The sequence below is a fragment of the Mustela nivalis genome (genome assembly GCF_964662115.1).
Source record: "Mustela nivalis genome assembly, chromosome: 17".
Taxonomy (NCBI): Eukaryota; Metazoa; Chordata; class Mammalia; order Carnivora; family Mustelidae; genus Mustela; species Mustela nivalis.
The window spans coordinates 18,057,501-18,341,662 of record NC_139036.1 but is presented as its reverse complement, the minus strand read 5'-3'; the positions used below and the strand labels follow the sequence as shown (position 1 = coordinate 18,341,662).

Genomic DNA, 284,162 nt, shown 5'->3' with positions numbered 1-284,162 from the left:
TACAAAATCATAGCCACCATACAAGATCACTCTCATTTCAGAAAAGAAAGGAAAAAGAGGGGCACCTGGGTGGCTCAGTGGGTTAAACCACTGCCTTCAGCTTAGGTCGTGATCTCAGGGTCCTGGGATTGAGCCCTGCATTGGGCTCTCTGCTCAGCGGGGAGCCTGCTTCCCCTCTCTCTCTGCCTACTTGTGATCTCCCTCTCTGTCAAATAAATAAATAAAATCTTTAAAAAAAAAAAGAAAAGAAAGGAAAAAGAATCAAGAAAAAAGCCATCTTTCTCAAATGAAGTGGATTTAATTTTGTAACGACAACTTATGATGTGGTCCTCTGCTTTTCTTCTTTTGCCATGGCCGCGGAAAACCTGCTTCACGAACATGTCAGCTGACCAGCTTTTGCAAACCCCAGGCGGGATCAAGACTTGGGAGCTGGATGCCAGCACTCCTGGGTCTGTGTCTAGGGCAGCCCCAGTGCTGTTGCATGGGAGGGTCCCAGTATTTCCAGGCTTCTCGGAGCAGACACACAGCCTGGCTTTGCATCCCGAGCTCACCACCTCCTGTTAGTCGTAGGATCCTGTGGAAGACCCACGTGCCTCAGTTTCCCATCTAAAATGGCAGCCATGGGGCACCTGGGTGGCTCAGTGGGTTAAAGCCTCTGCCTTCGGCTCAGGTCATGATCTCAGGATCCTGGGATCGAGCCCCACATCGGGCTCTCTGCTTAGCAGGGAGCCTGCTTCCTCCTCTCTCTCTGCCTACTGTGATCTCTGTCTGTCAAATAAATAAATAAAATCTTTAAAAATAAATAAATAAAATGGCAGCCCTGACTATGCACACCTTGTGGGCCCATGATGAGGCCATGTACCTGGCGTTCAGTGCTTGCTCCCTCAGTGTTTGCTAGTGCTTTTTACGGGGCTCCCACAGCTCCGTGTGGGTCTGTGTATGTTCAAATGAGTCCAGGGACAGGAGTGATCTTTGGGGAACAGGAAGCATTCCAGACCAGGGTGGGAGCAGAGACTCTGTGGATTGGACCCCTGGCAATGCAAGGCTGGGCTGGCCCTATGGCTCCAGAAGCTCAGCCAAGTCTCCAGAGATCATACGTAGCTCTGTTTCCCAGGCGCTGAAGCTTTATTTAGCTAAGGTCCTCAACAGGCACCAGGGCAAAGAGGGGGCTGTCGGAACAGTGGTAGGGTTGAAACCCCCACTTCCAGCGCGCGCGCGCGCACACACACACACACACACACACTAACGTTCTTTTCCCTCGGAGCACCAGAGCATTTCTGAACACCGTCTCTGGTCAGGGGTGCTCGTGTGGTCGTGCGTACATGTGAGCATGGATGTCTGCATCTGCACAGGCGTGTGCAGATGTGCACACACACATGTGTACACATGTCACCTGTGCAAGTGCAGGAGTGCACACACAGACGCAGGTTTGTATGTGTGTCTGTGGTTATAGGCATGAGCACAGAGGAATTTAAACAATGGTTCTGACCTCTCTCTTCCTTTCCACCTGTTCTCCCCTTCCTTCTTCTCCCTTGCTCCCTTTCCAAGTAATAAAAAAAGACAAGTTGCCGACGGGTCTAGAAGAGGGTCAGGGGACCTGGGAGCCATGCAGATCTGGGTCTGACTCCTGGCCTCAGTGTCCCCTCCGTGAGATTCGAGCGTCCGCCTACCAGACGGTTTCTCACCCTCTCTGTGCCCTGGGTCACTGTCGCTTGCGGGGGCTGTGAGGGCTGAGTGAGTGAGGGGCGGGACGCTCTCAGACGGGTGCGGGGTACACAGTGGGAGCTTTATGATGGCAGCTCTTCAAAATTTTTTTTAGAAAAAAAGGAAAGACAAGCATTTAGACTTCTCAGGGGGGATGGAACGGTTCTAAAATTGGATTGTGCTGATGGTTGTGCCACCCTGTAAATTTGCGAAAAATCATTAAGTCCTACACTTAAAACGGGTAAGTTTTATAGTATATAAATTATACCCCCAATAAAGCTGTTTTTTTTTCCATAAAACATTCAGAGTCGAGTTGCAAAATAATACATGCAGTATCAGTGCCATCTGTGAGAAGTGTTAAACTGTATAAAACAATACTTCTCTAATATAAATATGCGTAGTAAAAATATCAAAGGCGGGTGGGGGGGGCACACCAGCTGCATAATTATGCTTGTCTCCCCCTGGGGGGGTAGGCATGGGACCCGAGAAGGGAAAGTTTTATCTGTGATATTTTATGGTATTGATATTTTTAAAAACCCAGGAAATCCAGGCCATGGTGTCACAGAAACCAGAGCACAAAGGGACAGGGGACGCGAGCAAGTGAAGGACCCGCTCCGGAGGCTCATTTCTCGACTCCAGGGCTGAAATGTGATTATGCATCATGCTTTAGGCAATTTTCAAGGTTATAGTTCACTTTTTTTAAGTTAGAAACCCTCTCAAAAAAAAAAAAAAAAAGAAAAAGAAAAAGATGAAAATGTTCTTTTTGTTGAGAATGCTTTTGGGTTTGTTATGTTAATCTCTATACTCTTATGCATTGAAATTCAAAATAGTTAAAACAAGATAATAGCCTGCCTTGCGGGCTGGGGTGAGGGCTGGCAGAGGGTAAGGAGCCGCCTCTGGGACCACAGACTGAAGCGCGTGGGGGGGTGGTGCTTTGGCTGGGCCTGGAGCATTGCCTTGGTCCTCCTTCCTCAACCAGGCCTGGGGTGGCCTTGGCTGTCCTCAGTCCCCATGGGGGCGACTGGGCTATAGCCGCCCCTCAGCCCGCCTCCCCTCCACCCCGCCCCCAGCTCCCAGACGCCCTGAGCGCCGGCAGACAGTTGGCAAAGGGGCCTCAGACAGCCTTCCTGATTTACCAGGCTCTCCACGTCGCCTGGCTGATGGATGACCTGTGCTTTCCCTCTCTCCTCCCTCTAAATGCTTCTGTCTCCAAGGCCACCCGCCCAGAGTAGGAGCGCGTGCGCAGGCGGGAGGAGCTGGGCCCAGGGGCTGGCAGGGCCTGGGCTGGCCTTCCCTGCCTCCTTCCATCCCCGGGCCCTGCCTGTAACCCCGAGGTCTCACCCACAGCCAGAGCCAGGCCTGGTTGCCTAGGTGCTCAGATCCCTCCCCTTCGAGCACTGTGAATTGAGCTCCACCAGCCATGGGCCAGACTCCGTGCTAGATCCCTGCCCCCGGGGAGCTCCCCAACTAAAAACAATAAACAGGACCTGAACACTGCAGCTTTGGTAGAGTTGTCAGTCTCTCTAGGAGAAGGTCTTGAGCCGAGATCTAAAAGTGAGAATGAGCCACCCATGGAGGGATTTGGTGCAAGGATATTTTGGGAAAGTAGCTGACTGGGGACCCCTGGGTGGCTGAGTCTGTTAAGCGACTGACTTCGGCTCAGGTCATGGTCTCTGGGTCCTGCGATGGAGTCCCGGGCAGGGCTCCCACTCAGCATGGAGTCTGCTTGTCCTTCTGCCCTTCCTCCTCCTCGTGGTATGTGCGTGCTCTCTCTCAAATAGATATATAAAATCTTAAAAGAAAGAAATGAAAGGAAGGAAGGAAGGAAGGAAGGAAGGAAGGAAGGAAGGAAGAAAGAAAGAAAGAAAGAAAGAAAGAAAGAAAGAAAGAAAGAAAGAAAGAAAGAAAGAAAAGGGAAGAGAAGAAAAGAAAAGACAAAAAGAAAAGGAGCGGGCCACTACAAATGCTCTGAGGCAAGCCCTTGTTTATGTCCAGGGGCAGGCGGACAAGGGGAGATAGTGGGCTCAAGCCCTGACCCTGACGCAAAGTTACCAGATGACCTTGGACAGGTTGGGTCACCTCTCAGGACCTCACTTTCCATGTTAGTCAAGCTGTGCTGGGCTTGTGATTCCCAGGTCCCACTCCAGGCCTGCCACCTGGGCTCCCTGGGGGGTGAGTCCTGAGACTGCCCCAGGGGGTTCAAGGTCATCTCAAGTAAGATCCCACACTTCAAGGGCCACAAAGATGGAGCAGTCTCCTCCACGTCTTCAAGAAATTTGACACTATGGGGAGACAGACTCTTAAACCTAAAATCCCAAGCTGCGTGACAAGCCCCGGAGCGTGTCCTGGACACGGCCCCATGGGTGTATTGTGGGAAGAACCCGAGCAGCAGGGTCAGGGAGCGGTGAAGGCGGCAGGCAGTGGTGCGGCGGCCCCACCAGTGAGCGTGATTGGGCACGAGCCTGTGCCGTGGGGGAGGCGTCGGAGGAGCTGGAAGAGCCCTTCGCTGTCCCCAACTCTTCAACTCTAAATACAGATGCCGCCAAGTGCTCCACACGCTCGCCCAGAAGGCAGGCAGAACCGCCTTTGGCAACCAGGGTCCAGGGGCAGTGTGACACTCAGCAGGGCATCAGGCCTCCACCCCCCACCCCTGGGGAACTCCTGCACCCCGGAAGCTCCTGCCGGCTGAACCACAAACAGTTCTGCAAACAGCCACACTCTCCCACCCCAGCTTTAGTGCGGACCCTGCCCCCTGCAAGGACCCCACCACCACCACCACCTTGGCTGGGCTGTCTCTTTCTCAACCTTGGGTTTCAGAGACCCAGAAGCTAGGGCAGGGGTGGGGGCAGAGTTCCAGTCCCCCACCAAGACCCTGGGCTCTCTCAGGAGGGCAGGGGTGAGGCCTCGAGCCTACCCCACAGGAGTGTGGGCCCCCAGGACAGGTGTCCCATGAACACAGGGTCGAGAGGGAAGATGGACCCAGAGCTGGCAAAAACCATGGAAGATGCTAAACAAACCTCACCCAGCCTCGACACCCCCTCACACGTCTGCAAAGCACTGTGCTCCATTACCTTCAGCTTAAATATGTGTGGCCAACTTGGATTGTCGATGGGAGTTGGGGGGAAGAGTCACTGTCACAGTCAGGGTGACAAGGCTGAACACATTGAGCCTGATGATGGTCAAGGGCATGGATTCTGGAACCAAACTGCTGGGCTCAAATATTGGTTCTGGCTCTTTCTAGTTGTGAAGCCTTGGGCAATGGACTCAACCTCATGTACTTAATGAAAACCATTGTATTGTAATAATTACAAGTCTCTATCCATGTACAGTAGAGAAATATAACCAGAACACCAATTGCCATCCCAGATTCTTTTGTTTGGACGAAGCGAGGCCCAATATTTACAGCAGTTTTAAAGCAAGTTGATTTATAAAGAAAAATGTAAAGTAAATAATGCAGATCATAGTCTTGGGACTGGCTTTTAAATTACAGAGCTTAGGGACTGCTCGTTCAGGGAGCTGCTTGGCTTTGCTCTGGGCTTTCACAGGGGACCCAATGGTTTTCAAACTGCTCTTCAGACCCCGGGCCCCCCGGAAGGCTGGGGCCGGTGGAGATGCACAGCTCTCAGGCGACAGAGCCATCAGTAGCAGCAGGGGACTATGAGGGAAGCTACTCTGCCCTGGGAGCTTGGCACCCCCACATCTGGTGTCTGGTCCCTGCAACCCTGTCTGGGCTGCAGACTAGCATGGTCACAGGGCATGGCAGGGCCCAGGGTGAGGCCATGGGGGATGGTGGGCACGATGAAGCTGCAGGGAAGGTGGTTGGCAGTTGAGGGGTCCACGACTGAGTCCTTGGTGTTGGCTGGCAGAGGTGTCAGGAGCCACTGGAACGACAGGGGAGGGACCGTGTGTATGTCGACGGGGACTGGGGTGCAGCGCGGTGGTAGGAGCCTCGGAAGGGTTTGTGGGGGCTCCACTGCCGAGGGATGGAAGGGGTTGGTGAAATGGTGGGGGAGGCCCGGGCCAACAGAAGTCTTGTTTCCAGAGAAGCAGGACTGTCTGGGACATAGGGACAAGGTTGAGAGGGAAGTCAGCGGTGGGAGGGAGCGTGTAGCTAGGGAAGCTCAGAGATGCATGGGCACTCAGGCCCCCCGGGTCATTGTGGACGGGAGTCCTGCTGGGGCGCTTAGTCAAGGTGAGGCCTCAGCAGCGGCCCCCTCTGCCCAGCGGAGGACCCAGGAAGTCAGAGCGCCCTCCCGTGGACAGTCCTGCCTCCGTGGGTCCAGGTGCTGGCTCCGGGCTCCCACCATCCCAGCCATGGAACAGGGATTAGAACTTGCCTCCAGGGCTGGAAATCCAGACAGTGGCATTTTAAATAAGTATTATTTTTTTATTTTTTTTAAAGATTTTATTTATTTATTTGAGAGAGAGAAAGAGCCTAAGAGGGGAGAAGGTCAGAGGGAGAAGCAGATTCCCCATGGAGCTGGGAGCCCGATGCAGGACTCCATCCTGGGACTCCGGGATCATGACCTTAGCTGAAGGCTCGCTTAACCAGCTGAGCCACCCAGACACCCTAAATAATTATAATTTTTTATTGAGGTACAATTGACATATATTTGTACAACATCATGATTTGATGTTGGGTTCAAGCCCAGAGGTATCTTACACACACATGAAAATATACATGTATATATGTATCCTCTTATTTACATACTGTTTATGCCTCTTTTTTTACTTAACCACACTTCTGAGGTAAAAAGGTTTTTAGTGCCTCAGAATATCAATAGATCTTCCCAATCCGTGCACACGAGCTGCCTTGTCCTTCCTGATGGTGCACACTATTCCACCACACAGGTGACTCCTTCTGTATTTGACCTCCCCCCTAACTGATAGAAACTCTTCAGTTTTCAGTTTTCTACATTTACTCTTGGCAGCACACGCCCACCCTTCGCAGCAAAGGTCTAACAGCACCGAGGAAGCGAGGAGAACAAATCCAATATAATGAGATGTCCTTTCTCAGCAGTCAGACTAACAAAAAGTCAAGTCTGGAGACACCACATGTGAGAACGAAGAACTCTCACGTGCGGCTGCTGGGAATGGAAGTGGTCACAACCGCTTTGGAGAGCATTCGGGCACTAAAGTTCTCTCTGTCCTTCTGCCCAGCCACTCTTTCTCTCCGAGGGACCGTAAAGGCACTGTCACACGTGGGCCAGGAGACAAGAATACCCATGACAGGGGACGCCAGGGTGGCTCAGTCGCTAAGCGTCTGCCTTCAGCTCAGGTCATGGTCCCGGGGTCTGGGGATCAAGCTCCGTATCGGCGGGAAGCCTGCTTCTCCCTCTCCCACTCCCCCTGCTTGTGTTCCCTCTCTTGCTCTCTCTCTGTGTCAAATAAATAAATAAAATCTTAAAAACAACCACAAAGCAAACAAACTGAGCTAGATGCACGCACCCACAGAAGTGAATCTCACAAACCATAGGAAGTGGAAAAAATCAGCTGAATAAGGCTATGTACCATATATCATTTACATGAGATTTTACAACCAGCAAGACAATACCACGCCTTGTTTACAGATGCGTATGTATTTAGTAAATGTAAAAATGGACACATGATGCGATGATAATCAATTTTGAGACAGTGACCTCCTCTGGGGAGAGCAATGGAATGGAGGAGGAATATCGGGGCATTTCAAATGCATCTGTATTTCTTTTTTAATTGTGGGAATTAAATGTTTAGCTTTCTGGGGAGCCTGTAGTGTTTTATTTGTAAGCTGGCGGTGGGTTTAAGCAGTCTTTAGATTATCCTCCGGGCTTTTCTTGTATGACTGAACTATTACCTGAACTTTAAAAGTAGAATGAATTAAAGTTGGAAGCCACCATTTGCACTGTGAACCCTTTCTGAATTGCATCATTAATATAAAGCTGTTTAAGGGAACATGTGCAGCTGTTGACCTAGGCTTCAAAATTGACAGTTAGAGCTCCTGCCCATTCTAACCTCCACTAACCGCTGACATGGCCACGCCCATCCTACAGACACTCAGACAGGACCCTGGGCTCCAGCAGCTCTGGGGCCGCCTGGGGCAGGGCCCTTCCTCACCTGGGCTGTCTCCCAAGCAAGCCTCAGACTACACCCCTGTCCTCCAACAGGTCATTTCCGGATCTGCCTCTAAGAATTCTGTCTTATCCTTTGCTGGCATCTGATCTCCCCCAGAGGCAGCCTGATCCCAGGCTCAGTCCCTCCAGGCAGGTAAGCCTCTCCCCTGGGTCGCTTTCCTTCCAGCAGCAGAGACAGAGCTGTGGTCCTTCCACCCAACCCCTGGGTGTGAGTCTGGGTTCTGCCTCCTGTGACCTTGGGCCAGGTACCCCATCTCGGCAGGCCCATTTCTTCACAGGGGAATTAAGAGGGGCAGGTGAGGGGCTCACACATCCGTGGTCCGCACAGCACTGGACAGATGTCCCAGAAGGAGGAAGGCAACGAGCATCCCTAAGCCACTTAGCCCTTCTCTGCAGCTCAGGAGCATTTGAAACCTACAAAACAACGCCATCAGGTAAGTGTTACCTTTTCCCCACTGGTAGGCGTAATGCTAGTAAATGCATTTATGCACTTAAGGTGTTTATGAGAGTGTGCATGCATAATAAATGATCACATCCAGTGTGCCTCTCGGCAGCCACAGGCTACCGTGCAAACACTTACGGGGCCTCGCTTACTCGGTATTGCATCACGCTTCCCATGCTGAGGCCACTGTGTAGGGCAAAGAGGAGGCAGCGGTCTGCTTTCCATCACTGGAATCTAAAGAAAAGGGGGACAGACCCCCTGGAGAATGTAACACAGGGCCTGTCACAGGGGAGGGGCTCAATATATGCCTGGGAAAGTATGGATTCTCAAGAGCCCCTGGGAGGCCTCTTCACCAACCAGCCGCGGTGCTGAGAATCAGCCCCTCCTTTGGGTAAAAGATTCCTAGGAATATAGAGAAGGTTCTTTCAGCATAACATGCCAAGAGCTCCTCCAGCAATCCGGGAAGAGTGGAAATTGGGGGTACGTGTCAGGGCAGGGTCAGGGAGGGCCCTTCCTCCCCGGGCCCATGGACCCCAGCCAGCCAGCCAGAGATGCCAACCAAGAACATCTAACCAAGTGCAGGGTCATTTCCCCTAAGATGTCTGTCACCTTCTGGAAGGAAAGGCTTTAACTGGTCATTCTCAGCCAGGAAAAGAAGTCACAATGCCCAAAGTGGTGTGTGTGGGACTCTGCCAAAGTACTCTAGAAATTCCAACACCTACCTCCGCCTGGGTGTTGCACATTGGCCAGTTTTGAGGCAGCAAAATGGGTGGAGAATCGGGGTATTATTAAACCTTAGCATCTTCTAATCCAGAGATTCGCATAAAAATAATTTTGCATAAAAATAATTCAGGGGTGGGGCGCCTGCGTGGCTCAGTGGATTAAGCCACTGCCTTCAGCTCAGGTCATGATCTCAGTGTCCTGGGATCAAGTCCTGCATCGGGCTCTCTGCTCAGCAGGGAGCCTGCTTCCCCCTCTGTCTCTGCCTGCCTCTCTGCCTACTTGTGATCTCTCTCTCTGTCAAATAAAATAAATAAAATCTTTAAAAAAATAATAATAATTCAGGGGTGCTTATTAAGATGCATCCTGAGTCTTCACACACATATCTGAGTCAGTGGGTGTGAGGTAGGGATCTGGAATCTGCATTATTAACAAGCTTCCTGCTGGTACAGAACCCTGGGCCATCCTTCGAGGAACCCACTTCTACTTCATTGGATGGAGGCCTTATGGGGTGGGGGTGGTTCTCAGAAGCCTGTTAGGAGAAGCAGGTGTGGAGGAAGCGTAGGCCCAAGGTTCCTGAAGGCTGTGACTGAGGGCAGACTGACCCATTAACTCTGTTAAGGGCCGATCCAGCTGCCAACATGGAAGGCGATGTGGCGGATGGGGTCCAGACTTAAAGATCCTCATTCATGCCAGCCAGCACCCCAGCCTTGGCAAGTACATTGACTTCTCCCAGCACTTCGCCCAGCATCCTCACCTGATCCTTGCAGCAGACAAGAAGAGGGTTGCCCACTGCACTTCACTGGTAGGGAAACAGAGGCAGGCACAGGGCATACAGAGACGGTTTGCCCCAGGAAGGTAGAGGAAAGAGAATTACAATTGACCTTGAGTGCCTGTTGCATGCTAGGCACTTTATATCTCTCCTTTCCAGCATCTCTCACAAAATTGTCTGTGTCCTCCCCCATGCCACCAGTGAGATGGACGAGACTAAGGAAGCAACTTGCCCAAAGTCAGACATAGTTAGGAGCTGGGAGACAGTGGCTTTTGAATCTAAATCTGCCTGACTCCCCAGCCCATACTCTTTCTAGAAAATGGACACCTGCTCAGATAGCACCAATTCTATCCCTCCAGTGGATTCTACCCCATCTCAGTGTGGCTCTCCATTTTGCCCCTTGCTGGAGTGGAGGCTGGTCCACATATGCCATGCCTTTCTCCAAGGTGTATCCCAGGGTACCCTGACTCAGTGCTGTGGAGGCTAAGCTCTCCCTACTTCTTCTAGGCCCTCTGAGAGCCAGTACCTGCAGAGCTGAAAGCTGTGAGCTGATCTTCCAAAAAACCAGACTCACAGAAGGTCAAGAAGCCAGAAGGAGAGGTCAGTGCCCTTCTATCCCCACCCCAGTGAGCACAGAGATATTCCTTTTCTTTTCTTTTTTTTAAAGATTTTATTTATTTATGGGGCACCTGGGTGGCTCAGTGGGTTAAGCCTTTGCCTTCAGCTCGGGTCATGATTCCAGGATCCTGGGATCAAGTCCCGCATCGGGCTCTCTGCTCAGCGGGGAGCCTGCTTCCCTCTCTCTCTGCCTGCCTCTCTGCCTACTTTGATCTCTGTCAAATAAATAAATAAAATCTTTTTTAAAAATTTCTTTTTAATTTTTATTTATTTATTTACTTAATTACTTATTAGAGAGAGAAAAAGGGTGAGCACAAGCAAGGGGAGGGAACAGAATGAGAGAGAGAAGCAGACTCCCTGTTGAACATGGAGCCCCACGTGGGGCTCCATCCCAGGATCATGACCTGAGCAGAAGGCAGATGCTTAACCAACTGAGCCACCCAGGCGCCCCCAGAGGTATACCTTTGACGTCAAAAGGACACAGGGTCGGGAGTCAGGATATCCACTCTCATTCCCAGTCACTTGCCTTCCTGAAGCCTCAGTTTCCCCAATTATGAAAAGATGACAGCACTCTCTCTCCTCAAGTGAAAGAATTATGAAATGATGCTTCAGTTTGTCTGTATTTTAATACCCGTATCATTACATAATCACTTTGTGAAGTAGCCACCTTGGGACAGAAGTAACTCTGTGCCTGTTTAAGGACGAATCCCCTTAGCATTCCCAGGAATGAGAAATCCACTATGTTAGGCTTCCAGGCTCTTCTGTCCTTCCCTTGGCCTTTGACCCCTCGAAGGCTTAATTTTTCTCCTACCAGGATCCCAGAGGGTCCTTAGGGCCCCCCCCTCCAGGCCAGTCATTCACCCCTATCATAACCCCTGAGACTATTGGCCCCTCCCACTTCCCCTCCTCTTCCTCCTGAGTTCTGGCTGTCTCTATCCCGGAAGCTCAGAAAGAGCTCTGGGGGACAACATTTAACCTGTGTTTCCAGCTCTGCTCTGACCCCTGGAGCTTTGTAGGGGTGGGGGAGGAAGAGACAGAGGAGGGGGTGTCAGGACAACTGGGTTTCTCATCCCAGCTCTGATACAAGCCGGCATCACTAAGGATAAGTCCGAGCTTTGATTTCCTCACCTGAACATGAGAACAGTATATCCTGTTTACAACGAGGCATGATGTGAAGAATCAATGCAGTGAGCGCTGTGACCGTTCTTGATACAGCGCAGTGACTGGCACCACCCAGGGCAGAACCGACCCAAGACAGCATGTGGTTCTCCATCCTTTCCCACCAGTGAGACTTGTCTCCCCAGGGAAGGGAGAAGAGAAAGCCAACCCTATCGAGCACCTCTGTTCAGGGGTCTCACCATAAGGCTGGTGGGTTGGAATTAGCCCCATTTCACAGATGAGAAAACTGAGGTTCAAAGACATCAAAGATCTCAGAATGTAGCAGCTTGAAGTGATGGGAAAAGGCCTCTTCTCTCTTCTCTCTGCTCCCCAGCCTTTCAAGGGGTTATGGTGGAGGGAGGGACACAGACTTGGGACTCCTCATTCAGACTCGTGGAAGGGATCCAGCCGGTACGTCCCTAGAAACCAGGGAGTAAACAGGATTCTGCCCTGGCCCAAGGCTTTCCAGAGACACACCTGTATAAGCAGCAGCCATTCCCAACAGAGCTCTGTTCTGGGAAAGCACTGGGCTGTCCAGATTTGTTTAGTTCTCTGACTGTGTGGGGGAGCCTGAGTCCTTGTGCAGGCGAGGCCCTGCCTCCCCACCTCTGCCTCATCCATCACTCACTGGGAAGGGGTCTTCTGCCCAGGACCCTCTCCTGAGCACAGCCTGTGTTCAAGGTTTTTACCCACCCTGTCCCCATGGGGAGAGGGGGGAGACAGGGCCCTCCACTGACCAAGTGAGGGACTGACTCAGAGTTACAGAGAGTGTGTGCTTGTATGTGACCTGAGAGGAAGTGTGAACAGGCTGTGCCTACAATGACCTTGGACCACCGAGGATGTACATGTCCTCCTAGTATGTCAGCAACCTGTCCCCACACTCCTAGGAGGGTGGCCGTGAGTTCTGTAGATGTGGGGAAAGGGGAGGGCTGTGCTCTGAGTCCCCCATCACTTCCAAAGGTGTGTTTGCGTATCCTGTTAGGCAGGTGTGTGAAGGGGGCTTAGGGTACCACAGCAACCTCAACCAGCCCCATACGGATACATGTTCATGTATGTGTCCTGCAAGTGTGAGCTGGTGGACGCTTCTGCCACACGCTCCTGTGTGCTTGGGGTGAGATCTGGCACACCCGCGTGTGTCCTGTGAGAGCGGACAGAACCCCACAGGAGGCTGGCATGAACGGGAACGTGCGAGTGTGCGTCGAACGGGAACGTGCGAGTGTGCGTCCTGCTGCTCCCCGCTCGGCTTCTCGGCGGGCCTGCCGGTGTGCACGAGTGGAAGACGCCCGGTGCCCGCGGGTGTGCGCGCGCCGGTGCCAGCGCGAGTGAGTGCGGCGCCGCTCGCTCCGCTCCGCTCCGCTCCCCGCCCGCCCGCGCAGCCCGCACACTCACACTGCTTGGTTGCTGCCGGGTGACGCGGGCTGGGCCCGCCCCCCGCCTGCCGGCCCCCGGCACTCACTAGCCGGCCGCCGCCGTGCAGGCAGCAGCCACATCAGGACCGTCCGGGGGCGCCGCCGGCGATGCCCTCAGCCCTCGCCGCGCCCAGCCGGGCCTGCTGAGCCGCACCCCCTCCCACCCCCAACCCCGGGCCGGGGCCGCGCCGGGCCGGGGCCGGGCCGCGCCCGGGTGGGGCCGTGCTGCCTGCATGACCCTCCGGCGGCGCGGGGAGAAGGCGACCATCAGCATCCAGGAGCATATGGCCATCGACGTGTGCCCCGGCCCAATCCGGCCCATCAAGCAAATATCCGACTACTTCCCCCGCTTCCCGCGGGGCCTGCCCCCGGACGCCGGGCCTCGCGCCGCTGCGCCCCCGGACGCCCCCGCGCGCCCCGCCGCGGCCAGCGCGGGCCGCCGAAGCCCCTCCGACGGCGCCCGCGACGACGACGAGGATGTCGACCAGCTCTTCGGAGCCTACGGCGCCAGCCCGGGCCTCAGCCCCGGCCCCAGCCCCGCGCGGCCGCCCGCCAAGCCGCCCGAGGATGAGCCCGACGCCGACGGGTACGAGTCCGACGACTGCAGTAAGTTTCCAACTCGCCTACTTCCCGTCCCCTTCCCCGGCCCGGCCTCTGGCGCGCTCCCCCGACCCCGCGGGTCTCCCGACCCCGTGCGGTCTCCCTTTTCGCCGGTATCCACCCCCGCCTGTAGCGGTCCCTCGCCTGCTCCGTGCGCCCTCCGCGCGCCCTGCAGACCCAGCCCCGATCCTTCCCTGACCCGCACTGGGGAGGTGGGAAGTTTGGGGGCGCCCCCTGAGGGCGTCCCATTTGCGGGGCCCGGTTCTCGGAACCCGCGCCGCGCCCCCTCTCGGCCCGCCGGCGGGGAGCTCCGGTGCGGGCGGCGGCTTTTGTTCCCGGGAAGGGCGGAGCTGCGCCCCGGGGAGACACCAGTTGCTGCCTGCCGCGCGGTCCTCCCCGCCCGGGAGCCCGCTGCGGGCCGGCCTCGCAGCGGAGGGGCCGGGCTCGGGCGGGAGGCGGCGGGCGCGGGGGCTGGGACTGGGCCGGCCTCCCGAGTGGGCCCGGCGGCCCGCAGAGCGCAGTGGCTCGGCTGGCGCCCGGGCCGAGCACCGGAGGACCGCGGGGCCGCTTGTCCTTTGGAAAAACCTTGGCGGTTCCTGCTCCCGCGTCCGTGGACCCCGCCGCGGCTCTGTCCCGGGCCGCCGACCTTCGCCCACCTGTTACGCCCGCTTTCCACCTCCAGGAAGGGCCCCCAGCCCGCACCTCCTCCTTCCCGGGCTGAGCCCTGAGCCCCGGGGAGGGGGCAGGCGCCAGGGGTCCCCCCGGGCTAAGGCCGGGCAGGGCCAGCGGGCATTCCTCGCCTTTCCGGTCTCTAAGGTGCCTGTCGCGCCGGAACCGGGAGTGGAGGGGAAACCGAGGCCAAAGAGGTTGCCGCCTGGTTCGGAAGGGGTTGGCGCGAGATGGGGGTGGGGCTGGGAGGTAGCGCTGTTCGCTAGGGCTCCTGCCCCGCTGGAGCCCCAGCCGCGTCACTCTCAAATCGGCCACACCAGCCCGGCCCGGGAGGTGGACCTTTCTGGGCAGGGGTCTCTCGCGGGTTTAGCCGAGGGACGCTCGGAGGGGTCCTCCCGCGTGCAGTGCAGCGAGGGTGGCCGCGCCTGGTTTGAGGACTCATGTGGGCCTAGGGCCAGGGGCCTGGAGCAGATCATGTGTCTCTGGAAGCTGAAGGTGGAGATTACCAGCACCACTGGGGGAGGTGGCCTACCTCTCATCGTCCTACCTAGGGAGGCCTGTCCGCCCTCCGCCGAGGGGACTGTCCCTTGTGCGCTTTCTTTGGGCCTGGATCTCCTCACTCTGGCCGGCACCGGGTGTGCTGAGGCCTTGCCCTCCCGGGCCTAGAGGTGAACAGTCCTCTCCCTTCACTTTCCTGCCAGATTTGGGAAATTGGATCGGTAGAGTTTATGCCCTCAGGTCTGTGCCTGGATCTCTCCCACCACACCCCCTCACCCTGCTCCTAGCACCCTGGGCACATAGCACCCCCTCTTCTGCTGTGAATCTGGGCAGGCCCTAACTGGGACCCAAGTCACCCCTTTGGATGCCCTGAACCCAATACCACTTCCGGAAGAAAGGGTAAGGAACTTGCTACCCTTCCAGCATCTTTCCTGCTGGACCAAGAGAGTGAACGGGGCAGGACAGAGCTTCCACAGGAACTCCAGGCGCCCCTCCTGGTGCCACCAAGGGCCCTCTGATGACACACTGTTACATGGTGAGAAATCCTGTCGTTTCTTTGGACTCTCCCTAAACACCCCCCCCCCATCCCAGGAAGAAGGAGGCCCGAAAGTCCCAAACTCAGGCCACTGCCTCATCTCCAGCCCATCAACTCCAGTCCTTCCTTCTCTGAGCACTGTCCCAGCAGCAGAGAGTGGGGCAAAGGGGAACAGGACCGGGGCTCGGGACCCAGGGAGCTCACCCGTCCTCACAGGGAACAGACTCACTTGAGCTTGGCAGCGCAGGGCCATGGGGGACACAGCCTTGCCCGCCCAGACGGAGGGCTGGCCACACTCATATCACCAGGCAGTCTGCTGAAAAGAGCTAAGGAGGAGGGTGTGTGGCTGAGCCAGGGCCAGCCTGGGCCCCCTCAACCCCTTCAAGGAGCAGCCCGCCCCAGTCTTGGATCCCATCAACAGCTGAGCAGACTTTGCAGGCACGGGAACACAGAAATCTAGGCTCCTTCCTGTGGTGGGACCAGGTTCTGCCACAGAACCGCTCCCTAGCCCATACCCAGGCCCGGGCCCCCTCTAGGCTCTGACAACCAGATCCCTAGAATTAGCCTAAGTGATTCAAGCCAGATGGTTCCTTACGGCTTTAGCCAGGGTTATGCTATTTGCTGCCCTAATTATTGGATTATCTCTGTTCTAACAAAAAGAAATTAGGGCGGTTGCTCTGTTGTCCAAGGCTGAGAATGAAAGACTTTTTCTACTCGACCTTTTCCCCCACCTTCTCTTTAAATCTTGTCCTTAGTTAAGTCACCTCAAGACCCAAGCATCAAATTCACATGTTCCAAACTGATCTAATAGGGGCCAAAGGCAGTCAATGTCAGGGTTAGACGTGTCCTCCCTCCCACTGGACTACAGTATGGGCTGGCCAAGCTGGACTCCGCTGCCTGCTGTCCCCCAGCCGGGCCCTGGGCCCCACCATCTGCACGTGTCCCTCCCCTGCCCACTGTCTCCCGCCCAGCCTCCCCCTGTGGAAACCCAGGTCCTTCTTCCAAGCTGTAAGAACTAGAATGTTTAGGTTGCAAGTAACAGAAAGTTCCAAGTGTGATAAACCGTGGGGACATTTGGGGTCATGTGACACCCAGATAAGCATAGGCAGTGGCTCGTTGGCATCCTCAAAGGCGATGGCTCTGTCTGCCTCTCCCCTCAGCCATGCTCTGCTCTCCTTAGGGTGTCCTCCCTCCTGGTCCTGGATTCCCGTTTCAGGTCCAGGTGTCACATGAAACCATAAGATCTTCAATTTGACAAGGACAAGTTTCCTTGCCCATATCTCAGTTGAAAAGCAAGGAAAGCTCTCCCAGGGTCCGCAGGAGACCTGTCCTTCCGTCCCATTGGCCAGAATGGCATCACATGCCCATGCGGACACCTGCCTCTGCGTGATTCATGCTGGGTGGGGTCAGGAGTGGTGCCGTTGGAGGCAGGGATGGAGTGGAGGAAGTGTTGTCCCCAAGGCCCTCAGCTGGGAGTGGTTCTCAGTCCCTGCTGGCTTTGCATCCCCTTCCGTGGAGCCCAGACATGTTGCTCTCAGACCATAATTTTAGGTACTCAACATTATAAGACCAGTTGTATGTCAGGCACTATTCGAGATTCACGGATGCCTGAGACTTGGTCTCTGACAAGAGGGAGTTCAGGGAAACCGAGATGAGCAAGAAGCCCAGCGGTGACAACAGGGAGGCAGGAAACCAAATGGGAAGTGCTATTTTGCAGAGTTTACCCATAGAGAAGGCTCTGCTCTGAGCCTGGGAGAAAGGAGGAAGCAGGCTGGCTGAGTAGAAGGAGGAAAGAGAGGCGCTCGTGGTGGGGGGACTGCTGTGTGCAAGGGTAGAGGTAGAGGAGACAGCCCAGCAGAGGTGCCGTGGTCAAGAGGCTGAAGAAGGGGGGAAGATCCATGTTGAGACCAGAGTGGTCATATCATAGAGGCCCTTGAATGCTACACCGAGGAGGTTAAACTGAATCCAGGAGGCAGTGGTGAACCTTTGAATAATTGAAAGCAAGAGAATGAATAGACTTCTGAGGGCCCTAAAGTTCTAATTCTCTTCCTCTGAGCTCCAGGGAAGCAGGGACAGATGACTCATTCTTTTTTATACCCCCTGCAGTGCTTGGTTTGGTGCCTCAGTTTCCCCAACTATGAAATGGTTTCAACTCAGGCTTGACCAATTTTCTGTGGTTCTGTGCCACAGTTTTTAAAAACTATTTGTGAGGCTGACATTTTTCTTAGGGAGAGAGAGAAAGGAAGGAAGAAAGGAAGGAAGAAAACAACCAGCACCGATTTCCTATTCCCAAGGGTATACGGGTGAGGAAGGTTCAGGTGCAAACCAAGGTCAGAATGATGCTGTCAGTCTCCATCAGCAGAGTAAAGGGGTGTTTGGCCTTAGAGGAACCGACCGGGGCTTGAGCCTGATTTTCTCTGAATTAGCCCCATTAAAGCTCTATAATTATCGGCAGGCGAGTGACAACTCTCCAAGGCCCATTAGTGACCAACCCTCATTATTTTTCCAAGGATGTAAACTTTGGCCAGGACACGTGATTTCTGTGGGCGGAGGGCAGGACCCTGTGTCTCACGCAGACAAGCCCCTTTGCCTGCCCTTTGGGGCCTTCTCACCTGCACCACAAGCCCACAACTGCGTATCCAACTCAGAGACCCCTCTAGGATCGCAGCCCAGCCACTGCCCCTCCCCCGCGTCCCTGAGAGCAGCTTTGCTTTTCTCTGTTTCTCTGTGGCATCCCCCTAAGATTTCAGTTTTACTAAGTAGCAGACAAAAAAAAAAAAAAAAAAAAAAATGTTGGAAGCCACTAGGCTTAAGAAAGGAACTGTCAAGATGGAAGTGAAGAGGCCTGGATTCTGTGTCTCGTTCTGCTGGGCCGCCCTGACCAGGTCACCTCCCCTCTCTGAGCCTCATTTCGCTGAATGGGAAATGAAGACATTGGACTGTAAGATCCCTAAGAGAGCTCCACCACCAGCAGAACTCTAAAAATGGTGACCGTGCTTCTATTAATAAACTATTATTTCTTACAAAACCTCCATTGGAGTTTAAAAAAAAAAAAATCACACATTGTGTGAAGGGGCGCTGGGTGCGCTGTTCCTTCCTGGGAATGGATGACGGGTGTCCGTTTCACCGAGCCACGTCAGCCCTCCTTAAACAGGGATGCCTGCGGCGCCAGCAAAAGGGGCTCCTCTCTTCTCCAGGGTCTGAGTTTCCCAGTGGGGAGAAGGTGACCCCCACCATCTGGCTGGCTAGCCTTCTCTGAGAGCGGGAAATGGGCAGGGGTTGGAGGGTGTGTATCTTAACACATGGGCATCACCAAATCCCGAGCCTGTGAACAGCTGGAAGGCAAATTGGTTTGACGGGACCGGCCGTGTGGACGGACCATGCCCTCCTCGCTGATGTCACTGGTGTGGCTGAGGCCAGGGCCCTCCTCTCTGGAGGTGGACGTCTTGAGAGAACAAACCACGGGTAGGCCTGAACGGAACCACAGACCGACCGACCGTCACGCCAAGCCGACAGCTTTGGAAAATATCGTCTAAGCATGGACCTGGAGAATCTTGGGCCCATGGCTGTGTTCGCTGTGACAGGCATGGGGGGTCCCTTCCGGCACCCCCCACCTGCCCGCCTGCACAGGTAGGAGCCCTGATATAGGCCGCAGAGGGCCAGGTACGGTTGGCACCAAAGCACATGGACTCGACTCAGGAAAAGCAACTTGGGCTCTCCTCAAGGCCTAGTGACTCAGAGTTTGGGCACAATTCTGGCAAGTATTGGCACCTGGTTGTGTAGAAGAAACAAGTGACTATTGATAAAGGCAGGCGGGCTACTCGTGCAATCAGAGGCAAGTATTCTAAGAGGAAGTTTCAAGCTGATGGCAAAGGAGGAGGCAGAAAAATGGAGAAAACCTCGGAAAACCTCGTGCTGGGGATCCCTGGATCTGGGCCGCCACCGTGATACCCAGAACAGTCGTCGTGGTCATAGCGATGACTCAGGTCATGCAAGAGGGTGTAAGGGACCGTTTGTATAATCTCTTCACAAAGGCGGGGAGGGAGTGATCTACTTTGTAATGAGTTCATTCCAGAAGGCGTCTCAGGGGGCAAGTACGGTTATCTAGGAAAATCCCCTGGATGGGTCTGCTCCTTCTGTAATTACGTACTGAGCATGTTCTGTAGCCCAGGGGCTGTTACAGCGCGATGCCGTGAGGCAGATACTATCATGTCTCCATTTTGCAGATGAGGAAACTGAGCACAAATGCTGTCTAAAGTCACACAGCAAGGAGGCATGCGGCCAGGACTTGACCCCCGCCGGGGTGAGGTGTCCGAGGGCCGGTCTCGGTACCCCACATGTGCAAGGACAGAGATGAGCCAGGTGCCTTCCTAACCCTGTCTCAGGAGCTGGGGAGCAAGACATGCAGCTCAGTGCCCGCATCTCGGAATAAAGGGCAGCTCCACGCACATGGGCCTTCACTTGCCCATTTCTCCGCAAAGCCAAATGCTGCCATGCTAGCACCGCCCCCTCCCACCCCACCACCCCCACAGGATCCCAGGGATCTGTGGGCCGACAACTCAGCTCTGGCCTTGGCACGCAAAAGCAGCCATGGACCAGATGTAAAGAGATGAGTGTGGCTGAGCTCTGTGTGAATCTAGAACCATGTTGGGTGCCCCTGGCCTGAAGAACAGAGCCCCGCCCTCCCCCCAGCCTCCGCCCAGTGCCCAGCCCCCCTCCTCCAACCAGCCTAAGGTCTGATGCCCTTCCCCCTGGGCACCCCTATGCGCTGGCCGACTCATACTCATCTTTCATGGCCCAGATGAAGCACCACCTCCTCTGGGGAGCCTTCCCCTGGTGGCCCCCATTCACAGCCAGGCAAGGCGTATCCCTTGAACCCCTTTCACTCCTGGTTCACCAGACTCTGCTAGGGCTGATTCTTTTCATCTGTTTCTCCCATTACACCATGGGGCAGAATAGCATAGGATTCCTTGGGGCAGGAACCCCGCCTTAGGGATGTTTTCATCCCTGGAGTCCACCTGATTATGCTAAGGCTTGGTAAAGAAGAATGGATGAATGAATGAGTGGATGCCAGTTGAGCGGCCCAGCAGTCTGGCAGGATCTGGGTTTCTAAAGACTTCCTGTCAGTGCGCAACTTGCTGTCCAAGACTTGCCCCTGAGGCCTGCCCCCACACCTGCAACCCCCGCCCTTACGCCAGGAGCCACATGAACAGGACTGGCCACAGCTGCCCTGTGTGATTGCCCCCGAGGGCTACAGGTGTACCCAATTACCACTGAACGCTCCACCCAGCCCTAGGGAATCGACTGCTGCCTCTAAGAGGCTGGCCGGGAGCAGTGCCAGGACCTAGCTGCCTCCTTGCTGCCTGCCCTGGATCCCCCAAGGGACTAGAGAGACTGGGGAGCTGCAGTCCTGAGGGTTGCTGGGGGTGGATCAGCCAGTCAGCCCAGCTAGGGCCCCAGGGCTTCTCTCAAGGCCCTCTCACACAACCCTTGTGACATTTTTTTTTTCCCAAAATATTTTATTTCTTTGACAGAGAGAGAGAGTCCGCAAGTAGGCAGAGAGGCAGGCAGAGGGGGAGGAGGAAGCAGGCTCCCTTTCTGAGCAGAGAGCCCAATGCCGGGCTTGATCCCAGGACCCTGAGATCATGACCTGAGCCGAAGGCAGAGGCTTAACCCACTGAGCCACCCAGGTGCCCCAACTTGTGACATTTAACGGGTCAGGGAAACCAAGGCATGGACCAAGACTGACGGTTACACAAGGAGGACAGGAGGACAGAAACCTTTAGCTGAGTGTACGGGGAAGTACAACATTGGACCAGCCACAGGCCAGGCACCCCAGCACCATGCAGGGGCTGAGCCCCCCTCACTGAGCCTCCACTTCTCCTTCCTCTGGAACCTGAGGGGGCTAGTGCTCACTTCCCAGGGCTGGTGGGACTGGGGCACTGGGTGGAGGGCTTGCATGTACTAGGTGCTCTGCTAATGGCAGGCGCTGTGCGGCTGTGGGTGGGTGACCCTCCCCCGCCCACTGGGTGGCCGATGAGTTACCTGAGCCCTCTGTCCGCAGCTGCCCTGGGCACGCTGGATTTCAGCCTCCTCTATGACCAGGAGAACAACGCCCTCCACTGCACTATCAGCAAGGCCAAGGTAGGCCCCCGCCGGCCCCCACGGTCCCCAGGGTCCAGGGCCCTGGGTGGAGGTGAGGGGCTGAGGTCCGAAGGCCTGTTCTCACCACCGGTTCCTGTCCAGGCTCTGTGGCATCTGCTTGTGGGTGCAGGGCAGGGAGGGAATTCTTTTCCAATTCACTGCTCTAAAAAAAACCCTGCTGGATAGACCTTCAGGGAAGGAGTAGAGCAAAAAAGCAGGAAGAGAAAGAGAAGGAAGGCGGAGTAGCAGGGGGCAGAGCTGGGGAGGGGCTGTGGGAAGGGGGCAGGAAGGGGAGCGGTGACTGGTCTGTCCTGGTGGCCAAGTGGGGGGTTGGACTGGTTGCCTCTGGCCTCCTGCCATTCCCAGCACCCCAGACTCCTCCAGGCAGGAGAGTCCTCTCCTGTGGGCTCAGGGCCCCAGTCTGGCTCCTGGGTCTCTGGGCCTGATCAGGAGCATCTCCCCCTTTGGGCTGGTGGGCCTCAGCTCTCTCTTTAGCCATGCTGTTCGCTTCACCCCCTGCATCCATCCCTCTGGGAGGAAGGTGCCAAAGTTGATGTTCTCGCGCAAGGTAAGGGCCGTAGCGCGGCCTAGTGGGACTCCCAGTAGAGCCATGGAGGGGTCTGGCTCAGGCTCAGAGCAAGGAGCCTCCAGCAGAGCCGCCTGGGCCCAGACCCCACCGTCCATCCCAGCTGTGTGCTTCTGTGCCCCTCAGCACCCTAGCCAGGGCTCTGCCCACCCTGAGGGGCTGGCTGCCTGGTTCTGTGTCCCATGTCCCCACCCGGCCTCGGCCAGCACACCCGGACCGCCACTGTGGTAGACAGCGGTGTCTGCTTCAGGCACCCCAGAGGCCCCCACCGGCTGTCCTGGCCCTGCCCTCCCCTCAGGAGCTGCCTGGGCTGTGATGCCAGGGCTCCAGACCTGCCTCTTGGGAAGGAGCTGAGAACTGTGACTCCATGGCAGGGGGGCCAAGGTGGAGGGCAGCCTGCAGGGCCCGGGCAGAGCCCTTTCCCTCCCCTTCCCTCTAGTTTTGTAGAGGTTGTCCAGGCTTGGGAACTGGGAATGGGCATCTGCTGCCAGGCACCATCCCAGACACCAGGCCCCTTCTGTGCTGTGTGCTCTCCCTTCCCTACCCAGGCTCTAGAAGGACTGTGGGGTTGGAAGGGGTGGGGCACACGTGGGTCTCTGTGTGCACATGAGTGTCTTTTAGGGTGTGTCACTCAGGGCCTTGGAGGTGGGGGAGGAGAGAACCCCAAGCCATAGAAGGGCCCTGTTCTCCAGGTCATTCTCTGCTGAGTTCCCGTTTTGCAGGGGTGGGGCTGGTGCAGGCATGGGAGGAACGGCGGCTCTGGCTCTGGATCGGGGTTGGGCGGGAGCCAGAGGGAGTTAAGGAGGCTGAAGCAGGGTTGACAGGTAGAGCCCCTTGAGGAGCTCTGGGGGAGGCCAGAGGCTGTGCAGCCAGGCCCTTCTTGGCCACTACCCTGCAGGGAAGCAGAGCAGCTCGTTTGCTCGTCTCTAAAACCAGGTTCATCACCCCGCCTGGGTGGTGGCTGCAAGCCATGTAAGTGCTCAGTCCCAGCCACCGTCCTGGAGGACTGCCTGGTGGCAGAGGCCCAGCCCTGCCCACACAAACACGGACACCCTGGAGCTCAGGCCCAGAGGGACTGGGACAGTGCTGACCACCCGGCCAGTCCTGGGCACGTCAGGGACAGGTGGTGAGGGTGAGAGGAGGGACTTGAGTCTGGGAGGGCCACCTCCTCGCCATGGGGGCACACGTGGCCATGGAGCCCCAGCAGCTCCCACACAGCTCAGAGAGCCCTACACTGATCCTCCACCACCTTTCTGGCATCTTTCAAGGGGCCTGACACGTGGGGAAGGGGCACAAATGGCCTAGGACTAAGTCCTGTGTCACCATCGCCACCTCCACTCCTGGACCACACCTGGGAAGTAGGAACCAGTAACCCCTTTTATAGACCATAAAGCTGAGGCTCAGGGGACAGCACCTCCACCCCTTCCCTGGCTAAGCGAGCAGGAGCAGGGATCTGGGCCCCAGTCAGCCTGGCTCTGAAGCCTGCATGCTCCTTCCCAGAAGCAGAGCAGCAGGGGGGATTGGAGGCCCCAACCTCCTGTCTCAGCCCCTTTTATTTCCTCCCCCCCCGGCCCCCCACTCTTCAGACCAAACCAAGGTGGGGGGTGAGCGCCTCTGTTCTCCTGGGAGGCTGGCTGGGCAGTTCTGTGATGCTGCTGCCCCGCACGCCTGCGAACCACCGCAGAAGAAAAAGCACAATTTTCAGAGCTCAGAGCAGTCATGAGGTCAGCTAAGCCCCCGTCTGTTCTCCGTTCCCTTGGTTCCCTGGCTGTGTGCGCTTGACTGGTCGTTCCGCGTTAGTAAGGGGTGCCATCTTGTGGAGGGACCCTCCGTGGCCAGCCACGCTGTCTGGCCTCCTCGGATTCAGGCCAGCAGGGAGCTGTGGCAGATCCAGAGAGAAACTGAGGCTGGTCTCCAGGACCCAGAACCTTTTCCTGTGGTAAAGAGGGGAACCTTGGCGGTGAGTGGACGGGAGGGTGATGTGGACGTAGGGTCAGTGAGGGAAGTCCCCGTATTTGGGGAGTGGGGGAAGGGGAATCTGGAAGAAAGGCCTCCCCGAAGCAGGATAATGAGGACCTCCTTCAGAAGAGGGGGAGTCACTTGGCCTCCATGAAAAGGAGACTAGAAAGAGAAAGACTGGTCTGACAAAGACACCCTGAGACCCCTGTCCCAGGGCCAGGACATTTGGGGGGAAGGGGGAGCACACCAGCACTGAGCCATCTTCCCTGTTCTGAGAGCGTGGGCTCCAGGGGACCTCTGCAGAGAGGGTCCTGAATGGACCCAGCCAGGAGGCCTGGGGACAAGGAGTGCGTGCCCAGCGAGGCGCCCGGAGGCCCTGGCTGCTCTCTGTATCTCCAGCTCCCATTTGACACCTTCTGCCGTTCCCCTCCACTCAGGGCCTGAAGCCGATGGACCACAACGGGCTGGCAGACCCCTACGTCAAGCTGCACCTGCTGCCAGGAGCCAGTAAGGTGAGGGGTCCGCCCCAGGGCCTGCCAAACAGCACAGACTGCGGTGCCTGGGGCCCCCGCTGAGCTCGGCACGCACAGGGAGGCACACACTTCCCGTGCCCGCTTCCAGACCAAGCCAGCTGATGGGACCTCAGTGACTCACCACCACTCAGAGCACCTGGCCAGCCCCACAGCCCCCAGGCTTCCTGGGACCCTCCAATTGGCACAACTTGCCTGATGAAGTGGGGAAACCCTCTAGAGAATTCTAGGCCAGCATTTTATAAGAAGCAGACTGGGTTGGAGGTTACTATGTGTGGGGGAATAAAGGGCTCTGTGGCCAGATAACACCGGGAAGCCTTGTTAAACAGGTTCCTTTACTCTAGGACTTATCAGAGCCTTTAACATGTTGATGGGCTGCCCCATGATACCCCACAAAGGGGGATGGAGTGGATAGATTCTGCCCAGTTCTTGGGCCACAGAACCCTTATTCCTATACTAGGTGACCCAGCAGCCCGACCAAGCACGTGGGGTGCCTAGGAAAAAAGACATTTTTTAAAGAAAAGATTTGCTATTAAACAAAAGCATCAAGGTGACCTTCAGCACTGAAAGGTCAAAACTGTTTAGACATTCTTACATGTGTCTTACAGGTCAGTGGTGTTTAAATCTTAATTTCTTGGGAGGGAGAGTTAGATCATCTTTTCAGAGTTGGGTCTGGGATCCGCACTTTTCAAGGGGCAGGTTATGTGGACCCCATTGCTGGGGAGGGGATGGGGGTCAACGGGAGACTAGCAGCTTTGCTTCTGAGAGATCAGAGGGAGGCAGGGGGACATGGGATGGAGGACATCGGAGCGTGAGGAGCAGAGCCCAGTGGCTGATGGTCTCATCCCAGCCTCTTTCTAAGACCGAGAGCTGGGGGATCCCTTCAAGTGGGCTGATGATAAGAGTCTGTAATGGGAATGCCGTCCTAGGCAGAGGGCCCCCTTGCCACGGACTCTTCTAGGCCAGCTGAGGAGCTGGGACCCGAGTTGAGTCCGAGGCCCAAACCCTCTGGGCCAATGTGTAAGGGCTGAGGCTCCCCACTAGTCCAGGAGGGCTGTTGACAGGTGACATCTCCGGGAAGGCAGAGTGGTAGCCCAGGGAAGCTGCTCACCGCTCCAGGCCTCGCTGGCCCCCTGTTGCAGGTAGGAGTCCCCGGGCTGTGAGAGTAATGTGACCAGGGCAGCGTCCCCAATTCAGGAGCTCAGTGGCTGTGAGTCCCTAGACTCCAGGCCCCTAGAACAGGCAATACCAGAAGACTGAGTCCTAGGGACCCTCACACACAGACAGGATTCCCCTCATAGGGCAGTGGTTTCTACAAAGCAGGCTTCTAATAAAGCAGGTCCCCGGGGCGCCTGGGTGGCTCAGTGGTTTGGGCTGCTGCCTTTGGCTCGGGTCATGATCTCGGGGTCCTGGGATCGAGCCCCGCATCGGGCTCCCTGCTCCGCGGGAAGCCTGCTTCCCTCTCTCTCTCTCTCTGCCTGCCTCTCTGCCTACTTGTGATCTCCGTCTTTCAAATAAATAAATAAAATCTTTAAAAAAAAAAAAAAAAAGCAGGTCCCCAAAAAACCACGCTGAGAAAGAGGGATGATTATGTCCTTTCCTACAGCAGGAGCCTGGAGCTCGCAGAGGGGGAGTAAACTGCTGGGCTGTGTGGAGCTCCGGCAGGTGACCGAGCGGGGATCGGGACATAGGTGCGCAGAGTCTGAACAGGCAGGACCATGCGGAGCCCAAAGACCAAGAGTCAGAGAAGCACAGGGGAAAGAGGGGAGGCAGTGGGGCAGCTGGGACATGCCATCCCACAAGCATTTTCTGCCTGCGCAGAAGCAAGGAGATGTGTGGGAGAGCAGCCCCAGCCCCTCCTGCAGACCCCCCGCCCCCACCAGCACACAGTTGGGGGCTAGCAGTGGGGAGCCTCTGGTATTAATGTTCCGGGAGCTGCCATTATCTCCAACTTTTAGTGGCTTGCCACACACATGTCCTGTCTTCCAGGGCTGCGGGTTGGAGGCCGGCCCAGCTCCGGCATGGGTCAAATACGCTGTGGCGGGGCTGCCGTCCCGTCGGGGGGCTCTAGAGGAGAAGTGATTCCCATCCTTGTCCAGCATGGAGGCCACCTGCATTCCTTAGCTTTCAGCCCCTTCCTCCATCTTCCATACCAGCGCCCGCCTGGGACTTCTGTCCTTATGTGTCCTTCTGACGCTCCTCTCCTGCCTCCCTCTTCTGCTTTCCAGGGCCCTGTAATCACACTGCATGAGGCCTGCCCCTGCCCAGGTCACCTGGATAATCTCTGTATTTTAAAGTCAGTTGAGAGCGCCTGGGGGGCTCAGTTTGGTTAAGTGTCTGCCTTTGGCTCCGGTCAGGATCCCAGGGTCCTGACATTGAGCCCCGCATCAGGCTCCCTGCTCAGCGACGAGCCTGATGCTCCCCCTGCTTGTGCTTGCTCACTGTCACATAAATAAGATCTTTAAAAAAAAAAAAAAAAAAAAACGAGTAACCACCTTCACTCCCCTCGGCACATTCAGTTTCCGGGGACCAGGCAAGGCCATCCGGGGCTGTCATTCTTGAGCTCCCCTATGCCAAGAGCACCTTTTCCACTCTCACCAGGCAAATAAACTCAGAACGAAAACTCTCCGAAATACTCTGAACCCCACGTGGAATGAGACCCTCACTTACTACGGGATCACAGACGAAGACATGATTCGAAAGACCCTGCGGTGGGTGAGGGCCCCAGACTCCTTGCTCCCCACACCCCTCACCTGCAGGGACTTGCCCTGCCTCCCACTCCCCCTCCAGCCCCCCCAAATCCCTACTGACATTGGAAGCAAAATGGGAGCACCCCCCGCCGTGTGTCTGAAGAGCTGACCATGCCTCCTGTCCCCCAGGATCTCTGTGTGCGATGAGGACAAATTCCGTCACAACGAGTTCATCGGGGAGACGCGTGTGCCCCTGAAAAAGCTGAAAGCCAACCACACCAAGACGTTCAGCATCTGCCTGGAGAAGCAGCTGCCGGTGAGTGGGTGACGGGGCCCCACGGGCTATGCGGGGCCCTCCCTGCCAGGAGCGCCCACTCCACGCCTGGCCTGGCTTCAGGTGTGGGGGGAGCAGACCAGAATGCCCGTCCTCACGCAGCCTGGGCAGCAGACCAACTCCAGACGAGGTGAATGACCCAGGCAGAGCCCATGTGAGACAGTGAGCGGGGTCACGAAGGAAAGCCTGAGAGCTCAGTGGTTTCAATGGCGGTTCGGGGGCTGCTCCTGACAGAGGGAACAGCAGGTGGTAAGCCTGTGGGAGGCACAAGCAAGACGCCTGCTGCGGAGGGCCGGGGGTGGATGGGACTGGGTCCTAGGAGGGGGCGACCAGAGGGTGGGCAGGGGAGCTGGGAGCAAGCCATGCCTCTGGGTGAGGCCGGGCAGGGACAAGGGTTTCTCACTATTTTCACCGGCTCTCTCCGGGTGCAGGCTGAGAAGGAGAGCAGCCTGAGGGTGCGGAGGGCTGTGAGGGGATGAACCTGACCCAACCTGGGCTGGAGCCCCAGCGGAGGGAGAGAAGTGTGGGATCCTGGCGGAGTGTGCTGGCAGATGAGGCATTCCCTGAGTGGGGGGGGGGGGGGGGCAAGCACCTGGACAGATGCGGGGTCACTCATTGCGGAGGAGCAGCTGGGGAGGTCCGGAGCTCGACTAGAACAGGATGGGCATGAGGTGCCTGTGAGCTACCTCGAGGAGACAGAAAATAATTCTTGCCTAGAAATTGCAATTTTTAAAAAAATAATGTCAAAAGCAATCATGCTTCCTGTTGTCTGCAGCAGCTGAGCCCACCCAAACACTGTCCATCTGTGTCTCCCTCCCTCCCCCTCGCTCCTCCTCCCTCCCCCTCCCTGTTCCCATCTCTTGGGAGGCCTGGCCCTGTTCAGAAGGACTGGGAGGCATTGACCAAGAGGCCCCAGGGTCCTGACACCCTCCAGCAGCCTGGTGTTCAGGGCACAATCCTCTTTTTAGGACATTTTCCTCCTAGAGGCCTGGGCAAGGGGAAAGCTTAAGAGGACAGAGCCCAGTGGCCAACCTGTCCTTCCCCGGTGGGGCCTGGGCACTGGGACATGTGGCTGGTGCAGGCTGGCCAAGTCAAGCCCTGGGAACAAGTCGGCCTGAAGCCAGAATCCCAGCTCTGCCTTTTTGCATAACTTGATCAAATTTTATTCCCTTGTCACATTCTTTCCTACTCACAGACATTTGTATGATGGGTATAGCCTTTTTTAGTTTATTATCTGTCACTAACCAAAACCCAGTTTTTCCAAATGATCTGTGTCACTTGAAGACACCATCAACTCCTACTGTAGTGGTGTTGGAGTTTTGAACCCCAGCATGACACACAGCTGTGTGGGGACAGGAGCGCGCAGGTGTGTGTGTGTGTGTGTGTGTGTGTGCACATGTGTGTTTTTTCGGGGATGCAGAATGCGTGTGCGCACAGGTATGTTCCCGCACGTGGCTGGGTGGGAATGTGGGCTTGCCTTGTTTGAATTTGCTCGTGGCTCATCGCTCTGGACCCGGCAACGTATGGTGACCGCGGGAGTGCAGTTTAGGGATTGCCGTGACCGTAAAGACACTTCGGTGATACATTTTAGACTGTGTGGTCTGTGAACATTAGTCCTCAGTGAGGACTGAACAGCGCCCAGTTCCACGGGCTTCCTAGGAAATGACCCAGTGTATAACGTTCTATCCCTAGAAAGACGGTTGAAAACACTCCTGCTTGTTTATGATGTTTAATTTTCACGCTGCCCCCAAATTAGCACGAGATCACTGTTTAGGGAGACTATCCACACAAAGCCCTAAGCCAGAGGGGCGGGTCGTCCAATCTCACATGCCCAGTCAGGTCCGTTTATAACAGCAGCCGGCCCTGAGAGGGGCTGAGGCTTCATTTGAACTCAGAGTAAATGCAGCGTCAATTAGTCGTATCTGCTCCGGGTGTGGGAGTTGGGGAAGGTGGCCCTCCCTTGGCCTCCCAGGAGCTCCACCTTCAGAGAGGTGTAGGCATGGCTCCTGCCTCTGAGGAGCCCCATGGGGCATCACGTTAGTGACAGAGGACCATCTGGGCAAAGGGACATGGCTGGGACTTCAGAAAGGCCCTTATAAGGAGGGGCCCTTGGGGCTCTAGCTGGGGTGTCCAAGGGTGGACGGAGTAAGGAGAAGGAGTTCCAGAACAGCAGGAGCCAGGCGGTGGAAAGTGGCCTCAGGAGGGTAAGGAATGGAAACTCTCAGGGTAGCTGGGGCAGGGAGGTGGAGGGGGACACCTCCAGCTGAGGTCTGATCCCTGAGGCCTAGACAGCCCCTACTTGCCTCCCTGCCCCCCTTGGGGTTGGCAGTATGTCAAAGCTCTGTCTTCTGGGTGCTCCCCAAGGGGGCTGCAGGAGGCACCTGCAGGGGGCTGAGGCCAGGGTGACCGGCCTTCCCAGCCCCAGGACCACCTCAGTCGCCCATGGCTGAGGAAGGGCATTGGAGCAGGTGAGGACCGCCAGGTGTCTTCCTGCCCAACAGGTGGACAAGACTGAAGACAAGTCCCTGGAGGAACGGGGTCGGATCCTGATCTCCCTCAAGTACAGTTCACAGAAGCAGGGCCTGTTGGTTGGCATTGTGCGCTGCGCCCACCTGGCTGCCATGGACGCCAACGGCTACTCGGACCCCTACGTGAAGACGTGAGTGTGTGGCCCAAGCCAGCCATCTCCTTCCCCCCATCCCCTCAGCGTAGGGAACACTGACGGCGCTGGCAGCACAGCGGGCAACTGCACCCATGGGGGCATGCCCTCTGCTGTGCTCCTTTGGCAGCACTGTGGGTTCAGGCTGGTCAGCCCCAGTTCACAGATGAGGAAACTGAGGCCTATGGAACTTGAGTGGCGTCCCAGGTCATACAGAGAGAGTAGTTTTCTCCCGACTCTGCATTCAGACCTCACCTTGACTATGACCTCAGGAGGGGCCGTAGCAGGCTGGAGGAGAGGGTGGGCCTGGGCCAGGAGATCCATGAACACGCTCCACCGGGACACAGTGCTGCCCCTGGGCACCCAGCCCCATGCTGCTGCCGCGGGTGCTGTCGCCCACCCTCCTGGCGGGGCTCCCGCTGGTGCTGGCGAGAAACCCGAAGTCAGGGACCTGTGCGAGGCAACAGGGGCCCCAGGTGAGGCTGTGGTCCTTGCTCTGAGAGGAAGGCATGTGCTGTAGCCCTTCAGAGAACGAAGCAGGCAGCATGGCGAGCACCATCAGTGCTCTGGGCCTTCCGCAAGTAAAAGATGGATATTATTCTGGGTTCACAGTGAGACTTTCTTGGAGGAGGGGACACAAGGAGGAAGTTGGCTCCACGGAAAGGAGGTATTCCTGTTTAGGTAGAGGAAGAAAGGAGCTAAGACACAGCAACAGGGATGACCTTGGCCTGAGGGGACAGTGAGGAGCTCCAGGTGCCGGAGGCCATGGGAGGCCAGGGCTCCCGACTGCATGACTCTGGGGCTACCATTCCCGCTGGCCGCTGTTCTCTTTCTGTCAGTTTTAAAATCCTACTACAGGGGCACCTAGCTGGCTCAGTGAGTGAGTGAGTGATTCTTGAGCTCGAGGTTGTGGGTTCGAGCCCCATGCTGGGTGTACAAACTATTTATTTTGAAAGATTTTATTTTATTTTTTTCTTAAGGATTTATTTATCCGACAGACACAGCGAGAGAGGGAATATAAGCAGAGGAAGTGGGAGAGGGAGAAGCAGACTTCCTGCCGAGCAGGGAGCCCGATGCAGGGTTCGATCCCAGGACCCTGAGATCATGACCTGAGCCTAAGGCAGACACAATGACTGAGCCACCCAAGTGCCCCAAAGATTTTATTTTTAAGTAAAGAAATAAGATCCTGTCACAAAAATTGTGCTGCCACTTTGGAAAACGGGCTGGCAGTTCCTCTAGAAGTTAAACATGTAGTTACTGTGTGACCTACCAATCCCACTCCCAGGTACCTACCCAAGAGACACAGACACACCTGCCCATACAAACGCTCGCGCATGCGCGCTTATAGCAGCATTATGCGCAGTAGACAGAAGGCAACCACCTAGATGTCCATCAACTGACGATTGGAGAAACAGCCACAGGATGGAATGTTATTCAGCTATAAAAAGGAGTGAAGGGGTGCCTGGGTGGCTTGCTCGGTTAAGTGGCTGACTTGATTTTTGGCTCAGGTCCTGATCTGAGGGTTGTGGGGTCGAGACCCTTGTCAGGCTCCACACTGGATATGGAGCTTGAGATGCTCTTTCTCCCGCACCCCATCCCCACATTGTGGTCACTCAGTCTCTCTTAAGAAAATTTTTTTAAAGAAGTGAAGTCCTTATTCATGGTATAACATCTCTGAATCTTGAAAAGATTATTGCAAAAGATTATGCTAACTGAAAGAAACCAAACACAAAGGACCACACCTTACATGATTTCACTTATGTGAAAGTCTGAAATAGGCAAATCCATTGATGCAGAAAGCAGATTAGATTAGTAGTTGCCAGGGGCTGGGGGAGGGTGGGGGTGTGGAGAGGGAGCACCTGGATTTCTTCCTGAGGAGAAGAAATGTTCTAGAATTGACTGTGACAACTGCACAACTCTAAATGGACTAAGCCATTCAGTTGTATGCTTTAAAAGGGCACATTCTACAACTTCTGAATCGGATTTTCCTAGAGCTGTTACTTCTTAAAACTCCAAGGTCAAGGGGCACCTGGGTGGCTCAGTGGGTTAAGCCCCTGCCTTCACCTCAGGTCATGGTCTCAGGGTCCTGGGATCAAGCCCTAAGCTTTCTGTTCAGCAGGGAGCCTGCTTCTCCCTCTCTCTCTGCCTGCCTCTCTGTCTACTTGTGATCTTTCTCTCTGTCAAATAAATAAAAATCTTAAAAAAACAAAACAAAACTCCAAGGCCACCAAGCCCAGGAGCAGTGCCAGGTACAACAGGAAGCTGACTGGGGTCACTGGGGGAAGGCTGTTCCCCACACATGGCCCCAGGAGGACTACCAGCTTTCCACATTTAAAAAAAGGGGGGGGCTTGGGTCCCCACATCAACCATTTGCAGAACCTTGATTCCAGTGGATTAGAGACCACTGTGAGGAAATGCCATGACCATTCCGGAGATCAGCAGGAGACACTTTACCACCATTGGAGGGAAGGTCGGTAACACCCAGTCAGCGAGGCCAGTGTACACTCCCTCGGACTGCATGATCTCCCCTCCAAGTCCGTGTCCTAGAAACTCATGTAGGGGTGAAGTGCTGTTCACGGTGGCATTGCCGTCGTGGCAGGACACCAGAAACAGCCAAGCAGTCGTCGGCAGGGGAATAGTCGTAAGACACGGTACATGCATATAATGCAGTAGCATGCCATTGAGATGGATCCCTTCAGACTGGGTGAATAACACGGACGGCTCTCCAAGCGTGCTGATCCCAAGAGCAGGCTCCGGAACAGTACACACAGTATGAGGCGGCGTCTGTACATCTGTGTATCACAGACTCGGCAGAGAATGCCACAGTTGCCATGTCTCTGGGGCAGGAGGGAGGGCAGGCAGCAAAGTGCCTGCATTTGTACTTGTGATGCTGGAGTTCCCACTGGGAAGGAAAGCTAATCCAAAGCCAAAATGGCGGTGAAGTTTTAAAATCTGTTCCGTGTTCACCTGCCCAGGCTGACAGGACTTGCCTGGTCCTGGGCTGGATTAAAAGTTGGGTTCCTGGGCGCCTGGGTGGCTCAGTGGGTTAAGCCGCTGCCTTCGGCTCGGGTCATGATCTCAGGGTCCTGGGATCGAGTCCCGCATCGGGCTCCCTGCTCAGGGAGCCTGCTTCCTCCTCTCTCTCTCTGCCTGCCTCTCTGCCTACTTGTGGTCTCTCTCTGTCAAATAAATAAATAAATAAATCTTAAAAAAAAAAAAAAAAAAAAAAAGTTGGGTTCCTTGAGGTAGAATTTGCACACTGGAGGTTTCTCCCTTTGTGGAGGTCCGAGGATGAGGACCTTTCTTTCACCCAAAAAGCTCCCCCAGCCCCAGGCAACCACTGAGATGTTTTCTGTCCCGATGGCTTTGCCTTTTCCAGACTTTCTTATAAAAGCAAACTGCGTATGTGGCCTTTTGAATCCAGCTGCTTGCATCCACGTGGTTCTCTCCAAATACCCATCCGTAGAGACACCACAAGTTGTTGCTCAGTTCACTTTATGTGGAAGCACATTTGACTTTCTTTTTCTTTCCTTTTTTTCTGGTGGGTGGGGGGGGCGGGTAGTGTTGACACACAACGTTCCATTCATTTCAGGTGCACAACATAGTAACTGGACCACCCTACACACTGCGCTCTGCTCACAAGTATAACTGACCTGTCACTATACAACACCGTCACCGCCGCACTGACTGCATTCCCTGTGCTGCGCCTTTCATCCCTGGGCCTGTTTCATTCCAGAACTGAAAGCCCGTGCCTCCCACCTCCCTTCACCCATTTTTCCCATCCCTGTGACCACCTCCCTCCCCTCTAGCAATCACCAGTTTGTTCTGTGTTTATGGGGGTCTGTTTCTGCTTTATTTTTTTTTTGAGATTTTATTTATTTAGGGGTGCCTGGGTGCTCAGTGGGTTAAAGCTTCTGCCTTCAGCTCAGGTCATGATCCTGGGGTCCTGGGATTGAGCCCCACGTGGGGCTCTCTGCTCAGCAGGGAGCCTGCTTCTCCCTCTCTCTCTGCCTCTCTGCCTCCTTGTGATCTCTCTGTGTCAAAAAGAGATTTTATTTAGAGAGGGAGAATCCCCATCAGAGTCCACACTGAGCACAGTGTGACTCGGGGCTCGATCTCACCGCCCGGAAGTCACGACCTGAGCCACAATCAATAGTTGGATGCTTAACTGCCTGAGCCATCCAGCCACCCCCTCCCCTTGGTATTTATTGAGGCACCTCTAGATGCTTTTCCACAGTGGTTGCCCCGATTTCCATCTCCACCAACAGTGCATGGAGTTTCCTTTTTCTCCACGTCTTTGTCCATACTTGTTACTCCTTATCTTTCTCATACTGGTCATCCCGACAGGCGTGAGGCGATAGCTCCTCATGGTTTTGATCTGCATCTCCCCGGTGCTGTGTGATGTCAAGTATCTTTCCCTGTCTGTTGTCCAGCTGGGTGTTGTCTTTGAAAAAACAGACTATTCTGCTCCCTTTCTCTTCGGCTACTTTTGGTGCTGAGTTGCATAAATTCTTTATACGTTTTGGTATTCAGCCTGATAACAGATATATCATTTGCAAATATCCTCTCATTGAGTAAGTTTCATTTTGTTGATAGTTTTCTTTTGTTCGATGTAGTCCCAGTAGCTTATTTTTGCTTTTGTTTCCCTTGCCTAAGGAGACACGTCCAGAAAAATGTTGCTAAGGCTAAGGTCGGAGAGATTGCTGCTTACATTTTTTTCTAGAAGTTTTATGGTTTCAAGTCTTATATTTATAAGTCTTTAACCCATTTTGAGTTTTTGTATGTGGTGTTAAAAAAAAAAAAGTGGTTCAGTTTTCTCGGCACCATTTATTGAAGAGACTGTCTTTCCCCCATTGTATAGTCTTGCTTCCTTTGTTTTATATTAATTGACCATCTAAGCATGGGTTTAATTATGGGCTCTCTATTCTGTTCCATTAATGTATGTGCCTGTGTTTGTACCAGTACCATATTGTTTGTTTTGGTTTGTTTGTTTTAGCGAGCGTGAGTAGGGGTTGGGGAGGCAGAGGGAGAGAGAGAATCCCAAGCAGGCTGCACACCCAGTGCAGAGCCCAACATGGGGCTCAATCTTATGACCCTGAGTTCACGACCCGACCTGAAATCAATCCAAACACCTAACTGACTGAGCCACCCAGGTGGCTCAACGCCCTGGGATTCTTTTCTTTCTTTCTTTCTTTCTTTCTTTTTTTTAAGATTTTATGTATATATTTGACAGACGGAGATCACTAGGCAGAGAGGCAGAGAGAGAGGAGGAAGCAGGCTCCCTGCTAAGCAGAGAGCCCGATGCAGAACTCGATCCCAGGACTCTGGGATCATGACCTGAGCCGAAGGCAGAGGCTTTAACCCACTGAGCCACCCAGGTGCCCCATCTGGGATTCTTTTCTTAATTTCTCTTTCTGCTAATGCACTATTAGTGCATAGAAATGCGACAGATTTCTGTGTATTAATTATGTATCCTGCAACTTCACTGAATTCACTTATTCTGGCAGTTCTTTGCTGGACTCTTTATAGAGTTTCCTCTGTATAGAATCATGTCACCTGCTAATAGTGACAGTTTTACTTCTTCCATAACAGTATGGATACCTTTTCATTTCTTATCTGATTGCTGTGCCTAGGACTTCTAGTACTGTGTTGAATAAAAATGACAAGTGCCCTTGTTTTGTTCCTGATCTAAGAATAAACACTCTCAGGTTTTCACCAAATATGATGTTAGCTGTGGGTTTGTCTTGGAGTGTCTTTGTCTGGTTAGGGTATCAGGCTAATACAGTGTTCACAGAATGTATTGGGAGACTTTTCTTCTTCCATTTTTTTGGGATAGTTTAAAGAGAATAGGTGTTAACTCCTCCTTAAATGTTTGGTAGAAATCACCTCTGAATCCATCTGGTCCTGGACTTTTGTTTGTTGGGAGTGATTTTTTGATTGCTGATTCAACTTCATTACTAGCCATCGGTCTGTTCAGATTTTTATCTTTTTCATTAGTTTTGGAAGATTGTATGCTTTTCAGAAACTTATTGATTTCTGCAAGGTTGTCTAATTTGTTGGCATGTAATTTTTCATAGTAATCTCTTGTAATCATTTGTATTGCGGTCAGTTCCTTCATTTCTTTATTTTCCTTTTTTCAAAAATTATGTTAGTCACCATACAATACATCATTAGTTTTTTTTTTTTGTTGTTGTTGTTGTTGTTGTTTTTTATTTGTCAGAAAGAGAGAGAGCGTGAACACAGGCAGACAGAATGGCAGGCAGAGGCAGAGGGAGAAGCAGACTCCCTGCCGAGCAAGGAGCCCGATGTGGGACTCGATCCCAGGACGCTGGGATCATGACCTGAGCCGAAGGCAGCTGCTTAACCAACTGAGCCACCCAGGCGTCCCCATCATTAGTTTTGACGTAGTGCTCCATGATTTCTTTTTAAAAGATTTTATTTATTTGACAGAGAGAGATCACAAGTAGGCAGAGAAGCAGGCAGAGAGAGGAGGAAGCAGGCTCCCTGCTGAGCAGAGAGCCCCACGTGGGGCTCGATCCCAGAACCCTGGGATCATGACCTGAGCCGAAGGCAGACACTTAACAACTGAGCCACCCAAGTGCCCCTGATTTCTGTCTTCTTAAATGAGGAGTTTTTTAAGTATTTTTTTTTTTTAACTTGAGAGAGCAGGGGGATGGGCAGAGGGAGAGAGAGGAGAGAGAGAGAGAGATTCCCATGCTGAGCGTGGAGCCTGACATGGAGGTCCATCTCACAACCCTGAAAGCATGACCTGAGCTAAAATCAAGAGTCAGACACTTAAATGACTGAGCCACCCAGGCACCTCTTAAATGTTTTGTGGCCTGACAGATGATCAGTCCTGGAGAATGTTCCATGTGTGTTGTCTTGTTTTTAGATGGAAAGCTCTGTACATGTCTGTTAAGTCCGTCTGGTCTAATGTGCCATTGAAAGACACTGTTTCCTTATTGATTTTCTGCCTGGCGATCTACCCATTGATGTAATTGAGGTGTTAGTCACCTACTATTATTATATTACTTTCTTCTTTATGTCTGTTCATATTTGCTTTATGCATTTAGATGCTACAATGTTGGGTACATAGATATTTATAACTATTGTATTTTCTTGTTGGATTGACCCCCTCATCATTTTAGAATGTCCTTGTCTCTTCTTAGTCTTTGAGTTAAAATCTATCTTGTCTGTCAGTAAGTATTGCTACCCCAGCTGCCCCCCTACTCATGCTCACCCTCACCCCTGCTTCCATTGCCATGGCATATCTTTTCCCATCTTTTCATTTTCAGTCTCTGTCTTTAAATCTGAACTGAGTATCCTGTAGACAGCATATGGATGAGTCAAGTCCTTTTTATCGATTCTGTCACCCTGTCTTTTGATTGGAGTATTTAGACCATTTAGACTTAAAGTCATTACTGATAGGTGTGCACTTACTGCCATTTTGTTAAGCGTTTCCTATTGGTTTTTGTGAATTTCCAGCTATTGATGACTGCCTACAGCTGCTAAAGAAGAGGTGTTTGTGTGGATCTGTCTTCATTTCTCTCTCCCACCCCAGCTTCCTTCAATACCTATTCTGTAGTGTGTTTATATTGAACTAGTGTTATTTATATAACAAGAATCAGTAACAAGATACCACTTTTTGCCTTTCAAACCAGCAAGGATTTTTTTTTTTTTAAATACCTAGACATCTGTACCTCTAATTCCCTTAATCTATGTCACTTTCCCCTCCCCATCCTCTCCCTCCCCTCTGGCAACCACCAGTTTGTTCTCTGTTTATGAGGATGATTCTGCTTTTTTGTGCATTTGCTTTGTTTTTCAGATTTCATATGGAAGGGAAATTATAGTATTTGTTTGACTTATTTCACTTAGCATAACACCCCCTAGGTCCATCCATTTTGCCACAGATAGTAGTATCTCACCCGGTCCTACGGTTACTGCTGCAGTGGCTGTGCATGTGTGTATACATGTGCTTATACAAACACACCTACATATGCTCTGTGTGTACAGACACATATATGTATACACACATGCACACATGCGCCACATCTTCTTTCTCCATTCAGCCATCAGTGGACACTTGGGTTGCTTCCATCATTTGGCTGTTACATATAATGCTTCAGTAAACACAGGAGTAGATATAGCTTTTTGAATTAGTGTTTTCATTTTCTTTGAGTAAATACCCAGTAATGGAATTTGGTGCTTCTAGTTTTAATCTCTTGAGGAGTCTCCATACTGTTTTCCACAGTGGTTTTCCACCAATTTACATTTCCCACCCACAGTGAATGAGGGTTCCCTCTTCTTCACACCTTTTTTTTTTTTTAAGATTTTATTTATTCATTTGACAGAGTGAATGAGCACAAGCAGGGAAAGCAGCAGGCAGAGGGACAGGGAGAAGCAGGCTCTTGCCTAGCAGGGAGCCCAATGCAGGGCCTGATCTGAGGACCCTGGGATCATAACCTGAGCTGAAGGCAGACGCTTAACCATCTGAGCCACCCAGGAGCCCCTCCTCTTCTCCACATCTTCGCCAACACTGGCGTCTTGTCTTTTTGATACTGGCCATTCTAACTGGTGTGAGGTGGTACCTCATCATGGTTTTGATTTCCATTTCCCTGTCGATTATTGGTTTCATGTATCTGTTGCCATCTGTATGTCTTCTTTAGAAAAATGTCTTTTCAGGGACGCCTGGGTGGCTAAGTTAAGCAGCTGCCTTCGCCTCAGGTCATGATCCCAGCGTCCTGGGATCGAGCCCACCTTGGGCTCCTTGCTCAGCAGAGAGCCTGCTTCTCCCTCTGCCTCTCTGTCTGCCTGTGCTCACTCTCTCAGACAAATAAATAAATAAAATCTTTAAAAAAGGAAAAAAAGTCTTTTCAGGTTCCCTGCCCATTTTTAAATCAAATTATTTGGGGGGTTTTTTGATATTGAGTTGTATAAGTTCTTTATATATTTTGGGTATTAGCCCCTTGTCTGATAAACCATTTGCAAATATCTTCTCTTATCCGGTAAGCTGTCTTTTCAATTTATTGGTTTTCTTTGCTGTGCAGAAGCTTTTCATTTTAGTGTATCCCCACTAGTTTATTTTTTGCTTTTGTTTCCCTTGCCTGCGGAGACCATCCATAAATATGTTACTAAGGCTGAGGTTCAAGAGATTACTGCAAACCAGCAAGGATTTTTAAGGCAATGATACTCAGCTTTGTTGACCACACTGAGCCTCATCTATATGGCCTTTTCAGAGGACAGTTTTGCGTAATGAAGGAAGAAGTTTGATACATGTGTGCCTTTGAGTGGGTAATTTCACTTCTAGGGACTCAGCCATTCAACAGATGTTTGCTGACCTACCCAGTGTACTGAGCTCCCAGCAGGGTGCCAGGTGTAGGCCCCACCCCCAAAGCACTCTCAAGTGTCTCTTCAGGGACAGGGTAAGAAGTTCTGCAAAGAACTGCCCCAGCTTCTGAGTACCAGCCCGGTGCTGAGCAGCTGTGTGACCTGAGGCAAGTGCCTCTACCTCTCTGAGCCTCTCTAACAAGGGACCAACTCTGCTAAAAATCTTTTTCTGGTGGGAAACGAAAGCTTTATGAAATTAGACTTCCAGAAACAAGGAAAAACCTCCAGGGTAGAAGGGGACTCCGTGGTTAACTTCAGAAATGGGCGTGGACAGAAGTCTAGGTGACAAAGGAACCACTTGCTTCTCCCACGGCAGCTGACCACTAACCTTTGCCACAGAGTGGTGCTGGGGTAGCTTATGACGGGTAGGAACAGGAGGCCCAGGGAACAAAAAGCTCTTCCAAGCCCTGCTGGCTCCAGCTGTACCCATAGCTTCTCACCACACTCTCATCGGTTGGTTATAATTCCAGATACCTGAAGCCAGATGTGGACAAGAAATCTAAACATAAGACAGCAGTAAAGAAGAAGACCCTGAACCCTGAATTCAATGAGGTACAAGGGGCTGGTGAAGCTGCTGGGAAGCTGCTTGCACTCCCCTAGGGGTAGGGAGACTGAGGGGACTGGGTTTTCCAAGGGCTACTGTGGGAACCCAGAGGTGGGAGGGGTCACCAGGAGAGAACCTGCCACCCGGGGCAGGAGAGAGACAGGCCAGGGTGGTAGAGATGGAGGGGCAGGGAAGACTGCAAAGCTCTTCTGAGAACCATATTCATGAGATGTGGCAAGGTAGGATGTGGAGGGGGGATCAGGGCACCCAACAGCAAGAAGGGCGGTGCAAATGAGATGGAGAAAGCTCTGTGTGGGATGGGAGAATGTGAGATGCCCCAGAGCCTTGAGGTCTGGTCCAGATGGATCCGTAGGTCCTCAGCCTGAGGAGCAGATACATCTGGAAAGGAGCAGAGGGGCCTAGGGCAGAGCCGAGTGATTGAGTGAAGGGGATACCAGATGTCAGATCATCCCAGGAGCCTGTGGAAGACAGAGTTGCACAAAGAAGGAAGTGGTGAGCAGAGTCAGACCCCCAAGACAGGTCAAGCACACCAAGGCCAGCATGTGTGTATTGATCTGCCAGGCTCTTGGGGGATGATCTGGAGAGAGCAGCTTCAGTGACAGAGAAGCAGGTAGGAGGGTAGGGGACTCTGAGGACCCCAACCAGACTCTCAGGCAGAAGTGGGTGGAGTGGGTGAGAATCTACCCTTGTCTGACCACCCTCCCCTCCATTCCTCTCTCCTTCCACTCATGTATCCCCTTGCCACACCTCGGAGCCTTCCTGTCCAAGTTCCAGGCCCTGTGGTGCTGACGCTGACTCTCTTCTTCTGGCCACCAGGAATTCTGTTATGAGATTAAGCATGGGGACCTGGCCAAGAAGACCCTGGAAGTCACGGTTTGGGATTATGACATTGGAAAATCCAACGATTTCATTGGTAAGAGCACACAGTGAGAATGCTGTTTGGCTTCACGGTCTATTCTGGGTTCATAGAGGGCAATGGCCCTGAATCCAGGACATAGCCCCTCCTTTCCTGGCCTCTATAGCCCCAGCTTTCCCCAGACTATCTGCCCTCAGACACAGGGGGCCTCAGACCTTATCCAGCCTGACTCCATGTGACAGAGGAATAGAGAGGCCTGGGAGGGTCACACAGAAGTCTGTGGTGGGGCAAGGGTGAGAGGTGATGATGGTCAGTGCTTTGGCCTGTACTCAGCCCCTGTGGCCCTGAACTCCTGGTCAGTTTCATGGCTGTACATAGAAGAACTGTGCCCAGCCCTTGGTCCTTAACATAGGACGTTGTCCTTCACCCCCTCTCCCCCTGCCCATGCATCGCTCCGGTCCCGGAGAGGGGAAGGACAGGATCCCAGGGCCCTGACTGGGCAGGGGAAGAGAGGGCAGGCTAAGAGTGTGGCATGTGGTCAGACCACTGCCCACCCTCAGAGTCTGGTGGGCAGGGTAGAGAGTAGAGCCTTGGCATACAGAATCTGGAGAGGGTGGTTTTGGGGTAGGGGCTCTGGGTCCAGAGGGACAGTCTTATGGGAGCACTTGTCTGCAGGCCCCTGGGAGTCACCGTGTCCCCGGCTACCCACTTGGCTCTGTTTTTGCAGGCGGCGTGGTCCTGGGCATCAACGCTAAGGGTGAGCGCCTGAAGCACTGGTTTGACTGCCTGAAAAACAAGGACAAGCGGATAGAGCGCTGGCACACGCTCACCAACGAGCTCCCAGGGGCTGTGCTCAGCGACTGACCAGCCCCCACCTGCTGCCGCACCCACCCCTGCCTGTCTCCTGGCCCAGCACCGGCCTGGCCCTGGGCCTCCTCAGCTGCCACCAAGGGCCTCGGCCCTCATCTCGGGGGAGAGCCGGGGTGCCTGCTCGGACACTGAGCCACTGCGGCCCCTGCTTGGAGGCTGTGGAGGGCTCAGCCACTCCTAGGGACAGCAAGGCCAGAGAGCTGGGCCTGCTTTTGGCCCCCACCCCAGGGAAGGGAACGGGGTCATCCAGGTGGTGAGGGCCTTACTGGAGGTCAGCAGTAAGTCACGGGGACCCCAGGCTGAGAGAACAGGAGTGCAGGGGCGCTTTGGCAGGGCCAGTGAGAACTCCCGAGAGAGACATTAGGGAGAGGGGCATGCGGGGGAAGGAGATTTGGGAAATCGTTCCCAAAAGGAGGTTCTTACTACATCTGTTCATCTCTGGCATTACTGGGCAGTTGGGGAAAAGCTGACCCAAGAGCAGGGAGTATGGTAAAGTTCCAACTTTACTGAACATGGGCAACTGGCAAGCACTTCACTCAATGATGCGACAACTCACTGGAGATGAATGAGACCCAGGGCCTGCCTCTGAGTTCCTTGTCTAATCAAGGAGCTAAAAACAAACCACTACAATGGGGAATGAGGAATACCAAGGCCAGGCTGACATACCTGTGAGTGCCATGGACTCTGACCCTGCTGAGAGGCAGGGAGGGCTTCCCCGAGGAGATGATGCTTCAGCAAGGTCTTGAAGGGTGAGTGGAGCTTCTGGGCAGCCGAAGTATAATGGCAATGTGTGCCGTGGGAATGATCTGTAAAAGCCTAGACAGGAGAGGCTGGTGAATGGGCTAGGGTCATTGTGCAAGATCTGGGGACTCACGCTGGAGACAGTGTGTTAGGACAGGAGTGGGGCTTAGAGGTGACATCACCCACCCCTGCCTGCCAGGCCAGCCCCAGCTCATAGCTTTGGGGGAACTGAGGGAAGCACTGTGGTGAAACTGATCTTGGGGCAGGGTTAAGTTCAGTCTTCAGACCCAATTCTCCCACCTTTAATCTTGCTCCTCCCAAGGAACCTGGAGGATGGATTCTGCCTCTCAGCTTAAGCATGAGGTCAGCTGTAATCAAGAAAAGGGTCCCCAGCCCCCCCTTTTTTTTCATGAAAAGAAGCAAAAAGTCCTTATCTTGACCCTCTTCTTCCTTTCACCCATCCCCCACATCTGAGTTCAGGCCTGGGGAGTGAGAAATCCGGGTGAATGCCCACATATCCCACATAGCCTTATTGTGGCCCCTGATGTCCCTTACAGGAGTGCTGGGTGGCAGTCCAGGGCCTCCTTTCTGAGAGGCCTATGAGGCTGGCTCCTCGCTCCAAGAGCTGAGAGAAACACCCTGCTTGGTGGGCCTGGCACCCTGAGTCAGATTGAGGGCATCGGAATTTGGGGGCCAAGATGTGAAGTCCCAAGTTTTTCCTGCCTACCAAGGGGCCTTCAAGACTGCTGTATGAACAAATGCAGAACCAGGGAATTTCTTTGTTTGCCCCAGCACTGCACTAACAGAAAACAGAGCCCCAGAGAGGGAAAGTGACCTTCCTGAGTGAGGCCTCCCCACCCTGCCACAGCTGGGGTAGGCCAGGCTTCCAGGTCCCTGCCTCACCCCCAGCCCAGAGCTCTGGACACCATGCTTCAAGCAAAGGAGGGTGCTGGGCTCCTGCACCAGAGGTCTGTCCTGTTAGCTGCCTGCCTGGGGCTCAGCCCTGCCTGCTGCAGACACAAAGCACATCACCATCTGAGGCCTAGGGTGATGATTCAAATCCCACCAAGTGCCCATCAGCCCTTTCCCAGTCTGCTGGGACAACAGCACTCCAGCCCCCACACCGCACCTGGCAACTTGGCTGGCCACAGAGCCTTGGTTTTCCTGTCCTTGAGGCGGCTTTGTGTATGTTAAGGGTTTTACATGCACTGTCTTAATGAATTTTTCACAATTCTAGGAGGTGGGTTTGTCCTCATTTGGCAGATGAAGAAACAGATTCAGAGAGGCTGAGTAGTTTGTCAATGTCACACAGTGGGGAAAGGGCAAACCAGGCCTCAGCCCAGGTCCTGTGACTGCCATACCCTCTGGTTGTCTGGGAGATCATACTCCTCAGTCCTCTCTCTCCTGGGCTGTGGAGGGCTCAGCAAACAGAAGACTTGGGAAGCTCTGATGAAGGGGATGCCTGATGAGAGCTGCCTCATTCCCTAGATGGCTTTGAAATCACTGATCCACTTGGAGCTTTCTCAGAGGTCCCCACTGTCCAGGCCCAGAACTCAGCTATCCCTCCCTAACCTCTGCGTCTGTGGGTCAGGCCTTCCTCTTCCTGGGGGTTGAGGCAAGGGCTCCTCTTTTCTCCACAATGCCAGAATGGGGGGAACCTCTGGGGGACTAAGAAAAGAGACAGCTTATTTTTGAGGGACCTCCTGGCTGTGAGCCCTGGATACCTGCTAGCTTTGCCTCTTGGAGGGCCTCATTAGGAAAGGAGCTGCAGTGCTGCTTTGGGAAGATACTGAAATGTTGAATGACAAGGCTAGAAGGGACCATGAGTCTACCAGGGAAACCGGGGCCCAGCGAGTGTAAGAAGCCCATTTAGGGCTCCCTACTGCCCACCCCAGGCTGTGCCAGGGTAGACTTGGTCCTGCAAGATGGTCCCAGGAGACCACAGGGACAGGATGGAAGATGGGTCTTCTGGACAACCAGCCTAAGTGGAGGGTGGGGCATTTAGAGAGGAGCACCCCCCCACCCCCGCACCCCCCAGGGAGTGAGGGAATCTTCACCAGGACTCTGGCACTGCTCCTGACCCCTTGCAGATTGTATTTCTTTTAAAGCTCTTTTGGAAGCTCCAGTCATCAGCTCTGCCTTTGACCTCAAACTGGCATCTTTTCTTTAGTCTGTCAGCCCCACACAAAGACGGGATCGTTGATGCCCCTCCCCACCCCCCAGGAAAAAGTGATCCCAAAGTCTGGTGTCCCTCACCAGGAAGTCGCCCGACGGCGCGCTGCATCCTCCTCCAACCCCGCCTCCCACCGCCACACTAGCCAATCCCTGACGGGCCCATCTTCCACCCTGAAGCGGTAACCTCCTGACCCCTAGCGGCGAGAGCGAGGAACTGCCCCTCCCGGCCCGTGCATGTCCCACCGTTTTCTTCCCAAACCGAGACAACCTCCCGATGCATGGACTCTGGCTGTCGTCGACGCAGACTCGTGCACTGCTTAACACCGTTTTGCTACCATGTGGCGGCTGCAGAAAACGTCCTTAAACTGAAGCCCCACACACAATTTTTGTACTTTTCATCTGACCTCGAGGTGTCCTTTTTAAGTCTTATTTGTTAATATTTATAATGACCTATAATTCAAAAGTAAATGAAAACGTTCACTGCAATCTCATTGGCTTGAGAGACTCCTTTAAAAAGATTTCGATGAGGGGCGCCTGGGTGGCTCAGTGGGTTAAAGCCTCTGCCTTCGGCTCAGGTCATGATCCCAGAGTCCTGGGATGGAGCCCCACATCGGGCTCTCTGATCGGCAGGAAGCCTGCTTCCCCCTCTCTGCCTGCCTCTCTGCCTACTTGTGATCTATCAAGTAAATAAATAAAATCTTAAAAAAAAAAAAAAAGATTTCAATGAAAGGACCGGAAAGAACGAGAGAATGGCAACTGAGGCTCACTCAGCACATTGTCTCCCTTAACTCTTCACCAAGCTCTCATTAGAGGTGGGTCTCAAGTTACAAACAGGAAAACTAAGGCTCAGAGAGGTTAAATATCCATGCTGAATCACACAACTGGTAAGTGACACAACCAGGATTCATCTAATGCCAAGACTTTTTATACCCGGATCAGCATGCCATGCTGTCAGCCACTCATTCAACGAACAGCTGTGGAGTATTAACGACCACCAGGCCCTGCTCCAGGCACCTGGGCCAGATTCCTCAGCAAGACAGCCAACAGACAATAAATCTAGCATGTTAAAAGATGGCAATAGGGGTACCTAACCGGCCCCATCAATGGAGCGTGTAACTTGATCTCTGGCTCATGAGTTTGAGTCCCACATGGCACGTAGAAATTACTTTAAAAAAAAAGGTTGGGAACGGGGTTTGGGTTAAACAGGTAGGTGAGGCAGTTCTCCAAAGGTGACTTTTGAGCTAAGACATAGAGGGTTGGGGGACGGAGCTGTGGAGATACCTGGAGTGGAATGTTTTAGGTGGGGATGGGGGGGGATGGCCAGTGTCCCTAGTGATAAGGGCAGGTGTGGCATGACTGAGAATAGCAGAGGCTAGTGGGGCCAGAGCAGGGTGGGGCAAGGGAAGAGCCCTAAATGAGAGCACAGAACAGGGGACCAGATGACTTTATAAAGATTGGTTTTCACTTTGTGTGAGATGAGAGCTTATTTCAGTTCTGGCAGAGGACAAACTGATAGTCTCTGGGCTATTTCACCACAGTGAAGGCAGCAAACCTCACATAAGTCCAGAGAAGAGAAGAGAACACTCAGGGATGCCTGGGCAGCTCAGTCAGTATCTGCCTTCAACTCAGGTCATGATTCTGGAGTCCTGGGATCAAGCCCCACATTTGGCTCCCTGCTCAAAGGGGAGTCTGCTTCTCCCTCTGCTCCTCTCCTGCTCATATTCTCTCCTCTCCCTTTCTCTCTCTGTCATTCCCCCTCTCAAATAAATAAAATCTTTAAGAATCATTTGAGGAGGGGCGCCTGGGTGGCTCAGTGGGTTAAGCCGATGCCTTCGGCTCAGGTCATGATCTCAGGATCCTGGGATCAAGTCCCGCATTGGGCTCTCTGCTCAGCAGGGAGCCTGCTTCCTCCTCTCTCTCTCTGCCTGCCTCTCTGCCTACTTGTGATCTCTCTCTGTCAAATAAACAAATAAAATCTTTTAAAAAAAAAATCATTTGAGGAAGGGCAATTAGTTCTTATTCTATTTCAGCAGGAAGGGACTTAAGGACTCTAAGAAAATAATAGGAACCAGAAAGAAGGTGTCAGAACTGAAATATCAGCAGCCATAACACCCATATAGAACTCTCAGACATGCAGACTACTTTGTTACACCCATTTAATCCTCGTGATTATGATATGGTTTCAATCCCCATTTTGTAGGAAAACTGAGGAACAGAGGACCATGCTCAAGGAATAATTAAAAGGTAGATCTGGGGTTTGGGCCCAAGCCTTGTGGCCCAAGAACTCATACTATCAATCTCTACCCTGTGCTGCTATAAGAAAATGGTGTTGCCAGGTCTAGTAGAAGATGGCCGGGTCCCACTAGGTTTCTTGTAGGTTCAGCCTTCTTCATTCCCCAAGCTCCCAGAACTAGCAGGGTCCTGCTTGGCCAGGAAATATTTTCCAGGGCTCTCTCTCAGGGTCCTTGCTGTCATCTTGACCAAATGTGATGCTCACCTCTGCTCAGTGGGTCCCTATCTGTCATAGGACCCAATTCCCTTCTGTGTGTGACCTGGACACAGGTAGTCAAGATCTCTTTTCTGGAGAATATGCTGAACTGGGAGCACAGCACTTGTGTGGCCTTCCAGGAGCTATCTGTGAGCCAATGAAATTACTACTTTGTGAGAATCAGAAAACTGAGAAATCAAGATCTCTCAGAGCCTCCTGGGTTTTCTTCACTTGCTCTGTACCTTCCTCCATCCTGCCTCCGTCAGCACAGGCTTTCTGATTCATCAGTACATAAATGATCCAAAATGGTGGCCTCAGCCCCAAGTCAGGGTAGCTTTTCAGCCACTGCTACCTAAGAAAAGTTTTCTGACTCCTATTTAGCTTCTCAGGAGAGAAATGGCTCAGTTCAGATTATAACTCACCTCCTTGGGGTCAAAGGGCCAGGGAGTGAGGTTACATGATAAAACCATGGCTATGGGCAAGGCACACAGGGTCAAGCAAGTATTTCAAAAGAAGTCCCTAAGTCAGTAGGAAAAGAGGAAGAGGTGCCAGCCACGGGAAAAAAGGGGGACAAAAGTGAAAAAGCATCAGCATAGTATTCTAGGGCAGTAACCATTCAAAAAGCAAAGATTGGTAAACAACCAAAACACTAAAGAAACAAGGAATTGACCTAACTTCCATTATGGCCCATCTGAAGGCTAGAAAGTCATGTAGTCATTTCCATTTTTAATTATAAACATGGTGAAATGTCTTGGAAATTCATAATAGAAAGTGAAGGGAACAAAGAAAAATTAAAATTGAGTGTAGACAGGGGCACCTGGGTGGCTCAGTGGGTTAAGCCGCTGCCTTCGGCTCAGGTCATGATCTCAGAGTCCTGGGATCGAGTCCCACATCGGGCTCCCTACTCAGCAGAGAGCCTGCTTCCCTCTCTCTCTCTCTCTGCCTGCCTCTCCATCTACTTGTGATTTCTCTCTGTCAAATAAATAAATAAATTCTTAAAAAAAAAAAATTGAGTGTAGACAACAGCAAAAATACAGAAAAAGCCTCAATTGTCCATCAACAGATGAATGGATGAAGATGTGGGACACGTGTGCGCATGCGCGCGCATGCACACTCACACACACACACACACACACACGAATATTACACAGCCATCAAAAATGAAATTTTACCATTTGCAACGCAGTGGATGGAACTAGAGGGTATTATGCTAAGTGAAATAAGTCAGAGAAAGACAATTATAACCTGATCTCACTAATACGTGGAATTTGAGAAACAAGGCAGAGGATCACAGGGGAAGAGAGGAAAAAATGAAACAAGAAGAAACCAGAGAGGGAGACAAACCATAAGAGACTCTTAATCTCAGGAAACAAACTGAGGGTTGCTGGAGTGGAGTGGGGGTGGAAGGGATGGGGTGGCTGGGTGATAGACACTGGGGAGGGTATGTGTTGTGGTGAGTGCTGTGAATTGTATAAGACTGATGAATCACAAACCTGTAGCCCTGAAACAATACATTATATGTTAATAAAAAAGATTCAAAATGCAAAATAAATAAATATAAGTAAATAAAATTGAGTGTAGAGGATAATCCTTCTCAATTATTTCACTGTGAAAAAATTATTTCATTGTGGTAAAATATAAATAAAATTTTTCATTTTAGGTTGTGAGGGCAGTTTGGTTGTGACATCTATCACCCTACTGATCACCAAAGTTAACTCAGCTGATCTGGCTGGCTAGGCAGGTGTCTCCTTCCTCCTCCACCGCTCCCTGTGTGTCCCTCCAAAGCTTTTGAGCCCAAAGAGGACAACTTTCCCTGACGGAGGAGGCCCGTTCTTCAGTCAAGGGTATATAAGTAGCTGTGCTCACCTGCTGGAACCTCCAAACCACCTTTCAAGACCCATTCATAGGAAAACATAGGGTAGTCAGGCTTCCAAGACTCCAGACACATCCAAATGAGGCACCACATGTGGCAGTCTGCCTTTCTTTAGGGAAAAAAAAAGCATTTTAACCATTTTTAAGTTGACAATTCACTTGTATTAAGTACATTCATAATCTGGTACAACCATCACAACTAGTTCCAGAAGTTTTTCATCATCCCAAACGGATACACTGTACTCATTAAACAAAAGAACTCCCTAATCCCCATCCCCCCAACTCAGCCCTTGGTATCCTCTATTTTACTGTCTTTATGAACTGCCTATTCTAAGTACCTTATATAATTGGAATCACATACTTGTTTTGTTATGACTGGCTTATCTCATTTAGCATAATATTTTCTAGTCTCCTCCATGTTGTAGTACTTATCAGAACTTTGTTCCTTTTAGGACTGAAAAAGATGAATATACCCCATTGTGTTTATCCGTATTCACCTGTATGGTTTTTTAAGTAAGCTCTGTGCCCCAAATGGTGCTTGAACTCATGATCCTGAGAACAAGAGTCATATGCTCTACTGACTGAGTGAGCCAGTCAACCCATCATTCATCTGTTGCTGAATACTTGGGTTGTTTCCATCTTTTGGCTCTTATGAATAATGCTGCTAGGAACATTGTACAGGTATCTAAGTCCCTGCTTTTGGTTCTTTGGGTCTATGCCTAGGTGTAGAATCATTGGGACATATGGTGAATCAACATTTAACTTTTTGAGGATCCACCAAACTGTTTCCCACAGTGGCTACATAATACATCCTACTAGCAATGCACAAAGGCTCCATCTTCTCCACATCCTCACCAAAACTTACTATTGTGTTTGCCTTTATAATAGCTGTCCTAATGGATGTAGAGCGGTATCTTACTGTGGCTTTTTCATTTACCTCATGACTGGTGAGGTTGAGAGTATTTTCATGTGCTTATTGGCCATTTTTATACCTTCTTTGCAGAAATGTCCACTTAAGTCTTTGCCCATTTTTTAATTAACTTCTTTTCATTGTTGAATTGTGGGCATTCTTTGTTCTGGATATTAATCCCATATCAGATATATAACTTATAAATGTTTTATCCTATTCCATGGGTTCTTTTCACTCTTGATAGTCTCCTTTGATCCACAATATGTTCTTCACTTTAAGACTAATTTAGGGGCACCTAGGTGGCTCAGTCAGTTAAGTGTCTGCCTTTGGCTCAGGTCATGATCCCAGGGCCCAGGGACTGAGCCCCACATCAGGCTCCCTGCTCAGTGGGGACCCTGCTTCTTCCTCTCTCCATGCCAGTCCCCCTGCAGGTTCTGTCAAATAAATAAAATCTTTTTAAATTCTAATCTATTTTATTCTGTTGCCTGAGGTTTTTGCTAAGATATCATCACCAAATCCAATATCATGAAGTTTGCCCATGTTCTCCTAAGAGTTTCTTTTGTTTTTGTTTTCTTTTTTAGTATTTATTTGAGAGAGCATGCGAGGGCACAAGCAGGGTGGGCAGAGGGAGAGGGAGAAGCAGGCTCCCGCTGATCAGGGAGCCCAACACAGGGCTCCATCCCAGGACCCTGGGATCATGACCTGAGCTTATAGCAGATGCTTAACTGACTAAGCCACCCACATGACCCTCTTCTAAGAGTTCTATGGTTTTAGCTCTTAAGTTTGTTTTCCCCTCAGTTTTTCTGTATGGTAAATGTCTAACTTCATTCTTTGCTTGTGGATATCCAGTTTTCCTACCTTTTCTTCAAGTTCATTGATCCTTCCTTCCTTCTGCTCACATCTTCTGTTGAACCCCTCCAGTGTTTGTTATTCCTACTTGTAATCGTTGCCATATGTAGCTACTAACCCCATGATACCATGTTTAAATATGCTCTGATATGCTCTTTTAAAGATACCAAAGGGGGGGGCGCCTGGGTGGCTCAGTGGGTTAAGCCGATGCCTTCGGCTCGGGTCATGATCTCAGGGTCCTGGCATCAAGCCCCGCATCGGGCTCTCTGCTCAGCTGGGAGCCTGCTTCCTCCTTTCTTTCTCTCTGCCTCTCTACGTACTTGCAATCTCTCTCACAAATAAATAAATAAAATAAAATAAATTAAAAAAAAAATTACCAAAAGGGGGGTATCTGAGTGGCTCTGTCAGTTAAGCATTCAACTCTTTTTCTTTAAAGATTTTATTTATTTGTTAGAGAGAGAGAGTGCGTGTGTGCAAGCAGGGGAAGAGCAAGCAGAGGGCGAAACAGGCTCCCCACTGCACAAGAAGCCTGATGTGTGACTCAATGCCAGGACAGTGGGGTCATGACCCGAGCCAAAGGCAGACTCAACCATCTGAGCCCCACCCAGGCACCCTAGCATTCAACTCTTGATTTCTGCTCAGGTCTAGTTCTCAGGGTACTGAGTTCAAGCCAGGTGTTGGGCTATGCATTAGGCTCCATGCTGCGCATAAAGCCTACTTAAATAGGGGGCACCTGGGTGGCTCAGTGGTTAAAGCCTCTGCCTTCAGCTCAGGTCAGGATCCCAGGGTCCTGGAATAGAGCCCCGCATCAGGCTCTCTGCTCATTGGGGAGCCTGCTTCCCACGCCCTCCCCCCGCCTGCTTCTCTGCCTACTTGTGATCTCTGTCTGTCAAATAAATAAATAAATAAATAAATAAATGAATAAATAAAATCTTTGGGGGGGTCTACTTAAATTAAAAAAAAAAACATATCAAAAGAGAATATTTACTTCCATGTTACTATCTTAAATACTCTTCACTCCTTCCTAAACATCTACATTTCTATCTGGTATCATTTTGTCTCAGCCTGAAAAACTTCCTTCAGCATTCTTTATTGTGAATTCTTCCTTCTTTTATCTGAAAATATATTTCACCTTCATTCTTAAGGATGTTTCCACTATAGAATTCTGAACTGGCTGTTTTTGTTTGAACACTTTAATTTTGCTGTTCCATTGTCTATTTGTCAATATGTATCCTATTTACAATAGTTTTTAAATTTTTAAGTTTGTGTCTAATTACTCATTTTCTTTCATTTTCATTGGACTTCAACTGTAAATTTGTCTTCTAAAAATGTGAGTAAATTTTAGTCATACTTCACGTTTTTTCCATCCCCTTTTGCTCTCTTTTCCTTCTCAAACTACATTTACATGTATGCTAGACCTTTTCATATTATCTCACCAGTGCCCTAATGCTGCGTTTTTGTTTTTGCTTTTAGATTTTATTTATTCAAGAGAGCACACACAAGTTGGGGAAAGGGGCAGAGGGAGAAGTAGACTCCTAGCTGAGCAGGGAGCCCACAGAACCCTGGCATCATGACCTGAGCCACCCAGGCACCCCTCATTTTTTAAAAATCATTTTTCTTTCTCGTTCAGACTGGATAATTTTACTGAGCTAACGTCAAGTTCAGTGATCTTTCCATCATTTAAGGTCATCCAGTGAATTTTTATTTCAGATAATCCCCTATTTTTCTGTTCCAAAATGTCCACATGGTTAAGATATCACTATTTTTAAAATACTTTTTTTTTTTATTTGACAGAGAGACAGCGAGAGAGGGAACACAAGCAGAGGGAGAGGGAGAAGCAAGCTTCCCACAGAGCAGGGAGCCTGATGTGGGGTTCAATAATCTAAGAAGCCTGAGATCATGACCTGAACTGAAGTCAAATGCTTAACCAACTGAGCCACCCCAGTGCCCCTGGTTCTTTATCATGGTTTCAGTATCTCTGCAACAATTTCTTTTCATTGGTTACAAACACATTTTCCTTTCCTTCCTGAATATAATTATAATAATAGATTAAACAGCTTTAAAATCCTTGTCTGCTATAGTGGGAGAATAACAACAATGACGTATCTAGGTCATCTCAGAAATAATCCCAAGTGGTTGTCTCCAGTATGGGTCACGTTTTTGTTTCTTCATATGCTGAGGTTTGGACTGTGTCCAAGTTTATTATAAATCATGAGACTCTAGATTCTGTTATGTTCCTCTAAAGACTTAATTTTTACTGGGCAATTACTTGGCTGAAATCAAAATTATAAATTCTGTATCACCAACAGTGGGTGGCAGCTGAAATGTCAGTTCAGTCAACAAAGAGATTTTTAGATAAGGAAATTATTTGGGCTTATTTTTTAATGTTGACTTTGTTTCAAAAAGCACAACACTGGGGATAATCTGCAGAGCTATTCTGTAATTTGCTTAGAGGATTCATTTCCAAATGTCAACACTGTTGAGAAGTCTCCAGCCATCAAAATAACAAAGAACAAATGTTCCCAGCTGTCAAAATTAGGTCTCAGTGCATTTTCAATCTCTCCTTGAGAGATTTGGCAGCACAAATGCTATTGTCCTCCCCTGCCTTCTTTTGGATTAATGAATATTTTTTAGGATTACATTTTAGTATATCTACATATTTTTAGCTATGCCTCTTTTTTTTATGTAGTGCTTGCCAGATACCATATATCCTTAACATCTCAAGGTCTTCGTAGTTAATATTGCATCATTTCAAGTAAAATGTGAGAAACTTGCATTCAAAATGGATCCACTTACCACCCTCTGGCTGCCTTTTTATGCTATCATAACCATATGTATGATGTAACTACATATCTTATAAACCCCACATTATAGTTAAAATTTTTTTCTTAAACACTTAATTTCTTTAAAAATCTCTTAAGTATTTTATATTACCTTCGTATTTACCATTTAAAGTGTTCTTCCATTCCTTCCTGCAGAGCCGCTGTAAATGCCTACTGTTCCATTTTGTCCACAGTGCCACAGAATAAAAACTTGTGGTGCTAATAACATTTCATCACCTCAGAACTTTCAGGTATGGGCTCATGAACATATAATGCAAACAATAAACAAAAAAAAACAAAACAATAAAAAGAATTCTAGCAAATCAAATCCAAAAATATTTTTAAAGGATAATACATAACAACTGGAGTTTATCCCAGGAATGGTTGGCTTAATATTAAAAAGCAATCAACTTAATTATTTTTTTAATTTATTTGACAGAGAGAGATCACAAGTAGGCAGAGAGGCAGGCAGATAGAGAGGAGGAAGCAGGCTCCCCAGCTACCAGAGAGCCCAATGTGGGGCTCAATCCCAGGACCCTGGGATCATGACCTGAGGGGAAAGCAGAGGCTTTAACCCACTGAGCCACCCAGGTACCCCAATTTAATTAATTATATTAACAAACTAGAAAACTCATATCGATCACCTCAATAATACAGAAAAGGTATTTTTTTCCTCCAGAAAAGGCATTTGACAAATCCAACTTCCATTCCTGATAAAAACTCTCAGCAAACTAAATTCCTCAACCTAACCAAGGGCATTTATTAAAAACTTAAGACTATCATACTTAATGGTGAAACACCAGATGCTTTCCAGGAACAATACAAGGATGTCTATACAGCTTCCATTCAGCACTGAGTGGGGGTTACAGCCAGAGTGCAACCAGGCAAAATAAACAAAAAGTCTCCAGACAGGAGCACAAACTAAGTGAAAACTTTATAGTCACAGAAAATATGATTGTCTATGAAGAAAATCTGATGAGATCTACAAAAAAAAAAAAAAAGAAGAAGAAAACCTACTAAAAGAAGTGAGTTTTAGCAAGATTACAGGGTATAGTATCAATACACAAATATAAAATTTTGTTCTATATACTAGCAATGAACAATCAAAAATTGAATTTTAAAAAGCAGGAACTGGGGCACCTAGGTGGCTCAGTTGGTGAAGCACCTGCCTTTGGCTTAGGTCATGATCCAGGGGTCCTGGGATCGAGCCCCACATCAGGCTCCCTGCTCAGCGGCAAGCCTGCTTCTCCCTCTCCCTCTTCTGCTCCCCCTGCATGTGCTATCAAACAAATAAAATCTTTAAGACAGTAAAAATTAAAAAATAAAATTAAAAAAGAGAGTAAAAATAAAAAGAAACTTACAAAAACATCCAAAATTATGAAATAGAGATAAATCTGACTCAAGTGAAAAGACCTGGACACTTGCTGAAATTAAAGAATGACTTAATTACTAGTTATACCTTGTTCACGGATCAAAAGACTCAATATTAAAAGACACTTCACTGGGGTACCTGGCTCAGTCGGTTAAGTGTCTGCCTTTGGCTCAGGTCATGATCCTAGAGTCCTGGGATTGAGCCCCATATTGGGCTTCCTGCTCACTGGAGAGCCTGCTTCTCCCTCTCCCTCTGCCTGCTGCTCTGCTTGTGCTCTCTGCATCTCACTGTCAAATAAATAAATAAAAATCTTAAAAAAAAAAAAAAGACATTTCACTAAAGATATACAGATGGCAAATAAACACATAAAAAGATGCTTAACTTCATTAGTCATTAGGAAAATACAAATAAAAAACACAATGAGGGGTACAGATGTGGCTCAGCTGGTTAATCTCAGCTCAGGTCTTGATCTCAAGATTGTGAGTTCAAGCCTCGAGTTGGGCTCCTTGATGGGCATGGAGCCTGCTTAGAAGAAAACAAAACAAAACAAAACAAACCACACCACAATGAGATGTCACTATATACCTTTAAGAATGGGAAAATTAAAGACTGACCATACCATGTGCTGGAGAGAATGTGGACAAAGAAAAACAGCTTTCAGACACTGCTGGTGGAAATATAAAATAGCACAATCACTTTGAAGAACAGTTTGACAGTTTCTTTTAAAAAGCTAAGTATACACCTATCATACTATACAACCATTCCACTTCTACCTATCCACAAAAAAAGGGAAATACATGCCCACATAAAGACTTGTACACAAACATTCACAGCAGCTTTATTTGTAACAGACAAAAACTGGAAACAACCAAATTGTCCAATAGTAAGTGAATAAACAAATTGTGGTATATCGTAACAATGGCATACTTCTCGGCAATAAAAGGAATGAACTGATACATGCGACATGAAGGAATCTCAGAACAATTATGCTGAAAGAAGCCAGACACGCCCTCTAAAAACACATTATACACACTATATGATTCCATTTATATCAAACTCTAAAAAATGCAAACTAATATAATAGAAAGCAGATTAATGCTTGATCAGGAATGGAGGAGGGCAAATAACAAAGGACAAAAGACACTTGTGAGGGTGAAGGCTACACTATCTTCATTATGATGATGGTTTCACAGGTATATACACATGCTAAAACTTATCAAATGTATAGTTTCGTACATGCACCTTATATGTCAACTGTACCTCAATAAAGCTGGAGGGTTTTTTAAAGAATTGTACCTTTCAGAAATTTATAGGCAAGTACACAAGAGTATCTTTCCTGTTTTACATGCAAGATTATATATCTTAGTATGTATTTTCCTTTTCTCAGTTAACATATGCAGACATTTTTATGTATTAGCAGAAATGGTTTATCTCATTTTCGTACATAGTAAGGATGTACCATGACTGATGGGCATGTAAGTTATTTCTAATCTGCTATCACAATGCTGAAGTGGACATATTCTGCATATATTCGTGAGCATATATACACACAAGCAAAGAATGCATGTGTTGAAAACTTTCATTTATGTTGTCAGATAATCCTCTAAAAAACCTGTCTCAGGGCACCTGGCTGGCTCAGTTGACAGAGCATGTGACTCTTGATCTCAGGGTTTTAAGTTCGAGCTCCATGCTGTGTGTAGAGATTACTTAAAAATAAAATTAAAAAAAAAAAAGAAGAAAAAGCCATGGAATCTACATCAAACTGTTGAAATCAATAAATTAAGGCGGCCATGGGATACAAGATAATATACAATAATCAAAATTAAGTATCTACAATATGAAAATGAAACAATTTAAATACTATTTAAAACATAAAAAAAAATTTAAAAACTAGGACTAAGGCCACCAAAAGGCATCAGACTGCTACAAAGAAAATTACAAAACATTACTGAAAAAAGCATTAATGATCTAAAGAAATTAGGAATATACTATGTTCATAGATCAAAAAGACGTAATTGTGTGAAGATACTAATTCCTCCCAAATTTACTTATGGAATAAAATGCTTATCAAAATCCCAGCAGGTTTTGTTGCTGTTTTACTACTGAAATAGATAAGCCAATTCTAAAAAATATATGGAAATGCTAAGAGCCAAGAATAACCAATGCAATCTTGAAGAACAAAAAGCTGGAGGACTCACGTCACCAGATACCGAACACAGAGTTGCCTCGGCACCAAGACAAATAGACTAATGAAACAATATGTGGTGCTGGCTCTTCTGAATATCGACACAGGAAAGTATTTTTTTTAAACATCTTCCTACTACCACATACAAAACAAATCCTAGATGATTCTATATCTAGATGTGCTACGTCAAACAATGTTTCCAGAAAAATAAAAGATTAATGATCTCGGGGTCTGCAAATATTTCTTAAATAAAATTATAAACACTTACCTTAAAAGAAAATATGGATAAATTAGGCTACATTAAAATTAAGATGTTTGTCAAGACACCAAGATAATGAAAAAGCAGGGCACAGAAATATAGAATTGCAGTAACAACTCCAAAAACATTCTCTATTCCTAATATATAAAGATTTCCTACAAATTAGTAAGAAAATGAAAACTCAACAGAAAAACAGGCAAAAGTGGGTATTTAACAAAAGAGGATATCCAAACGTCCAGAAGACATATTTTGGTGTTCAGTTTCTTTAGTGATCAGGAAATTGCCAATTAAATACAGGATGAGATTCCACAACATACCCACCAGAAGTCTACAACTAAATGCCAGTGAGGATGTCTAGCAACCAAGGTTCTCATACATTGCCAGCAGGACTGCAAAACAGCACAACTACTTCGGAAAACTGTCTTGCAATTATCTACGAAAGCTAAACATATATATTCCCCACAACCCAGTAATTCCATTCTCAGGTATATACACAACACTGATACATTTATGTATATGCCAAAAGTTATGTACCAGAATGTCCATATCATTATTGGTAACCTCCCAAAATGGAAAATAATCCAGTGTCCATCCAGAGAATACACAGTGGTATACTAATAGAACAGAAGGCTATATAGCCATGAAAACACTATTATAGGCAAAAACATGGAGGAACAGCACGTAATACTGAGGGGGAAAAATGCTGTATGATTCCTTTTATATCCAGTTCAAATACAGGCAAAACTGATGGCAATGATCAGTTGCAAGAATAAGGGAGTAATTACAGACTGAGAAGGGGGCATGAGAGGAGTCTTCTAGGATGCTGGTCTTGTTCTAGATCTTGATGTACGTGATGCTTAAACAGTGTATTCCCTTTGTGGAAATTTACTAAGCTGTATGCTTCTCAAGTATTTTCTTTATAGTTGAATATAAAACTTAAAGGAATGCCAAAAATGACAATGTTTCTCTACATCCTTACAACAGATTATTCTATAAATCTTATCTCTGCCAATTAACAATTGTAATATTTACCTAGGCAAAATTAATATCTCCTAAATGTTCTGGCTTACATCTTAATGAGGAATGAGGCTTAGTGGCGAAAAAATGCTCTTTAGTTCCTAGAATTCCATTAAAAGCAAATTCTGAGGGAACTCTGCAGTTATGGTGGCCTGATATCATGGCTACAAATTTGCTATTAATAGGAAAGAAGGCTTAGGTGCTGTAATAAGCCCTATCCCAAACCTAGAACCACCGGAATCAAAACAGAAAGGAAGTGTCTGGGGGAAGACCTAGAAACAAGCAATATACAATGGAAGCACGAGTACCAGGAGCTTCAGCGTTAACAGGAAGATTGGTTAGTTGTAGCTTTAGAAGTAGCCCCTGGATAGGATTCATACTACCCAGTATGAAATTATGAAAGAAGTAAATGTCCAAAAAGCAATGCACTCTTTAAGAAAAACCATTTCAGCCCTCCCTTACACATAACAGAATGCCAACCTAGTGTTTCCCCAAAGTGGTATAACTGAGATAGCACAGGGCCCATTTCTTAACATGCATATTACAGCTTTTGAAAAGAATTTATCAATGTACAGTTCTATCAATTGTATGATGATCTCAGAAATGTATTTTTTAAAGTCACTTTAGAGGAAACATTTCAATGAAACATTAGTTTTGATAAAGAGCAAAAAGAATGGCTTAATGGTTAAGAACATGGGCTCTGTAGTCCTACAAACCCAACTCTGAATCCTGTTTGAACTACTTTGAACTGTTTGAACTAGCTGTGTGGCTTTTCAGTTTCCCTATCTGCAAAATGCAGGTGACTACTCATCAAACTATTGAATATTTATGTGCTAGTTTACTGACACTGCTTAATAACGAGCACAGTGCCGGAGCACCTGGGTGGCGCAGCTAGTTAAGCCCCTGACTATGGCTCAGGTCATGGTCTCAGGATCCTGGAATGGAGCCCCATTTCTGGCTCCATGCTCAGTGGGGAGTCTGCTTGTCCCCTGCCCCTCTGCCCCCCCCCACATGCTTGTACTCTCTATAGTTAACAATCTTTAAAAAAATAAGCACAGTGCCTGGTACACAGCCAATACTGAATGTTTGCTAAATATTAGTTCTTCTATCAACTACTGGATTAGTAACTCAACTGATAAAACAAGGTTTAATTTTGCTTAGCCAACTGGATCCAGAATCACTTCCTCTAAAAGCTCACAATTCCTAGAAGTTCACCAGTGACCCCTGTTACTTGTTATAATATTCAAAACATAGCAAGATTCCTCTTCAAAATGCCATCTCAGCATGCTCACTCTCCTATTGTCCTAGGATTAAGAGCAAAGCAGCTGATTTGGGATCTTACTAAACTCTCAAGTGGCATTTGTCCGAGGCAGAAGCAAAGTTATAAGTTCACATTTATTCCATCAAATTCCCCTTAAAAATAACCTAACCTAAAGTTCATTCTCATCTTCCTTGAAGAAGCAAAACCTAACTTTGGATATGTTTTTCCAACCACCAGTTCTAGAACCCAGGCGAGTCACAGATACATTTATTGGTGCTTCCAGCATTTTAAAAAACCTTTGGGTTTAAAACATTTTTTTTTTTCCCAAAGCAAGCACTATTATAACTGAAACATACATTGCATTCAAATTGTAATGTTAACTAGAGTTTCTACTGAAACCAACTGATCCTCAAAAACTAAACGGAGATGAAACAACTTCCTTTTCAGACCACAGATAGAGAATATTTCTTACAGTGCTGTCACCTTTCTGCAGTTTTCTTGGCTGCCCGTCTTCCATACTTTACAGGGATCTGAAGACCTGTACCAGTCACCACAATATTCCCCAAGTGCCTTTAATGGCTTCTCTGGATGGCAAGTTCTTCTCTCTCCAAGACTGCCACATTCTTGAGCATACTCATGGGATCCTGAGTTTGCTGAATACAAGCCCATCCACAGAGCCAACTAGAGACCCCTTTCACTAAACACATGCCTGTAACAACATAACTTGACAGAAATCATCTCCACAAGCCAGACTGTTCTGTAAAAACATTACCCACGTGTTTGACTCTTTAAGTCCAGGCACCTGTGCATTTGTGTTTAGTATGGGAACAGACTGCAAAACACTAAGTCCCCTTATCTTTAAAAATTTGATCGAATTTTAAGAATTCCTTCAGTTTTGGACCTTGATGCAGCACACTTTTGGCCACCTGACTGCTGGAAAAAGAACCAATCAACCTGAAAACCTCTTGGACATAGCTCCACATCTCCACAACTATTTAATGGAATAGCAATACAAAAAAAAAAAAAAAAAATCTTGTTTACCCTAATTATGGACATATATATACTTTAATAAAATAAAAACTACTAGGGAAAAAAAAATAAAAACTACTAGGACACATCACTCTTCTGCTAATTTCCTAAGTCTTCACTACTGAGAATTAAGCCAGGGTATATTTTTGGTGTCAACATCTCATTTAGCAATAGAGTCAAGTGTGGTGATAGAGCAGATACTCTCAGACACTGCTGACGGGACTGGGGGGCACTCTAAAAGTGGAACCACCCCTTTGGAAGGAAATGGGCAGTATTTATCAGTTGAAAAGTATGTTCTCTCCCACAGGACATCTAGAAATGCAAATAATTAAGTGGAGACAGTTACAAAGGTGTTTAATTCAGCACCATAATTTATAATAGCAAGTCTAGAAATAATCTGTCCAAAAGGAGTCAACTGGTTAAAAAAAAAGAAGAAAAACCAGGAGTCCATCCATATTAGTCACTCAAATTAGATCTAAATGCCTGATACAGGATGGTCTATGGTGACTAAATACCTATACATACTGATGTAGACTATTTCTCGAAGAAACTATTTAACAATGAGTGTCTCTAGTAAGGGGGGTGGCTACATAGTTCTACCATGTGTACATGTACTACTGAGAATGGATGTAATTATTTTCTGTTCCTGCCACTGACCTTTAGAAGTGGTAGTGGGGGTTAATTTTACTTGAGCCTAAGGAAGATTATTCTGACACATTCAGCCTTGATTGTACAACCCAAATTCCATGCTAAAAAATGATACATAATTACACCTGGTGTGAGTATAAGTTTGTACTTTAATGATTAAAATAAATATCGTGTTGTTCCCTGGTTAAGAAGATAGGACTGGGAATGAATTGACTTGAGTGTTCTTACTCAGTGTTCTTCAACAACCAGGTTACCGGCAAAGAAGAAGTCTTTTTCTAAAAATATGTATCATCTTTGGGAAATATAAGTGATTTGTGGAAGAAGAGGGGGGAATTTTCCACATTTAGGCAAACAATACTGTCAATGTGTTTGGACTAGAGTTTATTTTAGAAAGATAAAGGATGGAGGCGCAATAATATTTGGCATTTTTAATTTAGGTTTGTTTTATTTAAGTTTAATGTTAATTCCATGCTGTGTTTCAGTAAGAACAATACAGATTCTGTATCTGTGGCTCCAGTCAGATATCCAGTAGTACAAATTAGCTTCAAGTTACACATACTGAACAAAAGAGGTTGAGCGAGCGAAGGGGGGCCGGGGGCCAAAGGGAAAGGGAAGGAGAAGAAACAAAGAATTGAACACGCATGCAGGCTTTTCCATACCACCTTCAATGCTAACCTGCTTTAGAGGGAGAGTATAAGTAGGCAAGAATGAGCAGCCACGGATTGTTGAACTGTTACCAGCACCATGCTTTTCAGCAACATTTCAGCAGAGTTTGAAAACACTTTACAGCAAAACCATTACAACTCTCCAAACAATCTTTAACCACTTCAAGCTAACACCCAATTAATTTTAAACATTGGTATAAAATTCAGTTTAAACAATTAGAAAAAGGAAAAATGATACCACAATGCCTCTATAGTGTGATTAACCTCTCTCTTAGATGCTTGCATCACCTAGAAGTCTAATGGATTTTGAATGTAATTTCCATTTCTAATGGTGATCTTGCCACATCTGGCAGGAGACAATACAGTAATGCTGAAAAAGCCTCTATGCAGTCCTGTTAGTGTCTTAAAGAACCTAAAAGCTGGGACCAGTAAAATCCACAGAAATTCACTCTTGCCTTTAAGAACTTTTGAAAACTTTTTTAAAATTAAAAAAAAAAAAAAAAAAAAAAAAAAAAAACCAACAGGGCAGGAACCTAAATTCTGAGACCAAATGTAAAAGTCAGATTTGGTGGTTCTCAGTGACAATGGGGGAATTTCCAATGGGAGTGGGATGGGAAGGAATGGGGTAGTCAGAGATGGTTTCTCTTGTTGGCTTTTATGTCTCACTGATTTTCATCTTCCACATCCTGCAGCGCTTCTTTATTCTGCTCTTCACCTGCAAAGAAGAACGAGTTAATTATTTTACACTGACTAAATTAAACTATTGTAGTAACAAAGAAAGGTATCATTCCAAGCACAGACGTCTTACATTTGCTACAACTGATATTAAACACAGATAGCCAAAGGACTTATACCATCCTTGACACCTGAAATGCCTAAGCCAAGAAGTGCTGCTGGATCAAAGTCCTGAATGGTCAATAGTCAGGATGAAAGGGGGAAAAAAAAAAAAAAAAACACCAATGCACAGTAAAACTATTTTTATGCTAAATAAGCTCTTAAAAGTAGACAGCCAAGGTAACCATATTGTTAAATGATTTTCAAGCTTTCATGTATATCTTGGGTCAAAATACTCTTTCTCAATAACCTCACCTCTTTAAGAATCAAGGGTACTTATTAGGGGTTTTTTTGGTAAAATCTACCCACAAGCTCCATGTGAAATGCTTCAGTAGAGAAATGAGCAGTAAGATGCTCCAAAGAAGTTCTTCAATTTTAAAGGGAGGGTTCTGCTTTTTTAAGTGAGTTTACATTTTGTATCTTAGCCAGTCACACCAAACCATAAACCAAGTTTCTTACTCCAGAGTGAAACAGCATGCTCAAAGTAAACCAGACCGCTGAGGTTATTAAAGAAGGGCATTTGGACCAGTTCTCTCATGCCGGTTTTTCTTTTCCCTTAAAACATGATGATTGGGCTGAGGAATTTGAACTGCACTATGACATGCAACAGAAAGCCAGCCTATTCACTGGAGAATCATCTACCTATTAAAAAGCATTAAGTAAGTCAGCCATAATAAACAAAAAAAAAAAAAAAAAAGCATGCAGGCTTTTGCTAAAAAATAACGAAAGAGGTTAAAGTTACATTCTTTTGTGCTTTAACAAATCACTACAATTCCTATGTAGTTAACAGTTTGGATTAAAATAAATGAACAGGGGCGCCTGGGTGGCTCACTGGGTTAAGCCTCTGCCTTCAGCCCAGGTCATGATCTCAGGGTCCTGAGATCGAGCCCCGCATCGGGCTCTCTGCTCAGCCGGGAGCCTGCTTCCCTCGCTCTCTGCGGGCCTCTCTGCCTGCCTCTCTGTGTGCTTGTGATCTCTCTCTGTCAAATAAATAAATAAAATCTTAAAGTAAAAAATAAATAAATAAATAAATGAACAGTTAACTAATCCAACAATCATTTCAGTTCAGACAATCCATCCATTGATATTGCTTGTTAATTAGGATGGACAAATGACACTAAGACTGGGTGCCTACCAACATAAAGCATTTAACCTGAGGAGTGCTTTTTAAGCAGTCTGAAAGACCTTGATATGATAAAACAATGCTGTTACGGCAACAAGGATTAGGTAAGCATATTTTTAGACACTTGAAATTTTCTTCTCTGACCAAAATATTTGATATTGAAATGTGACTCTTTTTAAAAAGTTCTTAAGGTGGGGTGCCTGGATGGCTCAGTGGGTTAGGCCTCTGCCTTTGGCTCAGGTCATGACCTCAGGGTCTTGGGATCGAGCCCCGCAACGGGCTCTCTGCTCAGCAGGGAGCCTGCTTCCCCCACCCTCCGCCGCCTGTCGGCCTACTTGTGATCTGCCTGTGTCAAATAAATAAAATCTTTAAAAAAAAAAAAAAGTTCTTAAGGCACATAAAGAGTTTTGACTCCTATATATAGAAAAAGACATGCAAAGACAGACCAAAAAAACCATTTACAGAGGAAAGAAATGATGCACCACCCAATGATTCCCAAAATAATGTATTCAAACTCAGGAAATGATAGGAACATTCACGCTCATTTTTAACAGCAATACATTGCCAAAATATGGTTAACAAACAACAGAGCACACTCTAATTCACTTATAAGCAACCATTAGATTTGCCAAAAGTTCCAAGTAACTTTGGCATAGAATACTGTCAGATGAGTCACACCCAACCAGAGGTAGACAGAGGTAGCAGATCATAAATGTCTTGGAAGGTTTCACATCCTAGAATGTAGAACAGGCAGTTTTGTAAGCAAAAGGGATGATGGTATATATGCAGGCATGATTAGTGAAGAACCAAAACAAAAAAGCAGAATTCACTGTGCCATGATAATGACTTACAAAGTAGAGTTTTTAGGAAAGGAAGAGTTGGATTATCCTTTAGGAATCTATATTGCAAGGAAAAAGGGAGGGAGAACAATCATATGAAAGCAACATTACAAGAAAAACAAACCAAGAGAGCAGGACGAAAAGAAAACATCAATGATTTAGGAGAGTCAGATTTGGGTCTTTTTACTTTGTATACACTTCACTCTACAAAGTATCTGTTTCTTTCAATTTTAAAAGGATAAAATAATATCCTCTTAAAAGGTAAACAGAAGGGGGGCCTTTCTTTGGACAGGTATTTCTTTGCCCACTGTTTCCTGATTTGGGGGGAAGAAAGGGACAGGAAGAGAACACACATTTCCTATGGACTTGTTTATGAAATAGTCCTCTGAAAACAGGTTAAGAGAAAAGGACTGAAATCACTTGATGAGAAAAAGTGGTAATGTTTATAAAGATGTTCCAACACAGACTGAAGTGAACATATTCCGCAGTTTAAAAAAAAAAAAAAAAATGAAAACATCTCAGTAAAAGCTCGGGAATCGCATACACATTTCTTCCTTTAGAAACCCTTAATTCAAGTGTTTTTTTAAACACCATTTTCCATAATAAAATTTAAAAACAAGAAAACTATCCAAATAATGCTCAACTCTATCCAGTATCTGGGAAACTGCCAATTCCATGACTGCAATTTTGCACAGATTGTAAGTCACAAAACCAAAGTTAATAAAACATGTAATACTACACTTCTTAGAGAAAATGGCGAATAAATGACTAGTACCCACAACAATTTGTAAATTCAGATTTGTTAATTTTACTAAAATGTTCAAAGACTACTTTAATTTTTCACTGTTAAACTTGTTTCATTATTTCAAATATTTTATCGCCAAAGCTCTTAAATGAAAATTAGTCTGTTTCAACCAAATTTAATCAACGGTCCATTACAGTGGTAAGAACTGAAGCAAGTGGATTTTACTAGATTTAAATAAAACTGTTTTAGGATTAAAAAAAAAATCTATGTAATAAAACATCTCTGGTACAAAGAACCTTTGCAACTATGTAAAATAATTTCAAGAAAATATCCTATTGCAGAAGGCAATCTATTTCATAAAATGTTTGATAACAAAAAAGAAAATATCTTTGGCTCTATGTAAAAACAAAATTACATATAGTTTACTTTACTGGTTACCAGTGATAAGAATAGCATTAGAAAATATAAAAAAAAAAATTCCATTTAATTTTACTATCTAGCAAGCTTAGTTATAAAAGTTGGAATGAACTGCCACCCCCCAAAAGCAGGGCTGCAACCCAGGTCATCATCTTTGTTATTTCACCCTCAGAAAAATGCCCCCAGAGGTCAGAGGGGTATACACCTTACTTTAGGTCAATACTGCTTACCAAACTCTCCACATGTTTTCCTTTTATTCCCTCAAACAGGCACAGAGATATTATTCTTCTCTGAGCTGAGGGTGACTATGAAGAGTCCATAGCTGGCCATTCTTCTGAGTAGTTATTGTTTAGAGTACAACAGAATGTTAAAGCTGGAAGGAACCTCAAGTCATTAGTTCAGAGATAGTAAATTGGTTTTCAGTCCCACAGACTGGCAGTGGTTGCCTGAAGTGCTGTGTTGGAAAGTAATCTGTGGCTCCATCTGGCTTTGTTCAGTAAGCGTGCAAGTAGATATCATATGCCACATATCTTAATCCAACCCTAGTCAAGTATCTAAATATTTCATAAAGTGGGGCGCCTGGGTGGCTCAGTGGGTTTAAAAGCCTCTGCCTTCAGCTCAGGTCATGATCCCAGGGTCCTAGGATTGAGCCCCACATCGGGCTCTCTGCTCAGCAGGGAGCCTGCTTCCCTTCCTCTCTCTCTCTGCCTGCCTCTCTGTCTACTTGTGATCTCTGTCTGTCAAATAAAATCTTTAAAAAAAGAAAGAAAAAACAAAGAAAGAAATATAATGCTTCCAAAGACAGTCCAGCATGCTGGCTTAACACATACACATAGCTAGCCTCAAGCAATGCAACATATGCTTCAGTCTGGGTAATACATTCTTAAGGGGGGGGGGGGGGGGCTGGGTGGCTCAATGGGTTAAAGCCTCCACCACCTTCAGCTCAGGTCATGATCCCAGAGTCCTGGGATCAAGCCCCGCATTGGGCTCTCTGCTTGGCAGAGAGCCTGCTTCCCACTCTCTCTCTCTGACTACTTGTGATCTCTGTCAAATAAATAAATAAAATCTTAAAAAAAAAAAAAAAAACTCAAAGGATCTGCAACTAAAATTGACAAACTTTTTGTTTCTACTTCCCATACCACCACCACCAACTGTAAAGCCAGCTCATAAAATGGTCATGTTACTCACTCTTCAATAATCTATCATGGATAAAAAGGATTCTCTGGAATAAGCAGAATAAAATCTCCTTTAAAAAATCAACAATTATTGGGCGCCTGGGTGGCTCAGTGGGTTAAGCCGCTGCCTTCGGCTCAGGTCATGATCTCAGGGTCCTGGGATCGAGCCCTGCATCGGGCTCTCTGCTCAGCAGGGAGCCTGCTTCCTCCTCTCTCTCTGCCTACTTGTGATCTCTGTCAAATAAATAAATAAAATCTTTAAAAAAAAAGATTCCCACAGAGAAGCTGATTCATAAATATTTACTGACACCATCTAGTTTTAACCTGAGGATAAGTCACCCAAAGCAGTGATCATGACATGCAATTACACAGATCCCTAAAATTTAATCTGAGAAAGATAAAATGAGATGGTTCCTGCCTCCAAATTCCAAAACAGTGAGAGAAGCAAACTAAGTTTAGCAAATATTAGAGACAAAACGTTTTTAAATCTTCAAATATTAAAAAGAGAGTCCCCGGGACGCCTGGGTGGCTCAGTTGGTTGAGCGGCTGCCTTCGGTTCAGGTTATGATCCCAGCGTCCTGGGATCGAGTCCCACATCGGGCTCCTTGCTCGGCGGGGAGCCTGCTTCTCCCTCTGCCTCTAGCCTGCCACTCTTGTCTGCCTGTGCTTGCGCTCTGTATCAATCTCTCTCTCTCTCTCTAACAAATAAATAAAAATCTTAAAAAAAAAAAAAAAAAGAGAGTCCCCTTACCAAACAAGTCTTTTACATTATCATCGTACAGCCCCAAACAGAAAACTGTACTTTGAGATCATCTGCTGTAAAGGCAGTATTAAAATTTGATAGTCTGTAGGGTAGGCTGAGTCTAAACTATAGCTTAATGTGAAGAAATACCAAGGAGATCCTAAAAGTAAAAAGACCCAACAACTGCAAGAGATGCATTTAACGTCCAAGTTTCCTTACCATCACCCTGCATGTCTGAAGTCCATAGTGTCAGATTATCACGTAACAACTGCATGATAAGTGTAGAGTCCTTATAGCTTTCTTCACTCAGCGTATCCAGTTCTGCAATTGCATCATCAAAAGCTGCTTTTGCCAACCTAAAAGTATTTACATAAATATATTACAAAAATAAGCCCTTTAAAAACAGAAATGACATGTCAGAAACCAATCTTTTTCTTAAGTTATCCTGTAGTATGTTAATAGTGACACTGAATATCTTGGGTTTAAATACTGAAATAAAGGAAAAACAGATACAACTTATGAAAACTATTTAATTTTGTAATCTAGCAAATTTGGAGGCAATAAAATTTTTGGAGCACCACTACCACTACTACTTTTTAAAGAAAAAACAAACAAACAAACAAACAAACAAAAAACCCCAGTCCCAGTGTGGAGCTCAACCTCACGACCTCAAGATCAAGAGTTGCGTACTCTACCAACTAACCCAACCAAGCACCCTAGAGCACCATTTCTTACCAGACTTTTGACAAGCCTATCAGTAAACAGAATACACAGACCAAATTCTATCCTGAAGCACCACTAAAATATATACATAATAAAAGTATTACCAAGTTCTAGTCAACAGCTCACTTATTTAATAAAATTTTAAGGTAAAAAGACAAAATGTTGAACAGCTCAGTTTAATTCCAAAGACTTTAATGCTAAAGAAGCAGAAAAAGGGGGGAGGGTATAGAACCCACAGAAATGTGGTATATAAGCCATTTTACTAAATTTAAAAGAAACAAAATCAACATTTACTGGGTATGGTGCATGATGTACACCAAGTGATGCAGGACACTAGGGGAGAAACAGAAGAAAGGAAAGAAACACTCTCAGTCCACAATGAATATCTAGGAATAGAGGACTGACTGATACACAAAACTATTATAAAACAAGTATGAAGTGCTACTCTGGAGAAAGTACTTAAGAAACCCTAGAGAAGGAGCAAATCAGGTAGTCAAATACGAACTCATCCAAAAGGGAAGGAGAAGAGCATGAATGGAATGCTAAAAATTGAAGTAAATGCACAGGGGCACCTGGATGGCTCAGTTGGTTAAAGCATCTGCCTTTGGCAGGGTCTTGGGATTGATCCCCCCATTAGGCTCCCTGCTCAGTGAGGACCCTGCTTCTCCCTCTCCCTCTATTGCTCACCCTGCTTTATGTTCTGTCAAATAAATAAATAAAAATCTTTAAAAAAAAATAAGTTAAGCAAATGCTTAAGAGCAAAGGCATGGAGAAGACTTAAATCAAAGTGATGGAGAGCTACACTGGAGAATGACAATGAAAGATCCAATCAATACCATTAGCCAAACAGATAGCTATAACTTCTTCGGTTAAGACCTGTACCTCTTTAACAAACTCAACTAGGAATTTACAATGTTTTTAGATGAATAAATAATGGTTTGCATTCAAATGAATCCACCTCATATCAGGAGAATCTCTTTCATGAAGTATCTGGCTCCTATATACTCAAGAAGACTATATACATTATTCCAATTATATGAGGAAACTAAAATAGGCAAATTCACAAAGACAGAAAGTCGAGATTAGTGGGGGCAGGGGTGGGGAGATCTAGAGAATTACTGGGTAGTGGTCAGTTTGTTTCAGGTGATGAAAAAGTTTTAGAAATACCTTCATGGTGGCAATTACACAATATTGTGGGTATATTCAATGCCATTCAACTGTACAACTTAAAAATGGTTAGAATGAGGGGTGCCTGGGTGGCTCAGTTAAGCCCAAGTTCTGTCAACTGAGCCGATTTTTTATTTCAGCTCAGGTCATGATCAGGGTCTTGGGATCAAGTCCCATGTCTAGCTCTACACTCAGCAGGGAGTCTGCTAGATTCTCTCCCTCTGTCCCCTCCATTTACTCATTCTATAATAAATCCTTTTTAGAAATGGTTAGAATGATAAACCTCATGTGATAGTTTACAGTAATTTTTTTTTCAAGTAAAAAGCTATGTACATAAAGCTATCCTTTAAAATATCTAACTGAGGTGCCTTGTTAGCGCAGTAGGTAGTGCGTCAGTCTCATAAAATTTCTAACTGTATCAAAAAAACTGGGAATAACCTAAAATATAAATGGGGGAATCAACATACAAAGATGAAGAACTGCTCATATTAAAATAGAAAACATAAAATACGTACACTAAGAGCCTAACTATATGAACATGCCTACAAAGACTAAAAGCGAATATTAAAAAAAAGTCTATTGTAATTCCACTCTCCCACTAACAAGTTTAAAATTCAACCTACCAACAAAACTTTTCCCCATCAACATAATCCAAAACTGCTATCCTAGTGAACTGAGACAGGGTTGGTCTTAAAATCATCCAAAGCAGTTTCATTAAGAGCTAAAAGAATTCTCTGTTACATGGCCAACGCTGCAAAGGCAATCCCAGGAAACAAGACAATTCTCTTTTGTAACTTTTTTCACTTTCACAGTGAGAGCTTTTGTTTTCTTCCATGACTTACCTGCAGGCACGGTCGGGGGAATTAAGAATTTCATAGTAGAATACGGAAAAGTTGAGAGCAAGACCTAAGCGAATTGGATGCGTTGGTGGAAGTTCTGTCATTGCAATATCACTAGCAGCTTTATAAGCCACTAGGCTGTTCTCTGCAGCCTCCTTCCTGTCATTTCCCGTGGCAAATTCAGCCAGATACCTGTGGTAGTCCCCTTTCCTAAAATAAAACAAACACAATTAGGAAAAATACTTTTTAAATGAAAGTAAACTTAAAATTTTGTAGTCTGTAAAGTGAAACGTGACAGAAATATATTTCATAATTAACACGGATACTTCAATAATTTCACAAAGTCTCTTTCAGCAAAGACTGACTAGTCTATTCAGTTTTCTACCTCAGAGTTCAGAATACCAAATATAAGCAAAAACCTAGCGAAATTAACTGCAAAGCCTCAAAAATCAGTATATTTTTCACTGGCTAAAATTAAACACAAAAAAGTGGTTCCAAAAAAAAATGGCATGGCAGTTTCTTAATTTTGAAATAAAACTTCGACATAAATGGTAAAACTAAACTATGTAATACATTGCTACAGATGGCGGGTAACTCCACACAAAAAACAAATGCAAACAGGGACACCTAGGTGGCTCAGCTGGTTAAGTGGCTGCCTTCAGCTTGGGACATGATCCCAGGGTTCTGGGATCGAGTCTCTCTTCGGAACTTGCTCAACAAGGAGCCTGCTCTGCCTGCTGCTCTCTCTGACAAATAAATTTTTAAAAGTGCAAAAAGATAAAATCTAGTACTCTTACACTAAACAGTCTGACATCTTAAATACAACAATAATTGTTCATTAGCAGTGAATACGCAAATGAGCACTCAAAATTAAGTTTAAAATCATCCCTCCCGTGTAACTATCCTAACATTAAACAACTATTCTTAAATAAAAGTTGAACACCTAACACAGAAGTAGTAGTAATTCTAAGGGGGCCAACATTTAATCTGACATTTTCCCTTCTAGTATAGAACCTACATTTTATAATAGAAAACCTTGGACTCGCCAGTGTTAGCTGCTGGAATGAGGTGTTTGTCCAGTACATCCAGAATGTCACAACAGATTAACTTTAGCTCAGTCTCAACCTGAAAAAAAAGTCAAAAATTGTTTAAGTCTAAGAAACTGCATAAACTATGACATATTCTCCCTCTAGTTTTTAGGGAGAGAGTCATAGTAAACATAATACATTTCTTTATGATACCTTCTTCCCCACTCTTGATTTTAAAAAGCAGAGTAAAGTTGTCTCCAGGCTACAGAAATTATCCTCCTTCTGCATGCTTTTAGTTTAGTGCTTTAAAACAACCAACCAACCCACACCACCACCATATGGGGCGTGTGGCTGGCTCAGCTGGTGGAGCATGTTGACTCTTGACCTCACGTTGAGTGTAGAGATTACTTAAAATTAAAACCCTAAAAACAAAACTCATACCAACAACCTCATGATTCAGTTACAGATCTGAAAGTAACACTAATTACTTCTTACTGAGAGCTGCACACTTCTATTAATTAGCATATAAGGTAGAAACTATCATGTACACGGGGAAACTAAGATTATGATATTTGGCCAAAAATCACCAATTTAAAGACCTTCAAGAGGGAGAGCTAGGATTTGAACCCAGACATACTATAGAGCCTAGGGTCACATTTTTTAAGGGATGGAATAAAAATTCAAACCCAGGCAGTCTGCCGCTAATGTTCACATTCCTAACCACTACTATGCTCAATAGGCAATCATTTTAGTGGCTGAGATCCACAACAGTTATGGCACCAAAAATCTGTATACTAAAGTAAATATTGCTACTTACCTAAAATTTATCACACTTAAAACGCATACCATCACCCAACACACATACACATCTTGTTCTCTATTTTCCATTAATACACAGTAACACAGCTGAACCTTTTCAAGTTCTTCTTACGCGCTCTGGAACTTTCATTCCATTGTAAAGAATTCCCCACTCTCTCTTCTAATCTCATTCTGGTGCTGGGTTAAACTAGCTCTTTCCTGAATAAACTACCTCCCTGTGTCTTTTCAAGTAGCAATTACTGTAGGACTAAGACACCTTCTGAATTCTCCTAGCTCCCCACTATGACTGGCTGCTATTACTCCAAATGGCTCCCCCTTGGAAGCTCATCCTCTACATTCCAATTTCTAAGCCTCTGTCATCAGTGGATCTCTATATGCCTTTCATCCATATTCACAGCCTACCTCACCAATTCCTAGTATCACACCAAGGTATCACACCCATGTTCCTTTCAGAAGAGTTCCTGACCTCAACTACATGACCTTTTTTGTCAATATCCCTAACTGTGTTGCTTTATCCAGGAAGTCTTAAATTATTTCACCACTGGACTCTAACTTCCTTTTTATTTCTTTTATTCCTGTTATTCCTACTTAGGGACACATCAAGACACCCAGCCACTTGAATCTTTCATCTTCCCCCCAATTTATCAGTCCCTCTCTTTATTTCCTGCTTCCTTTCCTACTTAGTCCAAATCCCATTCCTGCTGAGACACCAAACTTTTCTATTTACAATCCATATTCTTGTTCCAACATATCTGAGCTTTAACAGACACACTGATATCCTTCTATGCGACCCCAGTTATGTTAATCAATCACTCAGAACTGTAGTTTTCCCATCTATAAAGTAGAACAATAACCTAGTCTTTACAGGGTCGTTTAAATAAATACCCTACCTTGCACAATTACATGTACTAATAAATATCTCTCCACTCAAAACAGTGTCCAACAGAGGTAGAGATAATTTAATAAATGGAGTTTCTGCTCAGCAGGGAACCTGCTCCCCCCGCGCCTGCCTGTCTGCCTACTTATGATCTTTGTCAAATAAATAAATAAAATCTTAAAAAAAAAATAGTTCTCTACTTCTGTGGTGTTGAAAACTAAACACCCTCTACAGCTTCCAGAGAAAAATTCTTCACATCTCTTTCCCTGAAATACTGTATGGCCTACCATAATCCAGATAAGCTAAAATGAAAATTCATTAAAATAGAAAAATGTTATTACACATGTATGCAACACATGTGCCCTGGGCTGTGATCCAATATGTCCAAAACTGGGGTGGCTGGTGCTTCAGTCAGTTAAGCGTCTGCCTTCAGCTCAGGTCATGATCCCAGGATCCTGGGATGGAGTCCCATGTCACAGTCTCTGCTCAGTGGCGAGCCAGCCTCTCCCTTCCTCTCTGCCCCTCACCCGACTCATGCACTCTGTCTCTCAAATAAATAAATAAATCTTTAAAAAGATGTCCAAAACCTGGAGCACTTGGCTGGCTTAGTTGGAAAGAACATGTGACTCCTATCTAGGAGTCATGAGTTCAAGCCCCACACTGGGTACAGAGATTAAATAAATAAAACTTTAAAATAAAATATCCAAAACAGATGCCAAGAAAGCATCTTTCTTTAAAGATGCCCAGGATATGATGATCTTACCATTTGCCGATATTCCCGAATCATTTTTAGTTTGTCTTCTCCTCCCTTGTTTTCTTCTTTCTGTTCAATGCTGCTGATTATTCTCCAGGAAGCTCTTCTAGCTCCAATCACATTTTTATATGCAACAGATAGGAGGTTTCTTTCTTCAACTGTCAACTCCACATCCATCCCTGCTACTTTCTTCATTGATTCCACCATTTCTGTAAGAGAAAAGTAAAATCAGATCTTACACAAATAAGTTTTGTTATACAATATCCCTTCACAATACATCTTTTTTTTTCCTGTCAAGCTAGCGTAAAATGTCAAGAATCTTAACAAAAATACAATCATTGAAACTAGTATGAGTAGGGGTGCCTAGGTGACTCAGCTGGGCACCTGCCTTTCACTCAGGTTATGATCCCGTGAGAGTGTCTGGGGGCTCTCCTCTTCTCCCCCGCCCCTTCTCTCAAACAAATAAATGAAATCCTTAAAACACGAGTTAAAAAAAAAACTAAAAAACATGTCAAAGAAAACAAACTAAAAGCCTAGAACAAGAGAATCGATAATAAAAGATGTATGGAATCAAAACTTCATATACTTCAAAACTATAATTCACAGTATGGCTTGGAAAGATTTATCTCATTAAATAAGGGAATTAGGGGGGCGCCTGGGTGGCTCAGTGGGTTAAGCCTCTGCCTTCAGCTTGGGTCATGATCCCTTGGTCCTGGGATTGAGCCCCGCATGGGGCTTTCTGCTCCGCGGGGAGCCTGCTTCCCTTCCTCTCTCTGCCTACTTGTGATCTCTGTCAAATAAATAAAAATCTTTTTTAAATAAATAAATAAGGGAATTGGGGGGGCGCCTGGTGGGTTCACATGGTTAAGCATCTACCTTCAGTTCAGGTCATGATTCCAAGGTCCTGGGATTAAGCCTTGCATAGGACTACTCCCTGCTTGGCGGGGAGCCTGCTTCTCCCTCTCCTTCTATTGCTCCCCCTGCTTGTGCTCTCTTGCTCTTTTGAACACATAAACAAAAATCTTTAGGGACATTTGGGTGGCTCAGATAGTTAAGCCGCTGTCTTTGGCTCATGTCATGGTCCCAGGATCCTGGGATGGAGTCCCACATCAGGTTCCTTGCTCGGCAGGGAGCCTGCTTCTCTCTCTGCCTCTGCCTGCCACTCTGCCTGCTTGTGCTTGCTCTTTCTCCCTCTGACAATAAACAAATAAAATCTTAAAAAAAAAAATCTTTTAAAAAATAAGAGAACTAGGAAGACACCTGCCCATTTCCTAGTACAAATAATTGAGTTGGCAGTTTAGACAAAAATTTAAAAGTTACAGGCTCTAGGGGCACCTGGGTGGCGCAGTCATCTGAGTGTCTGACTCTTGCTTTCAGTTCAGGTTGTGACCTCAGGGTGGTAAGACTAAAGCCCCGTGCTCAGAAGGGAGTCTGCTTGTGTTTCTCATTCCTCTCCTTCTGCCCCTCACCCCCGCCAAAATCACTCTCTCTAAAATAAATAAATCTTAAAAAAAAAAAAAAAGTTACAGGCCCTGTTACAAAGTTACGATAATTTTTTTAAAAAATATTTTCTTACAAATAATTTCCCAAGTCAATACAAATAAACTGTAGTTCGAAGTCATGGGAGTAAAGAGCATTCATATAGGAAGCATACACATTTGGGCGTCTGGTTAGTCACAAACACAAACCAAAATTATCTTTGGTTTCCATCCTTCCTTCTTTAGAAAGGCACTGTCCACCTCCTACGAATTCAATTCATCAGCAAAACTTCTGATGGTTCCTATCTGTTACCACTAGGTGGCAACCAAAGAAAGGGGAGCAGATAAATCTTAGCCGATCCTCAAGTAAAGGAAAAAACAGGTAACACAATTAAAGTGAGTGGCTCAGTCATTAGGCGTCTGCCTTAGGCTCAGGTCATGATCCCAGGGTCCTGGGATCAAGCCCCGCATCTCGCTCTCAGCTTGCGGGAAGCCTGCTTCTCCCTCTCTCCCACTCCCCCTGCTTGTGTTCCCTCTCTAGCTGTCTTATTTAAACCAAACCAAAACAAAAAGGCATCTGACTCTTGATCTCAGCTCAGGTCTTGATTTCAGGGCCATGAGTTCAAGCCCCACACTGGGCATGGAGCCCACTTAAAATGGGTGGCTCAGTCAGTTAAGCATCTGACTCCTGATTTCAGCTCAAGTCATAATCTCAGAATCGTGAAATGGAGGTCTCTCCCTCTGCACCGTCCACTATGCATGTGTGCACGATCTCTTTCTCTAATAAATAAATAAATAAATTTTCTTTAAAAACTTTAAAAAAATAAAATAAAAACAATGCATGTGAATGCAGAGGAAGAACCAAAAACAGCTCAATGAACACTAACCTAATATATTAATGAAAACTATGCTTTCAGAAAAAACTAAGTGCTATATTACCATATGGTTCTCCAACTTTACTGATTCAGAATCTTTAGTACTAAGACCCAATGATCTGCATTTTAATAAGCACCCTTAGCATACATTAACACTCTAAACATAAGCAATAACTTAAGGTATGATGCAGATGGTAACTTTATGACACACTGCTTACTAGTTAAATTATGTGTAATCCCAAGGAAATATGTTTAAAAAACATCATCCTTTTGGGAATATCAGGAAACTAAAATGGTAAGGTCTTTGGCAAATAGTTTGGTAGTTCCTGTACTGTTAGAACACCCTAAGATTAGCAATTCCACTACTAGGCATTACCCAAAAGAAAAGAAAATACATCTTCACAAATACCTTTTTACACAAATGTTCACAGAAACTTTATTCAAGACTGCTAAGATGACAACCCAAAAGTCCATGTATACAATGGAATACTACTCAAGAACAAAAAATAAACCAAGGATTCAAGTAACATGGATGAGTTGTAAAATCATGCTAACTGAAAAAAGTCAGGCCAAAAAAGACTGATTCACTTTAAGTTATAGAAAATGGAAAACTATAAACACAGCAAATAACTGATTACCAAGGTATGGAGGTGAAGTGAGGGGAGCTTGTGTGCAAAGAAAATGTGCAAATAACAGAACTGCTCTCTACTGCAGTGGTTCTACAACTGAACAGATTTATCAAACACTGAATTTTGGTTTAAAAACCAAAAAACCTTGAATAACCTAAACCTTGAATAACACAAGAAAACAGAGGGAGCAGACCTACCAAGCAGTCAGAAATCCAAGCATACCTTTTGACTCACCCCCGTCAAAACTTTACTAATGATCTACTGTTGACCAGAAGCCTTGCTGATAATTAACACCTATTTTTTATGTCATTTGTATTTGTATTATATACTGTATTCCACAATAAAGCAAACTAGGAGAAAGAAGTTGTTAGAAAATCCTAAGAGAAAAAATGTTCATGGTATTCACTGAAAAAAAAAAAAAATCTGTATTTAAGTGGACACACACAGTTCAAACCCATGTTGTTCATCAAGAGTCAACTATACATGTAAAAGAAATCATATACAAATACTTTAATAAGGTGGATTTTTCTTTTAAGATTTATTTATTTATTTGAGAGAGAGAGCGAGCACGTGCACAGGCAGGCAGAGCAGCAGAGTGAGAGGGAGAAGCCGGCTCTCTGTTGAGCAGGGACCCTGACATAGGACTGGATCCCAGGACCCTGGGACCATGACCAGGAACCCTGACATAGGACTGGATCCCAAGACCCTGGGACCATGACCTGAGCCAAAGGTAGACGCTTATTTGACTGAGCCACCAGGCGCCCCAATAAAGCAGACAGATTTTTTAATGTAGTTCTGGAACATTAAGAAAAGACATATTGGGGGCACCTGGATGGCTCAGTCATTAAGCATCTGCTACAGTTCAGGCCATGATCCCCAAGGTCCTGGAACGGAGACCCACACTACACTCCCTCCCCACCCGGAAGCCTGCTTCTCTCCCTCCCCCTGGCTTGTGTTTCCTCTCTCACTGTCTGTCAAATAAATAAATAAAATCTTAAAAAAAAAAAAAGAAAAGAAATATTGGGAAGTACAGTAGTAAGACCATTAATTCATTTGTGGAAGCCTGAAAGCGTTCCTTTTTTTTTTTTTTTTTTTTAAATAGTCATGAAAAGAAAGTCTAAATTCAGGGGCAGTGAAGTTGGAAGGTAATTTCAAGCTCACTTCCATACTAGTTTGTATTTTCAAAAACTAGCAAATTAAACATTCCTCAAAAGTGAACCAGTAAACTTTTCTAAACTGGCCCTAACAAAGCAATTTAGAAAGTAACCTAGCTACACCATTAATCCTTTTAAACTTTAAGACTCTGCAAAAAACTATACACAAGTATCTAATACCACCAAAAATTTAACAGTATGACTCTGGGTACTATTCCAGATAATTTATATTTCCTTCACTTCTCTGTGCTTTAAAATTTTTTCAACATTTCTGGGGATGCCTGGGTGGCTCAGTTGGTTGGGCAGCTGCCTTCAGCTCAGGTCATGATCCCAACGTCCTGGGATGGAGTCCCACATCGGGCTCCTTGCTCTGCAGGGAGCCTGCTTCTCCCTCTACCTCTGCCTGCCACTCTGCCTACCTGTGCTCGCTCGTGCTCTCTCTCTCTCTCTGACAAATAAATAAAATCTTTAAAAAATTTTTTTCAACATTTTTTTTAAAGAGATTTTTGTTTGTTTGTTTGTTTGTTTGACAGCAAGCACAAGCAGGGGAAATGGCGGGCAGAGGGAGAGGAAGAAGCAGGCCACCCCCACCCCACCCCACGCAGAGGAGGGAGCCCAAGGTGGGGCTTGATCCCAGGACACTGGGATCATGACCTGAGCCAAAGGCAGAGACTTACCAACAGAACTACCCAGGCACACCCAAATTTTTCAACATTCCAACAGTATTTTTACAATATGGGGGAAGAAGAGAAATATATTTAAAGCACTCAATACTACTCTATCCCAGATTAAATCCAGTATTCTCTTCATTTAGAAAGCCAAAAACAGAGGCGCCTGGGTGACACAGTGTGTTCAAGTCTCTGCCTTCGGCTCAGGTCATGATCTCAGGGTCCTGGGATCAAGCCCCACACATTGGGCTCTCTGCTCAGCGGGGAGCCTGCTTCCCTCTCTCTCTCTGCCTGCCTCTCTGCCTACTTTTGATCTCTGTCAAATAAATAAATAAATCTTAAAAAAAAGGGGGGGGGCCAAAACCAAGGCATAAAAGACTATGGTACAACTACAGAAGCAGCAATTGTCCAGTTTTAGTAAATAACAGCTTTACTGATCTGCAATTCACATATATAATTCATCCATTTAAAATGTAGTGATAGTTTCAGTATATTCACAAAGTTGTGCAACTATTACCACAACCAATTTTAGAATATTTTTATCACTTGAAAAAGAAATACTCCATATCCATTAGCAGTCACTCCCCATCTATCCCCAACTTCATCAACCCTACGTACCCACCTACTTTCATTCTATGGATTTATGTCCATTCTGGACATTCCATATAAACAGAACCATATGCAGGCATTCCTTGTTTTATTACGCTTCACAGAATCGTGTTTTTTACAAACTGAACATCTGTGGCAACCCTATGTGAAGGAAGTCTATTGGCATCTAATTTCCAATACCATTTGTTCATTTCATGTTTCTGTGTCAAATTTCAGTAATATAAATGTTGTGTTCTGACTGTTCCACTGACCTGCCTGCCATTCAGTGCCATGTCATGTCTCCCCACCCTCCACTGTCCTCTCCCTCTCTTCCCTTGGGCCTCCCTATTCTGAGACACTACAACAGTGAAATTAGCTCAATTAATAACACTGAAATGGCCCCTAAGTCAAGTGAAAGGAAGTTTCACAGATCTCTCACTATAAATCAAAAGCTAGCAATGACTAAGCTTAAGGTAAGGAATGTGTGCTGAAAGCTGAGACAAGCCAAAAGCTAGGCCTCTTATGCCAACAATCCTCCAAGTTATGAATACAAAGTAAAAGTTCTTAAAGGAAATGCAAAGTACTTCACCAGTTAACACAGGAATAGAAGCAAACAGCCCTATCATTAATAGGGAGAAAGTTTTAGTGGTCTGGATAGAAGATCACACCAGCCACAACATTCCTTTAAGACAAAACCTAATCCAGAGCAAGGCCCTAACTTTATTATATGAAGGCTAAGAGAAGTGAGGAAGCTGCAGGAGAAAAGGTCAGGACAGCAGAGGTTGATTCCTGAGGTTCAAGGGAAGAAGTCATCTCCCTAACAAGTGGAAGCAATAAGTGCTGATGTAGAAGCTGCAACAAGTTATTCAGAAAATCTAGTTAACATCATTAATGAAGGTGGTTACATTAACAGATTCTCAGTGTAATAGAAACAGCCTTATCTAACTAAGACTTTCACAACAGAAGAAAAGCCAACGACTGGCTTCAAAATTTCAAAGGACAGGGCGCCTGATGGCTCAGTGGGTTAAAGCCTCTGACTTCAGCTCAGGTCGTGATCCCAGGGTTCTGGGATTAGGCCCCACATCAGGTTCTCTGCTCGGCAGGGAGCCTGCTTCCTCCTGCCTTCCCCCCCTGCCTTCTCTCTGCCTGCCTCTCTGCCTACATGTGATCTCTGTCAAATAAATAAATAAAATCTTTTAAAAATTTTTTTTCAAAGGACAGGCTGACTCTCTTGTTAGGTAGGAGCTAATGCAGTTGGTGAATTTAAGTTGAAGCCAATGCTTACTGACCATTCTGAAAACCCTAGGCCCTTAAGAATTATGCTAAATCCAGGTGTCTGGCTGGCTCAGTCTGTAGAGTTTGCAACCCTTGATCTCAGGGTTCTGAGTTCAAGCCCCACACTGGATGTAGCAATTATTTATAAACACAATCTTTAAAAAAGAAAAAAAAGAATAAGACAAAATCTACTCTACCTATGCTGTTTAAGGGAACAAAGCCTGGATGACAATGCATCTGTTTACAACATGGTTTACTAAGTATTTTTTTAAATCTATTTATTTTGGGGGGTAAGGGGGAAAGGAAGAGAGGGAATCCCAAGCAGACTCCCTCCCAAGTGAGGAGCCCAACATGGGGCTCAATCCCATAACCATGAGATCACAACCAGAGACAAAACCAAGAGTCAGTCGACTTAACCAACGAAGCCAACCCAGGCACACCAGTTTACCGAGTATTTTTTTTAAGCCCACTGTTGAGACCTAATGCTCAGGGGGGAAAAAAAATTCCTTTCAAAATATTGCTTCTCAATGACAATGCACCTGGTCACCCAAGAGCTCTGATGGAAATGGACAAGAGTAATGTTTTCACATGCCTGCTAACACAACATCCATTCTGCATCCCGAAGATCAAGGAGTAATTCTGACTTTAAAATGTTATTTAAAAAATACACTTGAGAGGTGCATGGCTGGCTCAGTCAGCAGAACATGCCACTCTTGATCTTGGGGTCATGAGTTCAAGCCCCACGCTGGGTGTAGAAATTACTGAGGAAGGAAGAGAGTAAGGGAGGAATTAATTTTGTAAGGCTACAGCTGCCATAGTCAGTCATTCCTCTGACAGATCCAGGTAAAATAAACTGAAAAACTTCTGGAAAGCAATCATAATTCGAGATGCCATTAAGAACATGACTGATGGAAGGAGGTCAATATATCAGCATTAACAGGAGTTTGGAAGATGATGATTCCAAACCTCCTGGATGACTTTGAGGGCTTCAAGACTTCAGTGGAGGAAGTTCACTGCAGATGTGACAGAAACAGCAAAAGAACTAGAATTAAAAGTGGACCTAACCTGCGGCACCTGACTAGCTCAGTCAGTACAGCATGACGCTCTTGATCTCGGGGTCATAAGTTCAAGACCCATGTGGGATATAGACATTACTTAAATAAATATACTTTTTTTTAAGATTGTATTTATTTGACAGACAGAGATCACAAGTAGGCAGAGAGGCAGGCAGAGAGGAAGTAGGAAGCAGGCTCCCCGCTGAGCAGAGAGCCTGATGTGGGGCTCGATCCTCAGACCCTGGGATCATGACCTGAGCTGAAGGCAGAGGCTTTAACCCACTGAGCCACCCAAGCACCCCATAAATAAGTATACTTTAAAAAGTGGACCTAATCAAAACCAAAATAAGATATATCACCTGTCAGAATGGCCAGTATCAAAACAAACAAACAAACAAACAAAGAACAAGAAGTAAGTGCTGGTAAGCATGTGGCAAGAAAGGAACCCTAATGCACCTTTGGTGGGAAGATAAACTGGTGCAGCTACTGTGGAAAACAGTAGGGAGATTCCTCAAAACATTAAAAACTGAGATACCATCATTCAGTTATTCCACTACTGAGCATTTACTTAAAGAAAATGAAAACACTAATTTGAAAAGACACATGCACCCCTGTTTATTGCATTTTTACAACAGCCAAGACAGAGAAGCAACGAAATGTCCATCTACAGATGGATAAAGAAGATATATGTGTACAAATGTACACACATAAACCCCTAAACCCTTACAATGGAAAATTACAGCCATAAAAAAGAATGAGATCTTGTCATCTGCAACAATATGAATGAACACAGAGGGTATTGTCCTAAGTGAAGTAAGACAAAGACAAATACTATATGGTTTCACCGATACATGCAATCCAAAAAACAAATGAACAAAAAAGCAGAAATAGACCCATAAATACGGAGAACAAACTGGTGGTTGTTAGAGGAAAGGGACGTTGATGGATGGGCAAAAAGAGTGAAGGGGAGTGGGAGGTATGCGCTTCCAATTTTGGAATGGGTTAAGTCACAAGGATGAACGCTACAGCACAGGGAATATATAGTCAGTGGTGCTGTGATAGTGTTGTATGGTGGGGCACCTGGGTGGCTCAGCTGGTTAAGCATCTGCTTTGGCTCAGGTGGGATCAAGCCCCACATCAGGCTCCCTGCTCAGCTGGTCTGCTTCTCTCTCCTCCTCTGCCCCTCCCCAACTGTGTGAACACTCTCGAGCTCACATGCATGCTCTCTTGCTCTCAAATAAAATCTTTTTTTTTTTTTTTGTAATATTTATCTATTAGGCAGGAAGAATAGTAGACAAAGAAGCCGGCTCTCCACTGAGCAAGGAGCCCAATGTGGGACTTGATCCCAGGACCCTGAAATCATGACCTGAGCCGAAGGCAGATGCCCTACCAACCAAGCCAAATAACTAAATTAAGTGGGCCTGAAGGTTGACCTCATGATAAAACTAACAAACAAGAAGTTAGGTTGCTTCTTATGAATAGAGCAAAGAAAATGTTTTCTGGAGATGAATTTACTTAGACTTGGTTAATAAAGCAGCAGCAGGATTTAAGAAGCCGGCTCCCAACTTTGAGAGGATTTCTACCCTGTGTAAAATGCCAACAAACAGCATCCCATACTACACAGAAACAGCTCCCGAAAGGAAGTCAATCGATGCAGAAAAAACTTCATTGCTGGCACACCTGCCCTATCCTGCAGTAACCACCACCCTGATCAGTCAGCACACATGAACACAATTAACACAGAGGGAAGGAAGACCTTCCATCAGCAAAACTCTGATGAAAACTCACTGAAAACTCAGATATGGTTAGCATTTTTTAAGCAATAAAGTATTTTTAATGAAGGTATGTAAATTTTTTTAGACATGATGCTATTGCATACTTAACAGACTACAGTATATTGTAAAGGTGACTTTTATAGGCACTGGCAAACCAAAAAATTCATGACTCGCTTTATTGCTATGTTCACTTTATTGCAATAGTCTGAAACCAAACCCTCAATATTTCCAAGTATGCCTGTAATATGTTGCCCTTTATAACTGGCTTCTTTCCCCTTAGCATGTCTCCATGTTCACCCAGAGTGTAGCACCTAACAATATACTTCACATTGTACATGGATATACCACATTTTATTTATACATTTTCCAGCTATTGGATATTTGAATTGAATTTGCACTTTTTGGCTATTATGAATAATACTGCTATGAATGTAAATTTATGCAAGTACGCGTTGAGGTCTCTTGGTATACAAGTAGGAGTGGAACTGCGGGGTCATCACAGTAACTTTTTGAAGAAGGAACTGCCAAAATCTTTTTCACACGGCATGCGCTATTTTTACATTCCTACCAGCAATACAGGAAGATTCCAATTTCTCTATACTCTCACCAACACTTGTTAGTTTCTTTAAAAAGGTGGGGGGGGGCGCACCTGGTGGCCTGGGTGGCTCAGTGGGTTAAGTGTCTGCCTTGGGCTCAGGTCGTACCTCAGGGTCCTGGGATGAAGCCCCGCATCAGCTTCCTGCTCAGCAGGGAGCCTGCTTTTCCCTCTCCCTCTCCTGGCTCCCCCTGCCTGTGTTCTCTCATGCTCTAATTAACTCTAATTAGCTCTAAATAACTAAATAACTAAATCAATGAATGAATGAAATCTTTTTTAAAAAATCACCTTATTAAAAAATAATAATAATAAAAAAATCACCTTATTGCATGTAAAGTTGTATATGTCATGATTTTGATTTCTTTGATGGCTAATAACATCGATTATCTTTTCATGTGCAGTGTACTGGCCATTTGTGTGTGTTCTTTGGAAAATATTCAGACATTCTACCTTTTTAAACAATATTTATTTGAGAGTGAGTGAGTGTGTGCATACACACGGGGGAGGGACAGAGGAGAGAGAATTACAAGCAGACTCCTCAGGAAACTGGATGTGGGACCATCCAAGGACCTGGATGTGGGATCATCCCAGGATCCTGAGTTCATGACCTGAGCCAAAACCAAGAGTCACCAGGCACCCTGCTTTGCCAACCTTTTAATTGGCTTATTAGCCTTTTTATCACTGAGTTGTAGAAATTATTTACATTTATCTATTTATCTATTTATCTATTTATTTATTTATTTATGAAGGAAGGTATAGAAAGAGGAGGGGAGAGAATCTTAGGCAGACTCTACTCCCAGCATAAAGCCTGAGGTCATGACCCTGATCATGACCTGTGATCAAAATCAAGAGTCCAGTGCTTATCCAACTGAGCCATCCAAGGGCTTCGGGAGTTACTTACTTTTAAAACCTTTTAAAACCCTAACTAATCCTCCTCTTAGTCCCTCATCTTCAGGAATTTCTCCATTCCTAAAGGTGGTAGATTAAAGGAGAGGAGTAGTGTAAGAAAAGGAAAGCACTTCCTCCGATCCCCTAGGAATTCTATACCAATTTGCACAAATTACAACTATAATGAAACTCTTATGAAAGCTCTTGTGTCATCCTTATTACCTTTTTAACACCAGCAACAGAAACATGATTCTAGTAACTATAACTTATCCCAAAACTTTATATGAAAGCTCAGATTTACCCAAAACTGGCCACACCCTCAAAACCACCATCAGTAGAGGATTAATACAATTATATTCACATAAAATTCTCAAGGTAACTAGTATTTCAAAAAATCTTTTTAAAAAGATTTTGTTTATTTATTTGACAAGAGAGACAATCAGGGGGAGCAGCAGGCAGAGGGAGAAACAGGCTCCCCACTAATAAGCCCAATGCAGGGCTCGATCCCAGGACCCCAGGGGATCATGACATGAACCAAACTCAGACGCTTAACTGACTGAGTCATCCAGGCACCCCTCATAAAATCTCTGCAACAACTATTTTATCAATGTAACCTAAGCATTTCTGGGATGGAGGATGGCCGTCAAATCTGTTTGCCAACAGGTATGATCACAACTTAGATGATCCAGAGAAGGAAGAGTCAATGGCTACATGTGGATGCACAGGCCGTTTGTTACAAAAGTCTGTGTAATAAAATTTCACAGGGGACTTCCAATCAGTTTGGAGACAATCGGTGTCTGGTTGAAAATCACCAGTTACAAGAATTGTGAAATTTATAATATCCACAACTGAAAAGACATCTTAATCAAACGTACTAGTAAGCCTGTTTAGTTCCAGGTCATTTCCCCTTCACTGTGTAACAGCCCTAGTTAGACATCCATTACATTAAACCAGCTTGCCTCTATTCATTACTGCACTATCCTGCCTGAAGGAGAGTCCCATTGTTTTTCATCCTGACCTTAATTTAGCTTTGGTTCTTGGTTTTGCTCTTTGAAGCATTTGCGTAAATACATTCATTCAATAAACTCATTGAATGAGTTAGGGAACTGTTCCAAACATTTGGCATGTATTAACGCATTTACTCTTCTCAATGAACCTTTGAAGTAGGTAGCAGTATTATCCCCATTTTATGAGGAAACTGAGGAATATGAAAATTAAACTTGTTCAAAAATCACAAATTCAGTAGATTACAAACCCAGACAATCTGACTCCAGAGCTGTACTCTGATTTAATCACATTACCTCAAATCAGAGTATCTGAATTCCTCTAAATGGGGGATCTTTTTTTTTTTTTTAAATTAGAAGTGTAACTGACAGGATCCTTTGCTTTTACTTTTTAAAGATTTATTTATTTATTTTTAGAGAGTGAGAGGGGGCACAGATGCAAGCAGGTGGAGGAGCAGAGGAAGAGGACCTCATGCAGACTGCCCACTGAGTGAGGTGCCTGGCCACGGGGCTCCATCTCAGGACCCTGAGATAGGACCTGAGGCGAAACCAAGAGTCAACCAAGAGTCAGACACTCAGCCAACTGGGACACCCACCCAGGCGCCCCAGGACCCTTTGCTTTTCTAAGAACAGATGCAATAAATGCTTGCAATGACAAGAGACACAAGCTTAGCACATTAAAACATGGTTTAGTCCCATTTAAAACACATCTTTTCCACCAAGTTAACCCTCAACAATTATCTCCAAAAAGCTTAACGCCAAAGCCTACTAGAGCAGATACTCCCATGCCAATAGTATTTCCACATCAACATCCCAGTAAACAGCCTTCTCCCAAAACGGTCTCTGACAGCTGGTAAAGCAAATCTCTGCTGAGATTCAATACTCTTACAATATTATAAAGACAAAGTACAAATCTACACAGGGTGTGTTTCCACCTATTAGACTGACTTTAAGTTACCACAAAGCCTACTTCTACAGTTCCTAATGAGACCCAGAGTCAGGATGGAAGCAAACTGTTCAGAATCAGTCTTGAGAAAATGAGCAGGCACAGTACTGGCTGACAGAATTAATGTACCTTGTACTCAAGAAGCATACAGGGTTGTAACCGTAATTACATCCAACACAGAAAAAATATTGCTGTTACAAATTGTAAGCCTGACTTTAAAGACAAAAAGAAAAAAATTAAGGCTGAAAAACTTGCCTCAAGCCACATAGCTAGTAAGTGGTAAAACCGTTCACACCCAGACAATCTAACTTAAGGGGCTGAACTCTTAACCACTACACATTCAACTAACTTTCCAAGTCCTCACAGAAACAAATCCTTAAGTCCAAGGACACTGAGAGTAAACGCCCCGAGAGAAAAAAAGAAAAGGGTCAGAGCACCAGACACTGATTTTAAAAGGTTCTATCACTCAACGTTCTGGAGGGATCTTTGGTTTGCTTTATGTAAAGGTCAATCAGTTGGCCAATGACCCTTCCTCTGCATCTCTCTGAATCAAACTCAAACCTCTTTTCTGTAAAGCCTTCCTGTGCCTTCCAATCCGTGTTCACATTTCTCTGTATTGAGGATCAATGCTTTTCTCCCCATCAAATATTACCTTCCTAAAAAAAATTATCTATAAGGGCATAAATGGTGTCCTCATCTGTATATTCCTAAAAGGGCACAGTATCAAATGCCACAAAAGGCACATAAACATTTGATGAAAGATAAAGATGGTTAAGACAAATTATGTTAAATAAAAGACTGACAAATATATTCTGGTGGCGTTGAGTGAACAGGTCAGAGGTAAATGAATGTTTAAGGATTCCTCTCTAGGTAAGACCAGAGTCTAAAGTCCTTTCTCAGCAGTTCCAACAGACCCGTTTTTACTGCACCCAGCACAATTTAGCAGAAAATTTAGTTGTATTTGTCCCTAAAGAAGTCCCCTGAAACCCAGTAAGACCTGAGGCCTGTCCATTAAATATATAAAGGAAAATTTAATAGGGTCCTATGTTAACACACTTTGGTAAGGTGCCTATACAGTCAAATAATATCCCCAATTAACAGGGTACAGGGGTGGCTCAGTCAGTTAACCATCTGACTTGATTTCAGATCAGGTCATGGTCTCAGGATCGTGGAACAGCGCCATAGGCACTGACCCTGAGATTCTCTCTCCTCTCCCTCTGCCTCCCCCATCCCTCACTGTTTATAAAAAAAAAAAAAAAAAAAAAAAAATTAACAAGACTAAACTATATACAGAGACTTGACCTTGAATCCCATACACCAAATGACTAAAGGAGAACCAAAACCACTTCGTAATTTACAGGAGTCCAAGCATTTTTTTTTTAAGATTTTATTTTTATTTATTTGACAGACCGATCACAAGTAAGCAGAGAGGCAGGCGCAGAGAGAGGAGGAAGCAGGCTCCCTGCTGAGCAGAGAGCCCAATGCAAGGCTCGATCCCACGACCCTGGGATCATGACCTGAGCCGAAGGCAGAGGCCAACCCACTGAGCCACCCGGGTGCCCCCAGGAGTCCAAGCATTTAAGGATATTCCAGGAACCTGGTCCAGAAGCCTTACCAATTCCTCTGCTATGGAAGGAATAAGAAAATAGAAGGCAGAAGGAATAGGACTGCAACTTGTCTTTTATACAGGAAAGTGACTGGCAGGTGTAAAAAAGGAGGGTGGGTGGGAAAATAAGCCCATCAAAGCTATCTATAACAGAGGGTTGAAAAAATGCCACTTTTCCCCATCAAGAGCCTCATTTAGACCAAAAGAGAAAAAAATCCTAGCTCTTTCTAGCTCTGCCCGGGTCATAATCCCAGGGTCCTGGGATTGAGCCCCAAATCGGGCTCTCTGCTCAGTGCAGAGCCTGCTTCTCTCTCTCTCTCTCTCTCTCTCTGCTGCCTCTCTGTCTACTTGTGTTCCCTGTCAAATAAATAAATAAAATCTTTTAAAAAGGGGGGAGGGCGCCTGGGTGGCTCAGTGGATTAAGCCGCTGCCTTTGGCTCAGGTCATGATCTCGGGGTCCTGGGATCGAGCCCCGCATCGGGCTCTCTGCTCCGCAGCGAAGCCTGCTTCCCTTCCTCTCTCTCTGTCTGCTTCTCTGCCTGCTTGTGATCTCTCTCTGTCAAATAAATAAATTAAATCTTTAAAAAAAAAAAAAAAAAGTATCTGCCTTCTGCTCAGGTAGTGATCCTGGGGTCCTCAGGAAAAGTCCTACGTTGGGCTCCCTGCTCTGCGGGAGGCCTGCTTCTCCCTCTCCCTCTCCCACTCCCACTCCCCCTGCTTGTGTTCCCTCTCTCATTGTGTCTCTCTCTGTCAAATAAAATAAATCTTTTTTTTTTTAAGATTTTATTATTTATTTGACAGACAGAGGTCACAAGCAGGCAGAGAAGCAGACAGAGAGAGAGGAAGGGAAGCAGGCTTCGCTGCGGAGCAGAGAGCCCGACGGGGGGCCCGTTCCCAGGACCCTGGGATCATGACCCGAGCTGAAGGCAGAGGCCTTAACCCACTGGGCCACCCAGGCGCCCCTAAAATAAAATCTTTAAAACAAATAAATGACTAAGAATGCATACTGGGGCACCCACTGTGGAAGACAGTATGGAGGTTCCTCAAAAAAGGTTAAAAGCAGGGGTACCTGGGTGGCTCAGTCAGTTGAGCAGCTGCCTCAGTTAAGGTAGTGATCTCAGGGTCCTGGAACAGAGCCCCACTTGGGCTCCCTGCTTGGCGGGGAGTCTGCTTCTCCCCCTCCCTCTGCTATTCCCCCTGCTTGTACTCTCACTCACGCTCTCTCAAATAAATAAAATATTTTTAAAAAAGGTACAAAAATGGGGCGTGCTTGGGTGGCTCAGTGGGTTAAGCCTCTGCCTTCAGCTCAGGTCATGGTCTCAGGGTCCTGGGATCGAGCCCCGCATCAGGCTCTCTGCTCAGCAAGGAGCCTGCCTCCCCCTCTCTCTCTGCCTGCTTCTCTGCCTACTTGTGATCTCTGTCAAATAAATTTTAAAAAAAAAATCTTAAAAAAAAAAAAAATGAACCTTTTTTTTAAAAAAAAAAAAAAGGAAGAGTAGGAAATGTTTGATTAGATTTATGTAAGAAGCAGTTTTCACTTTGATATTTCTGGTCTCATGAAACCAGTGAGGGCACTGTTTGGGTTTTTTTTGCGTTTTTTTTTTTGTTGTTGTTGTTGGTTTGGTTCTTTAACTGTAGCCTCCACCACACAGAGCTCTAACAACCCTAAGATCAAAACCTGAGCAGAGATCAAGAGTCAGACACTTAAGGGGCACTTGGTGGCCCAACATCTTTATTAGGAGGTACATTACTATTACTATTGCCATTTCATAAATGAGGAAACTAAGATACACTGAAGATAAAGCAACATGCCCAAGGTCTTCCGACCTTTGAGACTTCCTGCATTTGAACTCTGGCAGTTCGGTTTCAGAATCCACATATTTAACCACCATGTGAATGATGCCTTTTAAGAATTGTGCAGTAGGGGCGCCTGGGTGGCTCAGTGGGTTAAAGCCTCTGCCTTCAAAGCTCAGGTCATGATCCCAGGGTCCTGGGATCAAACCCCACATCAGACTCTCTACTCAGCAGGAAGCCTGCTTCCCCCCCTCTCTCTGCCTGCCTCTCTGCCTACTTGTGATCTCTGTGTCAAATAAATAAAATCTTTAAAAAAAAAAAAAAAACGGTCTGGGGACGCCTGGGTGGCTCAGTTGGTTGGATGACTGCCTTTGGCTCAGGTCATGATCCCGGAGTCCCGGGACTGAGTCCTGCATCGGGCTCCCAGCTCCATAGGGAGTCTGCTTCTCCCTCTGGCCTTCTTCTCGCTCATGCTCTCTCTCATTGTCTCTCTCTCGAATAAATAAATCTTAAAAAAAAAAGTCTAAAAATAGTTTTAAAAATATAACCATCCTCCAATCCAGCAATCACACTAGTAGATATCTACCCAAAGAATATAAAAATACCAATTCAAAGGGATACCTGCACCCTGTTTATTACAGCATTATCTATAATAGCTAAAACATGGAAACAACCCAAGTATCTATCTCTGGATAAATGGATAATCAAAATGTAATAAATACACACAATAAAATATTATTCACCCTTAAAAAAAGGAAACTCTGAAATATGCTACAACGTGGATGAACCTTGACATTATGCCAAGTGAAAGCAGCCAATCACAAAAAGACAAATACTGTATGACTCTTCTTATATGAGGTACTTAGAATCATAAAGTCAGATATTAACAGAAGTTGGAGGGGAGGGACAACGGGGAGTTATTATTTTATGGGTATATAGTTTCGGTTTGAAAAGATGAAAAGAGATTGGAGGATGGATGGTGGTAATGACTACACAGAAATATGATGGATTTAATATCACTGAACTGTATTTTTAAAAATGGTTAAGACAGGTGGCTCAGTTGTTAAGTATCTGCCTTCAGTTCAGGTCCTGATACCAGGGTCCTGGGATCCAGGCCCCCATCAGGCTCCCTGCTTGGCAGGAAGCCTGCTTTTCCCTCTCTCATTCCCCTGCTTGTGTTCCCTCTCTTGCTGTGTCTCTATCAAATAAATAAAATCCTAAAGGAAAAAAAAAAAAACTGTTTAAGACAGAGATGCCTGGGTGGCTCAGTCAATTCATCATCAGACTCTCTGATTTTTTGCTCAGATCGCGATCTTGGGGTCCTGGTATCAAGCTCCACATCAGCTCTGCGCTCGGCTTGAAGTCTGTTTGGAATTTTTTCTCTCTCTCCCTCTCTCTCTCTCCATCTGCCCCTCCTCCCCCAGCACACAACTGTTCGCTTTCTCTCAAATAAATAAAATATTGGGGCAGCGGGATGTTGGAGGGGGGGTCTTTGTTGTTCAGTCAGTTAGGCCATCTGACTCCTGGTTTCAGCTCACGTCTCTGTCCCAGGGTCCCGGGGTCAGGCTATATCCTCTGCAGGGAAGAGGAGGAGCCCTGCTTGGGATTCTCTCTCTCCCTCTTCCTCTCTCCCTCTGCCCCTCCCCCCCTGCTCACTCACCCTCCTAAATCAATCAATCTATCTATCTATCTATCTTTAAAAGAAATAAATAAGACCTTTAAAAAAAAAAGTAAAAATTGGGGTGCCTGGGTGGCTCAGTTGGTTAAGCGGCTGCCTTTGGCTTTGGTCATGATCCAAGGGTCGTGGGATCGGAGCACCACATCAGCACCACACTGGGCTCCCTGCTCAGCTAGAACCCTGCTTCTCCCTCTCCCACTCCTCCTACTTGTGTTCCCTCTCTCACTGTCTCTCTCTGTATGAAATAAATAAAATCTTAAAAAAGAAAAAAAGTTAAATTTTGTTGTGTATTTTAACACAAATTAAAAAGATAAACTAAGGGCGCCTGGGTGGCTCAGTGGGTTAAGCTGCTGCCTTAGGCTCAGGTCATGATCTCAGGGTCCTGGGATCGAGTCCCGCATCGGGCTCTCTGCTCAGCAGGGAGCCTGCTTCCTCCTCTCTCTCTCTCTCTCTGCCTGCCTCTCTGCCTACTTGTGATGTCTCTCTGTCAAATAAATAAAAATTTTTTAAAAAAGAATCTTAAAAAAAAAAAAAGATAAACTAAGATGAATTACACATCTATGTCCCAAACTCTAGTTCCCTTCTCAATGAAAAGTAACTTGGATGACAGACATGATGATGACGACAGTGCAATCTTCAGTTGACTAGAAACTTGTTGAAAAGAAACTTCTCCAAAGACTGGCTTGCATGGCAAGTTTCCCACATCACTATGTCAAATGGAAAGAATGCAAAGCTATCTCAGGGATGAGGCAGAACTACCATGGAGGGAGGGAGCAAAAAAACAAGCTACCTCTGTAAATTATATAACTGTAAAATTCACCTTGGTATAATTAAATATTTCTATGAAAAGCAGTTCTACGAAAAAAGGAAAATCTACTATACAATTTTAAGTGGCAGTTTAAGACCTGTACATTCCAATAAAATGCCACCATCTTAAGTTTATCATGTGAGGATTATTAATCACCACACAGACCCTTCACAAGTAACTAAAAACCTAAAAACAAGAACAAATATAATAGAGAGGACTTAACCTCACAGAGTCATTTGCACTAGAAGAAAACAGCAAGAAGGAAGAGAAAAAACATCTTTCCAGCATTTTCCCAGCTGCTGCAAAAAGATACTTTAGCCTCTGAAGATAAAAAACAGTTGAACTTGGAAGAGTGTCAATACCTAAATTCAGCAATGTTCCATCTTATGATCATCAAAGATACTATTAACAATGAGAGGAGAGATACCTGCATGAAGATGAATGTCTCTTGCACCTTATGTAGAAAAAATACTTGTGTCTTCTGCGCTAAAAAGGGAGTAAGTACAGTAGCAAGGGAAAACCTGATGTCTGCGTGGGGGAGTCCCAAATGAATAAAAAACATTAACCCAGATCTGTGCCAGCAAATAAATTCGGAGAACTGCAAGACTGAGGACCAATGGGAGAACTAAAAGACCTAAGAGTCTTTTAAAAGAGCTCTGGCTGGCCAGAGAACTTCAATGTGTTGTCTCTTTTTAAATCTCAGTACATAGTTCTAAAGAGATGCAGTTTGGAAATTAAGGAATAAAAAGAAGGAACTCCACTAGAGACTTACTCTATACAGAGAGGTTAAGTGTCATGCCCCTTCCTTTATGATTCATTCATGTTCTGAGGTTGCCATGCCCCTTCCTTTATGATTCATTCATGTTCTGAGGTTGCCATGGAAGTAAAGTATCCTCCATATAGCATGCACATATTTGACCTAAGTCAAAGGATGATTTTCATCTTCCAAGAAGCTAACACATAATTTTAAACAATCCTCTAAGATTCTGGAAAGCAAAATAGCCTGAATGTAATCTATTTAGCATCTCAAAACTGAAAACACAAAACAGGCTGTAAACATTTTTTACACCTTTTCAAAAGAACTGATAAAACTGGGGGAAGGGGAATATAACCTTAATTGTGACTGCTAATTCTGTATTCTGACAGGATAGGATATGAATGCCTGAGAACCAAATTACTCCCCAAATTTCAGAGACTTCACACAACAAAGGTTTCTTAAGTAAGGATCTATGCCTTTTGGTGTTTGAGGATTCCTCGACAAAGCAGAAGGAAAAACAAAATAATGAGGAAGGGTTTTCAAGGCCTCTATAGTTACGAAAGTTCTGCTTAAGTTTCACTGATGAGGGCGCCTGGGTGGCTCAGTGGGTTAAGCCGCTGCCTTCGGCTCAGGTCATGATCTCGGAGTCCTGGGATCGAGCCTGCTTCCCTCTCTCTCTCTCTCTCTGCCTGCCTCTCCATCTACTTGTGATTTCTCTCTGTCAAATAAATAAATAAATAATCTTTAAAAAAAAAAAAAAGTCTCACTGATGAGAATGGTTCACAAGGCCCTTCCACCTAAGTACAGAAGTTGGGAAAAGAGGGGAGGGAGCATTGCAGTGTGTCAAAAGAAAAGCCAATGAAACAACACTTTAAAAAAAAAAAGCTGTCAAGTCAAGTCAGGGTGCCTGGGTGGCAAAGCCAGTTGAGCGGCAACTCTTGGTTTCAGCTTGGCTAGTTGACTTCTGAGTTTTGAGACTGAGCCCTGAGTTGGGCACTGTACCAGGTATGGAATCAGCGTGAGACTCTCCCCCTCTCAGCCCCACCTGCTAGTGCTCCCTCTTGCTCTCGAATAGCATGAGTGGCTCAGTCATTAAGCATCTACCTTAGGCTCAGCTCAGGTCATGATCCCAGCGTCCCCATATTGGGCTCCCTGATCAGCGGGGAGCCTGCTACTCCCTCTCCAGCTCCCTCTGCTTGTGTTCCTTCTCTTACTATCTCTCCATCATAGATGAAAAAAAATCTTCATTTAAAAAAATCTTTTTTAAAAAATGGGGCTGTCAAATCAAACATTAGTTAAGAGAGAAACACGGGAATTATAAGCAATTAAGTCCACAAATTTTGTCTATGGTTAACAGCAACTAAAGAAACTTTAAACTTCAGAAGTTATGGGGCGCCTAGGTGGCTTAGTCAATTAAGTGTCTAACTTTGGTTCAGGTCATGATCTCAGGGTCCTGGGTTCCAGCCCCATACCCTGTTCTCTGCTCTGCTCAGCAAGGAGATTGCTTATCCCTCTGCCCCTCCCCCTGCCTGTGCTCTCTTTCTAAAATAAATGAAATTTGTTAAAAAAAAAAAAATTCTGACGTTAAATTGATTTTTATCAAAAAGTATGCAAATTTTCTGGGGGGGATGTAAAAGGAACTTACCATCTGAATCTTTACTTAAAAAGAGAATAGTAGGGGCGCCTGGGTGGCTCAGTGGGTTGGGCCGCTGCCTTCGGCTCAGGTCATGATCTCAGGGTCCTGGGATCGAGCCCCGCATCTGGCTCTCCGCTCAGCGGGGAGCCTGCTTCCTCCTCTCTCTCTCTGCCTGCCTCTCTGCCTACTTGTGATCTCTCTGTCAAATAAATAAATAAAATCTTTAAAAAAAAAAAAAAAAAAGAGAATAGTAGAGGGGAACCTGGGTGGCTCAGTGGGTTAAGCCTCTGCCTTCAGCTCAGGTCATGGTCTCAGGGTCCTGGAATCGAGCCCCACATGGGACTCTGCTCAACAGGGAGCCTGCCTCCCCCTCTCTCTCTGCCTGCCTCTCTGCATACTTGTGATCTCTCTCTGTCAAATAAATAAATAAAATCTTTAAAAAATTTTAAAAAAAAGTCAGACGCTTAGACTGACTAATAAGCCACCTCAGCATCCCAGTTAAGCATCTGACTCTTGGTATTGGCTCAGGTGGTGATCTCAGGGTCATGAGACTGAGCCCCAACTTAGGCTCCATACTCAGCAGAGTCTGCTTAGGATTCTCTCCCCCACCCCTCCCCTGCTCACAATCTCAATCTCTAAATTTAGACTTGTGATCTCTCTCTGTCAAATAAATAAACAAAATCTTAAAAAAATAAAATAAAATTTGTTGGGGCGCCTGGGTGGCTCAGTGGGTTAAAGCCTCTACCTCTGGCTCAGGTCATGATCTCAGGGTCCTGGGATGGAGCCCCGCGTTGGGCTCTCTGTTCAGCGGGGAGCCTGCTTCCCTTCCCCTCTCTCTGTCTGCACCTCTGCCTACTTGTGACCTCTGTCAAATGAAAAAATAAAATCTTAAAATTAAAAAAAAAAAAGATTGAGAGAGCAAGCTTGGGGATGCAGGGTGCAGAGGGAGAGGGGGAGAGAGAATTCTCAAGTAGACTCCCCACTGAGCACAGAGTCCAATGTAGGGCTTGATCCCAGGACCCCAAGATCATGACCTAATCTGAAATCAAGGGCTGGTCGACTAACCAACAAGGCCACCCAGGCAATCCCCCCCCCCCCAGAAAATAGCAAATAATGTAGAAAGGATCTAAGATTACAATAAAAACATGAGGTAAGCTTTTTGGGGTCTTGTATCACTTATATTTTCCTGGGAAGATAAAATGCTATTGTAATAATCACTACACGTTTAGTTAAAATCCATCTATGTATGTATGGGTTTTTTTTTTTTCCCAGCAATACCAGCTTTTTTTTTTTTAAAGATTTTATTTATTTGACAGAGATCACAAGTAGGCAGAGAGGAAGGCAGAGAGAGGAGGAAGCAGGCTCCCTGCTGAGCAGAGCCTGATGTGGGGCTCGATCCCAGGACCCTGGGATCATGACCTGGGCCGAAGGCAGAGGCTTTAACCCACTAAGCCACCAGGCACCCCTGCATTTTTTTTTTTAATTTTATTTATTTGACAGACAGAGATCACAAGTAGGCAGAGAGGCGGGCAGAGAGAGAGGGGAAGCAGGCTCCCTGCTTAGCAGAGAACCCGATATGGGACTCAATCCCAGGACCCTGGGATCATGACCTGAGCTGAGGGCAGAGGCTTAACCCACTGAGCCACCCAGGCGCCCCTGTATGAGTCACATGCTCTACCAACTGAGCAAGCCAGGCACCCCAGCATATATATCTAAGAGTCGGTTAAGAATTATAAAGCCTGGGGCACCTGAGTAACTCAGTGGGTTAAGCCTCTGCCTTCCGCTGTGGTGGTGATCTCGGGGTCCAGGGACAGAGCCCCGCACTGGGCTCTCTGCTCAGGGAACTTGCTTCCCCCCCTGCCCCGCCTGCCTCTCTGTCTACTTGTAATCTCTCTGTGTCAAATAAGTAATTAAAATCTTTATAAACAAAACAAAGAATTATAAAGCCTGGCTGGCTTACTAAAGCAAAGGATTCCTGATCTTAGGGTCGCAAGTTTGAGCCCCACACTGGATGTATAAATTACCTTAAGAAAGAAGAAAAAGAAGAGTTATAATGAAGTGAACAACAATTCGGCAAGGCTTGGAAACCGCTCCTGGGATTTTTCTTTAAGCAAATTTTTAAAAAATGTATTTATTTGTCTGAGAGAGTGAGCGAGCAAGCAAGCAAGCAAGCACAAGCAGGGAGAGCTGCAGGCAGAGGGAGAAGTAGTGCTTCCCGCTGAGCAGGGAATCCCACACTGGGCTCTGGCCCAAGCCCCGGGATCATGACCTGAACCCAGACACGCAACTGACTGAGCCACCCAGGTGCCCTGCTAAGCAAATGTTTACATGGCTTAAGGTGGACAGGACTACAAATTGATTCAGAAGTACACTTTGTGGGGGGCACCAGAGTGGCCCAGTCAGTTAGGCAACTCACCCTTTCAGCTCAGGGTCATGGAATCAAGCCCCACGTTCGGCTCTGCACTCAGCTCATAGTCAGCTTGGGTTTCTCTCTTCCTCTCCCTATGCCACTCCCCCTCCACAGCCAAAGTGCTCTCTCTAAAATAAAGACTTTAGGGCACCTGGGTGGCTCAGTGGGTTAAGGCCTCTGCCTTCGACTCCAGTCGCGATCTTGGGGTCCTGGGATCAAACCCCACGTTGGCTCTCTGCTCAGCGGGAAGCCTGCTTCCCTTCCTCTCTCTCTGCCTGCCTCTCTGCCTACTTGTGATCTCTGTCTGTAAAATGAATAAATAGAATCTTTTAAAAAATAAAATAAAGACATTAAATATAAAAAAGAAGCACACTTTGTGTTGAGTACCATGAAACAAGATTTCTGAAACAGAAAATAGGAGGACTGGGAAGCCTCTCTAAAGAGGTCCTACTCTAGGGCGCCTGGGTGGCTCAGTGGGTTAAGCCGCTGCCTTCGGCTCAGGTCATGATCTCAGGGTCCTGGGATCGAGTCCCGCATCGGGCTCTCTGCTCAGCAGGGAGCCTGCTTCCCTCTCTCTCTCTCTCTGCCTGCCTCTCTGTCTACTTGTGATTTCTCTCTGTCAAATAAACAAATAAAATCTTTAAAAAAAAAAAAAAAAAAAAAAGAGGTCCTACTCTAGTATGCTTCACTGTTCTTGTCAAATATATGTACCACTTCAACTCTTTCTTATTAGGTGAACCAAAAGACACACACACTGTGAGAAACACAACATGCTATGAAAACACCACCTTTACAACCAGAAAGATTTAGATGAGACTTTCATTCTGGCTTAGGTATTACATACATGCTATCTGACCCATGTCATATAACCTCTATTAGACTGTTTCCTGTTTCCTCATCTACAACTTAAGAGATACATATCTCTCACTGGGTTCTTAGATTTAAAATGAAGAGTGCATAGGCAAATCTTCTGGCACATAAAAGAACTTGACAATATGTTAAAATGCTTTTCTTTGCTTGTCTATCTTCCAAGATTTAAAAAAAAGGAGGAGGAGGAATCCAGGAGGATGTAAGCCCTTTAGAGGAATGTTAACAATGTGCTTAATGCAGTAACGAGCTACATAAAGAATAGAGTTTAGAATCTAAAACCCAAGACAACCTTTTGCATAATCTGACTCCATTTCTTCTTTCTAGGCCAGATACTCCATTCTTTCCTTTTGTAAGATTTTATTTATTTATTTAACAGAGAGACGCAGAAAGAACACAGGGAGACATAGGAGCAAGCAGAGGAAGAGGGGAGAAGCAGGCTCTCTGCTGAGCTGGAGCCCAATGCCGGGCTCGATCCCAGGACCCTGGGATCATGACCTGAGCTGAAAGCAGCCGCTTAACTGACTGAGCCACCCAGGCACCCCTGGAAACTCCATTCTTAAGCCTCATATGCTTAATTTCAATACTGTACTTTTGATGCTCTATCTGAAAGAACCTCCTCCTCCCACTACCCAAATCTGACCCACCCCAATGAATTCATTCTATCTATTCAATTCTATTACTCAAAGCTTTCCCTATTAACCAGAGCCTGTAATGTCTTCAGTTTTCCTTTTCTGAAATTCCTGTATCAAAAACTTAGCAATAATCATTCTTTTTTTTTTTAAGATTTTCTTTATCTGGGGGACGCCTGGGTGACTCAGTGGGTTAAAGCCTCTGCCTTCAGCTCAGGTCATGATCTCAGGGTTCTGGGATGGAGCCCCTCGTCGGGCTCTCTGCTCAGCAGGGAGCCTGCTTCCCCTCCTCTCTCTCTGCCTGCCTCTCTGCCTACTTGTGATCTGTGTCCGTCAAATGAATAAATAAAATCTTAAAAAAAAAAAAGATTTTCTTTATCTGAGAGAGACACAGAGGACACGAGCCGGGGGGAGAGACAGAGAAGCAGCACCAGATTCCCCACCCGGCAGGTAGCCCCAAAAGGCACTTGACCCCAGTACTCTGCGATCATGACCTGAGCCAAAGGCAGAAGCTTAACCAACTGAGCCACTTAAGTGTCCCTCATTGTTTTTATACACAGTTTTCCTTAAAGTAGACTGTAAGCTCTTCTGCATGAAGTATAATAAATTCTTTTATCATTCATAAGGGGAAACTCCCAAAACTCATCAAAATACCTATTGATTACAAAGCCCAAGACTGGGGGCACCTTACTGGCTCAGTCAGGTGAGCACCCACCTTTTGATTGCCGGTCAGGTCCCACATCCCACTCACTCTACACTCAGCAAGGAGTCTGTCTGTTCTTCTTCCTCAGCTCCTCCCCCAACTTGTTCGCACAGGCACCAACTCTCTCTCCCACTTGCTAAAATAAGTAAAATCTTAAAAAAAAAAAAAAAATACAGAAGCCAGGGTGCATGGGTGGCTCAGTCATTAAAGTGTCTGCCTTCGGCTTGGGTCCTGATCCCAGGATTCTGGGATCAAGTCCCGCATCAGGCTCCTTGCTCAATGGGAAGCCTGCTTCTCCCTCTCCCACTCCCCCTGCTTATGTTCCCTCTCCTGCAGTCTCTGTCAATTAAATAAATAAAATTAAAATCTTAAAGAAAAAAAATACAGAAGCCAACACAGGGGGGAAAAAATGACAAAAATCAAAAAGCTAGAGTAAAATGAAGGGAAAAAACATTAATTAGACCATAAGGCATGCAGTGCAACCACAAAACAAGATAAATACTATTTTTTAAGTCAGGTTAAATCTGATTAGCATTTATAGCTGAACTTCAACCTTAACATATATGGAGCTGCTTGGCTGGCTCATTCAGTAGAGCACCCAACTCTCAATCCCAACATTGTGAGTTCAAATCCCACACGAAGCATGGAGCCTATTTTAAAAATAAAGTTATTTTGAGAGGTGCCTGGGTGGCTCAGTAGATTAAAGCCTCTGCCTTTGGTGCGGGTCATGATCCCAGGGTACTGGGATCGAGCCCTGCGTCGGAGACTCTGCTTAGCAGGGAGCCTGCTTCCTCCTTTCTCTCTGCCTACCTCTCTGCCTACTTATGATCCCTGTCAAATAATAAGTAAAATCTTCAAATAAATAAATATTTTAAATAAATTTATTTTTAAAAATAAAAAAAAGTAAAGCTAGAGTTATGTTAAATATTCATTTTATCATTTGCAAGGCAGTAACTAACTCTTAATACTGCACTTGGGCAACTATATCCATAACCATTAACCACTGTCTGTTAAAACTTTAACAGACAAAAATTAGACAAGAAGCTATGCAGTACTGCTACACAGCTTCCAATATTCTAAAACTCAATCCCTGGCAATAACTTAACTGCTGAAAAAACAGCTGAGACAGGATAGTCTGCAGCAGGGAACATTACAAGGTCATCTAGTCAAACCCAGCTGTATAACCAGGACACACATTAAATTTAGATTAAATTTAGAGTACAGACCAAATGCTTAAACTTTTAATAAGCACACTCAATGAGGCATATGAAAAACAATTGATTCCAGTTGTTCTCAACCCCGGCTGCACACAAAAATTCCTTAAGAAGTTTTTCTTTTTTAGAGATTAGATTGACCTTAACCTTCATGTTGTCTGGCTAAAACCATCCAATTTGTTTTTAAAGATTTTTTTTTTTTTAAGAGGGGGGAAGGGTAAAAATCTTAAGCAGACTCTATGCCAAGAGTGGATCTCACAACCCTGGGATCATGGCTTGAGCCAAAATCAAAAATCAGATGCTTAACCAAAAGAGCCACCCAGTTGCCCCCAAAGAAGGTTTTTTTTTTTTTTTTTTAAGATTTTATTTATTTGACAGAGATCACAAGCAGGCAGAGAGACAGGCAGAGAGAGAAGGTGAAGCAGGCTCCCTGCTGAGCAGAGAGCATGATGTGGGGCTGGATCCCAGGGATCATGACCTGAGCCAAAGGCAGAGGCTTTAACCCACTGAGCCACCCACGCACCCCCAAAATATTTCTTTACATTCACAATGTTTGAGGGAAAAAATAAAATCCCATTTTGCTAAATAATGTGTATGTTTCCACAAAAAAATTAATACAAATGTATGCATCAGCCGTTTTAGGAAACATTTTTTCACATCAATGAAATCCAGATTTTTCTTAGTAATTTTATGTCAATGGTGTGATTGGCAGCGTTTTTCTTTATTGGTGTTATTTAAAATAATAATGCATGTTAAACCAATAGCATGTTGGTGTCTATAAAATGATGTGTGTTTCTGCACTTATACATGCACCAGCACTTGAGCAAAAAGAAAATTCTCAAAGTATGTTCAAACCATTAACAGTAACAATATTAGGGGCGCCTGGGTGGCTCAGAGGGTTAAGCCTCTGCCTTCGGCTCAGGTCATGATCTCAGGGTCCTGGGATCGAGTCCCACATCGGGCTCTCTGCTCAGCGGGGAGCCTGCTTCCTCTTCTCTCTCTCTCTGCCTGCCTGCCTCTCTACCTGCTTGTGATCTCTGTCTGTCAAATAAATAAATAAAATCTTTAAAAACAAAAAAAAAAACAGTAACAATATTAACTACTGGCAGGGCAGAGTAGCTATCAGTATTTATTTCATGGGGCTGTACAATTTAACTTTCTCACTTTTATTTTTTTTTAAAGATCTCATTTATTCACTTGAGAGAGCGAGGGAGCATAAGCAGGCAGAGCAACAGAGAGAAGCAGGCTCCCTGCTGAGCAGGGAGCTGGACACAGGGCTGGACCCCAGGATCCTAGGATCATCACCTCAGCCAAAGGCAGTCGCCCAACCAAGTGAGCCATCCAAGCACCCTAACTTTCTTACATTTTATTTTAGATTTTGTAATTCAAAAATTTAAAGTATACATTTCACATTCAAAGTAACATTTAAAATACTTCAATACATGAAGTTTTGTAGTGAGAAAATTATGCACTGCACCTTCATAAATTGGTGGTACTGTAAAATGAAAAAAATCCTTTCAGAGAACAGTGAAAGCAAAGAAGCCAAAAGCTACAGGTTTACTTACTTTGATGAATAAATTCCACTCCTCAGAATCTCTCCTAAGCAAATAGCCCAAATTACAGAAAAATCTATTTTGGATAGAAGTATTTCATTGCAGTTTTCACTAGCAATATACTAACCAAAAACTTACAGTAGTTTTTTAGTGGATAGATCCATAGCCAATAAAAAACATTTACAAATAGGGACTCCTGGGTGGTTCAGTCGGTTAAGTGTCCAGCTCTTGATTTCAGCTAAGGTCACTCTAAGACTGAGTCCCACACTGGGCTCAGCACTCAGCTAGGAGTCTACCTGAGATTCTCTCCCTCCCTCTCCACCCCTCCCCTCTTTCATGAGCACTCAGCTTGCTCCCTCTCTCTAAAATAACAAATTCTTTTTGGTGCACCTGGGTGGCTCAGTGGGTTAAAGCCTCTGCCTTCAGCTCAGGTCATGATCCCAGGGTCCTAGATGGAGCCCTGCATTGGGCTCTCTGCTCAGCAAGGAGCCTGCTTCTCCCTCTCCCACTTCCCCTGCTTATGTTCCCTCTCTCACTGTGTTTGTCAAGTAAATAAAAATCTTAAAAAGAAAAAAAATCCTGGCAAACAGCACTCTGAAATGAGGAAGGCTAAAATCAACAAATTTCTAAGCAAGCTGCAGCAAAGATGTCTAAAAGATGGAAGGTATAACGATGTTAATGGTGTATTATCTGTCAATTGCTGGGAAGAGGAAAAACAGACCTAACAGCATCTAGTCTAGAAAAAACCAAGGTCCTCGTTGACCATTCCCCAGCACCCCCAAATTACATGCTTTAAAAGTCACATACGGGGGGCGCCTAGATGGCTAAGTCAGTTAAATGTCTGCCTTCAGCTCAGGTCATAATTCCAGGGTCCTGGGACAGACCCCTGCACTGGGATCCCTGTTCAGTGGAAAACCTGCTCCTCCCTCTCCATACCACTCCCTCTGCTTGTGCGGGCGTGCGCTCGCGCGCTCTCTCTCTCAAGTAAATAAAATCTTAAAAAAAAAAAAAAAAAACGGTCACACACTGAAAAGGTACATAAAGAGAAGGTAGAGGGCCAGAAGCGCCCAGCTGGTTCAGTCAGAACACTTGGTTCTTGATCTTGGGGTTCCAAGCCCTGCTTTGGGTAGAGATTACGTAAATAAATAAAACTTAAAAAAAGAAAAAGTAAAAAGAAAAAAAAAAAAAAAGCAGAGGGCCATACTGCTGTATCATTAACTTCCCAGAACTACTTTCCTAGCCAGCCCTTTATAAAGCTTTTGTCTTGGATATTAAAAAGTTACAAGCAGTGGTATTTTTCTTATACTCAACATTTTAATTTCTCTATGCCTTGATTCAATAACATTTGAACATATTAAATGACCATGTTGAAAGCTAGAAGGCTAAGAAACATGTCAAGGATTTCTAAGATTTCAAAGCTAGAAACAAAGAATCTCACAATGGGAGAGGGGAAGAGGGAGAACACCAGTTATTTAAAGGAGGGGGCCCTCCTGGGTGGCACAGTTGCTTGAGCGGCTACCTTTGGCTCAGATCATGGTCTCAGGCTCCTGGGATGGAGGCCCACATCAGGCTCCCTGCTCAAGAGGGGGAGCCTACTTCTCCCTCTCCCTTTGCCCCTTCCCCTGCTTGTATACTCTCCCCCCCCCCAATAAACAAACTCTTTTAAAAATAAATAAATAAAATAGTAAGAGAACGTCCAAACTTATAAATGAGATTCTACTGGTTACAGTCAAGGAAGCATATTACTACTGCATAATCTAATAAATCCAAACGTCTTTTTACAATTGCAGTTTACCAACCACGAAATATATCGCTAAGACCAATTTTCTTCTGAAAGTGAGCACCAGGGGAGCCTGGGTAGCTTAGTGGGTTAAAGCCTCTGCCTCGGGCTCAGGTCAAGATCCCAGGGTTCTGGGATCGAGCCCCACATCGGGAATCTCTGCTGGGGGGCGGGGGGGGGGCTCCTGCTTCCCTTCCTCTCTCTCTGCCTGCCTCTCTGCCTGCTTGTGATCGCTGTCAAATAAATAAATAAAATCTTAAAAAAAAAAGAAAGTAAGTGAGCACCATGGTCTTTTCCATTATCTTTATTCTGACAACTAGCCAAAAAAAACCTAAAACCTAAAACCTAAAACCTTTACAGGCACCTGGGTGGGTCAGCTGGTTCAGCATCCAACTCTTGATTTCGGCTTAGATCGTCTCAGGGTTGTGAGATCCAGGCCCAAGTCAGGCTCCCTGCTTAGAAGGGAATCTGCTACCCTCCCTGTCTCCCTCTGCCCCTACCCCAACTTGTGTATTCACTCTTTCTCAAATAATCTAAATAAATAAAAACAAAATATTTTGGGGCAACCGGGTGGCTCAAGCATTAAGCGTCTGCCTTCAGCTCAGGTCATGTTCCCATGGTCCTGGGATTGAGCCCTGCATGGGCTCCCTGCTCAGCAGGGAGTCTGCTTCTCCCTCTCTCACTCCCCATGCTTGTGTTCCCTCTCTCGCTGTGTCTCTGTCAAATAAATAAAATCTTTAAAAAAAATCTTTTTCTTGGGGCGCCTGGGTGGTTCAGTGGCCACTGTCTACGGCTCAGGTCATGATTTCAGAGTCCTGGGATCAAGCCCCACATCGGGCTCTCTGCTCAGCGGGGGGCCTGCTTCTCTCCCCCCCCCCCCCCCGCCTCTGCCTACTTGTGATCTCTCTCTCTGTCAAATAAATAAAATCTTTAAAAAAATTTTTTTTTCTTAAAAAAATTCGTTTTGAGGGGAAAAATTTTATGTGCCACCTTTTCTCCAAAATTTTCAAAATGTATCTGCAGTACCTGTTACATAGCTCCAGAAGTTGTACTACACAGTGACCCTAAAAGTGATTCATCAAAAGAACTGTAGGGGCAAAACAGCAATCGCACTACTGGATATTTATCACAAAGATACCAATGTAGTGATCCAAAGGGTCATGTGCACCCCAATGTTTATAGCAGCAATGTCCACAATAGCCAAACTATGGAAAGAGCCTAGATGTCCATCAACAGATGAATGGATGAGGAAGATGTGGTGTGTATGTATATATATACACATATACATATCCTATGGAGTATCATGCAGCGATCAAAAAAATGGAAATCTTGCCAATTACAACAGTGTGGATGGAACTAGAGGGTATTATGCTAAGCAAAATATGTCAATCAAAGATAGACAATTATCACATGATCTCACTGATATATGAGTAATCTGAGAAAAGAGAGGATCAAGGAGAAGAGAAGAAAAAAGGAAGCAAGATATAACCAGAAAGGGAGTCAAAGCATAAGACACTTCATCTCAGGAAACAAACTGAGGGTTTCTGAATGGGAGGGGAGTAGGGAAATAGGGTGGCTGGGTGATAGGCACTGGGGAGGATATGTGCTGTGGTGAGCACTGTCTGTTGTAGAAAATTGAAGGATCTCAAGCCTGTACCCCTAAAAGAACAAATTATATATTAATATTAATTAACTGTAGGGGCACCTGGATGGCTTGATCAATTAAGCATCTACCTTCATTCAGCTCAGGTCACCATCTCAGGGTCCTAGGATCCAGTTCTGGATCAGGATCTCTGCTCAGCAGGGAGTCTGCTGCTCCCTCTCACTCTCCCTTTGTGCCCTTTCTCTCTCTCTCAAAAAATTAATAAAATCTTGGGGCGCCTGAGTGGCTCGGTGGGTTAAAGCCTCTGCCTTCGGCTCAGGTCATGATCCCAGGACCCTGGGATCGAGCCCTGCATTGGGCTCTCTGCTCAGCAGGGGGCCTGCTTTCTCCTCCCTCTCTCTCTCTCTCTCTCTCTCTCTCTCTCTCTCTGCCTACTTGTGATCTCTGTCAAATAAATAAAAATAAATAAAAATTAATAAAATCTTAAAAAAAAAAAAAAAGAACTGCAAACAGGAGCGCCTGGGTGGTTCAGATGGTTAAGTGTCCAACTCATGATTTCAGCTCAGGCTGTGGTCTCACTGGTCATGAGATGGGACTCCATGCTCAGTGGTGAGTCGGCTTGGGATTCTCTCTCTCTCCCTCCTCCTTGGCCCCCCCTCCCTCCCTCTGCCCCATCCCCACTCACATACACTCCTTCTCTTTCTCAAATAAATAAATATTTAGGGGTAAAAAACCCAGGTAGCTGGGACGCTCAGTTAAAAAACTGCCTTCAGGGTACCTGAGTGGCTCAGTGGGTTAAAGCCTCTGCCTTCAGCTCAGGTCATGATCCCAGAGTCCTGGGATCGTGCCCCGCATCGGGCTCTCTGCTCTGCGGGGAGCCTGCTTCCTCCTCTCTGACTGCCTCTCTGTCTACTTGTGATCTCCGTCTGTCAAATAAATAAATAAAATCTTAAAAAAAAAAAAAAAAACCCAAAAACCAAAAAACTGCCTTCAACTCAGGTCATGAACTGGGAGTCCCAGGATGGAGCCTAGCATCAGGCTCCCTGCTCAGTGGGGAGTCTGCTTCTCTCCCTGACTCTCCCCTTCTCCTGTTCTCTTAATTCTGTCAAATAAATAAAATCTCAAAAAACAAAAACAAAAGAAACAAAAACCCTGCAAACAGGACAAATTTAATCTATTATCCTGAGAAAGAAAAAAAAGACCTAGAAAACAAAAATAGGTTAAAATCAATTACCAAAAATAAATAAATCAGCCAACACAGAAATAAATTACAAAATAACAAAGAAAAATTACACAATTACAAAAAAGCAAAACCAATCTCAGAAAATATTCATGTACAGTACCTCAATAACCCTGGTACTTCCTTAAAACCTTAATGCCTTTTGGGGTATACTGAGGCCTCACCTTCCAGACCTTCCAACCACTAGAAAATGATCATTTTTGTAGGTCAAAAATGACTGAAACTGAGGTAACTTCCAGTTATAAAAAAGTCACCATGATAGAAAGTACATACAACGTAGGGAATATAGTCAAATATACCGTAATGACTTAGTATGGTTAGAGACAGTTAACTACACATGCTGGGCACTGCACAATGTACAGAATTATTGAATCACTACATTGTACACCTGTACATCATATGTTAACTACATTTCAACTAAAAAAATGATGGAAACTGGCAATTTCATATTGTTTAACTTTATAATTCATTCAACACAAGTAGAAATATAAATGCAAATTTGGAGAAGGCAAGTTTTCTATTCAACAAACCAGTAGCTAAATTAGCTGGAGTAGAATCAAAGCTGCGTAGATGTAATCCCAGAGCTGAATTTCGATTTCACAGCTCTCCATCCACTACTCACAAGGCAAAAAAAAAAATTTTTTTTTTAACCCGCCTGCAGGGGCACCTGGGTGGCTCAGTGGGTTAAAGCCTCTGCCTTCAGCTCGGGTCATGATCCCAGGGTCCTGGGATCGAGCCCCACATCGGGCTCTCTGCTCAGCATCCTCCTCTCTCTCTCTCTCTCTGCCTGCCTCTCTGCCTACTTGTAATCTCTGTCAATTAAAATAAATAAAATATTTTTTAAAAAAGCCTGCAAATTCATAAAATAACTTTCAGAAATTTCTTAATATACAGATGGGAAAAACAAGCCCTGAAAGTAACATATCTAAAGGGAGAATAATTGAGATAAAATCTGGACATGAGAGGCACCTGGGTAGCTCAATGGGTTAAGCCTCTGTCTTTGGCCCAGGTCATAATCTCAAGGTCCTGGGATCAAGCCCCACATCAGGCTCCCTCCAGGAAAACTGCTTCCCTCCCCAATACCGCCTCTCTGCCTACTTGTGATCTCTGTCAAATAAGTAAATAAAATCTTAAAAAAAAAAAAAAAATCTGGACGGGACAGACCTTCCCTAAAATTTAATTACTTCTGGTCCAGTGTTTGTTCTACCATCTCTTTTTGGCTGTTCACTGGAAAATATACTCAACCTACATACCCTTCTGTATCCTTCATATGAAAGAAAATTTACAAAGAGACATGAAATCGAAAGACCATTTGAGGCAACTTTTAAGTTATAAAATTAAAATCTAGAGGCACCTGGGTGGCTCAATCATTAAGCAGCTGCCTTTGGCTCAGGTCATTCCAGGGTCCTGGATCAAGCTCGGAATTGGGCTCCCCGCACAGCAGGAACCCTGCTTCCCCCTCTCCCACTCCCCCGCTTGTATTCTGTCTCTCAGTCTATCTCTAACAAATAAATAAATAAAATCTTTTTAAAAATTAAGTTAAATAGGGGCGCCTGGGTGGCTCAGTGGGTTAAGCCGCTGCCTTCGGCTCAGGTCATGATCTCAGGGTCCTGGGATCGAGTCCCGCATCGGGCTCTCTGCTCAGCAGGGAGCCTGCTTCCCTCTCTCTCTCTCTCTGCCTGCCTCTCCATCTACTTGTGATTTCTCTCTGTCAAATAAATAAATAAAATCTTAAAAAAAAAAAAAAAAAATTAAGTTAAATAGGGCGCCTGGGTGGCTCAGTGGGTTAAGCTGCTGCCTTCGGCTCAGGTCATGATCTCAGGGTCCTGGGATCGAGGCCCGAATCGGGCTCTCTGCTCAGCAGGGAGCCTGCTTCCCTCTCTCTCTCTCTGCCTGCCTCTCTGCCTACTTGTGATCTCTGTCTGTCAAATAAATAAATAAAATCTTTAAAAAAAAAAAAAAATTAAGTTAAATAATTAAATCAAATTAAAATCTAAGGAACAGAAATAGAGCTTCAAAAGCAGTTTAGACTAATGTTTACACAAGTATGGAAGTCTTATCAGCCTGGGAGTAAAACAGATGCATCCCAGTGATGTTACCTGTTACCTGTCACCTTTCCTAAAATTCTTAATCCTTACCTGTAAAATGGGTGTTGTTATTTACTATGCAGGGTTTTGTTTTTTGTTTTTCTTGAGGATTCAGAGAAATAATAAGCACCTGGCATATAGTTGTTAGCAGTAATTATAGAGTTTTATAATCATAAAGTCCATGAAAAAACATTTTTTAACTTTTTTTTTAAGATTTTATTTATTTATTTGACAGAGATCACAAGTAGGCAGAAAGGCAGACAGAAAGAGGGAGGAAGCAGGCTCCCTGCTGAGCAGAGAGCCTGATATGGGGCTCGATCCCAGGACCCTGAGATCATGACCTGAGCCAAAGGCAGAGGCTTTAACCCACTGAGCCACCCAGGCACCCCAGGCCATGAAAAATTTTTAAAACCTTTTCAATTTGTTAGTACCACTTGACAACAGTACTCTATTTATTTAAAAAAAAAAGGGGCGCCTGGGTGGCTCAGTGGGTTAAAGCCTCTGCCTTCGGCTCAGGTCATGATCCCAGGGTCCTGGGATCGAGCCCCGCATCGGGCTCTCTGCTCAGCAGGGAGCCTGCTTCCCCTTCTCTCTCTGCCTGCCTCTCTGCCTACTTGTGATCTCTATCTGTCAAATAAATAAATAAAATCTTTAAAAAAAAAAAAAAAGGCACATTTAAGGGACACCTGCGTGCCTCAAACGCATCCAACTCCTTTTTTTCCCCAAAGATTTATTTGACACAAAGAGATCACAAGTAGGCAGAGCAGGCAGAGCAGAGAGCTGATGCGGGGCTCAATCCCAGGACCTTGAGATTCTGCACTAGAGGCAGACGCTTAACCCACTTAGCCACCCAGGTGCTCCTAACTCTTCTTTTTTTAAAGATTTTATTGGACAGAGAGAAAGAGAGACAGATACAGCTGGAGAGGGAATACAAATAGAGGGAGTGGGAGAGGAGAGGCAGGCTTCCCACCAAGTGGGGAGCCTCATGTGGGGCTCAATCCCAGGACCCCGGGATCATGACCTGAGCCTAAGGCAGACACATAACAACTGAGCCACCCAGGCACCCCTAAACATCCAACTCTTGATCTCTGCTCAGGTCTTGAGTTCAAGCCCCATGCTAGGCGTGGAGCCTATGAAAGGAAGAGAAGAGAGAAGAGAAGGAAAGAAAAAGAGAGAAAGAGAAAGAAAAAACAAGCACACTTGTAAGTTTTCTACAGTCTTTGATATGGGACAGTGACCTGCATTAGGTATATATAGTGCATTATGTTCAATACCACTGTTGTTACTAATTCACTCTATTACACATACTAACAGAAGAATAATTCTAAAAGTATTTAAACATTCACTACAATGTAAGCTCCTTTAAGAGACCCTTTGTTTAATTTAATTTAAATGATGAATCCCAAGTGTCTGGAACAGTGCCTGGTACATAGTTGGATCTCAGTATGTACTTGTCAAATGCCTTTGGAACTTACTTTTAATACTCTGAATACTAAAACTTTTCAAAACACAATAATCTCGACATTCAAGCACAAACTATTTTTTTCTTCTGGTACCACCCTAAACAGAACTACCTCTCACTATAAAATTAACTCCTATCTTCCCTAGAAACAGGAAAAAAATTTGTTTAAGCCTTCTAAAGAACTTCCAATTATCCTGTTAGGTAAAAAACAAGACAACCTTCTACCCAGATTCTATAATTCTGACTGCAAAAATGTACCTCTCCCATCAGTCTCAATACTGGGGGAGGTGCGGAATTCCCTCTTACTCCATCAAAACAGGAGATTTCTCCTTTTAGAGTTTAAGACTATATTCCCTCATGCAGTCGACATGTTTAGCTGTGATAGAACAAAAAAGATGAGGTGTGGGGCGCCTGGGTGGCTCAGTGGGTTGAGCCTCTGCCTTGGGCTCGGGTCAGGGTCACAGGGTCATGATCTCGGGATCAAGCCCCGCATGCATCAGGCTCTCTGCTCAGCAGGGAGCCTGCTTCCCCCATCTCTCAGCCTGCCTCTCTGCCTACTTGTGATCTCTGCCTGTCAAATAAACAAATAAAATCTTAAAAGTAAAAAAAAAAAAAAAAAAAATTTTTTAAAGATGAGGTGCAAAGAGAATAGAGGTAGAAAGTAAAAGATTGGCAGGTAAGTTATTGGCCCCCTAAGATACTGATATATTGGGGGAAAAGGAAAAAGAGCTCAAAGTCTAAATTTCTTCTCATAATTTCTATAGAATTAGAAGACACAAAAAAGAAACATTAACATTTTGTTTTGGAATATATGGGGAGAGGGGAATGAAGAGAAATAACCTTGTACTGATACACTTTAAGAGGGAAGTTTACTATTTATTCAGATTTATAACCAATTTGACTTTTCCTAAGTCTCTGAACAGACAGAACCTCGTCAAAATTTCAACAGTTTTAAAATTGTGAGGAAGAAGTCTATACTGCACAGAAAGAAAGTTCATTAATGAATTCCTTTTGGAAAATCTAAAAATAGTATCATTGAAACTGTCAGGGATATTTTCTTGTCAAAGAGCACAAGATGTTTTGAAATTTTCATGGTAGTACTTTCATAAAGTTTTACTATGTAACATAAAATTTGACCTATTAACAACAACCAAATCAATTAAGGGGTGCCTGGGGGGCTGTAAGTTAAGCATCTGACTTCAGCTCAGATCATGATCTCAGGATCCAGCTACTTGCTCAGTGGGGAGTCTCCCAGGCCCTCTGCCCTTCCCCTCCCTCTTGAATAATTTTTTTTTAAATCAACTAATGAAAGAATCAACTAATCACACAAACTTAAGCAGAACACATTTCTACAAAACAAAGGTGTTCACAATAACTTTTCCAAAGACCTCAAATGACTAACCACCAAGGATTAAGTAGTATTAACTGGTAACATTTTATTAATCAGAACCCACTCACTACCCAAGGCTTACCATACATCTTTAGAATCACAATTCACAAAATTGGTTCTAGGTTCCTAGTCTGTAATCTGAGACCGCTAACAAAAATATTTTAACCCTGAATTACTTTATATTTTTATTCTATGGAACCTTTCATTCCAAATCCACATATAACAAGTGTTGTATCTGCCAGGGACACAGGAATATTCTGAGTATTAACCTGAAATTAGTATCAAATACTACATAGCAGCTCAACAAGGCCAAATTATAGGTTATCTTGCTTCGATTTAAATTTAGGAACATTCACTTTCAGGATATGCAAATTTTCACATATGAATTACAATTAAAGATTTTATTTTGAGAACTAACTTTTCTTTATGCAAATATAACTTGGGTACTACAATGACCAGAGAATGCTTGCTAGGAATAACTCAAAAAACGTAGGTCATCAGGCACCTGGGTGGTTCAGTGGGTTAAGCCTCAACCTTTGGCTTGGGTCATGGCCTCAGGATCCTGGGAGCGGAGCCCCACACAGGGCTCTCTGCTCAGCAGGGAGCCTCTTCCCCCCCACCCCGCCTGTCTCTCTGCCTACTTGTGATCTCTCTCTCTCACTCTGTCAAATAAATAAATAGAATCTTACAAAAGGGGGGGGGGGGCAGGTCATCTTCTAATACAACCATAGTGTATCAGTAGCAAAAACATACACTTCCGTCTTTCACACTGGAAAGAAGGAGTTTTTCACACTAAGTAATATTACCGGGCAAGTATTATACTCTGCCCTTTACTAAACCCTTTAATTTCATTACAACCCTGTAAATCAGCAGGCAACACAAGTTTTATCGCCGTTTTATAAGATAGAGAATCCAGACAAGTCCAAGGCCTCTGCACTACTGCATCTGCCAAAGTATGAAATAGCCATAACCCTTAGTATAAAGTGTCTCCTTCAAATTTTATATATAAAAAAATATTTCTTATTACTTTAGCTGGATAAAATCCTAACCTGATCACAAACCTACCAATGACAGATCTGCCCAACTACTAAGCTAGATCACTAGAAGAGGGGCAATAAATTCAAGATTGAATTTCAAACAAGATAAACCAGGATCATGGCCATGTTTCTAAAACAGAATTCGGTGTTCTAAACAAAACAGTCCTAACAAGGTATGGGTGAGACTATAAACACGTATCTGGGATAAAGTTCTGAGCTTAGGGACAAACACTGCTTCTAAGTATTTTTAAACACTGATCTAGCTCAAGGTAGACATACATAAAACCAACATACTTGGCCTGGACACTATCAGTCAAGCTGACTAGTTGGTATGCCAGCAAGCTCTATTTTCAGCAACTATCCTTGACTTTTCAAGTTCCCCAATGGGGGAGAGGGGAGGAGGAAATCTTTTACTTTGCCTTTGATTTCTCTTATGTTCTGCCAAACGTGAACTTCATTTCAGAAAGGGAACTTGAATCTAAGATACTTCTGCGGTAGAGGGGATGGACAAAGCTTAAGAACTTTTGTTATCAATCTAGAGGCGCCTGGGTGGCTCAGTCATTAAGCATCTGCCTTCGGCTCAGATCACTATCCTAGGGTCTTTCCTGAGACTGAGCCCCCCGTATGAGGCTCCCCGCTCGGCAAGAGGCCTGCCTCTCCCTCTCCCACTCCCCCTGCTTGTATTTCCTCTCCTCTCTCTCTCTCAAATAAATAATTATCTTTTAATTTAAAAAAAAAACAACTTTTGTATGAACCCAAATGAGATGAGTAGAACAAATGGTTCTAAGTATGATAACCATAAGGCAAGTTTGCAGCTAAGGACAATTCTAGTTTACACTTGCTATCCCAGCACTATTATGAACTGGTACCCCTTCGTTTCAAGGCATCCTGATTCAAATGATAAATCTTGATGACCCTTTAATTATTATGGCAGTTATTATGACCCAGTTATTATGATGTAACCTCATTAACATGTTTTAGTTTTTATTTAGTTAATGAGCTCAAACCATACAATTATGTTGGCAAACCAATTTGTCAACTAGGGTATATCAGTATTTAACTGTACCAAATTGTTACTTGACCATTTCAGAAACAGACAAAACTTTTTGTTGCTGTTCCTCACTACCCCTTAACAGATTCTGTTTGACAGCTATCTAGGCTAATATTTGGAATCTCTGCAAATTATTTGCCAACATTTCCCCCTCCTGAAAGTGTTATGACTGTACCATTAACTAAAAGGCTGCATCCATCAAGACAACGGTGGGGGGAAGGGATTGCTTTTAAAAAAGCAATTTGCAGGAATGCACGCATTAGCCATACCCCAGCACAGACACCATGACAAACCAAGAAAACAGTATGCAAACACACATTTTGAGATTACCTAAAATCCCTCATTCTAACTTCATTCACTGTGCCTTAAGATGGGATTTTTTTTTTTAAGCTTATTATTTTTTTAGTAATGGCTACACTCATCCTGGGGCTGGAACTCAGGACCCCAAGATCAAGAGTCACATGCTCTTCTCAGCTAGCCAGGTGCCCCAAGGTGGGATTGTTCTGGAAGTACAAGGTTTCTTCAGAAAAGCATGAAAATATTTTATCTACTATTTATGATGGCTACCAGTCACAAACACCAAGACACATTATTTGAAGTAACTGCTAAAGAAATAGGCACACTCCGGAAGGTACTACCTTAGTTACACATAGGTCTTTTGTCAGTGGCTTAGGAAAATAAGAGTACTCGGCTAAAGATCAGCAGACAAGTTCTAGCTTTGCCATTTACTAGCCACTAGCCTACCAGTCATGTGGCAGAGAAAAAAAAAAAATCACATCTCAAATTCACGTTTCTGAACCATTAAATGGAAGTAACATTATCTAGTTCATTGATACCTTAAATAGGTAAGAATGTCTGTGAAAGTGGTTCATGAGTGAAGTTCTATATAAATGCAGCATTAAACAGTTTAAAAATTTAAACTTTACCCTACTCCTGTCATTACTGCTTAAATACACAAATGTAAGGTAAAAAGAAAACCTGCTGCAAAATCAGCCTAACAGGCCTTTTTTTTTTTTTTAAGATTTTATTTATTTTTTTGACAGAGAGAGAGATGACAAGCAGGCAGAGAGAGAGGAGGAAGCAGGCTCCCTGCTGAGCAGAGAGCCCGATGCGGGGCTCGATCCTAGGACCCTGAGATCATGACCTGAGCCGAAGGCAGCGGCTTAACCCACTGAGCCACCCAGGCGCCCCATACAGGCCTTTTTTTTAATCATGCTTTCAACTTCTTAAAGTCTTGGTAACTCATTTGTAAAATTCAGTACATTAAGTTACCAGACTGAAAATTCACTTGCTATACCAGGTGAAAGTCAGGAAATTTTTCCAATATTTCCTATTCCCTTGACCGAGCTATTAGACAATTATGATAAGCCTGCTTGTTTGTATAAACTTTCAGTGTGTTTTCTTATACTTATTGAATCCAAACTTTGCTCAGACTATGTGTTCTACCTCATATAATTCAAGTTGAGACCTTTTCATATAAAGGTGAAAAGGATGCCTAGGTATGTGCACAGTAGTTAAGAATTTACTCCCGGGGCGCCTGTGTGGCTCAGTTGGTTGAGCAGCTGCCTTCAGCTCAGGTCATGGTCCTGGACTTCCAGGATCGAGTCCCACATCAGGGTCCCAGTTCCTTGGGGAGTCTGCTTCTCCCTCTGACCTTCTCCTTTCTCATGCTCTCTCTCACTCATTCTCCCTCAAGTAAATAAAATCTTAAAAAAAAAAAAAAAAAATTTACTCCCATCATCTCAGATTACAATTTCATTATATTCCACAGTTTGGGAAACCAACAAGATGAACTGAAATTTGCTCATTACACACAATATTGTATGAAAGTCTAAAGTAGGGGTGCCCAGCTGGCTCAGGTGGTGGACCATGTGACTCTCGATCTTGGGGTGAGTTCAAGCTCCACATGTGATGTAGTTTACTTAAAAATTTGTTGACGTGCTTAAAAAAAAAACCTCTAAACACACAGAGCATTTGCTTTAATGAGCAGAGTATCCAATTTAGCTTATGTTTAGGCAGGAGAAAAAATATATTCAATAAAGTTAACTCCATTAACTGAAAAAGCAGTAATAAAAATTACTGACCTAAGTAAAGAATTGACAGCAACCTGTTTCAAACTCATTACTAAAGTTAATTTGCTGGAGTGCCTGGGTGGTTCAATTGCGGTTAAGCGTAGGGATCTTGGTTTCGGCTCAGGGTTGTGAGATCAAGCTCTGCACCAGGCTTCTAGATGGCTGTGGAGCCTGCTTAGGAGTCTCTCTTCCCCTCTCTCTGTACCCCTCCCCCTGGTCACATCTTGCTCTCGCTCCCTCCCTCTCTAAAACAAATAAATCTATAAAGTTAATTTACTATTTACCCATTTTTCCCATAACATGTGTTCAGGAGTTATTTTAAAACATTTCCCCACCTTTCACTGACTACCAAAATAAGCTAGAGATAAGGTTCTGGTGTTTTAAAAAGGACAGCTCTCAAGTAAGTAGACTCAAAATAAATGCCTTCCTAGTATCGATGCATTCAGAGAGAGAATGAATGATCAACAGCAACCATCAAAACTTTACTCTTGCCCCACATGGAGCAATCATCATAGGGAAAAGGTAAGGAAAGGACAAAGCCAGCAACTACCTCACAAACCCAAACGTACTTTATGCTGACCCCCTCTAATTTGAAAAACGTGAAATCTTCTCTTTTCTTTACCAATTGGGTTTATATATATATATATAAAGGGTAAGACTTGGTTAAGGAATGCTAAAAGGTAATAGATTTGACTCATACAGCTACAAATGTTGTAAAAACTATCCCTTAAACTTCAGACTTATTAAGTGATGAGAAGCTAGATTTAATCTTCAAGGTGAAGAGTCCTAGCCTATCTGGAACCCACCAGCATCCTTTTCCTGAACAAAGCTTAGCTCTTCCTCTAGTACCATTAAATGATCCATATAAATTGATTCCAATTCCCCAGGACATAACTAAATAATGTTACAAGTAAGTATGAAGTTCAACAGAGTATGCAAAATAAAAGATACTGCAGAAAACAAGAAAAGCTGATATTTACATCCAAGTACCCAAAACCAAATCATTCAAACTCACTTTTCCTATCTTCCACTCCCACACCACAAACTGTCCGGTGACTAAAACTATGGGAAATTTTAGTCACCACAAACAAAACTAAACTGTTGTACCCAATGAAAGAATGGACACAGGTAGAGGCTGATTCCTGATGACTGCCTTTCTTTTCTTCCCTTCCAAAAAATTCCTATCTTGTGCCCAACAGACAGTGGAGTGCCTCCTCACCGGATAGATCCTATTTCCCTCCCACTTTCTATCCTTAAGAAGATACAATTATCGATGTGGCTCTCTCTAGATAGTGCTACGCTGAATAACTAGTAAGGGTTTCATTAAAATTCCTCAACACCCAAATCCAAAATATTACTACTAAACCGTCATTCACTTGGAAGCTACAACCATGAGCTTCCAATTCAGTTTTTAAAACAAATTTAAAAAAGAAGAAACAAACAACAACAACAAAAACCCTTCCTCCACATCCTTTTTGGTTATCATAGCAAGTTGACTCAAAACCTAAATTCTCACAGACCAGAAAGCATTCAAATATAATTTCAGGTTTCCTCCCAAGGAGACTAACAGATTAAGAGAGGAACCCACTGGGGGCATAAGGGGGAAAAAGAAAGAACTTTCACTACCAGCACACCTACATTGTTTCACTTTTAAACACTGAAATAAAGACAAATCCGACCTTGAGCTGTACTTCCCCATCTTATTTTCCTCCCCCTCCCAAGAATCTTGTTCAATAATACAAAGAGACATTTAAGGATTTAAAAAACAAATTTTAGTGCACTGCACCTTTCTTCAATTTGAGTTCCTGGCCTAATTTTCAAATTCCTGAATCCTAATGTCTTGATACCCTGGGACTACCCCTGTGGCTGTACACATGACCAACCAGGCATTCAAGGAAAGCAAAGGCCCTACAAAACATTTTGAAAAGTAAGTGGCTTCAGTAATTACGAAAAAATCTGAACATCGATGGCACTGGATTCCAACCTTGTCTCACCCTGGAGAGCCTCTGAAGCACAGAAGCCACATTTAAGAATTTTTGTTTTTACAATACTACAGTTTAACAGATATGGGGGTAATTCAAGTACCTAGATCCAAACTAAAGGTAGTGGTGAGGGGGGGTTAATTTTAAAAAGCAGCCTGAGAATCACTAAAACGGACACAATGGACATTTGGATCAAGTTCTGAAAAAATGACTAAAGAACCTAGAGGAGCAAAGAAGCAATGAACAAAGAACTGTTCAAAACTGTACACAGAGCCATTTATTTAAAAGAGAAAAAAAGAAAATAGGATCTGCCGGGATGCCCTATGTTCAAAATCCAAAAACCCAAGCGTCGGGTGAGAGCCTGGGATAGGTTAAGATCCCCAACGAAGTACAACAAACACGCATTCCAATCCCGGGGAGTGACCAAGATACAATTACTAAGCCTTATTTGAAATAAGTTTATTTTCCCACAGGTCTTTCCATTTATCATGATGGTTCGTGTAAATAGGAAAATCAACATTTTTACACACTGTTAAACTGAGACACGGGCATTTGTGGGATTCAGAGTTATGGTCTCCTTGTTCCCTGTTCAAAGCTCTATCCGCCAGAACCTCCAGCTAACGGTGCCAGAAAATGATTACAAGAACTTCAAGCTCTCCAGGATAAGGCCAGGAAAGGGACCGTGAGGTTTTTCTAGACCTCCCCAGAAGAAGGCGAGTTTGAACGGAAAGCCTAAAAAACCCTCAACACAAGGTGTGTCGGCCTACAGAAAGGAAATCCGATCGCAGCATCTCAGCGGGCCTCTGCTCAAGGATGAACTGCAGTGATTCCCACTCTGTCCTTCCCCAACCCTCACCCAAGACTGCCCTCCACCACAAACCCAAAGCAGCCCTCCGCTCGCAAGGATTCTCCTTTGTGAGACTCCACAGCCGCCGCCCCACACTGGGCCTCCGGGGACAAGCCACCGCCCCCACCCGCCATATTTCTGTGAAAGGCGCCCGTGCTGCAGCTCCTGGTGCTACTCTCCCTAATGTGGCGGGTGTTTCTTCCCCCCATCACCCCACCCAATTGTTCTCCACATTCGAAGATGGCCCAGATACTCCCTTGGGGCTCGCTAGCCCGGAGATAGCACCCGCCATCTCCTCCCCCTCCTCCGCCCCAGGACTCGCCCTCCCCCCAGCCGCCATTTTACAACCAACTCCTCCACCCTTTCCCCTCGGCCTCCTGGCCCGCGAGCGTGTGTAGCAGAAGACGCCAAAGGGGTCAAATTCCCGGGTCTGGGGCCTCCCGCCGCTCCGGGAGCCCACAAGGCATTTCCCACTTTCCGAATCCACGTCCCCGACCAAGCTCGGAGACGATGCCGCCATTTTGTCTCCTGCTCCCGGCCTCTGTGGGCGGCGGCAGAGGGTCCGAGAATTCCAGCCCCCTATTGCCCCCCCAACTCACCGTCGTATCGCTCAGCCTGCTCGGCCAGCTTCGCCTGGTACACCAGATCCTCCCGATCATCCATAGCGGCAGCGGCTCCGGCAGGGTCTGCGCGACGGATGGAAGCGGATAGCGTCTCCGACTCTCTCAGCCTCTCGCTCCGTGTCCGGGCAGCAAAAATGGCGGCGCCTCAATCCGGGACTTCCGCCTGCGCACGCGGACAACTGCTCAGCTCTATGGCAACCGCTCCCTGGCAACTGGCGCGGGGGGCGGGTCCGGGAGCTCAGAGCCCGAAGAGGTTGGAACCAGCTAGCCGTCCCTCCTCCGCGGACTCTGAGGGCGTTGGAGGGTTGAGGCGGGAACGGCGACGGCTGGGAGGGAGAGCAGCCCGGAGACAGAGTGGGGGTGGGGGGAGCTGCCTGGACCAATTCTGAAAAGAGTGAGCGAGGGATCCTGAGCTGTGCGGAGGGCCCACGCCTAGACCTGAGGGCAGAGAAAGCTCTAACGGTTTTTGTAATGGCAGGCCTTCCTCACTGAAACCAACTTCTCTACCTTACCCGTTTTCTCAGCCAAGCCCAGTCCTGGGCCTTTTTCACACCCTTTTGACACGGGGTAGAGAGTGGGGATCTGCTATAAATGGTAAGGGAAAGGGCCTCGCAGTTTTCGCACCTCAACTCACATTAAGATTTTGCAGTCTGTCTTCTCCCTTTTAGCCTTCCTTTTCACCCTAGGTCCGCCATGGATAGGAACAAGGAAGTTAGAGAAGTGTAGTCTGGACTGCAAGTTGTTAAAGAGTTGCAAGTTCAATCGAGATTGGAGAGGCAGAAGTGGGAAAGAACCCGGCCTGTTTTGCTTCCCAGTGGATCCCCAGCACCTTGTACTCAATAAAGTATTGGTTGCAAGGCTGGAGCTGAGGTTAAAATACAAACCATGTGCAATAGATGTGGAATAAAAACGAGGTTGGGGCCTTCTGGTTGGCTTAGTCTTTAGAGCACGCAACTCTCAATCCCGAGTCCTGAGTTCAAGTCCCACATTGGGCGTGGAATCTATTTTTTAAAAAACACCACCACCACCAGGAAAAAAAAAAAAAAAAAAAACAGGTTGGAACCAAATTATGAAGAGCCTTAGATGCACCATATTCCGTGGGCACAAGGGAGTTATGTTTCTATGATTTTGCATGGAGGTTGCCATCATAGATAGACTGAAAAGATCAATAAAGATTGCACAGCAGGCCTTGCAGAGCTGCTGCCCCAGAGCCATCTGTGCCGCCCAGCAAAGGATAATGACACCGTGCCCTCTGTCAAGGCTCTAGATGGGGAGCCCTTGGGCCCTCCTCCTTCAAATTGTTTGCAAAGTTCCAAAGACAGCAGAAAACTTTCTCGTGCTCTGAGCACTGGGGAGAAAGGATTTGGTTATGAAGATTTCTGCTTTCACGGGATTGTATGCGTCAATGTGATGATTTCACACACCATCAATGGCAATGGTGGCAAGGCCATCTATGGGTAAACATTTGATGGTGAAAATTTGATCCTGAAGCATATGGATTCTAGCATCTGTGTGGCAAATGCAGGACCCAACACAAATTTTTTCATCTGCACTGCCAAGATTGAGAGATTGGAAGGATGGCAAGCATGTGCTCTTTGGCAAGGTTATTGTGGAAGCCATGGAGAGCCTTGGGTACTGAAAAGGCAAGATCAGCAAGATGATCACCATTGCTGACTGTGGACAAATCTAACAAATTTGACTTGTGTTTTGACTACCACAACATTCCTTCTGTAGCTCAGGAGAGCACCTCTTCCACACCCATCTGGTTGAAATATCCTATCTTTGTACTCTCATTGCAGTTCTATAGATTACATATTTTTTTACTCCCCTCCAAGTCTAGCTGGATTGCAGAGTTACGTTTATGATTATAAAATAAAAACTATACGAAAAAGATCACACAGTCATGATTAAAGAAGAGATTAAATTATCAGGCTATAATGCAGGTAAAAGGTAATACATGGTTGTGGTGAAAATGGGAAGGAAAGGACAAATAGGAATAGTATTGCAGAAAAAAGCTGCAATAGTTTGTAGCTGGGGGCACCTGGCTGGCTCAGTTGGTAGAGCAAGCAGCTCTTGATCTCAGGGTTGTGAGTTTGAGTCCCATTCTGGGTGTAGAGATTACTTAAAAATTAACATCTTAAAAAAAAAAATACTTGGGACGCCTCGGTGGCTCAGTTGGTTAAGCGTCTGCCTTCAACTCAGGTCATGATCCCAGGGTCCTGGGATTGAGCCCCGCATTGGGCTCCTTGCTCAACAGGGAGCCTGCTTCTCCCTCTGGCTTTGGTTCCCCCTGCTTGTGCTTGCTCGCTCTCGTTCTCTCTCTCTCTGGCTTGCTCTGTGTCAATGAATCTTAAAAAAATCATGAAACATAGTAAATAAGATTTGGAGGAAAAGAGCTTATAGCTGATGAGATATGTAGATTTTGTGAGGCGGAACAAAAATTAAAATTGACTTTCCATCTTCCCACCTTGAGTTCCTGGGATAATGAGTGGTAGTACCATTAACAAAAAACAAGATTGGTGGGGAAAGTTACTGATGGATGCCACAGAAAGATATGAGTTCCTTTTAGCACGTTTTAGTTCTAAGGTTCTCACAGATCACCCACAGATCATAGAAACTTGGAATTAGAAAGGCGACTGGCATTCCAAACTGAAAGGAGGCTGCCATGGAAGCAGCTGGAGAATGTGTGCAGGTAGAAGACCAAACAGACCTTGAAGAATACCTACTTTTGGGCACCTAGGTGGCTCAGTGGGTTAAAGCCTCTGCCTTCAGCTCAGGTCATGATCTCAGGGTCCGGGGATTAAGCCCCACATCAGGCTCTCTGCTCAGCGGGGAGCCTGCTTCCTCCTCTCTCTCTGCCTGCCTCTCTGCCTACTTGTGATCTCTGTCAAATAAATAAATAAAATCTTTAAAAAAAAAAAAAAAAGAATACCTACTTTTGAGATCCCAGGATGCTGGGATCATAACCTGAGCTGAAATCAAGAGTGGGACACTTAACCAACTAAGCCACCCAAGCATTTGGAAGATGTAATTTTTAACCCTACCCACACTACTCCTGATCTCTAGGGAGGGGAGAGGCTGGAAAGGGAGTTAATCACCAGTGGCCAATGATTTAATCATGCCTAAATAATGGAAATGCCATAAAAAAAAGTCTTTTTTTTTTTCTTTTTCAAGATTTAAAGGAGGAGCCTGACATGGGGCTCGATCCCAAAATCTCAGAATCATGACCTCAGCCAAAGGCAGACATTTAACCCACCTGCAAAATCTCAGAATCATGACCTCAGCCAAAGGCAGACATTTAACCCACCTGGCACCAGCCAGGAGCACCTCCCCACTGCTTTTTTTTTTTTTTTTTTTCTTTTGAGGAGAGAGCAAGGGGAGGGTCAGAGGAAAGGATGAGAATCTTAAGGAGGCTCCATGCCCATTGTGACCTGAGCCAAATCATGAGTTCATGACCTGAACCAAAGTCAAGAGTTGGATTCTCAACTGACTGAGCCACCCAGGCGCCCCCCCAAACAATGGGGCTTAGAGAGATTCCACGTTGGTGACTATATCCACATGCCAGGAGGTAGGTGGCATACCCTAAACCACAGAGGCTCAGACACTCCTGTGCTTGGAACCCTTCCAAAATTTACTTTATGTGCTTCTTCATCTGGTTGTTTGTATTCTTTATAATAAACCAGTAAGAAAAGTAAAGCATTTCCCTGAATTCTGCAAACTACCAGAGCAAACTATTAAACCTGAAAAATCATGATAATTCACAATTTGTAGCCAAGCTGGAAAGAAGTGTAGATAACCTGGAGACCCACTATTTGCAATTGGCTTCTGAAGTGTGGAAAAGTCTTGGGGAACTAAGACCTTAACTTCAGTCTCATGGGTCTGTACTAACTCTGGGTAGTACCAGAATTGAATTACACTGCAGGATATCCAGTTGGCATCCATAGATAACTGGAAAATTGGTGTGGGAACCCCATGCATTTGGTATCAGAAGTGCTGTGTCTGCCTTCGGCTCAGGACATGATCTCAGGGTCCTAGGATCGAACCTCACATAAGGCTCTCTGCTCAGCAGGGAGCCTACTTCCCCCTCTTTCTCTCTGCCTGACTCTCTGCCTACTTGTGACCTCTGTCTGTCAAATAAATAAATAAAATCTTAAGGAGGTGCTGTGTGTAAAAATAGATCATAACACAAGCAAACAATCAAAACTCACTCAAGAAATAGAAAATCCGGGGACACCTGGGTGGCTCAGTAAATTAAGCATCTGCCTTTGGGGTGCCTGGGTGGCTCAGTTGGTTGGGCAACTGCCTTCGGCTCTGGTCATGATCCTAGAATCCCAAGGATCAAGTCCCACATTGGGCTCCTAGCTCTGTGGGGAGTCTGCTTCTCCCTCTGACCTTCTCCTCTCTCATGCTCTCTCTCACTGTCTCTCTCTCAAATAAATAAATAAAGTCCTTAAAAAAAAAAAAAGGCATCTGTCTTTGGCTCAGGTCATGATCCCAGAGTCTGGGATAGAGCCCAGTGTTAGGCTCCCTGCTTACCAGGGAGTCAGCTTCTCCCTCTCCCCTGCTTGTGCTAACTCATGTTCTCTATTGCTATCTTCGTCTCTCTCAAATAAATAAGTAAAAATTTTCAAAAAAATTAAAATAGAGCACCTGGGTGTGTCAGTCGTTAAGGGTCTACCTTCAGCTCAGGTCCATGGTCCTGGGATAGAGTCCTACATCAGGCTCCCAGCTCAGTGGGGAGCCTGCTTTTTTTCCCCTCTCCCACTTCCCCTGCTTGTGCTCCCTCTTTGGCTGTTTTTCTCTGTCAAATAAATAAATAAAATCTTCTTAAAAAATTAAAATAAAAAATTTTTAAAAAAAGAAGAATTAATACCCGCCTTCCTGGCTGGCTCAGTCAGAGGAGCATGAGGCTCTTGATCTCAGGGTTGTGATTTTGAGGCACACACTGGGTGTAGAGATTACTAAAAAATAATTTTTTTAAAAAAAGTAGTAGAAGAATTAACACCAAACCTTCTTAAACTCTTCCAAAAAACAGCCGAGAGAACACATCCTATCTCATTTTGTTACATCAGCTTTACCTGGCCCTCTAATACCAAAGCTGGACAAAGACATGACAAGAAAACTGCAGGTCAATATCTTTTATGAATAGATGCAAAAAACTTCATCAAAATCGAGCGCCTGGGTGGCTCAGTTGGTTGAGTGACTGCCTTCAGCTCGGGTCATGAACCCGGATTTCCGGGATGGAGTCCCGCATCGGGCTCCCAGCTCCTTGGGGAGTCTGCTTCTCCCTCTGACCTTCTCCTTTCTCATGCTTTCTCTCACTCATTCTCTCTCAATAAATAAAATCTTAAAAAAAAAATCTTCATCAAAATAATAGCAAACTAAATACAGCAACATAGAGGAGCACCTGGGTGGCTCAATGGGGTGAGCATCTGAATCTTGATTTTGGCTCTGGTCATGATCTCAGGGTGTTGAGATAAAGCCCTGCCTCCGGCCTCCGTGCCCAGTAAGGAGTCTATTTGGGATTCTCTCTCTCCTTCTCCCTCAGCCCCTCCCCCTGTTGGTTCTCTGAATAAATAAATAAATAAGTAAATAAAATCTATTTAAAAAGTAAAATCTTCAAATAAATCAATAAATTCAGTAACATAGTAAAAATATTATACAACATGACCAAGTGGAAGTTAACCAGGAATGCAAAGATGTTTTAAGAAAATCAATGTAGGGGCACCTGGGTGGCTCAGTGGGTTAAAGCCTCTGCTTTCGGCTCAGGTCATGATCTCAGGGTCCTGGGCTCGAGCCCCGCATCGGGCTTTCTGCTCAGCAGGAGTCTGCTTCCTCCTCTCTCTGCCTACTTGTGATCTCCGTCTGTCAAATAAATAAATAAAATCTTTGGGAAAAAAAATCAATGTAATTAATATCTTACATTAATAGAATGAAGGGGTAATAAATAAATAAATCTTAGAATGAAGGGGTAAAAATAACATGATCAGCTCTACTGATACCAAAAAAAGTACTTAACAGGGTGCCTGGCTGACTCAGTTGGTAGAACATGTGACTCTTCATCTCAGATTCATAAGTTTGAGCCCCAAGCTTGGTATAGAGATTATTTTAAAAAATAAAATAAAGGGGCGCCTGGGTGGCTCAGTGGGTTGGGCCACTGCCTTCGGCTCCAGTCATGATCTCAGGGTCCTGGGATCGAGTCCCGCATCAGGCTCTCTGCTTAGCGGGGAGCCTGCTTCCTCCTCTCTCTCTCTCTGCTTGCCTCTCTGCCAACTTGTGATCTCTCTCTGTCAAATAAATAAATAAATAAATAATCTTTTAAAAAATAAAATAAAATCTTTTTTTTAAATATTTTACTTATTTATTTGACAGACAGAGATCACAAGTAGGCAGAGAGGCAGGCAGAGGGAGAGGAGGAAGAGGCTTCCCGCTGAGCAGAGAGCCCAATGTGGTGCTTGATCCCAGGACCCTGGGATCATGACCCAAACCAAAGGCAGAGGCTTTAACCCACTGAGCCACCCAGGCACCCCCAAAAATAAAATCTTTGAAAACAATGACCTTTCATGGTAATAAACTAGGAATAGGAGGGAACTTCCTCAACATAAAAAAGGCCATATATGAAAAACCCACAGCTAACAGCATACTCAGTGGTGAAAGACCATGAATGAGATAAAGTCCTCCCTTTCCCCAGAGACTCAGTATAGTACTGGAAGATCTAGCCAGAGAATTTAGGAAATACCAAGATTTAAAAGGCACTCAGATTAAAGGAAGAAGTAAAATAATTTCTGTTTGCAGACTTGGTCTTATAAGTAGAAAACCCTGAAGGTTTCAACAAAACAAAACAAAACAAAAACTGCTAGAACTTTTTTTTTTTTTAAGATTTTATTTATTTGGCAGAGGGGCTCCTGAGTGGCTTAGTGGGTTAAAGCCTCTGCCTTCTGCTCGGGTCATGATTCCAGGGTCCTGGGATCGAGCCCCACATCAGGCTCTCTGATCAGCAGGGAGCCTGCTTCCTCCTCTCTCTCTGCCTGCCTCTCTGCCTACTGGTAATCTGTCTGTCAAATAAATTTAAAAATCTTAAAAAAAAAAAGATTTTTATTTATTTGGCAGAGGGAAAAGGGGGAGAGAGAGAGAGCACAAGCCCAGAGAGTGGCAGGCAGAAGGAAAAGAGAAATGGGCTTTCCACTGAACAGAGAGCCTAGAGATGCCTAGGGATGTTCCATGGCTCCTTGGTTGAGTAGCTGCCTTTAGCTCGGGTCATGATCCAGTATCCTGCGATTGAGCTCTGCATGGGACTGCCTGCTCCTTGGGCAGTCTGCTGCTCTCTCTCCCTCTGCCCCTCCCCTGCATGTGTGCGTGCTCTCTCTCTCAATCTCAAATAAATAAATAAATAAAGTATTTTAAAAACCAAAAAACTAGGATGCCTGGGTGGCTCAGTCAGTTAAGTTGCTGCCTTCGGCTCTGTCATGATCCCAGAGTCCTGGAATGAGTCCCACATCGGGCTCCTTGCTCAGCAGAAAGCCTGCTTCTGCCTGTTCTGCCTACTCTCCCCCTGCTTGTGCACGCTCTCTCACTCTCTCTCTCTGACAAATAAATAAATAAAATATTAAAAAAAAAAAAAAACAGCCCAATGTGGAACTCAAATCTATGACTCTGGATCATGACCTGAGTTGAAGACAGACACTCAACCAACTGAGCCACCCAGCTATCCCTGTTTGAACTTATTTTTTTAAGATTTTATTTATTTATTTGACAGAGAGAAACACAGTGAGAAAGGGAACACAAACAGGGGGAGTGGGAGAGGGAGAAGCAGGCTCCCCACTGAGCAGGAAGCCCAGTGTGGGACTCAATCCCAGGACCCTGGGATCATGACCTGAGCTGAAGGCAGATGCCTAATGACTAAGCCACCCTAAACTAACTCAGTAAAGTTGAAGGATACAAAATTAACACACAAAATCAGTTGTATTTTTTAATGACTTTTAATTAGAAACTTTCAAATTTTTTAATTTAAAAAATTTTGTTTTTAAGCTCCACAGCCAACGTGGGTCTTGAACTTACAAACCTGAGATCAAGAGTCACATGCCCTGCCAACTGAGCTTGCCAACACCCCAATTTTTAATTTTTTATATACTTCTACAGAGACAGGTGGGGGTGGGGGGTAAGCAGGCTCCCTACTGAGCAGAGAGCCTGATGTGGGGCTCAATCCCAGGACCCTGGGATCATGACCTGAGCTTTGAAGGCAGAGGCTTTAACCCACTGAGCCACCCAGGCGCCCCGCATATGTTATTTTTATAATGAAAAAAAAAAAAAAAAAAAACTAACAGCTACAACAAACTATTTTTCTAGATTCTTTTAATGTCTGTACCTTCAAGGATGCTTCTTTCTCATTTTCAATTCCTGAGAATGACAATGGCGCTTTGTGTGACGCCCACTGAATTTCTAATTTACCCAGTTCTTGGATTTTTTTCTGACAATGTATTAGAGTTTAATACAGAGTATTAAGACAAAAAATCAGTTGTATTTTTGTATAGTAGTGAATGGACAGTACAAAACAATTCAAATGAATAGCCAGGTACTCTGGAAGATTCAAGATTGCTAAAACAACAATACTACAGATTTGATGCAATCCCTGCCAAAATCCCAAGGCTCCCCACGCCCCGGAAATGAAGTAAAGTGGCTGAATTTGCCGACCTCTAGAAATCCCTTCCAGCTCAATCAAAAACAATACAACATTTAAGGTCACAGGTTCTGTTCTCAGACTCCTTGGGTTCCATGGCTCCTATAACCCATGCAAGGAAAGCAAATTACTCAACTTCTTTAAGCCTCTGTTTTCTTATCTATAAAATGGGAATGATATTTTCCTCATACAAATGAGACTTGAAAGGGAGATTCTACGAAAAGAACCTGATACTCAATGAAGGTTAGCTACATTTATTAATGTCTCTATGGTTCAAGCTTGAGCGAGGATCAGAAGTTAGTGTCATAAAAAAAATGAATGAGGGGTGCCTAGGTGGCTCAGTAGGTTAAGCATCTGCCTTTGGCTCAGGTCATGATCTCAGGGTCCTGGGATCGAGCCCCACATCGGGCTCCCCGTGCAGCAGGGAGCCTGCTTCTCCCTCTCCCTCTGCCTGCTGCTCCCCCTCCTTGTGCGCGCTCTCTCTCTGTCAACAACAACAACAAAACCTAAATAAAAATAAATGAAAATTAAAAACCAATGAGAAGAGTTCAAAAACTAGGAGGTTGTCAGCCATATTAAATTCTGCAGAGACATCGAGATAAGCCAACGATGAAAAGCCATTGGAAATAGCATTTAGGTCACGAGCAACCTTCAAGAGCAGTTTTGAAGGGATGCTGGAGGCCAGACTGTCTTTGACTGAAGTGCAAAGGAGGCAAGGAAGTGGGAACGGTAAGTATGGAGTTCTCTTGAGAAGAATAGCAGTGACGAGGGAGAGAGTGGTCATTTCAGAGAAATGAGTGGCCAACACGGGTGGCCAAACTGGCCCATGTGTTCATAAAACGTACCTCAGCCTCCAAAGCCAGCTTTGCTGCCATGATGATGACAGGGCTGCCACGGACATGCGGAGATTTGAGGTGACCTCCTTTCAACCACTTGGTATTCTCTCCTGAACAGTGTCTCCTGAGACCGGCGGAGATCTGTCCGAAGGTGCCTCTCTTCCCAAGAAACTGCTGAGAAGGCAGAAATCTTAAACCGAGATTGATTCTCTGACTGTACTGCCTGTCCTCTCAACAAACAGAACACGAGGGACAGAAATAACTGATAGGGCAACAAAAATATAAACAGAAACATTTTTAAAAATTTTAATACCCCGCCCCGGGGCGCCTGGGTGGCTAAGCGTTTGCCTTCAGCTCAGGTCATGATGCTGGGGTCCTGGGATCAAGGACTGCATCAGGCTCCCTGCTCAGCAGGCAACCTGCCTCTCCCTCCCCTACTCCCCCTGCTTCTGTTCCCATTCTCACTGTGTCTCTTTCTGTCAAATAAATAAATAAAATCTTTAAAAAAATGTCTTTAATCTCCATATAGTTAACACGCGGTATTATCTTATTTTCCGGTGTGCAATATGGTGATTTGACAACTCTATGCATTACTCAGTGCTCATTGTGTAAATTAACCCTTAATCCCCATCACCTAGTCTACTCCCTCCACCTCCCCTCTGCTAACCCTCAGTTTGTTCTCTACAGTGAAGAGTGTTTTGGAGCCACCCATCCAGCTCTTGATCTCAGCTCAGGGCTTGGTCTCAGGGCTGCGAGTTTCAAAAAACTCACAGAGTTGTTTTTTTTTTTTTTAAAGAGCCTATGTAAAAAAGGAAAAAAAAAAGGAGCTTTCAGTTTTTGTTGTTGTTGTTGTTGTTGTTGTTTTTAAAGATTTCATTTATTCACTTGAGAGAGAGAGAGAACATGAGAAGGGAGATGGTCAGAGGGAGAAGCAGACTCCCTGCCAAGCAGGGAGCCCTAGGCGGGACTCAATCCCGGGACTCCAGGATCATGACCTGAGCCGAAGGCAGTTGCCCAATGAACTGAGCCATCCAGGCGCCCTCGTTTTGTTTTATTTTTAAGAGAGAGAGAGATTGCATACGTGATCAGGTTGGGGGGCTGGGTGTGTCAGAAGCAGAGGGAGAGAGAGAATCTTAAGACAGCTCCCAGTGCAATGTGGAGCCCAATACAGGACTCCATCTCATGACCCTGAAATCATGACCCAAGCCAAAATCAAAAATTGGATCTTTGGGCGCCTGGGTGGCTCAGCGGGTTGAACCGCTGCCTTCGGCTCAGGTCATGATCTCAGCGTCCTGGGATCGAGTCCCGCATCAGGCTCTCTGCTCGGCAGGGAGCCTGCTTCCCTCTCTCTCTCTCTGCTTGCCTCTCCATCTACTTGTGATTTCTCTCTGTCAAATAAATAAATAAAATCTTTAAAAAAAAAAAAAAGAATCGGATCTTTAATTGACTAAGCCACCCAGGCACCCTTACTTGTTTCGTTTCTTTTTTTTTTTTTAATATTCTATTTATTTATTTGACAGAGAGAGAGAGCACAAGTAGGCAGAGCAGCTGGCAGAGAGAGAGGGGGAAGCAGGCTCCCCGCCAAGCAGAGAGGCCGATGCAGGGCTTGATCCCAGGACCCTGAGATCATGACCTGAGCCGAAGGCAAAGGCTCAACCTGCTGAGCCACCCAGGTGCCCCACTTATTTCATTTCTTAAATTACACATATGAGTGAGATCATAAGGTATTTGTCTTTCTCTAATTGGTTATTTTACTTTGCATTATATTCTCTAGATCCATCCATGTTGTTGCAAATGGCAAGATTTCATTCTTTTTTATGGCTGGATAATATTCTATTGTGTATATATGTACCACATCTTCTTAGTACATTCATCTATTGGTGGACACTTGGATTGCTTCCATAGTTTGGGTATTGCAAATAATGTTGCAATAAAAGTAAGTATGCATATATCTTCTTTAAAAATATTTTGGGGGGCGCCTGGGTGGCTCAGTGGGTTAAGCCGCTGCCTTCGGCTCAGGTCATGATCCCAGCATCCTGGGATCGAGTCCCACATCGGGCTCCTTGCTTGGCAGGGAGCCTGCTTCTCCCTCTGCCTCTGTCTGCCATTCTGTCCGCCTGTGCTCGCTCTCTCTCCCTCTCTCTCTGACAAATAAATAAATAAAATATTTTAAAAAAAGTATTTTGGGGGGCGCCTGGGTGGCTCAGTGGGTTAAGCCTCTGCCTTCGGCTCAGGTCATGATCTCAGAGTCCTGGGATCGAACCCCACATCAGGCTCTCTGCTCAGTGGGGAGCCTGCTTCCCCCTCTCTCTGTGCCTGCCTCTCTGCTTACTTGTGATCTCTCTTTCTCTGTCAAATAAACAAAATCTTAATAAATAAATAAATAAATAAATAAAAATAAAAATATTTGGGGGCACCTGGGTGGCTCAGTGGGTTAACCCTCTGCCCTCAGCTCAGGTCATGATCTCAGGGTCCTGGGATCAAGCCCCACATCGTGCTCTCTTCTCAGCAGAGAGACTGCTTCTCCCCTCCCCCGTCTGCCTCTCTGCCTACTTGTGATCTCTGTTAAATAAATAAAATCTTTAAAAATATTTTATTTATTTCTTGCAAGAGAGTGTGAGCAAGCAAAGGAGAATGAGGGAGTGGGGGAGGGGCAGAGGGAAAAGCAGACTCCCCACTGAGCAGAGATCCTGATTCAGAACTCAATCCCAGGACCCTGGGATCATGACCTGAATCGAAGGCAGACACATAACCGACTGAGGCACACAGGTGCCCTGCATATATCTTTTTTAATTAGTGTTTTGATATTCTTTGGGTAAATACCTAGTATTGGAATTACTAGATCACATGGTAGTTGTAATTTTAGGTTTTTGAGGAAGATCCATACCGTTTTTCACAGTGGCTGTACCAGTTTGCAGTCCCAAAAGTGTAAGAGGGTTCCTTTTTCTCCACATCCTTGCGAACACTCGTTGTTTCTTGTGTTTTTGATTTTGGGCATTCTCACAGTTGTGAGGTGATATTTCATTGTGGTTTTGATCTGAATTTCTATGATGAGTGATGTTGAACATCTTGTCATGTATCTGTTGGCCATCTGTCTTCTTTGGAGAAATGTCTATTCATGTCTTGTGCCCATTTTTTAATTGGATTATTTGGGGGGTTTTTTGGTGTTGGGTTGCATAAGTTATTTATATATTTTGGATACTAAGCCTTTATTGGATATGTCATTTGCAAATATCTTCTCCCATTCAGTAGATTGTTTTTTCATTTTGATGGTTGGTAGTTGTGCACAAGCTTTTCATTTTGACATAGTCTCAATAGTTTATTTTTGCTTTGATTTCCCTTGCCTCAGTAGACATATCTAGAACATTGATGCTATGGCCAATGTCAGATAAATTACCACATATGTTCTCTTACTAGGACTTTTCTGATTTTAGGTCTCACATTTAGTTCCTTTATCCACTTTGGATTTTTTTTTACAGATTTATTTATTTATTTGAAGGACAGAGATCACAAGTAGACAGAGAGGCAGGCAGAGAGAGAGGGAGGAAGCAGGCTCCCCGATGAGCAGACAGACCAATGCAGGGCTCGATCCCAGGACCCTGAGATCATGACCTGAGCAGAAGGCAGAGGCTTAACCCACTGAGCCACCCAGGCACCCCTGGATTTTTTTCTTAAAGATTTTATTTATTTATTTGACAAAGAGAGGGCAAGAAAGGAAACAGAGGTAGGAGGGTGTGAGAGGGAGAAGCAGGCTCCCCGCTGAGCAGGGAGCCCAATGGGGAACTTGATCCCAGGACCCTGGGATCATGACCTGAGCCAAAGGCAGATGGTTAACGACTGAGACACCCAGGTGCCTCATTTTTGGATTTTTTTTCAAGTTTTATTTTTTTAAGTAATCACTACACCCAATGTCAGGCTTAAAACTCACAACCCCAACATCAAGAGTCACACACTGCTGTGACTGAGCTGGTTGGGTGCCCCCATTTTTGGATTTATTTTTGTGCATGGTATAAAAAAGTGATCCAGTTTCATTCTTTTGCATGTTGCTCCAGTTTCCCCCACACCATTTGTTGAGAAGACTGTCTTTTTCCCATTGTATATTCTTGCCTCCTTTGTCAAAGATTAATTGACCATATAATTGTGGGTTTATTACTGGGCTCTCTATTCTGTTCCATTGATCTATGTGTCTATTTTTATGCCCCCACCATACTGTTTTGATTACTACAGCTTTGTAGTGTGTCTTGAAATCTGGGATTCTGATACTTACAGCTTTCTCTTTTTCAAGACTGCTTTGGCTATTTAGAGTCTTTTGTGGTTCCATACAAATTTTAGGATTATTCTAGTTCTGGGATGCCTGGGTGGCTCAGTGAGTTAAGCATCTGCCTTCAGCTCGGGTCATGATCCCAGGGTCCTAGGATCAAGTCCTACATGGGGCTCCCTGCTCAGGGGGGAGCCTGCTTCTGCCTCCACCTGCCACTCCCCCTGCTTGTGTTCTCTCTCTCTCTGACTAATAAATAAAATATTTTTTAAAATTTCAGGGGCATCTGGGTAGCTCAGTGGGTTAAAGCCTCTGCCTTTGGCTCAGGTCATGATCCCAGGGTCCTGGGATTGAGCCCCACATCGAGCTCCCTGCTCAGCACGGAGCCTGTTTCCCTCTCTCTTTCTCTCTGCCTGCCTCTCTACCTACTTTTGATCTCTGTCTGTAAAATAAATAAATAAAATCTTTTTAAAAATTTAAAAATTTCATTCTAGGATTATTCTAGTTCTGTGAAAAATATTGTTGGTATTTTGATAGGGATTACACTAAATCCCTAGATTGCTTTGGGTAGTACGGACATTTTAACAATATTTGTTCTTCCAATCTATGAGCGTGGAATGTCTTTCCAATTCTTTGTGTTGTCTTCGTTTCTTTCATCAGTGTTTTATAGTTTCCAAAGTATAGGTTTTTCATCTCCTTGGTTGAGTTTATTCCTAGGTATTTTATTATTTTTGGTGCAACTATACATGGAATTTTTTTCTTAATTTCTCTTTCTACTACTTTATTATTAGAATGTAGAAATGCAATGGGTTTTTTTAAAGATCTTATTTATTTATTTGACAGAGAAAGAGACATCGAGAGAAGAGATCAGGCAGGGGGAGTGGTAGGGGGTGAAGCAGGCTTGGACCCTGGGATCATGACCTGAGTGGAAGGCAGACACTTAATGACTGAGCCAACAAGGTGGCCCTGCAATGGATTTCTGTACATTGATTTTGTATCCTGTGACTTTACTGAATTCACCTATCAATTCTAGCAGTCCTTAGTGTCTTAGAGTCTTTAGGATTTTCTATAAATAGTACCATGTCTTCTGTAAATAAAGGTTTTTTAAAAGGTTATTTATTTATTTAGTTATTTGGTGGGAGGAGGGGCAGAGGGAGAGGGAAAGAGTCTCAAGCAGACTTCTTCACACTGAACACAAAGTCCGAAGTGGAGCTTGAACCCACGATCTGGAAACCATGACCCGAGCTGAAACCAATAATTGGTTTCATCATTCTAGCTCAGTAAATATAGGACACATGACTGCACAGAGAGGCATAGAAACCATGGAATTGGTCTAAGCTTCATTCTTCATCTCTTCCATTGCCATCCTCGTTGAAAAGGCAACTACAGTAGAAAATGCAGTGCTAAAATTCAGAATAATCTTCCTCTACTGCAGTATTTCTTTTCCTTTTTGTGATAAAAGAATAGAGCACAGGGTGCCTGGGTGGCTCAGTTGGTTCAGGTCATGATCCTGGGGTCCTGGAATCGAGTCCCACATTGGGCTCCCTGCTCCATAGGGAGTCTGCTTCTCCCTCTGACCTTCTCCTATCTCATGCTCTCTCTTACTCGTTCTCTCTCTTGAAATAAATAAATAAAATCTTTTAAAAAAGAAAAAAGGAAAGAAAGAGGCGAGGCAATAAATATGTTCATGATTGCCAACTGTTTAACTCATCAAACCAACTTGATACTTCAGATCTTAAAGCTGTGGCCTGAAAGTTCTATAGGCTAAGAGATGTACTTCTCAGTAGCAATACTGAACTGTCTTTATCTGTAAATTTTAAAGTTTGATTGTATAAATTATCAGTCCCTCCTAAAAAGCATCTAATTAAGAATGTTGAATGGGATTATTGCCATTTTATTTCATTTTGTTTATTTATTTATTTGACAGAGAGAGAGAGAGAGAAAGCGTGCACAAGCAGGGGGAGGGGCAGGCAGAGGGAGAGGGAGAAGCAGGCTTGGTCCCAGGACCCCGGGATCATGACCCAAGCTGAAGGCAGACACTTAACCAACTGAGCCACCCAGATGCCCTGGATTATCAGCATTTTATATGATATTTTTGTAAAATGTAGCTTAGTCATAATCTCACACTAAAGGTTTTGCATCACTTTTAGTGTTTTTATTCTTTTAAGAATTAGAAGCCAAAAGAATTTATGCCTTAATGTATCATTACATAACATTCCTTAAAAAAACTGTAAACACTGGTGTTTATTTGACATTTTAACTTGAAAGTCATATGCTGGGTTGCTTGAGTGGCTCAACTGGTTAAGCATCTGCCTTCGGCTCAGGTCATGATCTCAGGGTCCTGGGATCAAGTCTCACACTGGGCTCCTTGACCAGCAGGGAGCCTGCTCTTCCCTCCGCCTGCTGCTCCCCCACTTGTGCACACTCTCTCTCTGACAAATAAATAAATGAAATCTTAAAAATAAATAAATAAATAATCTTTGAAAGTGATATGCTGCAAGATAAGGTATTTAAAAATATTCGCTGGCAAACAGTCAATAAGTAGTTTACATCTGTTAAAAATACAGTGAAAGTTTTATTTTTTCTCCACCAATTGGGAGCCCTTTCATTTCTTTTTCTTTTTCTTGTTTGATTTCTATGGCTAGGACTTCCAGTACTAAGTTGAATAAAAAACCAGAAGCATTTTTGGTATAGCATCTGGAGCTATAAACAGATGTAAAAAATCATGGTGCACAGGGCGCTGGCTGGCTCAGTCCGTAGGACTTGTGACTTTTGATCTCAGGGTCATGAGTTTGATCCCCATGTTGGGTGGAGAGATTACTTAAAAAAAAAAAAGAAAATCGTGGTGACAGGTATTGAGGTGCCTCTCATAGTCCGGTACTGCTTTTCTCACAGCTTCTGTGAGTACTTCCTGTTCCATTGAAAATTCCTTAAAGCAATCACCAGGTCATTAAATCACACCCTTACTTAGGACTCTCCCAACTTTACTGAAAAACTTCCTTTAATGGAAACAAGACCTCACTTGACCTGTCTTGAGTACAGTATCCATACATGGTAGTGTATCTAAGCACTACAAGAAGGAAATAGGGCATAAAAAAATATGATGAGTCATTGCCTCCAGGAGCTGCAGTTTAGTGTTTTAGTGTGTTGTTGTCATTGTGTTTTTATTTGTAAAAATAAGCTAATTATTTTATTTTAAATCTTATGAATTTGTTTAAATTTTTAAAATATATGTATTACCTTTACAATATAGATGTATGTATGAAGATACACATGAAAAATTCTCACAATGTGTGATTAAGTATAAAAGCCAAGAAATAAAATCACATGTTCAGTATTATTGCATTGTTAAAAATACAATTATACTTAGAAAACAATAAAAAGTGCATTAAAAAAAGTTAAAATCATGGTTTTAAAGATTTATTTATCTGTCAGAGACAGAGAGAGCACAAGGAGGGGAAGCAGCAGGCAGAGGGAGAAGCAGGCTGCCCACTGAGCAGGGAGCCCAAGGCCGGATTAGATCCCAGGACCCTGTGATCATGACCTGAGCTGAAGGCAGCTGCCCAACTGCCTGAGCCACCCAGGTGCCCCTCAAGATCCATTTTGATTTTGATCGAGTTGCCCTGAATTTATAGATTGATTATTGATTGATTAGGGGGAAATTGGGAGTCTCTTAAAAAATAAATCTTCCCATTTAGCAACACATTCTCTAATTTTCTTCAAGTCTCTTTCATATGATCTTAATTATTTTGTATAGTTAGATTTCTAGAGATCTTCTTTTTTTTTAGATTTTTATTTATTTTACAGACAGAGATCACAAGTAGGCAGAGAGGCAGGCAGAGAGAGAGAGAGGAGGAAGCAGGCTCCCTACTGAGCAGAGAGCCCGATGTGGGGCTCAATCCCAGGACCCCGGGATCATGACCCGAGCCGAAGGCAGAGGCTTTAACCCACTGAGCCACCCAGGTGTGCCCCCGATTTCTAGAGATGTTATGTATTTCCAGTTAATTTTGTTTCCAAGTACTTAGGAGGCTATTGACATTATAAATGGGGTTTCCTTCTGCTTTTTGTTTCTGATCCTCACTGCTAATATAGATGAGAATTAAGGATTTTTGAATAGTTACCTTACATCCATCTGCCTCGTTGGACTTTATTCTTACAGTTTTCTATTTATTTATTTATTTGAGAGTGAGAAAGAGAGCACGGGGTGGGGTGGGGTGGGCAGAGGGAGAGGGAGAGAGAATCTCCAGCAGACTCCCCGCTGAGCACGGTCCCAATGAGGGACTCTTATCTCAAAACCCTGAGATCATGACCTGAGCGAAAATCGAGTCAGTCACTTAACCAACTGAGCAACCCAGGGGCTCCAATTCTAATAGTTTTTCAGTTAACTGGCTTAGCTTTCCAGAGTGCACTGCTGAAAATTTTGTCTCTACCTTTATAATATATTTGTATATATATATCTTCTATTTACTTCTCATTTCTCTGTGTCTATGGAGCTTCAGAGAAATACTGAATAAGAGATCAAAATAGGCTTTTATTATTAAATTCCACATTTTAATGGAAGAGCAATATTTTCTATTATTTTCTGAGAAATAGTTGTTGTTTTTGTTTTGTTTTTTCTTGAACTCACGACCCTGAGCTCAAGACCTGAGTTGAGATCAAGAGTATGTCGCTTAACCGACTGAGCCAGCCAGAAGACTTTGAAAGAGAAGGAGAAGGCTCCCTGGAGCAGCCTCTTCACCAGTGAGAAAGTTAAGTTGTACCACATCCAGTTCCACAAGAGCTTTGCTGAAAAGAACAGGAGCATGAACAAAGGCAAGATGGTTGTGGGCACTGCCATGTTTGTCATGGACTTCACTGCTCTCATTCTGATTTGGGGGAAGCACTAGGTGTGCCCGCACACCTTTGAAGAGGAGTGGGTGGCCAAGCACACCAAGAGGAAGCTCGTCCTGAAGGTCAGCCCGATGCAGGGCTTCTCAGCCGAGTGGGATGACAACAACAATGAGTGGAAGAAACAGGAGCCTGCCACTCACGCATCTGAGCCTCACCTCGTTCTGCCACCTCCACACAGCTCAGCATCTTCACCGGAAATCATTATCTGGCAGCACCAGTGCTAATAAATGAGCTGTGTATGTGGGAAAAAAATGAGTTTAAAAAATTGAGTGTTGGGGCACCGGGCTGGCTCAGTCAGTAGAGCCTGTGGCTCTTGAGCTTGGGGTTGTGAGTTCGAGCCTCACATTGGATGTAGAGATTAAGGAATTTTTTTTAAGGGTGTTGACTTTTTACTGGATGCTTTTTGGGCTCTATTTTTATGAATTATTTTTCTTTAATGAGTAAATATGGTTAATTATATTAATAGAACTTCTAATACGGACTCATATTTATATTTGGGGGGATAACATCTCCTTAGTTATATATATATGGCAGCCTGCCAGTGACTAGCTTGCTTGGGGACCCCTGTGTAAATTTGTTGGGAGGGTTCTGAAGCGCTTCCCCCCTTGGTAGGTTATAGGCAAGTGGGTTCAGCCCAGCAAGTTACTGTCTTGTCCATCTGACCTACAGGAAAATACCCATATTTATATTGTGCCAAAAGATGGGAGTACAGATGGCTCCCCTAGCCCCTCTTCTCCATCCCACCATCTCTCTTCAGTTCTCCTGTCAAGCGCTAAGGAGAGGCTTGGGCACATGAGCAATCCACCACATCCACTTCCTTCTACTTCTGTGGCTGATTCCAAACAAGATTCTGCTATTCTCCAAATCACTAGTAAAACCCATCACTTCCAGGAGCACCTGGGTGGCTCAGTCTGTTGACTGTCTGCCTTCAACTCAGGTCATGATCCCAGAGTCCTGGGATAGAGCCCTGTATCAGGCTCCCTGCTCAGCAGGGAGTCTGCTTCTCCCTCTGCTCCTCTCCCTGCTCCTTCTCTTTCTCCCTAACTTTCCCTTTCAAATAAATAAAATCTTAAAACAAAAAACAAAAACCAACAAACCATCAAACCATCAATTACAAACCTCTCAAGTTTCAATGACTTAGGAAGAAGGGAAGATTAACTAATAAGTGGCTTGAGGACAATACTAAATTAGAGAGACGTTAGGTCTATGCTTTATGCTACTTGCCAGTTAGTTTTCAAATTTAATGAAGTAAAGTGGGCACCTGGGTGGCTCAGTCCTTAAGCATCTGCCTTCAGCTCGCATCATGATCCCAGGGTCCTGGGATTGAGCCCCACATGGAGCCCCACATTGGGACTTCTCCCTCTTCCTCTATGTACTTCTTCCTCCACTTGTGCTCTCTGTCAAATAATTAGATTAAAAAAAAAAAAAAAGAATCAACTTACAGAAATACCAGTACAAAGTTAAATCAAAGATCTTCCGAACTCTGGAAGAAGGTTTTTTAGCATTGAAAGTAAGACTTGACTATTTGAATAAATAGTAAATCCTGGCACAGGTAGTTACGTGTCTGACTCTAGGTTTTAGCTCAGGTTGTGATTTCAGGATTATGGGATCAAGCCCTGCATGGGGCTCAGTGCTCCACATGGAGCTGGCTTAGGAGACCATATTTCCCTCTCCCTCTGGCCCTCCTCCCAAAGCTTAAACTCTCTCTCTCCCTCTTAAATAAATAAATCTTTAAATAGTAAACCCAAAGTATAAATAAATAAATAATTTGAAAAATTTTTAAAAAGGTAGTAAATCCAATAAGTAAAATAAAAGGGTATAACCAAAAAAATAAGGGTATAACCTGCTAATTCATACATGAGAAAATTCAAAGGGTAAGTAAATGGAAATCTATTTGTTCTCACTGGTAATAAAAATATACAAATAAAGTACCTGAGATATACTTTTTTAAAAATTAATTTTTAAATTAAAATTTAAAAAAAATTAACTATGGTAAGGGTGCCTGGTTGGCTCAGATGGTTGGGCATCTGCCTTCAGCTCAGGTCATGGTCCCAGGGTCTTGGGATAGAGAGCCCCGCATTGGGCTCCCTGCTCAGTGGGAATCCTGCCTCTCCTTCTCCCTCTACTACTCTCTCTGCTTGTCCTCTCTCGCTCTGTCAAATAGATAAATAAAATCTTAAAAAAAATTTTAACTATGGTAAAATACACAACAAATTTATCATCTTAACCTTTTTTGTTTTTAGAATTTCGTTTAATTTTTTATTAAAAATTTTTTATTGTAGTTGAGCCATCTTAACCATTTTTTAAGATTTGATTGTATTTGTTTTTAAAATTTTAATTAATTTATTTATTTGAGAGAGAAAGAGCGTTTGTGAGAGTAGGTAGAAGGGCAGAGGGGGAGGGAGAGGGACAAGCACATTCTACACTGAGTGTAAAGCCCAATGCAGGGTTCGTCTTCATGACCCTGAGATCATGACCTGAGATGAAGTCAAGAGTCAGACCTCTAACCAACTGAGCCACTCAGGAACCCTAAGATATTTATTTATTTATTTATTTATTTATTTATTTATTTATCTGAGAGACAGTGAGAGAGAGCATGAGAGGCGAGAAGGTCAGAGGGAGAAGCAGACTCCCCATGGAGCTGGGAGCCTGATGCAGGACTCGATCCCGGGACTCCGGGACTGTGACCTGAGCCAAAGGCAGTTGCTTAACCAACTGAGCCACCCAAGTGCCGCCTACGATTTTTTTTTTAAAGGAATCTCTATACCTAATGTGGGGCTTGAACTCACAACCCCAAGATCAAGAGTCACATGTTCTATGGGCTGAGATAGCTAGGTGTCCCAAGATGTACTTTTAAATTTACTATATTATTGGCACCTGGGTGGCTCAGTGGGTTAAGCCTCTGCCTTCAGCTCAGGTCATGATCTCAGGGTCCTGGGATCGAGCCCCACATCAGGCTCTCTGCTCAGCGGCAAGCCTGCTTCCCCCTCTTTCTCTGCCTGCCTCTCTGCCTACTTGCGATCTCTGTCAAATAAATAAATTTACTATATTATTATTTTTTTAGTGTAATGATGAAAAGAAAAAATATAATGGTGTTTCATGCTTTCCAGTTTACTCTGTTGGCAGTGCGGACAATGGATAAACACCCTTTGGAAGCCAAAATATTCAAATGTGATAGCCATGACCCAGGAATCCTACTCCTGGAAATCATTGCTAAAAATAATTCAGTTGAACCAAAGGCTGTATTCATGAAGATACTTGTAATGTTTTCCTATTACTACTGTAAGAAATTACAACAGATTTTGTGACTTAAAGCAACACAAATATATTATCTTACAGTTCTGGGTGATAAAGAAGTCCTATATCCAGGTGTCATCACGGCTGTGTTTCTTCTGGTACCTCTATCAGTAAATCTATGTCCTTGACATTTTCAACTTCTAGAGTCATCTTGCCTTATTGGGCTTATTGCCCCTTCTTCCATCTTTAAGGCACCTCATTGGAACCTCTGGTTCCATTGTCATATTTCCTTTTCTGACTCTGACTTGTCCTTCATCCCTCTTACAAAGACACTTGTGACTGCATTGGAACTACCAGGTAATCCAGAATAGTCTTCCCATGTCAAGATCCTTTTTCACAACTGCAAAAATCCCTTGTGCCATCTAAAGTAACATATTCACAGGTTCTAGGGATTAAGATGTGGACGTCGTTGGGGGACCATTACCTTGTTTTGCACAGTATCACTAACAGACTTTGTTAATATAACCACAATATCGTTATTACACCCAAGCTTAACATTTTTCATTCACTCATTTTTAAAAAGATTTTATTTACTTATTTGAGAGAGAGAGAGAAAGAGCGAACACAAATAGGGGCAAGGGCCTGAAGGAGGAGGAAAGCAGGCTTCCTGCTGAGCAGGGAGCCCGAAGCAAAGCTCAGTCCCAGAATCCTGGGATCTTGACCTGAGCCAAACTAGAAGCTTAACCAACTGAGCCACCCAGGTTCCCCTCATTCATTCCTTTTTCAATATTTTTTTTAAGTGATCTGTACACCCAATGTGGGGGTTGAACTCACCACCCTGAGATCAAGAGTCAAATGCCCTACTGACAAAGCCAGCCAGGTGCCCCACATTCACTCATTCATTCGTTTATAAAGACTTATTTGAGGGGCGCCTGGGTGGCTCAGTGGGTTAAAGCCTCTGCCTTTGGCTCAGGTCACGATCCCAGGGTTCTGGGATCAAGGCCCGGATTGGGCTCTCTGCTCAGCAGGGAGCCTGCTTCCTCCTCTCTCTCTGCCTGCCTCTCTGCCTACTTGTGATCTCTGTCTGTCAAATAAATAAATAAATAAAAATCTTAAAAAAAAAAAAAAAAGACTTATTTGAGAGAAAAAAGAGAAAAAAGAGAGCATGAGCAGGGGAACGGGCAGAGGGAGAGAGAATCTCAAGCAGACTCCCTGCTGAGTGCAGAGCCCAACATGGGACTCAGTCCCACGACCCCGAGATCATGACCTGAGCTGAAAGCAAGAGTTGGACACTCAACTGACTGAGCCACCTAAGTGCCCCTATTTTCTAACATCATCTAATATTCAGCCCATGTTCAATTTCCCATGGTTGTTTCAAATGGGTTTTTCCTTCCCAGTTGGTTTACCTGAATCAGGATACAAACTAAATTCACAAAATGTATCACTTGGTAGAGCTCTTAAGTCTCTTTTTATCCATAGCAATTCACCCTTCCTGTCCCTTTTCTTTTTCTTACCATTTATTTGAGAAGAAACTGGGCCATTTGTCTTGTAGAATATCTCACATCCTGGATTTGTTTCTTCACTTCCTTATGGTGTTATTTGACTTGTTCCTGTATTCCTCACATTTCCTGTAAACCGATAGCTGAATCAGAGTCAGGATCAATTTCTTTTTTATTTGAATGCCTCAGAGGTGGTGCTTGCTGTGAGCTTCCTATTGTATCCATCAGAGACACACAATGTCTTGTTCACTTTTAGTGTGGCTAACACTGACAAAAGACAAATAATAATTTTATTATACTCAGAAAAATTTTTTAAAAAAATTTTCTGTACATTGAAATATAATTATTATGCAATATATGATGTTATATTCGTTTCAGGTATACAACATAGTGATTTGGCAAGACATCATTCATTGCTCACCACGGTAGTGTGGTCACCATCTGTCACCACACAGTGTTATCACATTATTTACTATTTACTACATACCCTATGCTGTGCTTTTCATTATCATGACTTACTTCTTTTATTACTGCAAATTTGTATCTCTTAGTCCCCTTCACCTATTTTGTCCCCGCCTATCTCTGTTGGCAACTACCAGTTTTCTGTATTTAAGAGTCTGGTTTTGGGGGCACCTGGGTGGCTCAGTCATTAAGCGTCTGCCTTCAGCTCAGGTCATGATCTCAGGGTCTTGGGATTGAGCACTGCATCGGGCTCCCTGCTTCGCAGGAAGCCTGCTTCTCCCTTTCTTACTCCCCTGGTTGTATTCCCTCTCTCGCTGTGTCTCTGTCAAATAAATAATTAAAATCTTAAAAAGACAACAACCAATTCTTTTTTTAAAAAGTCTGGTTTTTTAAATTTGTTTCTTAGATTTCATAGATGAGTAAAGTCATATGCTATTTGTTCTTCTCTGTCTGACTTATTTCCCTTAGCATAATACTCTTTAGGTCCATCCATGTCACAAATGGGAATATCTCATTCTTTTATGGCTGGGTAAATTCCACTATATATATATTTACATATACATCTTTATCCATTCATCTATTTTTTTGAAAGACTATTTACTTATTTGACAGAATGAGAGAAAGCACAAGTAGGCAGAGGCAGGCAAAGAGATGGGGGGAAGCAGGCTCCCTGCAGAGCACAGAGCCTGATGTGGGGCTTGATCCCGGGACCCCAAGACCATGACCTGAGCCAAAGGTAGAGGCTTATCCCACTGAGCCACCCAGGCGCCTATTCATCTATTTTATTAGAAGATTTTTATTCATCTATTCATTCATCTATTTTTAAAGAAGATTTTATTTCTTTGACAGAGAGCGAAAGAGAGCACAAGCAGGGGGAGCAAGCGAGGGAGAAGTAGGGTCCCCCCTGAGCAGGGAGCCCAATGTGGGACTCAATCCCAGAACCATGACCTGAGCCAAAGGCTGATGCTTAATCAACTGAGCCACCCAGGCGCCCCTACCCATTCATCTATTGATGAACACTTGGATTGTTTCTGTATCTTGGCTATTGTAAACAATGCTGCAATAAACATAGGGGGTATATCTCTTTTCAAATTAGTGTTTTCATTTGGGGGGTAATTACTAATGGAATTTCTGGATCATATGGTAGTTCTATTTTTAATTTTTTTGAGGAAACTCCATACTGTATTCCACAGTGTATACCGTATATACACAGTATATACAGTATACTGTATTCCACATTCCCACCAAGAGTGCACGAGGGTTCCTTTCTTTCACATCTTCACCAACACTTGTTACTTCTTTTTTTCTTAATTTCTTTTTTTTTTTTTAAGTAATCTCTACACCCAACGTGGGGCTCATGACCTCAACTCACAATCCCAAGATCAAGAATCTCGTGCTCTACCAACTGAGCCAGTCAGGCACCCCGACGTTTGTTATTTCTTGCTGAGACAAATACGTTTATTATTTATTTTTTTGAAGACAAATATTTTAAAATAACTTTATTGAGAGAGATATAATTTACACACCATAAATCCACCTGTTTTAAGTCTAAAATTCAATGAATTTTAGTATATTTCAGTTATATACCCATTGGCACCATCTAATTTTAGAACATTCCCCTCACACTAAAATGAAATTTTGAGCCCATTTACAGTCAGTCCCCATTCCTACTCCCAGCCCAGGCAGCTATTAATCTATTTTTTCTCATAGATTTGCTTTTTACAGAAACAAATCATGTTTTGTGTGCTCCACTGTTTTGGTCTCTCTGCTAACTCTCAGCTGGTTTCTCCTCTGGATTCAGGCATATAACTGCACTATCTTTTTTCATTTTCCTTGCTCCTATTTCTCTCAATCCCTCACTCATTTATGTTGATCAATTTTTAAGAACAGTGTCTCTAGTTTTTTTTTTTTAAGAGTTTATTTATTTGACAGACAGAGATCACAAGTAGGCAGAGAACAGCAAAGAGAGAGAGAGGAGGAAGCAGGCTCCCCGCTGAGCAGAGAGCCCGATGCGGGGCTCCATCCCAGGACCCTAGGATCATGACCTAAGCCGAAGGCAGAGGCTTTAACCCACTGAGCCACCCAGGCGCCCCAGTGTCTCTAGTTTTATGCTAAATTTTCTTGCTTTGTGTATCTTGGGCCATCCTGCATTCCCCAGCAAGCAGTTCTCCGCTCCCATAGATTATCAGGGCCCTGCCAGCCCAAAGGGAACTGCCCTGAGCTTTATAAAATAGGTGCCCCTCCAACACACACAGTCTTAAGAGACTGGCGGCTTAGTAAGCAAAACGGGGCTCTGTTTGGATTTAAAACTATGCCCCCTGCAGGCAGGTAAAGCCAGAAACCAGGCCTGAGTCCTGGCTAGCAGAACACAGGCTGGTTTCAACTCCACCCCTCTGTGCCCTAGGCGTCCTTGGGGAGGGCATAATAACCTGCATATCCACACGCAGCAGCAAAGCAGTAAGACTAGACATTCGATTCTCCTTTATGGTAGTAAATAGAGGTTTACTATTAGTCATTAACAAATATTTGCTGAGTGTTTTCCATGTGGTCATCATGGAAGGTGCTGCAGATAAAAGTGAATAAACGGGACACAACTCTGAGCTGAAGAAGCTTGCTGTCAGTCTTTTCATTCTCAGTCTTCCCATGTGCCTTTCTTCTCAAACAGTCTGCAAGTCCCCACTCCAAACACCTACTTTGGCAGGTGCTGAAAATCATGCTTGGGGCACCAGGCTGGCTTGGTGGGTAGAGCATGCAACTCTACGTCTCTGGGTCATGAGTTCAAGCCCCATGCTGGGTGCAGAAATTACTTTAAAAAATAAAATAAATTAAAAATCATGCTTGCACATGCAAAATATTCAAGTTATAAAATAAAGAAAAAACTAAAGGGGGTCTGGCTGGCTCAGTCTTGTAGAACATGTGACTCTTGATCTCAGGGTCATGAGTTCAAACCCCGTCTTGCACTTGGAGCCTACTTAAAAAGAATAAAAAAAAGAAAAACGGGGCACCTGGGTGGCTCAGTGGGTTAAAGCCTCTCCCTTCAGCTCGGGTCATGATCCCAAGGTCCTGGGATCGAGCCCCACATCGGGCTCTCTGCTCAGCAGGGAGCCTGCTTCCTCCTCTCTCTGCCTGCCTCTCTGCCTACTTGTGGTCTCTGTCTGTCAAATAAATAAATAAAATCTTTAAAAAAAATTTTAAGAAAAACTACAAATATTGGGGTATTGACTTGTTTAGTGATGATGCTTCCTACTAATGTGTGCTTCAACATTTTAGTCAAATAGTTTATTTTATGGGCTATCTTCTGTAGATTGCAAAAATTGCCAAAATCCTCACTCCTCCTGTATCCGCTCCCCTTTGCAATACGACTTTATAGCTCATTCGATCAAGAGGTGGAGGCTGTTTCCTCAGTCCTTGAATCCTGGCTGGCCATGAGACTCACTTTGATCAATAGAATGCACTGGAATTGACATTGTGTCAGTTCTCTCTCTTTTTTTTTAAAGATTTTATTTACTTATTTGACAGAAAGAGAGATCACAAGTAGGCAGAGGCAGGCAGAGAAAGGGGGGGTGGGAAGCAGGCTCCCTGCGGAGCAGAGTCTGATGCGGGGCTCGATCCCAGGACACTGAGATCATGACCAGAGCCATAGGCAGAGGCTTAACCCACTGAGCCATGCAGGTGCCCCAACATTGTGTCAACTCTAATGCCAGGCCTTAAGAGGCTCTGTGTGATTCTCCCTGTTTTGGAACTCTGTCAATAGCCATGAAAACCAGTCCAGGCTACTCTGCTGGAGGATGGGAGATCACATGAAGCAGAGATAAACTGTGTCAGCTGGGCCATCCAAGACCAGCCAGCCCACGATTAGAAGCTAGGTAGACCAGGATGCCTGGGTGGCTCAGTTGGTTAAGCAACTGCCTTTGGTTTAGGTCATGATCCTAGAGTACCAGGACTGAGTCCCACATCAGGGTCCCAGCTCCACAGGGAGTCTGCTTCTCCCTCTGACCTTCTCCTCTCTCGTGCTCTCTCTAATAAATGAATAAAATCTTTAAAAAAGCAGCTTTGAGGGCACCTGGGTGTCTCGGGGGTTTAAGCCTCTGCCTTTGGCTTGGGTCATGGTCTCAGGGTCCTGGGATTGAGCCCTGAATAGGCTCTCTTCTCAGTGGGGAGCCTGCTCCCCCACCCTCGTCTGCCTCTCTGCCTGCTTGTGATCTCTAATAAATAAATAAATATCTTTTAAAAAAAATCTCTATACCCAACATGGGGCTCAAACTCATGACCCAGCCAGCCAGGTGCCCCGACACAGTAACTTTCTTATGTCTCTTAGGGTTATTACTACCCACATCTCCCACTTGGCTTTTGATAACCTCTAGCCTACTTCTGTTTTGTTTTTTTTTTCTTTTGTCAAAAATATATACCCTGGGTATCCCCTGTATGTTCAAGCAGAGCTGGGTATTGGAAATATAGCAGTGAGCAATGTTGGTGACAGGCATGCACAGGTAATTTCGGTTCAGTGTGATGTTACAACAGTAAGCCCATACAGCCAACAGAGAACATGGGACAGACACCTCACCCAATTAGAGTGTCAGGTAAGACTGGTAATTGAAGGTGAGAGAGAAGGTAAGTCAGATAGAGGCGCAAATAGGTGGGTCAGGTAAAGAAAGGTCAAGAAATTCAGTGTGGCTAGAGCCCAGAGTACAGCAGGGAAAGCAAAGGGAGCTAAGGCTGGAGAGAGAAGCAGGAAGTGGAACAGACAAGGGCTCTCTATCCCTTTGCAAAGACTTTAGGTATCCTCTTGTCTATCTAATTCAACTCCTTTGTATTAGAGAAGGTTAACTGCTGCAACTATTTGTCCTTAAAACATATAATGGGTTAAAAAAAAAAAGATTTTTAACATTTATTAAAAACATTTTTAAAGATTTTAAGTAATCACTACTCCCAACACAGGCAACATAGGGCTCAGACTTACAACCCCGAGATTAAGAGTCATGTGCTCCACCCACTGAACCAACCAGGTACCCCCAAATAACAGTTGAACAGAAGTTTATGTCTTGCTACCTAGCTGGTAACTAAGCTGGAGATAGGTCAGGTGGGTGAAGTCTCTGCCCCGGTGTTGGCTCCATTCCAGCCTGATGGAAACAGAGAACATGGAGGAGACCCTGCGGGAAGTTTCTATAAGCCAGGCCAGAAAGGGACGCAGGCACTTCTACACACAATCCATTGGCTGAACTCAATCACATGGTTGTATATAACAGCAAGGGAGCCTAGTTAATGTAGTCAGGTAATGTGCACAGAAGAGAACATGGATTTGAATGAGTAATCTCTGCCATACCCCTTATGGGGTCTATCACTGGGCCCCCTAGGGGTCAAGATTCTGGATCAATAACTTTTGCTTTAGAAGAACAGGCCACTCTCCCCCCTCCCACAAGCACACAACATCCTGATTGCTACTGAAAATGTGACTAAAGATGATCATATCCTTTCCTTTCCTTATCATGACAGTACTCATGATAGCCAAAAGTGGTACCTACCAAACAGGTCTCACCAAAAGGAACAGAAGTCTGCTCTGTTGATTCAGTTCTAGCTGCTAGCCTGCCAAGTCGGTGCTTTATCTTTCCATTATGATGAAATTTACCACAAATCACCCCAAACAACAATGTTCTCCCCCAGTTCTTGCTTATATAAATGTCGGTTGTCATGACAACAAGAAGACTGCCCTTGATCATATGGCAGAGCTTGTTAAGAAACAAGAAGCAACTCACTGGTTCAAACATAAACCTAATCCCACAGGCATGCCTAACATGGGAAATAAGAAACTGGGGCAATTTTTTATTCAAAAGAAAAAGTGAAAGTAGAGGAAGAACTTGATTCTACTGGGAGAAAAGATGTGGCCAAAGAATTTAAATAAACCACTTCCTCTTGTTACACTCTTTTTTGGGGATGGGATCTGGCTTTCTCCTTCTTTCTTGTTAGATCACAAGGCTCCTAAAAGGATTTAGGCCCCAAACTCAGTTCAATTTTCTCTCTACTTCCAACTCTTTACTATAATTTACAGAAAGAATTCACAAAGACCTTGCCCCTGTTAGCTGCATTCTTGACTTGCTGCCTCTGAGTTATTGAGACCCAAATGGTAAGATAAGAAGTAATTACTTTGGGGCGCCTGGGTGGCTCAGTGGGTTAAGCCGCTGCCTTCGGCTCAGGTCATGATCTCAGGGTCCTGGGATTGAGTCCCGCATCGGGCCTTCTGCTCAGCAGGAAGCCTGATTCCCTCTCTCTCTCTCTCTCTGCCTACCTCTCCATCTACTTGTGATTTCTCTCTGTCAAATAAATACATAAAATCTTTAAAAAAAAAAAAAAAGAAGTAATTACTTTGATTAGTGTTCAGGATATATTAAGCTACTTACATTACAATTGGCATTTTAGGACAAAATAATTTGGACATGATCCTGGCATTGCTGGTAATGGAATTCGGACTTTTTTAAAGTATTGCCAAAGAAGCCTGTGTGCCTCAGTAGGTTAAGCGTATGCCTTCAGGTCAGGTCATGATCCCAGGACCCTGGGATCTAGCCCCACATCGGCGTCCCTGCTTGGCAGGGAGCCTATTTCTCCCTCCCCTCTGCCTGCCACTTTGCCTGCTTCCCTCTCTCTCTAATAAATAAATAAAATCTTTGAAAAAAGAAAAAAGATTCCTAAAACTAGAAATTAAAAATAAGATACAACTAGTGAAGAATCCTCGTGTACTGTAGGTGGGAATGTAAACTGGTGTAGCCACTGTGGAAAACCTTATGGAAGATCCTCAGAGAGTTAAAGTGGCATTACCCTATGATCCAGTAATTACACTACTGGGTATTTACTCAAAGAATAAAGAAACACTAATTTGAAGAGATATATGCACCCCTAGGTTTACTGCAGCATTACTTACAGTAGCCAAACTACGGAAGTAGCCCAAGCAAGTATCTATTGATTGATGAATGAATAAAGATGTGAGATATGTGTGCACACATCCACACACTGGAATATTATTCAGTCATTTAAAAAAAATGAAATCGGGGCACCTGGGTGTCTCAGTGGGTTAAAGCCTCTGCCTTTGGCTCAGGTCATGATCCTAGGGTCCTGGGATTGGGCTCCCGCATTGGGCTTTCTGCTCAGCATGGAGCCTGCTTCCTCCTCTCTCTGCCTGCCTCTCTGCCTACTTGTGATCTCTGTCTGCAAATAAATAAATCTTTTTTTTTTTTTAAAGATTTTATTTATTTATTTGACAGAGAGAAATCACAAGTAGATGGAGAGGCAGGCAGAGAGAGAGAGGGGGAAGCAGGCTCCTGCTGAGCAGAGAGCCCGATGCGGGACTTGATCCCAGGACCCTGAGATCATGACCTGAGCCGAAGGCAGCGGCTTAACCCACTGAGCCACCCAGGCGCCCTGCAAATAAATAAATCTTAAATAAAATAAAAAAAATAAATGAAATCTTCACTTGAAAAAAGAGGGGATGCCTGGTTGGCTCACTGGGTTAACCGTTCGACTTTTTTTTTTTTTTTTTAAGATTTTTCTTTATTTATTCGACAGACAGAGATCACAAGTAGGCAGAGAGGCAGGCAGAGAGAGAGGAGGAAGCAGGCTCTCCGCTGAGCAGAGAGCCCGATGCAGAACTCAATTCCAGGACCGAGATCATGACCTGAGCCAAAGGCAGAGGCTTAACCCACTGAGCCACCCAGGCACACCTCTTTCTTTCTTTGTTTTCCGTTCAACTCTTGGTTTTGAATCAGGTCATGATCTCACAGTTGTGAGACTGAACCCGGCATCGGGTTATGCACTCAGTGTGGAGTCTGCTTCAGATTCTCCCTCTCACTCTCTGCCTCTCCAATCCCATGCTCGCTCACTCTCTCAAAAAAAAAAAAAAAAAAAAAAAGTCTGCATGCTTAAAAAAAAGAAATCTTGCCATTCCCAACAACATGGATGGAACTGGAGAGTATAATGCCAGGTAAAATAAGCCAGTCAGATAAAGACAAATACTGTATGATTTTGGTCCTATGTGGAATTTCAGAAACAAAATAAATGAACAGGGGGAAAAAGAGGCAAACCAAAAAACAGACTCTTAACTATACAAACAAACAGAGTGGAGAGATGGGTAAAATGGGTAAGGGGGTGGGGTTAAGAGTGTGCTTTTTTTTTTTTTTTTTTTAAGTAATTTCTATACTCATTGTGGGGCTTGAACTTACAATCCTGAGATCAAGAGTCACATGCTCTCCAGACTGAGACAGCCAGGCACCCCAAGAGTGCACTTGTCTTGATGAGCACTGAATAATGTACAGAACTGTTGGACACCATATCATACACCTGAAACTCATACAGCACTGTTTACACTGGAATTAAAATTAAAAAGATACAACCAGTGAAAAATCTTCATTTATGAACATAGGTCCCCTCTAAGTGATCCAGTCGCCTCTCCTATGCAAAAGGATAGGAACATTGCCATAGAGAAGGACCCAAACCCTTGAGATTAGGCTTTGACAAGCATTTCATGTTTCTGCAACAGAAGGACATTCCTAAATGGATTTTACTCTCATATTAAAATGAATCTACAGTCTTGGAGCATACACAAGACCAGGAAAACCAAAGACAGCAGCTGAGAGGTATCATCTGGGTCCCTGTTCCCCAGGACTACAAAATCTGAGGGAACATTCTTCATTCAATAAATGTGTACTGTCTGCTGTGAGCCAGGCTCTGTGCTGGGCTCAAGAAAGAACAAATCACATGTAGCTCCTGCCCTGCTGGAGCAGATTTACAGTCTAACAGAGATGGAATGAAATATATAATCACAATAGGAGATGAGCACCATGAAGATAAATGATGTGACTGATTATGAGATTGAGGGGTTCAGAAGACATCTCTGAGGAAGTGATAGTTAAGCTGGAACCAAGACAGTAGATCAAAGTTGGGGAGAGGGAGGTCCTAGAATGGGCAGGGGCTTTTTCACCTGAACTTATTTGCTCCCCTCTAGTAACCACTTGCCCAATATGGGGATCGAACTCACGACCCTAATATCAAGAGTTGCATGCAGAACCAGCCAGGTGCCCCCCATCTGAAAAGCTAAAAGGAAAGCCTGCCAGGAGCAGAGAAAAAGAAAGGCTGAGGAAAAGGTGAGCACTTCCATGTAGGCCCTTCTATGGAATGCAGATTGTATTTTATGATTAAGAGGAACCACTAAAGGATTTTTAAAGCAAGGGAACGCCATGATCAAGTCTGCCAAGGAAGACCATCCTGGTTGCTCTCTAATGTACAGATAAGGGAAAGTGAATGGCCAGGAAGGAGTGTCACAGTGGTCCACACGAAAGATGGCTGCTTGTGTCACTGTAAAAGAGGCACAAAGGGAGTATTTTGAAGGCAGAGCTGACAGAATTTGGTAATGGTGGGGATGCAGGGGAGAGACACATCTGTAAGTGGGCAAGCAACTGGAACCTTGAACAGAATAATCAAAACTATTTGCTGTCATGTAGTAGGCAAGAGGGGTTGTAACCCGAATCACACTCTCACTGGCACTTGCCAAGCCATGAGCCCATCCAGATAGAAGAAGGGGTGCCTTTTCCAAATGGTTACTCACAAAAGCTGCTGCCCACCAAGCTGTGTGTCTGGAGACCTGGACAGAACACTTACTTTCAGAGTCACCAGGGGCCCCCGTGGGGGTTACAAGATGTGGCTTTTGTCCTGCTACTCCTAGAATATAAGATTCACAAGGGCAAGGATCTATTCTGTAGGAGCTACCACTCTTTGAACTGCATAACTTGATCAAACTAGTCACAGAAGCACCCAGTCAGCCATAAATAGCCGCAATATATGGGGTCAATTTCTCCCTTTGGTGAGAACAGATGAAGACTTACTAAAATACTTCATATTTAGAATAGCCCCTTTCTCTGGCAATAGAGGTGTCCTTGGGTTCATGTGATACTCTCTCAAAACAAAGGATTTCAAAAAGATGAGTAAGGGCAAGATGGCTGTCACCCTACGGTAGGTGATCTTTAGACCCTGTAGCAACACCAGCCAAGGCAGCCAAGACTTTGTGTTAGGGCTTCCAACTGTTAAGGACTCATGAGAACCCTGCAGGCAGGGCAAGAGGGAGGTAGCACTGAGCATGTAAACCTGCACAAGTAGCACCACAACTCCAGGAAGTTCGATCCTGCACCATGGAGAACACTAGGGCAACCCAAAGGTATCCAACAGTATTATACCCTTATATAGTACCAAATCCATTTTCACTCAGACTTTCCTGGCTTAAGAGAGGAGAAGCCCATCTTACATCTCAACTCAGGGTTCTACTTTCCTAGTTTCTTTGCAGGTACTCCAAGAACCTTAGAGAAGCCCACCTGGGTCACAAGCTTGAAATGAAGCTAGAAACTCCGTAAAATTTTCCCAAGTAAACAGAGGCTTTGAACAAGTCAACCTCCACATGTCTGATACACAACTATTCTTCCTCCCATTCCCAGAAAGCTAAATGTCCAAAGTCTTCCCCATTTGAAGCGGGAAGACAGGAAAACTGTCCAAGTCAGTTTACTTTTGACCATTTAGTCAATATTCTAGAGCTCACTTTTCTAGATCTCAAATCCAAGAAAATCAGGACAACCACAGAAATACTGGGAGTGTCCCCTTGACTAAAAGCCAGCCTAAGTGCTCATTTTTGTTTGCTTTCATCCTCTATCCCTAGAGGACCCTCAAGCATGGCTCTTTTTATGAATTTCATTTTTTATTTAAAGATTTTATTTATTTGAGAGAGAGAGAGAGAGAGAGAACAAGCGGTGGGAAGGAGCAGAGGGGGATAAAGAGGGAGAGAAACAGAAAGCAGCAGATCCCCTGCTGAGCAGGAAGCTCGATGTAGGGCTCTATCCCAGGACCCTGAGACCATGACCTAAGCCAAAGGCAGGCACAACGGACTGACCCTCCCAGGTGCCCCACTTTTTTTCAAGACTTATTTGAGGGGGGGATAGAGGGAGAGGGAAAGAATCTCAAGCAGACTCCTCACTGAGTGCTGAGCCTGATGTGGGGCTCAATCCCACGACTCCAACATCATGACCCAAGCCAAAACTATGAGTCAGATGCTCAGCTGATTGAGCCACCCAGGTGCTCCTGAACCTTTTTTTTTTTTTTTTAAAGATTTTATTTATTTATTTGACAGAGAGATCACAAGTAAGGCGGGGGGGGGGGGGAGGGAGCAGGCTCCTTGAACAGAGAGCCTGAAGCGGGGCTCAATCCCAGGACCCTGAGATTATGACCTGAGCCGAAGGCAGAGGTTTAACCCACTGAGCCACTCAAGTGCCCTTGAACCTCACTTCTTGATGGTTAGTTCTCGTTTGCCCTTCACCCATTTCTTTTTATCTTCAGGGTATGCAAGGCAATAGAGGTCCAAATACTTAGCCTCCTCCTGCCAAACTTAAGAGGCCTATTTTCACGTTTTCTTCTATGGAGGGGGCTTCTCTCTTCATATCTGTAAGAGGAATAGAATTTAATCTGAAAATTAGGGTCATAAATACAAGAGTCAGTATGATTATTCAAAGTTATGTGAAGGAACCCCAACACTCAACATATTAAAACAAGATTTTAACACTTTATTTTTATCGATAAAAAGTTGAAACATACTTAAATCACCTTGCTGTTAAGCTTGTGTATGCCAAAGTTGGCTCTATTTGGAGGAGATTCCTTTCACTCTGGGTTGACAATCTTCTATGTCTACAGCAGTAATGAGATGTTTTATTTTGGGGCCAAAGCAGAATAATGTATAAGTTAACTGGCAAAGCTTGTTCTTTTCATTTCATTTTTTAAAAGTAATTATCTATGCCCAAGGTAGGGTTTGAACTCAAGACCCCACTGTCAAGAACTGCATGGTTTGACTGAGCCAGCCAGGCTCCCCTATCCTTTTCATTTTAAAACTTCACCACCCGTAGGACACAAAGCTAGAATATAATGTCAACCTTTTAGGTACCTATAGTGTCACAATGTGTGTGTATCTACATGCTTTGAGAAACGATGGGAAGAACATAATGTTGAAGTTTTATTTACTAAATTATCTATTCTGAAAATGTGCTACTTATATAAAAAAGGAGAAATTACACTGTATTATCTACAATGACATTCTGAAAACCTATTATATAACATCTAAATTTCTCACTTGCTTTATAAAGCCCCCTACCATAACCTTATTTTCTTTACAACCACATATAACCATTTCTGGACAAATTTGATGTTCTGTGTCCACATTATTCCAGCTTTTTGATCATTACATAATCATTCTTATATTCATCTCAAATCAATTTACTTCATGACTTCTGGAGACCCTTCAAAATATCACCAAAGATTAACCTCATCTTTAAGGAGTACCTACAGATTATGTATAATTGCTTCTTTATCTGATTATATGACTGTGTGCAGGCTGTTGAATGCACACACCTCTTATTCCCTAAGCATAAAAGATTTAGCTCTTTTGTGAAAAATATTCAAAGATCACTTTTTTCAAAAGATCACCAAGCCAAACATTTGGCCATATTTTTATTTACTACATATACTATAAACATATACAATACATGCTACAAAAAAACTTTTTTTTTTTTTAAATTTAACTGTCAAGAAAGTGTATAGTGTTATAATACAATGGCACATGTTCATATTTTATTTCAAATTGGTCTGCTTACCATCCATTTCATTCCATTAATAGTGAAATGTTACTTAAGGATAATTAAAAATTATCTATTTGCATTATTAACAATAAACAATTCCAACAAATTAATAAGAATTAACCATGTCAAATATTAGTATCCAAAAACTGGGGTTTTGCAGAAATGATTATATAAAATATAGCAGCCAATTACAGTTTACTTTGCTCTGTGACAATGTACATATGCACTTGAATAGGATTCCAGCATTTGCTTTTGGAAGATACTTATTAGAAGTCCTTTGATCTTAAGGTTCAACAACAGCTACACCCAGCCAAATCCAACCCAACAGTTCATATAATGGCTTCGGACAACGGATCATTGAAAAATTCTTATGATTTGGGTAGAGTTGAAGTTCCACTAATATTACATATGATAAAAAGAGACATTACAAGCCAATATCAAAGTCAAAGGCAAAAGAAAATACAAACATTCAAATCAGTTTATGATGATATTTTTCTACAAGTACTTTAGATGTCATACTTTCAGGAAAAGGAGATTTTTAATGTGTATTTGGATTTGGATTTTACAGTATCTATGCCCTATCTGAAAATTTAAGAGTAGTCAGAGAGAATTAAGTCTAGTATTACAAATCTTTTCATTTAATATTATTGAGCACCCACTATGTGCACTGCACTGTGCTAACTTTTAAAAGTTGAATATTAATGTCTTTATCAAGCATTACCTTAGTGTGAGGTAAAAATACATTAAATTAGCGTCAACTCATTAGTTTGCTTGTGGTATGTAATCCTGTGTCAGCTAGCTTCCCTGTGCCATATAAAGAGCTTCTGCATACCCCTCATTCACTCATACAAACACCTGCACACCGACTATGCCAACCATTGTGCTGGTCACTGGGATACCATGATTTGGTATATGTTCAAAGAATGCATATTAATCATTAACCTATGTAAAAACAATTAGAAAGATACATTACTTTTCTAACATGAGGCCCAAAGCAAAATATAAGGTGTTTCCATGGGTCATATCACACCAGAGACCAGTGAGTGCCTTCCTAGACTGAGAACTAACTCTGAAGGTTTCACACTGTAGTCTAAATAGCCTAGATCATTTCTGGTCTCAGAAGTCTATTCTTGGGAGCACCTGACCCCACATACACCATTCCATACTTAAAAGGATTTGTAAACTGAACTGGAACACAATGAAAAAGAGCCAAAAATGAAGGCAGTTGATAATGAAATGCACTTCAAGCACTATTCTGGCCATGTAAAATGAATAATACGTAAGTAATTCATGATTGGTTCAAATGTTTTTCAAAGCACTAACCCTACTTCAAACTCATGTAATTTTAATTGACTTTTATTTTATACAAGTTGTATATAAAGCAAAGGGCAGAATTTGGCCCTACAACCATCTATGGAATAGTCTAAGTGATTGGTCCTTCCACTCTAAGCAAGTAGAAGCTAAGAATTTCAGAGTCCTCTAACAGGATACTAGCACTCGGGAGAAATGGCCCTGCTGGATCCCATTAGCCAGAAATCTGTTTAGTGGTGGTAGCAGTGTGAACCTACTATGACCCCTTGAGGGAAGGCGGAAAGCTGGGAATTTGGGTGTCCACTCAGTGAATCCAATACTGGCTTAAAGCTATGCACTGAATAAAGTGCTCTGCACATCTGCTTGTCATCGGATGGGAAAGAAACACTTTTCTTGAGAATGAACCTACTGGTAGGTTTGGGGGAAAAGAATGACAAGGATTTAAAGAATCCCAAGAAAATGTATGAAGCATTGACTAGAAAGGAAGACAAATGCCTCTAGTAGTGTCCTCAGAAATCTCAGGATTTGAACTGTCAGAATGAGTCATACAGTGGTCATGTTCTATAAATGAAAAAGCAATCCCACTGGGTACTTACTATTCACCTGGTGCAAGATTACTTCATGGGGGTGAAGGGAACAGTCTATTGCCATTTGATAGCATCATTTCAAAATGAAAACAAAACCACTGAGTAAGTCAGGGTAAGCAGCGTGCAATATTCCTCTCCTGTTCATCAGTATTCCACAGGCTGATCTGCACTACCTGAGGGAAAGGAGGCAAAATATCCCTCCCTTCTGATACACTCAGGCATGGCTGCTACCACCTAAAATTGCCAATTCAGAAGTTAACACACGAGCCCTCCAGTTTCGTACCCTGAAATGGTAAATGAGACTAGAGATGTAGTTCAGTCTAAAAAAGATCACAGGTAACAAAATGCTTATATAAACTAGACTGCTTTGACATCTGTAAGAAAATTATATAGATGACAATCGGAAAAAAAAAAAAAAAAAAAAGATTGTTCCCATCTGTCAGCAAAACTGTTAGTTGAGCTATACTCAGCTGAAGTCCTCATCAGGATTCTGTTGATCCAGCAGACGGACATGTGTGAATGGGAAGTGACCTCGTTTGCCATTACACTCCCCTTCCCACTGACCACTCACATTAATCTTCGTAACCTTTACCAGCTCACCGACCTGCAGGAGGAGAATAAGGAAAGCACTTTATTTCCAGTTATGAATGCAAGCTGAAAAACTCCATTCTCTGGTTAGGCATACCCTGTCCACGTGATTGCTCTAGGGCTGACATTACAGAAATGGCTATTTGTTGCCTCCCAAGCCCCAGCCACCAGACTCATTACTTGTAGTTAGTGCAGGCATAAGGAAGAAGGGATTTCAGCAGTGCAGAAGAACAGAGAGTACAGGAAATAGAAATGATCCTAGAAAATGACACTTTTTTGGAAATGTTAATCATCTTTAGATGAGAAACCCCAACTAGAATGACCCAGTATTCCTTTTCTTGGTACCCACTACCCTTAGGTTCCTGTTTGTCCCACAGCCTGTGGCCCAGGAGAAGAGGTCCCCTTACCCTCACTGACATAGGACAACAGCACAATCCCCCAACCACCTGTGTACATGTATCACTGCCTGCTACTGCTTGCAGACAGAAGATAATCATGGAATGCAACTTCACTTGGTCTCAGAAAATGAAGTGTTCCTTTCACCTTCCTACCAAAGCAAAGCTTTTCCCACCTGGGCAAGTACAGGCTAAAACTCCAAAGTCCCCACTTTCTTCATCAAACTCTACTTTTCAGGCCACTGTCTGCCAGCTCCCCACCCCCACCCTACCATGTACTAACAGACCTTGTTGCTTCCTTGATGCCACTTGGTACATATTCATTAACAATAAGGAAACATCATGTTTTTGCTTATATATGAAAAGCTGTTCTTTGCAACATCAACTATAAAGTTTTGACAATCTAGGATATACCTCTATTTTATAAACTTAAGACAAAATCAGTCTGATGAATGTATTCATCTTGTGGCAAAATACTGAACAATGGTGAGATAAGTAGTGAGATACTGGACTAAAGAACTTTATCCTTTGATCATCAACATCTGAGTTCTGAGGCTTCAAGAGCTTTTTTTTTTTTTTTTAAAGATTTTATTTATTTATTTGATAGGGAGAGAGACTGTGAGAGAGGTAACACAAGCAGGGGGAGTGGGAGAGGGAGAAACAGGGAGCCCGATGTGGGGCTCAATCCTAGGACCCTGGGATCATGACCTGAGCCGAAGACAGACCTCTAACGACTAAGCCACCCAGGCGCCCCTACAAGAACTTTCTAAGCATAATTACCCATTTGGTTTCATTAAGTTAGTAACTACTACTTACTGAACTTGCACTAAGGACTGTAAAGGATTTTTTTTTTTTTAAAGTAGGCTCCATGTCCAACGTGTGGCTGGAACTTAAGAGACCAAGTATTGCATGCTCTACTGATTAAGCCAGTAAGGTAACCCTACTGTACAGAATATTTTATATAAATTATTTTGTAGTCATTATAATATCCTTGTAAGACACGAATTTTTTCATTTTATAGATGAAAAGACCGAGGTTCGGAGAAATTAGACATACCTGAGGTCACACAGCCACTAGCAGTGCTGGAATTTGAGCTCAGAAGTATCAGCTCCAAAGCCAATTTATAATTTATGCTCTATCATAGCAATAACTTTCAACTACTGGCCAAAGTCAACTCCAGTCTAGGACCAGGGCCTTCTGTAAAAACTAGCTTGATATCATTCAGAGGACAAACAGCTTGCCTACACACCTGTCTATAATTTCCTAAGGAACCATCTGAAAACTACAGAAGCCTAAGGTGGTTGTGGGTGTCACAGGATGCTGAGAAAAGGAAGACAGAAACTAGAGAATATCTTACATAAAAGGGATAAGAAGAGTGAGAAAAGGCAGCAGCTCAGTCTGCTGATGTGAAGATTAAGGCTGACATGGTAAGGGGAGAAGAAAGGATGATACTGCATTCCCATCCAGTCCCTATAGGCTGCTAGCTCCAGGGTTCTTTATTATCAGCAATCCTCTAATTCAAAGTTCCTGAAACCTAAGCAAGTCAACCACGACAAGTCAAGATCTTCCTAGCCTTTTGGGGAGAGGAAGACCAGAACCTCAAAGCAAAAATATCCTAGCTAGTAAAAACAATCTGAAAGTTCGTCTTATACCCCCAATTCTCATTCTCAAACTTCTTCTTCTTCTTTTTTTTTTTTTTAAAGTAAACTCTGCCCAATGTGGGGCTCAAACTCACAACCCCAAGCGCAAGTGTTATGCTCTACCAACGTACCGGGCCAGTCAGGCACCCCATGAGTTCTAACTTTATTTTACCAGCTCCTTTTTTTTTTTTTTTTTTAAGATTTTGTTTATTTGACTAAAAGAGCGATCTCAAGTAGGCAGAGAGAGATGGGGAAGCACGCTCCCAGCTGAGCAGAAAGCCCAATGTGGGGCTTGATCCCAGGACCCTGAGACCATGACCTGAGCTGAAGGTAGAGGCTTAACCCACTGAGCCACCCAGGTGCCCCCCTTTTTAAAAAACTCTTGCAGTGTTGTACCAGGAACAACATCGACCTGATAACATCTGACTACTCTGTAGTGCATTTTCCTTGTTTCTAACCTGTCAACTATCCTTGACTGTCTCCCCACCCCCACACCCCTCACACCCCCCACACCCCAGGTGGAATTAATGTCACCATGCTGCTAGCCCCTTCCTATGTTAAGGTCAATTGTATGAAGTGCAGTACTTCTTTTCCCCATTTTAGTATTTATTTGTATTTTGTTTTTTAAAAAAGACTTATTTGTGCTAATATTTATATTTTTACATATTTTTCTGAGAGAGAGAGTGAGTGAGAGAGAGTGAGCGAGAGAAAGTGAGCAAGAGAATGCCCAAAGGGGAAAGGCAGTGGGGAAGAGAGGAAAAGATTCTCAAGCAGACTCCTTGCTGAGCTCGGAGCACAAAGCAGAGCTTGATCTCAAAACCCTGAGACCATGACCTGAGCTGAAACCAAGAATCAGACACTTAACCAACTGAGCCACGCAGGCATCCCTGTACTTTCCGTTAAAACACTTACGTCACACTAAGTGCTATTCTGAAAGCTGGACCCAGAATTAAGTCCCTAACCTTAAGAAAAATGGTTGGGGGATGTGTATGCTCACATACTCATATCAAAAATTTAAACTGCCACTCATGTTAGGTTCCTCTCTAGACAGGGACAAAGGGGCCAATTTAAGAAGCTGGTTTGAGGGGTGCTTGGGTGGCTCAGTGGGTTTAGCCTCTGCTTTTGCCACGGATCATGGTCTCAGTGTCCTGGAATGGAGTCCCACATTGGGCTCTCTGCTCAGCAGGGAGCCTGCTTCCCCCTCTCTCTGCCTGCCTCTCTGCCTCTACTTGTGATCTCTCGTCAAATAAATAAAATCTTTAAAAAAAAAAATAGGGGCGCCTGGGTCGCTCAGGTCATGATCCCAGGGTCCTGGGTTTGAGCCCCACTCCCTGCTTCTTCCTCTCCCACTCCCCCTGCTTGTGTGCTCTCTCTCGCTGTGTTTCTGTCAAATAAATAAAATCTTTAAAATAAATAAATAGATAAATAAAAATTAAAAAATAAAAAGAAGTTGGTTTGACAGGGCACCTGACTGGTTCAGTCAGTAGAGCTTGTGACTCTCGATCTTGGGATAGTGAGTTTAAGCCCTACACTGGGTGTAGAGCTTATTTTAGTCTGGAGATGAGGGGGTGATGCTAGTTTGACAAGATCCCAGCTAACATCCCTAACAGCTGCCATATCTAAACCCATCATTTTATTGATATTAAAGACACACAAAAGGTACATGAGGGAACATTCTGGAGTGCTGGAAATGTCCTATACTTTCATCTGGATAGTTATACCATAGGTACATACACACGTAAACTCCAAGCTATATATACTCAGGATCAGTATTTTTTACCAAAAGATTTCATATCTAAATGAAAAAATGGGGGATGCTTGGGTGGCTCAGTGGGTTAAGCCTCTGCCTTCGGCTTGGGTCATGATCTCAGGGTCCTGGGAGCAAGCCCCACATCGGGCTCCCTCTCTATGTCAAATAAATAAAATCTAAAAAAAAAAAAAAAAAGAAATAAAGAAAGAAAGAAATGAAAAGATGGGGCACCCGGGTGGTTCAGTGGTAAGTGTCTGCATTGGAATCAGGTCATGATCCCAGGGTCTTGGGATCAAGTCTGTATCACGTTCCCTGCCCAGTGGGGAGTCTGTTTCTCCCTCTTGCTCTCTCCAGAATAAGGAAATAAATAATATTTTTTTAAAAAACTGAAAAGGGGTACCTGGGTGGCTCAGTGGGTTAAAGCCTCTGCCTTCGGCTTGGGTCATGATCTCAGGGTCCTGGAATTGAGCCCCATGTCGGGCTCTCTGCTCAGCGGGGAGCCTGCTTCCCCTTCTCTTTCTGCCTGCCTCTCTGCCTACTTGTGATCTCTGTCTGTAAGTAAAATAAAATCTTTAAAAAATAAAAAATTATGAAAATTAAAAAACTGAAAAGATGAAAAAAATTGGTTGTATTTTAGCTAGATTTTCTAGGTGTTTTTTAGAAGCTGATTATTCAGGGGGTACCTGGGTGGCTTAGTCAGTTAAGCGTCCAACTCTTTTTTTTTAAAGATTTTATTTATTTATTTGACAGACAGAGATCACAAGTAGGCAGAGAGAGGAGGAAGCAGGCTCCCTGCCAAGCAGAGATCCCAATGCGGGACTCGATCCCAGTACCCTGAGATCATGACCTGAGCCGAAAGCAGAGGCTTTAACCCACTGAGCCACCCAGGCGCCCCAAGCGTCCAACTCTTGATTTCAGATCAGGTCATGATATCAGAGCCATGGGACTGACCCCATGTGTGGCTCCAAGCTCAGCAGGGAGTCTACTGGAGATTCTTTCCTTCTCCCTCTACCTCTTCCCCTGCTCACATGTATGCACATGGGCTCTCCCTAAAATAAATAAATAAATCTAAAAAAAAAAAAAAAAAAAAAAGGTTCTTTAGGATATATCCTTAAGCCCACCATTCTACTTGATACCAAAATCGGGTAAAGGTTTAAACACTTCTTTTTTCTCAATGCTGTATTGTCTTTATTCTTAAGCATTTAAAATGCTATCTCAAATTGCATCCTAGAGAGCTCTAAGAAGTGAAGGGTAGGCTGAAATGTGGACTAGATTAGCCTCTTGCTATTGCCAAAGATGAACCACACCAGTCTTCTCCACAAACATGATGGAACCTGTTGATTTGCCTTCAGACTTTTCTTCTTTCCAGGTTCAAAGGGAGAAACAATAGGGGTTCCTACACTGCAAGAGGTCACTGGTGGGGAGGGGGGTGATTTTGTACAGATTAGACCTTTGGATAACATCAGAGCCATCTCTAAGGTACATGGTCTCTTGGTGCTACTCTACAGAGGCTCAGGAACACGACACCATATTCTGAAATCCCAAATCTTTTCTTTTTTTTTTTTTAAAGATTTTATTTATTTATTTGACTGACAGAGATCACAAGTAGGCAGAGAGGCAGGCAGAGAGAGAGGGGAGGAAGCCGGCTCCCTGCAGAGCAGAGAGCCCGATGCGGGGCTCGATCCCAGGACCCTAGGATCATGACCTGAGTCGAAGGCAGAGGCTTTAACCCACTGAGCCACCCAGCCACCCCAAAATCTTTTTTTTACAGTTGATTAGGTTCTTGGCAGAGAGGCCCAAACATCAGGGGGTGAAAACAAAAGCTATGCCATAACTCTGAAATGATTCTAACTTTTTTAAAATTCTGATTTTTAAATGGATGGAAGAGAAAAGTTGTAAGCTGTCAACTGGGCTAATTAATCTATCCAAAGTGGCCTTAAAGTACAAATACTTTGAGGAAGACCTTATTAAAATTAAAGAACCCTTTGTATCCTTTGGAGTCTTTCTCTTGAAAGACTCAAAAGCACATGGGGACTCATGGAGTCAAGAAAAGAAAAATCCCAGGGGCATCTGGGTGGCTCAGTGGGTTAAAGCCTCTGCATTTGGCTCAGGTCATGATCCCAGGGTCCTGGGATCAAGCCCCATGTTGTGCTCTCTGCTCAGTGGGAAGCCTGCTTCCTCCTCTCTCTCTGCCTACTTGTGATCGCTGTCTGTCAAATGAATAAATGAAATTTATTTAAAAAAAAAAAAAAAGGAAAAGAAAAGACAAATCCCAAAGGCAACATGACTATCCTTGGATCACATGAGGCCCAAGTACTTCCACAGTTTGGAAGAATAAATGGCTGTCAAGCCTGGCAGGTACTAGTGGGGAAGTGCAGGAGGGGACAGGGCAGTCTGAAAACACAGTACTACATTCAGGGCAATTCTTTCTCCAAGTCAGAAACAAAGCAAGAATTCACACTCCTCCTCCAAATAGACAACAACCCAGTAACACAGAATTCCCAAGGCCAGACCAGGGTGGATGAAGGGGGACATATATGGGTTTGAAGCTTGGCAAACTATTTCAAAGATGAAGAAAGAAAAATGGAGTATCTGCCCCAGAAATGCTATAATCTCAAGATACAAACAAATGTACTGCAGTGAGTGTAGTAGTAACTGTAATTCTAACACTACGGATTTCAAAATTCAAGTTAAAGATGGAAAAAACCCCTAATTTGTCTATCAATGAACAAGAAAGACCTTATTAAGGATTTGAAGCACAAGGCAGTTAAACTTTCTTTTTATGAGGCAGACCCTACTACCACCTTGTAAGGAAGAGACAGTGAGGACCCTTTCACTGAGGTACTATGATATTATCCTGTCAGTTTCTCACTTCCTGATCCTGTATGACATCCTTAGGAGCAAGTCTGCAAGTCAATCATGGCATCATCTCTAAAGAGGACTGAATGTTGGTACTTCTGTTTTTTCACTCCTAGGGAACTTGACGAAAACTGGTTTCTTCCCTAGCTCTGAGTAGTTCCCAGAATAAATCACAATCTTGGTAACACAGGTAATCAAATCTATAGCTGGTTCAGGAGCCAAAGATTACTCAATTGATACTCACCAGTAAGGTCCCATGATAGCGAGAATGAAATTGGAACCCAAACAGCATTCATTTTTGGTAGTCATTAAACAGGAGACATTAGAGATCTGTGTGACCTCCTTTGCTGGTGTAACCCCAGGTGACTACCCTCTAGTTTCTGTCCCTACCATCTAAGAGTTGCCAGTGTTCCTCTGATCCTGACTTGCTGCAGGATTCCAACGAGCTCAGGACAGGAAACATAAACAAATTCGTAAAAATAGAGCAAGGAAAAACACACACAGAGAGATGGATATAGAGAGCTTACCCTGAAACATTTTCAAACACACCAAGGACACATTTAGTTAATATTTCAAGATTTGGCTGAAGGAGAATAAAAGTTAAGAAGATGACAGCAATCTAAAACAGAGGGTCAACAAACTATGGCCCATGAGCCAAATCCAGCTGGCTGTCTGTTTTTGTAAACAGATCTATTAGAACACAACAAACTCATTTGTTGTTTGTCTATGGCTGTTTTGTTACAAGGACAGTTGAGTGGTTGTGACAAAAACTATATGGCCTATAAAGTCCTTTACTGAAAAAGTCTGCAGATCCATGATCTAAGGAATAGGTAATATTTAGGGTGCATCTATAGCCTTTCAAATGAATGGAAACAAATGAGAACAATTCAGCTTTAATGACTCACTTGCCTCAGAAATAGACTGAAACAAGCATGGGCTGTATCCGTAGAAAGTGGCAGGTCTTTGAGATTTACCTGGTAGGCTTCCAGGTGAAGAGAAAAAGCATCCCAATAAATCTTGGAAAATAGGTCTCACTCTAGTTCTAGTCCAGGTAAGAAAAGATCTTCTCTAGCTCAACAGCTGATAATGCTTAAAACTAAGTTCCCTATCCCCTTGGTGAAAGTTGGGAGATAACTACATATACTAGGTACATTTCCAGCTAAACTAACACAATGAACCTGACCCAAGGTTCCCAAACTGCAGTGTCAGAGGCATTGCAGCAAATTCAGATGATGCCATGAAATCTTTAAAATTTTGAGGGAAACAGTAATACTTGACATATATCATGCCCTGTGAACCACTATCTCCAGGCAGTTGACAATTTCTACATGAGATTTCTACATGGAGTCCCAAGTTATTAGGATATAAATACTTAATTTGTTTATCTGTATACCTATCTACCTAATCAACGCAAATGCTAACTATTTCTTTTGGCCTAGGACACTGAAATATTACTGAGATACTAAAGGTTATGAATCAAGAAAGTTTGGAACCTCTGGACTATACTCCTGTGTTGACAGCAAGTTCTCCAAAAGCAGAGCTATCCAAATAAATGCTTAAAAATCATCTGTGAAGGGGTGCCTGGGTGGCTCAGTTGGTTAAGTGGCTGCCTTCGGCTCAGGTCATGATTCCAGGATTCTGGGATTGAGCCCTGCTTTGGGTTCCCTGTTCAGCAGAGAGCCTGCTTCTCTCTCTCCCTCTGCCTGCTGCTCTGCTTACTTGGGCTCTCTATCTCTCTGTCAAATAAGTAAATAAAAATCTTTAAAAAAAAATTATCTGTGAAGATACCAGAAGGCCTGCCTTTAACTAGAGTCTAGGTCAGTTTACTTCCAAGGTACTTTCCAACTGAGATTCTATGAGCTGAAATAAAGGTAATGTCCAAGGATGGAAAAGCAGACATCTCTCTCAATGAACGATACAGAAATCTTTAGCTACAATTCCAGAAAAAGACAAACTGAGACAGGAAGAACTTGCCACTTGTGTTCTTACACTTTCCATTCTCATTTTTTTTTTTCCTAACAAAGGGAAAAGTGGGGTCTTTACTCCAAATTCCTATGCATAGGTCAAAAGGCCTAACCAACTTGGGTTTTATAGAGCACCACATGAGAAGATAGAGAGTTGATGTAGCCACTAACGCATATAATCAGGGACCTAAAGCACTTTACAACCTTTCCCATCTGTGTTGAGGAACAGGCCCAAGCCTAAGAACACCTGAGTAGCTCCTGATGACTCTAAAGTCTTATCGTCTATCAAAGGCAAAATGCCAGCTTTAATCAAAGAATGTTTATCTGATTCAGTGCATTTAAAAGTAATGTGATTGTTCTGGACAGTCTACAGAGGCATTAAAAAAGTTTAACACCTGCAGTTCACAAGATTTGTACTATTCCAGCTCCTAAGGAGCCATTAAACAAAAAATGAAAGCTGCCTCTGCACTATTCTAGTGTTATTTCCAGTATCTCTTATTCAAAACATACAGCATATCTGCATGTTTAAAATCTTGGAAACTCCAGAATGGAACAGATGGTATCTGATTTAGTTATACTCCCCCAGAAATGACTGACTGACCCATAGAACTATAGTGGGCTGAGGAATACCCCTCCTTTGGTTAGCTGGAATCAATCCCTACTTTCTACAGCCTTCATCTCTACTACAGGAATCTGATGGGTAGACAAAAGGAAATATCTAATAACTTATTTTCTACTGGGGGACTGTGGTAATAGCAAATGTACCAATGCAGAAAAAATTCATCTTTAAGGTGAGGGCAGGTGGTTCTTGAACCCCGTTTTTTAAGATTTATTTTTTAAGTACAGAAATCCTTTCTTCAAACAAAATCTTAGAGAGATCCAAATATGTAAAACAGTTAAAAATAGAACTGCTTTGGTTGAAGCAAGAGAGGGAACACAGAGCCTTGCACCCTTGGTGTCCTCCCCCTCCTGAGGGATACTGAGAAGCAGTCTGAAGACTGCTGGTCTAACACAGTATCTCCAGAGCCCTATCCAATTCTAAAATGCAATGATTCTAATTTATCAACTTCAAGTTAAGTGTAAAATTCCACTAAAATGTAGTATAAAATGTAAACTAGGTCATTCATAACCATGAATGTTTTGTTTAACCAGAATGGTCAGACCAGAACACCACAGCCTCCTACTCTTATCTCCCAGTGTCACCTCAATAGGGACAAGGCATCAGCTCTTATAAAAACCCAGAGATAGGGAAGAGCTGTAGACAACTGTGTCCTGTACAGCTGTATTGTACTGACTGTACAACTGTCCTCACACACAGTCCAACTGCGGATATGCTCCCAGTGAAACCAGTGCTACTGAGAAGGGCAGCAGCACGGTTATAAAGCAGTAAGAGTCAAAGACAGAACCGAGCATGGTAGAGAAGGCACCACAGTGGATTTGGGTTCATCCTGTCTCTACCTCCAAATAGACTAAACAATCCAATCTGTCTAAACATCAGTTCTTTATACATAATAAATAAAGATACCGAAGGTCCTTTCCTGCTCTAAAATTCTATGATGCTAAACTGACACATTTTTAAGTACGTAAGGTATTATAAAGCTATTACTTTGGGGAATATATTTTAACCTGAAGGAAGCCATCTTTAGCAATCAACATATGCGGCTCAAAACCAGTATCTAGGGGCGCCTGGGTGGCTCAGTGGGTTAAAGCCTCTGCCTTCAGCTCAGGTCATGATCCCAGGACCCTGGGATCGATCCCCGCATCAGGCTCTCTGCTCAGCGGGGAGCCTGCTTCCTCCTCTCTCTCTCTCTCTCTGCCTCTCTGCCTACTTGTGATCTCTGTCAAATAAATAAATAAAAATCTTAAAAAAAAAAAACACAAAAAAAAAAACCAGCATCTAACCAAAAAACTTATTAAAATCAACTATCTATTTCAAAAGATTTATGTTTCACAGCAGGGAGAGCAGCTCAACCATTCCTAAGCACTGCAGCCTCTAATCAAGGCAGGCATCATTAAAAAAACAGGTCCCTCTGGGCGCCCAGATGGCTCGGTTGGTTAAGTGGCTGCCTTCAGCTGGGGCTGTGATCCCAGGGTTCTGGGGCTCCTTGCTCAGCGGGGAGCCTGCTTCTCCCTCTGTTCGTGCTCTCTCTCTCAAATAAATAAAATATATATATATAAAAAAACAAAACAAAACAGGGGCGCCTGGGTGGCTCAGTGGGTTAAGCCTCTGCCTTTGGCTCGCTCAGGTCATGATCTCAGGGTCCTGGGACTCTGCTTGGTGGGGAGCCTGCTTCCCCCTCTCTCTCTGCCTGCCTCTCTGCCTACTTGTGATTTCTCTATAAAATAAATAAATAAAATCTTAAAAACAAAACAAACAAAAAAACCCAGCTCTCTTTCAAGAAAGAAATGCAGGGCAGCTGGGTGGCTCAGTTGGTTAAGTGTGGCCTTCGACTCAGACTGTGATCCCAAGTCGTGGGCTCGAGTCCTGCATTGGGCTCCCTGGTCCACAGGGAGCCTGTTTCTCCCTGTCTCTGCCTCTCATGAATAAATAAGTAAAATCTTTTTTTCTTTTTTTAAAGATTTTATTTATTTATTTGACAGAGAAACAGCGAGAGAGGGAACACAAGCAGGGGGAGTGAAAGAGGAAGAAGCAGGCTTCCCGCCAAGCAGGGAGCCCGATGGGGGGCTCAATCCCAGGACCCTGGGATCATGACCCAAGCTGAAGGCAAATGATTAACGACTGAGCCACCCAGGAGCCCCTAAGTAAAATCTTTTTTTTTTTTTTTTTAAGATTTTATTTATTTATTTATTTGACAGAGAGAAATCACAAGTAGATGGAGAGGCAGGCAGAGAGAGACAGAGGGAAGCAGGCTCCCCGCTGAGCAGAGAGCCCGACACGGGACTTGATCCCAGCACCCTGAGACCACGACCCGAGCCTAAGGCAGCGGCTTAACCCACTGAGCCACCCAGGCGCCCCCGCCTAAGTAACATCTTAAAAAAAGAAAGAAAGAAAATGCAGGGGCACCCGGCTGTCTCCGTTGGTAGACATGTAACTCTTGGTCTTGGGGTTGGGTTAATTTAACCCTGCACTGGATGTAGCGATTACTTAAAAATAAAATCTTAGGGACTCCTGGGTGGCTCAGTTGGTTATGCATTGGACTCTGGCTCAGGTCATGGTCTTGGGGTCCTGGGATGGAGCCGAGTTGCAACCCTCACTCTGCAGGGAGTTTCTTTGCTTGTCCCTTTCCCTCTGCCCCTCCCCTGCTCATGCTCCCCGCCCCTCTCAAATAAAATCCTTAAAAAAAAAAAAAAAAAAATGAAGGGGCACCCGGGTGGCTCAACTGCTTGTGTCCAACTCTTGATCTAAGCTCAGGTTTTGATCTAGGGTTGTGAGTTTGAGCCCCACATTGATCTTACTTAGGAAAAATAAAAATAAAAAAGTAAAAAGGGAGGGCTCCTAGGTGGCTCCATCAGTTAGCATCCAACTTTTGATTTAGGCTCAGGTCATGATCTCAGGGTCCGGGGAATGAGCCCTACATCAGGCACGGGGCTTGGCAGAGTCTGCTTCTCTCTCTCTCCCCTCATATTCATGCACATGAGCTCTCTAATAAACAGATGTATCTCTGGAGTGCCTGGGTGGTTCAGCCAGTTAAGGGTCTGTCATCAGCTCAGGTCATGATCCCAGCATCCTGGGATCAAATCCTGCATCAGGCTCCCTGCTCAGTGGGAAGTCTGCTTCTTCTTTCCCTTGCCCATGTGCTCTCTCTCTCTCTACAGTAATAAATAAAATCTTTTTTAAAAAATAGATGAATCTTTTAATAAAGGAAGAAGGAAAGAAGAAAGCGGGGGAAGGGAATGCAAATGGAAATAAAATTAACGTCATGACTATTGTTTCCTGGCTGTTAGCTGGCTTGTTTCATGACTGCTAGTTTTCATACTCCAGCCCAGTGCTAACAAGGTTCTGCAAAAAATGTCAGGAATCCCATCTGCCATATGCACAGCACCATGTTGGATGTTGACATCATCTGAACTTAAATGAAAACACAAGGCAAGAAACTTGTTTTCATTATCCTGCAAACTCAGAGTGGTGGAAATAATGGTGTGACCTATAATTTCATTTCTTATCAAAGCGGAGACATGATACTTTTAAGTCACAACGCAATCTCAAAAAACAAGCACCATAAAAATACATTTTTCAGTCAAACCTCTAAGACTCAACTAGCCTTCTTTGCAGCCACTATCCAGAATGTAAAAGAAAATTTTCAAATCCAATAATATCAGAGACTGGCTCAAATAAATCCCAGTTTATTCTGTAGGCTAACACTTCTACTTAGGCAGAAGGCAGTTTTACTCCCACTGTGTGAACACGACCCAAAGGAAACAGCACTTAGAGATCTCAGTTTATAAAAATACACTTTTGCTCCTTCTCTGCTAGTCTGAGCTTCCGTAACTTCAGCCTGTACTTATGAAAGTTAGCTACTTACTTACATTCAAGTTCTATCAGTAGGTTCTGAAAGATGGCATGCCACTTTTGTACAAGCTTTTACTCTGAACCACTAGCTCTGTGTATCTCAGGGAGGGAGGGACGGAGGGAGGAGAGAAGAGACAAAGCTGTGAATGTTAAAGAGAGGAATAAAGGAATAGACCCAATGCAATAGTTGACCAGAGGAGACAGACTACCAAGCATAACTATTCGCCGTAAAAGGCAGAAATTTACTCCTCAGGAGGAACCGGCTTCCTCGCTGTAAAATGCACCAAACAACAAAAACCAAGAAAACCTGCTGTTCCTTGGAACACACAGTTTTGGGTATGGATCTTTTCTCACCTGTTCTATGCTTTACCGTTCCTCCTGAATTCTTACTTGATAAACAAAAGCAGTCAATGGTAAAAACTCTATGCCCCCTAAAGAAGAAACATGTTTTTTTGTGGGAAAGCCCACCTTATTTTAGACATTGATAAACAGAAAGAAAGAATCAGAGTAGAAAATAGATGAGAAAAAAATATTTTAAGTTAATTCCTGTGAATTCAGGTGGTGTTATCAAAGAAATCAAAGTATGTTTAGTAGATCAATCAAAACATTCAGTTATACAATTTTAAGCTTACTTATTCCAAAATAGGTTTTCTACAAAAAAAGAGAAAACCTAACATTAATGCCAAAATCAGTACTTAATGGTTCAACAGCTACAACATCACAATGCTGGTGTTTGTATTCAGCATTCCTACAAAGCTCTAAGAGGTGTGAAAGGGAGACCCTGTAGCAGATCTCTTCTTTCTACATTTTGCACATTATGTACCTCCAAAGCCAAGGCTGTCTTGTCGTAGGCATTAGGGACTCGCTTCTGGATTACCCTGGCATAAATGGGCCCATTCTGGAGGTTAGGGAGCGGAGTGTTGACGCTGGGTTGGGCATAGGGCCCAGGCTCCGGCCCACCCAGTGGCTGTGGGTGGGAACCCTCCTGGTTACCTCCAATCAGAGCCGATACTGAGGCGGAGGCAGGTCTATACTTCTCGACGTAAGGGACTGGAATCATCCCCCTCTTGCCTTCGCTGTCCTCTGCATTCCACCACTGCTCTTCAGGCTTATCCCGGATTCTCAGGATGTCTCCTTTCTTAAAGGGAAGATCTTCTTCATCATTCCCATTAAAGTCAAAGAGGGCTCGCACATACTCTGCCTCCTCCTGCCTGAGAATCACTCCACTACCCTGCCTGGATCTGGAAACTGGTTCTATCAATGTTGTAGTGTCCAAATAATGTATTTTGTAGAATTCCAGTAAAGCAGGCAATGAATCAAACTCTTGATCTCCTATTCGGAGTCTGGAGGGGCTCACCCCTGGAAAAAAACAGAGCAGGCTATTATTTAAAAATGTATTACAAAGGAGATAAAATGCAGATTTTAACCATTTCCTAAACACATTTACTCAATACTTAATCAGAAAAAAAAATCTAGAAAAGATAACCCCTCTCCTTATGGCAAACTGAAAATCATACTCTGTAGTTAAAACATACCCTAAAAAGATGCCCATCACCACCTACAGCAGAGATGGAACAGAAGGCCTTCACAGACCAGGCCGGTAAGGGAATGCTTTCATACCGGATCAAAGACAAAGCAACATGGAGACTTTTTTTGTTCATTCTCCCAAAATGTTCTGTGCTATCCCATTTACAGAGTAGCATAAGGTTCAAGGTTTTGTTGTAATCTTCTTTTCAACCTCAGGAAATGTAGCAACTCTCCTTTTTCATAGGTCCCAGCAGCTTTTCCAAGAAGAGGTGGGGAGAACTTGCCATCTATCTACACCAGGCTCATACATTCCTTATCTTCACATCTAGAATGTACAATTTCTAACAAAAAAAAAGATGTTTTTGTTGTTTTTTATTTTTTTTTGAAGTGAGTTCTATGCCCAATGTGGGGCTTAAACTCACAACCCTGAGATCAAGGGTTCCATGCTCTAGTAACTAGGCCAGCCAGGCACCCTCAATTTCATTTCCGACAGCTACCAAAACAAACAAAAAGCCTTAATTAGGCAAAAGAACCAAGGAGTCTAAAAAGAAACCAGGAAGCTAACTGCTTAACAATCAATTCCTAAGGTCTGCACTGAAATAAAACATGTAAACTATATTGCTCCTTCAGGTCACAAAAAACAGTAAATAAGGATGCCTGAAAAAATAAAGTGTTAGAATTCTCAACCTCTGGGGGCACCTGGCTGGCTCAGTCAGCAGAGCATGCAACTCTTGATCTTGGCATTGTAAGTTCCAGCCCTACATTGGGTGTAGAGATTACTTAAAATCTTAAAAAAAAAAAAAATTAAAATTAAAATTCTCAACCTCTTATGACACGCTAGGGTCACTCACATAATGCAAAGGTGTGTATGGCCCTAGATACACAGGGCATGCTTCCGAATGTGTTCCCTCAGAGGGTATAACTCAGGCATTGAACATCTGACTGCAGAATATATTCCCTCTCTATCCCAAGAGTTTAGAACTGAAAGATAATAAATTAACATGCATCAGTTCAAATGAAAAAGTTTCTAGTGAAGAATACAACTTTTTTTTTTTTAAGATTTTATTTATTTGTCAGCAAGAGAGGAGCAAGAGTGAGCACAGGCAGACAGAGTGGCAGGCAGAGGCAGAGGGAGAAGCAGGCTCCCTGCCAAGCAAGGAGCCCGATGTGGGACTCGATACCAGGACGCTGGGATCATGACCCGAGCTGAAGGCAGCCGCCCAACCAACTGAGCACCCAGGGGTCCCCACCTTTTTTTTTTTTTTTTTTAAAGATTTTTATTTATTTATTTGACGGAGAAATCAAAAGTAGGCAGAGAGGCAGGGCGGGGGGGGGGGGGAGTAGGATCCCTGCTGAGCAGAGAGCCCAATGTGGGGCTCGATCCCAGGACCCTGAGATCATGATCTGAGCTGAAGGCAGAGGCTTAACCCACTGAGCCACCCAGGATCCCCAGGAATATACCCTTTAACTTACACTCTGCTAAGCACCAAAATATCAAATCATCTTTATTGGATTTTTTTACCTTTTGGTTTCCTGGTAAAGTAATAAAATAAAACAGAAAACTGTTTTTTGCAGAGCTTGTTTTTTGTTTTTTTAACCACCCTTAACCCACAATTCAGCATTAAGTTACAACCTCCCAAATTTGAATGTGTGTGTGTGTGTGTGTGTGTGTGTGTGTGTTCAAGTATGTCATAAATATATACAAGTGTTTTATAGTTAGGTAATATAAATTTTTTATCTTGCCTTTTTTTCTTATAAAAAATTTTATTTTTATATAATAAAAAATTTCTCATCTCTTCATGAACATGACTTTTTTTAAAGATTTTATTTATTTGAAAGAGAGATTACAAGTAGGCAGAGAGAGGGGGAAGCAGGGTCTCTGCTGAGCAGAGAGCCTGATGCGGGGCTTGATCCCAGGACTCTGAGATCATGACATGCCAAAGGCAGAGGTGTAACCCACTGAACCACCCAGGTGCCCCATGAACATGACTTTTAATAGCTACAAAGTATTCCTAACTTTTCACTAGTGAAAATGCTATTATGAGCATTTTTGTTCTTATCTATTAAAGAGTTTTTTTTTTTTATTTCATTAGAATAAATTCCTTGAAATGCACCTGTTGGATCAAAGGGTAAGAACATTAAGGTTTATGGTTTATGTTGCCAAATTGCCCTCCAAAAGGTAAGATTTTCCAGTGCTACCACTGATCTATGAGTTCCCACTTTCTCCATATCCTTGCCAAAACAGCATTTAAAAAAGCATTGCAAAGGATACCTGGGCAATTAGTTGGTTAAGCATCTGCCTTTGGCTCAGGTCATAAATCCAGGGTCCTGGGATTGAGTCCCATATTGGGCTCCTTCTTTGGTGGGGAGCCTGCTTCTCCCTCTGTTAGCCATCCCCACTGCTTGTTCTCTGTTAAATTTTTTTTTTTTAAGATTTTATTTATTCATTTGACAGATCACAAGCAGGCAGAGAGGCAGGCAGAGAGAGAAAGGGAAGCAGGCTGCCCGCTGAGCAGAGAACCCGATTCGGGTCTCCATCCCAGGACCCTGAGACCACAACCTGAGCTGAAGGCAGCAGCCTAATCCACTGAGCCACCCAGGCGCCCTGACAAATAAATTCTTTGAAGAAAAAAAGAAGAAAAGAAAAGGAAAGGAAAGGAAAGGAAAGAAAAGAAAAGAAAAGAGAAAAGAAAGAAAGATAGATAGATAGATCACTGACAATTTGGGATGCCTGTGTGGCTTACTCCATTATGTGTATGCCTTCAGCTCAGGTCATGATCTCAGTGTCCTAGGATCTGATCCAACATTGGGCTCCCTGCTCATCAGGGAGTCTGTTTCTCCCTCTCCAACCACCCCTCTCCCGGCTCATAGGCTCTCTCTCATTGACTATTTATTTATTTTAAAAATTTTATGTATTTGAGAGAGCATAAGCAGGAAGGAGAGAGAGAAGCAGGCTCCCTGCTGAGCAGGGAGCCTGATGCAGGATTTGATCCCAGAACCCTGAGATCATGACCTGAGCCAAAGGCAGACACTTAACCAACTGAGCCACCCAGGCGCCTCTCAATGACAATTTAATGAGAAATGCTATTTCTTTTTAAATATCATCTTTGATTGTTTGGTGTATTTCAAGATTACTATTTGTACTTCTTTTGGGAGAGTTGTTCAAGTCCTCTGTTAAGGGAAAATGCCCAATTTATGTTCTTCACTCCAAGAACACTGGTCCACTATCTAAAAGCCATAGTGATACGGCTCAGGTCATGATCTCAGGGTCATGGGATTGAGCCCCAAGTCGGGCACCACGCTCAATGGAGAGTCAGCTTGAGATTCTCTCCCTTTTTTTCTCCCCACCCCTGCTTGCGGTCTCTCTCTCTCTCTCAAATAAACAAATAAATCTTTAAAAGCCACAGTGAGGGGCGCCTGGGTGGCTCAGTGGGTTAAGCCTCTGCCTTCGGCTCAGGTCATGATCTCAGGGTCCTAGGATCGAGCCCCACATAGGGCTCTCTCTGCTCAGCAGGGAGCCTGCTTCACATCACCCCCTATCCCCACCTGCCTCTGTGCCTACTTGTGATCTGTCAAATAAATAAATAAAATCTTAAAAAAAAAAAAAAAAGCAAGCCTGTGATTAATGTGGTGAAATAGGAATATTGTGATAGCCCAAGATGGATGTCTAAATCAATTTGCACTCTAAAAGAAATGAGACCCAAAAGATAAAAAAAAGAAATGAGACCCAATTATTTTGTTCAGTATTAGAAATCACTTCTTCCAGAATGACCAGAAAAAGTACCTTTGAAATTCAGTGGTGGAAAGAAGTGAAAAGATAAACTACAGAAGTTAACCAGAAGTCCTCAGTACTGAATGAGTACTGATAAGTGCCTTCACAAATGAACGCACAACGAGACACCAAGACACAATTTAAAGGACAGTTGCACATTTCTTGTATCGCACAAGTCCATCTGTGGAATTCATGGCTATAAGCTAAAACAAGTTAATAGCCCACACTCAGTAATGCTGGCTGGCTCCCCAACTCAAGATGCTGAAATAGAGGGGTGCCTGGGTGGCTCAGTCATTAGGCCTCTGCCTTCGGCTCAGATTATGATCCCAGCATGCTGGGATGGAGCCCTGAGTAGGGCTCTCTGCTCAGCGGGAAGCCTGCTTCTCCCTCTCCCACTCCCTCTGCTTGTGTTCCCTCTCTCACTGTTAAATAAATAAATAAAATCTCTTAAAAATGCTTAAATAGGGCGCCTGAGTGGCTCAGTGGGTTAAGCCGCTGCCTTCGGCTCAGGTCATGATCTCAGGGTCCTGGGATCGAGTCCTGCATCGGGCTCTCTGCTCAGCAGGGAGCCTGCTTCCCTCTCTCTCTCTCTGCCTGCCTCTCTGTCTACTTGTGATCTCTGTCTGTCAAATAAACAAATAAAATCTTTAAAAAAAAAAAAAAAAAGCTTAAATAGATGCCCAGACCCAGGACTACATATCTACAGCAAACACCATCAGGTACCTGCAGGACACAACCCCAGTAGTTTCAAGAGCTGAACTGGAGAACTTTGGTCAGGAATATACCAGAGCATGGTGGTGCAATACTCTGGAGTTTGCCTTCACTCAAACGGACCACTGAAGGGGCATTGTTCCCATTCAAGTCTGGTAGGCAATGAGATATATGGTCATTCTGCTTATTGCCACGAAGTTAATTCAGTGATCCTTTAGGCCTGCTGAACTATGTGAAGGATTGGGTCAATGTGAGCTCCAAGGAGACCTACCAGCACTGTCTGGTCCAGAAAGCCTCCCAGGTAGAGTGTTAAGGAGGACCCTCACACCAGCAGAGTACCCATGGCTTAGAAAATGGTCCTAATGACACAAAGGGAGGAAAGCTCCCTTGCTAGAGTTTACCCAACTACATGCCAAGGTGCAAAAGCCAAAATGGTTTTCACTAGCTGCCTTTTTGGAACAGTGGTTGGAAGACAGTACTCAGTAAATGTTAATATTATTCTTAATGAACAAATTTCTGAAGTAAGGGAAGGAAGTTAAAGTCTGTTCCCAGTTTTAAGAAGCTCATAGGACAGTTGCGGATATAAAGGTACACACAGTGTGGCTGGTAAGCAAAGAATGAGGCAGGAGGTCTCAGGAAGACATGATTTCCCCCCTGACTTTCACTTTCAACTGGAGATTTATTCTTACAAAAAAACAGTAGCAACAAAAAACTGTTCTTAGATACAACGAAATCACCATGAAAGAACAGCCCTGACCATACCTGAACATTTCCAAGGCATTCTTTTCACTCTAAAAAGGAAGGTAACCACTCCTGTCATCCATTGTTATGGTTCCTCCATTTCTGTACTAGCTGAAGTAAAATGCGTTTTGTGTTTGATTGGGGGGGGGGGGTGATAGTTTAAAAGAACAAATAAGACAAGGCTAAGACCCTTGTAAAGATCACTATGAAAATTATGAAAAGAAAAAATGGCAGCTCCTCTGCCATAAATATAAAGGTAGGAAGTTGGTTCAATTCATTTCTTGCTCAAATGCTGCATGGTGTGAACTGGACCCACAATGACTTCTTTTCTTTGGCTTGGCAATCCCAGCAGAGAAATACAAGCAAAACACCAAGGAAAATCTTTGATACTCTTAAAAAAAAAGATTTATTTTTAAGTAATCTCTACACCCAATGCAGAACTTGAACTCACAACCCCAAGATCAAGAGTTGTATGCTCTATCCACTGAGTTAGCCAGGCACCCCTTTGATTTTCTTTACCTACAAATTTTTTTCTATTTTACGGACACTATAATTCCACCAGAGGAGTGCCTGTTTCTGTGTACTGCTGAGGCAGTCAAAAACATGGACCATCAACCAAACTCCAGAAGGAAAAGGGGGAGAAAAGAACGTAAGTCTCAGATAAGCCCAAACCTCATCACAGCTATATGTTCCAGCTCCTCTTCCCTACGTCATCGCCTTCCAACCACAAACATCCAAGGGCAGGAAAGAGGAGGACAGGAAAGGAAGGAGATATAGTCAGTCAGTCTAGAGAAATGAACCAAAGACCAGGTTCCCATTGCTGGGACTTGGAAAACGTCACTGACTTGTTTTACATAAACCTGTGCTGGTATTCTGAGTATGAGTTATGAACAAACACATTAAGAAATCAAAATCAATGCAAGTACTTCATATTCTTTTGGTTTCTGTACATGCTCAACTCATTAATTCTTAAGCATTTTAGCCCTCAGGTTACATCAATTTTTACAACACCATTCCCTGAAGGTTTTATGAAGAACAACCAAGAGCTCCATGGGCTTCAATAGGCCAGGTCACTTCTGGCATGGGTACCACCACAGCAGCTCCATCATCGGCCTCTCCCTGAATTCGAAGAACTTCCATTTTCCCTTCCTCTTTCCTTAATTCCACTCCTTTCCTCCTCTGCCTATGGTATTAATAGAAAATGCTTAAACACACCCTACCACCTGTCCAAGACAAAGGGCTAAAAAGGCTGCTGACTTTCATCTGAGGTCTCCTAAAGAGGTATCAAATATCTGTCCTCCTAAGCAAACAGAACTTTCTAAAAATGGTGAGTATCAGCATGGTATTTCACAGATTCAGAATGACTAGGTTTAATGAATTCTGGTTCTGCCATTTACTAGCTATAAGAACTCTTATTTAACTTCTCCTGGTGTCAAACACGTATGTAATAAAAGCTCCTAAAAGCAGTTGGTACACTGTACCCTGCCCAAACCTCTTTATTCCTTTAGAAATTTTCGAATAATTCCCAAATCCAAGTCCACTGCATTGTTTCCCAGAGAAGATTCTACAGAATCTCAGGACACTTCTCAAAATGCCTCGTGGTCAAAAACCTGCCTCTCTTGGGAGGGTCATAATTTCACATGAGCACAGCAAATGGCTGAGAAGTCCTGCAATAAATAAACCTACTTCCTTTTACCGAGACATCCTTTTTTGGATGTAAACCTAGAAGTAACTCACTGAAGACCTTCTCCAGAACCACTGGATGGAGGGATACTCTGTAACTGATGAATAAAACATGCAGACCTGGTTTGAGAACTGCAAAGATGAGGTAAACAAATGAAACACAGATGGTGGAGGTAGAAAAGCAGTAGGTAATGGACAGTCCCACAAGATTTCTAGAGAATGGCTTGGTCCAGCACCACCTTGAAAAGGCAGCGTAAACAATAACCACCCCAACTTTTGCTCCTCCCTGCCCCAAAATGAGGCAAGCTTTTATGCTTCCCTCACCCACAAGAACAATAGGTAGAAGGCTCTGGGTTAAGCAGGTAACACCAGGTGCCATCATATTTCCATGTCGTGGATCCAAGGTCCTTTCAAACTTCTCAATGCACTCCATCATGCTCCACCCCAGCACTTACTCCCTTACACATGCTATCCTATTACCATGCTCACCAATCCACATCATGCCTGCCTGTGAGCCCCTCAATGCTGAGAAGTCTTCCACTTTGCTTCAACTCCTGCTCTCCCAACCTCATACTTATGTTCAAAGGACTAATACAGCTAATGCTTATCAAGTACTTACTATATGTTAGCCCCATTCTTAAGCACTTAATACACTAAAACTCATTTAATCCTCATAAGAACCCTATGTGATCAATATCACCATTTCCTTTCTTTTACAGATGGGGAAATTGAGGCAGAGGCAAGTTAAAGAATGTGCCCAAAGTTACATAAGTAGTAAGTGGCCAGGAAGAATGTCTCAAACCCAAGCTCCAGAGCTCAGACTTAAAACTACTCTCCCAGCTCACACTTATTCAACTGTCTACTGGCTAAGGTCTAGTAATACCTCATTGTTCAAAGAAACATGTGAATCAATGATTGCAAAGCCTTCCCAAGAGGTACACCTTGAAGTCCAACCTGACAAGGTATGCCCAGTAGACTTGATACCAAACCCTGCCTTATGGCCCTGAGGCACAAACAGGGTGCTCCCAGACTATGGCAGCCTGTGGAAGCTGAACAACTAAGTTAAAAATATACTCACCAGAAAAGCTTAAAAATACCTAATCCATCCTACCATATTCTTCTAAAGGAATAAGCCATTCCATACAAAAATATTATGCCTACAAAATACGCTGTATAGTCCTAAGTAAAAAGCTCTTTTCATGCTCAATTTGCCAAATGAGAACTGTAAAAGCCTCATCATCATTAGACTTTTCGATAACAGACAAGTATTGTCCAAATATTAAATTAGTTTCTTCTTGTCATTCTTTCATCTTTAAACAGAACCTAGGACCTCATGATAAAAACAAAAGTGTTGAATCTACCATGTGCATTGTTCAGATCTCAAAAGAAAGAAAAAGAAGTACAGCACAAGTGTCAGCTCTCTAGTCAGAATTCTGAGGTTCAAAATCTGGCTCAATCATTTACCAGCTGTGTGACCTTGAGCAAGTTACTGAATCTCTGACTCTCAGTTTCCTCACCTATAAAATGAAAACATTTCAATTAATAGAGATCACAATACTTCTCACCAGATTGTTATGGGCAGAAAATGAGATAAAGTACAGAAAGTACTCGGCAAAGTACTTGGCATAGAATAACCAGTCCATAAATGTTAGCTATTAATATTCTACATGCTTTTCTAAAATTTAAGAAATTTCTCTGTGTAGTTTCATAGTTTCAAAAGAAAAAGAGCTTGACAGGAAAGGAGGGGAAACAAAGATTAAGTAATCTTTATTATAAAGACAGCAACTCAATCGATTGCTGTGTGTGGAAAATTGGGCACATTACCAGAACCAAGAATTACCACAATGCCCATGAACTTTCTACACCCCATCCACAAACTCTGGCAATCTTCACCTTCTCTTTTGGGCCAAGGATCTGAACTCGTATCTGTTATGAAAAGGTGGAGCTCGGTATCAAGGTAAGTGCAAAGATATAAAGTCCTAACACCAAGGTGTGGAGAAAGCTCAAACTAGCAAACCTGCTTGCTGCCATCTCCAAATTTTACAAAATGTATACACAAAAGGTTGAAAATTGGGGGAAAGAAGGTCAAAAATTGAGTTTCAGTGACCATTTGCCATCATATTACTGCACTGTAATGTAAAACCCTAGATACCAAGAAAGTGGTAAAAAGTCAAATTTAGGGGTGCTTGGGTAGCTCAGTCCTTAAGCATTTACCTTTGGCTCAGGTCATGATCCCAGGTCCTGGGATCCTGCTGGACATTAAGCTCCCTGCTCTGCGGGAAGTCGGCTCCTCCTTCTCCTTCTATCTGCTGCTCTGCCTACTTGTGCTCTCTCCCATCAAATAAACAAATAATTCTTAAGAAAAAAATACATTAAAAAAAGGTAGAATTGGGGCACCTGGGTGGCTCAGTGGGTTAAAGCCTCTGCCTTCAGCTCAGGTCATGATCCCAGGGTTCTGGGATGGAGCCCCATATTGGGCTTTCTGCTCAGCGGGGAGCCTGCTTCCCCCTCTCTCTCTATCTGCCTCTCTGCCTACTAGTGATCTCTGTCTGTCAAATAAATAAATAAAATCTTAAAAAAAAAAAAAAGGTAGAATTTACCTAGTTTGGGGCAAAGTTATGTTACATCAATATTCTCGTCTCATGTTATGCTATTAACTAACCAGACTGAGAAGACCTAGGATAATTTGTGGACTTAAAGATTCCATACTCTTTTTTTTATAATTGGTATCTGTTAGCAACAAAGAGACTGACTATCCCACCTCCCCATTTCTGGCCAGAGTGAATAAATCTAAATTAGGACTATCCCAAAAGGGAAAGAGACTGGCCTGGGGCTAGGCTCAGCTGGTCAGAAGAAAACTGCTTCAACTTGGGAACAATGAGAAAGACTAAGACTCTTGATGCTGCTACACAAGTGATGGTAAGATGACAACCTCAGAATTCCTCTATCCTTCACAAACCTCAGGCACTAAGTGCATAAATCTCCTTAAAATTCTCCAAACAACTCTCAAGGAATAAGTAAGACAGTCACATCTCAGTGATACTTGTAAGAAAGACCTAGGTCACAGCCCCAACTTACTGAGCAACAAGAGGCCCTGACATATAACACTGACAACATTCAAGTCGAATAAAACTGGAAGTTCCCTTCACTTTCAAGGAAGGGACTGTTTCCACTAGCTTATTTCCTGGGGGGGGGGGGGGGAATCTGCCCTCCACAAAATACCCTGAAAACTAGAACCCCCTAATTGTAGAAAATGTCTCTGGACTTTAAGATCTCTTGGACACCAGCAGCTGGACATCAACTTGTTCTGGGCTGATCACAGAGGGCTTACTTCTATACCCAAGACACTTAGCTCACCACCTTCGTCCTCTGCGGGGGGAAGAGGACAGTAAAAGTATTTTGGAAAAATGCCCAAGAAAGGAAAAAGCTGACCGGTTTCCTGAGGGTGTCTCCATCCCTCCGGGCTAGTATGTGGTGACTTCCTACCAAAGGCCAGCAGGGGAGAATAGCTCTCCAAACCAAGCCCGGCTCTCTAACACTACAGGAAATGTTTCAAGTCTAAAAAGCCACTTGTAGGATTATCGAATTCATTCTGGGAACCGCTGCCAAGTGATGCCCCCGCAGTGCCAACATCCCCCTCAGCTCTTTGTCCCCACGTTGCCCGGCCCTGCCCTTGTGCCTGGCCCGGGCGCTAGCCCCACCCTGGGGCCGAAGCAGTTCCCCTTCCCCTGGGCTGTCCTCCCAAGTCACACCCAGAGGCCTGGGTCAGTGGCGACTCTTTCCCTCACACACACCCGCTCGTGGTGTGAACGACCCCAAAGCACCAGGATACCCCCTGCCATGGTCACTCCGGCCCTCTGCCCACGTTCCTCGTGGAGGTCAGCTCTCGGAGAGGAGCCGGCTAGGCTGGGGAGTTCCGCGGCCCTCACCCCGCCCGGGGCCTCCCGTCCCGTCCGTCCTCACCGGGCGGAGGCTGGGCGGGCGACGGTGGCACAGACGGGCGCGGGCCGCTGCTGTTGATGATGTAGTGGGAGACGCGCGAGTTCTCGGAGACGCTGAGCACATAGTCCCCGGGGCTGGTGCTCGAGTCCCGCACCAGAAATACCCCGTGCCGCTGGCCCTGCAACAGCGCCACCGCCTCCTGCCGGCTCAACCGCCCCCAGTACCAGCTACTCCTCTCCTCCGAGTCAAAGTTGCCCGCCATGGCCGACTCCGCGCCTACACGCTGGGCCGCCGCCGCCGCGCGCGCCCCTCCTGCCCCGGCGCCCGCCGCCCAGCGGACCGGCTCCGGTCTCAGCCTCACAGCGGTGTCCGAAATGGCGGCGGCGGCCGCGGGCCTTCCCCACCGGAAATGACGCTCAACGTGCCCCCGCAAGGATGCCGGGAAGGGGACCGCAACCCGCCATTGGGAGAAGGGCAAAGGACGCCTCGAGCGCTCACTGCGCACGCGTTCTCACGTGCGTCGCCGCCTGGTGGGGATCGGAACTGCATGGGATGGAGAGGCGAATCCTGGGGTAAGGGGATAGGGGCTTAGCCAGCAGTCGGTTGGAGGTTTGTATTTGCGCTTTTAGCCACGCGGCCTGTCGCCGCACCAGGCTTCAAGTTCCCGGAAGGCCCAAGATTTCTAGGCAGCGACTCCGAGTACAGAAGATGGATGTGGCCCCAGGGCCTGGGCTTCTGGAGACATCGGTCTTTTTCTGGTGATTCCTCCAGCTTCTCTGTAGACTGGCTAAAAAGTTTTCTGTTTGCACTGATTCATTCAGCAAACAGTTGACACCACATTTGCCGCGTGGGTGCAAAGGTGATCAAGGCTGGGCTCTGACATCACAGAATTTACAGACCAGTGGGAGGAACCAGGAAGCAATGACAAAGGAATGCTGACTGCTATGTAGGGACCCGACAAAGGGGCTCTAGGAACACAGAGCACGGCCCCCAATCCAGTCAGTAAAGGGAGGTGGCTTTAACTCAATGTTGAAATGGCAAGTGGGGAAAGAGCATTCAAGACAAAAGGAGCCGAATGTGCCAACCCAGGTAGAAGTATAGAGTTCGCTCCATTGAGTCTCTCAGGTCATTTGTCCAGATTCTTCTAAACCTTAGCTGTGGCTACACATATCCTCTGCTCTTCCTGCTATCATGATCTCCATCTCTATTCTATATCTACAGCTGTATTCCTGTGAACAGCTTGCTCACCGGTTCTCGGTAGTGCATTGCACACATCTGCCAGTGTGGGCTTTCTAAATTACAACTCTAAGTCTGTTGCTACCCTGTGCACAACTTTTAACAGTCTCCAGATGTTAAAATTCCCAGTTTAGCTCACAGCATAAAATGGGGCCACAGTCTCCTCTTAGCTGCTCCTACATAAACTGTGTGTCTCTTCTTTATGGAAAACTTTTCCGGATCTCAGATTCAAATGTCTCCCCTTTTTGACCAACCATCTTCCTCTCTGCATCCACAGGACTGTGTCCATATTATTTCCATCACAGTTCATACCCATTGTCCTATAATCTTTCATTTTACAGGTCTGTGTTCCACGATAGAGCTTCTCAAAGGCCAAGGATCCAGTGTAGGAGGCACTACATAAATCTTTTATGAGGATGGCTAACATTTATTCAGAGAATACTACCTGCTAGGCATAGCACTAGCTGCCTTTATATGGATCATCTCATTGAATCCTCTTAACAACCTTATAGGTTGTATTTTACAGCTATCCCCGTTTTACAGGTGAAGCTCAGAGAGGTTAAGTTATTGATCCAGAGACAGACAGCTGCTGAGTGGGGGGCTGGCATTCAAATCCTGGAAGGAACAGAATGCTGTGGTCACTGCATTATATCCTCAGACTTCTGGAATAGGCATGGAGGGGGACAGGAGGATGGGGAAAGATGGTAGAAATAGACATCAAGAAAAAATATGTATCAGTCAGCCCTGGGTTTTGATCTTACATCAATAATATGCCTCTTTTGGATCTACTTCACACACCCCTGGGCCTGCTCTGGGAAGGGAAGGGGAGCAAAGGCACCTTCCCCGCTGTGACTCATTGTGACCCTGACTTAGTCACAGTGTGTTACCACAAGCCAGCAGCAGAAGCCACCCCAGTGTGAATGCTGGCCTTTTGGGTAAGAGAAGTTCCTGTTCCTCCCTTCTCCAGGTTGGAGGAGCTTTGAGGTAGGGCCTCACTCAGAGACTGCTTGTGGGTTCTGATAGAAAACGTACTTTAAAAGAAGAAAAGGGAAAGAAGGAGAAGAAGGGAGGGAGGAAACATCATAAATAAGCTGGATAATAAGAAGGAGATTGGCAAGGAGGGGAGATCTAGACCCAAGGGATATTCACAGGTGTTGTTTCTTGGAGCATAGAGAGAACTACATGGTAGGAACAGGAGTGGCCTAGGGGCGAAGACAAACCCGCCCTGCCCCTCCCTCCTTTGTCTTCTCTTCTCCCCTTCATACATTCAGGATTTGCAGCTATAATGGTGGCTTTTGCCCCCTGATAAACTTGTGATCAACCCTACAAAGAATGTGACCTTCCTGGGGTGCCTGGATGGCTCAGCTAGTTCATAGTCTTTTTCCTTTTTAAAATTTTATTTATTTATTTATTTATTTATTTATTTGACAGAGAGAGAGAGAGAGAGAGAGAGAGAGAGAGCCAGAGAGCACAAGCGGGGGACTGACAGAGAGAAAGGAGGAAGCAGGCTCCCTGCTGAGTGGGAGGCCAAACGTGGGACTTGATTGTAGGGCCCTGAGATCATGACCCTACCTGAAGGCAGATGCTTAACTGACTGAGCCACCTGGGTGCCCCAAGCCTCTGACTCTTGATCTCATCTCAGGTCTTGATGATCTCAGGGTCGTGAATTCAAGTCCTGAATTGGGCTCCACACTGGGAGTGGAGCCTACCTTTTTTTTCCTTTTTTTCTTTTTTAAACATTTTATTTATTTATTTGTCACAGACAGAGATCATAAGTAGGGAGAGAGACAGGCAGAGAGAGAAGGGGAAGCAGGCTCCCTGCTGAGCAGAGAGCCCCATGTGGGGCTTGATCCCAGGACCCTGAGATCATGACCTGAGCCAAAGGCAGAGACTTAACCCACTGAGTCATTCAGGCTCCCCCTACTTTCTTTTTTCTTTTTCTTTCTTTTTTAAGATTTTACTTATGTATTTGACAGCGAGATGGGGAACACAAGCAGTGGGAGCAGGAGAGCCCCATGCAGGGCTCAATTATAGGACCCTGGGATCAAGACCTGAGCCGAAGGCAGATACTTAACAACTGAGCCACCCAGGCACCCGACATAGAGCCTACTTTAAAACAAAACAAAAACTGTGCAGAGGCAGACACTAGGGGAAAGCTCTGGAGAAATGTGAAATGACTCTGACTCCAAGAAGGGTCTTGGGGAGGAGAGTATGCTGGGAACCAAGGCAGGAGGCTGGACCTTCCCAGAAAAGTCAGCAAGATGTTCCCAGGGATGACATGCTATAGGACTGCTAAGAATGGGTTGTCTGCTTTGCTGTGAGGTATATGCCGCTCACTACCTCATCCTTTAGGAACACTGCTCACACAGACACCCTTGCGGGAAGGCACCCAAGAGGTGTCAGCTTCCTCACCTCTGTCCTCTCAGAACTGAGAAAGTCAAGAGCATCTGAGGAAGGTTAAGATGCATGTGTGCCCCCACCTCCCCCAGCTCACCCCTCTCTGGCTCCGCTGTTTATTCTTCCTCATCCTCTGACAAGCCTCCACACTTTGCACTTGCCCTTCCCCCTGCGGGCTCCCCATGGTCACTCCTCCACCTACTTTATATCTCTGCCCCTGTGGCCCCTCAGGGAAACCTTCCCTTGCCTGTGCCTTTGGAACTGTAAACTGCACACCCCCACCCCTGCCACCCCCTTCTCTGCTTTATTTTCCTCCCATCACCTCTAGAACATAAGCTCCATAAAAGCAGGGATTTGATGGGTTTTTTTCTTGCAGTATCCCAAGTGCCTGGCAGAGAGCCTGGCACATGATAGACAGTAAGGAAATCCCAGTGGAACGAAAGAATGGAGAGTATGGGGAGGGGTGGGGCCGGGATGCTCTCCTCCAGAGCCTGAATTAGCCTCCTATGATTGGCAGGTATCTATCTCCCCAGGGGGCCCTGGACTTCCTGTAAGATGTGAGCTGGGGGTACAAACCATTCTCCATTACCTCTCGAAGGACAAGGGTCCGTAAGTCCATGTGGGTTATGTCTGTGACCTTACTGGCAACACATTCTAATTGGCCAGAGAAAGGAGTGTGGGGCAGTCGTAGAGCTAGTAATTGCACTCAGCACAATGCTTATCTTATCTGTTGGCTTCTTGTAGCCACTGTTGCTACCGATAGAGAGTACAAATTATCGTGATGCTTTTATTTTTCTGTAATTGGTTGCCTGGGGCGGGGGGGGGGGTTGGGGGGAGTGTCAAGTCTAGTTGTGTGCACAGGACTGCGTCAAGACCAAGAGAGTCACACATTCATCAGAAACTTCTGCCCCAGATGCTGAATCTAAATGCCTCTGCAGGTATCCTGACCTCAAATTAAATTTCTTCTGGACTTTAATGCCTTCACAGAGGGGCACCTGGGTGGCTCCGTTGGTTGAGTGGCTGCCTTCAGCTCAGGTTATGATTTCAGGGTCCTGGGATTGAGTCCCCGCATCAGGTTCCCTGCTTAGAAGGGAGCCTGCTTCTTCCTCACCCTCTGCCTGACCCTTTGCCTGCTTGTGCTCTCTCTGTCAAATAAATAAATAAATAATCTTTAAAAACGAAAATGAAATAGGGGCGCCTGGGTGGCTCCGTTGGTTAAGCGACTGCCTTCGGCTCAGGTCATGATCCCAGAGTCCCGGGATCGAGTCCCACATCAGGCTCCCAGCTCCATGGGGAGTCTGCTTCTCCCTCTGACCTTCTCCCCTCTCATGCTCTCTCTCTCTCACATAAATAAATAAATAATCTTAAAAAAAAAAAACACTAAAATGAAATAAAATAAAAATAAAGCCTTCACTTGCCATTCCTTCTGCTCACAACGCCTCTCCCACTTGGGAAATCTCTTAGCCATCTGCTGAGGGGTTCCGTGGAGGCAGCCTGCAACATTCATTCCCTTTCTTCCGGAGGCAACACTGCTGATCTTTCAGGGAACCCTCGGCTCCCCACTCTTAGGCCACGAGGCAGGTGTGGTTCGTGCTGTTTCTGCCCTGGGGGTGGGGTCAGGGCTCAGGCACAGGACCTGGGCCTGGCAGGCACATGTCAGATGTTCTTCTCTCTAACTACAATGATTGGGTCAGAGGAGAGCACTTCCTTCAAGCTGGTCCACTGTGAGTTGGTGCTGAGACTTTCGGCTGACTAGAAAAGATGCTTTTTCTCTGCCTCCTACACCAATGCAGCAGAATGAATGGTCACAGCCGCTGGTGGCCGTGGCTGCCTTGCCACGAGCAGAGAGATTGCCTGACAGTGGAGCCCTCCGAGCAAGGCTGAGCCAAGAGATGACTCTGGACACGTTTCCTGACAGTGTCATTCATGTGCCTAGAAGCAGCCCTACCCTGGGACTGTTGTTAGGTCACTGATACTAATGAAGTCTTTTCTGCCCAAGCCAATTTAGGAGATAGTTGCCACTTGCAACAGCATTTGGAGCCTGTCCTTTGGGACCCGTGCTCCAAGTCATCGTCTATGTGAAGGGTTTGTGACCCTTCTCCCTGACTTGAGCCAGTCACTAGTTGGTGTGCCCCATGGCAGGCCAGGCAGCAACTGGATGTCTTCCCCTGGCCCACAGCCCTGGCCAGGCTGAGCAGCCTGCTGGAGATCATCAATGGGAGAGCAAGACCAGGGGAGGCTCAGTCGTTAAGCATCTGCCTTCAGCTCAGGTCATGATCTCAGGATCCTGGGATTGAGTCCCACATGGGGCTTCCTGCTCAGTGAGGAGTCTGCTTCTCCCTCTCCCTCTCCCCCATTTTATGCTCTCTCCCCCCCGACCCTCTGCCCCCCACCCCACACATGCTTGTTCTCCTCCAATAAATAAATAAAATCTTTTTTTAAAAAAGTAATTAAGGGCGCCTGGGTGGCTCAGTGGGTTAAGCCGCTGCCTTCGGCTCAGGTCATGATCTCAGGGTCCTGGGATCGAGTCCCGCATCGGGCTCTCTGCTCAGCAGGGAGCCTGCTTCCTTCTCTCTCTCTCTCTGCCTGCCTCTCAGTGTACTTGTAATTTCTCTCTGTCAAATAAATAAATAAAATCTTTAAAAATAAAATAAAATAAAATAAAAAAGTAATTAAGAAAGTCCATGTTGCAGCTACTGGATACTTCCGCTTTCCCTCAGAGAAGAAGCCCTGCCTTCTTCCTTCTGTGGACAAGGCAAACATTCTAATCCATCCTAATTCTAATACAGGACCACTGGCTACCTTTCAGGGGTCCTCTCCGTCTCCTAACATTCATGAGCAGATCAGCACTGGCAAACACATATTGCTTTATTTAGTGTTTCTCTGGATTGCAGAAGTGTCAGCAGTGGGCTGAGACCTGCCCCAGGAGGGCAGAGGCAGTTGGGCAGCTCCCAGGCCCTCTGGGGAGGTGGGGGGAAGCAGCAGAAAGAGGTGATGCCTCCGCAGCTCCTCCCGAAACCAGCCTCCTCCCCGGGCTCCCAGGATGGGGAGGGGGTCTGGGCCAGGAAAGGCCCGATATCCTTGAACTAGGGCCAAAGTATATAGACAAGGTGTTTGTCATTCTAAGGCATAGACTGGGGCAGGAGTGCTTCTCCCACCTGTTGGCCCCCAAGGGTGATTGCTGGTTAGGGAGCCCCATGCACCCTTAAAATACGAGCCTATCCCTGGGAGAGGCAGTGAGGTGTGCTGAAGACCAGGCTGCAGTCCCGTTTTGCCCCAACCTGCTAGATGAGGGGCAAGTCACTTCTTTTTGTGGGCCTCTGTCTCCTGCTCTGTCCCACCAGGAAGCTAGATTGCATGATTTCTGTGTTTGGCAAATTCTGTGGTTTAAACTCCTTCCTCCACTCCAGGACATCCTCAGGCTGGGGTGAGGATTCTGGAAGGGTATTTTAAGGCAGGAAGAAGGGGGGCGCAGGCAAAGGTGGTCTCAGCCCCCAGCAGGATGTCGGAGTGGGTGGCGAAGGGTAGAGGTGGGCAGACAGGTGGACAGACAGAAAGGTGCCAAGGGAATGAGGAGAAGAGGGTGGCCTGGGCAGGAAAGAGGGCACAAGGGCCCAGACCGCCCAACCTCTTGGCTACATTCCCTGCCCTGCTAGAGTCAGGGAAAACACATCCAGTGTGCCTTGGGGATGGGCAAATGGCTTTTCTAAAAAATAGTTTCTTATAAAGCATCAAAAAATCTCAGAGAAAACCTCAGCAAAAGTTCCCTTCTCTCAAATATTTGGCATCAGCCTTGGGGCTGGCATGGCTGCCTCTGGCCCCGGCTTTCCTATTGCTGTGGCCCGGCCTGGCCCACATCTGGGGCAGCTCCCTGGCCTCTGCTGCTCCCTCAAGAGAGGGCTGAGCAAAAGGCAGGAGTTTGTAGGTGGGCTTCAAGGTGTCTCTGGGTCCCTGTCTAGAAGCTCGAGTCTTTGGTAAGTGGGAAGGGGAGGGGGGAGAAGCAAAGCGTTGGGAAGTGGAAAGGGGTCCAATGGCGCCTTCATCACCGAGAGTTCAGCCGTGGGGCCACCTGTGAGCGCAGGAAGAGATACTCAAGTAGTGAGTAGGAAGCGGACAGAGGAGCTTTGGGTACATAACGTACAGTGGTGGTGTGAGGGGTGGGTGTCTGGTGACCTCAGTCCTGGAGACTGATCCTACTCACATAGGACTCCCCGTCTTGCCCAAGTGGGCCTTGACTCCAGCAACCCCTGAACACCCTTAGGTCTTCCCCACATCCCCATGCTGCTATCTTTGTAACCATCGGCACTGTAGGGGCTCAAAGGGCCCTGTTCTCTGAGTCTCAATGTGTAATAGGATGAAAGAGGTAGTTTGGTGTCCCCCGCCCCAGGGACAAAGACCCATGGATGGGGTGCCCAGGCTCTGCCAAGCTGCCAAGGAAGCGTGGCCACTCGAAGCTCACCCTAGCCCTGAGACTACTAGTTGGGAGGCAGGCTGTCACCTGCTGGTGCCACTCACCACAGCCAGGTGTCCGTTCTTGGCCTTGGTGATGAGTAGTTCTGAGCCAGGCGTGAAGTCGATGGTGCCATCCCTGCCGGGGCCCCCAGCGAAGGTGATGCTGGAAGAAAGGGAATGTGTGAGGGCCACCTGCAGGTGCATGCGTGGGCCCCTCCCCACCCCCAACTGCCTCACCTGCCCTGGTTGATGTTAATGTTGTTCACGCGGTCAGCGCTGATCGCGGTCTTGGTCAGTGTCTCAATCACGTGGTCACTCTGCAGCACCACATCCCCCTGGGAGGTCAGGGGGGTCAGAAGAGGAATTGGGCCGCCCAGAGTTAAGGCGCACACCGCTGCCCTGCCTCCCAGGCCCCAAAGATGTACCTTCTGCTTGTTGTCCTCCCGCTGCACGTGCAGCACGAAGAGACTGTCACTCAGGCTGCTGACGGAGATCCCTGAGGGGGAGGGCAGAGGTTAGGGGTTAAGGGTCAAGGGTCGGAGCTCAGGCCCTCCCTGAGCCACCCCGGGCTCCAATTCACCAGTCAGGTTGGCATAGTCGATCCTCTGCTTGACTTTGGCATCCTCAACAATGACCACGGCACTGGGTGTCAGCAGTAGCTGCCGGGAGCGGGCTTTGTAGCCCTTGCGGTCGTACTTCACCACTGGGACGGCATACTGTGGGCAGTGCGAAAGAGGGGTCAGGGGAGGGGCTGAGGGGGGTTCCAGGGCCACCCGCTGTTCTCTTTCCAGGGCCTAAGCATCCCCACCTCCTCACCACAGGCCTCAGGCTGCAGAACCGGAGTCTCACCTGGATGGGCTCAGAGCCGAGGGCCTGTAGCACTTTGGGGCTGATCTCGTCCGCACCTGCAACCCGGACAGGGGGGCAGGAAGTAAGAGGAGGGGAGAGGGGACCAAGCCGGATGGTGCTGGAGGGTTGGAGCACTGGAAGTCAGGGGCTCACCAAGCCGCGTGCTGATGAAGAGCCTGGGGACACTCTGGGGGTAATTGTCCTTCTTGCCCCTGAAGATCTCACTAGCCACGGCTTTCTGCTGCAGCTGAGAATGTGAGAGGCAGGGGGAGGTATTAGAAGGGATGGGAACCCTCATGGGGGCCAGAAGGAGCAGGCCAGCCTCAGGAACTGAGCAAGCCTCTTGCCCTCTCTCGGGCCCCAGCACCAGAGGCCAAGCCCTGCCGCCCACTCTCCTGTTGACCCCTCGTGTGCTTTGCCCCCATTCCCAATGACAAGGCAGAGGGCTTCCCAGAAGGGCATGACAGCACTGTCAGGGGCCAGGCTCGACTTTGGGGCTAAGTGTCCATCATACCAGGCTCCTAGGCCCCCAGTATTCAGCCCTAGCTTAGCATCTTGAAGCTGGCCGATTGCAAAACTAGCACAGATCATCTAGGCTGACGGGTCCTTTAACAAGACCCCACACTGAATTGCCAAATACAGGCACAGCGGTCACCGATGTCCACCTCTGGTATCACAGCAGGCATTACCCTGATCAGACTGAACCTGCGGTCTTTTCAACCCAGGGCTCTGGGGAGCCCCTACCAGTCCAGTGGCACTGGTGGAGAAACCAGTCTTATCTGCCACCCAAAATCCATTCCAACCTTGGTTTCATACACGAGGCCAAACAGGGCCCAGGACCCATCTGAGGCCATGCTGCCCCCCGGGACTAAAGTGCTCCTTCCTGGCCAGCACTCTCCGAGGGGTGCCCACAGCCTCCCTGACCCCCTGGCCGGTCCACGCCCCGCTCCCTGCTCTGCGCACCTGATGCTTCCACTCGGGGCTGATACTCCGGCAGTACTTCCACACCATGTTCTTCATGCACAGCTCCCGTAGGAGCTCCGAGGCCTGAGGGGCACAAATGAGGTCAGGGCAACTGGACGCCCTGGCTTCCTTCCCTCTGAAGATACCTGGCAGATGCCTGCAATGGGGGCCACTGCTGAAGCGACACCCCCGCCACCTGGACAACCCTCTCATTCCTGAGTTCTTTCTCTCAAAAGAGCTCGTTCTCCATGGCCCAGCTCCAGTTCCCCTCCCCTGGGGAGTCCTCCAGATCCTTCTCTGGCCACAAGATTATTGGGGTGCCCCCGCCCCACGCTGAGCGCCTTTGTGATCCCAAGGTCAGCAGGGAAGGCCACCGACCTCACGCAGGGCAGCCGGTGGCGTAGGCCAGGAAGTGTCCAAGACATTCCGGGGCAGTTGCCGCCGCAGGTTGAGCAAAAAAGAGGTGCGCACGTGGTCCAAGAAGAAGGCATTCTCTGGGCAACGGGGTGCATGGCGCAGGATGAACCCGCGGATGAGCCTGGGGGTGGGGGCCCCAAAGAGGCAGTGGTGAGAAGCCTGGAGACCTCCGCCCCTCTCCCTGCTCTGCACCACCCCCTGGGCCTGCCCCCAAGCTCACCGCCTGATCGTCTGTGCAGCCCACTTTCTCTTGGCTGCCTTCCTCCGGCCCAGCGTTCCCCGCCACCAGGACTGGATGCAGATGGCTGTGGAGACCACAGGATGGCTGACCCTGACCTCCTCGCCTCAGTGGCCCACCCTAGCCCCAGACCCTGCCCCTCCTGCAGACCCTTGGGTCCCCCCGAACCTGATCGCTTCACCCGCAGGAATTTCTGTCGCCAGTGAAAGCCCCTCCAGGTGGCCTGGATCTTCGTGGCTGTGGTTGGGAAAGAAAGTCCATTGGCCAGAGCCCTAGGGCATCAGCTGGGGGTCTTGGGTTGCCCCAGCTCACCGAGGGGCATGAATGAGGGAGTGGCCCAAAGAGCGACTGATCAAAAGGATATTAAGCAAAGAGAGCATGTGAAGGAGAGAAGGAGGGGGCAAAGAAATGAGTACCGCTGAGTCTGCGTCCTGGGGCGGGGCTGGAGCAGGTGAGGAGGAGGGAAGCTGAATGTGGATGAGGCAGGGCCCCAATGCAGAGAATACTCTCCTGTTCCCCAGAACAGACCCCACTGGGACAGGAATGGTGGGGCCTCTCTCTTACCCAGGCTCTGCCGCCGAACTTCCAGGGCATCCTCTGTGGCAAACAGGGTCTTGGGGAAGCGGATGAAGATCTTGGTCCTGAAAGGCAGTAGAGATCAGCCCCTGCCTGCCACCCCCGGGTCCCCCAAACACTGGGGACAGGCAGGCACCACTCACCTGCCCATCTTGTACTCCTCTGGCTTGTAGCCCAGGTGCCTGACCAGCACAGCCACCCCGTCCTGGGGCCGTCCTGCCCATGTGGGCCATGTCTCCGGGCACAGTGACTTGTATCTGGGGACAGGAGGGGCAGAGAGATACACCCCCCTTCCAAATAATGCGCACCTGCTGGGTACTCCCACCACAGCCATGGAAAGCCAGGGAGTTCGCTCTGTCACCACACCCATTTAAAAGAGGACGAAACTGAGGCCACAGGGCTAGAAAGTGTCAGCGATGGAATTCACACCTGACTGACTCCCCAGTCCCTAGCTCAGACAAACCACAATGCTCCTGTATCCTTTCTGAGCTAATTTGAAACCCTGTCCTCGGGCGCCTGGGTGGCTCAGTGGGTTAAGCCGCTGCCTTTGGCTCAGGTCATGATCTCAGGGTTCTGGGATCGAGTCCCGCATCGGGCTCTCTGCTCAGCAGGGAGCCTGCTTTCCTCTCTCTCTCTCTCTGCCTGCCTCTCTGTCAAATAAAAAAAAAAGAAAAAAAAAAAAAAGAAAGAAAGAAACCCTGTCCTCTTCATAGGCTTCCCCATCTCCTCTGGTGACAAGCATGTGGATGCCTGCCTGTGGATCCCCAACCAGGTGCTCTGTGAGAGCAGGGCTGGAAGGAGTCGGGGCTGGGGGAAGGGACCTGATGTTCTGTCCACCTAGTTTGATAGCAGGCTTGCAGAAGGGAGGGGCCCCTGGCATGCGTCCCACAGCGGTTCAGAAGCTCAGTGTCCTAGTCTCCGAAATGGAGCTGACAATCCCTGTCCCACTCTCAGGATCTAGAAAGCTCCTAGCCTCCTACTCCCTTTCCCACACGCTGAGCCAGGCCGTACCCCTACCTCTGCAGGAAAGCTTCATATTTGCGGCGATAGGCAAAGCCGGCTCTGCGCACGCGCAGGTTCTCCATCAACCCTAAGTACTTCACCTGGTGCCGGATCAGCACTTCGTCAAAGCGGCCTGGGGGAGGGGTGACAGGGTGGTCAGCGGACCCTCACAGATGGATGGCCCATCGCCTCTGCAGGGGAGACCCGGCTCTTGGTCTCCGGGGTGGGCGGGGCCTACCGGGCTGTTTGGCGTCGTTGGGCTTGATGCAGCGGACATAGGCGGGCTCCTTGGACTTGAGGATCTCCACCAGCTGCAGGAGGCTCATCTTGAACTGGGTGGCAACCTGGCCCACCAAGGTGAAGGAGAGGTTGGCTAAGGCCTTGGATCCCTGCAGCTGCCCCTCACTGGGCGAACTGCTGAACCGTGCAGAGGACCCTTCCTGGAGCACAGCAGTGCCAATTCCCACAGCCACCCTGTGCCCTGCTTCTTTCTTCCTTCTGCCGGCCCTCCATCCCAGTAGAGAAAGGGGCCAGACTGGACTAAGCACTTCAACTTGGGAACCTCACTCCCATCTAAAAGCCCTGCTCATGGGGCGCCTGGGTGGCTCAATGGGTTAAAGCCTCTGCCTCTGGCTCAGGTCGTGATCCTAGGGTCCTGGAATCGAGCCCCGCACTAGGCTCTCCGCTCTGTGGGGAGCCTGCTTCCTCCTCTTTCTGCCTACCTCTCTGCCTACTTGTGATCTCTGTCTGTCAAATAAATAAATAGAATCTTTAAAAAAAAAAAATAAGGGACGCCTGGGTGGCTCAGTTGGTTAAGCAGCTGCCTTCGGCTCAGGTCATGATCCCGGCGTCCTGGGATCGAGTCCCACATCAGGCTCCTTGCTCCGTGGGGAGCCTGCTTCTCCCTCTGACTCTGCCTGCCACTCTGTCTGCCTGTGCTCACTCTCGCTCTCTCTCTCTGACTAAATAAATAAAATCTTTAAAAAAAAAAAAAAATAAAAAAAAAAAAAATAAAATAAAAATAAAACCCTGCTCGGGGGCACCTGGCTGGCTCACTTGGTGGAGCACAGGACTCTTGATCTCAGGGTTGTGGGTTCGAGCCCCATGTTGGGTGTAGAGATTACTTAAAAAAAAAAAAATCTTAAAAAAAATAATTAAAAACCCTGCTCAGATCTCCCCACAACCCTAATTCTACATTTCCCTTTGATGCCTGCTCTTGCTCTTTCTAGAATTTCAAGGCCACATTCCTTAACAAAGCACCTTGCTCCTAGGCAGCCAACCTTTATCTCTGCACACTGCTCCGCAGGACCTCCAAGGGTCTCAGAACTGTGAGAGCAGCAGACCTGTCAAGAGATCTGCAATCCCACTAATGACAGAGGTGTATGTCTTGGGGTACCAGAAGCATCGAGAAGGGGCAACTAATCCAGTCTGTGGTGCAGGGGACATCAGAAAGGCCTGTCTAGACATGACCCTTGGGCTGAGATTTAAAGGATAAGTAAGAAATAGCCAGAAGGAAGAGAGGACAAAAAGGTATTCGGGCAGAGGGACAACCTCTGCAAATGTTCTATGAACCCAGGGAGCTAAAAGCAGTGCAAGGACCCAGGTGGGGAGTCAACCAGATAGGATTAGAGAGGCAGGCAGAGGCCAGTATCATGACAGGGCTGGAAAGTCACATTAGGGAGACTGACTTATCCTGAGGGAAAAAAGGGAGCCAGTGAGGAATCTGTAGTGAGGGAAGAGCAGGCACAGATCTGCATTCTGGACTATCTCTAAGGGCATCTGTGAAGTGTGGGTGGCAAGGGCAGCTAGGAAGCCAGGAGGGCAGAAAGGATGGTAGCTGGCTCAGGGGTTAAGGGGAGGGGCCGAGAAGGAGTTGAGGAGTACTCAGGCAGCAGAAACTGCCAAGAGCCAGCAGCGATCTAGATGAGGGAGATGGAGGTGACTGAAGAAGTCACAGAGGTTGCCCAGGTATCTGGCATGTGGCACTGGGTGGAGGGTGATCCTTGTCTTGAGTTAGGGACACAGAAAGAACAGGCCCATGGCACTGTGCCATCAAGGGACCATTTTAGACCAGTGGAGTCCAGCTTGCCAGGGAGCTGCTGGCGATCAGGACATAACACGAACCCGCAGCCGCTGGAGAGGCCCGGACAGTGCTGCCTGTGTCCTCCCACCGCTGGAGGATGTGGGGTACACAGCAAAGAGCAGAAGCCTGGGGGTCAGACGCTGGCCACCCACGGTCTCCACACCTTCCCTGCTGGCTTGTCTGGGCCTGCAAGCTTCCACGGCTTCTACCTCTGACACAGCATCTGGGCCCTCCTCCTGCCATACCCACAGCCACACCTCTGCCCCAGGCTCACTGCAGCTCTCCCAGCATCACGCACCATGGGCCACACCTGCCCTTCCCAGCCGCTTTCCTCGATGATGTCACTCCCCTGTCTCCTAGTCTTTTCGGGGCTTTGTTGGTCCGTGCTGGGCCCCTCGATGCCTACAGTGCCCTCCCACAGGTCCCTCTGACAAGCACCTACTCTGTCCCAAGTTATCTCAGATGCGTCCTTTTCTAGGAAGCCTTCCCTGACCACCAATCCACAACCCCCCACCACCAGGCAATTTGCTGTTCCCTATTCTGTTTCCAAAGCACCCTGTGTGTATTGCTATGAAAGCTCCTATTCATCTTGGCATCCTAAGTGCCTCATAACATCTGATCCAAATGTCTGCTGAGTGGGTGGATGGACACCAGTGCCCACGCACAGACAAGTTCCCGCAAGGACTCAGGTGTGCCCACGTGGGTCTACGGTTAGGGCCAGGCACGCTCAAAGCAGCACACATAGACGTGCCCCCGGGCAGCTGCCAAGACGCAGACAGAGGTGTACCAGTGAACACACAGTGCCCGTGCACACCGCCAGCTCCTGGCTCACGCAGGCACACATCCACACATCCCCAAACACACGTGCATACACACACACATGCCCCTCAGGTCCCACAGCCTCCACACCGTCTCTGGCCGCTTCTTGTCGCTGAGCTCACTCCGGTCGAAGCATTGGCTCATGATGGGATTTTCAGAGCTGCACATGGTCTGTGAGGGCAGAGCATGGGGGGGGCGGTGGTCAGGGCGTGGGGCAGGCAGGACAGATTCCTGGGGTGGGGTCAGTCGTGCCCGGACCCTAATCCCTCTCCCCAGTCTTCCTCACCTCCTTCAGGTTCCGGAAGAGAAGGTCATTGTTTTTATCCAGAAACCCTGGGACAGGGGAGCAGACGCAAAATGAGGGAGAGCTTCTCTCCCTGCCCACTGGAGGGACCCAGCTCAAGAATCCTCACCGGTCACGCTGTAGGTCACCTCTCCAGCATAGTGCAGAAGGCGGAACTCCCCACGTTCCAGAGATTTCCGGGTCCGCTGATCAGCCAGCTTGTGCCTGGGGAAGGAGAGGAAGCTACAGACTGCTGGCCTGAGCCATGCCCCCATCTGCTGAAGAGGCTTGAGAGGAATGAGGCATCCGGGAAGGAGCAGGTACGCCTGGGGCCAAGCCATAGCCCTCACCACCAGGCGGGAGACAGGGTGAGCCATTAGCCTCCCGGCACAGAGACTGTCCCGGAGGCTTGGGGAGGCCTATACCCTTACCCAGGGTCCCACAGTGCCCTAAGCCTCCACACTCCTGGTGCTCGCTGGCCAGAGGGCTGCTTTCATTGCCTAGGGCTGTTGCATGACTCTGCTCAGAGGGTTAAGCGCTGCCCACTACATTTTAAGAATGAAATCCACCCCCAAAGATCACTTAAACCTTAAGCATGTTTCTATCCTTTAACCCATTGTCTACTTTTTTTTTTTTTTAAATTAGACAGAGATCGCAAGTAGGTAGAGGGGCAGACAGAGAGAGAAAGAGGAGGAAGCAGGCTCCCTGCTGAGCAGAGAGCCAGATGCAGGGCTCAATCCCAGGACCCTGGGATCATGACCTGAGCTGAAGGCAGAGGCTTTAACCCACTGAGCCACCAGGCGCCCCCCACTGTCTACTTTTTTTTTTTTAAGATTTTATTTTATTTATTTTATTTTTTTTAAGATTTTATTTATTTATTTGACAGACACATCATAAGTAGGCAGAGAGGCAGGCAGAGAGAGAGGAGGAAGCAGGCTCTCTGGCGAGCAGAGAGCCCGATGCGGGGCTCGATCCCAGGACCCTGAGATCATGACCCAAGCCGAAGGCAGAGGCTTTAACCCACTGAGCCACCCAGGCGCCCCAAAAGATTTTATTTATTTATTTGACAGAGATCACAAGTAGGCAGAGAGGCAGGCAGAGAGAGAAAGAGGAGGAAGCAGGCTCCCCGCTAAGCAGGGCTCAATCCCAGGACCCTGGGATCACGACCTGAGCCGAAGGCAGAGACTTTAACCCACTGAGCCACCCAGGCGCCCCCCCCCCCCATTGTCTACTTTTAAGGACTATTCCAAGCAACTAACCAGAGAGATACAGGCAGAGATTTAAGGCACAAAGATGTCTGTGGCAGCTTTGTTACCCAGCAGAAACCTGGAGGCTGGCCATGGTCCCCCAGAGGCTGGGGGATCCGTGAGTTAGGGCCACTGGAGGAAGTGTTTTGAGGAAATTTTTCGGTTTGATTATATGGGAAGATAGTCAGGATATAACATGATCCTGAACCTAAGACACAATAAGTTCTCAGCTATAAAGAAAAAAAAAATGCCATATAGAAAAAGGCAGGAAGGAAATGCCTCAAATTGTTAAGAGTGATGACCTCTGGGTGACAGGATAACTAGCGGCTTTCACATACATTCCAACTTTTCTCTAATGAGCAACATTATGTTTGCAATCTGAAAAGGTTTTTCAGATACAATTAAGCAAAAAATGCTCTGGGCTTTGGCAGTCCACCGCTCCAGGCCTGAGTCCGAGCTTTGTGGCTTACTGAGCACGGGATAACCTTCGGCAAACGGCTTCACCTCTTGGAGCCTCAGGAAAGTGGAGAGAGCACCCCAAGTCAGCCCTTCCAGGGTTGCGTGGGGTTAGAGGAGGTGAGCGGAAAAGAAGCAGCGGGACAGAGCTGGGATACAGGTGTGCTTGCTTCTCTTCTTCCCCTTTCGACTTGAGGGGTTTCCTTAAAGAAAAAACCAACTTCCAAATAAGGAAACTAAAACATCTGTAGCAAGTTTCCTTCTTAAACAGGAATCAAGAGGGAGCCACGCTCCTCTTAGCTTCTCACATTGTGGATGCCCTGGCTGTGGCTTTGCATGTCCGTCCTCAACTTACACCTCCCCTAGTCATCTCCTTGTGGCCAGTGGTTTAGGACCCTGTGTGGGGGTCTCACACTTCACAGGCTCTGCCCCCAGGGGGCCCTTGTCCCTAAGCTGCTTTACCACCCTGCTTACGCTTACGTCAGGAAGTGCGGATGGTGCTTGATTGTGTCCTCCAGCTTCTCCAGGAAGGTCAGATCTGTGGCCTCCCCTGGGCGCAGACATTCCTCATCCTGGGGGTGTGGCAGAGGGCGAGGGATATATCAGGGAAGGAGCTGGAGAGCACAGGAGGCTCAGGAGCAACGAGCCAGGAAGCATGGATGCAGGGGCCCTGGGCAGCTTGTGCGGAGGCTTATAGACCAGGCTGGCCCCTCACTTCACCCTCCACGCACAGCCCTGCCCTGCCCTGGGCCCGCTGTGGACATGCCTAAGAGAATGGGGCAAGGAGCAGCACCCTCCCACCCAGCCTTCGACATGAGGCCTTGGAGGAGCAGAGGACTCACCAAAATGGAGATGATGCCCTTGAACTTCTCCTCCACCAGGTCACAGATGATCTTATTGTTGAAATATTGGACAGGCTCCCACTGAGGGGCAAAAGGGAAGGAAGGCATCATCCTGGGGTCCTAGGACCTCTTCCAGGAGACCCCAGTGCCTGGCTTCCTACGGGGTGTCCCCAGGGACAGCTGCAGGCTCGCACCCACCGCGATGCCCTCTGCCTCATATTCCTCCTGCTCCGACTTGAGGGTGAGCTCGATGAACAGCTGCTGCAGCTTCTCGTTGCAGTAATTGATGCAGAACTGCTCAAAGCTGCAAGGGAAGAGCTCATGGTAGGTTGAGGGGGACACAGGACCAGGAGCAGCAGGCAGACTGGACGAGGTCTCTGAGCAGCTAAGGGAGGACCCGAGGTGGCTGGGGAACATGAGGCGGGGAAGAGGGGAGGAGAGAGAGGCAGGGGAAAGGGGGTACTGACCTGTTGTGCTGAAACACTTCAAAGCCATAAATGTCCAGGAGCCCAAGGACTGTGGTGCTCCGCCAGCTGGGGCTCTCAGCGTCCTAGGGCCAAGAGCGTGGGTCCCCGTATTTGACGGCTCCCAGCCCCAGGCCTCCCTGCTATTTCGGAAGCCACCCCAGGCCAAGCCCTCACCTTGGAGGCCAGCGACCTGTTGATCTTCCTGACCAGCCAGGTGAAAGTGCGACTGTACACAGCCTTGGCAAGGGCGTCTCGCGCATATGCAGCCTGTTCCAGGTTCAGTGGGCTCAGGAGCTGCCGGCCAAGGGGAGACGGGAGAGGAATGCTGTGGACCCCTTTCCATCCCTCTCTTCTACGCACTCAGCCTCAACACCAGAAACCCGCAACCACTCTGTCCTCCCCACCCCTGGTGAGCCTTACGGGTGGGGGACACCAGGGGAGGCCATGGTGGCCCCATCAGAGGGAAGATGTTTTAGGGACCAGAGGCCTCATTCCCGGAGGCAGGAGTTTTAGAGAGACCTGGGAGCACCCACCACCCTGCAGCCCTGAAACAGAGGCCCGGCCTCACCTCCTCTCCCTTGGCAATAATCTTTCTGTGCGTCAGGGCTTCCCGCAATGTGGGGCCGTCCACGCCGAGCAGCTGCGGGGAGGGGGTGGGCACAGTGAGCGTACACGCCTCCTGGCCCCCACTGCCCTGCCCCCCTCCTTCCTCAGCCCGCTCGCTCACCCGGGTCAGGTACTTGAGCTGGTTCTCGGTGGTGACCTGGGCATTGCTCTCCTCATCCGCGGCAAAGTGGATGTTGCCCAAATGTAGGACACTGGCCACAATACTGAGCAGGTCCTGGGTGAAGAGGGTGGGGGGCACGTGCCGGGGGAGTCACAGGAGGGGCAGAGAGCCCATGAGGGCCACTGATGGACTGTGGGCAGGGGGGTCCAGTGCCTGAGAGAAGCAGTGGGCTACAAAAGATTTTCAGGGCGTAGAGGAAGGAAAGGGAAGGTCCCCAGCACTGGTCTCACCTCAACCTCCTCCTCAGTGAAGTCGATGACTGTCAGAGCCTTCCTGACCACCTTCCAGTCACTCTTGTCATTGATGGAGGAGACTTTGGCACACTGGCCCTGTGGGGGCAGGGAGGGCGGAGCCGAGTTAGCAGCTGTGGAGCTGTGCACCTAGGGGGCCGTCCGCCCTGCCTGCCTGCTCCGCACCTTCACTAGGTACAGGTAGCTCTGGGGGTTCCGGTCCAAGCCCAGCCTGCGCAGCATGTCCTCCTCGCCGCCTTCCAGCAGCTGGTAGAAGACGTGGAAGTTCCTCTCGCCGTGGTTCTGGTGCACCACCCGGGACTTCTCCAGGAGGTAACTAAGGATATGGCCGCCCACAGGCGCACCCTGTGGGCAGGCAGGATGTGGCAACTGTTCAGGGCACCTGAACTTCCCCTCAGCTTTCCCTCCTGCCTCGGCACTACTGGCCTCTGATTCCAGCGCGGCCCCTGGCTGCATGGACTCAGGTGAGTCACCCCCCTCTGGCCTCACAGTGTTCTCATCTAAGAAATGGGGGCAGGTAGCCCCACTGACCAGACCTCTCCCCTTGGCTGTCCGATGGGCAGCTCACACCGACGGGCCTGCAACTGAACTCCTGGTGTCCCCCTCCTCAGACTAGCTCCTTGCTTCCCCTCTTGCCTGCTGGTCACTCTGCCCTTCTAGGTCTGTGGGCCAAGAAGTTTGCTGTCCTCTAGGAAGCCTCAGTTCTCCCTAACCTCATATCTAGTCACACAGCTCATCCTGTTGCCGTCACCCTCAAAACACCCAGAGCCTACAATGCTGCCACACTCAGTCTCAGTCCTGTCACCTTGACATAATAATCGTCAGCTTCCTAGCTGGTTTCCCTGCTTGGCCTGCTTCTCCTATACCATCTAATCTCAACAAAGCACCATAGGGATCTCTCTGAGAGAAAAGCCACATCATAACACGCTTCTGTTCCAAACCCTCCAGTGGTTTCCCTCCTACTCAGAGTTTTTTGTTTATTTCTTAATTTCAAGTTTTTATTTAAATTCAAGTTCATGGGCGCCTGGGTGGCTCAGTGGGTTAAGCCGCTGCCTTCGGCTCAGGTCATGATCTCAGGGTCCTGGGATCGAGTCCCGCATCGGGCTCTCTGCTCGGCGGGGAGCCTGCTTCCTCCTCTCTCTCTGCCTGCCTCTCTGCCTATTTGTGATCTGTCTCTGTCAAATAAATAAATAAAATCTTAAAAAAATAAAAAATAAATAAATAAATAAATAAATAAATTCAAGTTCATTAACATCTACTCAGAGTTTTGTTTTTGTGGGGTGGTGGTGGTTGTTGTTTGGCCGGTTGGCTTTTTTGAGAGAGAGGGAGAGGGAAAGAGAAAATCTCAAGCAGACGCCCCGCTGAACTTGGAGCCCGTTGCGGGGCTCACTCTCATTACCCTGAGATCATGACCTGAGCTGAAATCAAGAGTCGGCGCTTAAATAAGCCAGCCAAGTGGCCTCTACTCAGAGCTTCTAAAACAAGTTCTCATAAAGATCCAGAAGTGCCTGTACCATCCGGCCTTCTCTCCTGTTCCTTGGTGCCTTGCTCACTGGCCTCCCTGCTGTCCTTTAACACACCAAACACCCCCAACCCCAACTTGTGCTGACAAGTCCCTCTGACTGAACTCTCTCTCCCAGGTTATCTGCCAGCTCGCTCCCCTGCCTCCATCAGGCTTCCCGCCCCTCCCCCCAATCAGGCTTTTCCCAAACTACCACCTTCTCAGTGAGTCTCAGTGAGGTCTCCCCTACCTGCCTTATTTAAAAATAGCAACTGCCCCCACCCCTTATCTCATTTTATTTTTTGCCATGGCACTTGTCCTAAGTTACATTTTTCTGTTTAATGCCTATGTCTCTGGAGGCAGGATTTTTGTCTGTTTTGTTTCACTGCTGTACCACCAGCACTTGGAATAGCACCTAGCACACAGTAGGCACTCAATAAAGATTTGCTGGTACCAAAAGCCTGGCAAGTGGGCGCCTACCAAATGGGACTCCCACTCCCCATGCCCCCTGCCCTGACACATCCACGGGTACCTTGAAGTCAAACTGCACATCCATGTACTTCCCAAACCTGCTGGAGTTATCGTTCCGGAGGGTCTTGGCATTTCCAAAGGCCTAGGAGCGGAGGAGCAGGTATGAGGGATGTTTGGCATTGCCCCTCCCGCCCCGCAGACCCTTGCTGTCCCCTCACCTCCAGCACAGGGTTGCTCTGCAGCAGCCGGTCACGCACAGCACCACCCCTCTCCGGGGCTGGGCAAGTCTCGGCGTAGAACTGTAGCAGCCGCTTTGTGGCCTCTGTCTTGCCTGCCCCGCTCTCCCCGGAGATCATCACCGCCTGGTCCCGGCGCTCTGTGCGCAGTGCCCGGTACACAGTGTCAGCCACCGCGAACCTGGGGCAGAGGCTTGTTACAGGAGCTCCGGTGGGGAGACAAGATAGGAAGGGGAGGTGGATTCCCGTATCTGATTGGAGTCACCTATAGGTGGGGTTTGGGGGGGACCCTCAAGGGCATGGGTCAAGGGAGGTCCTTCCCAGTTGAAGATGGGGATCACTAGCACTCTCAGATGGAGGACGGAGATCACTTAGGGGTGGGGGTCCTAAAGGTCATTTAGGTAGAGGTTGGGGTTGGGAGGTTCCTCAGAGGTGGGGGTCAGAGAGTCATTAAGGTTGGGGGGCCATGCCCAGGTAGAGCTGGGTGAGGAAGGAGTTAGGGGTGGGAACTGGGGTGGGGGCTGGGGAGGTCCCACCCCAATGGTGTTGAGAAACTGATCTTAAGTGGGGATCAGGGTCACTCTAGGGTGAGGGATTATGGGACCCGTCACACATGTAAATAATGGTTCATCCCACATGGGAGGTTAGAGATATTCTAGAGCGAGGGACATGTGGGAGGTCAGGGGTATTCTAGAGCGAGGGTTGTGTGGGGTCATCTTAAGTGGAGATGAGCGGTCACTCCTGGAGAGGTTGGGGGTCACTCACAGGTGGGGCGGCACCTCGTAGAAGCTGACACCTCGGTAACGCTCCATGTGCTGTCGGCTATAGATCTGTAGGTCCCGGTAGGGGTTGACAGAGACCAGGACAGGGCCAATATAGGTCTGGGGGTTGGAGGAGGAGGGTCAGAAGTCTCTCCAAGAGGCTCCTGAGAACTCTTCCCCCCTCCGCCCTGTGTCTGTGCCCACCCCCCAGTACCACTACCCCCAGCCCCGCCTCTTCCCATGAGGGCCTCACATAAATGAGATTCTCCCGGAACCGTCGCCGCAGGTTCTCGATGAAGGCAGCCTCACTGGTGAAGTTCTCCAGAAGCACGAAATCCTGTACACCCACCCGGTCGCGGGCCGTCAGGGCACTCTCCATGGTTACCCGCACCCCGTCACTGCCCAGGGCCTATAGGGAACACACCACGGGAGAGGGTCAGAGCCAGCAGGGTAAGGCACGGCTGCTTCTCCTCCACCTCAGCCTGTGGGACGCAGAGAACACCCAAGAGACAGACCGTGCTGGGTACAGTGGGGCTGGGTCACAGCAAGCTGTGGAACTCTGTGGAAGGCACATGGAATGCTGAGGACATGGGTCACACAGAACAGAGACCAGGTGGGACACATGGGACCCAGACAAAGGACCCTGGGGCACAGACGATCCAGAGGACATGTGAAGCAAGGCCACCGAATCCAGGCAGGCTCTGCTTTTGTGCAGAGAAAAAGGGGTCATGAGGAGAAATCCCTGGAATAATCAGAAGAATGCTCTGTTGACCTTGGACAAATCCCCTTCTCCCTCTGGCTTGCTTCCTCCTCAAGAAGGAGGAGTTGAGTTAGACCAGGTGACCTCAGGTCCCTTAGCTCTGGACCACGTGTGACAGGTGCTCTGGTGGACAAATGGCTCAGAGTAAATTCTGCAGGCAGGGTGGGGCCGCCTCTGCCACCGGCGCCCAGCAAAATCTCCAGGGGCAGAGAGTTTAGGAACCAAGCAAGAGGCCACCCCCAGACCACATGAGGGGGATTCCCCCCCAGGGGGCCTCCCATCCCAGTTGGGATGGGCACTCACCCCAGAAGCTGGGTGGCGGGGGCTCCTTCTCATAGCTGGGCCACACCCTCTCCTCCAGCTGCCAGACTCCCCAGACACTTAACTCCTGAGAGCCCCAGAAGCCTCAAGGGGGTGGGGGTTTTACCACGGAAAGCCCATCTGCCTCCAGAGCATACAGGCTCAAGGAGGCCCTCCAACCACACCACACTCTTCAAACGGGGGTGGTGGGGGAAGGAGGGACTCTAGGAAATCGACATGAAGAGTGTCAAGGGTTGGAGAAAAACAAGGTGGCGGTGGTGGGAAGGGGTGAAGATCCCACAGAGGCCACCAATTCTCCTCCAACCACAGAGCACCCAGATCTCCGGTTTGGGGCACCCCTCTGGGTCTGGCCTGCCTCTCCCAGGCTTATCCCTCCCCACCTCCCCCCACCCCATCCTGTTCCGAAGCTGCTGCCAAATCTGGCCGAAGCTCCCGCCCCCTTGCCCTCTGAGTGACGGGTCTCCGTGCTCTCAGCCCTCCCCGAGGGCTCCCGGCCCGGCCCTGGGTCCGAGCGCCCCGCGGCCCTCCCTGCTCCTGCCTCTTTCCCCTGCAACTTTCCGGGAGGTTTTTCCACCCGAAATTCCTGGGCCGCGCCCGCTTCCTGGCGGGGCCCAGGCGGCGCCGCGAGGCACAGAGGGACGCCCGGGACCCCCCGCCCTGCCCGCCACCTCCGCTCACCGACGCCCGGTAGCGCATCCTGCCACGCCGGCCTGGCGCCCTGCTCGGCTGCCCGTGCTCTTCGTCCGGGGCTCCGCGGCGGCGGCGGCGGCGGCGTCAGCGAGGGAGGGGCCGGCCCGCCCCCCGCGCCGCCCCCTCGGCGAGCCTCAGGAGCGCGGGACTCCCCAGCGGACCCCGCCTCCCTCGGAGTTCGGACTCGGACTTGAGGGTCCCAGTCCAGCTGGTGGGGGTGAGACAGGAACTAGGGGGGGATCTCGGAGCGGGGGCGGAGGGGGGCGGGGCTCCCCTCCAGGCAAGGGCTCCGCCTGAGTCAGGTTTTCCAGGAGGGACGTCGTTGGTTCCAGGGTGGGGCCCGGAACCCGCACGGCGGCCGCGTCTATACGGACCCGGAACTCACTTCCGGGCCATGTCTACACTACGCATCAGGCCAGGCGCGCGACGAAGGTTGAGTCCAGTGGATCCTGGAGGAAGCAGGATTTCCCTCCCCCCTTACCCCAATCTCGAGTCCCGGGAAAGTTAAAAATAGATCGAAATGTCCAAATACGGCAGGCGCGCCCAGGAGGGCGGAGCCTCGGTGCGGGACACTGTCCACCCCTATATACTCTCTGGGGGGTGGCCCTGTGTCTTTAAGCCCCAAGAAAATCTCTCTAGGTTTCCCAATCAGTACGGAGCGAACACCCAAGAGACAGGGACGGCCAAAGGGAGTCCGCCGAACGCGGTCTGTGTCCTGCCCCTATGGAAGTCTCAATCCCATCTGGAAAATGTACGTCCGAATTCCAGCATTTGGGGCCTATACCCTTCTCCCCTATCCCAGACACCCCAACTAAGGCCTCTGTGCCTCAGGGGCTCCTCAACTCTCTTTCTCCTCTGGAGGGAGCCTCCCTCTCTGGTCCTTCTGGATCCCCCAGGACACCCTCCTTCTCCCATACCAGCCCCGAACAGCCGCACCCTCACTGGGATCTTGGAGGCGCTTAAGGAGCGAACTCCAGCTTAGATCCCACCTCTAGTGGAGGTGGTGATGGCTAAAAGCCTTTGATGCTTGCAAAAGACTGGGCTATTTCTTACAAGCAGTATGACTGGGAGCAAGTCATTCGACTTCTTAGAACCTCCTCTTCATCCTTAAAATGTGGCTAATATCTACCTAAAAGGATGGTTGAGAAGGCTGAGATAAAAGCGCTAAGGCACTTCCCCGTCTCTCAGTAAGCACTTCCCTCTCTTGGCCTGATACTCATCCCACACGCGTTTGGGACAGACCTACTAAGAGCCAGGCCCCGGGCCAGACCGGACACACTTCTTATGTAGTGGGGAAAGCCCCTCAGGCGTGTCTGCCAGTTACGAAGAACTCCAGAGAACTTCACCTGTTGCCCCACCCGACAGAAAAGGAACCTGAGGCGCAGTACGGCGGACACTGATTTGTCCTAGCGCGGGGTGGAGGGTGCGGGGAGGCAGAGTCGGGACCCAAAGCTCCAGCGCGCCCCTCCCTCCTACCCAGGCCTCCCCCGAGAGGGGAGTGAGGCTGCGGCAGGTGCGGGCTGCAGCCTCGTGGGGAGGCTCATTACCTCGAGAACAACAGCCCTGCCGGAGCCTGGGCTCGGGGGACTCCGCGGGGGGTGGGGTGGGGGGTGGGAAAGGCACCAGCTGGGAGATGGGGCCTTCTGCAGGGGCGAGGGGACTGGGTGCGCAGCTGGGAGATGGGTGGGAGCGGAAGGCAGTGGTATTGAACGCCACCCACGGAGGCGGGCTCAGGGAGGAAGGGGACGCCCTCCGCTGTGCCCCCGGTTTTAAAATATAGAAGGGAGCGGAGAGGGGGACTCTGCCTGCAGCCCACCCAGGGCGGGGAGTGCCTTAGGGGGCTGGGGAAAACGAGGTCGAGCGAGCCCCCACCACAGCACAGCTCCCTGCAGTGAGGAGGGGGCACGGGGATGGCACTGCGGCCGCTAGCGGGCGGGAGAGGAGGAGCTGAGAGTGGGCGGGGCGTCGCGACCGCAGAGGCCGCCCCGCCCGCTGCCTCGTCAAGCGGCTGGAATGAGGGGAATCCGCGTGCGGAGGGGTCCTGCCGGCCACCCCCCCACACACCCGGAGCCGCGCCGCCGCATTCCCGGGATGCCCGCTGGCTCCCCCACAGCCGCCGCCCAGCGGCGGAAGGAGGGGGCGTCTCTGCAGCCGGGCGGGCCGGAGGGGCGGCCCTAGCCCCGGCTCCGGCCGCCGCCCGCTCCGCCTCTCTGGTCGGGAGCGCCAGCCCCGGGGAGGGGGGCCGAGGGCGGGGAGTCGCGGGTGTGAGAGACGCTGCGACCCAGGCGGCAGCGCCAGGCGCTTCCTGCATTCTCTGCGCTGTTTTACGCTATTCCCTTCAATGCCCTGAAGCCAAACCACGAGCTCTGTGCTATTACCCTCCTCCTACAGATGGGGAGACTGAGGCTGGGCGAGAGCATGACTTGCTCATGATCCCAGGACTAGTAGAAGGAGGGGTGGGATTGGAACCGCGAACGCCAGCACTCACGGCTTCCGTAGAGCTGCCCCACCGGAGAAAGAGGCTGGTGGATTTCTAGGCTTCTGCTTCTGGGTAAAGGTTAAGTCGCTACCCTGCCAGGCTGGGACCTTCCTTAGTAACCCCGTGACTGCAGTGCCCAGTATTAAACCCTGTCGGTGTTGTGTGACTGTTGACATGTAGGCCTTGGGAGTAGCAGCTAGGAAGTGGGCACTGTTTTTGGGCTCCCAGCATGGCTCTGCACCTACGGGATGGCGGCAGGCTGGGGAGAAGCCATGGCCACGTGAGTGAACCAGGACTTATTTCCCAAGAGTACCTCTGGGTCTCCTCCCACCCTTGTTGTTTCCTGTAAAGGCAGGACGAGCTGACCTGGTCGTCCAGTGCCCTTTACCTAGTGTGAGCCAGGTGCCCTCTGCCCTGACATCTGGAGGAGTCGGGAAGGCAGTGGGCAGCCTCAAATGTTCAAAGGTCCTCAAAGCACCATGCGGGTCTGAAGCATTCTGAGGACCATCAGATTTTTCTAAAAGCTGATCTCTACTGAGGCAGCTTCATGGCCTATTGGAGAAACAGAAAGAACCAGAGCCTATCTCCCCCGCAGCATAGTACTGGGCACAGAACAGGTGCTCAATTTATATTTACCAAAAATATCTTTTCTTAGGTCTGGGCCCAGGCTGCCCCAATAGGGGCTGTTTCAGACTCTAGGGGCAATGGAGGTGAAAGGTGGGGACTAAAGGTGGACACCTTCCCTGCTCTCTACCTGATTGTTCACAGGGCCCTAGTCAAGGGCTATCCACTCTAGCTCTAGAACCATGAGCCTTTGGGCTGCCAGACACTTCGGCCTGGGGGTCCAGCAGAAGTAAACAGGGCACCTTGCCCCCTGACCTCTCCTCTTCATTCAATATCCTATACGTAGAAAGGAGGGGGGCACCTCCAGATAGTCATCACCATCTGACATCAAAAAGCCTCTTCCCCTCTCACCATTACTCACACCAAGGAGTCACCACCTGCTAGAACCTTCCCTCTGCTCCCCTCCTTCAACTTCTGCTCCTGGATCAGGCAGCAACCTCCAAACTGCCCTCCCTGCTTTCTTTCCTCCAATCCGTTTTCCCACGACAGCGTATAGTATTTACAAATGCATATCTGATCAATTAACATCTTGTTAATAGGGTGTAAGTTTATAGGGCACCCTTCCGTGTGCCAAGCCCATTCTTCACACCCAATGCTTCTTGCCAGGTGCCTGCATATAGACTCCAGCAATCCCGTGTCCTCAGTTTACCCCAGTGTGCCTGTGTTCTTGTGTGACCCCAGGTGTGGCCCTCTCCAGTCCCTTCTCTCCCCAAGAGTCTCTCAGCACCACGCACAGCAAGAAGGGTCTGCTCCCGCCCCTGTCACACGTGGCTCTCTCCCTAAGCTTCTTGCCTTTGCACCTGCACCTTTCTTGGTCCTGCGCACCCTTCTCTCCCCACTTGACTGACTCTTAGTCATACTTGAACATGCAGCTCAGGTTTCACCTCCTCCAGAACCCCTTCCTGCTTCCCCAAATGCATAGCCCCCTCCTTATCGCATCACGCTCTAATTGCCGGTTTTCTCATCAGTTTCTCCCAGGAGACAGCTCCCGCCAGGGCGTACACCCAGCCCGGCACACAGTAGGGGCTCGGGAATCCCTCGTGGATGCCCGTACGAATGAATGAATCACAGAGCCCAGAGCGTGCCAGGAGTTGAACAAGGCCGTGGGCCAACCATTCATTCTCTCATTCATCTCGGAGACCCTGGCCGCCGCACTCACAGACTCCCAGACGCGCGGGGAAACTGGCGCTGCCGGGCCCGGGATGGGGGGTGGGAGGGCGGAGTACGGGAAGGGGCGGGGCGCAGGCGGCCTCTCCGGAACCCAGAGGCAGAGCCTGGCTCTTGGAGGGGCCCGAAGGGCGCCCAGAGTGCCTGGGTCCTGCGACCCCAGCCGCCCCTCCCCCACTCAGGTTACCCGCAAGTAATCTAAGCCTTCACGAGGCCGAATTCTGGGACCCCGCATAAGCTAAGCCGGGGTCGAGCCTCGGCCCCAGCGATCTCCGGACCGGCGACCCCCGCCTTCCGCACGGCAGCTCCGGCCTGGCTTGGCGCCCGGCCGCCTGCCCTTTTCCCCTTCCCACCCGCCAGCGGAGCCCTCCCGGGACCACGCGGCTTCTGCCCGCCCAGCGCCGGCGCCCCGCGTACCCACCGGCTCGGCTCTTCGGGTGCGCAGGCGGGGGCCAGGTTGGGCGGCGTGGCCGGCGCCTGAGTCCGCGGCCCCGGCACGCTCTCCCCGCCCAGGGCCCGCCCGGGGCCGGGCCGCTGCCTGTCGTCATCCCCAGCGGGGCCCAGACCCGGGCGCGCGCGCGCGCGCGAACACCCCGGCCCCGCCCCGGCCAACCCTGGCCGCGGCCCTCCGCCCGAGTCCGCCGAGACTTGGTACCGCTCACTGTGCAACCAGCTCCCCGGACGGGGAGCGTCACGGTCACACACACGCAGACACTCGCAGACACGCACACACACACTCCCTCCTTCCTACACGCACAGAAACACACACACACACACACACACACACACACACACACACACACACACACTCTCCCTTCCTCCCTTCCTCCTCCACACCCGGCCCCCGTAGCTGCAGCGCTGGGTGGAAGGGTGCGTCTCCTCATCTTAGGGCCCCTTTGAAGCCTCAGAGCAAACCGAACGCTCTCCCCGCCCCCGCTAACTCGCCCCACTTTTGCCAGGCCAGGTCAGTTCTTCCCCATTTGTGACTGTCTCCCTCGCCTCTCCTTCCCTGCTCAAGCTACCGCTCTGAGCTGGCCAGTCCTAGCTCTTCGGGCCAGAAGAGACTGGAGGCAGGCACCGAGCCTGTACTATGCGGCTGGAGCATTACATACACCACCAGTCCTTTGGCCTCAGAGCAGTCCTGTCACCTAGGTGTTATGCACAGTTCACAGCCCAGCGTTGGGAGGACCAGGGAGATGGAGGAGGAAGGATTCAAACCCTGATCCCTCCTTTGAAAAATCCTGCTCTTCGAGGCACTTAAACTCTTTACCCCTTCCTTCTTCCATTTATCCCTTCTTGTCCAGTCTGTTCCTGTCCCTAGGATCAGAACCCCTCCCCACTGCTCACCGCTTTCCTGAGGGGTCTGCTTGAGGGAGCTGCTGGGCCCTGGGAAGATATTGCCACCCTTTCTCCCCGCCCAGAGCATCCCAGCTTACAAGCTTGCAGGGCCTGTGGGGGTGAACCACGCGGATGATCTCCCCAGTGGGGATCAGCTCCACTTGCAGTGCCATCCTGCCGGTGGAAAGCCACGGTGTGCGCTGAGCGATGGGGCCACGGAGCAGACCTGCCCGCCCACTGGCTCGGGCTGCTCCCTGAGCCAGGAATCTGGTCTCACACTGGGATGGCCACTTGGTTCAGCTTCAACTCCAGCCCCAGGGGAGGTGTCTGGTCCAGCTCCTCAGGACACAGCTGGAGCAGCCCAGGTCTGATTGGGAGGCCTCTTGGCCCAGCGGATTGGAGCAGGAAGAGGAGGGGCTGAGGGACTGAGGAAATGCCTGTTGTCCCAGGTAACCAGAGAGGCTGATACAGCCACTCCTGAGGGACCCTGGCCTCCAGGTCAAAGGGTGGGAGGTCTTTCTGCCCAACAGCTCTGTGGCCAGGCCTCTCCTGCTGCTCACTCACTGGTGTCAGGTGGAGCCCAGTGATCCCCCAACCAAAAGGCACATCCTACCCGAAAGCCAACAAGATCCGTCAGTAGCCACTGTCCTTCAGGCCTGTCTCCCCAGTTGGCCTCCTTCCTCCCACAGCAGCAGGTAAGCCCCACAGAGCTGCTGGGGTTGGCTATGTTGGGCAGAGTTTAGCTGGAGAGGCAGGAAGGCACTGTGGGGAGGTCCCTATCCCAGGTCCCCCCACCCCCACCCCCCGGGAGCCTTTAACACTCAGGAGGACTGGATTCCCCGGCTCTAGGTGGCCTTAAGCCCTGTTGGCTTCTTACTTTTTCCAGTACCCTCAGGGGTCCCTCATCCTGAATGTTCCTGTTTCCTATCCTTACTGTTGCTAAATCACGGCTGACATTTTCCTGGCCTGGGACTGAGGCCTCAGATCTTCAGCCATTCCTTACAGGAAGTAAAAAGGGGAAGAGGATAAGGAAAAGTGACCTCTCCAGAGGGAGACACTGGCCTGCGGGGGGTGGAGGTGGGGTGCAGTGGGCCAGTGCCAGTCCTGACAGCCCCCTGGTCAAGCACCTTCCCCTGGGGCACCCTTTCCTTCCCTCCCCACAGCGTTCCCCCCGCCCAGGAAAGGCCAGCAAAGCTTCCTTCCTTCCTCTAAGAAGCACATCTATCTAGGGCAGGCTCATCCCCGGTGGCCACACAATGGCCCTTATCAGCTGTGGAGTCAGGCGCAGAGACCCAGTGCACACCAAGTCTCACACATTTCCTGTTTCCACCCAGCGGGTCAGGGCTGGGCCCAGAGGGGCCATATCCTGACTGGGGCTAAGAGGAGGCAAAACACTCCCCCTTCCCCTTCCCAGCCTCTCAATCACTGCTGGACTCGCTCCTCCCAGGCCCAGAGGGGCCCCCCAACAGGAGGCAGGGATAGGGGTGTGTGAAGACTTAAGGAGGAAGGGCAGAGATGGCCACACAGACAAGGATGTTCCACGAGCAGCAGGTGGAGGCAGTGGTCCCTGAGATGGAGCGCCGGGGCTACATGGATCAGAATAAGGAGATAGGTATGTTCTTGCTTCTGTTGTTCTTCCAACCATTCTCTCACAACGATCTTGGAAATGTATACACTATTTGTATTTTACAGACAACCAGGATTCCTATGTGGGGAGAAGTGTAGCTCGGATTCAAGTCCAGGTCTTGATCTCATCCCTGTGTTTCTGGTCCTGCATGACACCTACAGCTGCCTGTGTAACTTGGGATGGACCACACCACCACTCTGAGCTGTGGCTGCTGTCTGCCAAATGACAGGTGCCGCGTGGCAGCGGCCACGAGGCTTGTGCATGTGAGGTGAGAAGCGGGCAAGTGTGAGCGGTCACGGGTCTTCTGGTGTGTGTGTGTGTTGGGGTGGGGACAGAGATTATTGGTGGAGACCTTGAGGTAGGAGGCTCAAGGGGAAAAAAAAGATGGTGACATTTTTAAATAGCTCTAGCTGGGACCAAGGCTCAAGGCTAAGGTGAAGGAACGTCAATGAGGAGGGATGAACCAGTGAACACTGAGCGCCTTTTCTGAAAGTCAGAAGTTCCCAGAAACCCATTCTAGTTCACAGCAAGGTAAATGAAGTGCCTGATAGCATAGGAGGCTTGCTCCAACTGTGCCAGGGACCCAGAGGGCCATCATCCTGGGACCCCAACCCATTCCCATCCAGGCAACATCTGTCACTCTCAGACACAGAACTCTAGTCTAGATCTACAGGGCCCTCGTCCTAGAGCTTAGCAAGGGTATGGAGTCAGACCATCACCACTCCCCCCCAATCATGGAGCCACACACAAGTGTAAAAGTCATGTTTCTAATGATCCCCCAATACAACAGACAGAACACAGCCATGGGCCACTAGAAGCCAGGGGGACAGTTCTTGATGGTACACACGGATCCCAGGGTGGAGTATGGATCACAGAGTGACTGGAGTGTCCCTCAGTCTCAGGTCAGAGGATGGATGTGACCGTCACAGAGCAGGTTCCCTGAGGTGTCTTCTCCTGGGAGAAGGGCCATTGAATCACCAGTAGCTGGAGGCAAGTGGCGGGAGTGGGACTGTGTGCCCACACAGCACCCAGAGAATGCTCTCAGAAGACCCTCAAGGCTGGATTCTTCAAAATGACTGGATCCTGGCTCCCTTCTCTGCCTGCTTCCGCTTCAGGTGCTAGGGCAGTCTAGAGAGAGGGCGGGTTCCTGGCCAGTCATTGCAGGTGAGGGTGGGAAGGAGCAGATGAGCTCAACTGGGCAAGAAAGCCCCTGGAAAAGTCTGTGGCCACAGCTCCTCTATCACCTGCCAACCCTTTCACAGGAGGGCAGGTTAGGGCATGGAACCTGACCCACCAGCACAAGCCAGTCTGGGGCCAAGTGAACTTCTACATCAGACTCCATGGGTCAGAATCCTACCCACAACACTTACTAAGAGCTTGGGTGGAGGGGCCCTTCATCCTGCCCACTTAGTCTAATTGCTTTTGCCAAAAGCAGGGATCCCACACCCTCTGCCCATCCCCCAGGGGGATGGGCAATGAGATGCCAAGACTCCCGGAACCCAGGCTGCTTGTGCCAAGCAGTCTATGGGGCCTGTGCAAATGTGAGCATCTCCTCCTCCTAGGCAGCCTGAGGCCCAGGATGCCGTGACAAGAATGCAGGCCTGTGCCAGATGGGGCATGTGCCTGGCAGGCCTGCTTGGGCAGGACTGGAAGTGTGTGTGGGGAAAATCGAGAAACGAGATATAGGCTGGAGGGTCCTTCCCACATCCAGGGGTCTGTCCCAGGTCTTCTGTGTTGATAAACTAGTTGGTTTCACTCATATCTCAGCAACAAAAACCTGTATTTAAGGGGCCAATTCTAGAGATCTGGACCAGAGAGAGCCAAGGAGTGTGGCTAGAGCTCCCCCTGGGAGGTGGAGGATACCTGCTACCTCCTCTGGGGGCTAGGCCTGGCCCCTGGTGCTCCTGGCAGTGATGGGCAGAGCTGGCTGCCAGCTCTGGCCTCCGCCCTGGAACCACTCTTATCCAGGCTCAGATGTGTGGTTGGGATTCACCCAGTGGGTCCTCTGCCAAGGAGGAGCCAGGCTGGATCTGCAGAGAGAAAACAGCAGTGAGCAGAATGGGGAGAGGCGGGGGAGAAGAGCAGATTTTGCTCTGTGTCTTTCCATCACTCCCCTTCTCCAGTACAGGCAGCTCCACGGCCCAAGTGGATTCCCAGGCCCATGGCAATGAAGAACCGAGCAGGGGCTCAAGTGCCTTCCCCACATCAACAACATACCTTGAAGGGTTTGCTTATTCCCACCACAGAATGCAGATTGTTGCTATAGTAACAGAGGAGAAACTGGCCCTCCCTCTCAGGGATGTCGCTGATGTTGAAGTAAACCTGGTGGGGAGGACGGAGAGGAATGGGGTCAGCTCCCTGGCCCGGGGCCCCACCCAGCTCTCACTTACAAGTTATCCCACCTTCTGTTCCTTCCAAAAGACAGAGAAGTGCCCAGGCAAGCCCTCATGTTGGGAGACGTGGTATACCTATCTCAGGGAAGCAGGCAGGTACCTGGCTCAGCCCGTCGCTGAAGGAGACCTGGTTGTCCCTGACCCAGACATAGGACACATAGTCATTAATGTGGCGCATCCCCACCTGTGGGAGAGGGGATTGGGCAGTCAGTGGTCTGGGAGGACACAGCATCTGTGACAAGTGTCAAGGAGAAGATGCTTCAGCCTGGCAATTGTACTGTACACGCCCCACCCCCCTTCACCACCAGCCTCTAGGTGGGCAAGGACCCCTGCAGGAGATGGGCATGAACTCTTCAGTCTCCGTGAGACTGAGCTCTTCAGCTCCCGTGAGCCCCCAGGAGGGATAAACCAGGGGGGAATGGCTGATAGCATATCTTGCCCACCATGTCACCTTGTATAGTCCAATCCAGTCCCAGGGGCTGCTGGGAAAGTCTGGGGTCAAGGAGTAGCTGATCAACATGACGTTCTCCATGGTCCACAGCCCCTCAGGCATCAGGGTGATCGGTGGGGTAGACACCAAAGGCTTCAGCTATATAGAGGTGGGAAAGGGGTTGAAATCCCACAGCATCACTCTTTCCTCTGAGGCTAATGTTCTGGCTGTGAACTGTGAACTTGCAGTGAGGGGGAAGAGGGGCACACATGGGGATGGGCACAGAACTCCACTAGGCAGCCCAAAGAAAGTATTCGACTTTGGCCCACTGGGAGGAGAAAGGGCCAAAGGCTTGCCGGGGGAGGCTGGCCCTGCCAGGGAGGATGGGGCTAGGGGCCCAGTGGGTAACCAAGCAGAGAGCCAAGTACTGAGGGGAAAGAGTAGGGGAGAAGGGGGGGGAGTTGCTGACAGGTTTAAAAAGGAAGTGAGGCCTCCAGGGTTCCTGACCCAAAGTAGGGCGGTAGTTCTGGGGAGAGCATGTAGGCATGTGGAGGGCCACAATGGTATACAGACAGACAAACCAGCCATATGAGAAAGTGAGGGCTGTGGTGTTGGGAGGACAACACCCAACACCCTGCAGGTCTCAGAGGAGGTCAACAGTGCCGTGGTCATGTGATGGCAAGATCCAAGGATGGAGGTAGCTCCCTTTGCAACCTGATCCAGGTAGATTTAGGACAAATAGAAGGAAGTCCTACTTCACACGGGAGGTAATAAGCATAATGGAACCCACTAACCCCAAGGGACAGTACCAAGAGGAAATGGAAACCCATTCACAAAGGGTCTGAGCCTGTTTTTGACAGAGCCCTCAACAGCTTCTAAGAGCTGGGATACCTGACCTGGGAGGAGTGGCAGTGGTGTCCCCCTACCTAGAGGCCTCCCCTGGGAGACATGCTGACATTAGAATCCAAGGCTGGGGGGTTTGAGAGGCGGCCCAGCGTGTGCTCTGTCAAGGGCTGGGCAGCTTAGAAATTCACCTCCAAGTCAAAGGTGCTGGTCACAGGCTTATGGTCACTGACAGAGTACATCATGTGGCTGACATAGCTCCTCAGAGACAGGAAGAAGTTGGGGGCTGGCGGCCTCTGGGTTTGGGAGTTGGCCTGGGGCTGCCGCTTCAACCTCCACAGGATACGGTCGGTCCAAGCAGGCTTGCGTTTTTTCTCACTGAGGGTGGAGGGGAGAAAGAATGCGGAAAGAAGGGTTGGCAGGAGAGCAAGAAGGTACCCCAGCAGGCCTGTTGGAGCCCCCAACACCAGGGCCTCTCAGTGGCCATGAGACCTCTGGGCCACAGCGGGAGTGTGGCATGGCAGCCGGCAGGAGGGGCCTGAGAGAACCAGAAGCCGACTGGTCTTTGTCAGACTCTGCCAAGGACCTTCAGTCTAGTCTATATTTTTATGAATCCAACTGTGATTCAGAAACATTCCACTCCAAAGCTTTTCTGACTTCTAGAACAGAAACAGCAGACCAGAGAGAAGCTAAGGTTTGGATTTTGGAGTTAGAGGTAAGCTGGAATTTGGCTTCCCTCTCACTACTCAGAAAAGAACCTCAGAAAAGGAAAGGGAAGTACTTGGGGATGCTCCCTGTGTGTCCACCGTCAATACTGCCTGTTCCCTCTCTCAGGTGGAGAAATCGAGACTCAGTAGGGAAGGGACTTTCCCGAAGTCACAGAATGACTGAGTGGTGAAGTCAGGATTCAAGGCCAGGCGGCGTGACCAGATGGCACAAGCTCTTCATGACCAGGCCACCCCCTCTCGGCCTCCACTTCCTTATCCGTAAAATGAAGGTAATAATAGTTACCTCACAGGTCTGCTGACACGATTAAATAAGATAAAGCACACACAAAATCTTTAGCACCGTGCCTGGTACAAAATAAGCTCTCTGTAATCACTGGCTATTGTGACTCTTTGTTCTCAAGAGTCAACTGAGACCCCTCTGGCCAGTTCTTTGCTTACTGGCTTCTCTGCGGAGCCCTGAGGCTGTACAGCCCTGGGAGATAGGAGTGATTTCCTTCCCTAGGTAACTGCGGTTGTCTCAAGACAGGCGAGCAGTGCCCAGGGAGCTACAGGGCTGTTCTCAAAGATCGGCAGTTCTCTAAGACCAGGCCTTGCCCTCCAAGGATGGGGCGGGGCCCAAGTCCTGGAATGGGGGTGTGGGCAGTTGCTGTTCCGGGTTCTTCCCCCTTGATTTTAAAAGAACCCAGAACAGTAAAGCCTAGGCATATGGTTCCTGCTCTAAAACCCTTCAGGAGTCTTCACTGCCTCCAGAATAAAGCTCAAGTCCCCAAGCACGGTTTTCCAGGAGCCTGACACCACTGTCCTACACCCGCCTACCAGGGACTCTCTGGCCTCCGGACCTTTACTCTTGCAGTCTGTGCTGCCTGGAACACCCATCTTCACAGAGAGAGGCCCAGTGGCAATGCTGCCTTTGTCAGAAAGCCGTTTTTGAGCTCTACTTTCTGCTTCCAAAGCATTTTGCACCAGTGTTTTCCCTATGTTATGCAGTGCTGTCGTTTTCAGTTGGCATACTGGTCTGTGTGTGAGCCTGGAAGGCAAGCACTGGCTCTCGAGATGTCCTGCGCAGCCTCAGCCTTAGTACAGAGCCGGCGCTTAGCCAGCCTGACTGCTCATGGAACCTAAACTCAGGAAAACCCCAAACTCAACCTCTCTCCTCAGAAATGCCCATCTAATCCTAACATACACACTTTAAGATGCTGATAACCAGGTTGCAAGTCTACTTTTTGTCTTCTGTTTGATTCACTTACTATTTTATTTTATTTAAAGATCTTATTTATTTGACAGACGGCGCGTGCAAGCAGGGGGAGCAGCAGAGGGAGAGGGAGAAGCAGTCTCCCCGCTGAGCAGGGAGTCTGATGCAGGGCTGAATCTGAGGACCCTGGGATCATGACCTGAGCCATGCAGGTGCCTCCACTTACTATTTTATTTTATTTTAATTTTTTATTTTCTTAAAGATTTTATTTATTTGACAGAGATCACAAGTAGGCAGACAGATAGGCAGAGAGAGAGGTAAGCAGGCTCCCTGCCGAGCAGAGAGCCTGACTCGGGGCTTGATCTTAGGCTCCCGGGATCGTGACCTGAACTAGAGGCAGAGGCTTTAACCCACTGTGCCACCCAGGTGCCCCTACTATTTTATTTTTTAAAAATATTTTATTTATTTGACAGAAGGAGAGAGATCACAAGTGGGCAGAGCAGCAGGCAGAGGGACAGGGGGAAGCAGGCTTCCTGCTGAGCAGAGAGCCCAATGTGGGGCTCGATCCCAGGACCCTGGGATCATGACCTGAGCCAAAGGCAGAGGCTTTAACCCACTGAGCCACCCAGAAGCCCCTCCACTTACTATTTTAAATTAACATTTCTGACATACTGTTGTCAATTCAACAGCAATATAGTCTTCTAGCAACAGAGAGGCAGAATGCTGTCTCGCTGGTGAAGTCTGATTCCACGATCAGACACCAGGATTTGGGGGGAGGTCCTGCCCTGTTAACGAAGAGCTCTGTGGTTCTGGTTGGTGAACATGTGACTTGGAGAGAGGCTCCTTGCCCTCTCTCCACCCCTGGCCCTAGGCCTCTCTTCCCTCTGCCTGTTCCTGAATTATATCATTTTATAATTAACTGGTAATCTAGTTTGATAGAGAGAGAGAGAGAGAAAGCTATGTGCCCCTGGGCAAGTGACTTTACTTCTCCCAGCCTCAGCTTCAGCTCTCAGATGGGGGTGACGGTAGTACTTTGCTTCAAAGAGTCATAGTGAGGGGGCGCCTGGGTGGCTCAGTGGGTTAAGCCGCTGCCTTCAGCTCGGGTCATGATCTCAGGGTCCTGGGATCGAGTCCCATATCGGGCTCTCTGCTCAGCAGGGAGCCTGCTTCCCTCTCTCTCTGCCTGCCTCTCCATCTACTTGTGATTTCTCTCTGTCAAATAAATAAATAAAATCTTAAAAAAAAAAAAAAAAAGAGTCATAGTGAGGATTAAACAAGGTGTGTTAAGGGAGGGGTTAAGAGGTGCTAACCGGCTCGGCCACATCTGTATAGGGCTCCCGGGGTTGTCTCAACCTCCTACTCTTCTGAGGAGTGCTCAGAGCACATCAGAATATGCTATTTCCACTCCAGAGATGACAGACACGGAATCTCCGAACCCACCTTGGACATTCAGTACCTACCCATGCTTAAACTTGGGAATGATTCACACAAATGGACCACTTTCCCTTTCAAAGCATTCTCCCTCCCTAACTTCCCTATTACGGTGACTAGCTGTCACTTCAGGATCCTCCACAAGTCCTGACCACAGCCTGTCTCTCCTTCTTCCTCAGTACCTCTCAGCCTGTCCTCCTTTCCTCCTTTTCCAGGGCCTGCCTGTACACTGTACAATACCTGTACACTTCAGTCTTTCAATGAAGATTTACCGTGCCCTTATTATATGCTGGGCAGCTGGGGATCTGAAAAACGGGACTGACAAGGTCCTTGAGGAGCTTGTCTGGCAAAAATTAAAAAAAAAAAAAAAAAAAAAAAAGACAAGAAACAAGTAAAATGTGTACAAATTGAGCTGCCTGGCTGGCTCAGTTGGTAGAGCCTGTGCCTCTCAATCTCAGGGACATGAGTTCAGGCCTCATGCTGGGCGTGGAACCTACTTAAAAATAAATAAATAAATGTGTATGTATGAATTAAATACTACATATATTCCCCCAGTTCTTCACTTCTTTCTTAAAAGGGGTGGTTTAGTCAGTTATGGGTCTGCTTTCGGCTTGGGTCATGATCTCAGGGTCCTGGGATTGAGCCCCGAATTGGGCTCCAGCCCCACATTGGGCTCCCTGCTCAGTGGAGGGCCTGCTGCTCTATTTGTGCTCTCTCTGTATCTCTCTGTCAAATAAATAAATAAAAATCTTTTAAAAATTTTATTTATTTATTTTAGAGAGAGGGAGAGAGTGCAGCGGGGAGGGGTCAGAGGGAGAAAGAAATTCAAGCATACTCAAGCCCCGATTTGGGGCTTGATCCCAGAACCCTGAGATCATGGCCTGAACCAAAACCAAGAGTTGGATGCTTATCCAACTACATCCCCCCCATGGGACCTCCCCCATCCAGTTCTCCATTTCTAATAATAATTGTGAAACATGGGATCCTTCTGTTCATTCGACCCTGTGATAGTGTCACATGGACTGTCCTGATCCTCTCGGCCCTGCAAGACTGTTACAGGTCACATTCTCCCTCCACTACAAGACACTGAAGTTCAGAGGTCACTCTGTCCAGCAGAAGTCAGATGCTTGCCTAGGTCTATGAAGTCCATGCTCCTTCCACTGCACTCCAACGTGGCCAATTCCCAGCAGTGAACTGTCTCTTCAAATGCCTTACCAGAACCAGAACTCACTTAGGATTTTTGGCTGAATGGTTGTGACTGAGTACAATTGTTTCTGGAGGTTAGTATGTCCTTACTTTAGGCAAAACCAACTAGCTCTGCAAATATTTCTTTTAAGAGCCTAGAACACTGAGCCGATTTATTGAGCCCCTAGAAATGTGTTCCATTTCTGGGTCTGAAATAGTCTGAAATGAACTTTTCCCTTTGGAAAAGTCTTACTAAACTCTGGACAGGAGTCTTGACTAGATTGATCATAAGATCCTCTGCTCATTGCCTGGTGGAGAGGCTGACCAGGCTCATGTCAACCGTAACAAAACCCTACGGCAATCCCTGACTTTAACAGGATTTCCCGCTCTTAGCCTGTTCAGCCTCCCCTGTAATGGAGCTGACCTCGTTTCTCATGATATCTTGGCTCAGGGATGTTGCTGAGCAAAGCTGAAGTGTACCATGCTGTGCACACAAGTCACTCTTGGTCACTTTGTATAGCCGGTCAGGCTCTTCTCGAGGTGCCGCTCATCAGTGCTGCTGACTGTCTGGAATGCCTGCCCTTCTCTCTGCCGGACTCCACTGTTTCCTTGACAGCAGCTCTGATTGACTCCTGGCTTCAGCTGCCCGCCTCTTTACCATTTGCTCAGCCTCCTTCGACACTTCCAGAGTTCTAGAACCTTCTACTGACCAACTCCTGGACTTGATAGTGCTTACTTGGATTTCTTGCTATGGGTGGATCCCTCTAATAGAGGGGTTGCCCCTTAAAGACCTTATCTTCTCCTTCTGTCCTCCTGGGTTCCTGATTCAAACAAATGCCAGGTGCTATGCTACATACCAGAGTTGGTCATAAATCAGATCCAGTCTCTCCGGGCATTCGTGTACAACAGGAAAAGCCCACTGTATCTTGAAAGCAGCAGTGGAAGCATGGTGTGTGTAATGCTTTTGGGCAGCGTATGGGCAGGAGAAAACTCTCAGTGAGATGGGGAAGGGTGAGGGAAGGCTTTCTAACAGCGATGATGTCGGAGCTGAGTTTTCAAGGATGAAGAACAGTCTGGTTACACAGGCACATGGTTAGTGCTCCAGCAATGTCAATAACAATGTGGGCTGTATCCACTGTGTGGAAATAAGTACCTGTCTCCTTCTTTGCAAGACTTCACTGTCCCCATCCTGCCCGCCCTTTTGCTGCTGTTGGCAAGACTGGCTGTGAATCTGGAGGTGCTGTGGGCTAGACTGAAGCACTAGAGGCCACAGAGTAGAGTCGGATCTCAGCTCCAGCTCCGCCATTACTAGTTGAGTCTCCTGGGGAAGTCCTTTAATATCTCGGAGCCTCTGTACCCAATTTCAGTACCTGCTGATCCCAGCCTAGCCAACACTCAGCTGTCTGTGAGGACTTCCAGTCTCCTGGTGGTTTCCCTACCATACCTGGGGGTGGGAGCAAAGGGACCCCTGGCCACATGGCCTGCCAGCAGCTCTCTCCCTGCTAGCAAGAGGAGATTGAAAGTCCGTCAGTAGAAGGTCCCAGCTGCCAAGGTCCAGGCCCATCCCACCGAGGCCTCACAACGTCCATGATAGTTCTCATCTCCAATGGATGGCTGGGGAGACTGGCAGTCTCCCTGCAGCTGTGGCCCCAGGCCAGCTGGCTAGCCGGAACCTGCCCTCTTCCCTCGTTTCTGGCCTGCTTTGTGGCCCAGGCTAGGCTCTGTTTCCAGGGTTCATGGCCTCTTCTTGTGTGTGCTGCCCAGGCCATGACCCCAGCACATCTTGCTCCATGCTCCCAAAACGCCTCCCCCCCACCCCACCCCTTCCTTGGAGGGGACGCCGTGGCTTGGCCGTACCATTGCCAGCACAGGGCCGTCCTACTTCTCAGCCTGGCCCAGCTGGGGAGACACCTGTTCATTCCCCACATTCTAGAGGCTCTGCCCTGGAGGCACTTCCCGCCTCCCTCATAAGACAGTCTTGCTAAGAGGAGTAGAGGAAGGTGAGACAAAAATGCTGTGACACAGACGGGGCTCTTCTCTGTCTTCAAAGAGATGGGAATCCTTGCCAAATTGGGCCGCGAACTTCAGGCCAGAGCTGCTCTTGACCCTCTGCCTAAGCTGCAAGTCTGGGTGGTTACCTGGCCCCTTCTCAGCTTCTTAAAAAGGTATTTAGTACATCTACTACCCAAAGACATGAATCTGACCACAGCAGTTGTCACGGTGCTTACCAGGTGCCAGGCACTGGGGCTGAGCACATGTGAGGTCTCGTTTAATCCTCAACCCCATGAGCTGGATACTAATATCATCCCCATTTTATAGATGATCAAATTGACGTTTAAATATCTTATCCGAGGACACGCAGCTGATCGGTGGCAGAACTGTATTTTTAACTACTAGATGCACTGTTCCTACATTGTTCCCCATAAACTCCTCCACTGACAACAATGACTTCACCTTCCTATGTAGTACCTGATCCACTCCCAGATGGGACAGGGGTACCTGAGCCAGTAACTGGCTGAACCAAGATTTCTGTTCCCCTGTCTGGGAAGGACCAGAAAGCCTGGGGGAGTGGAAGCAATGTTGAAATGCAGTCTCTCCCAAGTGAGGAATCAGCCACTTCCCCCCATCTCCTCCCACCCCCATCCTTGCCAGCACCTTCCTGCTCCCTGAGGACACCACAGTCAGCGCCTCGTGAGGCGGCTGGGAGGTGCCACTCCTGAGGTGATGGCTAGATCTAGTCCTGCTTTCCTAACACTTCTATTCTGAGGCAGCTCCCTCTGCCACCAGAGCCCAACACAACCTGACTTCCGAGGCCTCCTGGCCCCTCATTTTCTGCTCCCAGGCTAATTCCAAATCAGTGGCAGGCTGATCCTCTCCTGGGGGAGTCTCCTCACCTGGTGTCATAGTTGTTGGAGTTCTTATCAAACTTGTAGGTGGGTGGGAAGAGCAGGGGGCCCTCCTGGAACTCCCGGAGCAGTGGATCGTGTCTCTTGGCGATGCTGAGCTGGAGAGAAAGGCAGAGTCCCACCTCCTAGTAGTCCTGACCCAGCAGCCTGGCATACACTCCATTTGACGGATCACACATGCCACCGCTGAGGTAGGACAGCAGTCAAGCAACACCACTTCCCTTCCTCACTGCCTTAGTGACAGCCTCAACGGCCCATCCCCACTCCACCTCCACCCCCAGGAAAGCGGAATCCTTTAGTAAACATTATTCCACAGTCCGAGTGGAGGCCGCTGCCTGCCATTTTCCAGTCCTGGGACTATGAGAAACTGGCTTTGAATTCCATCTCTCTGGGAGTCACTAATAAACTTGTATCAGAGCCCCCCAAAGGGCTGGTATCTCATCCTCCAGGAGGCAAGCAAGCCTGGGGATGGAAAAGACAACAGGGATCCAAGACAGCTGGTGCCCAGTGCAGGACCATGGTAAGTCGAAGGCCTTGCTCCCTATCTTAATGCACACCCAGCAGCTCCTCCAGGGGAAGACCAGGCCCCGGGTGCAAAGCCCTGTTAAACTCATCCCCACCTGGGAACAAAGACTTCAGAGGCCTGTGGAAACGGAGAACAGGCGGCTGAGGGACCTGAGCGGTGCCCCCCACCTTTGATGCTGGACTTCCACAATAGGCTCAGATCACCCCTCCGGAGCTTTCCCTCACTTGATACCTGATCCTTCTCCCACAGGTCACTGTAACACCGATTTTTTATGGATTCCCGGACAAAATGTAGCCCAAAGTCATCAATCCGGAAGTTCATGTCTCCAAACCACAGAATGAGGCTGCAGAGAGAAAAGAAGGCAGCTGAGGGTTGTGACAAGGTAAGAGAAGGGAGGAGCAACAGGCCTCAGGTCTCCTCACTCCCCCAGCGGCGAGCTTGAGGGGCAGGTGAGACGCTGGAAGCTGGGAGGAGCCAATGCCAGGGATGATTTGGCATGAGCCGAGGAACTGTTCTCCTGGCTGCTTCCCAGCTGTTTTAGCCAAAGACACCAGCACCCAGGGGCAAGCAGCAAATAGAGCAGGCTCTTGCCCTCCCTCCCCCTCCCTCAATGGGCCACCAGGCAAGGCTGAGAACCAATTCCCCATGGGTGAACTCAGGAACCCTGGGGTAATCGATCTGGGATCTTCAGAAGTGTCCAGAGTTCTAAAGCAGGACACGGAGGGGAGGGTGGCAGGGGAAGGGAAGGGGTCCTAGGCCCCAGGCAGGTAAAATTGGACAAGAGAGCCAGGGCATCAGGGAGGAAGCTGGGAAAGGGCCGGAGTGGAACAGAGGCTGCCTGAGGGTAATGCTAGCCTGGGCTGGTGTGGGGGCGAGGACAGGGGGCAGCAGTCCATGAATGCACACTCACTCATGGTCCAGGATGTTGGGGATATCCTGTCCCTCAAAATTTTGCATCTCCAGGATCCGATCAAAGTGCTCCAGCCGCTGGTCATTGTTGGCCATGTGAGGGGGCAGGTGGCAGTTGACGATGCTGATGTAGTAGCCATAGAGCTTCAGGCAGATGTTGACGCCCCCTTTGTTCCCCTGACAGTATAAGTGGGCACAAGGGTGGGAAGTGGCTCTGGGTAAGACCCACCTCCCCTTTCCCATCTCCAGCCTGAGGGGAGATCATCTGGCCTGCTGCCAGATCTCCCGAGGGCCAGACGCTCAGCTCCCCAGAGTGACCTCCCCATCCAAGAGCCCAGCTCACCCAGCCTGAGGTCTCAAGGGTGCTGAGCTCCCAGAAGTAGGAGAGCAGATATGCATCACCCCCTTTTCCGTCTGCTCGCCCCTAAAGCATCCAGCCCTCCCCAGCCCAGTGGTGAAAGCCTCCCAGTTCGCGACTCAGACAACAACTCCATCCTTACCCAGTACCCGAAGAGGCCAGTGGGGGTGGATTTAGTAGAGAGGATCTGGACAAAGGGCAAATGCTGATGCTTGGCAAAGAACAGTAAGAGGAGCCCCTGCATGCGGACACTGGAAACCTACAGCAGAGGGGGGACAATGGTCATTCATTCCCCTGCACAGGCCGAGGAAGTCCCTGCCTAGCCCTGAGGTCGACGGTGTCTCAGCTCCAGGCTCAGCATTTACTCCCAAGCTGCCGAGTGATGCGTTCTACCGAGCGCACTGCCTCTTCCTGGGCTTGGGGTGCGGAAGGGAGGCCGAGAAGACAAGGCTGCCAGGGCACTCTGCCATCAGGAAGGCATCGACCTTCCAGTCCTAGCACCATGCAGCCTAGGGACTCCTCTCACCATGCTCTATGGGTTCGTAGGGCACTCCAGGCTGCCATCCCCATGTACCAGGGGCTCAGAGAGGGATGGCACGATGTAGGATAGTGGCTAAGGGCACTGGCTTTTTTGGAAGTTAGCCAGATCTGGGTTCAGATCCCACTTGGGCTCCTAGCATTTGCTGTTGGGCCCAGTCTCAGTCTATGTGCTCATTGAAAAACCAGGACTCTACCTCATCTATCTCATAGATGCCAGAAGGATTAACTGGCAGCTATTCTTTGCTGGTTTAAGGATTTAAATTTTTTTTTTTTTTAAGTAATCTCTATTACCAATGTGGGGTTCAAACTCATGACTCCAAGATCAAGAGTCTAATGCTCTTCTGAGCCAGCTAGACACCCCTGGTTTAAAGATTTTTAAAAAGTAAATGCAGGGAGGGGCACCTGGCTGGCTTGCAATTCTTGATCTCAGGGTCAAGAGTTCAAGCCCCATGTTGGATGTGGAGACTACTTAAAAAAATAAAAAAGTAAATTCAGTAAGAGAATATGAGAGGCTTCTAGGGTGCTAGAAATATTCTGGGGTCTCCTGGGTGGCTCAGTGAATTAAAGCCCCTGCCTTCAGCTCAAGTTGTAATCCTGGGATCCTGGGATTGAGCCCTGCATCGTGCTCTCTGCTCAGTGGGGAGCCTGCTTCCCCCACTCTCTCTGCCTACTTGTGATCTCTGTCTGTCAGATAAATAAATAAAATCTTTAAAAAAAAAAAAAGAAAGATTCTGTACCTTGTCTTGACTGGTGGTAACAATGAAGCATAGACACATAAAAATCTACCAAAAATACACCTAATTTCTGTATACATTATAATGCTCAGTGGGAAAAAAATTAAGAAAATGCTCCCCCAAATAATTATACGCTGTGGGTAGCTAGATCTCCATGAAGGCGATGCAGGGGCAATGAGAGCAAGCATGGTGGACGTGCGTTTACAGGCTGGGAAGAACAGCCACCATCTCCAGAGATCCTTCACACTGCATTTAATCTTCACCCCAACCTTGGAAGGAACAGCTGTCCCTGTTCTGCAGATGGAAGGCTGAGGCTCAAGGAGATTAAGGAACCAGGACGACTACTAGGATAACAATGTCAGAGGTCCGGGATCCATATAATTCCTGCTCTCTGTGAGACAGGGTGGGACAGGGCCGTAACCAGTGACCCTCTCTCTCAGCCTCAGCCTGTCTACACCTACCACCCGAGTAGCTGTTTCCGGAGTTTGAGGTTGCAGAGGCCAAGGAGGAAATCCCCGGGTGGGGAACATGTACTGGGGCCTTCCAGGAATTATGAAACTTGATCCCGCAGGCCAGGAGATCTGCCACAGCAGAGGAGTCAAAGCAGGGGGAACCCCAAACCCAAGACTGAGTGAAGGAGGTGTGAAAACCTAGCGTTGGAGAGAGGTTACTACAAACGTGTCCCTAACAGCACCCTCTAGCCCCGGTCTTGGCTTCCCATTCACGCCGTGCAACTGACTCCTAAGGAACTGATAAAGATCCAGGAAGAGCTTTCAGGCTTAATCCTGACCCACACAGCAGGTCTGGACCAATGGGACCCCAAAAGAAAGCACCAATTCCCTTTGTGAAGGAGCAAGGACGGGGAGGAGGGTGGGAGGCAGGAAAGGCTGGGACTGGGAGAAAGGGTGGGGCTGTGGGGAAAGGCGGGAGGCTTGTAGGGGAAGTTCTGTTGGAGGAAGTGAAGTAGGAGGAGCTAAGGAAGGGGCTAAAGGGAGGGAGCTGGGGCCCTAGAGCCAACAGAAGGAGTCATGTCCAGGCTTCTCAACCTCTAAATGCCAAACTCCCATCAGAGGAAGAGGCTGCAAAAGCAGGGCTCACTCCTTTACCCGTTCACCTAGTTCTTGGCTAGGGGAAGGAGAGTCACCCATCTGCTTTGGGTGACAGGCCTTCAGGCAGGCCTCCCAAATGCAGGAGGCCAAATGGGTAGAGGGGCTTGTGTCCCTGCTACAAGCTGAGCTAATTTCTTTGGCTTGATTCCATTCTACCAATCCCTTGCCAGTTAGCCAGGGTGCAGGAAAGACTCCAGTCTTGGGAAGAGAGTGTGTGGGGAGAGAGGTGTTTCTGTCTTCTCGGAGGCTCTAACTGTACATCTAAAGTAAGAGGTCTGAGCTTCAACTGGAGAAAGCCAAGGGCTTGGGAACTGGCCTTTTCCAGCCTCAGCAGCAGGACAAAGCTTGTATTCCCTCCTCCTGGCTCAGCCCTTAAGAGGACTCACAGCTCTTGCCTCAGCACCATTAAGCAAACTGGGGTAAAAAAATGAATTCTGAATAAATTAGTCACCGAGGAAGGGGCTAGAGGAATTCTGATATTTCCAAGAAGCATTGCATAGGGTGCTTTGAATGGGACTATGCTTCATGCCTCAGCTGTGCAGGACATAAAGGTGAAGACCCAGCAGTCTAGAGCCTTCCTGTGGATTCTCCTACGGTCTGCTTTCCCCAAAGAATACTGGCCCTTCAGACTGAGAACTATTTTCCCTCCATTTTTCTCCCCTCTCCAAACCTCTGGGCCCCTGAGAATATGAGGTACATGTCTCCCACGATCAGAGGACACCCTCTGATACCAGTTAGCTATGGCATACCTGTCAGCCTCAGATTACCAGCACAGCAATAAAATGTACTAGTTAAGAACATGGGTTATTATTGCTTCTTGGCCTTTTGGCTAAGATCAAGCAAAGAACATGGGTTATGGGGCTCCTGGGTGGCTCAGTCAGTTAAGCATCTGCCTTCCGCTCAGGTCATGGTCCCGGGGTCCTGGAATTGAGCTCCACACAGGTGCCCTGTTCAGGAAGGAGTCTGCTTCTCTCTCTCCTTCTGTCCCTTCCCCCCGCTCTATCACTCTCAAGTGAATAAATGGAAAATCTCTATAAATAAATAAATAAATAAAATAAAAATAAATTCCATGCTAAGTACAATAAAGAAAAAAAATAGAACATGGATTATGAAATTTGAAAGATCTAGATTCAAATCCCAGACAGCCTGTGACCTTTGAGTCTTGGTTTTACCTGTAAAATACCCGCATTTCAAGGGAGTTAAGAGCTCTCAATAACATATATAAAGTTTACTTATAATGCTTACTACCAAGTAAGCATTTGGTAAGTGTTAGCAGTTACTATTATACTCAGGGACTTCAGGCCTGGCATGTGAGCAGGGACTGAAGGCTGACAGGTGGAAAGGCAGTGAAGTGTTAATAAGCCCTGCTGAGCTTCCCCCCAGGATTCTCCCGACCTGAAAAATGTCCAGAGGTTTTAAACCAGCCTCTGGGGTCCCAGCTCAGCTCCACCTATACTGGAAAGACACAAAGCAGGCAGGAATCCCAGAAAGCCAGGTGCAGCTGAGGTTTAGGCCTTTAAATAAATGGAAACAGCATGAAAGCCTATGTGGGAGACCACAGGACTGGGGGTTAGTGAGGGGAGGTGAGACACACTTCCCAACTGGCCATGAACTTGTAAGTTACCTTGACGAAGCTCAGAGGGGAAAGCACATCCATGAAGAAACTGCTCCATGGGTCTTCAAAGGCAGTGTCAGAAAGGAGGCTCATGATCCCACAGTTCATTTCCTGCAAACTGCCCATCCCAGGTCAGAGGCTGTCCCCCTGGCCTGGAGGGTAGTACTTCTGACACAGACATTCAGTACTGCCCTTGGCACTTTCAAATCTTGGGTACTCATGACCATGATCTCGCCCTCCCGTGGCCATTGACTACCAACCCCTTGCCATTACTGACGCAGGACAAGAAACACTGACTGGTCCTGATGCAGGCTGAAAGCTCCTAGCCTTCAGACTCCACAGCGAGGGAGGACAGATTATAGTAGTACCCCGTGGGGACCACTTTGGGCTGGTTGGGCTTATCTGTCTTCGCAATGGAATGGGGGAAGGGGCACTGCAGACACCTACCCAATGACATACATGTCCAGATTCAGGTTGTCTTTGTTCAGCTGCAAGAGATCACTGAGGTCCAGAGGAGGTGCTGCAGAGGCCACGTTCCATGTCACAACATGTATGCTGTGGAAGGGATGCAAAGGGAAGTCGTGGAGGGAGGAGGATAAGACCTGTTTCCAGGTGACGGACAGGGGTCTGGGCCTGCTAATGGCTACACCACAATCTGCTGCAACCAGAATGGGAAACCGGAGTTTCTGTACCTGGTAACAGGGGCATTGAACTACAAAAGCCTTTCTTTCATCTTCACTTTGTTCCTGAAGCAGGAAATTTCCACCCTGTTTTGGCTCCTCCATGCAGGCCCACAGCTGCCCACAGCTGGCAGCACTCGTGCTGCTGACATTAAGAAAGGCTGCCAAAGTGGGCGCAAAGGTTTCAGGGTCAGGCGAGGGGAGGGATGGGGATGGGGTGCGTAGTTAGGAATTTAATCATTTCACCAGCCATTCACACCTCAGGGCTCCTAAGACCACCAGAAAGAGTCTGGAGATTCAGTTTTTACCTTGTAAGAGGACTCAGCACTATAAGATAGGAGCATTTCTAAAATAACAAAGATAACACCATCACATTCCCTTCCTTCCTTCTTCCTAGCAGGTCCCTGGAGCATAACCAATTCTGCCAAGCATTTCAGGGAGCCTAAAGCAGAAGATAACAGAGTTCTCAACATCTCTCTCAAGAGTCTAACCTCTTGGGAGCCTGGGTGGCTCAGTCATTAGGCGACAATTTTCAGCTCAGCTCAGGTCAGGATCCTGGGGTCCTGGGATTGAGTCCCGCATCAGGCTCCCTGCTCAGTTGGAAGTATGCTCCTCCCTCTCCCACTCCTCCTTGTGTTTACGCTCTTGCTGTCTGTCAAATAAATAAAATCTTAAAGAGTCTACCCTCTTTTGGGAAAACTCATCAGCTGGATAACATCCTCAACCTTGGCTTCATATTCACCTTAGGGAAGCAAGAGAACTAGATCAGCAGCTCTCAATAACAATGGATCCCATCAGAGGCTCAGGGGAAGGAGACACTTCAACTGAATAGTTACAGCAACACTCCCAAGAAAGCCCCAGACTCAGCAGAGTACAGAGCAGTCAGTGGCTACACCACCTGCAGAGACCAAGGTCCAGCCACCAGGCCTTAGGTGAGCCCTAGGTACACCATGAGGAGGAGGACCTACAGCAGAGGAAAACTAGAATGAGCGCAGAAACCAGGTTGAGAGAGGTGGGAGAAAAGGGCTGGATATCCCAAAACATCTCTTCTCCACCAGATCCTGTTCTTAGAGGTTCATGTTCTAAAACCACAACTTGAAATTCTTGGCCGACTTAAAACAACTTCCTGCCCCTCCCTACGAACATCAACAAAACAATACACAAACCACCTTCCCAGGCATTAGGCCAGAGATTCTGCACTTCGTTTGTTTACGATCTCCCCCTGCCGTCCAACAGAGGATTAAGAAAAGCAGCCCTTTCAGTCCCAGGCTCTTTGTTTTCCGAGGGACCTGCTCTAAGTGGATGGAGCGCAGAAGTCGGGATTTCTCGCCCTCAATCTCAGATTCGACGATTAGCCGCAAATCCTTGCATCGTGACTTGCACTAAGTTGGTGATTAGCTTTGTTCTTCGTTAAAGAGCAAACATGGGACCGGGCTCTATCACAGCGCTAACGGATCTTACCTAAACCTGATTTCGGATTTCGGGAGGTCACAAAGAGATCAGCAGACCCCGTGATGTATGTGTTGATCAAAAGAACAAGATTTCTATTCTAGAGCTGAGAGGAGAATGCCTTGTTATGTCTTTACCCCAAACAGCCCCATACTGCTGCCTCCGCCAGGTGCCAACCGAGACACCTGCGAGGGGAGCCTAAATAGGAACGAGCTCGGCAGCCTGAGTTTGGAAGGAGCGCGGGGCTTCCGCCCAAAGCAACCCCCTCAATATTGCCTTGGGAGAACCAGGGAGGGTCTCTGAACTAGAATCAGCACTGCAGGCCCGGTCCCTTCTCTCCCAGTCTGGCTGTACCTCAGATCAGCAGCCCCGAAAGGGTAGAAGAGGGTGATTCCGCCCGGAAAAGGTCGTCTTGCCCGCAGCCGCCTTCCTCACCTGAGCGTCTTGCTTCTCGGTTCAGTCGTCTTCCGTGGGCTCTCGGCGGCCATCGTCCCCACGCCGCGCCCCGGCCGCTCCTGGCCCGATCCACCTCCCTCTGGCAGCAGGTCCCGGCTACCTTACTCTCCCCGGATTGTTTTCCTTCCGGATTCTGACCCTCCGCCTCGGCTTCCGTACGGGGCGGGGCTTGAGGGCACGGAGGGCTCTGGATGGTGCGGCCTGGGGGAACAGGCGGGACTCGCCAAAGAGCGCGAAACGGTGAAAGGCTGGGAGGAAAGAGGCTCAGGGTATCCGGGACGTCAAGAGAGGCGCGTCTCGGCGCCAGCAGAAGCCGACGCAACACTGCCCCGCCCCACCGCGCGCGACTGTCAAACCCGCGGCTCCCAAGGTGCCCCGCGCGAGGCCGGCCGGGAGGGGCGGTGTTCCGGCTGAAGCCGCCGCCCGGCCGCAGCGGCGTCCGCGGCCCGCAGGGCTTCGCCAAGGCTTGGAGAGGACGTCTCCAACTGTGCGCTGTGCCCTTCCACCTCCCCAACGTCCACAAGTCCAAAGGGCAAGGGTGAGGGTGGGGTGGCAGCCCAGCCACTGTCCTGCCTGTGAACCAGTGTCTTTGCCCCTCATCTACAGGTGATCGCTCTCGTATTGGTCGTGGAGCTCCTCCATCCGTAGTTCTCCTCCACTGCCACTTTCAAGTGTTTTCTCGCTTTTCACACTCATTAGGTTACCTGTTACACATTAGGCGTTGGGGGTGCCTGGACTCTTAGAAAATTAGCCGCCAAAGAATGAAAAATAAATCACTACCTCTATGTGATAAAAATGAAAAAATTTGCCCAAGATTAAGATGTTCTTCAAATAACTGGTTCTTCATCTTTTGGGGGGTGGGTGGGAGGGGCAGTGCGTGGGATTCCTTTGGGGATCTGATGAGAGCCATGACTCTCCCCAGAAAAATGGACACACTTTGACAAACGAGTTTTATGAGGTCCACAGACCTGGGAAGCCAGGTTAAGAACTCCTACTTTAAGTAAATGTCATACTTCCTAGGATAGTAAAAAAGAGGGAGATATGAAGAGGAGGGGACATAAACGTAAAAAGGAAATCCTGCCAGAAAATGGCTGAATTACTTTCAGATATGTGTCGTCTGTAAAGTGATGTAGGTAAAATGACAAGGACATGTTCTAATTTACAGAAATCGACCTGCAACAAGAATCCAGAGCTATCTTGTACATTTTCCTAGTCCTGGTAACATGGAGGACAACAGCAAGAGTTTGAGGATATCTACATTGTAAAATGGACATAAGGACATCACCAATAAGCTGGACTCCAGAAAGCTCTGTCTAGGATTTTATTAGACTGCTTCCCCCACCCCAATATACCTGTTTTGGAAGATTGAGACAAAAAGGCACAAACTCACATTAAATAAACAAGGTAATCTAATCAGTTCTACAAAGTGTATTTTGTAAAAGAAGTAGCACTAGGAACCAAACAAAATAAGTCAGGGAGTCCCAGCAGGGACTGTAAGAGAACTTGAGGAGATATACACATGCCCACAATACTGACCCTGTCCCTGACCTCTCTCTGTGAGAAGGCCAGAGTCCAGCACCACCCCCTTATGGAGGCCCTGCTGCTTTAAACCTGGACTCCAAGCCTGGAGATCTGATGGAAGCAGCTGGTCTGAAGGGGCACGGCACACCCTCAGGTACTACCCCTGAAGCTGAGCCTTTCGTCATAAACCCCTCTGAGTGCTAGTCAGTGCTAGTCAGGAGGTGGGTGAGAAAGTAAGGGGGACACTTAAAAGCCAACACAGTTGCCCAGCAGCAACACTATCCGTGGGGATAGAATAGACCAGGGACACCCCTCCTTATATTTCTGTGGGCTAGAGCCCCAGATCCAGCTGACCTCAGGAAATTCTAGCTCAGTTCATGTGGATGCTTTCAAACTGGGGCAACAGGTGGAGATGGGAAGAGCCAGAGAAAAGCCAGATACAGAGCAAGGCCCACCAGAGTTGGAGTAGTGTGGATCTCAGAGGAGAGCTGAGGCAAGGAGACTAACAACTGATGACCCTCAAACCATGGTACTGTCTACTTAGAATATCATGGTTCGTTTCTCCTAGGATAACCCACATCTGGATTTAGCTGATGAATGAAGGGAAAACTTTAAGCGCAAATATCATTATAGCTAATACAGAGCTTATAGGAAAACATTTACATTTTTCTCCAGTAGGAATGCTTCACTTTCCCAAATAGATGCTACCAGCAGTTGGGAATCCTCATAACCAACTCAACTCCCCCAGATCCATTACTACAGACCCCGCAAGGTGAGGAGCCTGAAAGGAAGGTGTAACAGGACATTTCCTGGTCCCAAAGAGGCCTCAATGAAGGTGGGAGATAACCACACTGAGGGGTCTGAGTCTGTCCACTGTTGCCCCAAGAGGGTCACAGGGAAGCAGCCACCAGGATATCCCAGGTACAGTCCTGTGAAACACTCCCTTATTGCACTTAGAAATCAGTAAGGCAAAACAAACTGACAACAACAGAAGGTTGAATGATCCCATCTACTTCTCGCTCCCCCAACACAGATTTGGTCTCTTAATCAGCCACTGCACCCAGACTACCATGGGCTTAGATCACAGCCCACCTGGCCAACATACATCACGAGGCTTGGGAAATGTCGGGTGACACCATGGCTATCTCAGACTCTCCCACTGGGAAGGCCTACTTGGGTTCCGCCAAGCTGTACACAACCATGGAGCACTTGGCGGCTTCTACCTCCCCTGGAGTCTGGACTTGTTCACCGGCCTCCTTTGGTAGAGTTCTATACTACGATCACTACTTGCTTTTTGCGTTTGATTGTCCAGGACAGAACTCAGCATTGGGGCGGGATGAGCTGAGTTCCTGATCCCCAAATTCCTTTCCAGTAACTGGAGACAAGAGGGAACATGTTCTGCTGGGGAAAAGCTTTTTGCATGCTCATTTTGTGCAGCATGAAAAGGTCAGGACCCTTGTGCCCTGACCAGCCTCAGAGGCAGAGGACAGGAATCTAAGAAAGCACAGAGAAAAGAGGATTATTGCTGAGTGGCAGCACCAGCCCAAAAGGGAAGAGGAGCATGGACGTACAGAGCTCCTCAGGGGTGAGGATGGGGGGGCAGGGGACAGACTAATTAGTACATATGGGGCCGAATCAATTCTAAGGGCCACACTGGACAGGTCCCTCCAGGTGGAGAACCGACTCGGGCATGTTGTGGGCACTGCAAGGTTCAGACAGAGTAAGCGACAGGAGGGCCAAGAAGCTGCAGGTGTCTCTAAGACTAGTGACCAGAGATGCAATTCTGGGGTCGGGGTTATCTGTATTTGTTACGTTTTTAAAACAGAGACTGGCTGGGCCCTGGGTACTTCCCTGGTGCCTACAGCACATTAACAATGGGTTACTGAGAGCAGAGATCAGAGTTATGAAGCCACACTGCTGTTCTGTGGAACTGGAGGGAAAAAACTGTATTTCTAACTCATCTCTCCCCAGGTGAGCACTCAAAATTGCCAAGATCTGCCCAGGAAGCAAAACACCTCAGTTTATCCCAAGATTGGAAACAAACAAACTTAAATCATTTAAATCACCACATCACAAAAGGCAGCTATTTTGAAAGACTAAAAATGTCACTTGGAAATTAAGGGCGGGGGGGCGGGCAGGGAACACACAGAAGTGGGTTGAGAACAAAATGGCTGGACAGGGAGGAGCTGTAAATTCAGCAACCTACACGCCATGTATCTCAGAGGAGCAGGCTCCCGCACACATGGGCTTCATAATACCAGACGGTCTATTTGTTCACAATATTAAAGGGCATCTAGAATTAGCTACAGTAAGGGATCGTAAGTTGCCTGAAGAATGGGCACAGAAAGGCTGCGTCCGAAGATGGCCTGTCCCTCGGGAGGGTGGAGCTGCTGGGCCTTCCTGTTGACCACTGTCTTGCAAAACTAGAAGAGAAATACAATTGTTAAGGAAGCAACAGAGGAAAACAGAAATACACTGTAAATCATGGATGGCAGAATTTCAAAAGGAGCAAAGATGCCAGTTGGGGGGTCCAAGCACTGGCCTGGCAACGATCCACTTAGTCCCACTGTTTTATCTGCCAGAAGTTCTCCAGCACGATGGGCAGGGAGAGGGAGCCAAGGTTCGCATTACTGCTGGTGAGCCCCTAGGCCTCCTCAGCTCCTTAGCCTTAGAGGACAACCAGATTTTACTTGATAAAATACCTTTCTCTCAGAGACCAATGGGAAGCAGGGTCAGGTTTTTAATTTCATGATCAAGCCCACTGAGAGCTGCTGGAACATCAACACATCTGGAGGTGTGCAGAGTACTGGGAGCTAAGAGAAGGATGGGGCTTGGGAAAGAGGGGCAGCGTGAAACAGGGACATCTCACCCTGCTCCTAGGACTCTCCAAGCGTCTGAAAGAGGCTGCCTCTGATGAGAACAGCTACTGAGTATGCAATCAGAGGCTTTAAAAAGGAAGGAAATGAAGTACCAGACAAATGATGAGCCCCAGGAAAAGCTGTCCGGCCAGCAGATTTTCCAAGGGCGGGGCAGGGAAGGCTGGCAGTGGGGAGCCAGGAACGGCTCTGACATAGGGGTACCGGGGACACCCTGCATGCTGGCTTCAACTTGAAATGGCTCTTGCTATGAGAGGAAGAGGAATTAGCTGCAGATAAGCTTTGTTCTGTGTCTACCACCCCAACCCAGCCCCACTTCTCACTACTGGGTGGGTTCATGTGTCTGTGTGGGCAGTTCGTTGTAAGATCACATGTCCCTGAAAGGGTCTAATAGCTACAACATCTGTCAATGGAAGGCTGAGAGCTGTTGAGCATGGCAGTCGTCATTATTAATGGAGGACAGGACGAGGAATGAGCAAGTCTCCTGCCTCCTTAGTGAGCTGCTGAGGAGGCCCTGAGGACCCAAACTGACTTTCCTGTGGATGAGATGCAAAGGGAGAGATTCAGTACATACAGTGCAGAAGGGGGAGGGGTGCCTTTAGTCATCCGCGGTCATTCCTTTCACTGGGTCCTTTTGTCTCATCTGGAACAGAAAAAAACAAAAACAAAAACAACAACAACAGGAAAAACTGAAGGCTCTTGCAGCTGATGGAACTCCAATACAAATATGTTCCGTCTTCTCTTTAGTCCTGCCAGTGAAGAGGGTGGAGCATTTTTTGTGCACCAAGCAGATCAGCAGAGTAGAATTCTGCATACCTACGGCTGAAGCCACACCATTTATAGCTCCATGTCACTGGTCCCATCATCCATGATTCCTGTTCCTCTCCCTGCATCCTAGTGCTGGAACTCTTAAGCTCCTCTCTTTCTTCATTCATTCATTCAACAATATCTATGAAGCAACTCTTTTGTGCTAGGAACTGCACAAAACTGCCCCAGGCCTAAAGATTTGGCAGGGAACCATAACAGACCAAGTCTCTCCTCCCAGTGCTTACATTCTGAGGCAAAGTAGGGGAGAATGAACAAACTAATATATGTTGGGGCGGAGGGAGCTGCTGGGATGGAGAAGGCCTATAGGGAAATGGGCCGTGGAAGACCTCTCTGGTAAGTGACATTGAGTAGAGACCCGGAGGAAGTGAGGGGGAAAGTCCTATGGCTCCCTGGAGGGGACATGTTGGGGGAGTGGTCCAGGCAGAAGGAACAGCCCAGAAGTGGACACAACTTCTCCTGGGGACAATTGGAGGTGATCTCTCTCAAATCCTTTCCAACTTGAAAGTTCCATTCTATTTGCAGAATACCTATAGCACATGCATATTTTAACTTCCCATTTAGATATTTCTTCACTGTCCTTGAGTTTTCTGCTCGACTTTCATTCTTTCTTCGTTCAACAAATTTTGAGCACCTCAAAGAATGACTTCTGGAATCAAACTCCCTGGATTGTATTCTGCGCCAGGACCTACTGTGTGACCCTGAGCGAGTGACTTCACTGCGTTCTAAGACTCAGTCTCTCTAATAAAATAGAGATGATAAAAGCACCCACATCAGGTGGTTGTTGAGAATTAAATGAAGATATCTTTGGAGAATACCTAGCAGGGGTATGCATTCGGGCCACGTTAGCCATGTTATTTCTGCAAGGATGCTGCAGTAAAGCGAATGTGCATCCACATGCTCTGAAGAACTTGGACTTCTACACTACCTTCCCCCTCAGAGGTCTGTTTTATTCGCTAGAACTTTTTTTTTTTTTTAAAGATTTTATTTATTTATTTGACAGAGAGAAATCACAAGTAGATGGAGAGGTAGGCAGAGAGAGAGAGGGAAGCAGGCTCCCCGCCGAGCAGAGAGCCCGATGCGGGACTCGATCCCAGGACCCTGAGATCATGACCTGAGCCGAAGGCAGCGGCTTAACCCACTGAGCCACCCAGGCGCCCCTATTCGCTAGAACTTTAATACGGCTGCATTTTGGAGAAACTCTGTCTCAGAAGCAGTAGTTCTCCACTAGGACATGTTTTCAAAATAGTCTTCCCACCACATTTCAGACTCCTGTTCATTGTTCACACTCCCTGCTTCTATTATCAACTGTGAGTCTATGGGGACTTGATCCCAGGACCTGGGATCATGACCTGAGCCAAAGGCAGAGGCTTTAACCCATTGAGCCACCCAGACGCCCCTGTGCTGTACTTTTCATCCCATGACTCACTCGTTTTATAACTGGAAGTCTGTACATTGTAATCCCCTTCACCTAGTTTCCCCCCTCCCCTCTGGGAGCCACCAGTTTCTTCTTCGTATTTATGAGTCTTCTGTTTCTTGTTTATTCATTTGCTTTGTTTTTTAGATTCCACATCTAAGTGAGATTATATGGTATTTGTCTTTTTCTGTCTGACTCTTTTCACTAATGTCATACTCTTTAGTATGACATTATCTATACTGTCACAATGCAAGATTTCATTCCTTTTTAGGGCTGATATTCCATCCATTCTATTTATAAACACCTCCCCCACATCTTCTTTATCCATTCATCTATCCATGCACACTTAGATTATTTTCATAACTCAGGTCAAAATAATTTAAAAAAAAAAAACACAAAAATGTGCTCATTAAATGCTTACTAATGACCACAGAAATTTTCAATTTCAGAGAAGCTGAGATTTAATATAGAGGAGCAAAGCTCCTTGGGCTTCAACCAGATCCATGTATACCCTAAGAGTTTACTGCCTTGCTTTAATTTACTAATGCAAAGCCATGTCCGATTTTCCTACTGCTTAAGATGTAACTTCCTATCAGGGAACATGATAGCTTCCCCAACTCTCAGAGATAAGGTCACCTCACGGGGTGCCACTTATTTCATTCTTACAATAAAATGCTCTAAGAACGCTTCTTTCCTGTTTCCTGGGGCCTATAAGACACCGTGAGATTTTATCTGGTGTTTGTTCCTCAGACTAAGCTGTTGCAGGCTATGTATACACATACAGTCAGGGAATATGAAAATAGAAACTCCAATCTTGATTTGCTTGTTTTTAACTGATCTTCTCTAGGGAATAAGGCCAGGGGTTGGAACAAAGGAACTTTTATTCACCTATTTATTTTATTCATTTACAGGGACTTCATTTTTTATTTTTCTAGATTTTAGGGGAAGATTTTACTTTTTGAAGATCTTACTACTTTTTTAAAGGAAATCACTAAAATCAAGTAAATAAATAAATAGAGAGATACATAGATAAATCTCTGTACCCAAAATGGAACTCAAACTCAGAACCCCGAGCTCAAAGAGTTGCATGCTCTTCTGAATAAGCCAGCCAGATGCTTCTATTTTTCTACAGCTTTTGAAAATTGTTTTTACTATGAAGTATGAAATACTCCTTTGATTACAAAAAACCCCACAAAAAACAAAAAACAAAAAAGAAAAACCATCCCACAAAAAACTAGAAGTATCAATGTCAATATCCTGGTTGTGATGCCTGTGGTATAGTTTTGCAACATGTTGCCATTGGGAGAAAGAGATCTCTGTGTATTAGTTCTTATAACTGCATATGAATCTTATAATCATTTCAAAATAAAAAGTTTAATAAAAAAATAAAACTAGCAAACAACAAAAAAAATCCATTTAAGACACTGAAAAACAACCACAGACCAAGCATTCCTGAAGGAATGCTTCAGGCATTCCTTCTGCATGCGAGGCACATGCAGAATTGTTTTTAGAAACTCTTGAGAAAGCCCTTTGGAAAAGAAATTTGGTAATAAATAATAAAAGCCTTAATTTCTCTAATTCCATTTGTAGGATTTATTCTAAGGAAATAATCCAGATCCAAACAGTAATCCAAATAACTGAGTGCACAAAAATTTTCATCACGGCATTATTTGTAGCAGTGAGAACCTGGAAACAAATGAAAATCCAACAGAGGTCAGTCAGAAACATGTATGTGAAGAGACTCTTTTCGTGGGAAACTTTGTATTCGTTATAATGCTATATACTTGTTACAATGTTCCCAGAAAAAAAGAGGATACTCATTTGGCCCATGCAATATGAATCATATCTAAATAAGTGTGTAGAAAGACTTAAAATGTTTTAGAGGGTGTCTTTAAAGATTTTATTTATTTTGAGAGAAAGAGAGCACATGCATGCCAGCGAGTGGGGAGGGGGCAGCAGAAGGAAGGAGAGAGAATCTCAAGCAGACTCTGTGTTGAGCAAGGAGCTGGACTCAATCCCATGACCCTCATTCCCATGACCTTGACATCATGACCTGAGCCAAAACCAAGAGTAGATGCTCAACCGACTGAGCCACCCAGGTGCCCCTAGAGGTTGTCTTTAAATAGAGTACACGTGATTTCTTTCTGCTTTTCACTATTTCCAAAAAAAGTTTAATGTGTATGTATTACCTTAATATTGAAAAATGAGACTGTACCTAAAAAGAAAAGACTATTTCCATATTTCAAGATGCTGGCCGGTGTTCCAGGTGGCCTGCTCTGGGGTCAATCATTGTTGGGCAGGTGAGAGAGAATTAAGCAGCCACAGAACAGTAACATCCTCCACATACAGGGATCGTTCACCCTCAAGACACTGAGCTAGCTCTGCCCTGTGCACATGCTACTGGAATCTCACTCTCCACTCAGCCGAGGCCCAGCACTGAGAGGTTTCTCTCCATCAGCTTCACTCTCCAAGCTTCTATCTACCCCAATCACAAACTGGAAACTCGGGGGGTATAGTGTCCTGCCACGCATTTCACTGCACAGGGACACTTACACAGTCCCTGGGTAACCAGTTCAGAGATTAAGACTTAAAATCTAAAAATGATGGTGATCCATCATCCATGTCAGAAAGCCACAGGGTGGAGCAAGGGATCTCTATATCAAGATGCAGGAGATTAGAAAGGACAGGCACACTGACACGCAAGTGTGTGGACAGGGAAACTGACTACAAGGAGGCTCCGAGATTCATAAACAGATGTGCTTTGGAGGGACCAGAGGAATCATGGAGCCTACAGGGACTTGGAAGGAAGCCCCACCCAGAAGGCTGGGAAAGAAAATGCTGCAGACTCTTAATCAGGCACTCTAACTGGCACACTGTATCTCTGCCAGCTTTAAGCAAATGTTATAGAGGTCAATCAGGAAACAAGTTTTCTTAAAAATTTTCAAAGTTCTCTCCTCCCAGGTTCATTATCTACAGAATTAGTGGCCAAAGCCCCAGGGGGCACTTGTTCACTGAATGAGAAGGTATCCTCAACTTCTCTGAGCCTCAGTTTCTCTTATCTCTAAAAGGAAAATAATACTTTGGCACAGGCTAACATGATGACTTGATGACATCGTTCATGGAGAATGCTAATCACACACGACAGGCATATAGTACGACCCCAACAAAACGTTAGCCTTTATTAGTAATAAAAATACTTTTATTACCACCGTGTTCAAAAGATAGTGAGTTCCCCAATATAGAAGGCCAGTGGGGAAGCTGCAGAAAGGACTCAAGTTCAGGCCAGTGGGGAAGCTGCAGAGAGGACTCAAGCACTGGACAGGTAATTGGACTAAGTGACCTTTAAGGTGACTTCTTCCAATTTTGAGATTATGAGTCTCTTAAGAGAGCAAAAGCAAGGGAGAGGGAGAAAAAGAGAGGGAAGAAGGGAGGTAAAGAGGAAAGGAGGGAGACAGACAGATGGACAGACACTGCTCTCCTATAGGCACATGTTTCCTGACATTTTTCTTTTTAGGGCAAAGGACTAATCTCTTCATCCCTTGCTTCTCAAATCCTTGAGTTTCATCCAAGAATGGTGAGTCCACCCTCCCACAGGGACTAGAGTCACAGTAATGGTGACTGTGGCCTTATAGTGACCTCTCATAATTCACAAAAAAAATCCACCCATCCTAGGCTGCTGGGTATTAATCAAAGAATAAGGGTCATAAATCCTATTGCAAATTTATATTTAATCATGGCAGATTGTAAACATGTATTTATTGCTATTCCTTCCCCAAGCCCTACTACAATGAGAGTAAAAAAGTAAACAAAAGATTTAAAACCATGAAGGCAACAAGAACAGCAGATAAGAGATGGCAGCAACATTCTGGAAGATGAAATATGGATGGATGAATAGCACTAATTCGCAGAGCAGCACGACTAACACCCAAGTGCCTAAGAAGGACAGACCTATTTGTGCTGCAGGTTCTCCAAAGGCTCAGGAACTGGAAGCACAAGTACCTTCCAGGGTGGGAGTGCAAATAGGGCTGAAAACGGGTGACTTATTTCTAAGTGAGGAAAAAAAAAAAAAAAACCAATTTGGCTCTGGTGTGCCCTGGTGTTCCCTCCCTGAATTCTCAGAGGAAACAAAGAACATACAGGGAGGAACATACAGAGAAACCTCGAAAACCAAACACAAAAACTTGCTTTAGAAAAGGAAGATAATGCACAAAGAAAAACGGAAAAAGTACTTAAGAAAAAGAAAACATGGGGCACCTGGGTGGCTCAGTGTGTTAAAGCCTCCGTCTTTGGCTCAGGTCATGATCTCAGGGTCCTGGGATGGAGACCCATATGGGGCTCTTGGCTCAGCAGGGAGCCTGCTTCCCCCTCTTTCTGTCTCTGCCTGCCTCTCTGCCTACCTGTGATCTCTCTCTCTGTCAAATAAATAAATAAAATCTTAAAAAAAAAATTGTGAAAAAAAAAAAAAGAAAGAAAGAAAAAGAACACAGCACAAGAAGTGCTTTATAATGTTTTAAGTGGTGCCTGGGTGGCTCAATTGGTTAAAGCATCTGCCTTTGGCTCAGGTCATGATCCTGGGGTCCCTAGATGGAGCCCTAGGTCGGGTTCCACACTTAGCAGGGAGCCTGCTTCTCCCTCTCCCTCTGCTCTTCCCCCCACTCATGGTCCTTCTCTCAAATAAATAAATGAAATCTTTAAAAAAAAACACACTCAAAAAACATAATTATTTAAAAAATATAATGTTTTTAAATTCAACAGGTGAGACGTTAACATTGGAAAATATCTTTCAGAAAGCAAACAAAAGAGAGAAAAATATAAGAAAATTAGGTCAATTCATGAGGTCTGACTTCTAACTTTTTTTTTTTTTTAAGATTTTTATTTATTTATTTGACAGACAGAGATCACAAGTAGGCAGAGGCAGGCAGAGAGAGAGATTGGAGGAAGCAGGCTCCCTGCTGAGCAGAGAGCCCAATGCGGGGCTCGATCCCAGGCCCCAGGGATCATGACCTGAGCCGAAGGCAGAGGCTTTAACCCACTGAGCCACCCAGGCGCCCCATGACTTCTAACTTGTAATAAACATTCCAGGAAGAAAACAGAGGGGAGAAAACTGTGATACAAAGAGAGAGAAATTACAATATAAAAACATCTAGAACTGAGGAGAGACCTTGGAGCAACTGGGTTGCTCACTCAGTTGAGTGGCTGGCTCTGGATTTGGCTCAGGTCATGATCTCAGGGATTCTGAATTAGGCTCTGTGCTCAATGCACACAGTCTGCTTGTCCCTTCCTCTCCGTTCCTCCCCTCCGCGCTCACGTATGCTTTCTCTCTCTCATAAATAAAATCTTAAAAAAAAAACACAAACAAACCCGAAAACTGAGGGGGAGGAAAATCAATAAGGATGGACTGACATCATCCAAATTATTACGCAGTGTGCATCACATACCAATCAGACCAGACCAACCCTGTAAGGACTCAAAACTAAGCTAGCAAAAGGGAGGGAAGCAATTACTAACTTCTTATCTTACTTTTTTCAGGTTTTTATTTTAATTCCAGTTAACATACATTGTAATATTAGTTTCAGGCTAACTTCTTAAAAACAAAAAAACAAGAGTTTTCCAAGAAAGGAACAAATATCAGGAGCAGACTAAAGTGTTCAGTTGGGGAGAAGAATGACAAAGTTATCACAATATAAACCCTGAATAATGAATTCACTCCAAATTGTGACACTAGAGGAAGGAAAAGAGGGTGTGAATGGTGAGTGGGGTATAGGAATTAAATCTTCCATAGGAAAAGTCAACCACTAATATCTAAAGTTGAGAAATGAAGAATTAAGCACCTAAGTATATTCTTTGGAAATACATGGGTAATTAACAAGAGAAACCACCAAAGGAACAGCAAGAGCCTGCTTCTTGAGCAGGGGTGGGTGGGGGCGGCAGCAGGATTTGAGGTGCAGGGAAGAGGAGGACAGCTTCTCCCTTCTATACCTGGGATACTGTCTGAGTTTGAAAATCATGAAAATACTTCTGGAGGTGATGTTTTTGTTTATGGCAATGTTTGTCGTGGTGGTTTCCCAGGTATATACTTATCTGAAACTCAACAAGATGGATAGATTAAATATGTGCACAGAGCGTCTGGGTGGTTCCATCAGTTAAGCTTCCAACTCTTGGTTTCGGCTCAGATCATGATCTCAAGGCAGTTAGATCCAACCCTGCATCGGGTTCCTCACTGGGCATGAGCCTGCTTAAGATCCTTCCTCTCCGGCTCCTGCCTACCCCCTGAACTGCTCATGCAAACACTCTCTCTTAAATAAGTATAACTGGGGCAACTGGGTGGCTCAGTGGGTTAAGCCTCTGCCTTTGGCTCAGGTCATGATCCCAGGGTCCTGGGATTGAGCCTCGCATCGGGCTCTCTGCTCAGTGGGGAGCCTGCTTCCCTTCCTCTCTCTCTGACTGCCTCTCTGCCTACTTGTGATCTCTGTCTGTCAAATAAATAAATAAAATCTTTAAATAAGTGTAACTTTTTTTTTTTTTTAAAGATTTTATTTACTTATGAGAGCAAGAGAGAGCACGAGCAGGGTGGAGGAGGGGGTGGCGAAGGCAGAGGGGAAGCCAACTTTGTCTGCTGAACTCCCTGCAGAGCTCCATCTCCCAACAGAGAGATCATGACCTGAGCTGAAACCAAGAGTCAGACGCTTAACTGACTGAGCCACCCAGGTACCCCTGTGCAGTTTTCTGTATATCAGTCATATGCCAATAAAGTGGGATTTTTAAAAAAATTAAGAAATAAAACTAAAAATAAAGCTGATAAAAATATTTTTAGAAGGAAGGGGGGGAAAAGAGCAAAAAAACCCCAAGTCTAAAGGGCGCCTGGGTGGCTCAGTGGGTTAAGCCTCTGCCTTCAGCTCAGGTCATGATCCCAGGGTTCTGGGATTGAGCCCCACATCAGGCTCTGTGCTTGGTGGGGAGCCTGCTCTCCCCACCCCCAAGCCTACCTCTCTGCCTACTTGTGATCTCTGTCAAATAAATAAATAAAATCTTAAAATAAAAAAAAAAGTCTGAAGTATGTTAGCACACAAAGGTCCAGTACAGTTGCTAATGGGGTCAAAAGATGTCCCCCAGTGACACAGACTTGGTTTTGCTTTCTCTTCCACTGCAAACTATTTAAAATTCCAATTCTAGGGGCGCCAGGGTGGCTCCATAGGTTAAGTGTCTGCCTTTGGCTCGGGTCATGATCCCAGAGTCCTGGGATCAGGTCCTGTATTGGGCTCCCTGCTCAGCAGGGAGTCTGCTTCTCCCTCTGCCCCTCTCCCCAGTTTTTGCTCTCTCTCTCAAAATAATAAAATCTTTAAATAAATTAATTAAAATAAAATTCCAATTCTAAAATGGGTTTCCTGCATTCGCAGTTATCCTGGAGGATAGTGGTCTTCTAGGTTTTTTGCACAATTCTCCACAGAATGGAGGAACACACAGAGGGAAGGGAGGAACACACAAAAAGACTTCCCTAATGGTGAGGGCTTTCAAACTTTGGATCTGAGGGAGGCAGACCCAGTAGCTCCTCTGGAGAATTCTTCCAGCTCCAGGAATTCAAATTCTACCCAAAGAATGAAAAGCTATCCGTAAATGCTTCCCCGAACCCCTGCATACTTTCGGCTGGCCTTTGTCAGGTGTGGGTGCCTAAGGCTCCAGGCTAAACCCCAAAGTCTCCACATAGCTCTGTTTGGTAACTTTTTTCCTTTTTTTGGTCAGGACTCAGGTAACCAAAAGCACTCAGGCCTTTTTTACATAGCCAGACTCCTCAGCATCCTGGATATTAACACCTACCACTTCCTGAAGATCCTTAGCCGAAGAATCAGGACTCGTGTCCCAAATCCTGCCACTTCCCTGCCAAATGTAGCTGGATGAATAACCAGAACATCTGCCTTCAACAGGAGCTAAGAAAGGAAGAACTGCTGGGCCAAGTCTGCACCTAAGTCCAGCCCCATGAAACAGGGGTGCCGCGGGCAGTCAGGCCTGGGTCTTGTCCAAGGCAATGCTGGGGAGCTGGGCAAGGCTGGGCACAGCGATGCCTGCTGACCTCTGGCTACAGGCCAACCCACCCAGGGCAAGAAGGGAGAAATGGATGGCAATTATGAAACAGAGCTTCCTGCCTTATTTTTAGCCCCGAGAGAGCAGGAGGGCCCCAGATGGCATTTAAGGGAGGAAGAAAAGCCAAGTGATTGAGAGCTATGGCTCTTACCCTGACTGTGTCACCTGCAGGCTGTATGACCTTGGGCACAGAGCTGTACTCTCAGAGCCTCTAACAACCTCATCGGAGGATGGCAAGAACAGTGGTGTCTCCTCACAGGCATGGCGAGGATCATAGGAGATGGTGTGGGTAAAAGCCCTAGAACGGTGCCCTCACACACAGGAAGGACATGAACCTTCCTTACTGACGATCTCAGAGTGAGCCTCGCAGAGACGCATCCCCAAATGAGGCAGGAGCATTAGGCCTTCAGCTCCCATGGAGCAGACAGCCCTCCTCCTTGGCTCCATGCCAAGCCCTCCCTTCCCCCCACCACAAAGAGCCAAGGGTCCAAACTCTAAAAAGAGCTCAAAACAACCTTACAGAGTAGTTATTTGTGGCTGAGCTATTGCTGTCCTCCGTGGGGGGCATGGATGGTCCTCACACCTCGGGCCAGCCTGCCTCCTCCCACAGTCACCTCCAATACTGCAGCCCAGTGGGACTTCCCCAACCCCCCAGTTCTGAAGAACCACTGCAGAGTTACTCACTTGGCATGCGGCACACACTGCTGTATTTGTCTCTCTCGATATGCCAAGACCTCGGCTAGACTGCCAGTTCAAGAGCACTAGCTGTTCTCGTCCTCGCGGTTCTCAATACCTGGCACCAGACCTTACTCCCGCGGACACGAATATGTTCCTTGAGCCACAGGCGGTGCCCTCAGGAACAGCCCCACAGGGCAGCCTCCTTCATGGATTTACGGAGCCGGGAGCCCAGTCTCCTCCAGGAGCCCACTTACCTCATCGAGCTGTCTCTTCGTCTCTTCTTCCATCCTTCGGATGTCGTCCATAGTCAGGTCAACCCACTTATCGAGCCAACAGAACAGCTGCCTGTGGAAGTTTGTAAACAGACGCCTTTCTTGCTACAAAAAGGAGGGGACCTAGTTAGAACTCAGAAGGTAGAGGCCACTGCTGCAGCTCCCCTCCCACGATCTCCGTGTTACTAAGCCCACTTTCTTGAAGAGGTCAGGAGAAGAGGTGCCAGGCTGGCTTACACAAATGAGCCCACAGGTCCCAAAGGTCAGTGACTTTTGTCCTCATGTGACAACAGGTATTGCTTCAAGGAGGAGGAAGCCCCCTGGAGATACAGGTACCTACCTCAGAGCTAGGCCCTGTGCCCAAAATGTTACCAAGATAGACAGCCTACGAGCTCATGGGTCAGCCAAGGCCCAGAAACAACTGTGCCAATGGTCCCTCTTGTCTCTAGAGCCCAAGGCCAGGTTAAAACTGGCCAGAAGCTATGAAAGGGGGCCCAAGAATGAGGCTCTAACACATCAGAGAAAAAGCTATAAAAATGCCTTAGGTCTGTCTGGTTCAAGAATTCCGGGCACTGGAGAATTTGGCTCCTAGAGCCTCTTGCCTTTTGGCTTCATAAAAAGAGAAAGACTTGAGTTTTATCTGCAGTTCACTCATAGCAAGCCCCTTCCTGTTTCCTTTCTTTTTTTTTTTTAACTTCAGCTTCCTTCCCTGTCACATGTGGTGCCCCTGGATAGATGGCATTAAACTGTAGGACAGATGCGTGAAAGGGGAAGTGGAGTTCAGGGAAATCAAACTGAAATATTCTGATGTCAGCCACCATTGGACACAAGTCATGTGGGTTGTATGATCTTCTCTTGTTGGGCAAAATACACCCCCACCAACATACACACACACACACAGGGGAGGCCTCACCCTGGTCATTTACCTTATGTATAAAGTTTTCCACTTTGTTCTGCAGGCCCCACCACTTGAACTTGACAGTAACCAGTTTGTATGCACACATGTACGGGCAGTCTTTCTGATTTACAAGTTCTTGCTGTATTAGAGACACACATACAGGCAGTCAGGTAACTAAGAGGGCCGACCTCTGACTCTCCCCCAGTCCACCCTCCCTGGGGAGAGGTCTGCCCATGCAACACCCTGCCCCCTGGAGGTAAGGATGTGAACTGCACCTTCCAATTTGGGCCCAAGGGTCCTCGGCCTGTTTTGATAGATTTAAATTTTGCTGGGTCTTCCTCTGCCTTGTAATCCTGAGAGAAGTTGTAAAATTGGAGTTGGGGAGGAAGGGAAAGAGGAAGGGAGAAGGAGGGGGTAGGAAGGAGAGGGAAGGAGAAGGAGGGGGAGGGAGGGAAAGGGAGGGAGACAGAGATTAGATTTTTCCATGAGAGTATACTTCATACCAGTCTCGAAGCTGCTGGAGTAGAGAAAATATTACAAACATGATACATAATGGTTTACATTTGCCTCAGAGAAGCGCTGTGATCTTCTCTGCCAAGGTTTGTTTTCAATGTTACCCATATTAACATGTCACAGGACTGCCTGAGTAGGCACATATTTCCACTGTTTAAGACAGAGATTTCCAACCGGGATAAGCACCCAAATTACTAAGGAAAAGTTTTTCAAAATTCAGATTTCTGGGCCACTCCACCTAAAATCCATCAAGTAAGAATATCTGCAGGTAGCAATGTCTACAATAGCCAAACTATGGAAAGAACCTAGATGTCCATCAACAGATGAATGGATAAAGAAGATGTGGTACATATATACAATGGAATACCATGCAGCCATCAAAAGAAATGAAATCTTGCCATTTGTGATGACGTGGATGGAACTAGAGGGTATTATGCTGAGCGAAATAAGTCAATCGGAGAAAGACAACTCTCATATGATCTCCCTGATATGAGGAAGTGGAGATGCAACATGGGGAGTTTGTGGGGGTAGGAAAAGAATAAATGAAACAAGATGGGATCAGGAGGGAGACAAACCATACGAAACTCTTAATCTCACAAAACAAACTGACAGTTGCTGGGGCGAGGGGAGGTTGTTGAGAGAGGGTGGTGGGGTTATGGACATTGAGGAGGGTATGTGCTATGGTGAGTGCTGTGAAGTGTGTAAACCTGGCAATTCACAAACCTGTACCCCTGGGGCTAAAAATACATTATATGTTTATTAAAAAATTAAAAAATAAATAAATAAAAGCAATACAAAGACTGCTGTTAAGAGAACCAGAAACAACAGATCCTTTTGAAAAGCACTAAATCATCTCATAATTGTTTAAGTACTCAAAAGTGTTAGATATTATTTGATTAAATTTCAATGTTCATTTAAAAAAAAAAATGAGTATCTGCAGGTAAGCATAGTCTGTTTTTTAAACCTCTGCGGGTGACTATAAAACATGGCCAGAGTGTTTTATGTAACTCTGACTATAAAACAAATCAGAGTTAACTGACTTGTTTAATAAAATCATTACTGGGAATGTCCCATGTATAGAACCTATCCTCTTGTGTACTACTGTCAGCCTCACTTCACCTAGTACAATGTAGCCAATGCTGTGTGTGAATCAGCCTCAAGGAAAGTTTAATCGTTGGTTTTTCTTCTGCACTGGCTAATACAGGCTCAGGGAAGGTAAACTTACTATGATAACTACTTAAAAAAATAGTGAAGAAAACAAATCACATACATACACACACAAGTCATGAAGTATTTCCCAAAGATAAAAAGATGATTTATGTGTACTTAAAAAAAAAAAATTTTGTGTTGCCTATTCTTAAACAAATGAAACATAAATTAATTAGATCTTCCCCACCTCTGCTTTTCTCTACTCACACAAAACAACCAGAGTTGACAAAATACACAGAGTCATAATCTCCATTTGCATTTCTGCTTGAGAACTATGTGGATATGTTCTATTTGAGAAAATTCATCCAGCCTCACAATTGGGATATATTCACTTTGCTATACTTCAAATAAAAAGTTTTTTGAAAAACCCACTCACTTTTGAGGGTAGAAGTGAGGATATAGGCAAGGAAAACACAAGATAGTTTTCATATCTTCTTGGAAATGCACAAATCAAGATATTTTAAGCACAGAGAGAGTGACTCCAGGAAAGAGGTATCATACCCTTGGGACATGGAGAGCAAACACTTACTCTCCACCAATGGGCAGAGAGCCAAATTCCTCTGCCCTGATCCCAACAGGCCTCTGTCAAATAGGAAAAGTACTAAATGAGCAGGAACCCAACTTTTCCTTTCCTAAAGAAATACTTCCTAGGAATTCAGCCCCGAGCAGGACAGACCTGGTCCCTGCTCTCTCCAAGTTCATGGTCTAGCAAAGACTGTCCTTTTCTAAGCGTGTGCTGCCATGTGTGTTACTCAAGAAGCCACCACCAACTTTTTGAGGGGAGGGCATCTGACTTTTCATATACTCTGCTGGAACGGAACCCACAGAACACAGTCTTCCAAACATAACAGGCAGGCAATGAATGTTTTTTAATGACTGGGTTGGAAAAAATGAATTTGAGAACTAGTTTCAGGTTAAATGTCATTTCGGCTGAGCAAATTATCCTTAGCACCTACACTATCTGGTGATATTTCCAGAGGCCAAACAGGCCAGCATCTTCTTGGTGGAATCCCCAAATCAAGGTAAGAGAATTCTTAATTCTAATTTAAAAGATAAAAAAACAACAACAACAACAGCCAAGAGAGAACTTCCCTTTGAGCCAAGTTGGGTATGGTTCCCTGGTTTCCCTGACACTTAGAAGTCATTTTGCATCTCAAAGGCCGCCAACCTCATTAAATAGTTCCTACCTTGCTAAGTACTTGGCTTCGATCTGCAATGTCTATGTATATGACTTCCACGTGTTTCCACGCCTCAGGCTCCAGTTTATGCACCTGCAGGAACAAGCAGGACCATGGTGTAGTTTTTGTCAGCTACAAAGCACCCTTTATCCAGAATGAAGACCCAGGAACAGCTATTCCAGTAGCCATAGACGTGAGATTCCCACCAGTAAAGAATTACATGCAAAGTTATCCAAAGGAATGGAAGGAGGGTTTTAAGTAGATACATGTGTGAGAACTACTGCTCTGGTTTCAGCAGGCCCAAACATGCAGGGCTGCCTACAGCACTTATGTTATTTGTGTTCCCCCTTTGTAAAGACTGACTACAAGCACTCATGGACATATTGCTTACTTTGATTTTTTTTAAAAGATTTTATTTATTTATTATTTATTTAGAAAGACAGAAAGAGGGTGTGTGCACATGCATACATGTGAGCCGGGGGTGGGGGAGAGGGAGAGGGAGAGGGAAAGAGAATCTCAAGCAGACTCTGCGCTCAGCCTGGAGCCCAATGCAGTGCTTGATCCCATGGCCCTGAGATCATGACCTGAGCTGAAATCAAGAGTTGGACTCTTTTTTTTTTTTTTTTTTTTTTAAAGAGTTGGACTCTTAAACTAACTGAGCCACCCAGGCACCCCCTACTTTGATGCTTTTAAAAACTTTTTCTTGGGGCACCTGGGTGGTTTAGTCGTTAAGTGTCTGCCTTTGGCTCAGGTCATGGTCCTGGAATCGAGCCCCGCATCAGGCCCCCTGCTCTGCAGGAAGCCTGCTTCTCCGTCTCCCACTCCCCCTGCTTGTGTTCCCTCTCTTGCTGTGCCTCTCTCTGTCAAATAAATAAATAAAATCTTTAAAAGAAAAAAAAAAAACCTTTTCGGCCCCTCCCAAGGAACGTCACTGCTACTGGATTCCATGCACAGACATGCATATACAGATTTTTCTCTTCGAACAAATGGTAGCACACACATGGTTCTGCATCACTTTATCTTGAGCCTTCATTGAAGGCTCAAGATAAAGTGGTTCTTTACTGGTTCTTTTTAACGGCTACATACTATACCACCGTATGGCTGTGCCACAGTTTAACTGTGTTCTACTGATGGGCTCTTACATGGTTTTTCATCTTTGGCTACATGGAAAATGCTGCAATGAATCTCTTAGTGGCTAAGTTATTTCACACCCGTGGAAGGACAGCTACATGACAAATTCCTAGGTGTGGAATTGCTGAGGTCAAAAGGACAGGTGCATGTTAGAATTGAGGAGTTCTCACTGTGCTCTATAGAGGCTGTAATCTTCACGTTTTAAAAAATACGGTTCCTCTGTGCCAAGAGTTGTATTTTAGACCAATCTTAGCTCTACGAGAAGGCCCCAGAATCAATCTTTGGGGATCATGTTTTGCAAACTGGAGACAGAGCAATCCCATGATGGTAGGAAGGGTCTAAGCACAGGCTGTTAAAACGGGACCACAGAGATGGCCCCGGGACAGGGAAGAAGAAGCCCGTGGGCAGAGCCTCAAGACCCCACCCCGCAGCCTGGAAGTCGCTGGGCTCTTGGAAGCGCTACTTACATTCTCCTGGGTGCCAAGATCTGGTTTGTGCCAGGTTTCAATTTTAATCAGAAAATCTTCTTTCATGTATTCATTCTGCAAGGGGGGAAAACACAGTCACCAGCCTCAAAGTTGGAGAGTAACCATCTCCCATCACTGAGGGCAGGTGGTTGAGAGACTTCAGGCTCTCCCTTGCAGGAACAGCTAACTTGACTAGGAGCCCACAATACACTAGGGGCACATTCTCTTGTTCAATTCTCATCCCAGCCTGTGACAGGTCTAGTAATATTATCCTCATTTTACAGATGAGGAAAGAGAAGTTCAAAAGTGGGAGGTGACTTGTTCAAGGCCGCAGAGACAATGACAGAGCTGGACCTCAAAACACAGATTCGTCTGACTTTGAAATCCATGGGTTTAACCACTCGACCATCCTGCCTTTCTCCCAGAGAGCTAGTGATTAACCTGAGGAGGAATGGTTCACCAGCACCCCATCCACAAGCCAGCATTTGGCCGAGGCCTGAAGTTCTCTTCTTGTTACTGAATCCCCAGTGCTTCCTCCCTTAGTTCTTTTTAAAATGTGGTGCTCCTCGAAGGGGCACACATGAACCTCCGAACTCCTCAGCCGGAATCAGGCTGGCAGAAGCTACCTCTGTTTAGCAGCAGGGACAGGCACCTGGATGAGGGTGCCAAGAAGGGTGGAGAGAAGGGGCAATGACATGGGGGTGGACGTAGAAAAGACACCTTGCTGACTTCTCTATTTTGCCAGTGGACAGTGCTCCCTGGGGTCCACCGCTGCACCCGTGGGGAAGCCACAACTGGGTCAGCTGGACTGGTTTCAGAAACCCCGAGAAGGTATGGCACAGGAAGGGCAGGGGAAGGTCTCGGATCATCCTGCACATGTGAGCCCCACAGTCCTGAGTGCTAGACCTACAAAGCCACATGCTAATGGAGCTTAAGGCAAGAGGCCATTTTGCAAATTAACAGATTCCTCAGTAGGAACAAGAGGATGAAGCTTCAACAGCACCAGTCTGCTGACAGACACAAACACCCAGGAACCTCCAGTGTGGTGACATTTTTATTTCTTCTCTTCTTATAGATCATTTACAATGCCCGCCCCAACACACAGACACCCACCTGCCAGCTCCCCCAAATTCTTACCGTAATAACTGCTCCAAGGCAAGGATATGGAAAAAAGAAAGAAAAAGATTAATGAGGCTGAATGAGTATCTGCCCCTTGAGCCCAGGCACCATGGCAGTAAGGAGTTCTCCACACCCTAGGGCTTGTCCACAACCACCCTTCAAGCCCCGTGGGGGCATTTGGTCCCTCAAATGCACCAACCCTCAAGTTTCCCTCCTACAGAAGCCAAGAGACCCAATCCGGAATATCACTAAAGTGATGCCAGTATCAGTCCCCGAGATTCTCTACAGCTGGGTGAGGAAAGGGGACCAGCTCTGGCACCCTGAAGCATTGGGATCCCCAACTCTGCCATCAGAGGATCACCTGCGGTCCCGCCGTCTCCCGGGGCCCAGAGAGGGCACTTTCGGCCAGGCACTATCCGTCTGCCTGCTGCACGCTTCCTCTCACTGTAACCAAACCTCGCGCCCTCTGTGCTCCAGCTCATTGTAATGAGACCCCTCAGAAACCACGGTTCAATTATTTATCAGAGAAAATGACTACAGCTCTAATGTTACTGGGGAACAACCCAGCTCTCTTCTAACAACAGCCTAGATCACTCTGTACCCTCTGAATTTAGGAGTTATCTCAGTCTCTGACAGATGTCACACGGCCATATGGGACAGTTTATGGGGCTAACGATCAAACTCTGTAACTCCAAAGCTGAAACTATGGTTACCTCTGAGATGAAGAGGAGGGAAGAGTGAAATATAAGGGATAAGGTCCACCTTGTGGAGAAACAATCCAAGAAACTACTAGTCATTTCCCTGTATCCAGTGGAAGGTACTTGCAAGAAAGCATTGGGTTAGGATTATAACCATATGGCCTACTCAAGTAATCACCCCATTATCAGCTTGGAGAAAATCAGTTAACAAAAAAAGTAAACGGTGGGCATGATATTCATTGAGTAGAAGGGCACAGAGGCCAGGTTGGCAGCAACTCTCCTGTGCTGCACTGATGGCCGGAGCCTCAGGCTGCCTATGTGGCTCATCTAGCAACAGCTCCATCTCTAGAACGAAGACTGTGAGGTCAGCTGGATGCGGCTTGATGACACGAGCCATTAAGGGTCCCCCAATTAACCACCAGACTCTGAACCCATGTTTCCAAGCAATCTTCTAGTCTGGCCTCTGTAGGGATGCAATATGCTCATCAACGGACACGAGAGTCTGATCATTTAAGCCAACAGGCATGTCCACTGCATGTTGGCATTCTGACTCTACTCCGGTTTCCCAGAGCTCACAAGGGAAGAACACCTTAATCCTTAATCGTCAAACAGGATTACCCAGTGTCATTGGTAATTCTGTATTTCAATATAACTTAACATAATGGCATTTGGGGTTTTTGTACATCAGTCTTTCCTGGACCTTGAGAAAAAGATCCACTCAGTTCTGATGAACTAGGTTTCTGAACCTATGAGGGTGCTGACCCTCCCTGGCCTTTAATGCCAACCTGGGTGACCAATCTCCCTCAGTCTTCTTTAGTCCTGCCTGCTGTCCCTCCCAACACCTCACCATTCAGACCATTTTCTTTTCTTTAAACTGCAAGCCTAGGTACACTGGGGTGGGGTGGGGGGTATCTCAGGAAATCCTTTGTAGTTGGGAAATAGGGCTCTCCAAATAAGACTAATAAGGTACTTTAAAACCATGTTGGGGCTCCTGGGTGGCTCAGTGGTTTAAGCCTCTGCCTTCGGCTCGGGTCATGATCCCAGAGTCCTGGGATCGAGCCCCGCATCGGGCTCTCTGCTCAGTAGGGAGCCTGCTTCCCTTCCTCTCTCTCTGCCTGCCTCTCTGCCTACTTGTGATCTCTCTCTGTCAAATAAATAAAAATCTTTATTAAAAAAAAAAACATGTTTAGTGAGACTGTACTCAGGTCAGAGTTAAGGTTAGAGGGAGAGGCAGGAGGAGAAACATTTATTTCCCTCTTCTTACTTTCATTCACAGGCCCTGCCTCCTCTTAACCACCTCCGTCCTGTTCTAACCTATCAGCATCAGGAGGAAAGAAATAGAAAGAAATAAGAGGACAGAAAAAGCAGATAGCGCACAAAGTATCACAAATCTGTTTTTGTCCTACTCAGAGTGAGGGCAGAGCCTTCTAAAAGGCACATGGACTTTTACCCTATGCTCCTTAACCCATTCGCACCTCAAACTTTAATCTACTTCTGCCATGCAAAGGGGTCTGAACTACTGATCTTTCTCCCACCAATCCCCAGAGGGAACTGGAAAGTAGCCTTCTTATTCCTATCTCTGACTTTGAAAGAGTGATCGATGTCTAACTAAGCAGATCTAAGAGTTAACATACTTGTTCTGTATGATGGAGGGTTCTCACTGAGAGGTCAGCACCCACTTGAGGAAACCAACCTTCCCTCCCCTACTCCCTCCTCTCCTCTTCACTGAATATTTAGAAATTATATTTTTCTTTTTCTTTTTTTTCTTTCGGCCAAGGATCAAGACGATATGTGAAGGAATACTGGGCATCTAGAAAAATGCCCATGTTGGCTGTAGCACGCTCTCCCCAGAATTACACAGAGGACAGAGGCGTGCCAGCATCTCTCCGTCGGCAAAAGCTCTTTATGCAGAACACTGATCCAGGCATGGAGGAGTCCAGCTGTCGATTTGCCTCCCTTATGCCAAGTTGCTAAAGGTTCTTATGACGCATGTTCCATGGCAACTTTCCTGAACATAAAGAAAATTCACCTTTGGCCCTAGACAAGACACACCCAGCCACAGTGCATACTGTCTTAAGAAAGCATGTGCCTCTTTTCCAAGAATTTAACAACTTCCTGCTCAATGTCCAGGAAGTAGTGACATTTGTGTTTTCAGCTACGTCAGTGAAACTCTAAGTGTTACACATCCCAGGTTCCATCCATGATTGTACATCTCCTGACACCAGGTGCTTCACCAGGCCACTGAGGACTAGAGAGAGAGATTACTGCTCTAGACTTTAGTCGTTCCCAAAGTCCACGGGATAAGGACTACATGGGTGGAGCACCCTCGTCAGGTACAGTCTGGGGAGTCCGACAAGTAAGGCAAGTGTAACAGTACACGGAGGTAGAGGCTGCCAGGAGGGCCTCAGTGCCAGACTGTCTATGCCGACAAATGTGGGCTGTCTAGGGGAAAGGTCACTCAACTCACAGTCAAGTTCTAGGGGACCTCTGAGGTTATAGATCAGTATTGGCCCTCAAGACCTAGGAATCCTAAAAAGCTAAGAGTCTGAACTACTCAAAGGGAATCCCAGAAGGTCTAGAATAGAAAGTTCTCTGCCTTCAAGTCTTCCCTTTCCAGAAATTCTAGTTAGAAGACTAGCCAAGATTAAGACAATAATTCCACCTCTACTCCCACCTTAAATTATAGAATATGCTGGTTTTTATAAGCCATCATTTCAGGGCTCTTAGCAGTGAACTCCCTCCTCTTTGTCTCCTACCCCACAAATCTGGCATGTATATTCTGTGTGTTATATATTTAGGGGATAGCTGTTTCTAAATCCTTTGTCATAAAAAAATTGGGCTTATTCCAACTTTTCCCCAACAAAATCAGATTTTGGGGATGCCTGCGTGGCTCAGTGGGTTAAAGCCTCTGCCTTCTGCTCAGGTCATGATCAAGTCCTGGAATGGAGCCCCGCATCAGGCTCTCTGCTCAGCAGGGAGCCTGCTTCCCACGCACCCTGCACCCCTGCTGCCCCCGGCTGCATCTGTGCCTCCTTGTGATCTCTATCTGTCAAATAAATAAGTAACATCTTAAAAAAAAAAAAAAATCAGGATTTCGTTGCTATGTTTTCTTGGTGTCAGGCCTGGCCCCCTCTCAGGGCAAGAAAATCACCCTATAGGTCCTTTCCTATGACTGCCTCTTTCAAGAGTTCCTTGGTCTCGGGGCGCCTGGGTGGCTCAGTGGTTTTTAAAGCCTCTGCCTTCGGCTCAGGTCATGATCCCAGGGTCCTGGGATCGAGCCCCACATCGGGCTGTCTGCTCCGCAGGGATTCCTCTTCTCTATCTCTCTGCCTGCCTCTCTGCCTACTTGTGATCTCTGTATGTCAAATAAATAAATAAAATCTTAAAAAAAAAAAAAAAAAAAAAAAGAGTTCCTTGGTCTCAAAGCTGGTTTCTAAGCCAAACCCGGATATAGTACATTAAACTGGAAATTTCAATATTTAACAATAAGTAAGTGGTTTAGAAAGATCACAGTGCTCTCACAGGGTGGAACACTATGCAGACATTACAAACTTAAAAAAATAGCAGACTCTATGGTGACAGGGAAAAGATTCTAAATAAAAAATGAGCAATTTAAGAATTAGTATGTTTTGATCTAAAATTTGCCTTCAAAATGTGCCTGGAGATAAACGCATAAGCATTAAAAAAGGATTAGATAAAAAGACACCAAAATGTCAACACTGACTGGGAGCAGACTGGGTGATTATTTTCTTCTGTTTGTATGTATTTTCCACAATTTAAACAGAGAACACTGCTTCTGTAAACAGTGAAAACAGTCATCATTATTATACTGACCCAACCAAGAGGGGCTAGTTCTGTGCCATCTCAGGCTGTGACTACTTGGCGGTTCCCCCCCAGATGGCTGCCACACTTGACTAGACGACAGTGACACTCACCACCAGCCTGAAGTGGGGGAGGGTGTCCCCAGGCTCATCCTTTCATTGACTTACTCTGGAAAATGGAGGTGGAACACAAAACCCTAATTCACGTCCACCCCTACTTGACCTACTTGACCACACCCTCCATCTAGCTTGGAGCCCCTACTCCAGCTTCCGACCCAGTCTGCACTTACCAGTTCTGCAGTAAGGGTAGGCATTCCACGCCTTTTCATGTATATTCAGGGCTCCCTCTGGGGCTAGCATTCGAACAAACGTGGGCACTTTGCTGTGGTAAGAAAAGGCGGTTACAAAGAGAAATGGAAAACAAAGACGATGGGCTGGTACATCACAGTCTTCAGGCCATAGCTCCCACTTCTTCAGTGGGGTTGGCAAGCAAGTCTCCATGAGATAAGCAGGTTACTCCCCTGTGTGAGAAGCTACCTGTTGGAGCCTGATACCCCAGCTCAGCTGCCTACTAACATCCACCCACAACTCACCCCAGCATCTCACCACCCCACTGGGAACAGGACAGCAGCTGGGACCCTTGGTTACCTGCAGTGGTTTATCAGTCCTTACATTATCATGACCCATTTTTCCCAAGCTCACCGGGCCCAGGGGCTTCTACTACACGCTACTAAGGATGGGATATCTTTGAGTGGACCTGGCTAGATTTATGGGCCACAGTGACTGGCTATTGGACAGAGAATATGGAACCAAGATGATCTGATCTGCAGGAGGGTCTCAGGGCTATCTGCCTCCCAGGACAAAATATTTCTTCCATTCAGTTCTTTTTGTCTGGGGTTACAGAACAGCACGTACAGTATGAGCCTTTTTTTTTTTTTTTAAGATGCATTTATTCCTCTTCCTTAGTTCTTAACTGATAATCTATACAGTCTTTAGTAGGCTCCAACAAGCTCATCAGCTTAAGCGCCTGAGGCCCAAGATGAAAAGAGCTAAGCCCCCACAGAGAGCCAATCCAGAGACTCAGGGCAACCCTCTGAGATTCATTCACTCATTGCCGCACTCATTCAAAATAAGTCTTCCTGTGTGCCAGGCATGAGGAGATCTATACAAATCACACAGACATAGCTCCTGACTTCCTGGAGCTTACGTTCTAGTGGGGAGTCTAACCAGCCAGGCAGAGGCCAGCACCATTTTAAGTGTGTGAGCACTGGGCTCTGGGGGGCAAAGCACAGGGAGAACGTGGTGTGGGCGGTATGATACATGGGGAGGCTCCTTAGGGAGAGTAAGAATTAAATGAACACACAGAGTAGAGAATGAGTAGGACTGAGCTAAATAAAAGGATGGCAGTGGGGTGGGAAAAGCTGGGAGAAATGGAGATAAATCTGGAGTAGTTGGTGTAAGCTATGAGGCAGGGAATATAAGAGAATACAAATAGGCTAGGTCATAAACGATCTTGTAAGTTAAGTGAAGGAGTCTGGACTTGATCCCAAGGATCCCAAGGAAAACCATCCACATCTATCTTTGGACAGAACACTCGAAGTTGTGCAGAGAAATGAAAAGCAGGGAGAGCAGTCAGGAGGCTGCTGTAGTAATCCATGCAAGAGATGATGGAAGGAAATGGAAGCGCTGGAGGTACCAAAAGAGTTGGAGTCAAAAGGGCTTGATATGAGGGATGAGGAAGGGGGGCTAGGGAACCCATGTTTCTGACTGCAGCAGCTAGATGACTGACAGGAAGGCCTTGATCCGAATACCTTGAGGAGAGGTGCTCAAGGCATTTGGCACTGCTGGTTTTGATTTGGTTTTTGCAGTTGAGGGTTTTGGGTTTAAGTAAAGAGAGGTGGTGGCAGCTCTTTAAAGGAAGAGGGTAGGGGTGCCTGGGTGGCTCAGTGGGTTGGGCCTCTGCCTTCGGCTCGGGTCATGATCTTGGGTCCTGGAATCGAGCCCTGCATCGGGCTCCCTGCTCAGCAAAGAGTCTGCTTCTCCTCTTTCTCTCTGCCTGCCTCTCCGCCTGCTTGTGCTCTCCGTCAAATAAATAAAATATTTTTTAAAAATTAAATAAAATAAAGGAAGAGGGTAAGACAAGTCCCAACCTCTACATGTACAGACCTCCACTTGGACACTTTGGTTGGACCACCTGACTCGTAAGGAACCAACTGGCCCCTTCTACCAACCTCACTATCTGTTTGCAAAGTGCTCTTTTAAAAAACCCCAAATGTTGGGGCGCCTGGGTGGCTCAGTGGGTTAAGCCGCTGCCTTCAGCTCAGGTCATGATCTCAGGGTCCTGGGATCGAGTCCTGCATCGGGCTCTCTGCTCAGCGGGGAGCCTACTTCCCTCTCTCTCTCTCTGCCTGCCTCTCCATCTACTTGTGATTTCTCTCTGTCAAATAAATAAATAAAATCTTTAAAAAAACAACAACAACCCCAAATGCACTATGGGATAGGCATGTCCTGAGCCTTATTCGAATCAGCGGCTAATGGCTCAGTAAGGACTGGCTGGCTGGCAGTCAATGCAGAGGAGGGATGGAGGAGGACGCAGAGGAGACGCGGAGGGCAAAGAGCACGATGGCAAGGAAATGGGATCATGGTGAGACATGCCCCACATCATGGTGCTGCCCTCTCCCTGGTTCCAGCTCTCACAAAATCCGCGACCTCTACACAGAGCACTTCTACAGCTCCGGGGCACTAGACGACACTAAATCAGGGATTTTCCCAAATGAAGATGAAATTGGTTTCATTTCTAGTCAATTCAGTGACTAGAAATTAAGATCCTGGTTTACGTTTCACAGCATTGTGAATGTACTTACAGTCGCTGAACTTAAAAATGGTGTTAAAAAAAAAAAAGTGGGGGGGAGCTTCCCCCTCTCTCTCCCTCTGCCTGCCTCTCTGTCTACTTGTGATCTTTATCTGTCAAATAAATAAAAAAATCTTAAAAAATAATAATAACAAAGTAAAAAATAAAAACCCTTTAAGTGAGCAAAGAAGTGTCATGCACACCCACCCTCACAGCAACCTGAGCAATCAGCTAATAACCCGGAAACACTGCCCATTATCCATGATCTCCACTTCAATACCTGGCTGCCTTCTGGCTTGGCTGCTCAGCTACATACCTCTGTAAGTGGTAGATCTTGTGTGTGTACTGGCCTTTCTCACCGTCCTTCTCATAGGGCTCGTTCACCAGGACCTCCACGCCTTCTCCACCCCCTGTTTCATTTTTGCTGGCCTCGGCCACAGAATACAGCTGCCCTACTTGATACTAAAAGACACAGAGACACAGGAGTTACTGTCAGGGCAGAATTCTCACCAGGCGCACCAATCCAGTTGCCAGTAACTGTTCAATGGGACCACTCTGGGATCCACCCTCCCACCACCACGCGCCCCCTTTGTTCTGCAGTTCCAACGTGGGACCTTGCCCAGATCTACCCAAAGCAACTATGAACACGGCTCCCTGGCCTCTCCTTAGCTATCAGATGCATTTAATTTCCTCCCTCCCATGTTTACATCCTCCATCAAGGCTTAAGGAGGCAGGTGAGTATATTGAACCTCACACCACTATCCAGAGAACACATTATAGGGTCCAAAGTAGCTTTTCCCCTGAATCTGCCTCTGGTATTAAGACCCTAAAACCAGATCTGGGTTGCCTGCTAGAATTCTCTTTATCCCATTCATTTAAACAGATCCTAACACATGACTTCTTGTTAAAGAAAGTTGCTCTGTGAAATCCACAATCTCTGCTGTAAACTGGCTCATCGACTTATTCTTTCTCCAGTGTGTGCAGATCATCCCCCTGCCAGCAGCTCCAAGAACATTCTTGCAGGCAACCAAACCTCCAGATGCTTTCCAGAATCCTGGCAGGGCTGAAGCAAGTGCCCTATTTCCCATTATGGATAACACAGATTCCTACCCCACAGTATGTACCTTTAATCCCAATTTGACAAGCACACCCTCTGCGTTGGCACTTACTAGATGGCAAGAATCTAGTTTTCTTTTATTTGGGTCATAGGCCACCCTGGCAAGTCACGGGTCAAGATTACTGGCCTCCTCTAAGCCCCTCAGGACAACTCAGCCTTAGGACCCATGACCTGAGCTCTGCGCAGGTCCTTCTAGTCCCTGCTCTTGGAGGGAAGTTGTTCGGTGGAGAAAACAAAACAAAAAGAATGAACAGCGACAGTTAATGCAGGAAGCTACATCTACACCAAAAGACGCATTTTCCCTGTCACCGCCAGTGCCACCAGGAACAAGTTTAGAGAGTATGAGAAAAAAAGGGACGGGATGACATTGGGAGTGTAAAGGTTTTTCCTCACCCTCCACATTCCCCTCCCCATATTCCTGGGACTCCTGGGAGGGACAGACAAGGGTTTTTCTCCTTTTGCGATGGAACCGGAGAGGCTGCATCTCTGGCAGCACCGCTGACACCACTGTCTGCAAGAGCAAAGGGCATGGCGGCTTCCGGGGCTGCTGCACCTCAAACTCGGACGCCTGCTTTCCTGGGCAGCTTCACAAGCTCTGCAGGGAAGTTTCTGGGCAAAGTCCAAAATGGGACGCAGCACTCACCAGGACAATTCACTCTTCACCATAAAACTGAAGGAGCCCTAACTTCCAAAGTAAACACCCGGCACAAAATGTCAAGGAAAGGTCTCCCTCTCTTGTAAGAGGTGCGGCCCCCTGAACGTTTGGTCTGATTCTTGATGCTTGGCGCGGAATAAAGCTTTGCTTGACCTTAGCTTTAAAAAAAAAAAAAAAAAAATGCCAAAGGAAAGGCCCAGGCAAAGGATCCTGGCTCACTTAATCCCATAGAGAGGAACATCTGGGCGGGAGCCTGTCACCTTGACCTTGCTAATTCTAAGCAACATCAGTGCTGCCTCGATGTCCCCAGGGAACACCAAACTGTTTCTATGCCTTTCCAAGTCCAGCCCTTGGCGCTGAGGCGAGACGAAAACCCCTAACAAGTGGGTCAGGGTCTGGCTAAGCAAGGGCATCCTAAGAAGGAATGTTAGTTGTGTTTTAAAGAAGAGTCATAAGAACATCTAACCACTGACTCAGCAATCCTAGAGGGCAGGCTGAAGAAAGGGCTCAATGGAGGGGACTGGGTTGTCGGCTGGTGCTGCTGTTTAGTTGGGGTGGGGTGGGGTGTGTGTGTGTGTGCCCAGGCAGAGACTAATCCCCTTCATTTGGTTCCTCATCAGATGCAGGAATCAGAGGGCAAACTCTAAGAGGATCAGTCTGCTGGGCTGGCATCTTCCCCCTTTAATCTCTCTTGATATTCTGATCCTTTAATCCCAATGAGACAAGTGAAGGCAGTTTTGTTAATCCAAAGGGGTTAAGTAAGGCTGGCCTCCCTAAGCGCCAAGTGAGGGACACTTTTGGCACCGGGGCTCCATACCCTGGGAAAGCAGAAAGCAGCCACACTGAGATGGGGCTGGGGGTCAGATCATTACATCAGATAAAGAGCCCTAAGGAGACAAGATGGGGATTGAAGCCTCCTCAGGCCTAGGACAATGATGCCTGCCCTTGCCCAAAGAACTAAGACACTCAGCTAAGAAAAAAAGAGACCCTATCACTAGGATTGGGAGCCCAGAAGATGCAGCAGGTGGGCCTGAGACCCTGGCAAAAAACATCATCACGAGAAAAAAAAAAAAAAAAAAAACCATCCTCACGAAAAACAGCATAGCTCTTGGTCCCACCCAAGTGACCCTGTCGGGGCAGGGTACACAGGGGGATGGTACCACACGTCTCTGGAAATGGGAAGTAAATCAGCTCTGGGCACATGGAAGAGGGTGGGCCTACATAAGCCAGGAACCACTGGTGGACACACCCTTGACAAACAGCCCGACTTTCTCGCTCTGCAGCCAAATGCCTAGAAGCCCTATGCCCTATTAGGCCAAAGGCTTCTGCCAAACAGAAACTAATTCCACCCCAAAATATTGACTCAGACCATCAGGATGGTTATAAAGCCATGGCCTTCTCTTTTCTCTTTCTTCTCCTTCCCAGCCTACCTCAGAAAGCCCTGAGGAGGGGAACTGGGCTGGCTCAGTGGGAAAAGCATGCAACTCTTGATCTCAAGGTCACGATTTTGAAACCCACAATTAGGTGTGAGGTTAAATAAATAAATAAATAAATAGATAGATGTTAAAAGGAAGGAAGGAAGGAAGGAAAGCAAGCAAGAAAGCCAGCCCTGAGGGCCTCAAATCAAGGCCTTCGATTAGGAAGTGAATCCCACAGACACTGATGCTGGGCTGTTCCCATGGGAACCAGGAGTCAGGAAGGGGCTATTGATAAAGACTGAAAAAAAAAGAAACATTACTTGTTTCTTCTTTGGATTTCCCATTCAAGGTTTTCTGATCTTCTGGAACTAAGGTTCAAGCCATCAGAAAAGCAGCTCCGGGGTGCCAACTGGCTCAATCAGTGGAGCGTGCAATTCTTGATCTCAGGGTTTTAAGTTCAAGCCCCAAGGTGGGTGTAGAGATTACTTAAAAATAAAAAGTCTTGGAAAAGCAGCCCCTACTTCCCCCTATCCAGGACATGCACTTGCTTTCTCATCAGTAACTTCTGGCTGAGAACAGGTAGACCATTCCCAGGCAGAAAAATGAATCCTAACCAGCACTTACTTCCCAAGCTTCTGCTTACCCTGTAGGCTCTGTTCACCCCTCCCCATCACTTCCTCAATACTGCAAACAAACTGCCAACTGCAGATGCTCTCAAGGTGAGTTCTTCTTTTCCTCCATGCCTGGCCCCATCATAAGTAATCTCCAGGCTTCCTGCAGAGCAGCCAATACTGCTCCCGAACACTGCTGGCTCTCCTGGATTGGCCCCACATCGCAGAAGCACTTCCATCCTTGTTCTCTCAAGATACTCCCTGTGAAATGTCCATTTCACCCCAAAATGCACACTGAGGTACTCCTGAGTTTTGGGAGACATCTTCCTGACCTGGGGGGTGGGATTACCCTGTACAGCAGACAGAGAGTTACTGGACCCCCAAGAGGGGAGTTTTAGGGCAAGGGCCATGCTGGGCCTTCCTGCTTCCAAACCACTTCCTATGGTTTGGAAAATCACCACTTCTTATTTTTCCCAAAGAGAGCAAGTCCCCCTCCAAAGGAAGTGGGAAACCCCACCCCCACCACCAACACCCGTCAGCCTAAGCACACGGTTCCCAGGGCCCAGGTCCATGTCAGATGTCTCCAGGGACAGCAACACCTCTCCTTTCCAGGCCCTTTCCCAAGATTCCCAGTTTCATTTGCCTTATGACCCTCACCCAAAACTCTCAGAGCGTGTTCAAGGCCTGCCTCAGGCTCCTTCCCCCAGATCTTCACAGCTCTTACCAGATGTGTAGCCCATCACAGGAGGCAATCCTCCAGGTATCCAGTGCCTGCCCCCCCCTTTTGGGGTTAGAAAGCTCAGATATTTGTCTCATCTAAGGTGTGCTGCAGGCTCTGTTGGCCTAATTTCATTTTTCAAAGGTCCAATTCATATTTGGAACAGAGTGTAAGTTATCACAGGAGCTTCATGCTGACACCACAGGAAAGAGGATGACTGAGGTCACCACACTGGCTGAAAAACTTCACCCAGACTGGAGCCTGGCTGGAAGCTGGGGTGTGTGTGTGTGTGTGTGTGTGTGTGCAAAGAACAGGCTGCACCAGGAGAGGAGAGTGGAGGAAGTTCAAAGAAAGGGTGGGATGAGGGAGGCTCTATGACAGTTTTCTGCTGTCCAAGAGACTATTCTGAGTCAGTGTGGCCTATGAACCTTCTGGTGGCAAATGCTGCCAGGTCCCCATACACAAGAACATGGGGCCTAACACTATAAAAGGACAGAGGGCAAGCCAAGCCCATTTGCTATTCCCTGCCCTTTGTAAAAGGATTCTGGGCCTTGGTCTTCCCAGCAGTCACCTAGAATGTGGCTAGGGAGGGCCTCGGAGATTTCCTGCCCTACTAGTTTGTTGCACAACAGAGAGAGCCATGCACACTTCCCAGCTGTGTCATGGAGGTCCCAGAAATCCCCTCACACACCCAATGCCCTCAATAAAATGTCCCCAAATGGGCACAGTCCTAGCAGGTAAAAGGGGCTCCTTTGGTCTCTGGTCAAAGTCCCCAAAGGCCAACAGCTTAAGGTAGGCTGCAGATATAAAAAAATAAATAAATAAGTGCCTTCCTTCGACAGAAAGTGGCACCAGGAAAATTCTCATCAAGTACTGATTATCTTTAAGTTAGAACAACCATGAAAACCACGCGAAGAGTGTGCGCCACTTGGAACCCAACTTAGCCAAGGGTCACAAACAATTACATACAACTATGAATAAAAAGGAAGAAAAAGAACTTACCTCATCTACAGACACAGGCAGGATGACTCGACTACAAGAGAGGGAAAACAGTATCAACTTCAGGCTCTGTATGTAGCCCAAGGTTCTTACAGCATCATCTTAGAACACTATTAAATGTTTTGTTACACGTGACATACACTCACTGTCAAAAACCCAGCAGAGAATGGCCCCCTGAGTGCTCTGAGGCAGGATCATCTATGCCCTTCAGGTCCCTATGATTCAGTGCAAACCTGTCCCTCTACCAGCTACTTCCTGGGCCTCTGACTCACATTTGGAGCTGTCCTTTTCTCCCTCTCCCCCACTAACATTCTTCCCAGCAAAACAAGGGCCTGTCCCTGCAAACTCTGAAGCCACAATGAGGAGTCAGAGAGACCTGAAGAATCAGGCCCTGGGGATTTCATCTTTATGGGCCCCATCTCCTAACAATAGCCCTCGAGGTGGAAGGCTAGGACAGGGTCATGCTCCTTCGAAGCTTAATCACGCTAAGAGCATGCACCAACTGTCTCTGCTCTGGGCCAGTGCATTGCAATACAAGCTATTGTGACAAAGCCACAAAGAGCGGACACTCAACTTGTGTCCTGACCTCCAGAGGCTGTCCAAAGGCTCCCCAATTGACTGCTTTCTTTTTCTTCTCCACTTCAATGAACACCCATTGGTGGAGGTACCACCAGGAACCCAACAGAAAAGCCATGGCCAGCAAGGTCCCACACCAGCTGGAATTCCACAGACATATGAGGGCTGGTGGCAGAGCAAGTCAAGCCCCAGTTCAAAGCCATGAAGTCCAAGTTGAGTCAAAACCACTTGGTCATATTCATACACATCATGCCAGCTCCCGAGCTTAGCTTCTCAGTTTCCAAACCTTAGCCCCACTGGAGCCTTCTGCACCTTGCACGCTTGGTGAAGCATGAGCTGCTATGTTGTCCTTCCCATGCAGTGGTTCCGACAACTCGGATCCATGTTCCAGGCTGGTAAACACTCCGCTCAGTATTTTCTAAATCCACGAAGCTCCCCCAGGTAGCAAGAAGCACACAGGGGTCTGAGAAAAATACCGCACTAAAGGCAAGGCACAGAGCAGAAAAGTAACAGGGAAAACAAAATGGGCTTTGAGTCCTTACTGCCTGCTAACCGCCCCCCACCAGAATGATTCCAATAACACAAATCCTGCAGGTTATTGGATGCTGCCACGAAGGCCCTCCTCCCATTAGAAAAAGCCAACAGTGCAGAAAAACACTTTCAACTGGGAGGCCACCATTTCTGCACCCTCAGAAGAAACTTCCTAGAAAACAATACGCCTTTTATCTTCAAGAACAGCAGTAAGGATCACATCCAAGAATTTGCAGAAATCAAATCAAGGAGAATCCTGTTAGAGGAAGTGTCAGAAAAACCAACAGGGAAAACTTTAGGCCCTTGGTGGGCACCAAGTCTCCCCCCCGCCCCCGCAAAGAGACAAGCATCAGCCAATTCCTGAGAGGACGCTCTGAGGTTGCTTACATGACAGCCGCACACCCAGACATTTGTCCCTGGCTCCTTAGGAGCAAAACCACTTCAGCAGCAATAGAGTGCAATTCCAAAGGATAGGGCCACAGGGGCAGTGCTGGGCTGAGACTGGAGCTGTGCTCACTGCACTGTGACCTTCACTTCCACCCTTCTCAGAGCTGCAGCGCTGCAGCCATGGCTAAGTGGCTTGGATGCCCCCCTCCCCATCCCCTGCCCCAGGATGCACACACAGAGCACAAGTCAGGCAGGAAGGAAACGCAGATGCCGAGCAGGCTCTGCATCCCCAGCACCTTGGACCGTTCCCTGGCAGGCTTCAAGGGTAGAAGAACAAAGAATGGGAAGGAAGGACCTTTCTTCAAGACTCACTCAGATCTCTTCTGACGGTCCCTTTCCTGACTGACTTTCTTCATAGAACTACAGGTTTCTATAGACTCTAGGATCCATTTGGGAACAGGAAACAAAAGATCAGGAGAATGGGAAAAGCCTGTCGTCTGGATGGTCAAGACTAAAACCCAAAGTGCTGCGGCAGCTGGGTAGCTCAGTCAGTTGAGCATCCAACTCTTGATATCGGCTCAGGTCATAATCTTGGAGTCCTGAGATTGAGCCCCACATCAGGCTCTGTGCTCAGCAGAGTCTACTTGAGATTTTCTCTCTCTCTCTCTCTCTCTCTCTCCCCCAACCCCTGCCACTATTTCTCTCTCTCTCTCTCAAATAAATAAATATGTTTTTATAAAAAATACTTTAAAAATAAATAATAAAATCCAAAGTGTACCACTCCCTCCTCCTGTTGGGATACCAAGGTTCTTCCTCCTCACCATATAAAGCTCCAAGCTCTGCATCAACATCCTCCTGGATGTCAAGAACTAGAAGTGGAGGGGCTTCAAAATAATGCTGTTCAGATGACATCTTAAGCTCAGATGACACCTGGATCTCTGCTCCCTTTGTTATCCAAAGTTCCACACTGTGTCCTAAATGTCCTAAACACCTCCAAGGAGCAAGCCAGATGGAATGGGGCAAAGTGCCTTCAGCAACGAAATGGACACCAATGTGCCCTCTGCACACCCGCCTGGGTACCAAATGAGTTCAACCAATTGCTCTCTACCGTGACATCTCCTACTTCTGGACTTCTGGGCTTCTGACCCAATACTGCCCACATGCCCTCCCCTTTAGCAAAGCAGCTTCACTGTAAATTCTGCACATACACACTCAATCTCTCCTCTTTGGGGGGGAAAAAGTCTTGAAATGTTTAATTGGAATCATGAGCTTCAGTGATCCAGTCAGCTAGTGTTTGAAAGATTTAGCAATTTAAACATCCCACCCTGTCATCTAATCCCCTAGATTTCAGGAGCAAGCCTATCTCCCTGCAACACCTACCAGAAGTCACTAGTTTCCCAGCCCAGTCACTACTCAAAAACTCCCTCACCCTTCACTGTCTTTCAATTAATGGTTTTATGGGAACCTTCTCAATTCTCAAAGCAATTTCTCTATCTCTTTGCACCAAGACTAACAATGCTCTAGAGGCAGGCTGCCCTTGTCCCCCACACCCTATTCCTATATATATATTTATTATATATATTCACAAACATATTCTCTCTACCCTATTAACAACCCAGCCCTCTCCATCACTCTAACTCCCACAAATCAGCTCCTCCCCGATATTTTCTGGATTCCTCACCCAAGTGTCCCCAAGTCCCAAGCAAACATCCTAAGCTTCTTTCCAAGTACCTCCTCCTCTGCACCTACCACCTGGGCACCACGTCATGCCACCAGTCCCCTCTGCTATCTTTTTAGACCCTTCCTCTGTCACCCAATCCTGGCCCTAACTCCCTGCTCCTTTTCCTAGGTGCACTAAATCCAATCCTTCCCCCGATGCCTAAGGCGGCCACTCCTCATACTCCAGGTTCCCCTCACACTCCTCCCCATCATCTCAGCCCCATTCCTGAAGCTGTCTAACTGCTCCTTGGTCCCTGAAGCCTACTCCTCCTTCTCCCGCCAGTCCCCTCAGCTACTCCAGCAGTTCTGGCGGGCCCCCAGTCCCTCAGCCCCACCGTAGGGCCGCACCACATCTCCATCCCCTCAGCCCCTCTTCATGCCCTATTGGCTCTCACTGTCCCCTTGACCCCATCTCAGGCCTTGTGCAGCCCTCATTGTCCCCTCGGCCTCTCCTCTCGGGCCTATTCGGCCTTCACGGTTCCTCAGGCCCCACCGCAGGAGCTGTCCGTATCTCTCTATCCCCGTTGGCCCCACCTCAGGCCCCGTCCGGCCCTCGCAGTGCCCTCAGCCCCTGCTGGGCCGCCCAACAGCCCATCCATTGCTCTCCATCCCCTCGCGTCCCGTCCGGCCACTGCATCCCCTCCGCCAGGCCATCAAGCTCCCTGGTCGTCATCCCCGACTCTCCCTTCCTCCTCGCTTCCGCACGGCCCGCCGGACACTCACTACTCCTTGAGCAGCACCATGTCGCTCCGCAGCTCGGCAGCTGCCCGCTGCCCGCCCGGCCTCCTGCCTGCTTCCCGGCGGCCGCTCTCCCCGTGGCCCGGCCCGGCCCGGCTGCCTGTGCGCCTTCGTCGTGGTCTGCTCCGTCCCCGCCGCTCTCGCTGCGGTCGCCGCGCCGGCTCCTGCTGTCCTGGCCTTGCCGCCTCCCGCGCCGCTGCCGACGCCGCCCGGAGCTCCGGTTCCGCAGCGCCGCGCGGGGGCGGGGCGTCTCTGCGGCAACCAGAGCGTCACACGCTGCGCTGCGCGCTGACCTCAGCGCGAAGGAGGAGCCTTCTCGGGCCCGCCCCTTCCTCGTCCTTAAATGGGCCGTGGCTTCGGCCTGCGGGTCCGCGGTGGACTCCCGGCACGCTCGAGACTCGGCCAGTTAGCCGGGCAGACAGCAAAGTGTCGGGTAGGGACCTAGGTGTGAGTGTTCTGTACCTGTACGCACGGTCCCTTCGGTGTGGTGGGTTGAGATCCAGGAAAGGGCCGTGCCAAGAAAACATTAACGATAACCAAATTTACGTGCAAATGCTCTTTTAAGTGCTTGACTCCTCAAGACATCTCTACCAGAAAAAATTACCATTGCTGTGCACCTTTACGGGTGAGGAGGAGGCAGAAGTTAAAAGACTTGCTCAAGTCCTTAATGAGCATGTGCTGGAGATTTTCACCCAGCAGTCTTAGTGTGATGTCATTCATCCAATATGTATTTGCAAAGTACGCGCCGTGTCCCCAAAACCTGTGCTTTCGTTGACAGAGTACACAAGACAGGCTGAGTGGTGGAACACAGGCTTGGTGGAATTATACTGGAGGAATTATACTTGGTGGAATTATACTGGTCAGCAAAAGCTTCCTGGAAGAAGAGGGGTAGGTTTTGGGGTGGGAGGTTTTTATTTTGTTTTTGTGGGTTTTGGGGGGGCTTTTCTGTTCTTAAGTTTTGTTTTTGTTTTTGTTTTTTTAAAGTAATCTACACACTCAACATGGGGCTTAGATTCCTGTCTCAGAGATCAAACGTGGAGCTTGAACTCATCATCAGAGATGGCGAGTGCATGATACTCTACCCACTGAACCAGCCAGGTGCCATCCTCCACCCCACCCAAGACGAGGTTCTAAATTGAGATCTGCAGGGGGCTAGGAGGGCAGAGTTAACTAGATAGAGTGGGGAGAGGGTTGGACGCAGATAATATAGTTCCTGGCAATGATAAGGTGTTTGGAGTCCATCCTAAGAGGGCTGGGGCCCTTTAAAGTTTTTAAGCACTTCAGGTGCTTAAAACCTAGTCCATTTTGGCCCAGGTCTTGATCTGATGGGTCTTGACATCAAGCCCCTAGCATGGGCTCCATACTCAGCAGGGAGTTTGCTTAAGATTCTCTCCCTTCCCCCCACTCCACCCCCCACCCATGGGCATGCACTCTCTCAAATAAATAAATCTTTTTAAAAAGAAGGTTAAGCAAGTTTGGTGTATGAAGGCTCACTCTAAGGGGTAGGTGGAGAGGGCATGGAGGGGCCAGACCAGAAGCAGGGAGCCAGTTAGGAGGCTTCTGCAGAAGTGTGGAGAAGAGGGACTAGGACAGTGATAGGAAAGGGCAGGGGAGGGAAGCAACTCAAGAGGTTAATATCCATAAGGTTTGTTGACTAATTGGCTGAAAGGGAGAACACCACCCAGATTTCTGACCTGGGAGCCCGAATGGGCTGTCCTGCCTTCAGGAGAATACTGGAAAGATAGATGTACACAGAGAAAAAAAATGACTCCAGTGTTGGATCTGAGGGACAGCCAGGTGAGGGCAAGTGGACTGCCCAAGATGGGGATTTGGGAAGGGAGGATGGAGCAGGTGACATATTGCTGGCAAGCCATACATGATGGGTACCTCAGCGGAACCCTGAGTATTGCACATGTTGGCCTCTCATTTATCAAATCCTAAAGTAGGTGCATGGATTGCCTCAGAAATCCAAGTCCAAGTCCCTTGAAGGAAGGCCAAGAGAAGAGGTATTTTTCTTAAGATTTTATTTATTTATTTATTTATTTATTTATTTATTTGAAAGAGAAAAAGAACATGAGCATGGAGAAGAGGGAGAAGCAGGCTCCTGGCTTAAGTAGGGAGCCCCACGTGGGGCTCGATCCCAGGACCCTGGGGATCGTGACCTGAGCCGACGGCAGACACTTAACCTACTGAGCCACCCAAGCGCCCCGAGAAGAGGTATTATGATCCAAAGTCCAAGATTACCCCTGGAACTGTTACCCCTACATAGTATCAATGAACGGTTATTTAACAATTGCCATGTGCTGGCTCTCTCCAGAAGGTAACCAAACCCTGCCCCCTGGGAGCCTGCAGTCTAGTTGGGACAACTACATTTACTCATTCACTCAATAAATATTGATTAAGCTCCTGGCCTCGTCCTGGGCCTTTTTCTCAGCACTCAGGATACAGGGGTGACCTAGAAAAACCAGGTCTTTCCCTTGTTCAGTGGCAGGGTGGGGCAGGGAGCAGAATATAAACAAATAGAGAAATGGCCTCGAGTAGTGGTAAACATTATGGAGAGGCAGGACAGGGCAACGTTAGCTGGGTGGTCAGGGAAGGCTCTTCAAAGAGGTGATGTTTTGTCTGAGCCCTGCCTGATGAGAGGAATTATTGCTGAAGTGACTCTTAGTTAATGAGAGCTGAGACAAGGGAGCTTGGAGGCTATGCTGGGCAATGGGGAAAGTAAAAAGATGGGAAACAGACTCTGCTCTCGAGTCCCTCAGAGAGAGGAGCCCTTGCACTTTTACAGGACTGAAACAGTGCTGAGGCAGGTCCCAGCAGAGACCTCCTGGGCTGCATCGGTGTGGGGAGCATGCCAGGACAATGGTACTTGAGCCAGGTTGGAAGAGGAGCTGGCATCTCCAGAGGGGGACTCTTTCTTACTCTCAAAGGCCTGGAGGCAGGATTCAACAAGGGCCTCTGGTTAGCACGTGAGCGCTTCACGTGTGGCCATGCAGGTGGGACTGGTGCCAAGCTAGGGAACTGTACCTCTGTTCCAGGGGCAGGGGGCAGCCCCTGAGGGCCCAGTCCTCGTCACCCAGATTCAGCTGTTGGCAAGATGGTGCCACTCTTGTGACATGTCTTTTCTGAAGCATTTTATTTTATTTATTTTTTATTTTTTTTTTAGATTTTATTTATTTATCAGAGAGAGAGAGAGGGGAGAGAGCGAGCACAGGCAGAATGGCAGGCAGAGGGAGAAGGAGAAGCAGGCTCCCCGCCAAGCAAGGAGCCTGATGTGGGACTCGATCCCAGGACGCTGGGATTATGACCTGAGCCGAAGGCAGCTGCTTAACCAACTGAGCCACCCAGACGTCCCATTCTGAAGCATTTTAAAGAAGATCCCAGACATCGTATCACCACACTCTGTGTTTCAGCGTGCGTTCTAGAAATAGGAATATTTTCTCAAAAACCCACAATGCCGTTATTGTACTTCACAGGATTAACAATTTCTTTCTTTTTTTTTTCAATATTTTATTTGGGGTGCCTGGGTGACTCAGTGGGTTAAAGCCTCTGCCTTCAGCTCAGGTTGTGATTCCAGGGTCCTGGGATCGAGCCCCGCCTGCCCAGGCTCTCTGCTCTGTGGCAAGCCTGCTTCCCCCTCTCTATCTCCGCTTCTCTCTCTGCCTACTTGGGATCTCTGTCTGTCAAATAAATAAATAAATTTTTTAAAAAATATCTATTTTATTTATTTGAGAGAGAGCACACAAGCTGGGGTTGGGGGATGAGCAGAGGGAGGGGCAGATGTCTTCACATCCCTGTTCCTGGGGAAGGGGTGCTGTGAGGAAGGAGGGACAGACACCGCTGCCCCCTCAAAACCACTTCTCCATGCTCCAGGCTTAAAATCTCGAGTGTCCCAGGGACCTTCTGCCTCTCCTGTCTCTTTCTTTGTTTCTTGTCCTCTCTCCATCTCTAGCTGCACCTTTCTGTCTTCTCTCCATGCCTAGTTCCCTCTCCAACTCTTTCTTTCCCCACCCTGTGCACTCTTAGCTCTGTCTCGGTCTTCCTCTTGCCTTCATCTTCATGTCTATGCATCTCGAAGTTCTCCTGGCTGGCAGGCCCTGTTGCTGCCTCAGCCACAGCTGCACCTGTAACCCATCTCTGGGTATCTCGGGGAGACCGTGTTTCACTGTTTCCATCTTCTGCTCTGTCCCTTCTGGCGGGCAAGAGCATGCTCTTCCCCCAGCTTCTCAGCGAGGTTCAGCCTCTTTTCTGTTTATTTTTGTCTCTCTCTCTCTCCCTTTTCAAGTTTCATGTTCCAAATATTGATTGAGCAGCTGTTCCTTGCCAGGCACTGGAAGCATCACAGTGACCAAGGCAAAGAATGTGCCAGCTTTCAGGGAACATTCATTCTGGTGGAGAGACAGACACCAGACCCAAAAACAAACAAACAAACAAACAAACAAACGGACAGACAAACCTGTGACCCTGGCTGCTGGGAGGGGCCATGGGGCCCAGGAGCTTGTCTGCAGGTCAAGGCCAAGGGCAGGCTCTCTGCCAGTAAGTGCCCCTGTGCATTGCTGCTTCCACCAGGCACCTTGCCTGACAATTACCTGACCCTAAATAGAGACTCCAGGCCAGTCTAGAAACCAAACTGGAGTGTTTAGCCCACTTGCTTACTCAACAGCATTCATTAGGTCCCAGGCTGGGGAGGGTAACAACGGTAAAGAAAAAAAGGTCGCCGTGTCGGTAGGGCCACAGTCTGATGGAAGATGAATGTGTCACCTGCTGGAGTCAAAGAAACAGACAAGGAGTTGCTTTGGGCACTCAAAAGAAGCAGTGAGGCCTTCAATTTAGTCCTCTTCCCTCACCCTGCCTCTGACAGTGTTTGCCCTGCACACAGTTGAAAGTTATTTGAGCAGGCATGGAAGGTTTTTTTGTTGTTGTTGTTGTTGTTTAAAAGATTTTATTTATTTATTTGTGAGAGAGAGAGAGAGGGAGACAGTGACAGAGAGGGAGAGAGAGCAAGACTGAGAAGAAGAGAGAGAGAGAAGCAGGCTCCCCGCTGAGCAAGGAGCCTGATGTAGGGCTCGATCCCAGGATCTGGGGATCATGAGCTGAGCCGAAGGGAGAAACTTAATCAACTGAGCCACCCAGGTGCCCCTGAAAATGGGGATTTTTAAAAAATAATAAAATTTAGGATTTTCAGCTTCTCTCTCTTTTTTAACTTTTTATTTATTTTTTTAAAAAAGATTTTATTTATTTATTCGACAGAGATCACAAGTAGGCAGAGAGGCAGGCAGAGAGGTGGGGGGAGCAGGCTCCCCGCTGAGCAGAGAGCCCGATGTGAGACTCGATCCGAGGACCCTGAGACCATGACCTGAACCAAAGGCAGAGGCTTAACCCACCTGAGCCACCCAGGTGCCCCATTTTTAACTTTTTTTTTTTTAATTTTATTTATTTACTTATTTGAGAGAGAGAGAGAGAAATCATAAGTAGGCAGAGAGGCAGGCAGAGCAGAGGGGAGGAAGCAGGCTCCCTGCTGAACAGAGAGCCTGATGTGGGGCTTGATCCCATGACCCTGAGATCATGACCTGACCCGGAGGCAGAGGCTTTACCCACTGAGCCACCCAGGCACCCCTTAACTTTTTAAGCAAAGATTTTATTTATTTATTTGGGAGAGAGCGTGCACACGTGCACGCAGGCATGAGTGGCGTGTGAGCAGCAGAGGGAGAAGCAGACTCCCTGCTAAAAAGGGAGCCCGATGTGAGACTCAATCCCAGGACCCCAAGATCATGACCTGAGCTGAAAACAGATGCCTAACAGACTGAGCCAGTCCGTTAGGCATCCGCCTAGGCACCCAGGCACCCTGGATTTTCAGCTTCTCTTGGAAAATCTCAGAAGATCTGACAACACTAGGCTCAATCCCACATGGCCATGGAAAAGGAAATGTGGCAGGAATGTGGCAGTTTTGAGTTTGCAATCCTGACAAGCAGGAGCTCTGTCACATTCCATGTAGTATTCTCTCTCCTTCCTGCTCAACCCGCCCCTGGCCCCCAAGGCCATCCGCATCTCTCCCCTGGGCCTCAAGCCCCCTCCACCCTGGCAGGGTCAGGAGCCAGGCTGCCCCTGCCTTCCCTGGGGTAGGGATCCCCTTGGGGATTCGCTGGAGACACCCAGTGGCGCTCTTGCTCTCTCTCTCTCTCTCTCTCTCACTGTCGCTGCCACTGCCCAGGGCTCGGGAGGAGGATGGCTGGCTTGCTGGGCAATCTACAGGTCATGTCCATGACCACCATGTTAGGAAAAAGAAAAGGGACAAGAGTGAGCTCCCTTTAGAACCAGAATTCACCAGGAGCCTTGGTCTTTCCACACAAGATGCCCCTCACTCTGTCCCTTGCCCACTTCTTCAAATGGCAGAGGGGAAGGCTAAGCCAGTAAAGCTGGGGGATAGCGAGTGCTGCAGGAGGGAGTGGCAGGGGTCAGGGAGCATGGGTCAGACAAGTGACAGAGAATCTGAGCAAAAGGCAAGGGGCAGAAATATGTGTGACTTAGGAAGAGACACCGGAAGCAGAGGAGGAAGAAGAGGTTCTTAGTCATTCTCTGCGTACATTTATTGAGTGCTTACTGTGGGCCAGGAAGTACGTTGGGGGCCAGAGACAGCAATGAAGCAGGAAGGCAGGGTCTGTTACTGAGCTCTGGTGATACCACTGACCCTGGTTAACACAGGAAACTGATGAACCCTTCAGGTACCACCTGGGACCCAGGACTTTCCAGCTATGGGTGGGGATTCAGGGAGGCAAGATCCCCTCCCTCTTCTCCAGCTGGGGAAGCAGCACACGGACGAGCTCCTACACACTCCTCAAAACGTGTTCACACCTGATGGGCCCTGAACATGTGAACACATTGTGCACAGCCAAGTGCTTGTATAGGAGGAAGTACAGCGGTGCTGCCTACACACCGTGACCTGTCACCCTGCTTTGCATAAGCTGTCAGGGTATCTCAACACTTACCTTGAGGGGCTTTGGGGCCAAATCCTTTACTAAAATGTGGACCATAAAAGAAAAACGGACCAGGGGACAACTTCTTAAGGTTTTTGCATAGAGAGGGTTTCGGAGAGAGAGAGAGGGGTGAACACAGGCCTGTTCTGGTCCGAGGTGCCCAGAATAGATGTCGATTATAGGATGGGGTTTTGGGGGGTGGGGTAGTCTTTGTTCCCTGGGCTCTCTGGACGCCTCCTGAATCATAAACATAATGCTGTCGCTTGGTAAGTACCTTCTAAGTGCCAAGTAGACCACTGTGTGGGGGCTTTGTGTCCGTGTTCCCCTACCTCACAGTGAAGGTATGACCTCCATTTTACGGATAAGGAAACTGAGGCTCAAGATGTGCCTAACAGCACTGAGATGGTATTCGTGGTGGGGCCTCTAAGCTCTGCTTCTCTCACTGCCTCCTTGGCACACGGGGAGATGGAGCCTCATGCTGGGATGAGGCTGGGAGCTGCCAGGGACCCTGGTCGGTCTCAGATCCGCTCCAAGAGGCAGAAAATGACTAACTTCGAAGGTGGGCGTGCTATCTGCGGAGACTCAGGGGCATAGGTAGTGGCTCCCTGTTGACAGAGCTCCTCCCCGTGGCAGGCCGGCCGTGGACGAGGCTGTACCCCTACCCCAGGACCCTCATCCCAGGGAGTTAGGGCACGGGTGGAAACAGGCTCACAGAGCTCACCTATTCACCCTGACCAACCCCCAACCCTGGGGAAAGCCAACTCCTTCACTTTGGGGGTCCTGGGTTCCAAATCCTCACAATGTCACCATCCGTATTGGGGAAAACTGGCTATGTCCCTTGGGTTGGGCCCTGGTAATTGGTACAAATAAAGCATCTCACCACCGCAAGAGCCCGTGAGAAGCCATTATATACTCCTTCAGAGGGAGGGGAGCCAGTGCTTAAATGGCCCCCGAAGCCCAATCCTGTGGAGAGGACCTCTCAGAGTTCTGTGACAGGAGCACCTCACCCTAGAGTGCCCACTGTTTGTCTGCACCAGCATCCCCTCCGCCCCCTTACGTATTCAAACTCATGTAGGCTGACATGCAAGCTCATCAGAAACTCCACTGGGCTGGACGTATTTGTGCTGCTGCCTATGTATCCCCAATACCAGGTGGGTCCCCATCTCAGCATCCTTGGGCCCCGGGGCAGTATGACTCCCGCTCAGACTACATAGCCCAGGGCCAGGACAAGGAAGGCTGGAGCAGACATTCTTTTCACCAGGCCGATTCCAGGTACAAGTGGGAAAGGAGAAAGAACAAAATGGAGGGGAAACCACAGGGGCCTGCAACCATACCCATGGCCTTTAGGAGGGTAGGAGCCTTTCCCCAGAAGGGTTTGGAGGGAGGCAACCACCAAGGAATGACTAGATTCCTAGGCAAGAGTCCAGGAAGACTAGAAACAAAGGGACCCCCGGCAATGTTCCTGAGGGAGAATCAGTCCCCATCCTCACTCTGACCAAAAGCGCATGGCCAGGTATCACTTCCTGTTCCTTCCCGCCAGGAGCCTAAAGAATGGGGAGAGGGGAGGTGGAGACAGATGTCTGTGGTCCCTTGATGCCCATTGCCTCTGAATAGCTTATGGTCCCTTCCCCTCCCACGGCACTCCTCTCAGGGTCGGGGTGACCGGAGATTTGCTCCCTTGGTCAAGTACCCATCAGCCAACATGACTCTTATTAAGTAGAGCTCAACTCCCTCTCTGAGGAAGCTCTTGGCTCTGGAAAATGGAGACCATGCCTGGCTTTTTACTTCCCTTCCCCAGGCGGTTGCTGCCCTGCTCCGGAGGCCCAGTGGGCCCTGGAGCTGAAGCTCCGAATGGAATGTCCTGGTCTGGAGGGCCTTGGATTCTCTGATGACTTTAGGAGCATAGAAGTACCAGGTCTAACCCTGAGCAAGTGACTATACCCTCTGGGCCTCGAGTTTTCCAGCTACAAAAAAGGTATAGTATCTAACTCCTTGGGTTGTTATCACAATTCAAGGATGATGATAGAAAAATATGTAACCCACTAACTCCCTACGGGCAGAGCAGAATGACTGGCCCCTGACAACGAAGTGAGGGAACAGGTACCTGGGCCATCAGCATGGCTCCACATGCTGTTGGCCCTAGAATATCTCCCCCACTGGACTTTAGTTTCTCAAGGCCTGTTTCTTCCCACAGAGTGCTCATGTGCTGCAAGCGGGTGGGTGGGAGAGACAGGCAGCAGCTCCCTTTGGCTGGGCCTGGGCGCACCTGGGGACAGCACGAGCCCTGACTGTACAACCTTCCTTCGTTTTCTCAGTGGAAAGGGCCTTTGCTAATTCTTGCTAATTAGCATCTCCGCAAACAGCCCCTGGGCCTCAAGTTTTCCAGTTATAAAATAGGGATAGTATCTGGTTCCTGGGTTGTTATCATGATTCAAGGATGATGGTAGGAAAATATGTAACCCACCAACTCCCTACGGTCAGGGCAGAATGAGGTCTCAAACGTTTGGGGGGCACCAGAATCACCAGGTGGGGCTCAGCCAAACGTGGACTGCCCGTTCCATCTAGGGCAGAGGCAACACCTAGAGTTCACATCTCTAACAAGTGGTCACTGGGCTGCACGTGGAGGACGGCTCTGACTGCTAAAACCAGTGCTCCCTCTGCAGCACGCCGCACCTGGTCCCGGGGAGCAACATGTCCATGAACATGACAGAAGTGCAACAAGTGCCTGTTGCTAAGAAAACGTGCTTGACTTTAACTCTGCCTTTCCCAAATTTGACCATTTTCTTTTTCTCTCAAGTCCTGTGCCCAATGTGGGCTTGAACTCACAACTCCAAGATCCAGAGTCACATGTTCTACTGACTGACCCAGCCAGGTGCCCCTGACCGGTGATTTCTTAAATTAGAATAATTAGCATCTTACAGAGCTAGTGTTCTGAGGAAT

The 284,162-nt window shown here is 47.0% G+C and overlaps 6 protein-coding genes and 5 long non-coding RNA genes across 25 annotated transcripts; 5 read left to right on the top strand and 6 right to left on the bottom strand.

Annotated features, from left to right (window-relative positions):
- Nucleotides 1-12,850: 12,850 nt before the first annotated feature.
- Nucleotides 12,851-45,217, top strand: DOC2B (double C2 domain beta). Its single transcript, XM_082707172.1, has 9 exons — nucleotides 12,851-13,539; nucleotides 21,300-21,379; nucleotides 24,362-24,436; nucleotides 27,056-27,165; nucleotides 27,334-27,460; nucleotides 29,980-30,137; nucleotides 39,995-40,076; nucleotides 40,906-41,002; nucleotides 41,673-45,217. Exons 1-9 carry the CDS (start codon nucleotides 13,167-13,169, stop codon nucleotides 41,807-41,809), a joined length of 1,239 nt encoding a protein of 412 aa, XP_082563298.1. The 5' UTR covers nucleotides 12,851-13,166; the 3' UTR covers nucleotides 41,810-45,217.
- Nucleotides 45,218-61,861: 16,644 nt separating this feature from the next.
- YWHAE (tyrosine 3-monooxygenase/tryptophan 5-monooxygenase activation protein epsilon) lies at nucleotides 61,862-143,611 on the bottom strand. 4 transcript variants are annotated; one of them, XM_082707246.1, is made up of 9 exons: nucleotides 143,365-143,611; nucleotides 139,875-140,010; nucleotides 129,475-129,636; nucleotides 119,929-120,115; nucleotides 74,200-74,399; nucleotides 71,731-71,837; nucleotides 70,716-70,922; nucleotides 68,203-68,339; nucleotides 61,862-62,823 (listed from the first exon to the last, which is right to left on the bottom strand). In XM_082707246.1, exons 4-9 carry the CDS (start codon nucleotides 119,990-119,992, stop codon nucleotides 62,771-62,773), a joined length of 768 nt encoding a protein of 255 aa, XP_082563372.1. In that variant the 5' UTR covers nucleotides 119,993-120,115; nucleotides 129,475-129,636; nucleotides 139,875-140,010; nucleotides 143,365-143,611; the 3' UTR covers nucleotides 61,862-62,770. The 4 variants fall into 4 exon arrangements, with proteins under 4 accessions (XP_082563372.1, XP_082563373.1, XP_082563374.1 ...); XM_082707247.1 differs by lacking the exon at nucleotides 139,875-140,010 and having other exon boundaries at nucleotides 129,475-129,639; nucleotides 143,365-143,473; XM_082707248.1 differs by lacking the exons at nucleotides 129,475-129,636; nucleotides 139,875-140,010; nucleotides 143,365-143,611 and adding an exon at nucleotides 64,917-64,963 and having other exon boundaries at nucleotides 119,929-120,114.
- Nucleotides 64,972-67,152, top strand: LOC309851694. Its single transcript, XR_014304875.1, has 2 exons — nucleotides 64,972-66,688; nucleotides 67,014-67,152. It is a non-coding gene; the product is annotated as an uncharacterized lncRNA (long non-coding RNA).
- LOC309851689 lies at nucleotides 90,230-95,854 on the top strand. The gene is made up of 2 exons (XR_014304870.1): nucleotides 90,230-93,836; nucleotides 93,878-95,854. It is a non-coding gene; the product is annotated as an uncharacterized lncRNA (long non-coding RNA).
- LOC309851688 lies at nucleotides 130,150-201,993 on the top strand. Its single transcript, XR_014304869.1, has 2 exons — nucleotides 130,150-130,508; nucleotides 201,672-201,993. It is a non-coding gene; the product is annotated as an uncharacterized lncRNA (long non-coding RNA).
- CRK (CRK proto-oncogene, adaptor protein) lies at nucleotides 154,925-184,818 on the bottom strand. 5 transcript variants are annotated; one of them, XM_082707226.1, is made up of 4 exons: nucleotides 184,424-184,817; nucleotides 172,850-173,385; nucleotides 158,931-158,963; nucleotides 154,925-155,275 (listed from the first exon to the last, which is right to left on the bottom strand). In XM_082707226.1, exons 1-4 carry the CDS (start codon nucleotides 184,662-184,664, stop codon nucleotides 155,270-155,272), a joined length of 816 nt encoding a protein of 271 aa, XP_082563352.1. In that variant the 5' UTR covers nucleotides 184,665-184,817; the 3' UTR covers nucleotides 154,925-155,269. The 5 variants fall into 5 exon arrangements, with proteins under 5 accessions (XP_082563352.1, XP_082563355.1, XP_082563353.1 ...); XM_082707229.1 differs by having other exon boundaries at nucleotides 173,020-173,385; nucleotides 184,424-184,815; XM_082707227.1 differs by lacking the exon at nucleotides 158,931-158,963 and having other exon boundaries at nucleotides 173,020-173,385; nucleotides 184,424-184,816.
- Nucleotides 158,965-162,266, bottom strand: LOC309851685. Its single transcript, XR_014304865.1, has 2 exons — nucleotides 162,097-162,266; nucleotides 158,965-161,273 (listed from the first exon to the last, which is right to left on the bottom strand). It is a non-coding gene; the product is annotated as an uncharacterized lncRNA (long non-coding RNA).
- MYO1C (myosin IC) lies at nucleotides 190,886-214,479 on the bottom strand. 6 transcript variants are annotated; one of them, XM_082707037.1, is made up of 32 exons: nucleotides 214,214-214,479; nucleotides 206,990-207,145; nucleotides 206,741-206,856; nucleotides 205,958-206,156; nucleotides 205,801-205,881; nucleotides 203,933-204,112; nucleotides 203,747-203,845; nucleotides 203,457-203,570; nucleotides 203,298-203,369; nucleotides 202,904-203,023; nucleotides 202,730-202,812; nucleotides 202,461-202,566; nucleotides 202,263-202,343; nucleotides 201,901-201,992; nucleotides 199,848-199,942; nucleotides 199,721-199,767; nucleotides 199,525-199,605; nucleotides 196,771-196,876; nucleotides 196,548-196,665; nucleotides 195,674-195,787; nucleotides 195,519-195,595; nucleotides 195,123-195,191; nucleotides 194,937-195,021; nucleotides 194,678-194,837; nucleotides 194,300-194,383; nucleotides 193,490-193,583; nucleotides 193,337-193,392; nucleotides 193,068-193,203; nucleotides 192,913-192,983; nucleotides 192,725-192,822; nucleotides 192,551-192,650; nucleotides 190,886-192,104 (listed from the first exon to the last, which is right to left on the bottom strand). In XM_082707037.1, exons 1-32 carry the CDS (start codon nucleotides 214,286-214,288, stop codon nucleotides 192,078-192,080), a joined length of 3,192 nt encoding a protein of 1,063 aa, XP_082563163.1. In that variant the 5' UTR covers nucleotides 214,289-214,479; the 3' UTR covers nucleotides 190,886-192,077. The 6 variants fall into 6 exon arrangements, with proteins under 6 accessions (XP_082563163.1, XP_082563166.1, XP_082563168.1 ...); XM_082707040.1 differs by lacking the exon at nucleotides 214,214-214,479 and adding an exon at nucleotides 213,199-213,451; XM_082707042.1 differs by lacking the exon at nucleotides 214,214-214,479 and adding an exon at nucleotides 210,996-211,267.
- A 2,016-nt stretch (nucleotides 214,480-216,495) lies between these two features.
- INPP5K (inositol polyphosphate-5-phosphatase K) lies at nucleotides 216,496-235,558 on the bottom strand. Of its 3 annotated transcripts, none has more exons than XM_082707158.1 (12): nucleotides 235,206-235,558; nucleotides 233,089-233,196; nucleotides 232,651-232,759; nucleotides 228,786-228,902; nucleotides 228,287-228,462; nucleotides 227,608-227,719; nucleotides 226,839-226,948; nucleotides 219,600-219,786; nucleotides 218,587-218,724; nucleotides 218,236-218,319; nucleotides 217,960-218,064; nucleotides 216,496-217,772 (listed from the first exon to the last, which is right to left on the bottom strand). In XM_082707158.1, the coding sequence occupies exons 1-12, from the start codon at nucleotides 235,256-235,258 to the stop codon at nucleotides 217,713-217,715; spliced, it is 1,359 nt and encodes a 452-aa protein (XP_082563284.1). In that variant the 5' UTR covers nucleotides 235,259-235,558; the 3' UTR covers nucleotides 216,496-217,712. The 3 variants fall into 3 exon arrangements, with proteins under 3 accessions (XP_082563284.1, XP_082563286.1, XP_082563285.1); XM_082707160.1 differs by having other exon boundaries at nucleotides 232,651-232,752; nucleotides 235,206-235,376; XM_082707159.1 differs by lacking the exon at nucleotides 228,786-228,902 and having other exon boundaries at nucleotides 235,206-235,483.
- On the top strand, nucleotides 221,968-225,917 carry LOC309851673. The gene is made up of 2 exons (XR_014304850.1): nucleotides 221,968-222,379; nucleotides 222,596-225,917. It is a non-coding gene; the product is annotated as an uncharacterized lncRNA (long non-coding RNA).
- A 975-nt stretch (nucleotides 235,559-236,533) lies between the features above and the next one.
- On the bottom strand, nucleotides 236,534-274,501 carry PITPNA (phosphatidylinositol transfer protein alpha). The gene is made up of 12 exons (XM_082707291.1): nucleotides 274,234-274,501; nucleotides 270,301-270,331; nucleotides 265,096-265,241; nucleotides 262,219-262,310; nucleotides 257,428-257,435; nucleotides 256,291-256,365; nucleotides 254,702-254,785; nucleotides 252,068-252,145; nucleotides 251,821-251,931; nucleotides 250,877-250,999; nucleotides 240,198-240,266; nucleotides 236,534-239,170 (listed from the first exon to the last, which is right to left on the bottom strand). The coding sequence occupies exons 1-11, from the start codon at nucleotides 274,251-274,253 to the stop codon at nucleotides 240,222-240,224; spliced, it is 813 nt and encodes a 270-aa protein (XP_082563417.1). The 5' UTR covers nucleotides 274,254-274,501; the 3' UTR covers nucleotides 236,534-239,170; nucleotides 240,198-240,221.
- Between the last annotated feature and the right edge of the window lie 9,661 nt (nucleotides 274,502-284,162).

Bases quoted from the DNA above. Each gene is read 5' to 3' on its own strand.
- DOC2B (XM_082707172.1), top strand. From the start codon at position 13,167: ATGACCCTCCGGCGGCGCGGGGAGAAGGCGACCATCAGCATCCAGGAG. The intron at 27,166-27,333 runs GTGGGTGAGGGC...CCTGTCCCCCAG, and splicing joins ATGATTCGAAAGACCCTGCG to GATCTCTGTGTGCGATGAGG. The intron at 40,077-40,905 runs GTACAAGGGGCT...TCTGGCCACCAG, and splicing joins TGAACCCTGAATTCAATGAG to GAATTCTGTTATGAGATTAA.
- YWHAE (XM_082707245.1), bottom strand. From the start codon at position 119,992: ATGGATGATCGGGAGGATCTGGTGTACCAGGCGAAGCTGGCCGAGCAG. The intron at 71,838-74,199 runs GTAAGATCATCA...CTTTTTTTTCAG, and splicing joins TTCGGGAATATCGGCAAATG to GTTGAGACTGAGCTAAAGTT. The intron at 70,923-71,730 runs GTAGGTTCTATA...GTTTTATTTTAG, and splicing joins AAGGTTTTCTATTATAAAAT to GAAAGGGGACTACCACAGGT.
- CRK (XM_082707225.1), bottom strand. From the start codon at position 184,664: ATGGCGGGCAACTTTGACTCGGAGGAGAGGAGTAGCTGGTACTGGGGG. The intron at 173,386-184,423 runs GTGAGGACGGAC...GTTTTTTTCCAG, and splicing joins GCCCGCCCAGCCTCCGCCCG to GGGTGAGCCCCTCCAGACTC. The intron at 158,964-172,849 runs GTACATAATGTG...CTCCTCCTGCAG, and splicing joins AGACAGCCTTGGCTTTGGAG to GTCGGTGAGCTGGTAAAGGT.
- MYO1C (XM_082707037.1), bottom strand. From the start codon at position 214,288: ATGGCACTGCAAGTGGAGCTGATCCCCACTGGGGAGATCATCCGCGTG. The intron at 203,370-203,456 runs GTGAGCGAGCGG...CCCTCCCCGCAG, and splicing joins AGCTCAAGTACCTGACCCGG to CTGCTCGGCGTGGACGGCCC. The intron at 194,838-194,936 runs GTGAGCTTGGGG...CCCCACCCCCAG, and splicing joins GCTGCACAGACGATCAGGCG to GCTCATCCGCGGGTTCATCC.
- INPP5K (XM_082707158.1), bottom strand. From the start codon at position 235,258: ATGGCCGCCGAGAGCCCACGGAAGACGACTGAACCGAGAAGCAAGACG. The intron at 226,949-227,607 runs GTATCAAGTGAG...CTTTCTCTCCAG, and splicing joins ACCTGTGGGAGAAGGATCAG to CTCAGCATCGCCAAGAGACA. The intron at 219,787-226,838 runs GTGAGGAGACTC...CTCCACCCTCAG, and splicing joins TCCAACAACTATGACACCAG to TGAGAAAAAACGCAAGCCTG.
- PITPNA (XM_082707291.1), bottom strand. From the start codon at position 274,253: ATGGTGCTGCTCAAGGAGTA. The intron at 254,786-256,290 runs GTAAGTAGCGCT...TTGTTCCTGCAG, and splicing joins ATCTTGGCACCCAGGAGAAT to GTGCATAAACTGGAGCCTGA. The intron at 252,146-254,701 runs GTAGGAACTATT...AACTTCTCTCAG, and splicing joins GAAGCCAAGTACTTAGCAAG to GATTACAAGGCAGAGGAAGA.